General features: G+C 45.7%; 1 protein-coding gene and 1 long non-coding RNA gene across 5 annotated transcripts; both read left to right on the top strand.

Moving 5' to 3' along the window:
* Positions 1-3,721: 3,721 nt before the first annotated feature.
* Positions 3,722-45,664, top strand: LOC133370335 (uncharacterized). Of its 4 annotated transcripts, XR_009759117.1 has the most exons (6): positions 3,722-3,879; positions 6,261-6,550; positions 23,263-23,446; positions 23,746-23,941; positions 39,027-39,072; positions 45,513-45,664. It is a non-coding gene; the product is annotated as an uncharacterized LOC133370335 (long non-coding RNA). The 4 variants fall into 4 exon arrangements; XR_009759118.1 differs by lacking the exon at positions 39,027-39,072; XR_009759116.1 differs by lacking the exon at positions 45,513-45,664 and having other exon boundaries at positions 6,345-6,550; positions 39,027-39,234.
* A 19,838-nt stretch (positions 45,665-65,502) lies between these two features.
* On the top strand, positions 65,503-201,015 carry CADM4 (cell adhesion molecule 4). The gene is made up of 9 exons (XM_061596509.1): positions 65,503-65,714; positions 189,194-189,340; positions 190,086-190,238; positions 192,317-192,451; positions 193,635-193,796; positions 195,761-195,851; positions 198,219-198,391; positions 199,715-199,843; positions 200,893-201,015. Exons 1-9 carry the CDS (start codon positions 65,633-65,635, stop codon positions 201,000-201,002), a joined length of 1,182 nt encoding a protein of 393 aa, XP_061452493.1. The 5' UTR covers positions 65,503-65,632; the 3' UTR covers positions 201,003-201,015.
* The last annotated feature ends 14,594 nt before the right edge of the window (positions 201,016-215,609 follow it).

The following is a 215,609-nucleotide window of genomic DNA, read 5'->3' as shown; positions in this document are numbered from 1 at the left end:
TGAAATGAAGACCCTCCGTGGCGCAGAGTGGTAAGCAGCGGTAACGCAGCCAAAGCTCTGCTCATGGCCGTAGTTAGATTCCAAAGGAAGGAGGAAGTCGAATCTCCAGTAAAAGGGGTTGAGGTCCACTCAGCCTTCCATCCATCTGTGGTCGGTAAAATGAGTAACCGGCATGCTGGGGGGTAAAGAAAGGCCAGGGAAGGAACTGGCAATCCCACCCCTTATATACAGTCTGCCTAGTAAACATCGCAAGACGTCACCCTAAGAGTCGGAAACGACTCGCACTACAAGTGCAGGGACACCTTTACCTTTTTTATCTTGAAACTGCTTTACCAGAAGGGAACAGATTTTGGCCTCTGCTATTAGTCTGGAGACCAAGGGCCACTGGAGTAAAGGAGGCTGACCTCTCCAGATCCACCACTGAGATTATCTCTGGTGGAGGAGGCAGTATGTCTCTGAATACCAGTTCCCAGGAATCGCACCTGGGGAGAGTGCTGTTGTGGTCAGGTCTTGTTTGCAAACTTCCCATAGGCATCTGCGAGGCCACTGAGAACAGGATGGTGGACTAGAGAGGCCTTTGGCCTGATGCAGCCTCCTTATGTTCTTATACTCTTCCTATATTAAGTTTATTGTGGCACAAGCTTTTATGGATTAGAGGCTGCTTCATTGGATGTTACTGGATAACAGAATGGTGTGTGCAGGTACAGAGAAAATACTGTACAGTGTGGGGCTGAAAGGCCATGAAATGCAAGTTCTTAAATATCATGGCCTTTGGTCCAATTGTTGAATTCACACCTTCTATGGTTGTCTATGTTCTGAACCTATACTCTGGACAAGAGGCTACTGTAAGGCCAGAATATGGAGAAACCAAGTGGTTCCCCATCGGAAAGAGTGTGAGAGGTGTATTTTATCACCCTATTTGTTTAATCTGTATGCAGAACATATATGGAAAGTGGGTTTGGACCAAGTTGAAGGAGGTGTGAAAACTGGATGGAGAAATATCAATAAGATATACAGATGATACCATACTACTAGCAGAAACCAGTAATGATTTGAAACGAATCAAAGAGGAAAGCACAAAAGGACTACAGCTGAACGTCAAGACTTAAGTAATGACAAGATTTATGTAACTTCAGAGATGACAATGAGGACACTGGAACTTGTCAAGGATTATCAATACATTGGCACAGTCAGCCAAAATGGAGACAATAGTTAAGAAATTAGAAGGCTAGGACTGAGGAGGGCAGCTATGAGAACTAGAAAAGGTCCTCAAATGCAAAGATGCATCATTGAATACTAAATCATTCAGGATCATTCAGACCATGGTATTCCCAATCTCTAGGTATGGATGTGAAAGTTGGGCAGTGAAAAAAGATAAAAGAAAAATCAACTCATTTGAAATGTGGTGTAGGCACCATTGGTTTCATTACTCCTGGATAAGTATAGAATTTCAGTTTTAATATTTAAGGTGTGTGTGCTTGTTTGTAAGACCAGGTGCTGAGACTGCCAGCTTTCTGTAGTCTTTCCTATGCCTTTTAAAAGCAGCCAGAAATGCAGAAATTAAACAGGTGAATTCTATCCAGTCTCTGCTGGGGGAAAAATCTCCATAGAAGAGCTAGGGGCTTAGGCACGCCTGATCAGCTGCATGGGGTGCTTACCGATTAATATGTGCTTAGAGGTAGTATGAGTGGAATAAGAAAATGGCAGAGTAAGCTACAATTCTACATAAATGCAAATTAAATAATGGATATCTAGGCTGCCTTAACTGCTTCTAGAGTGCAAGAAGCACATGGCTGCTGTTAGATGTTGGAGCCATAGGCCTCCATTCCCACTGGGCTTTTTCTCTTTTTGTACCTAATTCAGTTTGGACCCGATTTCCTCCCCCTCCCCCGTTTCTGAAGTTTTCACGGCTTCCACTACAAAAATGTGGGCGGAATAGCTGATCTGATCCCTTTTGGCAAAAAAGGCGCACTATATCAGGGGACACAATGGCCTGTTCTGCCTGCGGCACCATGCAGCTTTTGCAGTAAAAATGACTTGGACATCCTGTGAGAGGAGGAGGAAGGAATCGAGCTGGGGGTGTTAGAAGGAGTTTGTCATTTGTTGCTGTCAAAGACCGCTAAAGGTAGCTGTCGATCCCTGACGTAAGCTAATGAGTTGAGCTCTTGGGGAGCCAGAGTGTAGGCACCCCCTGGCTTAAAGGCCTCTCTCTTAAAAGCAGATTGGACTCCATGAAAAATTGACTCACCCTGGCCTGGACAAGACTTGCTTGTTAAATGCTGAGCAGGATCTCACTGCAAGCGTGGAGATGTTTGTGCAAGGGGCTGAGCGAAATCGTGTGGAACGGGTTTTTAATATGCTGCAGTCTCTCTCCAGCCGTCTTTTGAGAGCCCCTTCTGGAAATAATTAGAGCTGCTAAGAATTGTTAATTCAATATATGTAACAGCGGGGGCCTGATGGGCCTTCCCCCCAACCTGTCGCTCCTTTGCCACCCATAAAGAGGCATTAAAACGGGGGAGATTTACAGCCTTCAGCGGAGAGGAGCGCTGCAAATTTTTAAATGGCGCCTTCGACAAGCGATGGCATCAAAGTAATGCATTTCTGATAGTGGCGCTGCTCTGGAAGCGGGATTTGAAAGGGACGCAGCAGCTGTTGTTTACAGCTGCTCAGTTTGAGTAGAGGGGGCTGCCGTGGCTGAGATTTATCACTTGGGGAAGCGAAATAGTTTAGAGGGGCCCTCCTGATGCCTTCAGTCAGTCATTTTTGGATGCTTCCTTTTAATAGCTCTGGGATGGGCCCTCGTTTGCCAGAGCAGTGAGCCCTTAGTACCCCCCCTCAATTGAAATCATTATTAAAGCTGGATTGGGGAGGGACGGAGGGAATATATCTTCGTCAACAAGGCAGGGTTATGATTCATTCTAGAGTTAGAGCCAACATCAGCACACGGCCCAGCGTGATTGAGTAAACAACTTGATGATGTTTCCAGCATCATTACAATTTCATTGGGATTAGTTTGGTTTAAATATCAATGTAGTGAGGATGTGGGCACATTTCAAATGACCCGATAATTCATGTGGATGGCACCCATTTGCAATCTGAAGTGTTTCCTGAACTTAGTATTTGCATTTTGAAGACTTGGTGGTTTTGAGGTCCAAAACATCCTAAGATTTGTCTTGGTTGAAATTTGGAATGTTGCTACAGTGGGCCCTCCAGATAGTCTTTTTAGGGCGCATGAGCGATGATTTGCCCTCATTATGCTTTTGGGGCAGTCACATGCAATCCCCCTTTCAATACTGTTTTCACCTGCAAAAAGTTTGGAATGATCGCACTGCTTCATCTCCAGTGAGTGCATATCCCATAACTTACTGTTGAAATCCTGTAACTTTTTATACCACAAATGTGGTTTATTTTGACCTGCTTAGAGGCCCTCCAGACAGCAATAATGTGGTGGCATTGGGGAAGCATCGCAGAACAAACTAAAGCGGGATAAATCCATCATAAATGTGGTATTATTGTCTCAAGAATATGTTGCAGAATGCACCCGCAATAAAACACCAGTCTGGAGCTCCCCTCACGTGGGTGAGCAGGCACATCCTAGTCAACTGAAATACAGCATTAAAATTTGGATATTCCTGACCTCGACAACCCTTTGTTTTTGAATTTGACTTTCAAAGCCAACATTAGCCATTTTTGAATTGAAATATTTTATATTTCAGATGTAGCTGATATTTAAGTAGCATGACACACGAAGAGTTGGCACAAGCTGGAACCTGAAATTGGTACTGGATCTTGGAGGAGATCTGCTCCATGTGCTGGTGTGTGGATTGAAGTTAGCCACGAGGTGGCACTCGAGTGAATGCATTCAGGCTAACTTAACAAGTAAGGAAGATGTTGTCAGAAGGACTTTTCTTTTTTATTTAAGGGCAGTTGATCTAAAGAGGGAAGTCAAACTGAGGGGTGTATAGTACGCTCTGACCAAGCCGAGGAAAGAGTGTCATTCAAGAGCTTGAGGCCAAGCATAGGCAAACAAGCCTCCGGACAGAGCTTGGAAAAGTTACTTTTTTGAACTACAACTCCCATCAGCCCTAGGCAACATGGCCACTGGATTAGGCTGATGGGAGCTGTAGTTCAAAAAAGTAACTTTTCCAAGCTCTGCCTCCGGAGCATAGCTAGAGGCTTGGTTGAGAGAAAAGGTGCAAGGAATGTCATACTTGGAGGCTTTCTGCTTTCGGTCTAAGGTAGCTTTTGCACTCTGAGGCCAAGTGCAAGGAAGAGGACTGTGAAATCTTGACATTGTATGTGCCATTAGGCCTAGTTAAGGCGAAAGGCCTGAGGGACATGAAGGAGTCCAAAGTGGGTGAGAGGGGAAAAAATCTGGGAGGCAAGTTGAACAATAATAATACCTAACACTTTGTGGCAATCCATTTGCGTTGGTCCAAATCTGGACAATGTTTAGAACTGAACTTGGTGTGCGCTCTATATTGCTTGGACCTAGGCCACATTCACACCAAACATTTATTCCACTGTTATTCCCCTTTAAACAGATATGGTTTCCCCCAAAGAATCCTGGGAAGTGTAGTTTGTGAAGGGTATTACAAGGCCTCTATTTCCCTCACAGAGCTACAATTCCTTAAGTGGTTTAACAAACTATACCCCTTCCCTGGGAACCAGCACCCTTCACAAACTACCTTTCCCAGGATTCTTTGGGGAAAGCCATGACTGTTTAAAGTGGAATAATAGTGGAATAAATGTGCAGTGTGAATGCAGCCAAAGTCATTATGAATGGAAATGAACTGCACACATCATGTACAAGTATAGGATTAGCGTGTATGTGTGTAGGTGTCTTCATCACAGCACAAAAATCAGGCTTTTGTGGTCTGGCCCTGGTAGGGTAGCCACCTTTTGAACCAAGCCCCTGGTCATGTGTCTTTAGCAGTGGTTTGATCTGCAGAAATTAACAGGTTATGTTTAACTCCAAATCATTTTTTTTTAAAGTGCCACCTGTTGATTTCTGCAGACCAAGCTTGGATTTGATGTATTTAGAGAAGTTATAGGCTCTTAATTAAAGTCAGAAGAGCAGACCAGGCATGAAGCCGACTGGGTGACCTTGGGCCACCCACTAGCTCTCAGTCTAACCTACCAAGCTCCTTGGAGGAAAAGGGGGGGGCTATAGATATAAAAATAAATAATAGTCTCTTTTAAAAAGTATTTTTCAAGTTCTGCTGTCTCTGGCTGGATGTCAAGGTTGAAACCCTGAATGCAAGTTACCTTAAAGTCATAGAAACCCGGATGAATGTGTGTGTGCGCTTACACACATACACACACACTAGCCTCCCAGATGGTTTCAAGCTAAAATTTTAGACATTCAAAATGTTCTCCCTATGTTTGGTGCTACTCGCATTTTAAAGGCTGAAATGCAGTACATGCTAGGGAACTCTGGCTGGGGATGGGAAGAATCCATTGTTTGCTTTTTTTACACTTTTAAAAGCCTAGACATGTTTTTGAACTCTACTCTCCAAATATATTTCTAATAGACTCTACACTCTTTAAAAAAAAAGCCATATGCAGTGTTGGAACAGATTGGGGTGCATGAACAGTTTATTCTCCTTTAAGAGGAAATCCAGACGGAAAGAAAAAAAATTGTTAGCAGCTGCACATAATTTAAAAAAAAATTGCCTATCATTTATTTTGAGGGCTACAAATGTGTAGTTAAAACATTTTCAACCAGTTGCATTTAGGGAAAGAGTGAAGATGCAAGGCTCAGCACTTACAATGGCCTCTGTCCATTGATTCTAATAAAAATATAGGAAACATAAGAAGAGCCCTGTTGGATCAGACCAAAGGTCTAGCTCGGTGGTTCCCAAATGTTTTTCTGATGGACTGCTTGAAAATTGCTGAGGGACCACTTAATCATTTTAATCATGGTGGACCACTTAATCATTTTTCTGTTGTAGCAATGGAGATGTGCTGTGGTAGATGCTGTATGATTTTTAATTGTATTTTAATTCCTTTTTATTTGTCATATATTGTGTTTTATGGTATTACAATTTGAATTCCATTGAATTCCACATTTTCATTCCTTTTTATTTGTGATATATTTGTTATATATTGTATTTTAGGGTATTACACTTTGAATTCCATAGAATTCAAACTAATACAATCAAATACAATATAAGAATAAAAGAAACAATTGAAACACAATTAAAATCAAAATGAATATATAATACAATGGATGTGTGTCTTCAACCACAAATCCACAGATGCTGCGGACTACCTGAACGAAGCTTGTGGACCATTGTTTGGGAACCCTTGATCTATGTAATCTAGTGTCCTGTTTCCTGCAGTGACCAGACAGAAGCCTCCAGGAAGCCCACAAGCAAGGCTAAGGGAAAGCAAGCATGTTGGACAACTCCATGGAAGTTTGGACTAAAACCCGGAATGGATTTCACTGCCCCACTGGCATGCAGCCACCAGCCACCACTGCTGTCAGGGGGTGCATAAAGGCATTGGGCTGGGTCAAAGTCAAAAACAGGTGCTGCCAAAGCAAAAGGTGAGTGTGGTCACTCCCTTTTCTCTCTTGACCACCTATCTCATTCTCTTTCTGCCTACCCCCTTCCCCTGTTTACTTCCTCCTTGCTGCCTACATAAAATTAGGCCAAGGGCTACAGGTTGCCCACTTTGGCTGTATTAGAGTTCAGTACATATAGCAGAAGAGGGTAGAAATGAATAGTCTGGTAAGACTGGTGGTTGAATGAATAAAGAAACTTAAGAAACGTTATTTATAAATAAAGCCATTCTGAGTACGGGCAAACATGTGGCCTTTATGGAGTCATGAGACTCACACACACTAACTAGAAGAAAGAGGAAGGAAGTAAAGCCTGAGAAAAACAAAGTAGTTACTAAAGAAGGGAAGAATAGGTTGTCTTTCTATCTGTTGCCTCCCCCCCCCCGTTCAGGTTACTTACTACAAGTGTTGGTGCTTTACCCCCAACTTGCTGTTCATGGAGGTTCCATTTAGCTATTGTTAGCCAGTGATTAACCTCTTGTCCTCTATGAATTTGTCTTATCTCTGTTCCTCATAGCATCTTGTAGCAGTAAAACCAGTGGGTAAAAGCCAGAGGCGTATGTTTGCTACTGAATTACTTTTAATGGGATCAGTTAATGTTATAGTTCTGGTTGGTGCATGAAGTGCCATGCTTGAAAATTTGTCAGTTTGAGAGAGCCACATGACCGTTGGATGCCGTTGCTGGCTCCTTGCCCCATGGTGCAGGGTTTACTTCTATCCACACTCTCATGAACTCTCAAAAGGCATTTTGTCAGGGTTGGCAAAAAAGTTTCATCCTGTGCAGAGTGTCAGCTGAATGCAATTGGCTGGCTATGGGCTGGGAGCCAGCATGTGCAAGATTTTCAGTTTGTTCCTTATGATTGTGTGAATTAGTGCTTAAATTACACCGATCCTAGAACATGAAGATGGGGGAGAGAGTAGGCAAGTGAACCTATTTTAATCTGAAATGTTGGGAAGTAGGAGATAGTACAGTAGCAGTTGTTGTTGGAAAGATAGGGAGAAAATGCTATTGAGTGGAAATTGCTATTGAGTTGTTACCACACCTTTGTTGCTTTTCCCCTGTTGAAATTTAGATTGTAATCTTTTTAGAACAGGAGACTGTTTGTGTGTATATGTTACTCTGTAAACTATCATGTGCATTGGAGTTGTTTTATTACTCCTCCTAACAGCAAGCTCAAGTGCCACCTGGATTGTAGCCAAAATGTGCCACTGAGAAACTATGAAGGATCAGCATGCTTGGAACCCCAAGATTTGCAGAAATGCAAACATTTTTTTAATGTACTTTTCATGATTTTGATAAGAACATTTTATAGTTATGGTGACAGAAAAAGATGAACAGATATATAGACTTTTTAAAAGAGGATTATTTTTGGACATGTGAATAAATGAAACAAGCTAACCATCTTCTGTGGCTTGAATACATCCAAGTGAGGGAGTATCGTAGGAAGCTGAGATGGGAAGGATGGATGTTAAGGGATATTAGTGCAAATTGTCAGAGATTTAAAAAGATTTAAGAGGGCCAGAGGGGAAGTACCAGCATGCTTGGGGAATCTCAAGGTTTGCAGAAGTCAATTAAAAAGCCCCTTAAAGAACAGGGATAGGAGAGAAATTCAGTTTGGATTTAAAGGAAAATCTATCAAATTGGCACTTTCCAGAACAACCTGAGAACTGAAACACAACCATCCTTTGAAATTCACACTTATCCAAATGTTGCAGTGCAGTTCTCCAACCAACCAACCTTTACAAAAATGCACATAGTAGTGGAAAGTGTGCGTAAAAAAATGAATGTATTCATGAAAATAACATATAAATATGCACTATATTAGGATAAATTGCTTCTAAAATGTCTGTTAAGTCAAAACTGCATACAAAATGTGTTTAGTAGGTGGAGTTTGCACTAAAATGTTGGTGGATTTTCTTGAGGATTTTTAAAAAGCAAAAATTTGCAAATTGCTCTGGAATTGTGGAGAACTGAATTTAAGAATGAGAAAGTGAGAGAATGGACATTGACAGATCCTTCCATTTGTACTAAGGAGGCAACTCTTTCCAAATAACAGCCCAATGAGGACTGAGCATGCTCATTATCTGAAGACTATATAGAGTGAAACCTGGGGGGGGGATGACGTGCGTGGGGGGGGGAGGAACGGGATGTGGGATGCCCTGCTTTGAGAGAATGTCTGCTTAGAACCCAGAAAAGGAACACTCATTTTAGGAGACAGGATATAGAAATATAAATAATAAGTAGTTGTGTACCAGACCACCTAGAAACTTAATTTTTTTTAAATGAAAGCTGAGAGTCCTGAGATTAAGGTGACTCGCCCAGAGAGGACCCCAAAAATCCAGAGTCCCCAGATGAAAACTGGAGACCTGTCAACCCTATAAGTAATGCCTGTTCTGAGCACGCTGAATCATTGGATGCACTGCTCAATATGTTAGTCAAAGGAGGCAGTTGACAGTATGGAAGATTCTGGAAGATTTGCCATCTGCATCTCCATGTATATGAAACAACAGACTGCATGTTTTTGTCCACTTGTGCTGTGGTTATTACACACCAGTGGACCATCCCCTTAGTATCTGGGTAGGCTTGCTGATGGGGTGCTTGAATTCTCCCTTCTGTTCAGTTTGATTGGCTGTTTTACATCTCCTTTTGTGGCTGGCTGATTGGCTGTTTTTACATTCACCCCCTGTTGTGGGGTCTGATTGGCTGCTATAGCTCCTGCTGTGTGCTGACTGGTGGAGGAGGGAGGCTTATATTTGTGGCAGTGTTTATATATGAGAAAAGATGGCATGTGTTCTTACTATCTCACTACTTAATATTTTCACACTTTGGGCTTACATCAGTTTTTATTTTTTTAAATTATTTTTATTATGTGTTTTTAGTGCTTTTGTTTGCCACCCTGGGCTTCTACTGGGAGAAAGGTGGGATAAAAATCAAATAAATAAATGAATAAAATAATTTTGGTGAGCACATGCTTAAAATTATTTAGTGCAGATTAATTATCCCTTAAAACACACTTAAAATCCTCATTTGTTCTCACAGCTAAGATGGTTAAAGAATGGTAAAATAAATAACTAAGCTCTCCCACACACTTCTTTAATTTTTGTTTATGCATGAATGCTAATCCACATTAATGCTTTTGGACAGTCAAAATTATTTGGAGTCAAGGGGGGTGAGCATATGTAAATGGCTCCTGAACAGTTATATGTTCAGCAGGAGGCTGTGGAAGACAGCATATGCGCCATATGTTGAAAACACAATGTTTCTCCAAAGGAACTGTAGTTTTAAGGTTGCTGAGGATTGTAATTCTTGAGGGGTAAACTCTAGTTCCTGGGATTCTTTGGAGGTAATAATGTGCTTTCAGTGTGCTTTACATGTATGGTGTGCATGCAGCCTTAGAGACAGCCACCTTTTCCTAGAGCAGTAGCTGAAAAGAGCCTGACCTGGTATTAACGATAGCCAGTTGCCCACTGATATTATAACATCTATCGTTGATACGATTACGGAGGCAATGGAAAGGTAGGTATTATGTATTGGCAGCCTTTCAGCATTAGGGTATCTGTACCTTACATGTCAAAAAGGAGTTTTAGTTTACTTCACTGCAGGGAGTTGAAAAGCTGCATCTGCCAAAATGCCCACATGTTCTCAGTTATTAAGATACAGCATCCCTAACGTTGAAAGGTTGACCAGCCTTGCTATGCTGTGATCCCTTTTGTTCTTGGTGGTACCATCCAAGACACAGTGATGAAACAGGGGCTCTAATTTTGTGTCTCTGTGGCAGCTCATCTGTCACTGGGCCTCCAGGAAAACAAAGTGTGACCTCTGCTGTGGCTGCCAATGACAGCCCAAAGAACAGCTGGTGAGGTTGTTTCACATGTGGAAATCCCCCTGGTGACATATCTTAAGTTCCCTTGTCTCTGGACCTTAGCAGCTGAGATCTCACTTTGACCTTGTGCACATCTTGAGTGCAGAGTGTTGCCAGCCCTCTGTGCTGCCCTAGATGAGATTTGAGACTCTCATTCGCAATTATATGCATTTGACATACGCTCAATGCAGGGAACAAACCTCCTTTGCCATTATAATGATTTTTTAAATAGGCTTTCATGTTGAGAAACCGCTGCTTATGCACCAGGAAACGTAGTCCCTGATGTGCTCAGCATACAGCTGTGATGGTTCAGGCAAGAGGCAGGCATCAATACATTTAGGTATCTCGGCCGTTAGTGACTACGCACCTTTTTAAAAAAAATTAAATTTGTACTTTACGAGTTGTATTCAGTGCTACTCAGAGTAGACTCATTAAAGTTAATTGACACGACTAACTTATGTTCCTTAATTTCAGTGGGGCTACTCTGAGTCGGACTTAGTTGAATGTAACCCTATATGGTTATATTTTTAGCCCTAAAAGAAACATCCCTTATCTTTTCCTAGGAACAAAGGTGGCCTGTTAACAACTTTCCTTCCTTGCAAATGAAAGGCAAGGCTAACATATCATTGTACTAATCAGTTTACTTGTCTCATTTTTGCTGAGAGCTTTTTAGTAATAATCTTCATTAATCTAATAGGCCATATATCATCTCGCAGATTCTGGACGTTGTGCTGCCCTAATGGAAAAACCAGGCACTTTCTATAGGTGGCAGGGATTGGGTTAGGTTGGAGCGGGGGCATGTCTCAAAAGCCATAAAATCAAAGTAAGATAAATAAATTGGTGACTGGCTTTCTTCTTGACAACATGGGGTGAGGAGCAGAGGTGAAAGCGCTACCAGGAGCGAGATGAAAATTGAGTTCTGCAAAGATTGAAGGGATGGGGAGAACCCTGGCGGTCTGGCTGCAGCCCTGTCCATTGATATCACAATGCATGGCCAGGCTTTTCAAAAAGAGAGTGGCGCTCCTTGATAACTTTTCACTTAGGAAAATGAATGGAAATGGACTGCCTTCAAGTCAATCCCGACTTATGGCTACCCTATGAATAGGGTTCTGTAGGAACACACTTATAACACTCCTTGTGCCAGGCTTACTGCCCAAAGACTCTCATTATGCACTTTGTCCCTGCTACACATCAAATCTCCAAATTTGTTAATATAAAATGCCATAGATGGGGAGCCTTTTCAGTTGAGGCTCCCCATCTGTAGAATACAGTGAGGTCTGCCTGGCGCCTTCCATGACATCTTTTCAGTGCCAGGTAGTCTTATATTTTCCCCCAGGCATTTGATAGACTAAGATGATGATGTCTGTATTGGTGTGCTTCCAAAGCTTTCTGTTGCTCTATGGGGGTGGTTGTTCTTGTTTTATTGTTTTGTTTTGTGGTATGATATATTTACTTTTGTTTGTAACAGTGTTGTATATCGCTGGGAGACCTTCGACTGATAAATCTAATAAATAATAATAATCATACTGCCATCTTTCTCTTTCACTGCTACCCTCTACCTACCACAAGGAACCTGCGTGTTTGCTTAGGGCTGGAGAGGAGACAGATCTGGGTAACTGCTGGGCTGTATAGTATCAAAAATGGGGAATCTGCCATTGTGTGCTTCCTTCATGATTACTACTACTGCTACTAACAATAAAAATAATAACATTCCACTTTCAACAAGCCTTTTAAGTAGAGACCTTATCCTAGTCTGCTTCTGTGTTGGAATTGCTTTTTAATATATTTTTAAACCTTCTTTTTAAAAATGTTTTTAAAGCTTTTAAAAAAATGTTTTTAAAGATATTTTGTTTTAATATGTTTTTAATGGTTGTGTTTTAATATATTTTGATGTCTGTTTTTATGATGTTTTAAAGTGGTTTTAGTGCTTTTGTTTGCTGCCCTGGGCTGCTACTGGGAGAAAGGGTGGGATATCATCAAATAAATAAATAAATACATTTCAGCTGCAGTATGTGGAACCCATCCTCAGCTAATTTGCTAAGCTTTTTAAAAATCATCAAGAAGCAGCAATATGGTAGTGGTGGGGATACTAGATTGTGAAGATAAAAGGGTGAGGAGGAGAGTTAGTGCTTTTAGGCCTTGGGATGATAATCAGAACAGATAACTTGGTTAGCGTGCACTTGGGGAATGAGGTTGGAGCAGAAGACAGATCACCACACGCATACACACAAGCACACCGCCCTGCCTGCAAGCATCTGTAGTTGTGCATGCATTTGGGCATGTGGGAGGGGGGAAACCCTCAACTGCTGCAAGATCTTGGAGACGGAGCATCTGGTACCCAAGTGCCTCTTAATCTCCCCACTCAACCTGGTCTGAATTTTCTTAAGCCTCTTGTTAGAAAGTCACCTTCAGGAACTAAAGGAAAGAGATGACCGGGTGGAGCAGCTGAGGAAAGGACTGCTCAAAAGGCGAGGAGTGAGAAGGGGGTTAGCATGCCAGCGGGCAGGTGGACAGTCGGAGCTGGCTGGGTCGAGCTGAATAATTCACAGGTGAAGCTAAGAGGTAGCCATCTAGGCCTTTCCAGGATGGAATGCCTGTTTGATGTAAATGCAAGGTTGTTATCCCCAAAGAAGCTGCTGGCAGCCTCTTTTGACACTTGTACTGTCAGTAGTTTCCATGTTCTTACATTTGGGAGCTCATTCTCTCTGTGTTTCCCTCCTCCCTGCCCATAGTAATAAAAGCTTTCAGGCTACCGCGCATAGCTGAAGGAGTGAAAAGAGGGAAGAAAAATTAATATCTGGAACTTCAGCCGAGTGAATCTTATTGAATTCTTGTTACTGGTCTTATTGAAGAGAGTTTGCAGGGTTGACACTGTGGTAATGCGGCAGGCTGGCGGAAGATAGATTTGAGTTTTGCTGAGCCAGTTTGTGGTCCCAGATCTATTGAAAAATAGGAGAGAAAGCAGAGAGCTGTGACCTAAAAATTCCCAGCGGGCTAGATCTTGTTTATCTCTCTAGCACTGTAATATATTTCACAGACGACATTAACAAGATGGTGTAATTCTGATATGTTAACCTGCCTTAATTATCTTTTTGTTCAGGCAGGCTTAGTCTCAGCAGCTTTTCCTGCAATCATTTAATTTATCAGTTGCACATGCCTTTACTCCAAGGAACTCAGATGGGTGCTTAAATTTCAGAACAACCCTGTAAAGTTGATTATGTTGAAGGATAGTGTGATGCACACCACCACCAGTGACTTAGGAGCGTCTCCAGTGCTAAAGCAATATAGAAAACATGGCCAATTTCTGCAGGGTCATGGCTATCACTCTGATTTGCCACTTTATCTGGGCCAGGAGCACCCTTAATCTATTTAAAAATCTGTATGCTGTTAGTGAGGTTGAGGATAAGACATTATGCTGAAGAATAGAAGCAAGGCAATCTCCAATAAAAAGGCATGGCAGGGATTTTACTAAATACCCAACGGGGTTGCTTTATTCATAAGCCAAAGGAACAGGATTAATGGGAGAAAAATAAGTGATGAATATACAGAAGAGATACTCAGACCAGCAGAAACATGCTTAACTACCCTTCTAGCTGCACTATCTCTAAGGTCGTTTAAAGGGCAGGACAGCTATATGAAAGGGAAAGGCTCATAACAAGGCTCATAGCACATGTGTGTGTGTGTGTGCGTATGTGCCCCATCCCCTCCTGGCAGAATCAGCCCAAGACTTGCCGCCTCGCTGAGGTGAATAGTCAAAAGGTGTCCCTCAATGGGCTGCTCCTCCTGGGCCTAGCATGGCTGCCCACTGTTGTGTCTGCCTGCTACTGCCAGTCATTTACACACTCCCTCTACCACCCGATAAGCAGCTTACCCAGTCCTGGCAGTGGCTGAACCAAGGAGCTAAGCTCTTGCTCAGCTCAGGGCCATTGGCAGCAGGTGGATGCCATGTTAAACCGTCCAAAACGTTGTGCCTGATGTAATATTAATGTCACATGGAGCATTATATTTTGGGGGCTTAAAATGGCAGCTTCCTGCTGCCCATAGTACAGAGCAGGGTGGAAGTGGCAGCCGGCCAGAGAGACCAGTGGATGGATGGACTGAACTTAGTGTTCCCCGTGGTAGGTCTGGGCCCACCTCTTGGATTCTCTGAAGGAGGAGTGGGTTTAACCCTGTGTGTCCCAGAGCCAATTCTAATATGCTAATCGCTGACGGTCAGACAGATACGTCAATGTTGAAGCCTAAGTAAAAGGCGAAACTCTGGGCATTTCCCCCAGTTTAATTTTCCTTCTCAAATTTGAAGAAATCAAGTCTCTTGAGATACAGCTTGATAAAAAGAATGTTTATATGGATTTCACCTCAGCTGTGATGCTGGCTAGCTGTTTTATCCCCAGAAGAGACTGAACTAGTTTCTCAAAACAAAACAAAAAATTTTTTCCTAACATTTTTGTTTTATTTTCCTGCCTGTTATCAGAAAGGGCAAAATCATTATCCCCCTGCAGTCAGATGATGGAAGCCTCAGACTGAGGAAGATTTACCTTAGGCTGACAAACTGCCTGCCTTTGGATCATTGTCTGCTCTCTTACTCTGCAGGAGGTGAGCAGTCGAGCAGTGAAGAAAATATTTAAGTGAAGTTTTATGAGGGATTCCCTCCTGCGCATTCACTTAATTTGATATGAAATGGCAGTCTGCAAAGACTCACGTTACCAGTTGGCATCTGCTGTTACATGGCTGGCTGTTCCTCGCTGTGTTGGTTTGCCTGCTTTACAAGCTTTGAGCCGATAAAGAGGGAGATGTGAGTGTCTGTAGGGTTTGGGGTTTTTTTAAAGTTAGCGGTGGAAATTCCTTTTGTTTCGTATTCAAAAGGCAGGTGCTGGGGGAAAAGAAAAACAATTCTCCAATGGCAAGGGGAGCGGGGCATTAGGCAGCGGGGCTCTTAGCCTTAACAAGAGTGGTTAATATACTTCACCATGGCTTACCACACAGGCCAAACGCGAGGGATGTTGGAGAATTCCAACAAAAGTGGAAACATGAGTTGAAATTGACAGTGTTTGGTTATTTGTCCCATGTCTGCAATGGAAATCAATCTAACATATATAACTGATATTTGCTGCTGTTGTCAGTCTGCAAACAATAATTAATGGTGTGATGGCCACCACCCAGCTACCCTGGATCCTTGGCTGCTTGGGGAAGGGAGATCTGGCCACAACTGAGTGCAACCCTCTCTTGCACCCTCCCTCTTCCTGTCTGAGGTACTCACTACCACCAGATAAGGGCTTAAATACTTTTACAAGGTTGCCCCTCTTCAAACAGTCTCCAAATTTCCCTGGGGTCTTTCTGAAGCCTCTTACAGTAGCACAGGTTTTTGACTTCTGGGCATGAGGATGCTTAAAATACGTGGAGACCCAACCAGGGTTAGGAAACAAGTTCTGTTTACTAAAACAAAAGAAAGGTGAGACTAGAGGTGAGAGATGCAGTACAGAAAAAAGTTACACAAAATCAGTATATTCCCCTCTGGAGCAAATTAACAATAAAATGGAACTAAAAAAGCCACTCTGTGTCCCTAGTTTATAACAGTCTCTCTTTCACCAGACTCTCAGGAGTTTCCTACGCTTGGGTAATAGCCCTTTGATTGCCTCTCTCCCAGGCACCTTATTCACTGAGATTCACCTTGATCTAAATACCTTATTATCTCAGGAGTCCCACCTTTACCTGAAAAACTCCAGACAGACCACCTGTAGTTACAGATTCCTCTTGTCAGTCATATATCCCATCCAGTAGGTCACAGGAAGTAATGAATCCCTCAGACTGAGATGTGACTTATCTTGCATACGGAATGGGATGTCTTACCGCCTTGATATCTGAGCCCCAGGATAGGTTATGTGATCAGCCAAACCAAGTCATTTGAGCAGGTTAATCCTATAATCCTTGATAAACAAATAGACCAGTAAAAACATGCATTCCTATATTATACACAGCCAGTATTGTAGTGTAGAAGGTCCGTTTGTGGTAGTCACAGCCACGCCCCCTTCCCTTCTTTTTTTTTTTTTTTGCTGCTGGGTTACGAATGAGATCCTTGTTAATGCCTTTACTCACCACAACAGATGTTCCTAGGAGCCAATGAGCATGAAAGATGAGCGTGTTAGCTACTGAGAAGGGTCTTCTCAATGGCTCACTTACCTCCTTTCACTCTGAATGGCTCCAATCACCAGGAAAGGACAAGGAAGAATGTTAGAAGACCCTTTCATGCTGATTGGCTCCCAGGATGCTGGAGACATAGGGACCTTGCTGGCATCCTGCTCCTAAAAAAGTAAGGGGTCTAAGATCCCCTGAGAGCCTGGATGACTACACCCTGTACACAGCTTTCCCTCAAAAGCATAGTCCATGTTAATAGTCCAGGAGAGTAAACTCCCATTTCTTGACACATGGATTACGGTTCTTCCCCCACTCCCCCAATCTGCATTGCGTTTCCCTTGCATTGAAATGAATGGGGTTGAATAACATAATGACATTGTAATTTACGTAATTAATTATGTAAATTACGTAAGTTAAGTAATTTTGCCAAAGCTGACAGCGAGACGAATAATGGAAATAGTGGTGCATGTGACAAATATAGGAAGGAACAGAAAATGATGCCTCCTTACATCCCTACCAAACCCACACAAGATCATCACATTCTTGTCACGTACATTAACTGATAGAGATTAATAATAACTGTGGCAGAGTTCTATCCCTTCTCCTCAACATCCCTCTCTTTCCGGGGTCCAAGCTGTGTGTGCCATTCCTCGTTTTGCTGTTACTGTGACTGTCAAAAAGCACCACCGGTGAACACGAAGGAGATACTGGCAAGGGGGGAACCCCAAAGTTTGCAGAACCCCAAACCTTTAGGAAACCTCCCCAATGAGGACTGAAAATCCTCAGTGGCCACTGAATGCAGACTGATTGGTGTGTGTGTGTGGTGGGGGGAGACAGAGAAGTGGGGAGAATGGGATGGAGCAACTAGGATCCTGAACAGCAGGATTCCATTTTATTGAAGGTCCCTTTCTCCTTTGGGTTTATAAAATAACACTAGCAAAAGGAAACAGTTTGTTTCCAGGAAGCAAACACTTTGAAATTTGGGGGCAGGGATAACGGAGGGAGTGCATAAAGGCGGAAGTGTAACAAGGGATTCATGTGAGCAAACGCAGTTGCCTATATTTATTTAAAATATTTCTATCCTGCCCTTCTACCCTACAATAGGGCACTCAGGGCAGCTACAATAAAATCGCACGCATATATAATAAAATACACAATAAAAACACAAAACATTACAGTAAATTAAAATGCATAAAATACTATTAAAATACATAAAATGCATTATGCATACACATACAAACATACATACATGTATATATGTGCATACACATATATAAGAAAGTGAGAATAAAACAACTTAAAAGGTAAAAAAAGGTAAAAAACTTAAAACAGTGTCAGGCTGCCGGCCGATTAAAGAAATCCTAGGCTGCAATTCTAAATACATTTGAACATAGGAAGCTGCGTTAGACTGAGCTGGACTGTTGTCCCATGTAGCCCAGTATTGCTACACTGACTGGCAGTGGCTGTCCAAGGTTTCCGATGGGACTTTCCCAGTCATACCTGGAGGTGCAGGGGAATGAACCCGGGACCTTCTTTACGCAAAGTAGATGCTCTACCACTGAGCTGTGACCCTTCCTTGTAGGCAGCACAGCACAGCACAGGTGTTCCCACCATAGGGGACAATGTGGGAGAAGGGGCAGTACCTCTCAAGACTGTCCCCATGCCATCTATCCGCAACCCTGAAAAATGGGAAAGAAAACTGCATTTTGAGTAGGATCCAAGGAACGGCGCAAATAGTTGCGCATACCTAGCTGTCAGGGTTCAGCCCTGCCAAGACCTTGAATCTGGGGGTCCCTTGGAGAAGAAGAGGCAAAAGAAGCTGGGCCCTGCAGCACCACCAGTGACTCTGAGGAATCCGCTGTTCCTGCAGCCTTCTTGGATCCCAGCGCTGTAGTTGCAGGAGCAGAGATCTCCATGCCAGATGCCTGGGCTTCCAGCCAGCTCTTGGAACCCCCACCCCATGTCAACCCCCCTCCGCTCAGGAGCAGAGGAGACAGTGAGCTGGGAAGAAACATCAAGACTGCCAGCGAAGCGTCTGGCTAGCCGCACAAGGTAATACTTCATGTGAGATTAGGAGCTGAATGGAGCCTGCCAGAGTGCCTGCCTGGATCAAGGCCTGGCTGATAGTTGGGAAGGATGGAGCCTCTGTAGGTCCTATCTAACCTCCCTGACTGAGCCTGGCTGTTGATGAAGTAATTGTTGCCTTGCAGCTCTCTGCTAAGCTCCAGGCCAGTGCAAGGCCAGCCAGCTAGCTGTTGGGTTTGTATCTACAAGTCTGTTCAGGACCAGGGAAATGCAGTATGAAGGCAGCTTTTGACTGGTGTTCCTTGAATAGTAGCCCCCTACCTATGCACATGACAAACCCCTTTGAGAAGTTTTTAAAAACTGTTTCAGATAGGGGCGCTTGGTTGGTCTGCTATTATTGAAAAAACTTCCACTGGGTATTCCTCTTTGGGTCCTGGTCCTTGACTGTAAGTATGACCAGTTAACTATTAAGGGGTAAATAAATGATACTAAACGTGTGCCCTAGGAATGCATTCCTGTGAACAAAAGGGAGACAGCAGTAGATGCTCCTATCAGGGTTATTCAAAAGCAGGTGTCTGCTTCTTGATATCGTCAAATAATCAGTGACAGTTCCTTGAAAGTTTGGACTAAAATCCAGGGCAGATTCCACTGACGTGGAGTCACCAGCTGCCACTGTAAATAATACTTCACAGAAGAGCGATCAAATCCACTGAAGGCGTGCAGTAATATTCCTACACTTCTCTTGGCTCTGCCCTCTACAGTGTGGGTGGGGAACCTTACGCCCAAGGGCCAAGTGTGGCCCTCCAGGTCTCTCTGTCTGGCCCTTGGAACTCTCCCCAGGCTACACCTCCCTCTCCCCAAGCCACAGCTCTTACTCATTTTGCACCCCAAATATTTTTGTCTGGCTGGAGCGTGTCCTTGAACACGGACCATGCCTCCTGCTTCCCTGGATAGAGAACAGAGAGGCGGGTGTGAGTGTGTGTGGAAACAAACCCACTGCATAAAGGTAAAATTCACATTAGTTGCTCCACCCCCGTTTGCCTCTGGCCCCGCCCCCCACTTACTCGTGGCCTCTGTGAGGTTGCTTAGAAAGGATTTTGGCCCTCTGGCTGAAAAAGATTCCCCATCCCTGTTCTGCAGCCTGGGTGGGGACCCTTTTTCAGCCCAAGAACCACATTCTGTTTTGGCCAACTGTCCGGGGGCAACATGCAAATGGTGGGCAGGGCACCCCTGAGGCAAAAGTGGATGGAGCTGTGAAGGCAAGGCAAATGTCACCTTTGTACCCTGGGCTGGTTTCTACACACCTCTGTCTATCCTCCATGCAGGGAAGCAAGAGGCATTGTCAGAGCTCAAGGGCACATTCCAGCCAGGCAAAGACACTCCAGGAGGGTATGAAGCAGGGCCAGTGAAGGGTGTGGCCTGGAGAAGGCCCAAGGGCTTGATAGGAAAACTTGGAGGGCCACCTTCGGCCCCTTGAACTGAGCTTTCCCACCCCGTTCTATGGCTAAGGTGAGAAACCTGTGGCCCACAGCATGATTTCATGCATGTAGAGAAGAGGGAGACAATGGGGGCGGAAGGGGACCAGAGAAAAGGATTTTGCAGAAAGAGAGAGAAAAGGGGGTGCCCTCCTCACGTTTGGCTCTGACTCTGCCCATGTTTGACTTGGCCCCCACCCACTGCTTTGGCCCACCCCAAGCCCTACTAGCCCCAACCCTGCTCTGCTGCTGGCATAGGGCTCCTGACAGATTATCGCCAAGGGAATGTGGCCCTGGACTGGGGGGGGGGAGTTTTCCACCCTTGCTGTATGGACATGTCTCACTTCCTGCATGTAAATCTGTGCAGAGTGAAATAAATATAGCTACAGAAACAACTACAAATAGGACATTTCTCAACCAGCAAGGTTTGGACTCTGTAACGTACATAATGTGCTCGTTCTTAAATATATGTATACATTATAATAATGGCTTCTTATTCAGTCTGTAGTCTACGGGTCACCTCTGAGGGGCAGTGTGTTTGTGGGTGTGGGCAGAGGCTAGGTATGGGGTTCCAGAAGGAGTTGACTAACTGCTTTGGCCTAAATGAAGGAGGCCCCATAAGCACTTGGCAAAACGGAAGTGTGATGGCCCCCTGAGTCCAGGGACCCCTGAAATAACTGTGGGGTGAGTGTGTGTGTTTTAATCCTCCTGCCTAGGATGCAAAAGCTCCAGAGATTAGCCCCGAAACAGTCAATGTTCGTGCTGTGCATTTCAAAGTCCCACATTCCACGGCCTTTTGGGAGGCCTGAAACACCTCATTTTGAAAGTCTGGGACTGAGAAGGATGTTGGCAAGAGTTGAACTCTTGCTGGATATTCTTTCATCGCTAAACCAATGTCCTTTCTCTGACCCCGCATTTCAGGCTGTGGAGTTCCTTTCAGCGCCATTGTCTCGGATAATTTCAGCAAAACAGAAATGCCTCGTTAATACTGCCATAATTAAGTGACGCTGCCACTTCCCTGCTTCCTTCTGCTTGCCATCCCCCTTGAGTCTTCCATGCCCTTGCGAGGAAGCCTGAGGATCCTTCAGCTGCATCATTTGACGCCCCCTCTCTCAACAGCTCACTTCTTTTTCCCCTGGATGGATCTCTCTTCGCTGGGTAGCTCTCAGTGCTGTGCTTTTATTAGCAGGAATACTTACCTCTTTTTATAGGGCTTGGAATGCATTAACTGATTGCCTGCTGACATGCCTTTGCAAGGAATCAAGAGGCAACTCCTCTTTTGCGGCCTGGGTTTTGCCCATAGCCCAAGGAATTAGGGTTTTTTCTGTGATGCAGTTTAAGTCAGACAGTGCAACAGCAGCCAGGTTGGAGATCAAGAGACTTTAAAAAAAAAAAAAAATTGATTTCAGAGCTGCAGCTGCTGAAATTCTGACTCTCTGCCGTACGAGAAGGTTATGCCCCTTGGTGGGTGGGAATATGTAAGACTGCATAATATGCATATAATTTTGATGAATGAATGACCTGTTACAAAATGTGGATGTGTTCCACCTGGGGGGTGGGAGGAGAAGGACAGCAGCTCAGTGGCAGAGCACATGCTTTGCATGCAGAAGGTCCCAGGTGCTATAGTTATGTCTCTAGACAGGAAAAGCCACCCTCTGAAACCACGGAGAGCTGCTGCCAGCCAGTGTAGACAATACTGAGCTACGTGAAACAATGATCTGACTGTATATAAGGCAGATTCCTATGTTGCTTAATGAGTCCAGCATCCTGGTCCCCACAGCCATCCACTAGATGTCTCCAGAAAGCCCAATAACAGTGCATGATGGAAACAGCTGCTGTTCCCTAGCAATTGATATTCAGAGGTATAGTGCCTCAGAAGCTGGAGGTTCTATATAGCCGTCAATAGACTTATTCGCTGTTTATCCAATTCTGAGAAATTTAAAATCATAATTAGGGATGTATTTTAGATCATAATAAGGGACAATAATAAGGGGCATATTTTAGATCATAATCCTCGGGAGCATCCCTGGCTTCATAAGGACAATTGGTTAGAGCAGTGATAAGCACTGGTCCATTCCTCTTTTAGCGAAAGGGTTGTAGCTCAATGGCCCAGAAGCACATGATTTAGATGCAGAAGGTCCCAGGTTCAGTCTTTCGTGCCTTCAGGTAGGGCTGGGAAAGGCCCCTCTCAGAAACTCTGGAAAGCCGCTGGCAGTCAGTGTAGATAGTACTGAGCTAGATGATGGACTGATGGTTGGACTCAGAATACAGCAGCTTGCTTGCTTCTTATCTTACAAAATTCTCAGTCAGCGGGGTAGTGGAGCATACAGGAATGGGTTAACTCCTCCTGAAGGCAGAGTCAAACTTCTGGGAAAAAAGTGTTAGACGGTGGCCAGGCGAAAGGGGAGGGAACCACCCTCTAACTGCCAGTTGTAATAAAGCTGACCCCACAAGGCTGGCCAGCGAACTATCATAAAAATTAACTGAACATATGAACCGTGGACAGTAAAAGAACACTGAACAATAGCAGACAGTGCAGGAGGCTGTCATGGGAAGCTCTCCCTACACTATCCGGGTTACTGAGCTAACCCTAACCTTAACCCTATGGATGTCAGAGAGGAGATCCTTCCCGCCCCTTGGCCTAGACACCCCTGCAGGGTGGGACTGTATGCTCCACTCCCCGCTGACCAGAAGGACACTTCACAGTAAGTCCAACTTTCCGTTCTCGGTCAGCGGGGTAGTGGAGCATACAGGAACAGGATGTACCGAAGCAGTGGACCCAACATCCCTTGGGGGGAATGCAGGTCTAGGCCACTACTCTCTGAAGAACCCTCCTGCTGAAAGCGGCACCAGCGGAGGTGAACTTATCCACCTTATAATGCCTGATGAGTGTGGATGTGTCCATGTAGCTGCCTTGCAGATTTCTCCCAGCAGCACCTCCCTGTGGAGCACAGCTGTGGCAGCTGCTCCTCTGACTGAATGAGCAATAATACCCTGTGGTGGGGATCTGGCAGAAGCCTGGTACACGATGGACACACACTCCCTGACCCATCTGCTAATTGTGGATCAGGACACCTTCTGTCCGTGGGCCCCCTTTTTGAATGAAACAAACAGAGACTCCTTTTTATGGAAAGACTCAGTCCTGTGCAGATATATTTTGAGTATGTGCTTGACATCTAACTTGTGCCATTTCTTCTCCTAGGATGAGCAAGGAAATGTCCTGTTCCCTGTGGAAGACCGAATTTACCTTGGGTAGGAAAGCAGGATCTGGCCGGAGTACCACTTTATCAAGGTGGAACATGCAAATCTCCTCTCGGGATGAAAGCGCTCCAATTTCTCCCACCCTCCTTGCCGACATCATTGCCACCAGAAACACCTTCTTAAGGGTGAGTATCTTTACGGAAGATGACCGAGCTGGTTCAAAGGGCAAAGAGCAGAGGGCTCTGAGTACCAACAGTAGATCCCATGAGGGAAATCTGTGCAGAGTGGGAGGAGAGAGGATGGATTCCCCCCTTAGAAAACATTTAACCCTAGGGTGGTTTGCTACAGAGTGGCCTCCCACCGAGGAAAGCACACTACCCAACACAGCTGCTTGTTGCTTTAGTGTGTTGGGGGCCAACCCCTGATCTAGACCATCCTGCAGGAAATCCAAGACAATCCCTACATGACCCTCTGTGTCCGACAGATGTTTACGCCTGCGCCACCAGTTGAAGGCATTCCTCGTGTTCTCATATATTTTCTGTGTGGAGACCCTGCACAAGGCCAATATGGTGATGATAACCCTATCAGAGAGACCTTCTCCTTCTAGTGAGCGCCGTTCAATCTCCACGTGTGAAGCTGTAGCCATTATGGATCTGGGTGGACCAGAAGGACCCTTCATGGTAAGTCCAACTTTCCATTCTCATTCAGAAATTGTTACACTTACGTGTGGAAAAACTGTGTGTGATATTTACTCCCCCTCCCCTTCCGGGGACCCAAGTGACTCTTCTAATCAATGTCCCTCTCTTGGATAATAGCATTCTGAGCCTGGCTCCTCATGAGCTACCAGCCTTGCTTTCTTGGTTTGGTGGGAAGAATGGGTGCTTCAGTCGGCAGGGCAAGACCCTTTGCAAAGGGAGAATAATATATAACAATTAAAACAGCTAGGTTGGTAGGGACTAGAGAGAGGGCATTTTCAGTGGTGGCCCCCACTCTCTGGAACTCCCTCCCATTCGATCTTCGCCATGCCCCTTCCCTGGATATATTTCGCCGGGCATTAAAAACTTGGCTTTTTGGACAGGCCTTCAGGAATTCCGGGGAGGGCTAACTTTTTTGGGATATTTTATTATCTATTGATCACCCTAACTGATTTCATGCTGCTGTGATTAATGATCGTACTGATTTTATTGTATTTTATCTGTATTGTATTGTGATTTACTGAATTTTAGTTTGTACGTCGCCTAGAGTGGCTTCGGCCAGATAGGCGACACAAAAATTAAATTTATTATTATTTATTATATGAGAAAATGACTGCCAGCTTTGGGGATGGGAATTGTAGGGTTGTTATGGGAAATATTTCACTTTATTGTGTGCTGTATGGAACCACCACTTCAATTCTGCTTCCAGCTGAGAGTTGAAAAGCAATGGCAGGCACATTCACACTGTACATTTATTCCAGTATTATTCCACTTTATACAGTCATGGCTTCCCTCAAGGAATCATGGGAAGTGTAGTTTGTGAAGGATGCTGAGAGTTGTGAGGAGACCCCTATTCACAGAGCTACAGTTCCCTCAGTAGTTTAACAATCATTCCCTCTTCCCAGAGAATTCTGGGAATTGTAGGTCTGAGGCACCCAAGATAAACTAGTGTTGAAGGTTGCTGATTCATAGGGTTGCCATAAGTCGTAAGCGATTTGAAAGCACATAACACACACAGAAAGCTACCTTTTCCCATGTTAACTGGCAGCAGCTCTCAAAGTTTCATGAACAAGTCTTTTCCAGTTCCATCCACAGATGTCAGAGATATTTATTTATTTATTGTACAGACTGATAAACTGCTTCACAGTGAGAAGCGATTGAAGTGGTGTAGGCTAAGACAAAATGAGTGCAAATGCAAAAGATACAGACTTTAAAAACAACAAAATGATTTCTACAATTCCACAATTAATATTCTATAAAATGATTAAAATTGAGGTCTTTTTTCATGCAAAACACGTGCTCTGCTGCTGAGCCATGGCCTTTCCCTTTGGTTCATCAGCCCTGAAACCAAGAAAAAGAAATGAGTACAATTTGTGACAAAATAAGCACAAAGATTATTGAAGGGGGTAAGGAGTGAGATAAAAGCAGGAAATTATGCACAATGCTAAGTTTCAGTGCAAGTTGTCATGAAAGTATGCTGAAAATTCTGCATCTTTGAGATCTTTTCGCATGTAATGAAATCTTGCTGAAGGTGCCTCCCCGTCTCCTGCCCCCAACCAAAACGGAGCTAAATTTTCGAGACTGGTTCTTCTAGCCTGCTTAGTCTTTGCATTTAGCTCAACATCCTCAGGCTGTGCCAAAGACTTGCAAACTGAGAGAGACACCATCAGCGGAGAGGAAAAAGTAGGTTGTTGCTATTTGCAATTCACATAGCATGCAAGGGGAGTGATTCATTAATGTACTCACCAAAACTAGTGCAAATGGGCTAGTATCCTGCCTGTGAATTAACTCTTGCCAGTCCTTTAATATAAATATTTATAGGCTTAAAGTGTTGAAAAATATAATCAGTCAGGGCTTCTTTTTTACTTTCTTTCTGGTCTTTGAATTGTTTTTGCCATTGCGTCTTCCAGACAGTGGTAGCCATGAGGGCTAGAAACTTAATTCAAAACACTGTCAATTAAATTTCTGTTGATTCTGATCCCATCTTCCGTACTAAAATGGTTTAGGATAAGTGTGTGCACTACCCACTTCTGATGTGTTAAGCGGCCTCATCTATCAGGAATATATGGCTAAAATGAGTTTGTCTCAATGCAGGGGGCAGGGTGAGGTGATGATTAGGATCCCTTGGCTCCTATGACTCTCTGAAATGAGAAATCAGGAGTAGAACTCTGCTCCTTGCTGTGCAGGGTGATGATTGTTATTGTAATTTCATCAGTGTCTGGATTTTCAAAATTTTCCAGCAACTCTAATCTGTCACTTGACTCTGTCATTATGTAGTTACTACTGCCAAGATCTGATTTTATGTCCAAATGGCTTTGTGGGTTTCAGTTGTGAATACAGATCTTGATATTCATGTCCACTCTTAATAGGCACCTACTAATTTGGGGGGTGGGGTGGGGCAGGGTATTGTATAATACGTATTATTTTGCAGGGATCATGCTTCAGTAGAAGGTTAGAGCTAATGCATGGAAAGATAATCCAGGGAAGAGTATATAAAACTTCTTTAATTGTTAATTACTTTTGCAAGTTTTTATTGTGAGCTTGGCCGCTATTGTGCTCGAAAAGACGTGGGCATGATTTATTTATTTTATTTATTATTTGATTTATATCCTGCCCTTCCTCCCAGCAGGAGCTGGGAAATTTACTTGGAGGCAGTGTGGTATAGTGATTAGAGTGCTGGATTTTTACTGGGGAGAGACAGGTTCAAATCCGTAGTCAGCCCCAAAGCTGACTGAATCAGTTTAGGCCGGTTGTTATCTCTTAGCCAAACAGGCTTGGCCCTACCATTAGACAAAGTGGGGCAACTGCTTCAGGCGGCATATACTGGGGGGCAGAGAGAGCAGCCCCTGGCTGTTCCTCCTAAGCCCCGGTGACCAGGCCAGTCCACTCTGTTTGAGGACAGAGCTATGTATGGTGTGTGAAAGCCCCCATGTGCACTATACATTTAAAGCACTGTTATACCACTTCCCTTAAAAAATCCTGGGAACTGTAGTTCTTTAAGGGTGCTGAGAGATGTTAGGAGATGCCTATTCCCCTCACAGAGCTACAATTCTTAGAATGATTTAACAATCAAACCCGCTTCCCGGGGAAGTTAGTTAATATCACTCCCCTTGAATTGTTAACGTTATTTTATGTATTTTTTATCTGTTTTAATGTTTTATTGTGTTTTATTTACGGTGTGTGATTGTATTGCGAACCGCCCTGAGTGCCCCTTGTGGGATAGAAATATTTTAAATAAATAAAATAAATAACTACTGATGGCTATTATATTTTCAGTGTGAGCTATTGTCATTGTGGGTTTTTTGCTCTCTTTTTTAAATCTTTGGGTTTGTTTGTTTTTTGCTAAATTTGACACTTAAATAAATAACTAAATGATGACTGCAATTTCAAGTGATGACACGTGTGTGTGTGTGTATTGCCAATCATGCACCTGGGACAGAACATTCATATTGCCTCTGGGGCAGTGCTTGTCAACGGAGGCAGCTTACGCATTCAGATATTCTCTAGAAGTACAGCAGACGGATGTGGAAGAGCAGGCTCTACTTTTTCAGACTGAGGGGTAGGTTATATTCTTAAACGTTCTGTTATGTCAAAACAAAACCTTCCTAGCAAATAAATAAAACTGACATAGCAAAAAAGCAAGCTTCAGCAAGAGCAGGGATAGGGACCCTTTTTCTAACCGAGGGCAGCATTCTCTTCTGGGAATCGCATACCAGAGGTGGGCAGGGCAGGGCTAGAGGCAAAACTGGGCAGAGCAACAAATCTAAATTTTACTTTTGAATTGTTGGTTGGGTTCTACACCCCCCCCCCGCAGTCCTCCATCCAAGCAAGCATCCATTCCAGCTAGGCAAAACACTCCAGGAGGGTGTGCAGCAGGGCCCATGAGGGGGATGACCTATGATGGGATTGTAGCTTGAAGACGGTCCCAAGGGCCAGACAGGCTGCATTTGGCCCTCCGGCCTGAGGTTTCCCATCCCTGAGCAAGAATTTTTCTCCCTGTGGTGCAGACTTTCTACTTGCAAGGAGTGTGTGTGTGTATGTTTTAATGTAGGGGGGTATTCAGAAATGTGATGTCCCACCCTCATCCCCTGCCATTAATGTTAAAGTTCATTCTAGCTCCTTGTTCTCCTGCATGTGTAAATCCAGCCATGGCAACTGACAAATAATGTGATGTGTCAAGTGGTGTGAAGTGGTCCTAAGTATAGGACAGCTACGCTTCAGTTTAGGGATAGAAAATCTTTTTTTCACCACCCATCAATCTATCCATCTGGTGTTAACACACGGGGTTTGATAGACTTGTGTATTGTGGACTCTCAGCCACGCTTGTGATCCCTAAAACACACTACCCAACAGGATCTTTAGCTGGAATGAAAACGGAGGGCTGTAATGTGTGTGTATCTGAACCCTCCCAAGCTAGAAAAGGTGTGCCCACATAAACATATAGAAAAAGGAGTTTATTATAAAAAGGCAAACATAAGTTTAACAATAAAGCACATCAGCATACATTTACAGTATTGGGTCACAGAAACCAATATTCTAATAAAACTACACTTCTAAACTTAAAGCGGTAAGAGCTCCTACACTAAAAGGGGGAATAACAGTGGAAAGATAGAGTTAGTTGCAACGTTACCTCTCCTAGCCCTGGCTAAGAGCTCCTGAAGCTGCTTGGGTGGAGGTGATGAAGGCATTGGAGACCCAGGCATTGAGCTCAGAAGTTCTGTCTGCAGTGATTTCAGATCTTTATATGAGGGCAGGATGTCAGACAGAGACCCTTTGCCAAACCTTAGGTCTGAAGTCCAGCTGTGAGTTTAACAATGTTCCTTGAGAGTGATGCAGAGAGGAGGACCCAGAGTGCACACCACAGAGAGAGAAGGAGAGAGAAGGAGAACGTAAGCCTTAAACCTGGTATTAAATAGACCTGGGGGCATCCAAAAGTACATCCAGGGGAATTGAAAAATGACCAATGAGAAGGGGTCAAAATGGGTGAACACAAGGAGATTGGGCAAAACAAGAAATGAAAAGGAATTGGATAAAATCTAGGAAGGTTGAAGATTTACCAGATGATTTATGTGAAAGGTTTACCTGGGGGCATGGTCTTCCTGATTGGATTTGCCTGTCAAGAACAATGACTATGGCTTGAGGTTGTCTGACTCATCCTGTCAGGGTCATTGTTCTACCTCATTCATATTTGCAAATCTGTGGGATTCCCAACTGGTTGAAGGAGCCTGTCTCCAAAGTCTAAAGTTAGAGGCTTTAGGCAGAGTTTATTCTAAGTTTTTTCCCCCTACTGCACAAGCAGCCAGAACACAGACTGCCCCTGAACTAGTCACGTAATTATTTCAATAATATACTATTAATATAAGGTTATGACGATTTTAAAGGAAACAATCTTTATTTTCACTTTCTATTTTTATCTTTTCTCATCTATTTTTTTTAGAAACTATCCAGCTCCATATTAAATCCCTCATGCCCAACTGCACAAAAACTTATTTCACGCGGCACATTTTTTTTTTTTACTCTGCACAAAATGCGTCTAGCTGCACATGAGAATAAACCCTGGCTTTAGGATGTCAAAAGCCCACCTGGTGCCCTTTTGTTTACCAATACATTATTTCATTACCATTATTGCAACTTAGCTTCTTGAAGAGAAGGTCAAACAGCATCTTGATTTCTCCTGACCTCTTCTAGTAAGTAGGTCAGGGGAAGGAAGCCACGCATGAGATTATACATAGAGCCAAAGCAGGGGTAATTTCCTATGGTCATCCACTTTAGACATACTCATTTTTGACCCATATTTGGACACCAAATGGAGGCTAACAGCGAAAGCCATGTAACACCAGTATCACGTCTGAGACCCCTACCAGAGCCATTGTTCTCTGAAACAACCTGCTGCTTGCCTTTTCATTCTCCTAGAAAATCCTGTGTGTCTCATATAAGGCACTCTCCACCCACTTTCTAATTTGGGCTTTGCATTATACTCTGGATTTATTTTTAAAACGTCGGGTTCAAATGTTTCTGTTTTTGCATAGGCCAAAAAAAGCTCTTAATTTTTAAGTACTTCCTCCTTTTAAGGAGGTGAATAATTTTTTTTAAAAAAAAGAGCTTTTAAAAATAGCTCAATTATAAGCCTCTTTGGGTATTCTGCTCCTCCCTGTTTCTTTTTCGGTTGTATTTTTGTGCGTTGCTGTTGAGCAATAATGATTTATTTTCCCTGCTGTGTTTCCTATAGAAATGAGACCTCCTGCCTCATTATCTCTTTATTTGTGTTCCACCATCATTTGTTAAGTCAGCACAGTGGTCAGTGCCTGGGAAGAGGGCGTGTTAGGTAACTCGAGGTTCCTTTGCTGCGCTGGGAACATCCACTTTTGAAGGGTCCACTACACAGCAAGCGGCTCTTTCCTGGAGTAGGGAAGGGTGTTTTTTCCTCTCCACTGCAGGTCTGTGTTGATGTTTTCCCCCCTTTTCTTTTAGACTTCCTCTCTGGCATCAGTAGGACACAGATATTTGGATGGAGATTTAAAGAGACAGGGACATCTCCGAGTTGCTTAGCATCAGCAAGCCTCCTTGTCACTGGCTTATCAAGGCTCAGGGAAGCCTTTTCAGTTGCCAGATTCCAGAAAAAAGGCCTGGCTGGGCTCACATTTCTCCTCTTGCCACTGAGGATGTCTCCAATGATTTATTTCTAAGGGGCCTGCAACTGCAGTGACTAATGTGCTTCGTGTGTCTCTGCTTGAGATCTGCCCAGGGATTTGATTTCAGAGATAACTGGGCCTGACAGCCAAGATAGCACACCGAGTTGGGGGGGGGGGAAGAGGAGGAAGAGAGAGAGACAGGGAAAAGGAATCTCTAAAAAGAAGGAGCCTGCAGATGCCAATCCTCATCTAGCATGTCTAGGATGCACACCTTAACACTGAGAGCAATGCCGTCGAGAGTCTAGACCAAGAGGCTATACTCCTGGCAGGGTAATCCAAGGCAGAATGGTCAAAGCTGAGACACCAGACTAAGATGCATCCAAACTCAGAGGAAGGCAATGGTAAACCACCTCTGAATATCTCTTACTACGAAAACCCTATGAACAGAGTATCCAAAATGCAACACGGGATAGTGCTGGAAGATGAGACCCCCAGGTCAGATGGCACTCACTGAGTTACTGGGGAAGAACAACAGACAAGTACAAGTAGGGCTGTGACTAATGATGCCACTGGGTCAAAGCCAAAAGCAAGCCCAGAGGCTTTTGCGCACAGATGTGAAAGGAGAGTCTAGAGTTGTACGACCTACACAATAGGAACATGGAACGTGAGAAGCGTGAACCAGGGAAAGTTAGAAATTGTCAAGGAAGTAATGGAATGCATCAACATTACAATACTTTGCGTGAGTGAATTAAAATGGACAGGAATGGGACATTTTCAGTCAGGCAACTACAAAATATTTTATGCAGGAAATGAGAAATCAAGGAACGGGGTTGCTTTAATAGTGAGAAGTGATGTAGCAAAAGCAATTAGGAGCTATAATGCAAGGTCTGAGTGAGTGATATCAGTGAGATTAAACGGGAAACCTATTAACATAACCATCATCCAAGTCTTTGCTCCACTGGCAAAAACAGGAGGAATTGGAGAGATTTTACGAGAAGTACAGAAAGAAATTGATCACACACCAAAACAAGATGTTCTGATAAGCATGGGGGATTGGAATGCAAAAGTAGGGAACAGAGAAGAACTAGAAATTGTGGGAAAATGCTGCTTAGGAGATAGAAATGAAGCAAGAGAGAGATTTACTGAATTCTGTGAAGCCAATAATTTATTTCTTGCAAACACAGTTTTTGAGCAACCGAAAAAATGACTGTACATGTGGACATCACCAAATGGTCAATACAGAAATCAAATTGATTATATAATTGGTAGCAGAAGATGGAGAAGTTCCATACTTTCTGCGAAAACAAGACCAGGAGCAGACTGCGATACAGATCATGAACTGGTAATACCGAAAATCAGAGTAAAGCTAAAAAAGAAGAACAAAGCAATCGTAATACCAAAATACAATTTAAATAACATCCCGGAAGAATATCAAATAAGGAACAGATCTGAGGCTTTAAACTTAATTGATAGAGAACCAGAAGAACAATGGATTGAAGTCAGAGATGTTATCAGGGAATAATGCGAAAAGACAATACATCTAGTTAAAAAGAGAGAAATACCTCAATGGATGACTGACAAAACTCTTAAAATGGTTAAAGAAAGAAGGAAAGCAAAAGCAAAAGGAGATAGAAACATGGTCATAACCCTAAATGCAACAATACAGGGACTAGTACGTAGGGACAAAGAGAACTATTACAATAGTTATCGTATAGAAATAGAAGAGGGCAACAAAAAGTCCCTGCCATGAGCCAAGATAGTGGCAGAGACTTCAGCCCCTTAGGGAAACCTCGGCTGCCTTATTGGTTAAGGGCAGTGCTGCCCGCGCAACCGCACAACAGCCGAGAAAGGTAGGTTGAAGAAGCAAGGGAAAGGCGGGGGCTCTGGTGTTTTCGCCATGCGATCTGCGGCAGTGATCTTACTGTGAATTGCGGAAGGGGAACATCGGGACCCCTTGGGCCCCTATAGTCCCAGACCCCCACCTGGCCGTCCTTTGGAGCCAGCCCTGCCTATTCCCCTCACAGACCTGCAATTTTCAGAGTTTCCTGGAAAGAGGGATTGATACTTTAATCACTCTAAGAATTGTAACACTATGAGGACAATAGGGGTCACCCAACAGGTCTCAGTACTCTTCACAAACTATACTTCCCAAGATTCTTTGCAGGAAGCCACAACTATTTAAAGTGGAATAATAATGGAATAAATGTGTGATGTGAATGTGAGAGTTCCTTCTTTGAAACCCACCTAGTCCTGCAAAGCCTTTCTGAAAAATCAATGTTTAAATCAATGTGAAAAATCAATGTGATTACTAGAATCATAGAATTGTAGAGTTGGAAGGGGCCTATAAGACCATCGAGTCCAACCCCCTGCTCAATGCAGGAATCCCAATTAAAAGCATACCAGACAGTTGCCTGTCCAGCTGCCTCTTGAATGCCTCCAGTATTACAGAGTGCCCCACCTCCCTAGGTAATTGGTTCCATTCTTGTAGCGCTCTAACAGTTAGGAAGTTTTTCCTGATGTTCATTTGAAATCTGGCTTCCTGTAACTTGACCCCATTATTCCGTGTCCTGCACTCTGGGATGATCAAGAAGAGATCCTGGCCCTCCTGTGTGTGGCAACCTTTCAAGTACTGGAACAGCGCTATCATATCTCTCCTCAGTCTTCTCTTCTCCAGGCTAAACATGTCCAGTCCTTTCAGTCTCTCTGCATAGGGCTTTGTTTGTAGTCCTCTGATCATCTTCATTGCCCTCCTCTAAACCCGTTCCAGTTCGTCTGCATCCTTTTTAAAGTGTGGTGTCCAGAACTGGACGCTGTACTCAAAATGAGGCCTAACCAGTGCCAAATAGAGGGGAACCAATACTTCACGCGATTTGGAAACTCTACTTCTGTTAATGCAGCCTAAAATAGCACTTGCCTTTTTTGCATCCACATCACACTGTTGGCTCATATTTAGCTTGTGATCAACAACAAGATACAAGACTGCCACTAGGCATGCACTGAATGAGTTCTCTCCCTCCCCTGCCTCCCTGTTGTAGGGGAACCATGGGAGGACTTTTGTACAACAAACTGTTTTTGCAGCTTGTCGCACTGGCAGCAGAATCCATCTAACATTGGACGCCTGAAGTAAGTCAACTTACATGTTGATCCCAAGATGAAGTGACTACAGAAATCAGTGCACAGTGGATGAGGAAAAAGTGACTGCTTGAATCAACCTTAGGAAATTGCCCCTTAATGGATCTCCCACAGCAGAGCTGAGAGTGGCTGTAGACCTTGAAACTACTGCTGTTTGGTTTATTACTAGAAGATGGATGGACCCGTGGTCTGACTTGGCACAAGGCAGGGCCTAATGTCCTGGATGGTCAAATGCTAGCAGTGGTAAGGGAAAAGCAACAGTGGTATTGATCAATGTGTATTTACCACCCCTTTCTCGAAAAACTTTAATAAGAGCCAACTGGATTAAATTGGAAGAATATATTTCCAATTTACTGATTGATCTCTCAGAAGCTCTTGTCATTCTAGCAGGTGATTTTAATGCTAGAACTGGACCGAATGAGGAAACTTGCCCAGAGGAGTAAGAACCTGATCCCCAGGAGGGTTGCTAGTTATGATGATTGTGAGTAGCTGCTGAAGGGTTTCATTATCGGTATGCTCCAGAAGGGAATTAGCAACACTAATGGGATGGTGCTGCCAGTGTAATAACTCCAGTCAAAAATGGCGGTGCATATGAGGCCTAACATGGGCACCGTTCTAATGTCTCAGGCACCCTAAATGCCTAAATCTGGCAATAGCAGCCAGAACCATATCCTCTGAATTTGACTGACTGATTGAGGCAAACAGAGAAAGGTTTTGTCTGTTGTTCTAAAAATGGCAAAAGAGTTTAGTAACATCTTAAAGACTCAAACACATCCATATTTTGTCTTCCTGTGCCACAGTGAAATGGTTGGTCTTCAGGTGCCACATATCCTTTGTAGAATGATGTCTCACTGATTGTTACTCAGTGGATTGTCGTCTTGCACCTTGAGATACTTAAATCATTTGTTTGATTTTCCTTTTTTTCTTTCTGTGCATTTGACTTCCTGTGGCTTCCGCGGCAGCAGGTCCAGAAAACACATATTTGTTTTGTTTTCTAATCTCCCCTTTATGTGTGCTTTGAGGATGGGACTTTAAGCCTGGCTAAGTGCTGTCTTTTAAACACGGGTGAGAGAAACTCAATGGGTGTCCTGGAAACTGTCAGCTTGGTGCCTTTATAACGACATTCCCTTACCTGGTGGCAGGGGAGGCAAAGGGTTTGGGCGGTCAAGTTGATAAAAACCTGGCATATTTGCAGTCTCAAACAAGATAAATGGAGTGAGGCCGATAGCAGCACTGGCGGCGTGAATCCATTACACAGTGAGCGATTGTAGAGATGATCATTAGTGTTTATTATCTGCATGCCTGGATTTTCTGCCTTTGAAACAGTAGTTGGGAGGCATCCACGCTGCTCTCCGTGCACCTGTTACAAACCGGCGGGAGTTCTGCTCCGATGCCACTGGGAGGCAAACAATCCTGGTGGGATGGGAGCAGGAAGAAGCATCTCAGATATCCAGCTTCTGATCTGCCCCAGATGCCTCATTTGCAGAATTAGCTGGTGATCCAGCAGAAGCACAGTGGATTGGGAGTATGTGAGTGACTTTACCTGTGAGGAGCAGACTTTTACTCCACTACAATCACTGAGGCTTTGGACTTTGTGAAATAAGAAAAGTTTGCTTTAGTAAAGGAAATACATAATAGATAGTCAAGGGATTCTAGTTCTAACTAGCTACGCTGGAGATGCAAATACCAGGCATGGTCTTTGACCTCATGCTTCAGGTGGGAGAGACAAAGCAGAGATACCTCCTCTCCCCCAGCGATGGAGGAGAAACAGGAAGGAGGAGTTGGAGGTGTGGTCAGCATCTCTAAGGGTATCAGTTTACAAGAAAGAAGATGAGCAGATGACAGTTACTGCCCAGCAACCTGGAGGTCTCCTCTCTATCTCCCTTTGGTCGTGCAAACCAAGCCAGTCTGAGTTGCCTTCCCACAATTCCAACATGCCTAACTCAAGAGAGGTGAGAAAAACTGACTTTATAAAACAGAGATGGAGAAAAGATGGCCCTCCTTCACACCTGGCAAGTCAGATCTGTTGCTAATTTTACCTTTGTACAGTAGGCTATGTTCTACACTCACATACACCTCTCTATTGTCCATCCAGACACACAAGGGACATTATCAAAGGGCATATTCCAGCCAGGCAAAAACACTTGGGGTCTGAAGCAGTGACAGTGAGGGTTGTAGCTTATAGAGAGAGGGTGTGGCCTGGTGAGAGTTCCATGGGGTAGCTGGAAATGACTGGAGGACCACATCCGGCCTCCAGGTCTAAGATTCCTCACCCTGGGATAAGGACACTGCCTGATGATCCTGAGTTGAAAGCAGAGCCCTGCTGGATCAGATCAAAAGTCCATCTCATTCAGCATTCTGTTCCCACAGTGGCCAACCAGATGCTTCCAGTAGTGTAGTGGCAAATTCAGAAGTGCAGGGTTCTTCCATGAAACGCACAGCCACATCTCTTCCCCCCTTTTTTTTGCTGCGGAGTTGCGGATGAGATCCTTGTTAATGCCTTCCCCCACAACAACAGATGTTCCTAGGAGCCATAAGCATGAAAGAGGAGAGTGTTAGCTACTGAGGAGTGTCTTCTCAGTGCCTGACTCTCCTCCTTTCACTCTGATTGGCTCCTATCAGCAGTAAAGGGCAAGGAAGCAACTTAGAAGATGCTTCTTAGTGGCTAACACACTCCCCTTTCATGCTGATTGGCTCATAGGATGCTAGAGACATAGAGACCCAGCTCCCCAAAGAGTAAGGAGTCTAAGACCCCCTAAGACCCCTGACAACTACATCCCTGAATGCCTCTGAGAAGCCTACAAATTGTTTGGGGCTGTCAAGATAAGCACCATCACCCATGTTTTATTTGTGTGTGTGTTTGCCTTGTGTTGTTCCCCCTTGAGGTCGGTTTGGAAGGGCAGGGAGGCCAACACAATTCCTTTTCTTCTTTCTCTTTCCCTCCCTACCCTTGGGCAGGGCTAGCATTCAATCATTGTCCTCCACTGCTGGGGATATTCCTTAGTAACTAGAGGGAAGTACAGGGTTGTGCCACCACAGCCACAACTGGTTTGGGGAAGGATGTGTCTGGAACATTTCATGGCCTCAGTGTTTTCCTGTAAGGGAAGAGGGTCACTATCATCAGCAGAGACCCTCTCCTACCCTGCCCCCCTCCGTTCCTATTTTGCCTCCCAGCATGTCTGCATCTGTGGAAGGGGGAGCATTTCACCAATATACTGTACATAGATTCTTTCCATTCTCTTTCGTCCATTCATAAAAGACCCCTCTTTGTTTTTGGCCTGCAACTCTAACTCAGCAGTTTCAGTTTAGGTCCTGCTGACTTCCTCAGTCTTACCATATCTGTAGATGGCGATTACCGCTCCAAGGTATCATTCATGTTCACAGTTTAGATGCCTGTGGCTGCAAATCCTGCTGCTGTTGAGGAGACATCTGTTAGCTTTAATTCTACTCAGAACTGTATTACTAGAGTATCCCTTCAGGATATGACATAAGTTTAATGGGCCACAGAGCCAGTACATAAAGGAAGGATGGACAACCTATCCACTCTAAAGCAACGTTGAAGATCCTATTAGAAACCTGAGGACCCCAGTTTTTTTACTTGTTATAGCAGAGAAATGAGGATTCTAGCTCTCATGATTTTAGAAACAGCTTTCAGTTGTGTGGTAGCAAAAAAGTAAAATGGAAGTGAAGAGATCCGGTGTCTTGAGGGTTGGGTTTAGGAGGCCTACATTCAAATCTCTGCTCAGTTATGGACTCACTGAGTGACATTTCATAGCCTACAGTGGCCTGTCTCCACAAGGTTGCTGTGAGGACCATAAAAGTCATAAACTTTGTATCTGTAATAGGCTAACAGAAGTGAGAGAACATCAGAAGGGAGTATGAATTCAAATACAGAAGTGTTTGTGGAAGGCTGCCTTATACCAGGTCAGAATATGTGTCCATCTAGCCTAGTATTGTCTGCTCTGACTGGTAGTGGCTCTCCAGTAGGGATCAGTGAATATATCAATTTGTTTCTCTCATTTTTTTCCAATGTAAAGTTCACTTCTCTACATTTCCACTTCAGTTTGAGATTTTTTCTAAAAAAAGAGTTATCAAAAGAACTCGTCAGCAAATTTATCTAAATATACTGTATGCTATACAGTATGCAAATTCCATACAATATATTGTATGCAATTTTACCTAATATGCACATTTTTGCAAAGCTTTCCCCCCTAATATAATGCCTCTTTGTCAGTTGTTTTCATGAATATATGCACACTTTACCAGAGTATATGCATTTCTGTACAGATTCCTTGGCTGGAGAACATTTGGAGAAGGGCAAGCTTTGAAAGATGACTGTCCTTCAGTTCACGCATTATTTCAGAAAGTGCAGATTAGATAGGTTCGCCTTTAAATGTGAGCTGAATTGAATTCCTCCCCTATCCCTATTCTCCAGGGTCTTTGGCAGAGACTCTTTCCTAGCACCTGCTGTATGAGCCTTTGCGCTGAAGATGCCAGGGATTGATCCCTGGGACCTTCTGCATGCAAAGCATGTGCTCTGCCACTGAGTTATGTTGAGCCTCTACTGGTGATGTGAGTGGATGGAGAAAGAAATCCTTCCTATGTTATAACTTGCAGCACAGGCGTGACATACAGAAGCCTTCCAAAGAAATAAAATTCTAATGAGAATGGGTGATGGGATCCTCTCTGGTTTCCTCTCTTTCTCTTCCCCTCCCCCAAGCAAACACAGATTTGCATCAGCAGAGGGCATAATAAGCTCAGTGTGTGTGTGTGTGTGTGTGCATATGTGTGTGTAAGCCACAGAGGGTTGCAGGCTTCCTAGCATCCTTCAGGAGACACCTGCGAAACGTTTCCCATCACCCAATTTATATATTTACACCCCATTATTGACTGCTTTGGCATGCATTCAGTCACAGGGAAGGAATCAATTGGTTACTGAAAGATCTATGGGGAAAGCAGTTGAAAGAACACACACATAATCAAATCAGGTTCCAAAATAAATTGTCCCCCCTGGAGAAAGATACACTTTCTAAGATCTGTCAGATACTTGGGCGATATTTCCCCTCTGGCTCTCTCTCTCTCTCTCTCTCACTCTCACTCACACACACACACACACACACACACACACACACACACACTCAGAAGTGCAGCGTCCTTTAATAATAGTCACTGCCATGCCCCCTCACAACCATGCCCCCTTCTAAGATTATACAACCTTCTAAGATTATTGAATAATCTGGCCAGTCTTGAATACTGCTTTAGAAAACTCTTCTCAGTGGCTAACACCCTCCCTTTCATGCTCATAGGATGCTGCAGATATATGGACCCTGCTGGGACCTGGCTCCCAAAAAGGTAAGAGGTCTAAGACCACCGGAGACCCTGGATGACTATACCCCTGGCTGCGACAATGGACTGGATGAGAACTAACAAACTGAGACTCAATCCTGACAAGACTGAGATGCTGCTGGTGGATGGTTTCTCTGATCAGATGGTGGATATATACCCTGTCCTGGATGGGGTTACACTTCCCCTAAAGGAACAGGTGCGTAGTCTGGGAGTCATCTTAGACTCTTCCCTCACACTTGAGGCTCATGTAGCCTCGGTGGCCCGGAATGCATTCTACCAACTTCGGTTGGTAGCCCAGCTACGTACCTATCTGAGTAAGGAGGACCTCTCATCAGTGGTACATGCTATGGTAACCTCGCGTCTGGACTACTGCAATGCGCTTTACGTAGGGCTACCTTTGAAGACGATTCGGAAGCTACAGCTAGTGCAAAATGCAGCGGCCAGACTGCTAACAAGAACTAAGCGGTCTGAGCATATAACACCTGTGCTAGCCCGTTTGCACTGGCTTCCAATATGCTTCCGGGCCAGATTCAAAGTGTTGGTACTTACCTATAAAGCCTTATACGGCGCGGGACCACGATATCTGTCGGAACGCCTCTCCCGATATGAACTGGCCCGTACACTACGGTCTACTACAAAGGCCCTCCTCCGGGTTCCGACTCATAGGGAAGCCCGGAGAGTGGTGACAAGATCTAGGGCCTTCTCAGTGGTGGCCCCTGAACTATGGAATGGTGTCCCTGAGGAGGTACGCCTGGCGCCGACACTATCATCTTTTCGGCGCCAGGTTAAAACCTTTATCTTCTCTGAGGCATTTTAATTCCTGTTAATTCTAAATTATTATATTTTGATTTTAGACTGTACAGTTTTGTGTACAGTTTTGTGTTATTTTTATTGTATTTTTAATGTTCACCACCCAGAGAGCTGTTGCTAGTCGGGCGGTATATAAGCTTAATTAAATAAATAAATAAATATATATATGTGTGTTCTCTCTCTCTCTCTCTCTCTCTCTTTGCACTTTGCATGCGAACCCCCCCCCCCACGGGAACTACAGACACACAGAGGGACTCCCAAACAAACACACCCAGGCACTCACAAACTACCACCCCCCTTGCCACACTCTCCATCCCAACCCGCTTGCCTCGGCTGTTGGTTCAGGCTCAGGGAACTAGTGGGAAGGGATTTTCCACGGTGGTCCAGAAGGGCTCTCAGTACATGAATCCGGCAACAAGTTTGTTGTAAGTACTTTGTAGGGAGAAGTCATGCTTTTTATGCAGAAGGTCCCAGTTTCAATCTTTGGTATCTCCACTTAAAACAGGTCTGGGGAACTTGCGTCCCTCCAGATGTTGCTGAACTACAACTCCTATTATCCGTGGCCATTGGCCATACTTGCTGGGGCTGATGGAAGTTGTAGTTCAGCAACATCTGGAGGTGCCAAAGGTTCCCCATACTGACTTAAAAGGATCTAGCAGCAGAACTGGGAAGGAGAGCTTGTGAGCTTGGAGAGCTTTTGCCAGACGGAGGCCCTTGTGGAAGGGCCATAACGTGATGGTAGAGCATGTGTTTTGCATGAACCTGGGACTTTGTGTGCAAAGCTTGCACTCTGCCACTGAGCTGTGCCTTCTTCAAGGGTATCATAGCAGTTAAGAGGTCCTGAGTTCCAATTCCTCCACATCCCTGATGCTTTCTGGGTGACTTTGGGCTGATCCCTCTCTCTAATCTGCCCTGTTATATGCCCAACAGCCTCACAGGGTTGTCGTGAGGATAAAATGGGCTAACCCTTACATATGCTGCCTTAAGCTGCTTGGAGGAAGAACAGGATGCAGAATAACACAATGAATAAAGGGTACCTAAGTAGGCAGCGTATAACGTATGGTTCGTTAAGTGGCCTTTGGGTATTTTTCTTCCTCTACCTTCTTCCATCTATAAAATAGGAATTATTACCTGCTGCTTTGCAGAAGGTGAACAACGTTAGAATTTTAAAGCACTTTGCATTTTCTGAAGTGCTGTATTAATGCTTTAAAATAATGCACATTCTGTTACAGTGTAATGGTATGTAATTAAATGTCATGAAGGTGTTGCAGAATCATGATAGCAATGTTGCTGGGGTCCAGAGTTTGCTCATGTAAATACCCCCCCCCACTGGCTTAGTGGTCTGTTAAAACGAGAGCTGAAGGGCCAGATTGGGACCCCATTCTGTCAGGAACCTTTTCCGAGGTCTAAAGTGTTAATACCAATTGGCTTTTCGGTCTCTGCTTCAGTTTTACCAGCTCATAATTTGACAAATATGGGCCACTCAGAGAGATGCGATTTCCTGTCGCCTGTTCTATCCAGGGGTTACTTCTTGCAGTCACCTCAAGGACAGTGATCCATGTTACATTCCCTACCAGTGTAGCAATTCCCAAACTGTGTGCCAAGGCAGAAGAGAGAACAGCTACTATGCCAGGCGAAATAGATCATTAAAAGCATGAAAGGCTCCCCTGATCCCAAAGTCTCTATTCACAGAGGCTGCCCATTGTTTCTGTATGAGTCACTGTTCTGGTCTTACCTCCCTGCTATTATCTGGGCGGCAGGTAAGTTGTCTTTGCATAAATACCTATTCTCAGAGAAGGTATATTTAGTTGGGTGAGAAGTAAGCTCCTCTGAGAGTAGGTAGGCATTTCTATCCTCCCTTTACTCCATCTAAAAGTAAAGTTTTCTTGTATTAAGAATAAACTGTGCCTGCAGTTTGAATTCGAGGAAAAGGAAGTGTCCCTCAGGCCTCAGAAGTTTGGGAGATACTGGACTTCCGGGAAGGGTGACTTAGCCTGTGCCTGCTTTTGAGACGGGCTCCTGCCTCAAAAGAAGCTTATTCAGATATATCAGTCAGTTTTTTCTTTTTTTTTTGACTGATTAAACTTCTCCCGGGTAGGGAGAAACGAAGAGATTAACCTCAAAGCCTATTTTTGTTGGGACGACCAGATCTCATTAATTTATGGGACGAGGTCCAGCCGACGAAGGTGGGACGGATTTTCAACAGCAAGCTCTATCTGTTAAAGCGAACGTTCATCTTATCTTCTAAGAGAGAACGCACTAACAGGCAAGCACCCTTCTTTCTATATTTTTCTTTTACTTGACTTAAATTGTTGCTGTTTAAAAGAGATTTGCCAGATTGATCAGTTTTTGACATCTCACTGGGGAGCCATAACTTCTCTCTGCTACGCACTAATTAATAGCTTATCTCTGTTTTTGTTGCAAAAAGCTGTCCTGGATTTGCATTCTAAAGATATACACAGAAGAGGGATTTCTATTCCAGATTTTTATTTTGAAAAATATTATACTGTTTTGAGACTACTCTCTTTTTGGTCTATTTTATTTTGACGAATCTGTTTCTTGACGATTGCCATTAATTGTTTCGATCCTGGGAACTGCATTTTGTTTACTTAACTATTGGAGAGATAAGGCTGTCTGCTCTGTTTATACTGTGATGTCACCAAGTTTGGAGTATTAACCCAATTGTTGCTGAAATAAGAAGTGGTTTTCCTATATTTTTCTTTTAAAATGGCAATTAAGAAAGTGGCTGAAAATCTGGAAATAACTATGTTTCAGAAAATAATGGATGAGATTGAGATAACGAAAATTGAATTGAGTAAAATGAAGCAGGAGATTAAAGATATAAGGGTCCCTGTGAGAGAGGTGACCCTGGAAGGGGTCCCTGTGAGAGAGGAGACCCCGGAGATTGGAACAGGGGTCCCTGTGAGAGAGGAGACCCTGGAGACTGGAATAGGGGTCCCTGTGAGAGAGGAGATCCCGGAGATTGGAACCAACGTGGAACAGGAACAAGATTTGGAGTCTATGGACTTTAGAAATAAAATCTATTGTTTGGAACTCAATGTTATCTCTGAAGAAATGAATGAAGATTCTAGAGATAAAGTTATCAATGGCATGGATAATCTTCTGGACTGGAATGATGTGATGGAGCCCAATATAGAGAAAATCTATGGAATTAACTGCAGCCATGTGACAATGGAAAAACTTTTAAGAGATGACCCAGTGTATTTTGAAAAAAAGAACAGAGATATGATTTTACAGCAGTATTTCAGCAACTTATTCAGAATGGATGGCAAGAAAATATTTGGGATAGAGGTAATCCCCATCAGACTCTTACTATATGACTATGGCTTTGACAGCAAGATTATTATGGAATACTGATAATGGAAGATTGGATATTGAAATTACTGGACTTAACAAGACTACTGAAGATGGAAGATGGAAAATGGAACTAATAGAGATAATAGAACAATGGCTACTGAAATTATTGAACCTAACAGATTCTGATGTGATGGATTAATTGAAATGTTTATTTTGACTATGGTTATGACAATAAGATTATCATAATTAGTAATGAGATGGATTAATCGATATGCTTATCTGGAAAAAAAAATTGATAGATATATTTCTTAAAGAATTGAAACCTCTCTTTGACTTTTTGTGGAAAGAATAAAGTAATGTTTATGAGATTTGATGATTAAGTAAGATAACTACTGGAGGAAAGTGATTTTATAATATGACTTAAGAGACAGGATTGTTATATATTATAGACTTATAACTGATTTGATCTTTGACAAATGGGAAGTCAATATTTTACTCTTTATTTTTTATTTTTGTTTTTTTTTTCTTTTTTTCTTTTTGTTTAACTATTTTTGATTTTGTTTTTTGTCTTTGAATGTTTTATGATTTTGTCTTGTATGTTTTATGAAAATCTGAATAAAAATTATTGAAAAAAAAAAAAAAAGAAGTTTGGGAGATACTGATCTGTTGAATGATTCACAATGTGTTTGTGTAGCTGTGGAGCATGAATTTGGCAAGCTTCATGATCAAGTCAAGACTGCCAGGCTTCTTTTATCCCAGTGGTAGGGAATGTGAGGCCCTCGAGATGTCGATGGACTGTAAGTCACATCAACCCAAAGTGCATGGCCAGTGATTCAGGATGTAGGCGTCCAACATTTGCAGGGTCACAGGTTCCCTGCCGCATTTTTATGCCATGACTTGAACAATTCACAAAATTGGAATGAACAAGTGCCATGTATTCATAGACTTGTTATAGTTAATTTTCTTTTCAAAAAAGGCATGGCAGCTCACATTGAAATCGGAGACATAAGTTGTATTCTGAGTCATTGGGGGTTTGTGCCTTTGATAATTTGGCACAGAGATTTTGATCTTTGGTGCAGTATTTCCATCCCTTAGAATCTCTGCTGTCAGATAATGGTTTCTGTTCATTCCTTTCAAAAATATCAAACAGTGGCCTCCTTCCTCTTGTTTTACCTTTCCCCTTTATGCCTTTTTTCCCACCCCCCCTCCAAATTTCCAGATATAAGAGTATGCAGAAGCTGAGATTATTTCAAGAATAAATAATACTGGTATGTATTTAATTGAAGAGGAGATCCACTGTAGCACTGGACTTAAAAGCATGACCTGGGAAGGGCTCTTCCTACCTGGATGTCTGGTTTCAGTACCGCTCAGTTCCTTGGCATTTATGTTATGGGGCCATGCAGTGTTCTGTTTTGTTTCCCATGCTATTTTAAGTGTTCACTTGAAACCTCTGGATGAGATCATTCAGAGGTCTGTAGTGAGGTGTCTGTCACCAGTATGTGGATGGCACCATAGTCTATTTCTCCTTTTCATCACATTAAGACGAATATGTAAGAAGTCCTAAATCAGTGCCTGACTATAGTAATGTACCAGAAAATGCTATTTACCCCATGCTAGTCAAGGCTGCACTCCCTCTGAAGGAACAGGTTCATAGCTTGGGGGCAATGGTGCTCCTTGATCTCTCTTCGTTCAGGCCCAGCTCCAGCAGTGGGCCAGGTAGGGCATTGGCTGAGAGCCCAGGAGCTCAGGGTGGCCCCTCACTGGCCCCAGCGCAGCCCAACTCCGCTGGCTGATCCAGATTATGGCTATTGCTATAATATTAAACATTTTTTTACCAGAGGGACAGGCTTCTATGTGATGGCACCCCAAAAGTGGGACACTCTCCATAGAAAGGCTCCCTGGTGCCTACCTTAGGAGCATAGAAAGCTGCCTTATACTGAATCAGACCATTGGTCCATCTAGCTCAGTATTTTCTACATGGAATGCAGCAGCTCTCTAGGCCCTAGGGTTTCATGCAGGGGTCTCTCTCAACGGTACCAAGATATGCCAGGGATTAAACTCAGGTTCTTCTGCATGCAAAGCAGATTCACTTCCACTGAGCCTTTTGGCAACAGGCCAAGACCTTTTAATTTCCCCACGCTTTTTAAATGCAGTTTTAATCCTGCTGTTTTATGCTGCTTTGATAATTTTGTGGCATTTTGCATACAAACAGACACACACACACATTTTAACTGTTTTATTCTTTTGGGAATATCATTGGAGTGTGGTGGTATAAAAATATTTATAATAAATAAAGAGACACCCATTTTGTTTTACAGGGTGATGTGGTGGTTCTGGAATAAGTGACAATGTTCTTTAAAATGCATCGTAGCCCTCTTGAAAGACACCCCGCCTCCCTAAAAACAGGAGTTGCCTTTGTAATGCCAAGACGTGGGAATCCTCCTTGGTTGCTGAGCCACACAGGTGAATGCGAAAGGTAGGATTCTAACAGGGACACTGGGAGGAGTATGGTTAATTCAGATCCAGCGAAAACAATATGGGAATGAATGGTGGTGCCCTGACCTGGGGAAACAGGTTCTAGTCATGCAGGCTGTACACACAGGGCCCAGGATACCTTCCCTGTTCCTCTGCTGCTTTGCTAACAAGCAGTGACTTGTCTTTTTGTTCAGAGCTCAGAGGTATAAAAGCTACTACAGAAAACTAGGTTTGGGCTCATTTGGAGACCTCTATCGATTGATTTTCATCACCCCACTTCTCCATCTAATACCCCTCTCACCATCATGTTCTCCCCTCCGCTTATTCACAGTGCCTGGTTGTGACATATCTGGGCGAGCGATATGGACCCTGGTGCTTTTCATGAGAGCAAAAAAAGGGCAATATTAGTTGTTGAAAGAAATGCCAAGCTCGAACTCTGGCTCACGTTCTAAAATTAATAAATAAAAGGGGAGGAATGAGTTTGGATGGCAGTTGCGCATAACTTCCTTCTGTAAATAACTGGACATGCCTTTGAGAAACCGCTGGGTCTCATGACCATGTTCCTGGGACTCCCGGGATTTCATGAGGGGAAACTTTTTTTTCTAGCTAACCTGCTAGGCAAGCCTAGGCACCTGCCTAGGATAGCACCTGGCTTAGGAGGCAAAACTCACCACTTCTTAACTCGTATCATTCCTGGCTGTTGCTTCTGCGGTTATTTACAAGCAACTGAGCACAGGAATGAGGGTGGGTTTTTTTTTCCAGTGGCCATCCCCATGCAATTTTGTTTGGGCAGCCTCATCCTCTAGCTGGGGCACAGGGGAACAGCTTCAGCTGTTGGGGTGCAAACAGGTACTTGTGCCTCTGCAGCTAAAAGCACCATTGTAGGCAAGCAGGGTGGAGCTGTGCAGTTCTGTCTCATGAGCAGGGATGGGGGATAAATTCAATTCAGTTTCAATTCATTTAAAGACGAATCAATCAAATTCTCACTTTCCGAAACAATATGAGAACCAAAACACAGTCATCCTTCAAAATGTGTACTTATCCGAATTTTGCAAATGCAGTTTGCCAGTCAAACAATGTTACAAGAATGCATGTATCGGAAATGTGCATGAAAATGAATATACTAGTGAAAATACAAAAAAGCATGATATCAGGATAAATTTCTTGACAAAATGTGTACATTAGTCAAAATTGCTTACAAAAATATGTTTGTTAGGAGAAATTAACATGACAGTGCTAGCTAATGAATTTCCAAGAGGATTTAAAATAATAATTTATTAGTTGCTTGTTACCTAAGGCCTCCAAGCAACGTACAACACTGTTAGAAACAAAAGTAAATATACCATACCATAAAAACAGTGCAGCTATGGAGCCCCAGTGCTGGGGAGCCTGTCTCTAGTGACCTCTTGCATACCGCGTTGTCAGGCAATGGTAACCCTGCCCCAAAGGAGCAGTTCCTAAGGCACAGATAGCTGCAGTGCATTGCACAGAGGCTTGGAAAGAGCAATGGGACCTGATCTACTTTCTGCCCACACATGCTCTTGAATACTATTTTATTTATTTATTTATTGTATTTGTATACCGTCCCATAGCCGAAGCTCTCTGGGCGGTTCACAACAAAAATGGAAATGGACTGCCTTGAAGTCGATTCCGACTTATGGCTACCCTATGAATAGGGTTTTCATGGTAAGCAGTATTCAGAGGGGGTTTACCATTGCCTTCCTCTGAGGCTGAGAGGCAGTGACTGGCCCAAGGTCACCCAGTGAGCTTCATGGCTGTGTGGGGATTCGAACCCTGGTCTCCCAGGTCATAGTCCAACACCTTAACCACTGCACCACACTGGCTCTGATAGAATCCTCTGAAATATTCATAGGTGCCATGGTAGACATGGAGGGGTTACTTGACAGTCAAATTGATACAGGATTTGGATTGGTGTGGAAAGACAAGAAGGAATAAAGATGTTTAGGAAAGATTTCTTTCAAACTCTTTTCCTCTGTCTGGCAGTAGGGTTGTAACTGATGACCCATGAGACTCCTTACTATCCTATTAAGGGACAAATCCATTTGCAACAAATATATGGATTTATATTCGGGTCAAGCACCCTCCCACCCTCCTGTAGGACAGGCTGCAAGATGCCCTTTGTTACTCCAGAGTAGCGCTTCCACTGTCTACATCAGGGGTTCTTGTGGTCCATGATGGGCTTCAGGGGGTCCATGAACTGGGCACAAAAAAACCCACACCAATTTCCAATGCAGTTAAATTGTTTGTTTGTTTGTTTATTGGGGGTCCACAGCTTTCATCAGATTCTCAAAGGGGTATGTGATCCAAAAAGGTTAGGAACCGTTGGTCTACACACTTACTAGTCTGAGACTTTGAACAATTCAGATATATGTCTTACACTTATGGAAGGCAAGCTTTTGTTTTTTCAGGGCTTCCTTTTAAACTCTGCGAAATCTTGTTAGCATGTATTGGGAAAGGGCCACAGCTCAGTGGTAAAGCATCTGTTTCATATGCAGAAGGTCCCAAGTTAGATTCCCAGCATCCCCAGGTAGGGCTGGAAGAGAACCTAGTCTGAAATCCTTGAGACCTGCTGCCAGTCAGTGCAGACACTACTGAGCTAGATGGACCAAGGATGTGGCTGAGTATAAGGCTGCTTCCTATTTTCCTATGCGTGATCAGAGGTGCACAGGTAAGGTCAGTCCAGGCGAGTCAGGAGGCTTAATCATCACCAGAGTCTCGTATCAAAGTTCATTTAAGAAACAAGTCGGGGAAATTCAGAAATGGAAAATTACTTTTAAAAACAAAACGGAATTCGCTAGCTTACCTTTACATCAGATGAAGTGGATGGTAGCCCAGAAAAGCTTATGCCACAATAAATTTGTTAACCATTAAGATGCCACAACTACCCCTCTGGAAACTGTTGTTTTCTGAATCCACACACCTTGTTTTTTTGTCTGTGGCTGCCTTCATTATAAAAGGCAGAGGCTAGACTTGGCAGATGTTGGAGTCTGATGCTGGTATTGCATTCTTGACCCCTTTTCCTTTGCTGCTGAAGTCTGTGGACCAAATACTTCCATCAAGGATCAATCCCAGCATTATCTGGAAATGTTGAACTCAGGAGAACTCCAGCGGTAACTGAGAAGTGAACCGTAGGCATACCTATGAGACCAACTTCAGTCGGATGCTCCTCTGTACCTTTGTGTGTATACAGTGTTTGCATTTTCTGAGATTCACAGCGAGGGCATCTTCTGATCAATCAAGCTAAACCCCTTGTCGGCAGCAGGCCCTGGTGTCACTGCAGATTACACAAGGAAGCTTCAAAGAGCCAGGAGAGAGTTCAGGCAACCCAGTAACAACATTAAAAAAAAAAAAAGTTAACAAAAATCCCCCCAGCATGTCAGATGATTCATTTTCCTCGAATGAAAACTGACTCACATTTCAAAGGAAGAGCTTATGAAAGCTGGCTGCGCTTGAAGGAGAACACAGCAGAATAGACCAATAAACCACTGAGCAAAAGATGATTGAGGAAAAAAGGTGACATTCGTGGGTCCCTGCTGCTTCCCACTCCTTCCTCTGTGCAGTGGAGCAGAGGGAAGCTGTGTTCCTCAAATTTCCGATAGTGGACCCACATAGATATATTTTTTTCAATTAAAGTGGAGACAGATGCCATAGCTCTGAACTTAATATAAGAACATAAGAAGAGCCTGCTGGATCAGGCCAGTGGCCCATCTAGTCCAGCATCCTGCTCTCACAGTGGCCAACCAGATGCCCAGGGGTAGCCTGCAAGCAGGACCTGAGCGCAAGAGCACTCCCCCCTCCTGTGGTTTCCGATGACTGGTTTTCCGAAGCATCCTGCCTGCGACTGGAGGCAAACTATGGCGACATGGCAAGTAGCCATTATCCTTATCCTCTATGCATTTGTCTAATCCTCTTTTAAAGCCACCGCTGCTTCTTGTGGGGGAGCAAATAGTTCAACTATTGAGTTAAGCAGCAGAGCGAGGAGGCCAGGGCCCCCCACTCTGCCCATCTGTTCCCTGACCTCAACTAAACCGCAGTCTCCAACCCATTGACGTAATAAACCTTAAACAAAACTATGCAGGTAAGAAGCCAGCAGGGGTGTGGGGGCTTTCCAGTGTTTTGCACCGCCTGCAGCATGTACGACTATCTGCCTGTTGGACAGAAGTCGTGGGTGTGCTCTCGGTGCAATGAGCTCCTGGCTCTCCGGGAACGACTTCATTTCCTTGAGGCCAAGGTGGCGGACCTGGAAAAGCTGAGAGAGGCAGAGAGGTGTGTGGAGGAGGCCTTCAGGGATGTTATAGCTGTGTCCCACTCCAACGATGATAGCTCTCCTGCTATCATGGACAACGATGGTCTCGGGGAAGGAGAGCATCCAGCTGAGGAAGAGGGAAACGATCCCTTAGAAGGGACCCATTCCTTGGGGGATGAGCAGCTATCCTCTCGTGCCGAGGATATATCTCCAGGGGCTGGAGGGATCCTTGTAGTGGGTGATTCGATCATTAGGAACATAGACAGTGGGGTGTGTGATGGGCGTGTAGACCACAAGTTGTTTTGCCTGCCTGGTGCGAAGGTTGCGGATATCGCCCGTCATTTAGATAGTTTGGTAGACAGTGCTGGGAAGGAGTCAGTGGTCGTGGTGCACGTTGGCACCAACGACATGGGGAAATGCAGCCGTGCAGTCCTGGAAGCAAAATTTAGGTTGCTAGGTAGGATGCTGAAAGCCAGGACCTCCAAGGTGGCTTTCTCTGAAATGCTACCGGTTCCACGTGCAGGACCAGCCAGACAGGCCCAGCTTCGCAGTCTCAATGCGTGGATGAGACGATGGTGTCGGGTGGAAGGGTTTGGATTTGTTAGGCACTGGGGAACATTTTGGGACAAGCCGGGCCTGTACAAAAGGGATGGGCTCCACTTGAACCAGAATGGAACCAGACTGCTGGCACTTAAAATTAAAAAGGTGGCAGAGCAGCTTTTAAACTGACTGAGGGGGGAAACCCGACAGGAGCTGAGAAAGGTCCGGTTCGGAATAAACCTCCCCCCTGGGATAAAAACCAAAGAAATGATGAAATTTTAAAAGGGGTAGGCCTAGAAGTAGGCATTGTGAGAGCAGGGGCACAGGTTATAAATTCAGAAGAGCAAAATTACCACAGGCCTAACCACAAGTGCCAAAGACACTTGAAGAGAGACACTGCTTACAAGTGCCTGTACGCTAATGCTAGGAGCCTGCGAACCAAGATGGGAGAACTGGAGTGCTTGGTCTTAGAGGAGAGCATTGATATAGTGAGCATAACGGAGACCTGGTGGAATGGAGAAAACCAGTGGGATACGGTTATCCCTGGATATAAACTATATCGGAAGGACAGGGAAGGACGTATTGGTGGCGGAGTCGCTCTATACGTGAAAGAAGGCATTGAATCCAGCAAGCTCGAAACCCCAAAAGAGGCAGACTCCTCCACAGAATCGTTGTGGGTGGTGATACCATGCCCCAGGAGGGACTTAATACTGGGAACGATCTATCGTCCCCCTGATCAAAATGCTCAGGGAGACCTTGAGATGAGATATGAAATTGAGGAAGCATCCAAACTAGGAAATGTGGTAGTAATGGGTGACTTCAACTACCCAGACATAGACTGGCTGCATATGTGTTCCAGTCATGACAAAGAAGCAAAGTTTCTAGATATTCTAAATGACTATTCCCTAGACCAGTTGGTCATGGAACCAACCAGAGGGACGGCAACCCTGGACTTAATCCTCAGTGGGGACCGGGACCTGGTGCGAGATGCAAGTGTTGTTGAACCGATTGGGAGCAGTGACCACAGTGCTATTAAATTAAACATACATGTAACTGGCCAATTGCCAAGAAAATCCAACACAGTCACATTTGACTTCAAAAGAGGAAACTTCACAAAAATGAGGGGATTGGTAAAAAGAAAGCTGAAAAACAAAGTCCAGAGGGTTACATCACTCGAAAATGCTTGGAAGTTGTTTAAAAACACTATATTAGAAGCTCAACTGGAGTGCATACCGCAGATCAGAAAAGGTACCGCCAGGGCCAAGAAGATGCCAGCATGGTTAACGAGCAAAGTCAAGGAAGCTCATAGAGGCAAAAAGTCTTCCTTCAAAAAATGGAAGTCTTGTCCGAATGAAGAAAATAAAAAAGAACACAAACTCTGGCAAAAGAAATGCAAGAAGACAATAAGGGATGCTAAAAAAGAATTTGAGGAGCACATTGCTAAGAACATAAAAACCAACAACAAAAAATTCTATAAATACATTCAAAGCAGGAGACCATCTAGGGAGACAATTGGACCCTTGGATGATAAGGGAGTCAAAGGTGTACTAAAGAACGATAAGGAGATTGCAGAGAAGCTAAATGAATTCTTTGCATCTGTCTTCACAGTGGAAGATATAGGGCAGATCCCTGAACCTGAACTAACATTTGCAGGAAGGGATTCTGAGGAACTGAGACAAATAGTGGTAACGAGAGAGGAAGTTCTAAGCTTAATGGACAATATAAAAACTGACAAATCACCGGGCCCAGATGGCATCCACCCGAGAGTTCTCAAAGAACTCAAAGGTGAAATTGCTGATCTGCTAACTAAAATATGTAACTTGTCCCTCAGGTCCTCCTCCGTGCCTGAGGACTGGAAAGTGGCAAATGTAACGCCAATCTTCAAAAAGGGATCCAGAGGGGATCCCGGAAATTACAGGCCAGTTAGCTTAACTTCTGTCCCTGGAAAACTGGTAGAAAGTATTATTAAAGCTAGATTAACTAAGCACATAGAAGAACAAGCCTTGCTGAAGCAGAGCCAGCATGGCTTCTGCAAGGGAAAGTCCTGTCTCAGTAACCTATTAGAATTCTTTGAGAGTGTCAACAAGCATATAGATAGAGGTGATCCAGTGGACATAGTGTACTTAGACTTTCAAAAAGCGTTTGACAAGGTACCTCACCAAAGGCTTCTGAGGAAGCTTAGCAGTCATGGAATAAGAGGAGAGGTCCTCTTGTGGATAAGGAATTGGTTAAGAAGCAGAAAGCAGAGAGTAGGGATAAACGGACAGTTCTCTCAATGGAGGGCTGTAGAAAGTGGAGTCCCTCAAGGATCGGTATTGGGACCTGTACTTTTCAACTTGTTCATTAATGACCTAGAATTAGGAGTGAGCAGTGAAGTGGCCAAGTTTGCTGCTGACACTAAATTGTTCAGGGTTGTTAAAACAAAAAGGGATTGCGAAGAGCTCCAAAAAGACCTCTCCAAACTGAGTGAATGGGCAGAAAAATGGCGAATGCAATTCAGTATAAACAAGTGTAAAATTATGCATATTGGAGCAAAAAATCTTAATTTCACATATACGCTCATGGGGTCTGAACTGGCGGTGACCGACCAGGAGAGAGACCTCGGGGTTGTAGTGGACAGCACGATGAAAATGTCGACCCAGTGTGCGGCAGCTGTGAAAAAGGCAAATTCCATGCTAGCGATAATTAGGAAAGGTATTGAAAATAAAACAGCCGATATCATAATGCCGTTGTATAAATCTATGGTGCGGCCGCATTTGGAATACTGTGTACAGTTCTGGTCGCCTCATCTCAAAAAGGATATTATAGAGTTGGAAAAGGTTCAGAAGAGGGCAACCAGAATGATCAAGGGGATGGAGCGACTCCCTTACGAGGAAAGGTTGCAGCATTTGGGGCTTTTTAGTTTAGAGAAAAGGCGGGTCAGAGGAGACATGATAGAAGTGTATAAAATTATGCATGGCATTGAGAAAGTGGATAGAGAAAAGTTCTTCTCCCTCTCTCATAATACTAGAACTCGTGGACATTCAAAGAAGCTGAATGTTGGAAAATTCAGGACAGACAAAAGGAAGTACTTCTTTACTCAGCGCATAGTTAAACTATGGAATTTGCTCCCACAAGATGCAGTAATGGCCACCAGCTTGGATGGCTTTAAAAGAAGATTAGACAAATTCATGGAGGACAGGGCTATCAATGGCTACTAGCCATGATGGCTGTGCTGTGCCACCCTAGTCAGAGGCAGCATGCTTCTGAAAACCAGTTGCTGGAAGCCTCAGGAGGGGAGAGTGTTCTTGCACTCGGGTCCTGCTTGCGGGCTTCCCCCAGGCACCTGGTTGGCCACTGTGAGAACAGGATGCTGGACTAGATGGGCCACTGGCCTGATCCAGCAGGCTCTTCTTATGTTCTTATGTTCTTATGTTCTTAACTCTGGGCTGTCTGCTGATAGAGCACAAGCTCTGCATTCAGAAGGTGGGGGTGTGGCACGGTGCAGAGAAAGTGAATAGAGAAAAAGTTTTCTCTCATAACACTAGAACTCATGGGTATACAACGAAACGAAATGTTGGAGGATTCAGGACAGACAAGATAAAATAAAGTATAGCTAAACTATGGAATTTGCTCCCACAAGAGGCAGATTTGCTCCTACAAGAAGTGCCCATCATCTGCACTTTCTGGAAACAGTTGAAAACCTTTTTATTCCAACGAGCTTTTCCACCTGGATGAATAGGTCTCTGCCATGTGTGTTTGCTTTGTATCACTTTAAACATTTTCTGCTACTGTTTTCTGAGTTGTTTTTAACTGCTTTAAGCTGTTTTTCTTGTATTTTGTACATTGCCTTGAGTCATGTCTGTATAAGGTGAAATACTACTACTACTACTACTTTAATAATAATAATAATAATAATAATAATAATAATAATAATAAAGTTCTGTCAGATGCAAGTATGAGGAAACCATCTTGTAAAGCTACTAGGGATTTGTTTTATGCAATGCAGGCTGGTCCACTAGGGCAAGTGGGGCCCAGCCCAACGAAGCTCAGCCTGCCCTCAGCCACAGCCCACCTACCTGCCAACTTACAACCAGTCCAGGGGGTGGTGGTCCCTGGCACCTTCCTCCCCCTTAGTCTCAGTTTTGCCCCTGTAGAACTCAGCAAGGAGAAGGAGGGGCACAAAACTAGAATTATTGGGCTATGCCTGTCATTGGTTCTGGCTCTGCCTGTCACTGTTTTTGCCTGTTACTGGCCGTGCCTCCACCTACTGTGGGCCTCTCTGCCTTCTGCCCTACTAGTCCCAATGAGCACTAGCCTCCACTGGTTCTAGGTACATAGAAAGACTTAGGGCCCAGGACCCAGATTTCCATATGCCTATGCAAATTTATGCTGACTTTCAGTAGGAAAAAAACAAGCAGGCTGTTAGAGCTTTGGGGTACCAAGAGGATTTTCTGGGTCTAGTACATTATATTTGGCTTGGACTTTCCAGCCCTAATCTATTTGGTGAGATCTGCTGCTTATGTACATTTTAAAACTAAAACAAGTACGTCTGACAAATTAAGATGACAAGTGGCTGGGTTTTCCCCAGTATTGTGCTTTGTATATATATATTTATTTATCAAAAATTCTATAGTGCTTGCTAGAACAAAAGACCTCTAAGTGGTTCACAAGACAGTCTAAAATATTCATTTAAAATACCAATAAAAAACAAACATTTTAAAAGAGTTACATAAAAAACCCTATTAGGGCTGTATCCAGTAAAGTTCTATTCAGAGTACAGTCATTGAAATTAATAGACTGAAGTTAGTTTCAACCATTAAATTTAATGGGTCTACTTTGAGTAGGACTAGCATTAGATATAACCCTTAAATCATAAAATAAAATCAGTAATTTTAAAACACACCTGCTAAAATCACATGTCTGAGTAGGCTTGCTGGAACAATAACGTTTTTGACAGGTGCTGAAAAGCAGCTGCCTAATATCAATGGGCAGGGAGATCCAAAGTGTGGGTGCTGCCACCCTAAAAGAACAATTTCTTGGACGCACAGAATGAATATTATGTGGCAGTTGTAAGAATGCCATTTCTGGAGATCTAAGCGGTTGAGTGAGCACATATGGGGTGAGATCCTTCATGTAAACTGGTCCCAAGCAGGGGCGTCACTACTGGGGTGCGGGGGGTGCGGATTGCACCCGGGTGACACCATGAGGGGGGTAACACCCAGAGCTGCACCCCCCCGCACTCCCGCTAGTGACGCCGCTGCCTACCCCTTCTGCAGAGCGCAGAGAAGGAGAGGCGGCTCCTCTCCTCACTTGGTGTGCTTCTGCCCTCCCCCTGACTGTCAGCCCGTTGGTCCGTGTCCCTCCCCTCTCCTCACCAACCACTCCACTCCCTTCTCCGCTTTCCACCCACCTCCCCCGGGTGAATTTCAAGGCTCTCCGGCTTATTCTGTTTGTTGGTTGATCCTTCCTTTGGGGAGGGGGCCGAGAGTGGTGGAGCGGTGGGGGGGAGGGAGGGAGAGGGCGGGGACTTGGGGCTTTGGAGATGTCAGCGGCTCCTCTCTTATTGCCACTGAGTTGCGCTCCTCCTCCTCAGGCTGCAGGGCCCCCCGGCACCTGGTCTGGTGCGCGCCGAAAGTAGGCGCCTGCTCTCTGGCAGTAAGAACATAAGAACATAAGAAGAGCCTGCTGGATCAGGCCAGTGGCCCATCTAGTCCAGCATCCTGTTCTCACAGTGGCCTACCAGGTGCCTGGGGGAAGCCCGGCACCCAGGCAGTGAAGCCTGGACGGGCCTTCCACCGTCAGCGTGGAGTGTGGCACGCGCGTGCTCATGTGCGTGGAACCAGCCACCCCTGTCCATGTCCCTGGGAGGGTGTGCGCCAGAGGTCTGCACCCCCCCGCACTCCCGCTAGTGACGCCGCTGGTCCCAAGCTGCTAAGGGCTTTATATACCAATAGTAACACTTTGAATTTTGGCCTGATAACAAAGCACACCTAGACTCCCATAAATAAATAAAAGGGTTTATGAAAGGGGGAAAAGGGCAGGAGATCCCAAAGATCTGGGGTTTCAGCCCCTGGGGTCACCCTTAATAATGGCCCTCGTGTCTTGTATATTTTCAACTCATATCTTCTGGCCAAACTAATTTATAAAGATATGGCATTTCCATTTTTCTGACTGTTTTTCTTCATGTGTTTTCAAAACCTAGACAGGGAGGCCACAACAAAACATCAGAAACAGGGTGGCTGATTTCTTTTTATTTTCAAACGGCGGAGCTCCTGTGCCTTTAACATGCCTGGCAGGCAGGCACAGGGTGGAGGGAAGCAACTCCCTCCAGGCATAGAGATGGGAAAAGCTGAGCCTGTTGAATTTCTTCAGCTGTGAAAGCCACAGGCTGATTGTCAAGGGAAAGAAAAAAAAGGTGACAACTGGTAATGCTATGTAGACATGGCATTAGGTAATGATAGGGAGACCAAGGGGGACACACCAAGGGAGCTTACCAGGGTGGGGGAGTGCAGATCAGGCCTATCAGTAGGTTCAGTGATGTGTGTGTGTGTAAAATCTAACACATCATCTACAAAACTCAGTTTTGTGGGGGGAATCCTGACAAGTGGGCATAGGAAGATTCTCTTCTCATTCGGAGGGAGGTAAAATCTACTTAACTGGAATTTGGCAGCTTTTACCAGTGTTTCTGTTTCTCCTTTGTTTGCTGCTTTTCTGTAAATTACTGTGTCTGGCTTTCAAACGGTGGAGGGTTTAATGTTCTGTTGTTATGAATGCAAGCTGGCTTGAAAGGAGGGGTACAGAATTTAAAATATCTAACAAAAATATACACAGGCAGGTGTTTGTGTTTCTTTCTGAGTGCTACATCCATAGAACCCTGCAAAAGTTCCCCCTGCCACTAGTATAGCTTCAGGCTGGAGCATTTATGCTTTGGGGTGTGCTTGTGATTTCATGCGTGCGTGCATGTGTGTGTGTGTGAGAGAGAGAGAGAGAGGAAAGGGCCCAGAAAAGCAATGGTGACATCCTGATTTCAAATTCTGCTGCCATCATTGTGGAGCGCGTGCATATGAGAAGTCTGAGTGGGCCTATGGTTGCCAACTGACCAGAAAAAAATTGTTCTGCCTACTCCTTTGCCTTCAACAACAGCTTGATCTGCAGAAATTAGCAGGTGAGGCTTTTCAGGACATGGTGATAAAGCATTAGTATTTGGTGATGTCCAAATATCAAGCTGTTGTTAAAGGTGTAGGAGTAAAGAACAGTAATGAAGTTGGCATCCCTGTAATAGGTCCCCTGTTCTTGTCCAGACTTTGTCTGGTGTCACTGTAGCCTTTCCATCTTTCTTAAAAGTGCCAAAGCAAGAGCTCCAGCTTCTCTCCATGCATGATCTTTTGCTTGCTCTGTTGTCTCCTCTATGGACTGTCACATTCCCCTGTCTGGCTGTTTAGCTAGTTTGGACCAGTTTCATCTCTCCTCATAACTCAGACCCTCCAGCCCTTCTGATCTGCGAAGTGCCTCCCGTTCATCTCTGCCTTTCTGCTCCATTGCCCAGTTCAATTTGGCAGCTCCTTGCCCTCCTCATCCTCCTGCTGGTCTCAGCATAAGTGTACACTCTTGTTAACCTTTCTCTTCCGCCCTGCAAGGAAAAGATTGAGCCTGACTTGATGGTGGCCTAGAAGATCTTTGCCTTTTCCTCTATAGGGCTGCAGGTTCAAGGTCTCCTGTCCTGACACACATTTTTCTGCATTTAATTTCTTTCTGACCTCACTGTTTATACACATGCACACGCATGCACGCACACACACGTATACATCCTGGATTTTACTAGGAATGGGGAAGAAATTCAGTTCAGTTCGTATTTAAATGCAAATGTATCTAATTCATATTTTCCAAAGCAATGTGCAAAATGGAACAGACATCTTTCAAAATTTGCGCTTCTTTGAATTTTGCAATGCAGTTCTGTAGCCAAATGTGTACAGAAATGTATATGCTAGGGTAAAGTATGCATGTATTAGTGAAAATAACTTACAAAAATGTATTATATTAGAAGAAATTGCTTTCTAAAAATGTGTATATTAGGCAAGATTGCATACAAAAATGTGTATATTAGGAGAAATTCACTGATGAATTTTCATAAGACCTTTTAAAAAAAACTGAAAATGTAGAGGGTTGAAATTAAGATTGGAAAAATGAGAAAATGAGAGAAACAAAAATTAACAATTTTGCTCATCCCTAATTGTAACTTGGGCTAACACTTCATGCATATGATGAGGTGGACTGCAGTCTTCAAGAAGTTTATTAAGTAATAAATGTGTCAGTCTCTCAACAAGGAGGGGTAGCCATGATGATGAGAGTTGTGGTTCAGTAACATCTGGGGGAACACAGGTTTCCCACACTTGCCCTAAGCAATTTAGATTTCTAGTAGGCAAGCATTAGCCTCTTGAAATGGTCCTGGAGATGAATCGGAAGCCAGTGCAGTTGACATGTAAACTGCTTAGAATACCTGTAAACCATTTAGAAGCCATTTTGGCATGTAAGCAGCATATAAATTAAACAACAATAATCATACTGGAGTAAAAAGTGCATACCAGAAATCTAGCTGCTGCTTCTTGCATCAGTTGCAGTTTCTTGAGTACTTCAGAAGGGCAGCCCCATGTAGAGCGTGTTGAAGTAATCTAGTCAGGAGGTGACCAAATCATGTCATTGTAGCCAGATCTGTCTTTTTGAGGAAGATGCACAGCTGATGCTTAATGCGGTCTTCATTGCTGTGCTATACTCAGGCTGGCTATTGGATAGATTTCTACCCCCACCCCATTGAATGGCTTTGCATACGGCAAAGAAGGGGTCACATTGGTGAAGAGTGAGTATGGATGCAAAGTGCAGTTGGTACATGATGCCTGACATGGAACTTCAGCTCTGTTCTGTAACAGAGGGAAAGAGAGGGGAGATTCATTCTCCTAAATCAGCCTGTGTATAACTACTACCTATGATTCCCACGCCTACTCTTGAAAGATAATATAAAGATCGAGAAGCCATATGGTGAAGAATGGGGCCAGCACAAAATTCCTTTGTGCGTTAAACAGGTGTGAGGAGCTTTTGGCCTTCCAGATGTTCTTGAACTACAACTCCCATCAGCCCCAGCAAACCTGCTGAATGACCAGGGATGATGAGAGTTGTAGTTCCACAACATCTGGAGGGCCAAAAGTTTCACATACCTTACATTAACTATTATGGGGTTTAATTTCAATAAAGATTCTGCCTCAATACAAGCAAAGCAGTAATAAAGAGCAGAGTGTGCCTGAGCATAAACAGAGGGCTTTCTTTTAATACTGAGGTACTACAGCAGACTTTCAGACATCTGGGATTAAGGGGTTCATCTTTCTTTTCAGCCATTAATTCCACAACATCTTTTTATTAACCTTGAACTTTGACCAGTTCATTGCCATGCTGTGAAAAGGTGCGTCTGTATTCATTTCATTTCGTTTTAATTTGTATACCACCTTTCTACATTACTGTACTCAAGGTAGTTTACAACCATAGAAATGACAAAATACATCAAAAAACCCCACTGTCACCCTATAATAATTCAATTAAAAATAAACAATTGACAAAATTCAAGGATCCATTTCACATGTTATCATATTGTCAAAATATCCACAAATGACAACAAAACAAAAATACCTTTATCAATTACAATAAATCATTAAAGGTGCAATCCAACCCCCACCCTTTACACCAGGCTGTAGCATCTCTCCTGTTGCTTCAACCATCTTCCTGATGCCAATAGAGTGACACATCACTGTTGAATTTATTACATCTGTTGAATTTCTGCCTATACTTCAGCTGTTAACGTCTAAAGACCCCTGCCATTAAAAGACACCACTGCCATAGTGACAACAGATCTTACTTGGTAATCCTTATACTTTAAAAAACTATTAGTTATTAGCATTTCAAGAACTTGCTTCAAAACTAAACCTAGACTGCCTTTCATTAGGGATGTTGGTGGATTGTTCAGTTTAATCAATTTGCTGGTGTGCAATTTGTCAGCTAACAAAGCATGCTACAGAACCGGAGTCTTGCTATAGTTCTGGGCGGTTTCTTCTCCCCCAGTTAGGGCTTATTTCTCAGTTGAGTTATAAACTGACTGTTAACCTGTGACTGGAGCTTGTTAGGTATGTCCAGTGCCGCCTTTGTGTCCCTGCTCTAGGCTTGGCCAATCCAGATGCATCATCCTGACTGCCAATTGTGTAGGCAGATGTTGCACATGCTTGTTCCCTTCTTTGCCTTTAGAGGGCTGTGAGGCTCCTCTGACCACACAGATCCCAGCCTCGAGCCGTGGACTGACAGCTGGAATTCCTGACATCTAAGTGTAAACATGTGTTTTGTTTTAAACCATAGCGGTAACATTCTTGTCTGAAGCCTTCCCCCACTCACCTGGCGCAAAGTAAAGTATTTTCCAGACCTTACATCTTTGCTCATAATTGCTTCCTTTCCAAGTTGCAATAACAGTTTAACAACCAAGAGGAAGAGCTTTTACTGCTGGAGCATTAAAAGTTTTTTTTTGCCCAATGATTGAAAATAGTAAAATCCTATCCTTTGATGGTTAAGGCAGAATTATATGGGAATAATAAGTGTTGGCATTTAGACAAGGCCTCTCATCCTGGAGGACAGTGGTAGTGTATTGACTTTTGTACATTCATCCAGGGCCAGCTTTTCCTATGCATAAGATTAAATGTTTGTCCCAAGCGCCAAGCCACTAGGCGGCACAACACAACCATGCAGGGTCACAGGCACAGAAATCATACCTCCCCCCTCCTCCTTAATCCAGAGTAATGCTGTGGCCATCTGCAGAACAGTCCCAATGGTGCAGTTAGGTAGTTGGCTGCCAATTAGCTACCGGGCTACGTTCAAGATGCTGGTTCTGTGTGTAAAGCCCTATATAGCTTGGGACAGCGGTATTTGAAAGATTGTCTCACCCTTACATTCCCAGTTGGTCACTGGGTTTTGTAGGTGAGGGCCTCCAGCAGATACCATCTTATTAGGAGTTTTGTTTCACACAATATAAGAATCAGGCCTTTAGAATTCCCTCCCCTTAAATATTAGATAGGTGCGCTCTCTGTTGTCATTTCAGCACTTACTGAAGTTCTTCCTCTTTCAACAAGCCTTTTAAGTAGAATTCTTTCCAAGCATCTGTGTTGGAATTATCTTTAGATATTTTGATTGTTTTATCGCTTGTGTGTTTGCTGCCTAAGCTACTTTGGGAGGAAGGGCAGACAGAGGAGACTGGTGGTCCCAATGTCAGTAGGGCAGTGAATCTGCTCTGGGTTTTAATCCAAGTTTGGGCTAAAACCCAGAGTGGATTCACTGCCCCACTGATATGAGAGCCACCAGTCTCCACTGACGGTGGGATATAAATTTAATTAATAAATAATAATTATTAATAATAACTTTTAGACTCTGGACTCAGTGGTCTTATAGTGAGCCCCTTTTAAGATGGTACTCTCCATTACTTCAAAATGTGATGAGTCAGCCCTGCTGTGTTTGGGCTGCCTCCTTCTCATTCTGCTGACGGGCCCTGCACGCCTGTCTGAAAGTCTAGCCCCAATGATATCAATGGACAGTCCTCATTCCACCTGCAAATAGTGTACTGAAAGAACCAACAGTTTACTGTTTTAAGTAAGGAAGCATTTTTTAAAATTTCATTTTTACTTTTAATTTGCGTACCATCTTTCTGCATTACTGCCCTCAAGGTAGTTTATAGCCCAAATATCCACCAAAAGCCACACTGCCATCATACAACTATTCAAAGCATAACTAAAACCAAACAGAATTCAAGAAGTCATGAACTCAAGTCAATGTGTGCTTTAATTTGTTTTTTAGCTTACTGTAGTTTTTAACTAATGTTTATTTTATTTTTAATTCCTGTTTTTAATTCTTTTATTAATAATGTTTATGTTTGTTCAGTTTTTTTGTAATCCACTTAGAGGTTCTGTTTACAGTCAAGTGGTATATACATTTTGTTAAATAAATCAATAAAATTAATTATAATCAATTTCACATACAGCACTACAATATCATATCAACAAAATATCAGCAAACACTAAAATTATTGTCTCGCACAGTGGCTCACATCATTAAAAAGAGAGAGAGGCCAAGCCCTGAGGCTAGAAAGACAAGACATAGAAAAGAACTAAGGATGGCTAAAGTGTGTTAACTAATCCATATTGGTTTCACTTTTACAGTGTACACACAAACCTGTTTGCAGTAAAAAAAAATGTTTTTTTAAAATCCAGATTCGTGCTTGTCTTCAACATGCTGCTTTCAATTTAGATTGATTCTAACTCCTGCCATCCACAAGGGTGGGTGTGGTTACTTGATATGTGATTGACACCCCCCCTCCAGCCATCACAATTAGGTCATCTACACCTTTTTCCTGTGCACACCCCAGGTGAATGAACAAGGAAGTGGTGACTGCAATCATGATAGACACCCACCTACAACACAACTGGGCAGATGTGGATGTAACCCCCATTGCTGGGACCACCTGTATTTCTTTTCAAATGGACACAGTGCAGACTCAAACTGCATGCAATGAGCTTTTGTTGTCAGATTGAAACCAGTTTCTCAAGAAGCACTTGTCAGGGGCAAAAAATATGCAGTAAATCTAGACTGTGTGTGGACATTGAAGAAAATACAAGTACTCAGTCTCCATGGATTCTAGAATAAAATGTCGTGTGTTTGCAGCCAAAGGTTGGGATGAGTGAGGAGGAAGGTGGCATGAAGGAAGAATGAGGAATGGGAGGGTAGCCTTTCTACTGATAGCTATGGTGAGACAGCTCACTGTGGCCGATTTTGGAGTACTGTTGTTGTTATGTGCCTTCAAGTCAACTACGACTTATGGCGACCCTATGAATCAGTGCTCTCCAACAGCATCTGTTGTGATACTGTACTCTGTTCATAGGGTTTTCGTGGTGAGAGATATTCAGAGGTCGTTTACCATTGCCCTCCTTTGAGTTTGGATGCATCTTAGTCTGGTATCTCAGCTTTGACCATTCTGCCTTGGGTGCACCTGCTAGGAGTGTAGCCTCTTGGTCTAGACTCCTGATGGCATTGCTCTCAGCTTCTTCAACACTCTCAAACCCCCTCACCACGTTAAGGTGTGCATCCTAGAGGGGGTGGAGTACTGTTAAAGGGCAGCAATTGGCCATCATTAGATTGAATGCTCATGGTCAGGTAAAAAGGAAGCTTTTTTGCAGAGGTCTTCTGGGGAACAGAAGATGACAGCAGAATATCCCTCCCATTTAATGGTTATATATTACATGGTTTAATTGTATGGAGTGTATGCGAGGAACCCACCTTGGGACCGCATGGTAAAAAGATGGGCTATAAATGCCTATAAACGCATACATAATATTTATTTTAGATAATTTATACACCTGTCCACAACAAACACAAAACAAGAACAATATCACTTGAAGCGGCTTGCATCATTTTAAAAATAACATAGCCCCAAAAAAGAGACAACAGTATATCATATCATATATTAATTAATTTATAATTATTATTACATTTAGATTCCACCTTTCCTCCAAAGAGCTCAAGGTGGCATACAAACATGGTTCTCCCAATTTTATCCTCACAACAACCCCGGGAGGTAGCCTAGGCTGAGAAACTGACTGGCTCCAGTTCATCCAGTGAGCTTAATGTCCGAGTGGGGATTTGAACCCTGGGCTCCCAGGTCCCAGTCCGTCATTCTAACCGCTATACCACACTGGGACATTATTAAGGCTTTTATTGTTATTGCCTCTGATATCAAAATATGAGCTGGTGCTGATAAAGAGATCTCTGATATTTTAAAAGGAGAAACAGGAAGACAGGATCCAGAAATCTGACATACCTGCAGAGATGTGGGTTGCATCCACACTACATTTCCTTGCAGGAACTGTAGTTTGTTGCTGGGAATTGTAGTTCTGTGAAGGGTGAACTACAATCCCCAGGATTCTTTGGGGGAAGTCAAGTGCTTTAAACCTATGCTGCTTACACAGACATGGGCTTTCTAGAAACATCGGCTTGTGTGCTTCCTAGAAACATTGGGACGGTCTCTATGGGAGGCAAGATGCTGACCTTGATGAGCCTTTGGCAGAGTTCTTATTACATCCCAATTAAGAGCTACCCGGTGCAGCTTCTTCTACCCAGTTTGAACTATCCTGGATCAAATGGGAGAACTTTTTCTCTTCCCTTTCTCAATTCTAAAATAGAAAGAAGGGTATAACTTTGCTCTCAGGTTTGTCTATAGATTGCTTAATGGAGCTACAGAGTGGTACACCAAAAGTGCCACATATGTGATTAGTAGATCCAGAGCTTCTATGCATTGAAATATAGTATAATACATCCTGAATAGTTGGTACAAAGCAGTGATGTGAATGCATGAGAAAGAGCCATTAGCTTTGCATTTTGGCAGAAAAAATGATTTTCTTTTAAAGATGCCTCACCGAGGATTACACATCCTGCAACAATAAAAAAGCTGTTTGTGTGAGCTGTTCCCTGTGCATAATGCCCATATATATAATACATATGCTTTTCAGTGCATATTTCACACTTTTTAACAGCATTAATGCATGCATATTTAAGGGGGCTCAATTCTTTACAACTCTTATGATTAGTAATAACTTGCGGTAACAACATGATTATTGTAATAATTTTGTTGCTGGCTGTAAGAGGATTACTATTTTAGTGTGACTGAATTCACAGGATGGCATAGAGCAGGCTAATAAGACGATGCCTAAAGAATAATATATATTTTTTAAAAAGGAGAGTTTGCTGCTGTAGACAATTCCAACAGTTGTCACGTTGGGCGCTGATGAACTTGAGAGGACAACAAGGTTTGGGTTTGTCTTTTTCGTTTTGTTTTGTCTGATTGGTTTGCCTTCGCTGAGGCGGGGCAAAGAAGCGAGGCTGCCCTGTCCCTTTAAAGCCCCTCCCTCTCCCCTCCCGCATGGGAGTTGTAAACAGTTGCCTCCCCCTTCCTTTGGCAGGGCCCGCCTCCTCTTGCCGCGGGCCGGCCCCCTCGCATCTCATTAGCATAGATTAACGCTGGGGGAGCTCGAGTGCAGGTGCAGCGCCTGCGAGAGGGAGCAAGAGCGAGAGACCGGCAGAGGGAAAAGCGAGCAAAGCGGCGCGATGCGTTCGGCAGGGAGCGGCGGCAGGCATTCGCCTTTGGTGGCCGCGGCGGGGATTTTGCTGCTCTGCGTTGCCGGCAGAGGTAAGGCGGAGAAGGGGATCCCTCCCCGGCGAGGCTTTTCGCTTTCGACGCCTCCTTCCGCCCCGTGCGCCTCTCTCTCTCTCTCTCTCTCTCTCTCCCCTTCCCGGGTTGCTGCTGTTGGCGTTTCTGATCTGGCATTTACCCGGTTGTCCTCTACGGGTTGGAAGCGCTCCTGCGGCGGGCGGCTGCGCGCAAGAGGACCGGGGAAAACGCGGGGTGGTGGAGGACGCGGGCCGGGTGGGGGGGATCGAAGAGAGGAGCAGAGGGACCCCCGCACGATGGATAAGGGCATTGTCGAGGCAAGAGTCCTCTTTTTTTTTTGCACCATCTCCTCACCCGCTGCCTTTCCCCTTCCCTCCCGCAGCCTTTCCAGGCTGACCCGTGCAGTGACTCTTAGGCTGGCAAAGGCAGGGGATTCGCTGGTGCCGGGGTCGTGGGCAGCTGGACTGAGCCAACCTCCCCTCCCCCCCGTTTGAATAGTGGGGGACGCAGCCCTGGCGAAGGAAGGGCAACCTCTCTCCGCTCTGTAGGGTTTCCGCTCGCCCCCTCCCAACCCCGCATTGTGTGACCCTAATATTCGCAGCGCCTGGCGGCGGCGGCTGCTCTTCTTACAGCAGCAAAGGGGTGTGTGTGTGTTTGTACGGAGAGGGGGAACAATGGCATAGCTGCCATCCCCCCCACCCTGTCTTCTTGCCACTGCAGTGGTGGTGGTTGCTGGGCTTTGTTAGAGGGCGCTTTGTGTGCGCGCGCCCCTAGCCCCCCACTTTATCCGACGACCTGTGGGTAGACTGGGGCACCCCATTTTCTTCTTGTCTTCTCCGTGTCTCCTCCTCTCTCTCTTTCTCCCCACTTCCCCGCCTCGCAGTATCTTTGCTTTTAGCTGGGTGCTGCCTAGGGCAAAGGCAGGGTCCTGGAGGTTGGGCACTGGTGCCCCATCAACTCCTAAATTGGATTGTGGGGTGTAGGTGTGTGTGTGTGTTGAGGATGGTAATCCTGCCTGCACACATCTTTGGGTAGGGGGGCACCTTGCAGTTTCTTGGTCTCTCTCTTCTTCTCCCTTCCATGCAAAAGCTCTCTATTTTCAAGCCCAGTGTCAGGAAAGGTTGAAGTTCCTTATTTGATCATTCTTGTGGCTTTTCTTTTGTGTGTGTGTGTGCATGTGTATTGAAGCGTTTGGTTGATCTAACTTTTTAATCCCCTCCTCATCATAGATCACAGTTCTAAAAAAAGGGTATCCAAACAGCTACATCATCTCTTCTCTCCCTCACCCCCCCTTTCCTCCTTTCTCCCCTCATTCTTTTATCCCAGCTTGTGCCTTGAGTTTGTGGAACAGAATATAAAACGGCCTGGCTGTTTTTCCAGCTGCATCTGAGTGAATCTACATCAATTCCCCTCTTTCCCCCCTCCTCCCTTCTCTGGGGAAAATTAAGATGGGTTGACAGTTGGCCTCGCTGCTATGCAAGTCTTTAAAATTTTGTTTTGATCAACGGGGAAAATGACAGCAACATACACAAGTAAAAATGGCGGTCCCCAATTCCCCCCCCCCCCAATTATTCCTGGGTATCTGTCAGTTCCCATCTGATGCAGCAGGCACTGGATTGGGGTTTGTGGGTGACTTGAAAGAGAAAAAAGCCATGGGAAATAAAACTATTGTTGAGTCCCATTGGTGGTCCAGTTTAGGCTGAAATGAAAGAAGGATTTAAGCAGGTTGATGTTCCATTGACTAAATCTCAGTGGATTCTGGAGTATGTGTGTGCATATATGTGTGTGTGTGTGTGTTGAGGAGGGGATGGGTTTTAATTTCTCTCCCCCCACTTTAAAGTAGACAGAATTCCTTGAGAAAGGTCAACATTCTAAGCAGTTCCTTTCCTCTCTTTCAATTCACTGAGGAGAGAGTCTTGAACTTTACTTGCAAGTGGCTGGCATCTCCATCGATCAGTCTTTCTTTGGAGAGGCCAGGCTTTGCTCAGGCAAAAGTTCCAGCATGGCTGCAAGCCTGCAGGCCTGTCAGGTGTGCATTTCCCTAGTGGTGTTGCATGATCCTTCTGTGCAAGCTGTCCACCTCTCCGTCCTTCACTGCTCAAGGATGCAATTATAAGGCAGGCGAGTGAAGGCTTGGGATGATGAATTCAGCTTAGCATCAGTCGTTTGTTGTGCACATGGGGCCTTGTGCGGGTTGCATGTGTCATTTTCATGCCTTTCTTCCTAGCTTCTATGAAGTGGTCCTCCATGCACTTTTCCTATTGGGAAATATTTTTCCATTCCCCCCACCAAAAAACTCCTGGTATCAAAATTAATTGGTTTATTTCACCACCATGTGAAACCAGGTAGGCAGATGGTATTGAAGGAGAACTTGAGTAAAATGGCCACCTAGGCGCTCTGGCTCAATAGCATCACAAAGTGATGTTTAAAATTTATTTGTTTATTGCATTTATTATCCCACTTCTCCTCTAAGGAGATCAGGGCCATGTGCATACTTTTCCCTGCTTCCATTTTATCCTCACAACAACCCTGTGAAGTGGGTTAGGCTGAGAAATAGTGACTGGCCCAGCATCACCTAGAGAGTTTCAAGGCCAAGTGGAGATTTGAACTTGGGACTGCCTGGTCTAACCGCTACACCACATTGGCTCTCTCCCTTTTTCTTCAACTGACACTGGTTCCTGTGTTGGGCCTAAAGGACTAGGAAATATAAAGATGGCAAAAAGGTCCAACTGTACTTGATCAACTTGACTGTTGTGTGTAAGCTTTTGATTTTCACAGAACTCTTCATCAGTTAGATTTTTCTTAGCAGGGACAAATGTTCTAAGATGAAATGCTTTTCCTTGGAAGTAAAATCCAGGACATGCAGAGAATTTTCTTATTCTCAAAGAATTAAACCTCTGGGACCATTCTTGCATCAATATAGATGTGGACTATCTGGAGGAAGCTCTTCTTCTGAAACCCAGAGTTTGGGGTTGACTTTTAAAAGCTGCGCTTTTTTGTTTTCTTTCTGTTAAATAGCCTGGAACTCTTGTTTTTGCGTCCAGTGGCATGGGGGATTTCCAGTTCAGTCCTAGACTGGTTTTCAGTTTTGGTTTTGTTCCCTTTTTTTTGAGAGAGAGAGAGCTCGGAAGCTTGCTCACTTTGCCAGCTTTTCTAGGCTTTCATTTTGGGTTGAAAAGCAGTAGGAAAGTCTGTGTGCGTGTGTGTGTGCAGCTCAAAATAAAGATGGGGCACTTTCTCTTGCTCTCTCCCTAATGGGATCCAAAAAAAGGAGCGGGGAGGGGACAGGGAAGGGAGCTGTTCTAACAACAGGAGGAAAAAACCCACCACAACCCACAACTTTTGAGGTACAGAAGGACGTTTGAAAGGCAAAAGCTCTGGCTGCTAAATGAAAGGGTTTGCTCAGCTGAGATGTGAGATGCTTTTAGAGTCGGAAGGGAAGGAAGGGAAGGCGCTCGGTGGGGGTGGGGAATGTTCAGCCAGCAGGGGAAGGAATCAAAGAAAGTGATAGGAAGTGGAGAGCAGGAGGGTGAGAATCTGGTCCCCCCCCTCCAGAATGGAAAGGGGATGGAAGCCGGCCTTGATTTTAATTTTTGTGACTTTGCAATGAACTCCCTTCCTTCCCTTATCAGAACCAGCAGGTCCCTGCACTGGGTAATTGCATTCCACTTTAATCAATAGCTGGAGTAAATCTACTTTCTAGGTCAATGGGGGGGTATGTGTGTGTCTCTTCCCTCTTGCCCCCCACCCCATTTCCCTGCTTCTCTCATCATGCAAGCAGTTGTTTTTAGTACAGAGGGGTGTGCATGTGGAAAATAAGGTTGCCAGATGAAAATTTATCCAAAGTGAGTACTTTGCTAAGTAGTGGCTGTATAGAGCTTTCAAGATATAAGATATGAAACGAGATTAATGCAATGCTTTAATTTCTAAAAAAGATGTATTGGATTGCAAGTCTGCTTAGATGTCACACCCTTTGACCTGGATGCCCTTCCCTGTAACACCCATGTGTGAAAGTCTGCTAGTCAGGCAAACTCTTCTTATGCTCAAATGTAGTCTTTTCATTGTAGATGCCAGGGATGGGGTTAAGCCCTGGATTTCCACTCTCTTCTGCAAGGCTGGATTTTTTTTTTCTAGGAAGAAGGGGCAGTCGCTTGAATAAAAGCACTCTGGCAGCCAGGCTTGTCAGATGAAGATTTTTAAAATAAAAGACTCTCTGGAATAATAGAGTTTGAGGTAAAGGATGGCAATTATTTTCTATGAAGCACTGATCTTTTCACGTGGGTGGGGGTGGAACGAAGCAACATCCTATAAATCATATAGGTTTTATGAGGTTCTGGAGTGCTGGACAGTAGCTCAAAAATAACGTCTGCTTAAAATGTTAAAATAGTGAAGTTGTAGGATTTTGAAACAAAGGGCACCCATTCCCGTTCTATGGAGCACTGAGGCTCCAAGAAGAAGAGGAGCCTGTGTTATGCTTTGTATAGGATTGTGCAATGCCAATGAACTAAGGCACACCTCTCAAAATGGGGAGGACACCTGACAGGTCTGTTGGATTTTTAGCTTTTTTGTTCATGGGGTAGGGGGAGTTGTTTCTTTCTCCCCATTCCCGTAATTGGTCACTAATGTGCACATTAAAGCACCCATTCAGTTTCTGAGACACCCCCCCAGTGGGAACACACTCCTAAATTTGCATCCAAAGGGAACTGTGTGTGCGCATGCACACGCCCCCTCCCGCACTCTCAGGCAGTTGGGCCTTTTTATGCAAATGTGCTTACAAAACACTTACTCGGGTTTGATGCCAGAATTAATTGTCAGGAGGAGTTTAAAAAAAATCATTTCTTAATGCATAAAGTAGCTGCGGTGATGGGAATGGGATGTTGGGTAGCTTCTGTTTTCCTGGCGCACTCTTTTCTGGTGTTCCAGATCCTCCTTTTGGCATCCTGCTTGCTCTCCATTGCTCTTTTGGATTTTAGCAAGGGGTTGAATAGTGGGAGAGAAACAGCTCTCAATCTATGCCAGGTTTTGCCATGGCTCAAACCTGGAACTAGTTTTCAGGTACAGGGCTCACTTCTGTTATGCATGAAGTAAAATACAGATGCCTTTGTGCATGCACAGACTGCATTTCCCGTGCTTTGTGTTACGTTTAGTTTGTAGGCTAAAAGTGATGTATTGCTTGTGGTCCACAAGGAGCCCCTGTCTAAACAGTTAAAAAAGGGAACTGAAAGAGGGAGAGGGAACGGTATGGGAATGCGATTGTAATGGGTGTTTGTAGTGCAGCTTGGAGTAGTACCCCAAGTCAGAAGTTGGATCCTGTGAGTTGGTGGTGGGTGCACCCAACTAGCTAGTGGTGGCCATCTTGTGGTTTATCATGGATCTAACTGGTCTTGTGGCTAGGGCAGGGTGAGTTAATGTGCCTTCCTGATGTTTTGGACTCCAACTTGTATCAGCACCACTCAGTGATTGGCAGGGTTGCTAGGAGTTGTAGTCCAATAGCATTTGGAGGTCACCATGTTGGCTACCCCTAGCCTAGACCCAAAGACTACTCGATGGCTTGTGCAAGATTATTCATATCAACATAACATAAGAAGAGCCCTGCTGGATCAGGCCAGTGGCCCATCTAGTCCAGCATCCTGTTCTCACAGTGGCCAGGCAGGTGCTTATAGGAAGCCTGCAAGCAGGACCTGAGTGCAACAGCACTCTCCCCTCTTGTGATTGTCAGCAACTGGCATTCAGAGACATAGTGCCTCCAGCAGTGGTATTCTGGTGCAAAGGGAGCCCAGATTCTGTGCCATCGTAGCAGTTCTAGTTTTGCCCTCAGAAGTAAACGTTGCAGGCCTGCATTCAAATTTAGGCCCCTACCATCCTCCATCTTAGTGACGAAACAGGGGAGAGGGGAGTATGTCTCCTCCATCATTTGTAATGACATGGAATGGCTGGGATGGGGGTCTCGGGAAGAATTCTGTTCTTTGTCTGACGAGGTGCGCCTGGCGCCAACAGTGTTATCTTTTTGGCGCCAGGTCAAGACTTTCCTCTTCTCCCAGGCATTTTAGCATGTGTTTTTAAATCGTTTTTTAAAAAAAGTGTTTTTAAATTTGTATATTTGTTTTTAATGTTTTTAATTGTTGTAAACCGCCCAGAGAGCTTCGGCTATGGGGTGGTATACATATGTAGTAGTAGTAGTAATAATAATAATCATAATTCCCTGGCCGCTCCCTGGCTGCAACTCCCTAAGGTCTGGATCCTTGCACTTTTGAGTTCTCTGAATCAGTAGAGGCAAAACAGTTATCCTGGTTATGGTTGCAAGAGATTCTTGAGGGAGTGAATGGCAAAGAAAGGGGAGGCCCTGAGCCTCCCCTGTAGACAGCTATTTGTATTACTTCCATTGTGAAGCATACAATTAATGTTTCTCTCTCTACCCTCATGCTGTACAACTGCTTCTACATTCCCGATGTGTTAGAGAGAGAGAGAGAGAGAAAACATTTGCCAGCCCTGATTAAAAACAACACCACTCTGAGCATGTGCAGTTTTGCATTTTAAATTCGCTTAAACCGTAACACCGTTATGATGACAGGAAATAAATACATTTTGCTTCTTCTCCCCTGACATTTACTTCAGAATAAAGCACCATGTTGTTGTAGAAAAGGATAACATATATTTCAAGCAAAAATAATTAAGTGAGCATCTGTAGTCGTGTACGTGCCCAGCTGGCGACCCCCTGACTATAAAATGTCTTTAAAAATAAGAAGAAAGGCTGCTGCTGCTGCAAGCAGTATAAGTCCTGGCATGTCATCTTGGCTGAAGTACTGATGCCAGGCTTGTTTGATGTTGCATCCAGCATCTGCTGCTCTGGGTGGTCAATTTGGGGGTCCCCCAGACTGTGGGGTCTTTGAATTTGTCCCTGAGTTCCAGCCCTAGCTGCACCAGTCCTTGGGACATTCACGGTTGGAATCAGTAGCTCTTCCATTTCCCTTCCCTTTATTTCAGGGATGGGGAGCTTTTGGCCCGCCAGATACTGCTGAACTACAACTCCCATCAGCCCCAGCAAGCATGACTAATGACCAAAGAATGGTGGTAGCTGTTGTTTAGCAACATTGGGGAGGCCAAAGGTTCCTCACACCTCCTTTATTTGGAGTAGCCCTTTTTCAGAGCTCGATGCCGCCGCCCTTGGCTTGGCGAAACAGCATGAACAATATGTTAGGCTTAAAAAATCCTAGCCTTGGTTTTTTTGGCACACACTGCTGTTGCTTCCAGAAGTGTGTACCCCGCTGTATAATTTACAAAAGAGATACTGGGGCACAGCTTAGGACCCAGAACCTGCTACTCTGCAAATCTCCCAATACGTGAGAGCTCATGCGAGGGCACCATGTGGGCACTTTGTGGCGCTGCTGTCGAGATTGAAACAAGCACATTGCTCGTTGCAGATGGTCAATTCAAAAGCAAGTTGATTGCTGAGGGATTTGTTCTCATATGGCGGTTTTCTTTATGCATGTGTACTTGTTCTTTCGATTTTGTTTTGGGGCTTGTACTGGTGTACTTGGTTTGTGCTGTTGAAGAATGTTGGCGGAAAATAGCTTGATTGGGCCCTATTGAGTCATAGGGAAAAGAGAAGACTATGTTTGCTTGAGGCAGTTCATTCTGATTTCTGGTAGAGGAAGGGGGTCTTGAACTTTCACTTAAAGGAGAGATAGGCGACTGGAACATAAGAAGAGCCCGCTGGATCAAGACCAATGGCTCCTTTAGTCCAGCATCCTGTTTTCATAGTGGCCAACCAGTTGCTCATTCAAGGAAGGTGCAAAGCTGGATGAGTGAGAGGTGTCCTGCAGAGAGGCAGCATGGTGTGGGGAAAGTTCTGAGGGCCAAATAGAGAGGGGTGGAGGGCCGTATTTGTCCCCTGTGCCTGAAGTTCCCTACCCCTGTAGGAGGCTAAGTAAATGGTCTTCTGTATTTCGGCACATCCCTACAGAACCGAGGGACACCTTAGGGATGCTCCCAGGTTACCTTGTACCTGAACACAAGTTGTCCCTGGGTTCAGCTGCTCCCGAAAAAGAGTTTGCACATGGAGATTTTAAAAATCGCCTTGTGTCACTGTTTCCTGAAGAAAGAGGCCTTTTGCTCATGTGTTGATTGTCCCTGCGTGCAGTCCAGGTGGCTTTGATCGTGAGCAGTTTTCCATTATCTGCAAGGAACCCTTAGGGGGCCTGCGAGAAAGCACACCTTTTCGCCCTAAATCCCTGGGCAGCTTCCTTGATGTGCGCCGGATGAAATGGACTCCAGTCCATGGAAACGTATGCCGTAGTACATTTGAGTAAGTCATTTTCAGGTGCTGCAAGACTCTCTCCATTGTCTTAATTCTTTGGGCGGTTTGCCCGCTCTGCAATTTCTTTGCTTTGTATTACCCACTCTGCTCCCTTCTGAGCCAGGGCCCCACCAATCCCATTTTGTAGGTAGGCAACTGGGGCAGCGAGCAGATTGCGGGAGGCCTATCAGGGTGAATGGTCTAGGGGCACATGGCAGCTGGTGCCCCAGTAGCCTTGTCGAAATGCGACAGGCGCAGACCTCACTTATATCTGGGAGACCAGCAGGAGCCCCCTGTTGGCCACCCTTGAGCTTCCCCAAGAACAGAGAATGTCAGTTGAAAAAGTACAGAATAATTGAATTGCCAAATTAGGATTTGAAATAACGTTCTCCAGCTTTGAGACCCACAAGATTTGTATAGGGCTAGTGAGTCAGAATTTGGACTTGGGCTGGGGAGGTCCATATTCAGATCCCTGCTCAGTCCTGACGCTAAAATCAAATGACTTCATTTAAATATTTATAAGCTGCACTTTCCATAAAAGTACATCAAGGCAGCTTACAACGTGCAAACACACGATAAGACTTTGAACCAGGCACACTCTTTCTTGGATTAGCCTACCTTACAGGGATGTTTTGGGGTGCGGAAAAAACAATTAATACAACTTTGGGCTCCTTGGAGGAAAAATGGGATATAAATGTAAGAAATACAATCCCATTTGCCCACAAATCACATAAGTGTGTGTGTGTGTGTGTGTGTGAGAGAGAGAGAGAGAGAGAGAAAGTCTGGGCATTTTAAAACAGGCTCTGGTGCAGAGCCCCAGCTCCGGCTAAGCCCCTGTACTTCTCCTGCTCATGCCTGAGTTGCATCTCCATTCCGTTCTAGCCATTCTCTGCCTCTTTGCTTCCTTCTCTGGGGCTGGCAAGCACTGGCATCTGCTCTTCTGTCAATCCTGGTGGATCTCTGGGCTCCTTCCAGCAGTTTGCAGTGGCTGGGCAGCAGGACCCAGCTGAAGCGGCGGAGGCGCTACTGGGGCTCTCAGCATGCAGCTCACTCCTCGCCTTCCATTCAGAAAATAATTCCCCCACACCACCCCGGCACAGATTGGAACCACTCGGGGGCGGGAATCGGGCTTTGTGTGCAGGCGTGAGCATAAGGTCACCTGCTTGGGGAAAAGACCTGGAGCTGCCTGATCAGCGCCACTTGGGCAGGTATGAAAGCAGGCAAGCAGTAGCACAGGGTAGATTTTTGTGCTGCCAAAGGCTCGCTTTCTGGAAAAGTGTCCCTTCCCCCCTTTTTGTTAGCAGCCTCGCTTCTTTCATGCTGTGTCCCCTCCTCCTTTGCTTCCCCGAAATCCAGAGTCTGTGTCGAGGATACCCAGTCAGAATTAATTACACAAGTTAATTAAGCTTGTGCACATGTACTTAATTTTTGCATAAATTGTTTTCTTCTTCTGACATTCTGGTTTTTAAAAGTTTTTTTTTTTTTTTGCAGAGGAAGGGGAGGGGGGAATTGGGTAACAAAGCAAGAAAGGAGAGTGAGCTTAGATAGTTAGCAGGAAATCAGGGCACTCATCCGAATTGTAGTTTTCTGGCTACCTGACTATAGAGCAGAAGTAGCTAGCCTGTGGCCCTCCAGACGTTGCTGGACTACAACTCCCATCATCCCTTGACTGTTTCCTGTGCTGGCTGTGGCTGATGGGAGTTGGAATCTAACAACATCTGGAGGGCCACAGGTTTGTCCCTCCCTGCTATAGAGGGTTGTTAACATACCTATCCATCCTCCCTGTTACCTTAATTTCTCTCCCCGTTCCCTGTCTGTTGCTCCAACCAATCACTCCTACCCACTTCCTCTCACTTGATTCAAATGGGTGATGGTGTTATATTAAACTACATGGGAGATGGCAGGATGGCCTATGCACTATAGATGGTGTTCCTTTCCCTTTCCCATTTCTTTGTAGCAGCAGCAGCAATAATAATAATAATAAAAATAATAATAAAAGATTAAGCAGTTAATAGAAAAATGGGCAGCAAGGTAGGGATATTTAGGTAACAGGGCTGGAAGGCTGTAATCCTGGTTTATAATCCCTCATTGTCTGACCGCGCACCTTTTCTACTCTGAACCTTTGTAGGAGTCCATCCACACATTTGCAAGCTTTCCTTTATGATCGTGAAGACTGTAAGCTTGGTATGTGAGCAAGCCTGCCCCTGAGCATGTCTCTGGATTCCAAATTCTGCATAAAGATGGCAGTGGTTGCCTATTTTGACATGATCTTGTACAGAGAGCATAGATACATACAGTCTTGGGCCCCATCCCTACTATGCATTTAAAGCAGTATCATACCATTCTAAACAACCATGGCTTCCCTCAAAGCACCCTGGGAACTGCAGGTTGTTCAGGGGGCTAAGAGGAGATCCTTGTTACCCTCACAGAGCTACAATTTCCAGAGTTCCCTGGGAAGAGAGTTTGATTGTTAAAACACCTCGTGTGAGGATGAAATGGGGAGGGAGAGAATCATGCATGCCAGGTTGAGCTCCTTGGAGAAAAGGTGGGATAGAAATGCAACACTAAAATAAATGAAAAAGAGCATTTTTCAAAAAGAGCTGCCCCCCAGCCTGTTCTGCTTCTGCACTCCTTGGCCATCTTCATGACACTCTTCAGTCTGCTTGCCCATGATCATAAACAATATGTTGTATTTTTCTTAAACACACACTTCTATCTAGTATCCGTAAAACATAAAATCGTTGTGTTGTTGGATTTTAGAAACTCTGAAGCTGCATTGAGGCAGGCAGTTTAAAGTCCTGTTACTTATACTGACTTCCCAGGACAGGGCAAGCTCCATAAAGCCCTTCTAGCTTCATCTTTATGATCCCAGAATGGAAACTGTTGTTGTACCATCTGATGGATGAGGTGTGAATTGCTGAAGATGGAGCCTCTCTCGAGCTGTGTTCACACTTGTTCGTCCTGGATTCTGGCTCCACTCTTCAATTCTTGCTGAACTGTGAACATATTGTAAGACTTGGCAGCTGCAAGGGGACCAGAATAGAATGACTTTTGCTGCTGTCGCCTGGAGCTCGTGGCCTTACCTGAATTGCACTTTGAAACTTATGCGGGAAGGCAAAATCGGACAGTGTGAGATGGAAGCAGGACAGAACGTAGGAACCTGCCCTAGACCAAGGATGGAGCCACACAGACATATATAGCATACATTTAAATCACATGACTTTCCCCAAAGAATCCTGGGTACTGTGGTTGACCCTTCACAAAGCTACACATTCCCAGCACCCTTAACAAACTCCACTTCCCGTGACCCTTTGGGGGAAGTCACATGCTTTAAATATACATTGGATTTGCTTTAAATGTATGGTGCGGATCTGTGAGATCATTGCTGCATATAGCTCAGTATTGTTTACACGGATTGGCAGTGGCTCTGCAGGGTTTCAGACAGAGAATATTCGTAGCCCTACCTGGGGATGCCAGGGATGGAACCTGAGACTTTCTGCATGCAAAGCAGATGCTCTGTACTGAGGTGTCATCCTTCCCTTTTTGGTTTTCAAACGTGTGCCATTGGGAACCTTTTTTATTTCAGTTTGTTGTCCAAGGGAACCCCTGTGTGTGGCAGAGGATTATGGGATGTGTTCTAGGATGCTCTTTCTCTTCACAAAGGGCCTTACCATCATCCCATGCTAAATGAGAGTGTGTCCTAGAATGTATCCAGCACTTTCTTTCTAGGAAGCTTCCACCGTACAACTAACTGGGGAACTTCTGCAAGACAAGGATGGGGAACCTGTGGCCCTTTAGGTATTGCTGGGCTCTGATTCCCATCAGGCCCAGCCAGCAACATCTAGAGGATCACAGGTTTCTCATCTCTGCTCTAACTAGCTTTAGAGCAGCCTTGTTCAACCTTTGGGTTCCCAGATGTTGCTAGACTGCAACTCCCATCAGCCCCAGCCAGCATGGCCAATGGTCAGGAATTATGGGAACTGTAGTCCAGCAACATCTGTGGCCCAAAGGTTGGACAAGGCTGCTTTAGATGGTAAGGAGTTCTCTGCAGAAGCTCTGTCAGCCTGGGAGAAGACCTGCCCTGCCCTTTTTACCCCAGAGTGACTTTGGAAGCCTACACTTGCCTACACCTGTGTTGAAGGGGAGGAGTCCACACCTCTGCTTACAAAGAGTATGCTGCTGCTCAGGCCTTGCCTCAGGTCCCTCCAGGATAAGCCTTCCCTCAGAATAGGGTTGCCAGGTTCAGGGCCTGAGACTGATCCTGTATCTTTAGGAGAAGAGAAAGTCAGCCAAGTGCAGGTGTTCTTGCAACACAGTAATGGGAAAAACCACAAGGTGGAATTCTCCCTTCCCTCTGCACAACTTTTAAAGATACAGAAGACCTTTTGGAGGTGGGGCCTGGCAACCCTTCCTCAGCATAATGAAGTTTGGGGTTTGGGTGTGTGTGTGAATAGTTACTACTTCTTCATTTCTTTTTTAAAGTTTGTTTTATTATTGAAAATCTGTTTTTGCCTGCTGTTATATTTGTTGTTATATTACTGTTTTATTATTTTTTGTTATTAGGAAATTGTTTTTGTAATTGTTTTTGAAATGTATTTCTGTTCACCTTGTAAGCTGACTTGAGCATAATTTTTTGTGGAAACGTGGCATACAAATAAAAGAATGAATGAATGAATGAATGAATGAGAGGGACCCTACGATTTCCCCAGACACAGCTAGCCCAGAGAGCTACTGCTAGTCGGGCGGTATATAAATTTAATAAATAAATAATAATAATAATAATGGGATTGAAAGCCACTATTCTGTTCCTTCCAATATTCGGGGTATGTCCAGGCTTCTCCACATCCCTAGTTTCTAGTGTTTCACAGCCATCAAGCTCTCTTTCCTGGCACAACAGGTAGAATCACAATCCATCCATATATAGGTCTTCTCTGAGATCAAGTTACACAATCCAGGCCACAATAGGTATACCCACAGATCATATAGCACAGATTAGTTATCCATCCATATCATTCTTCCCCAGATTGGTCTTGCTGGCTAGGGTTGATGGAGTTGTAGTCCAACAACATCTGGGGACCGAAGGCTGGGGGAAGGCTGCGTTAAATACTGTTTGTTAGTGGCAAAAGGGTGGCTTATCTTCCACCTTGAACTTTCCACAGAAACATGTGTTCCTCTGGGTATTAAGAACATAAGAAGAGTGTGCTGGATCATGCCAGTGGCCCATCTAGTCCAACATCCTGTTCTCACAGTGGCCAACCAGATGCTCCTGGGAAGCGTGCAAGCAGGACTCAAGTGCAAGGGCACTTTCCTCCTCCTGTGGCTACCTGCAGCTGGTTGTCAGAAGCATGCTGCTTTGCACTTTGATGGCAGAGCACATCCATCATGGCCAGTAGCCATTGATAGCTTTATCCTCCATGAATTTGTCTAATGCTCTTTTAAAGCCATCCCAGTTGGTGGCTGTCACTGCCTCCTGTGGGAGTGAATTCCATAGTTTAACTATGCACTGCATGAAGAAGTAAGAAGACTGGGGGTCAGGTGGGAACCCTGCAGAGCATAGTTGCAGATAATGGCCCAGGGAGGTTGATTATTCCTTGGGAATTAATGCAAAGTCCATGGTTGTGACCTGGTGGGTGCTAGCTGTGTGCTCCGAGATTATATACCCACAAATGCTTCTGATCATCTTCAAGGCAGTCGGGTAAACTTGCTGGAAGAAGAAAGCCTGTGGTGAGAGGGAGGCTTCTTTTGTGATACAAATTGTTAGTAGCCTGCTGTGTTCATTTTTTGCCAGCCTTTCTGGGTCTGCCAAGCCATCATCATCCAGATATTAAAGGACAGCATTTGTGAAGAGATGGGAGCCAAAGAGGCCATCAGCCTTCTGGGACAATACAAATGTGGGGGAGAGAACTCTTATCCGGGCACTGTGCCTTGCTTCCATCTTGGAACTGGAAGGCAAAAATGAGGAGATCTGACCTCCTGTTCTTTTGCTGTGGTCTTTAAGGGCCTCTCCCTCCCAGCATTGAGGTCTCAGATGCTCTGGCTTTTAGCCGGGCTGGTGAACTGGCTGGAATGGTGACTCCGCGTGACCTTGGTTCAACTCCTCGGCTAGCCACAAAGCTCTCTGGGAGGTGTGGGTCTTGTTGCACTCTGCCTCTCTCTGCAATCTTTGCTACACATGATTGTTTGAAGTACGTGTTGAAAACAAGGGCTTTTATAAGCTGAAAAATGCTACCGTTATAGCCCTGTTCAGGTGTTATTCCTGCATCCTGCCCCCAGTCAATAGGAATCTATGCAGGGGCCAATGAACCCATGGATGATGGGGACAGCATGCATGCTTCCTACTCCCATTAACATTCTGTATTCAGGCATAGTGTCTGAATAGAGCTAACAATTACCATCTCCTTCTGTTGGTCTAAATAGTCCTTATTCCTTCAGTTGTAATCTACTCTGATAAAGGCTGGAACTTCTAAATTTGTTCATTTTTTAAATTATTCATGACATTTTTTTAATCTCGCTGTTCCTCTAAGAAGCTCAGGGCAGTGGATATGTGGCAATTTGATTTTTGTTCCTCACAGCAGCCCTGTGAGGTAGGTTAGGTTGAGAAGTGGCCACTGGCCTCAAGGTTCATGCTTCATGGCTTGAACAGGAATTTCAACCTAGACCTTATTGTCAAACTTTTAACCTGCTTGCTTTCTGATTTTACTTCTGAGAGTCAGAAATACGTCTGAACTCTCCCTCCAAGCAGTGGGGGCTATCCTTCAGGGCTATCCTCCCCTGGAGTGCCTTGGCAGGAAGGTGGTATGTAAGTGCAGTGTATAAATGAAATGAAATATATATAACTGCACTATAAATTTATATGGGTATCATGTCAGTTCGGCAGTTGCAGCTTCCCTGAAGAATCCAGGGAGTTATTGTGTAGTAAGTTTACTGGAAGAGATCTTTAGGTCTCTCCACAGAACTATATTTCCAAGGGTTCCCTGGGGAAAGAGAGTGTCTTTAAATTGGTTTAAATCTGGTGGCAGAGATGCACCATTTTTTGTGGCCAAGTTTCATAGACCTGAATTTAATATACCAGAATATTTACAGCTGGTGAAATCTTCCTTTCTGTGCAACTTGGATACGTCCAGGACGCTTTTCTGCTTTATTTTATTTATTGTATTTATTTATTCTTACATTTATGCTTTTCTTACATCATGGAACCTGAGGGGGCATGTATGTTGTTCCCAGGCGGTTTCCCATCCAGGCACAGACTTGACTTAGACCTGCTTAGCTTCAGCAAGGTGTGGACTCATGTGCCTTCAGAACATATCCTAGCACCTGGTATATGAATATCCCATCTGTCCTCACAGAGCCAGCACTACTGTTAGGCAGAGGGAGGCAGCTGCCTCAGGTGACAGTTGCTGGGGGTTGGGTGCTGCTCCTGCCTCTCTGCCCATCCTGTCCTCCTGAGCAGGCAGCCACGATACATCCTTGTTTCTGGCCTGACTTGGCCGTCTGGCTTTCTTGCCTGGTTACCTTCTCTTAACGGAACCCTTCCCAACCTGAAGCCCTCCAGATAATTTTGGACTACAACTCCCATCACCCCTGATCGTTAGCTGTGCTGGCTGGGGCTGATGGGAGTTGTAGTTCAAAACTATTCAGAGGGCACCAGGGATGGAGAAGGCTGTCCTAATGTGCCACAGACAGCACCGTTGGGAGAAGGCAGAGAGGGAGCCGTCCCAGACCAGACACTCCAGCAGCTATCCTATGTACATCTGCGTTGCTGTACTTAGGCAATGCATGCTGCTGCTGCATTACAGCATTAGTTTGAGTGGGCACCTGGCAGAGCAGTGAACGAGCAGTGGTGAGGTGTTGGAGGACAGAGCTGCGTTGTGCATCATAAGCTAGACTGCTGCCCTTGAATGTGGCTGAGGATGCTATCCCATAAGCGGTGTTCAAGAAAGATTCAGTTGCCACACTGGTGGGTGGGTCCATGTGCCATTTTGTCCTTTGCCCCAGGCAGCAAAGTGCCTTGAGCCAGTCCTGTATATATGGGGAGGGGGTATCTCATATTATCCTTCTAGCAGTACTGTGTGGTAAGCTGGTTAGAACGCTGCGAGGTCACCCAGGGAGCTGTATGGCTGAACCGGGAACGGAATCTAGGACCTCATCTGCACTATCCATCTAAAGCAGTATTATACAATTTTAAGCAGCCATGGCTTCTCCCAAAGAAGCCTGGGAAGTGTAGTCTGCTAAGGGTCGTGAGAGTTCTTAGGAGGCCCCTATTCCCCTCACAGTGCCACAATTTCTAGTGTGGCTTAGCAGTTGATCCGTCTTCTCAGGAAACTGAGAATTGTAGCTCTGTGAGAGGAACAGGGCACCCTGAGCACACAACAGTTCCCCAGATTCTTTGGGGGAAGCCATGACTGTTTAAAGTAGAACAGGAGTGTTTTAAGTGCAGATGGGGCCTTGGTCTGCCTGGTTTGAACCCAGCATTCTGTCTGCTATGCCACACTGTCCTAGCTCAGGCTTTTAAAGAGAGATCTTGAGAGTGGAGTTCTTCAGAAGCAGCATTCCCCACCACTCAGTGGTGCAAAACTGGCCCTGTTGAAGGTTGCCCTGCTTGCTGAAGGGACGTTTTATTATTATTAATTAAATTTATATCCTGCCCTTCCTCACAGAAGGAGCCCATGATTGTTCTCAGAGAAGGTCACAGTTTGGCTAACCCTGATGTAAATATTAGAACCCAATAGTCCAGAATCTCTCTCTCCTTGCCTGCCCCTCGCCGTTCCGTGGCCACCCTTCATATTCCCAGTCTCCATTGGCTTTGTAGTCTTTCCCCGCCCCGTTAAGCTTCTCTTGCTCTGCCTAATTGTTCCTCTCTTCCCCATTATGTGGACTAAATATTATCTTCCGTTGCTCAGGGCCTATTCCAGCCTTGGTGCACTCCTTTTGAGATTGTTTTCTCTCCTCTAGGCTACCTGCATGCCAAGATGGAGTGACCTGGGAGTCCACAAGGAGAGCTAATTATTGTATGTTCAGAGGGTGTTTATAGAGCCCATCCCCACAGACTCCTGCTCAGGTTTCTTCCTCCCCGCTTTCTCTCTGTCTCTGTCTCTCTCTCTCTTCCCTGCTTGCACAGAGCATCCTGAGATCTCCAACGCAGATCTGGAGCTGCACTGGGGATTGAGACAGGGCTCTGGCTGGCTTTTAGCACCAGTAATTAACAGCAGCAAACCCCATCCTTCTCAGAGCAGTTTGCCGGCTGTTTATACAAGGATCTCTTGCATCTTTGTTGAGATGCGGCCATTTTGGTCTCTTAGGAGCAACAGCTGGGAATTTTTTAATATATATATTTTTAAATTTTGTATAGGAAAATGCAGCTGCCCCTGGACTTGGCTTAGTACTGGAAAGGAGAGCATTTGCATGTTCAGTTAATGTGAACTGATGACTCCACATAGTCAGCATGTCTTTGCTGTGTGGGGGAAAGAACCATCTTGGAAGAGGCTTTCCATTCTCTGTGAGAGAAGAGGAGGAAAGCCTCTTCTAAAAGGTGTCTAAAGAGATGTCAACCATCTTTTATGGATTTGCAAGTATCTTTAAAAAAAGAAAACTGAGAAGATGTAGAAAAATACAAAAGTCAAAATCAAATTTCACAAAAAATAAAACATACAAAGTGAAGATGCACGTAATCAATCCGCCAAAAGCTGTCAGTTCCAGAACTCTCATGTCTTACATTAAAATTCAGATTATTGTTATTCTGATATACATTGTTCCTGAAAACAAGAAACCAACTAAAAAGTTCCAGTTCCACAAATGTTTTGTTGGTTGTATCCAATGTTAGTCATATATGACTAAGTTAGATCCATTACCCTCTGAGTTGAACTTAGTTAGCTATCGCCCTGTGTTGGGTTAGTTGGATATAACCATGTGTTTATTCAGAGGCATAATATGCTAGGTCTTTTACATCCATTCCACATGTAGGAGCCCAAGGATTTGCAGGTATTAATGTTAAAAATATTTTAACAGTTTTTTAAAATATCTGCTGTTTGATTTGGGCACATCTTTTAAAATCAGATTAATTGATGGACTAAGGCTGCAATCTTAAACACAATTTACTAGGTAGTAAGCCTTGTTGAAGAGGATGAGACTTGCGTCTGAGTAAGCATGCATTGGATTGTGCTGTACAGTGTTCTAGCCTTACTACAGTTTTGTTTTATTTCCATGAATTTCCTAATCTATGCCTGTTTATACATACACAACACTCCTCTGGGAATATATCAGAAGCCTGTTGCCCTTACTCTTTACGGGAGGTTGACACTTGCAGCCAGGAGTGGCTGTTTAGCTATTCCTTCTTGGAAGAAGTATGGGAAAAAGCATTTCGGAGAGGTTATGTTAATCTACATTTAGTGATCTTGAGAACACTCTGGTCTGATTTTAATCTGGAACGAAAGCCATGGATTAAGATAGGATTGTGTGAGAGTGGCAGCTCCATAAACATGCTTTAGAACAGCGGGGAATGGTTGGATATTCCTTACAAGCAGATGCTGGCCTGGGCTAAGTAAGGGGATAGCAAAGCAACACCAGACAGCTGGCCGCATGTTACTCAGGGTGGCACTTGACTGCTGTTGTGTTAATATTTTCTATACTGCTTTTATAAAAACGTCCAAAGCTATGTACACATATTAAAAGTTTTAAAATTCATAAGACCAAATAAAATAAACAAACCCATCAATGCAGCAAACAACAGCAGCAAAATTAATTGGTAAGCCCAAAAGCTCCTTGGAAAATAATTATAAGAGAATCTGCTGTCTAGGAGTGTGCTGCTGTCTTGCAAGGGGGGGAGTGCATGTGTGTTCCATCCAGAGCTGAGCGACCACCAGCCTCACCTCTCTTGAGGCTGAAACTTTTAAGAGAAGCTATTGCTTGAAATTGTGTTGCTGTTTACAAGGGAGTGTGCCATGCAGGATTGAGACCAACCATATCTTACTTGTGGCTGAAGCGAATGACCTTGTTTGCATATAACGCTAAACCATGGTTTGTGTGGCCTAACTATTGTTTGTTTGAATGTGTGAACTCAACCCAACAGAGTAATCATGGCTTCTTTTCTGCCAACACACCATGATGTGAAGCTATGGTTTGTTGTTGATTTGTAAGCCATGGTTGTTTTCTCTATGGTGTTGATCTTTGAACCTTGCCTAACTGTGATTTGTTTGGGCACTCCACCCCAAATCAAGGGAAACAGACCAAGTTTTGGAAAAATAAGCTGTGTCTTGGTTACTCATCTGTGAGATGGCTGCTGGTCAGCACCCATTTCTGATAATTTATTTTTTAAAATATTATGTGTTGGTATTCAACTACATGTACTGTTTATTGCATTGTTTTGCTTTTTGCTTTATTGATAATGCTGTGGTGCCTTTGATATAATTATATCAATAGAAATGTTATTTTTCATGCTGTGTTGTTTTTGTGAGCCACTTTAAGCTCAATTTGGTTTGTTGGAAAAGTGGAATACAAAGGAAGGAAGGAAGGAAATGTACTGCCTTCAAGTTGATTCTGACTTATGGCGACCATATGGATAGGGTTTTCATGAGGCTGAGAGGCAGTGACTGGCCCAAGGTCACCCAGTGAGTTTCATGGCTGTGTGGGGATTTGAACCCTGGTCTCCCAGGTCGTAGTCCAACACCTTAACCACTACGCCACACTGGCTCTCACGTGGAATACAAATGTTGCGTCAAATACAAAGCCAAGTCTTACTGAACTGCCTTGGGAAAGATAGCAGAGAAGCACCATGCAAAACTCCTAGTGGAAGGCATTCCAAAGCATTGGGGCTATAATGAAAAGGCCCTGCTTCTTGTGGAGGATACTCTAACCTCCATGTGTGATGGAATCTGAAGTAGGGCCTCACTTGCAGTCTTTACTGCTGAGGGGGAGGGGGAACATTGATGGGACGGTATGTTTCCTGAGCTGAACTAGGACCCAGCCTGTTCAATATGACTTTTTTTTTGCTTCTCCTGATTTATTTATTTATTGGCTTTATATCCCTGCCCATGAATAAATATTTCTGGGGCAGTTTTCAAACAAAGCAATATTAAAAATACATAATAATTAAAATCCACACAATAAGCAATAAAAGACAGCAAAACAGAATTAAAAAACAAACACACACATGTCCGTTCTTTGTAATAGATGGCATAAAGCATTTTGCAGTCTGGATTTAAAGCACAAGTTAAAAGCCCGAGTGATTTTTTTTTTTAAGTTCTTCACCTGGTGCCCAAAAGTCCATAGAGAAAGTGCCAGGTGTGCTTCTTTCGGGAGGCTGTTCCAAAAGGCCTCCTTGTTGGTTGTCATTGGCTTCACTTCTCCCTGGGCAGGGCCTCCAAAGAGGATCTCAAGGTTTAGGGTAGGCATGTGCAGGAGGAAATGATCTTTCAAGTCACCTAGTCCCAAGCCATTTAGGACTTATAGGGTAAAACCAGCACTTTAAATTGGGCTGGCACTTTGGATTTGAAGTTTCTTCCCTATTGTGATTCCTTTCACACCTGTGCCCCTTCTTGGTTGGACATACGTCTGGCTCAGCCATGTAGGGAGATTAGGGAGTGCCCATCATAGAACAAATGAGGCTCTTGTTATATCAGGTCAGACTATGTCCCCATCTACACTGTACAGAAGCAGTATCATACCACTTTCAACACTTGTGGCTTTTCCCAAAGAATCCTAGGAACTGTAGTTTGTGAAGGGTGCTGAGGGTTGTTAGGCGACCCCTATTCCCCTTGCTGAGCTATAAGGGAACTCTGGAAATTGTAGCTCTGTGAGAGGAATCGGGGTTGCCTAACAACTCTCAGCGCTCTTAACACACTACAGATCCCAGAATTCTTTGGGGGAAGCCGTGACTGTGTGAAGTGGTATGATACTGCTTTAAATGAACAGTGCAGATGGGGCCTATTTCTAACTTAGTATTGTTTACTCTGATTGGCAGTAGCTCCCTGAGGTCTTCACCCAAGTTCTTTGTCCTCACCCTTCAACCTGATCCTTTTAACTGCAGATGCTGGGGATAGAACCCTGAACTTTCTGTATGTAAATTGTGTGCTTTTCTACTGAGCCATAGCCCCTTCCCTGAAGCAGTACACAGGCCTTCTGCTGCTTCTGGTACAGCTTGTAAGAAATTGTTCTTTCAGTGTGGCAGCACAGTCACTTTGGAACTCCCTGCCTATTGACATCAGGCAGGCGCCTTCAGTGTATTATTTTCGGCACCCACTTACAGCATTTCTATTTAGGCAGACCTCTCCAGGCATGTCCATGTTAATGTGTTTTCATCTCTTTTTAGTTTACGGCTGATTTTAAGTGGTTTTCTAAAGGTTTTTAACTTTCTCTTGATAGCTTTAATATTTCTAGTAAATGGCTTAGAGGTTTCCTTACAATCGAGCGGTGTGTAAATTTTGTTGAATGAATAAATATATAAAGAGCTGGCTTCACGTACAAACTGAAACTGTGCCCCCAGAATCCTCTGTGACACAGCAGGGGGTTCTTGACCACTGGGCCAGCTCAAGGACTGTTCCCCGCGGCCTTACCTGATGGAATTGTGTTGTAACATGAGCGAGTTTACCTGAAAGGCCTTCTGGTACGTAAACCTCTTACTTGCCTGGCTCTGTGTTTTCAATGGGGTTGTATATGGAGATCTCTGCGTCCTTAAGAGGTTGTGGGCAGGTTGCATCAGGGGGTCCTGTGGTGGTGGTGGTGTCAGTAACATGCAATGTCAGACACAGGTTGTCTTAATCCGTGGCTCATCCCAGGTTAAAATCATCCCAGAGTGTTCTCAGGATCCGCATCCCCTCTCCAAAAGTACTTTCTCCCGCCTTTCCTCTGTAAACAAATGGAAATGTGTGGCTGTGTGAGCATCCGCTCTTCTTTCCCTCAAAGGATAAGGTGAGTCAGAGTCAGACCTACTTTGCAAGAGATTGTTTCACCCCAGTGTGTTTGTGTGAAACAGCCCTACAGCTTGAATCTGAGCTGTGATCACTGTGATGCATTTGGCCTTTTTTTTTTTTCCAAGGAGGAAAAAATTATCTAGCCTGGGCTCTTTAAACAGGTTGGAGGTCTCTTCTGGCTCTCATCAGCCCTCTTTCTTTTCCATGTCATCTGACTGGTGTCAAATTGCCTTCTCTCTGGTGCTGGCCTCTTTGTGTGAACAGTAGGCTCCAAATCCCTCAGCTGTCTGGTAGAGGTGTTGCCCTTCTGGTTGAGCAGCTCCCGGCTGTGTGCTGTGTGGCCCATCTCGGGTGTGGGCAGTGCTCTCCTTAGCTGATGCCCTTCATGCTCTGGCTTATTGCAGAGGGCCCCTGGGGTCTAACAGGTCATGGTGTTATTTTTGAGCTGCTTTGGTTTGGATGCCAGAAGGAGTTAGACTTATTATTCAAAAACTGGGATGGTTTCCTGCATGTCAGAATATTTGGGAGTTATCCTAAAACGGGCACGGGATTTAAATGATTTAGAGCAAGGGCTGCTGGGATTGTGAAGCCTGGGTGTGAATGCTAAACATCACTTAATATGATTAGTAACTCATTAATATTCTTTAACTACTCAGTAGTATTTCTAACCTGAGTAGTTAGACAGTAGAGTTTTTTGTTTTGTTTTTTAAAATACCTTTTAAAGACATGTTTATAGGTGATGGGAAGACCTAAATCATGTAAGTGAATACTGATTCAAAAGGCACTTTGTTATTTTGGATTAATTAATCTGGAGTTTAAGGTAGGGCTGTATGTAAGTCATGGATCTATGGGAACACAGGGAAAAATCACTATGTGGTATTTGGCTGCAGAATCCAGCTCTCTAATAACCCCATCTTTCATCAAACAAATAGACATTGTACTTATTATAGACATTTGTGCATTAAAATGTCTGGGTAAAAGCTGGGTGAAAAGTTGATCACTAAGATAACCAGAGGTTGGTGGAGGTGGGGGAGGTCTGAACTCCACTCTCTTTCCTTGACTAGCAGAAGCAGATTGCATTATGTAGGTGGGTTTTTTTTAAAGGTTGAATATCTTCTGTAGAATGGGAGAGATTATGAAAATATGTATAATGGTATGTTTATACAGGTCTCAGATCTCTGTTTTTCTTGTTGTAGAATGTGTGTTTCCTCCATACAGAGCATACACAACTTTGGGTTTAAGGATGCAATCTCAAGGTAAAAGGTGGAATTTGAGGCTTCTGATCAATCCACTGTTCTCTCCTTACACAATTTTTTTTCTTCCCAAACCCAGTTCTTTCACAAGGCTGTTGATGGGCCATAGTCTCCCACCTTTTGGCAATGGTTCACTTCTCTGATCCTCAGTTCTGTTTTTTGAGCCCTGCCTCCTCCCTTTGCCTTTGTTTTGCCTGAGATTCTGGATTCTCCAGGCAGGAAGCAATGTCACATCCTGCTTTTGATTAGCACCTAGCAGGCATTGGTCTAATTCAGCCATGGTGCCTGTGTATGTACTTGTTGGATTAGACACAACTGAGCTTAGATGGTCAAAGCTTACTTTATGCATCATATGGCATGTGGGGCTCTTCTTCTCAAGCTCGGCACTTAATCCCAGGTCAAGGTAGACGAGTTGTGGCTCAGCGGTGAAGCAACTGCTTTGCATGCAGGAGGTCCCATGTTCAGTGCTCTCCTGAGCTCCTACTGGGAGAAAGGGCAGGATATAAATCAAATAAATAAATAATCACTGGCATTGGCAGGTAGGACTGGGAAAGGACTCAAATCCTGGACCGCTGCTGCCAGTTAGTGTAGACCAGAAGTCGGGAACCATAGGCCAGTTGTTGTTGAACTGCAACTCCCATCAGCCTTAACAGGCAAGGCTAATGGCCAGGGATGATGAGAATTGTAGTCCAGCAATGTCTAGAGGCCAAAGGTACTCTGCACATAGGGTAGACAGTACAGAATTAGGTGGGCCAGTGGTCTGAATCAGTATAAGGTAGCTCCCTGTGTTACTGAGGAAAAGGTGGACTGGATGGCTGAGAAATGCAACCCACTGTATACAGAAGCACATATATATTTGTCTCCTCTGGGAGAGATGCCTACCCTACTGTTGAAGGGTCAGCAGGGCTGGTGCCGGAGGGTGGCCAGGTTGGGTCCTAGCTGAGGGCCTCTGCAGCCTAGAGGGGCCCCTAAAGGGTCCTTCCTTAGGGTGGGAGGGTGGCACTCCCGTTCTGTGATCTGTGGCAGTGTTGGGTCTGGCAATCTGATGCTGCTGCGGATCATGGAGAAGGAGCTCCCAGGCACACCCCAATACAGACAGTGTGGGCTTAAATAAGTCCATCTGCATGCCCCACCCACCTCTCCCATCAGTGTAAATGCCATGCGTGCCGTGTGTGCATGCCTGCCATCACTCAAGATGTAGGCGGGGGCTTCCCTAAGGGGCTGATGGCCCACAACCATCTTTGTTCATGGAGGCATGCGTGCTGCACACCCACATCATTCACATGGCACAAGAGGTAGGTGGACACATGGGCAGGCTTATTAGCCCTGTGTTGCCTGTATCAAGGGATGTTGGGCTACAGCGCTGCGGGCCCGAGACAGGCTGGTGCCCAAGAGCCAGTTGTGCCTGGCGCCGGCTCTGAGGGTCAGGGGCTCAGCAGGAATGCTCAAGAGGGAATGAGCCACTCTGAGTCCTCACCCCTTACGTTGGGGGTGTCTGTGGAAAATTTCATTTGGACACCATTCCTTTTATCTCACACTTAAGGTAAATTGTCCTGAGTTGGATAGTTACAGGAAGTTCAAGTTACAGGAATCCAGGAACATCAGGGAAAACTTCCTAACTGTTAGAGTGGTATGACAATGGAACAAATTACCTAGGGAGGTGGTGGGCTCTCCAGCACTGGAGGCCTTCAAGAGGCAGCTGGACAGCCACCTGTCAGGTATGCTTTAAGTTGAATTCCTGCATTGAGTAGGGGGTTGGACTCGATAGCCTTAAGCCCCTTCCAACTCTACAATTCGATGTGCCATTAGTCTGGCTGCATTCAGGGCAATGCCTACATATTTTCTCCACCTGGAGCTGGGAAAGTATGGGCGGATTGTCATGTGAAAGCAGTGACAACAAGGGCCCCCACCTTCCCGCAGGGGTGCTCTCTCTGGTGCGCACTTGCTTCTTTCTGTTCCTTTCAAACCCACAGAAGCCTAATTGAGCCTGCCGCAGAAGCCTTTGCCTACACAGCTTGCCTTTTCCCCTCCTCCTCCTCCTCAACTTCCCCACCTCCCATCCCTGAACATTTCTTGTTCCTAAAGCCCCTTAGTCCTCTGCAGTTCTATTAGGGCACTGCACTGTGAAAAAACAAAGGCTTTTCCAGGAAGAGAGGAGATAGTTCTGGTGGTTGTAGAAAACCAGGGATTAGAGCCACTTAGCTTCCTAGGAAGCTGCCTTATACTGAGTCAGACCATTAGTCCATCAAGCTCAGTATCATCTACAGTACTGACTGGCAGCAGCTCTCCAGGATTTCAGGTAGGGGTCTTTCCCAGCCCTACCTGGAGATGCCGGGGGTTGTTCCTGGGACCTTCTGCATGCAGAGTGGGTGCTCTGCTACCGAATTCGGTTTCCATCTTGTGGGGGAGGGACGTGGGGTCCGGTGGTTGGAAAGGCAAAGCCAGGATGTGGTTTGCCCTGTTCTGTTCTTGGGTTTTGAAAGAGAAGTGATGGGGAAGAAACTGGGAGTCAGGAGGACTTTTGATTCTATTTCTGCTTCTTGAGTGGGAAGCATGTCAATTGACTTGAGCTTTTAATGAAGTGTTTGGCAAACTGGTGGGTGAGGAGGAGCAATGACTGCACGTTTGGGAGTGGCAGGTGGTGGTGGGGAGGACAAGGGGGAGGAAAGGGTTTTGTCTGCTTTATTGGGTAATAAGGCTCTATAAAAAGGCTCAGGGTTTTCCCCACTGAATGTTGTGGCCTCATTTAGGATTGTGTTTGATTGATTGATTGATTGAATAAATTAAAATATGTTTATGCCACCTTTAAATAAAACTACCTTCTGAAGATAGTTTTGCAGAGTAAAACCACACAACGGCAAGATATTTATGAAATGCACTTAACTAGAACAAACAGCGTTAAAATAGCATTCAAAATCAAAACCACAATATCAGATTTAAAAGCATGCATGTAGGATATTAAAACCAGCATCAATCAAAAGCACAAACATCCTGGCAAGGCTCATTTAAAAGTAGTCAGGGATCGACAGTCTGGGAGCGTGAGAGGGGAGTGGAGGGTCTCCTGTTGTTGCACCCCTTGCCATCTTATGCCAAAAGAGGTGTGTGTCTCTTGGGAGGTGGTGGCCTGTATAAGAAACGATTACAGAGATTATTAAAAGGGGATTAGAAAACTTTGTGGAGGAGGATAGTGTGAATACAGAGATTGGCTGGAGAATAAAATGCCTGGTTCTTTAAAAATACTGGTGTATCTGGCCAAATGGCCTAGCTTTCCCATTTCAAAGCAACCTGCCTGTTACATTTCAAGCATCCTCCGTTCGCACAGCCTGGAATTCTCCCCTGATAGTTCTGTATACCAGAAGCAGATTGGGAACCTCTCTCTCTCTCCAAGTTCTCACGTTTGACTTCACATTTGACTTCCAGCCCTTCTTGGATTGGTGAAAGGTGCCCATGGCCCTCTGTGTACCTGCTGGGCATGCCGCATCCCAAGGGCAAAACTCTGCTGTTGGGTGGGCCCAAGCCCACGTGGCCATACCTAATTGGAGGATCCCCCTCTCACATCAACCCCCCCCCGATTCGACAGGGTTAAAAATGTGCACTGTTCCATATGAACGTTTATTACCTGCTAAGGCCCATCTGCACTGTATATTTAAAGTAGTATCATACCACTTTAAACACTCACAGCTTTCCCCAAAGAATCCTGGGAGGTATAGTTTGTTAAAGGAGAGTTATTAGGAGACCCCTATTCCCCTCACAGAGCTACAATTTCAAGAGTGGCTTAACAGAGAACTCAGGAAATTGTAGCTCTGTGAGGGGAACAGGGGCCTCCTAATAATTCTCAGCATCCCTAACAAACTACAGTTCCCAGGAGAGAAGCCACAACTGTTTAAAGTGGTATGAAACCACTTTAAATGTATAGTGCAGATGGGGCCTCACGGGCAATCCATGCTTCTCTCAAGGAAGCTTTGAGGTTCCTCTCTAAGCTTCTCTAATGTACCTAATTGAGGGAGTAAACCATTTTGATCCCTTTAATGCTGTCTGCCTGTTTCTACCGCTTCCATCTCTAATCTTAATACAGCTCCTTAATTTGGTTGGACTATAGGAGTTTTTGACAGCCGGAGGATCTTTCCATGCCTGTCAGACTACACTTTCATGCTGCATCCTTTGGCCGAGGTAAAGGGAAGGCAGGCTGAACTTGCTCAGTGGTTACTGGGTAACGTAGCTGATAGTTGCCTTCCACCCTCCCAGGTGGAAAATTAACCAGCAGTATGGCTCTGAATACTGGGCTTGGGCAAGCTGTTGATGGATGTCACTTGGTAGTGCCAGTCTTGGCCAAACTAGATGTGATTGAGGCAGCCGTGTGCGTGCTGCTTTGACTAATGGGGAAGGGCCGTAGCTCAGTGGTAGAGCATGTGCTTTGCGTGCAGAAGATCCCTGTTTCAATCCCTGGCATCTGCAGTTAGGGCTGCCTGAAAAACTGTAATGGTGCTGCAAGTCAGTGTAGACAATACTGAGCTAGATGGACCAGTGATATGACTGGGAATTTATATATTTTATTTATTACATTTTTATCCTACCTTCAGGGAGCTCAAGGTAGTGTCCACAGTTCTTCTCCCCATTTTATCCTCATAACAACCCTGTGAGGTAGGTTAGGCTAGGAGCCTATGACTGGCCCAGTGAGCTTTATGACTGAGTGGGGATTTAAACCCTGGTCAACCTGGTCCTAGTCCAGCACTCTAACCGCACCAGCTCTCAGTGTAAGGTGGCTTCATATGTTGGTTTATCTGCCTGCCTTACAGTGGTGAGTGGTGGCCCCAGTGTCAGTAAGGCAGTGAATACGCTCTGGGTTTTAGTCTCAACATTCAAAGAGCTGTCCAAGGTGCTGTCCTTGGAAGTTTGGACTAAAACCCAGAGCGGATTCACTGCCCTACGGACATCAGAGCCACCAGTCTCCCCTGCTTATAGAGCAGGGGTTGCGTTGGGGGTCTGATTTTTGCAGCATACAGAAATGTGCACATGGGTGCGGGGAGCTGAACCTCTTCCCCTCCCACCACTTATCCATCCCTGCAGGCACATTTCCTACACTTCATTTGTGAACTGGGCAGACGCGTATAAACAAACGGGTTGCTCAATCATATAAGACCGAGGTACTACTTGTGGGAGACAAGGGAGGGTTGGGAGATGTTGACCTGGTGTTTGGCGGGGTGAGGTTGCCCCTACAGGACCAGGTCCGCAGCCTCGGGGTCATTCTTGATTCCAAGCTGTCCATGGAGGCTCAGATTTCGGCCGTGAGCCGGGCAGCTTGGTATCAATTACACCTTATACATAGGCTGCAACCCTACCTCCCTGTTCAACAGCTCCCACTCGTAGTACATGCCCTGGTCACCTCTCGATTGGACTACTGTAATGCGCTCTACGTGGGGTTACCCTTGAAAACGACCTGGAAATTGCAACTTATACAGAATGCAGCGGCGTGCTTACTTGCCAACAGCCACCGCCGTGATCACATTATGCCGGTGTTATTTGATCTACACTGGCTGCCGGTTGTTTTCCGGGCCCGATTCAAGGTGTTGGTATTAGCCTTTAAAACCCTGTACGGTTTCGGCCCAGTTTACCTGAAAGAGCACCTCCACCGCCACCAATTATGCCGCCCGACCAGATCAGCCACGCAAGGCCTTCTCTCAATCCCACCAACCAAAACAGCTAGGTTGGTGGGTACTAGGGAGAGGGCTTTCTCTGTGGTGGCCCCCACTCTCTGGAACTCCCTCCCGTTTGATCTTCGACATGCCCCTTCCCTGGATGTATTCCGCAAGGCCCTGAAGACATGGTTATTTCAACAGGCCTTTGAGATCCTTGGGATGGGTTAATCTCCATGATTTGTCATCTATTATATGCTGTAAATGTAAATGTTTTATAAATGTATTGATGACTGTCCAGTATTTTATTTATTGAGACTAATGTGACTGCATTTGATACTATTGTATTTTATCCCATTTTAATGTACGTTGCCTAGAGTGGCTATCTGCCAGATAGGCGACACACAAATTAAATATTATTATTATTTATTATTATCTAGTTTGGCTTCCAGGTGGTCAGCAGCACAGTGCAGGATACAGCAGGTCTTTGTAGACCCCCTCCCTCGCCTCCCTCCCCGATAATCAAAGAGGTCCTGGGGCACTGTGCACTCCTCCGAGTGCCTGTGTACAGACTCGAGCCAGCCAGATAACAGCTAGCTTCCGAGTGCCCAGTTGGCTTTTTGTAACCATCAATCTTTAATGATCCTTAATCCAGCTGGGTTTCTCCTGGGAAGAATCAGGGAATGTCCCAGCCGTGATCACAGAGAGAGAGAGAGAAGGATCTTCTTTCTTTGCTCAGTGAACTGGGGAGAGGAATGATAGCAGCAAATGGAGTATTTCTGGGCCTCTTTTTAGGCGTTTGTCCCATGGTTTCCTTGCAGCCTCTTCTCTCCTGTCAAGGCTGTCTTTCCTTACACTTCCAGCCCATTGATTTCCCCTTAAATTATTCACTGGCGTTACATAGCAGAGGAGGGATTCCTGTCCTTCTATGCCAACCAGGTGGAATCTCCCTTCTGGGAAAGGAGAGCACAAAGTGGAACTATTTGGGAGGAAGGAAAAAGCAGGAGAAAGATGCAGATTTTCATCCTGTAGTTTTTTTTAAAAAATTCTTCACAGTACTCCTAAAGTTGACATACTATGCTGGTTTTTTCTTAAGTGTTGAACAACAGGGAGCTTGTGAGTGGATTAAGGAGACCCTGGATTCGTGGAATTTATTCAGAGGCTTAATTTTGAGGCAGAATTCATGCCAAGGCTAAGCACCATGGCCTCAGTGCTGGGATTGATGAGTTAATTACAAAAACAAGAGTATTCTCGGAGCTTGTGAAGAGTGCCTTGTTTGTTGTTGTATTAGTATTCTTCTACCCCTTTAGAAAAGTTAGTGCATCTTAGGGTGCGTATAGACATAGATCACTTGAGTGGTGACCCAATGTGGCTCTACGCTCTCCCCCTTTATTTTTTGGCCAGTAATATAACCTTCCTTAGATAATTCTGTTTTGGGGAAGGAGCTCTTTCTGCTTACAGCAGAAGCCAGCTGTGCTGATTGGCTGGCTGCTTTGTGACAATCAGAAAACCACTCCCCTTCTTCCGCCTCACCAGAGGAGAGTTTCAAGTTTTGGGGGAAATGAATTGGCTAAAAGAGAAAAAGAGGGTGGCACAGCATAAATATTTAGCTGGAGAGACATGCCAGGCATTTGACGATAAAGCTAAGCATTGGTGGAAGGGCAAAAATCAGCTCTCTATTCAGAGCCAGGTACATCTGTCAATGGATGAATTGTTGTCGTTGTAGTATCACCTTCCACATATGTGTCTCAAGACGATATACAAAAATATAATAAAAACAGCCAAAGAGCAGTTAAAAACAGCCCCAAAATATAAGTAAGATGATGAATTTAAAACCAATACAAAGTAGACACCCATGGTGGAGACCTGTTCATCTTGCTGGGAAAGCTTGTTGGAACAAAAACATCTTCAGTTGTTTCCAGAAAGTGCAGATAGTGGGCCCCTGTTGTATCTCGACAGCAATGCTGGTCCACAGAACAGGGGCAGTCACAGTGAAAGCCCTGCTCCGTGGAGTGGGCTTCTGCTACCTTTGGAACTTTCAGGAGAAGCTCTCCTGCAGACCACAGTGACCTCCTGGATATATAAGGGATACGGCAGTCTCTCAGGTAACCTGGAATGAAGACACGGGAAGTGGAGCTTGTCAAACAGCAGGCGAAACCCACATCTATCAGCTCCTGTAGGAAGCTATGTCTGTACATCTACTATGCACCTTTCCACATGGCTACCTGTGGTCTCTTGATCAGATGCTGATTAGGAGCCTGTGTAATTAGCTTCACCACAAGTGATCCTGGACCATTCAGCGGGCCTTTCTGTTGCCACTGAGGAGCCATGGCTTGTCCTTGTGCATCTGAGATTAGGGGAAAGGTCAAAGGATGTGGCCACCCAATAGATCTCAGCCCTGGCATTTCTTTTTGTGGGTTACAAAGAAAAAGAGTTGGAATGAGTGCATGTGGCAGACATAATGGACAGACATTAGAATGTTGATTCAATAGTCTGTCTTGTACCCGTGCTGCCCATGTTTCAGGCAGTCTGGCTGCTTTCTTTTTTTAAATCTCTTTTTTCTCTGTGTGTATGTGTGTGTATATTCTCTGGGGAGGTAGGAAACGGGGATTGTGATGATACAGATTCTAGACAATCAGTGCTGGGCACAGCCAGCTTCTAAGGCAAATGTACTGGCTTTCCCTGGACTCGATTCTACAAACTAGAAACAGGATGTTAGACAGCATGGAGTTGTCAGTGAAATATTTGGTTTGAGATTAATCGGTGGACTGGTTTTTGCTCATGCTTGGAAGATGATTGGTGACCATACCGGGATCAGTAAGGAAACTTTTTCTCTTGGTCAGATTAGTAGAGAGCGACCCTGAGGATTTTCTTGCCCCCTCTTGTCATTTTGCAGTTTGGTTTGTCTTGTCTTGTCTGTCTTGCTTTGCTGAATAGAGCAGGCTGTTGTGCTGACTGCAGTTCTAAGATGCACCCGACTCTGCTTGATGTGTGCTGTGGTTTGGATTGAGGCAGATGATCAAGGAAGGGCTGAGCTGAATGATCTGTCCTGCTCACATTATTCCACAGAGTAGGTGCCCTGCCAGAAGGCATCTGCAGTGGTGTTAGCAGCTGCACTTTGCCATTGTTCTTGTCTAGGGGAACAGTTTTGCTCTCCTCCCCAGTACACAAATGCCACTCTCCAATATAGAATCATTTTTGGGGTGGTGGTAGAGTGTATTTAAGGAGCTCAAGGTCGTCTATCCATTGCAGAGCTCTCCTGAGACAGCAGAGCAGGTGTGGGGAACCTTTGGCCCTCCAGATGATTGCTGGTCTAAAACTCCTGTCGTTCCTGGCCATTGACCATGCTTGCTAGGGCTGATGGGAGCTGTAGTTCAACAACTTCTGGAGGGCTTGCAAGCTTCAAGAGGGATATATTTGCACTTTGGATTTAACTGGCCTAATTGTCCTCCCCTTTTCCCAGGGAATGCTGGAAATTGTAATTATATGAAGCGGTTAGGAAAGAAAGTTAGGGATTGCTGAGAGAGCCCCTCAGCAAACTATAATTCCCAGGGTTCTTTGGAAGAAGCCATGAACAGTTTAAAGTGATTAACTCCCCCCCCCAGCCTGACATTTCCATGTGTCCAGTTGTAGCTGCATGCACAGAATTGTGCATATCTTTCTGTCCACACCCAAACCGTTGCTCCTCCAGTTGCTCTCTGATGTTGACAGGTTTGCCCTCCCTATTACCTGTGGTGCACAGTCTTCCTTTCTCTCAAGCAAAAACAAGTTTGAAACAAAACAAAAGTAGCGTGCTGATTTCGGTAACATTTAAAAATACACATACAAACACACATACACAGACTGTCAGGATCAAGGATGTGTGAGGGTGGTCTGAGCCAAACGGTGAAAGCCTTTGCATAGTGTTACGGCCAGTGGTGCCTGCCGGCTCCATGTCAGTGAGGCAGTGGAATGTGCTCTGGGTTTCAGTCTGAACTTTCAAGGAACTGAAGCACCTTGGACAGCTGCTTGGAAGTTCGGACTAAAACCCAGAGCGGATTCCACTGCTCCACTGACATGGAGCTGCCAGCTGCCGCTGGTTGTGGCTATTATGGCTTTCTGGAAAATCTCACACAAAGCTGTAAGCCTGTGTTCCAGATGTATCCTTTTCACTGTAATTGTTTGCACAATGTAAAAACAAAAAGGGAAAAGGTTCTGGATAGTTCCTACCAAAAATGTGAAATTTTATGCATTGGGCTTATTTTACATTCCACACAGATATGGGTAGAGGTTTTTGGTTTTAGAGTTTTTTTGGCTTCTGTCTTTTAATTCCTGTCAGAATGCAGAGTTAAATTTTACATGACTTTCTCTGTAGTCATGAGGACTAGGAGAACTTTGTGCATTAACTGCGTGTCAGAGCTAGGCCTTGTACCTCCCATGCTTTAACCCTCACATTTAAATATGAGCAACAGCTTGAGTGACAAAAGCCTTAGTCTCACTCTGCCAAGCCTTAGCCCTGTTTGTGTGTGTTTCAGCCCAAATTCTGCGGATTTGTATTGAAGATTGAATTGTTCTAGGTAATCGATACCCCTTCCAGCTGGAATCCTATTCCCATTTACCTAGAAATAAGTACTACTGAACTCAACAGGGCTTACTTCTGAGTAGAAAAGCATAGGACTGCGCTATTAAGTAGGGATGGAAAGATCTGCCATTTTCAGTTCTCTCCGTTCCTCATTTTTCTAGTCTTAAATTCAGTTCTCCCCATTTCTGCAGCAATTCATGTTTTTTTTTAAAAAAAAACTCATGAAAATTCTCCAGCATATTGGTGGAAAGTTTTCCTAATAAACACATTTTTGTAGGCAGTTTTGACTAATGTACATGTTTGCAGGCCATTTCTCATCATATAAAGCATTTTTGTGTTGTTTTCACTTTCATATTCATTATTTATGTTCACTTTCCCTAACATGCATTTTTGTAAACATTGGTTGGTTGGTGAACTGCATTGCAAAATTCAGATAAGTGTGAAGGACATGAAAGTTTGAAGGACAGACATGTTTCGGTTCTCACATTGATTCAGAAAGTGCAAATTTGATAAAATTACAATTTATGGCGACCCTGTGAATCAGTGACCTCCAACAGCATCTGTCGTGAACCACCCTGTTCAGATCTTGTAAGTTCAGGTCTGTGGCTTCCTTTATGGAATCAATCCATCTCTTGTTTGGCCTTCCTCTTTTTCTACTCTCTTCTGTTTTTCTCACCATTATTGTCTTTTCTAGTGACTCATCTCATTATGTGTCCAAAGTATGATAATCTCAGTTTCATCATTTTAGCTTCTAGTGATAGTTCTGGTTTAATTTGTTCTAACATGCAATTATTTGTGTTTTTTGCAGTCCAGATAGAGCGGCCTGGAGAGCCACATCCCCCCCCCCCCGGCTTAGATGTAGGCAGTCCAAGTTCAACTCTCTTCTTGGCTGAGCAGTCTTGGCCCAATCTCTCTCTCTCTGTCTCTCTCTCTCTCTCTCTCTCTCTCTCCAGCTTATTTCTCAGGGTTGTCTCAAAGATAAAGTAAGGCCACGAACACTGCTTTGAGCTTCTTGGAGGAAGAATGGGTTATAATTTATTACTTATTTGAAGCATTTTTACTCCACTGTTGAGTGGGAAAAGGCTCCCAGGGCGGCTTATCAAGATCAATGATAAGACAGTCCATGCCCTCGGGCTTCCAGTTTTAAAAGGCAGGACACAAAAGGAAAAAGGATTGGGAGGCAGGGAATAAAATTAAATTATTTGGATGCTTTTAGAGGTTAGTCTGTCAGCTGGGGGATAGGAACAGGGGTCCAGGAAGGAAGGGGGAGGAGAGGGAGAAATCTTGGTTTGTCCATGGGTGTGCATTCCTTGACGTTTGTGGCCTGCCCTCAATTTACTGTTTCAGAACTGCACTTTTCTCCCTTTTGGGGACCCAAAGCAGAGGTGACGTGACATAGCTGTGATTAGATGTCCTGACATTTTTGCTTTTAAGAAGCAGCAAAGGGCTCTAGTTTTGACTGGAACAGTGGGACTGGGGGAGGGAATATTAACTCCTTCCCTCTACAACTGTTCTAAATCTTCCCACACCAGCTATTTTTCCTGTGGCACTTGAATTCTTTTCTTGCTAATAACAGCTCCAAGGTGGGTGGATTTTTCAGTGGGGAAGCAGCATGGGACGTCCAGTTACGGATCTGCCGAGTGGTTTCTGTCCTAACACTTTGGGGTTTTGCAAATGGAAGGTCTTTTGGGTAATTGGAGATCTGCCAATAGGATTGCCACATTTCCCTGCAGAAATTCTGTGTCTTAAAGCAGCTATATGGCAGGCAGAAGTTCAACTGGTTAAGCTTCCCCAGCATACCGATGACTGCTTTGAATCTAGCCATGGTGTGCTTGTTGTGTTGTGCTGTCGTTTTTAGTTTTGTAGCTGTTTTAACTATTGTGTGGAAAGAATAGTATTTTTATTACACTGTGCAGCATGCCCTGAGCTCCTTTGTGAGGAAGGGCAGCATCAAAGCACAACAGCAACATCATCTACTACAACAACAGTAATAATATCACCTGCCAGTCAGCAGTCACATCCGCAACCTCACCATCCATGTGAAGCACATTCCAAGCACATGACTTCCCACAAAGAATCCTGGGAATTGTAGTTTACCCCTCAAGGAGCTACCATTTCCAGCACCCTTAGCAAACAGTTTCCAGAAGTCTTTTTTGGGGGGCGGGTAGGGGGGAAGCCATGTGTTTTAAATGCGCATCAGATGTATGGTGTGGATATGACCAGCTTTTGAAAGCACAGAGTTTCTGTCAGGGAGAAAAAAGTCAGCGCAGGGTCAGACAGGAGATGGAGAGTCCAGTCCTTCAACATCCTGGCTGCATTTTCCTTTTCTCTCACTTTCTACTCTGCCTGTGAGCAGACTGTTCTTCTGAGCAGCAGCAGGTGAGAGAGCTGGAAAGAGGAGAGCGATTGCTGGCCTCCTGGGGTGAGCAAGCTTAGCAGGGAGAAATCCTGGTTGGTCCCAGGCCCTGCCTCTGTTGGCCTGTGGATCTGATCTGGCAAGACCGTGAGGAATTGGGATCCCATGAGGAATTGGGATCCCAGCGGGCAACCTGATGAGAAGGAAGGCCGGACTGCTGCCAGAGGCAAGTGAGCGTAATTCATTCCTGTTTGTCAGGATTTAATGAAACTCTTTCTCTCCCCGGAGATGTGGGCGTGCTGAGAAGCTGGGATTAGCTCTGCTGTCGGCCAGCAGGAGGGGAAAAGAGAGGGGAAAGCCCTTAGCCAGGCTTCACCTATACCTCCCTAGCGAGGAGAGGTGTGTGTGTCCTCCTGCATAGGGCAGAATCGCTACTGCTTTGTGACTATCATGTGCGAGGAATCCCTTTGCTAGTTTCATCCAGTCTGGAAGGGAACAACAGGGGCAGGTCTAGTTAGAAAAACGGTTGGTCCTCATTCTGTCGGAAGTGGAAATGGGAGCAGAAATTGCCACAATTCACATGTGCATCCGAGGTCAGAAACAGAAATCATGCAAGCGTCCATCAATAAATAATTGCCTTCTTTTTCAATGTTTTTGACATTACCCCTCCATTGAAATAGAATCGTCAGTCAGTCAGCCAGCACCATCCAATTGATGTATACAATCCAGTCACAAAAACAGGTGGGCTGCAGAAAGGTGGCAGATTAAATAGCTCCAGACATGTTACTAGAGAAGGGAATGCATGTGGACGCGCACGGACACAAACACACAGATTGTTTCCTGGAGTTCCTACTCAGTTTGTCCTGGTGTAAAAATTCACAGGAACCTAGGAAGCTGCCTTATTTATTATTATTTATTAGATTCATATCCCGCCCTTCCTCCGAGTAGGAGCCCAGGGCGGCCAAGTCAGATTATTGATCCATCTAGTTCAGTATTGTTGGACTACAGCTCCCATCATCCCTGACCATTGGGCATGCAGGTTGGTGCTGATGGGAGTCCATCAACGTATGGAGGGCTGCAGATGATCGATCCCTGATCTACATAAGCTGGCAATGGCTGTCCGGGGTTCCAGGTTGGACTCTTTCCCAACAATACCTGAAGATGCCTGAGACTGAATCTGCCACTTCTTTCATGTAAAGTGTGAACTGCCACTGAACGACTGCTCTTTCCCTTCCTGGTCCCTGTCACGGTGATTAATCCATGCCGTGTGCAACCAGAATGTAGTGAACAGTTATCGATGTGTATCTCTGCTTGGGAGCCTTCAACTTCTGCGAGGGGCTGACAGTGTGTGAGCGGGTCCGAAGTGAATTGATCCCCAACTACCCATGAGTGGGCCCTGGATTAAAAATGGGCATTGCAAAAGGGGGTTGCAATTGCAAGGCTGGATCATGAACTGTGGCTGGACTCTTTGCCAGCCAGCCAGCGTGCTGCAGGCTTCCCCGGACACATGGAAACCACTTGCTGGCTTCCTCGAGAGGTCTCAATTGCATGTTTTAATGAAATAATCCTTGGGCTGATGCCCAGCTGGTTGTGTATGCCACCCCTTCCACCTGTGCACTTCCTCACTTTGTGATGAGGCTGTTCCTTCCCTTCCCATGTCTCATCATTCCTCCCCCTTCCCCCTGTCCCCCACATTGATTGGCAGGAAGCCCCGAGGCTTGCTCCTCACATCCCTTGGCTCCCTCTCCCCTTTGCACTCAGAAATGAATTAAACCCTTGGAAGGAGGCCTTAATAGATCTCTGCTATTGGTACCAGCTGCCAGGGAGAAGATCGGCCCAGAGTCCAGACGCATGACAGGACAACGGCTGTCTTATCTCCCAGCAGGCGGAGCAAGCGGGCAACTCTCGCAGACCCTTTTCTCAGTTGGCACCAAGACGTGGCTTGGTTGTGGAGTGGGGTATTGGGGTATCCCGCTGCCCACTTTAGAGCTGAGGTGCTGCTACCTCTGGGGATAGCCCCACTGTTTCTGTAGCAAGGGGGAGGGAGCCTAAGGCCGCTCCAGCTGGGGTTTGACCCCAGGTCCTGTTGTTCCTGTCCACTGGCCATGCTGGTTAGGACTGATGGGGGTTGGAGTCAGCAACATCTGCAGGGGCCACAGGTTCCCTATCCCTGGTTCTGTGCTGCGTTCCGTTACCCCAAGTGGGCACCCTCTCTGAGTTGATGCTTATAGGGTAAAGGGAAGAGGTGCTAGTAATTCCACATAGATCCATAATGAAAAGGGTAAGATCTTGCACATGGGGCAGGTCGTTGCTCCATCCAGGGTCGCCAGCTTTTTCATGTCAAGAAGCTTTGTGCCTTCCAAACAGTTGTGTTGATGTTCTGGGATCTCCTAGATGCAGCTTTCCTCTGCGTAGGGAAAGCTTTACATGTTGAATTTCAGCCTGTCACGAACCTGTTAAAGAAAGATAGCCTTCCTGACTACTGTGCATTGGGGGGGTGGGCAGGAGGAGCAGAGGGATGGCATTTTTGTAACTGTTCCCAGAGGCAGCAGGCAAACCCTTTTAGAAATAGGAAACACAGTGCGTGGGGAGGGTTTGGACAGAGGGCCTGCCAAGCACACCCCACGGGGAGCTGCCCTCCCCTCACAGCCTTTGAAGTGACCATTAGCAAAGGTGGGAGAAGGGGCTGCAGAGTGCCGAGAGTGAGGGGGCTCTGGCTGGTGCGAGGGGTGCTGGGTTTGTGGGTGCGCACAATGGCTCATTCTCCACTCCCTGGCTGGGATAAGGGGGCCCCTGTGCAGCGACTGTGCAGGCACACAGAGCCGCCTCTCAGCCTTTTGTTCCCAGCCTGGAGGCCTGTTTGTTTTCCCTTTCTCCCTCCACCAAGACCGGCTGCCTCTTTGCAGCCAGATGAGCCAGGAGCTGTCATCTCCTCCTGGCACCGGATGAATGGGGAGGGGCTCACGAAACAGCCCAGCAGGGCTAGCAGGGAAGGGTTGCCTTCAAGAGTATTAGTATTAGTGTTGTTGTTGTTATTATTATTTGCATCAAGGAAGGGGGGCTTTTGTAAATGGTTAGGTGCTGTGGCAGTTCAAAAATGAACTTCAGAGGCGGTGTATGTGAGTACTGGTGATTTGGGGAGGGGGACAACACTTGCAGAACTGGAGGGAGGGCTGCTGCTTGTAGGCTTTCACGAGGCATATGCCTGGCCGCTCTTTGGAGCAGGATCCTGGAATAGATGGATTCTTGATCCGATTCAGCACGCCTGCTCTTGTGAGGCACAGAGAGGCTGGGAGAGAGAACAGTGTTATACAACAGCACAGTGTTATACAAATCTGTGGTGCGGCCATTGGCCACATTTGGAATACTGTGTACAATTCTGGTTTATTTATTTATTTATTTTTATTTATTTGTTTATTGAAAAAGTTTATATCCTGCTTCAGTTCCAAGGAATTCTAAGCGGCAAACAATAGCATAATAAAACAACATAGTACAGTATAACATACCAAACAAGTTATAAAACATTATAAGAAATATACAGTATATCACACATTACAATTCAAAAGCTAACCGAAATAAAAAGGTCTTAACATGGCGACGGAAGCTAAACAGAGAAGGGGAAGAACGAATTTCCTGCGGAAGAGCATTCCAAAGAGTTGGTGCCCCCACTGAGAGCAATTTATTCCTAATGCCCGTCTGGTGAATTTGGGAAAAGGAGGGAATATTAAGACCAGTGTCTAAAGAAGATCTTAAAGGACGGGCCGGTTCATAAAATGACAAACGATTTGATAGATAACTAGGACCTGAGCCCGATAGAGCTTTAAACGTTAAAACCAGGATTTTAAACTGAACTCGATAGGAGATTGGAAGCCAGTGTAGTTGTTTTAAAAGCGGAGTAGTGTGAGCTCGGACGTCCGCCCCAGTTAGCATCCTAACAGCTGCTCTCTGAACCAATTTCAATTGGCGGAGTATTCTAAGGGGAAGGCCTAAATAAAGTGAGTTACAATAATCTAGTTTAGACGTGACCAAGGCATGGGTAACCATGGTCAAGTCAGAAAACTCCAAAAAAGGACGCAATTGGCGAACTAGCTTCAGGCGGGCGAAAGCGCTTCTAGAGATTGCAAGAACATGAGCCTCTAGAGTCAAGGCCGAGTCTAGGAGAACACCGAGACTACGGACTTGAGTCTTTAAAGGGAGTACAACTCCGTCTAATATCGGAACATTCCCTGTTTCCAACTCAGTTTGATGTCCAACCATGGTTGCCTCACCTCAAAAAGGATTTTGTAGGGCTGGAAAAGGTTCAGAAAGGGACAACCAGCACGATCAGGAGGATGGAACAACTCCCCTTTGAGGAAAGGCTGGAGCATTTTAGGTTTTTTAATTAAGAGAAAAGGCAAGTAAGAGGTGACATGATAGAAGTGTAAAGAATTATGCATGGTATGGAGGAAGTGCATAGAGAAAAGTTTTTCTCCCTCTCATAAGACTAGAAGTGATGGACGTCCTACGAAGCTGAATGCTGCAAGATTTGGGACAGGCAAAAGGAAGTCCTTCTTCACGCAGTGCCTAGTTAAGCTATGGAATTCACTCCCACAAGAGGCAGTGATGGCCACCAACCTGAATGGCTTTAAAAGACTTACACAGATTCATGGAGGATTAGGCTATCAGTGGCTACTAGCCATGAAGGCTCTGCTCTGCTTCTATAGTCAGAGGAGATACACTTCCAAATACCAGTGGCTGGAAACTTCAGGAATGGGGAGTGCTCAGGCCCTGCTTGTGGGCTTTCCGTGGGCATCTGGCTGGTCACTATGAGCATAGGATGCTGGACTAGAGAGGCCACTGGTGTGATCTAGAGCAGGCTCTTTTTATGTTCTCAATGGAAATCCCTGTTCCAGGGGCCCTGAATATAGGAGGCTTCCTGAGTTGGGGACAGTTCTTCAGAGAAGGTGATGCTCCCTCTTGGCTAGGGTCTTCTTCAGATCTCGCAGCTGGATGTTGGGGTGTGGTGAGAGGTCCAGAAATGGCAGTGCAGGGACATTTATTGGAAGGATGTAGGAGGGGGAAGGTAGGACCTTCTCTCCAGGGTTCTTCTCTTGGACACTGGAAACCCAATCTGGCCTTGCTTAGCCATCTCTGTGTATTATGTGCATACATGAGGTCCAGTTAGATGCTTACTGCAACAGGATTCATGGCAAGATGGTTAACTGTTTGCCACACATCCAGAATTGCTGTTCAGTGCCCAGTAAATCCTAACCCTCCCCAGACAGTGTGCTGAGTGGTAAATCTGCATGAATAGTGAAGCAATCCAACAACTGTTTCACCTCCAAATCATGCTTGCAAGGTCCTCCCAACCTTCATGTTGGCATCATTTGCAGTGTTTTTTTTTCCTGTGGCTCATCAGCACCAAGCTCTTGGCAGAAAATGCCCAAGCTATCATGCCCTGGGTTACCATATGACCACGAGGGCTAGGAACCTGGTTGTTGCTTTAAAGCGGAGCATCGGCATTCTGAAGGAAGCCAGCATGTTCTGTGTCAGTTTGTTGCAGCATATTGCTGCAACAGACTAACATGGCTGCCTGTCTGGAAGCATATTCTGTGTTAGACAGCATATCCTGTCATTATAATATCTGTGAAGATGCACAGAATCTGTGCCAGCACTGGGGGAAGATTACTGATGCCATGATGCACGTGCTTGGCAGCAGTACTGGCTCATTCCAAGTGCCCCAGCTTGGCCTTGATAAGAAGCATCTTCGCTAGGCCTTTTTTAATTCCATCCCCATCCTTCTTCAGACCAACCGCATCTTCCTTTCCCCTGCCAGAATCGGGAGAAGAAGAAAAGAAGCCCAGTGGCTTATTCATCAATTCCCTATGTTTACCTGAAGTTCCAACAATAAAGAACCTCTTTTTAGCCTAGGAGGCTGTAAAATGCTGATATCTCCAGATGGAGCGAGTGACATTGTTAAAATATAGGAGGCACTTAAATTTCACAGAGGGGAAAATTAAAAAAAAAGTCTCCTTTTTCCCCATTATGGAATTGCAGAGAGTGGAAGAGATGCTAGCTTCCTGTAGGAGCCTCGGCTCCTCTGCCAACCGCTGGGGGCCAGGCTCTTGAGGGGAGGGAGCCACTCTGGCTTGAGGTGGGGGTGAAGAATTCAACCTCAGCCTTGCAGGTTAGTGCAGTGGGGAGGGGGGAAGGCAGCAAGAGTCCTAGATCTTGCTAAAGGATCACTTTTTCAGATGTGCCTTTCCTGATCCGTCCTTGGAGATGGAGTCAGGTGGTGGGGTTGGGGTGCCACTGAGGGTGGCCAAAAAGGCGCGTCTGACCCATGGAGCACAATCGACCTGGAAGCTACCTGAGGAAAGTCCCATTGACATGAGCAGGAGCTGAGCCACTTTTGTAGGGCTTGTGTAAGAAGACTGGTTGGTGGTCCTCTGTTTAGCGAGGTGGGGTGCTGTGCCAGAGGTCCTGGTGGCAGAGTGGTCTGGTGCTTCTGGCATCAAACTAAATGTGGATATTTTGAATGGTGATGTTTTCCCAGGCCTAAAGGGCTTGTGCCATAGGGATGAGTGGTTTTGTCATCTGTGTCACCCCAGTATGTATGTGGGCCAGCTCTACTGTTAGGTAGAGTAAGGCAGCCATCCCATGCTGCAGATGCCATTCCTTCTGAGCCCCCCTCCTGGCATTTTCCCTCAGTTGCAGGACAGAGCTGTGTCGTGTCATGGGGCCTGCGGTGTGCTCCCTAAGCTAGCTTGCTGCCCTCGGGCATGGTGGAACATGTCTCCTAAGATTCAACAGCCAGTCTGAATCGCTTCAGTGCATGGAATGAGGGTGCCATTTTGTCCTTTGCATCTGGCTGCAAAATGTCTTGGGCCAGCCTTGTATGCATGCCACACATTTTCCTACACTGGAGGGAGGGGGATACTGTTGGGAGTTAAGCACCAATGCTTGCAACGAGTAGCCCAAACGGGGAGGGGGAGATAGACAGAAAGGCAATCTCTTAATTCCTTACTGATTCCTCTTTCAAAAGTAACCACTTTTTTTGTTTATTTTTCTCAGGCTTTACTTCCTCCTTTTTCTAGTCAGTCAGAGATAGTGCCTTTGAGTGCAAGCCTCATGGCCTTACAGTGACCACATGTATGCCTGTAGTCAGAATGACTTTTTCCCCAGTAGTAATAAATGTTTAGATTCTTTATTCTTTAAACCACCAGTCTTACCAGATTATACATTTCTGTACTCCTCTGCAATAGATAATAAACTCCACTAGATCCTAGGATGACTTTCCCCTCCCACTTACTCCCCTGTGCAATGGGCACTGAGTGTTAGAGCTAGCATGGGGCAGTGGTTAGAAAGTGCAGACTAAAACCTGGAGCAGATTCCATGGACCCACTGACATGGAGCCTCCAACCGCCACTGCACGTGGGCTGGAGAAAATGGTTTAGAGCAGCGTTACCCAACCTTTTTCGACCCAACGCCCCTTTGCAAAATCTTTTTGTGCCCAACGCCCCCCCCTCAGATTAAGTATATGCCAATGCAGATATAGGAGTTGTTTCTTATTCACAAATCCTAAAAACATAAGCAAAAACTAATTAAGTCCACACAGTATGAACCAATAGAATACACTGTGTTACTTAACAACAAACTCATTCAGTTTACCGGCATTGTTTCGTTAAACAAGTTCATTTAAACATCACAGAAACAACAGGTAGCGAGTGTGTCCCATTCCTGAAGAAAACCAGCGAATAACTGACTGTCTGCATCACCCGTTTGCACACGGCACTCATCCGTTGGAAGAATGCGCCCTCCACCAATACACCCAGCTTATCAAACACTCTCTCGTGATTGGTTCCAACATCCCTCAAGACAGCATCGGAACATTACCTAGTGCGGGGGCATGGCTAATATCCCCATTCCTCGATATGACACTGGCCGCTATTCAGAATTTCTTTACTAAAGAGCACACACTATTTATAGTGTTACTTCCATGAATTCAGACTATTAAATACATTCTAACTGGGGACAAAACAGTTTAAAAATTAATGATTTGTGTATTAAATAAAATTAAACTTAAATACTTCAACTGCCGCATCAGACCGCCAAATGTCAACACCCCCCTAATGAACCCAAACTCCCCCCTAAAGTTTGTAGTCACACCAACGCCCCCCTGAGAGGCTGTAATGCCCCCTAGGGGGGCGCTACTGCCCACGGGAATCGCTGGTTTAGAGGCTTGATCTATCAGAATACTGGGAGCTAGCATTCCTGGTTTATTCTTATGCAGCGGAAGCAGTGAGCTCTCTGGAGCAAAGCAGCCACTCAGCCTATCCTTGCCTCTCTCTGCCTAGGACTCCTCCCCGTGGCCAATTTATTTCCATATTTGTGTGTGTGTGAAATAACATAAGGTTTGGAGGGCTCAGGTCACTTAAAGTTTGATGGGCACAGTTGTTGTGTGCATTTTTTTTCTTCCAAAAAACAAAATACCATTCTTCATCCAAGCAAACCCAACTGGTGTGTGCCAAGAACCTTTTGCATGGTTTTTGACTAGTCAGGGGAAGGAGCCAGGAGGTGTGCAGGGCACCCAAGTCCAGCTTTTGGGAATTGTACACAGCCACCCCTCCACCCCCCCCCCCAGCACCTGAGATTTCATCAGGCCGTTGCCTGCCCTGCTTTCAAGCATGTCTTCTCAGGGAAGTTGCTTTTGCTTTGAAAATGACTAACTGTGATTCCCAGCAAGCGGAATTATGCCACCGAGAGTACGTTCTGTACTTTTTCTTCCTTGGAATTCTGCAGAATCGCAGCATAGAAGCCGCCCTGTTTGTAGGTCAAAACCGGCATAAGCAGGGAGCTTCCAATGATAGTTGTTAGAGACTTAGAGGGCCAGATCCAGGATATAGGGGATGATAAGGGGTGGAACTTGAGGTGTGTAAGAGAGATGGAGAGAACCAGCCTTCTAGATGGTGAGGAAAGGAGAAGGTTAGGCCCATGATGGAACTGAGTGCAGAGTTCCATAATTGGAGTGAGCCTGCCCTGGGGATGGGGTGGGGGTGAGCCCTCAGAGAAATGGGTTTTTCAGGTGAATCATGTCTCCATCCTGGGCATATATTTTTTCTCTCCCTCCCCCTCCTCCAGTGCTGCACCAGCAAAACTCCTCAGCTCTTCTCCCTGCAAAGCAATGCCCATCTCAGCTGCAGCCAGAGATAAGGTGGGGGGAATTAATCCAAGCTGTGTGAGAGGATGCAGCACTGTGATCGAGTAACTGCTTCCCTCGGGATACTCCAGCAGGTTAATCCCTTATCGCAGCCTCTGCAGGTTGGATCTTCCCACTGGCTGCTAATGATACCTGGGGGCGGGCTCTCTTTGGTGTTTAAAGTCTTTCTGAAAATGTCTTGGAAGAGGCGCTTGGGCCATCCCTGTTCACCCCAAGGATGAAGAGAGCAGGGGCTGGTTGCGGAAGCCCCGAAGGGCTAGTTTTGCTAGAGGCGTGCGGGTTGAGGTTGAGAGAAGGATGCCTGTGTTATGTTTAACAAACGCCAACCCTGCATACAACTGGAGGTAGAAGAGATCAACTTGGATTGAGGAATTTTATTCAGCAGGGTTGTGTCAAGTTTCTGTCCCTAAAGTCCTTCTCCTTGGAGGGAAAAGGACCAAAGGAGTTGTAGAAGGATGTTAGAGAGTAACATAAAAGGTTAATATGTATATATTATTAATAATAAATAAATTAGGAACCTAAAGGAAGGGGATGAGAGAAGAAAACCATAATGGGGGGGAAAAGTGACCAGGGAGGATGGATGAAAGAAACTGGCAGATTGTCGGTGTGCATGTGTGTGTGGGGGGGGAGGTACACGTTAAGTGTGAAAAGGAAATGGGAGAAGAAATTCCAGGAGATGGGTAAAAACACTTCTGAAAGGTATGTGGGGATGGGAAGGGACAAATACAAAATGTCTTTTCCACAAAGCTTCTGGATAAGCCCAAAATGTGGAGGCTGAGTCACAATACCTCCAGAGCAAATAGATGCCTGCACTTCGCATGGGGAAAGCTGAGCTCTGAAACTCTTTACACAAGGAAAATGCTGGGGCAGAGAATTTAGCAATTCCTAAAGGTTGGTGGATTAGATGGCGGTAGAAAATGATGTCAGTAATTGGCAGCTGATTATGCCAAACTCCATTGCCCACCATTTTGTGACTGGTGGGTCTCAACAGTTTCAGTTGTCTCAAGTGGGACCTAGGAGTAGAAAGTCCAAGCACCCCTTTCTTAGGGTATGTCTGCCTTCCTCAGCCACATATTTTGCATTTGGTTCTGGTTGGCGGTTCTAGTAAGTAAGAAAGCAAATTAATTCCTGAAACCTTAAGTCTTCTCACCCTACTGTAGAGAGCCGTCATCTTGCCACAAAGACGTTCCTAGGGCAGAGCTTGTGATGAAGTCTAAATATCTCATGTTGATTTTTTTTCTTCACAAAACACATAGGCCCAATCTATGCTTTCTAGTTACAGCAGTCATCATGCCACTTTAAATCGTCATGGCTTCCCCAAAAGAATTCTGGGAGCTGTAGTTTGTTAAAGATGCTGAGAGTTGTTAGGAGACTCCTAATCACCTCACAGAACTACAATTCCCAGAGTGGGTTAATAATAATAATAATAAAAATAAAATTTTGTTAGTCGCCTGTCTGGCCGAATTAACGGCCACTCTAGGCGATGTACATTTCCAATAAAATACAATATAAAACCACTAAAAACATACTCAACCATTAAAAACACCACTCTTTCAAGTGGTCAGCAACATAAAAAACCTAACCCTCCCCAGAAGTGCCATAGGCCTGTCTGAACAGCCAGGTTTTTAAGGCTTGGTGAAAGCCTATCAAGGAGGGGGCATGGCAGCAATCGAAAGGAAGGGAGTTCCAGAGGGTGGGAGCCACAATTGAAAATGCCCTCTCTCTGGTTCGCACCAGCCTAGCTTTTTCAGCTGGGGGAATCGAGAGAAGGTCTTGTGTGGCTGATCTAGTTAGGCGGCCTAATTGGTGATGCTAGAGGCGCTCCTTAATATAAACTGGGCTGAAACCATATAGGGCTTTAAAGGTCAGTACCAGCACCTTGAATTGGGCCCGGTAAACAACTGGTAACCAGTGTAGATCTATTAACACTAGTGTGATGTGATCACGGCGACGACAGTTCCCAATTAAACGAGCCGCCGCATTCTGTATCAGCTGTAATTTCCGGATCGTCTTCAAGGGCAGCCCCACATAGAGCGCATTACAGTAGTCTAAGCGAGAGGAGACCAGGGCATGTACCACTCGTGGGAGCAGGTGGACAGGAAGGTAGGGCCGCAGCTTCCGTATCGGATGAAGTTGATACCAAGCTGCCTGGCTCACTGCCAAAACCTGGGCCTCCATGGACAGTTGGGAGTCGAGAATGACCCCGAGGCTGCGGACCTGGTCTTTCAGGGGTAATTTTACTCCATTAAGTACCAGGTCTATATCTCCCAACTTATTCTTACCTCCGACGAGCAATACCTCGGTCTTATCAGGGTTTAGTTTCAGCCTATTCCTTCCCATCCATTCACTAACGGATTCCAGGCACTTGGACATGGTATCTACAGCCAACCTTGGTGAGGACTTAAAACGAGAGATAGAGCTGAGTGTCATCCGCATATTGGTGAGACTGCAGCCCAAATCTCCTGATGATGGCCCCCTGCGGTTTTACATAGATGTTGAATAGCATGGGGGAGAGGATAGAACCCTGTGGCACTCCACAATTGAGAGGCCAAGGGTCTGAAACCTCATCCCCCAAAGCCACCCGTTGGTGCCTGTCAGAAAGATAGGAACGAAGCCACCGTAAAACGGTGCCCCCTATTCCTAATCCTTCCAGGCGATCTAAAAGGATACTGTGGTCAACAGTATCGAAAGCCACTGAGAGGTCCAGGAGGACGAGGAGGGTATGTTCTCCCCTATCCAACCTCCTCCTCATATCATCCACCAGGGCGACCAAGGCTGTTTCAGTTCCAATCCATTCCTCTCCCCAGGGAATTCTGGAAATTGTTGCTCTGTGAAGGAAATAAGGGTCTCTCTCCGCACTCTTTATACGAATATATAAAGTGGAATAGAACTGATTTAAATAAATAAACCAAGAGCTGCCACCAACCCTGCTTTGCTTGTGAACCTCTCAGCGGCATCTGGCTATTCACTGCTGGAAACAGAATGCTAGGCTAGGGAGACCATGGTCTGATGCAGCAAAGCAGTTCTTGCATTTAGCATTGTGTATTTCTTGCCTTGTAACAGATGGCCACATAGCATGCTGCCAAATCTGCCTTTTTCACTTTCTTGACATCAGGCATTTCCATCCTTTTCCATGGTAGAAGGACCCATGTAGTGGCTAGGACTTGTTTTCCAAACAGAGAAGTGCCAGGCTGTCACAGCCCCTGGGCTGGGCTGGAGTCTAGTCTACTGCTATCTGCATAGCGGCCAAGGAGGGGCAGGGAAAGGTGGGTGTGTACTCTGCATTTGCTCTAACAATGTGCACGCATAAAAGTCCAGCATGCGGAACAGGTTTTCTTCCTGTTGCTGGATAGGAAGTTTTGGGGCATGTGCAGAACATAACCAACCCTTCAATCGGGCTGCAGAGGAGATGGAATGAAGTAAAGCAGGCCTGTTTTTTCACCTTTGCTAGCCTGTGGGTCTCCCCACTTGTCACCCAGCAGCACCCTTTCTGTTAGGCTTCCAGAAGTGTTTTCATCCCAGCTGGCCGTTATAAGAACTGCAGCTTTAAGAACTGGTCTCTGAGCTTTCTTTCCCTCTTCCCTCCCCACCCCTTTTTTCCTATTGTGTCATAAGTTTTACATTGCAAGCCTGAGGACAGGGGTCTTTTTACTATTGATTTTTGTAAGCTCCTCTAGGAGCCTTTCCCCGCCCCCCTGAAAGGAGTGGGTAAAAATGATTTATTTCAAACCACTCATGCAAAGGAGTCAGAGTTTGCAAGAGCCGCCACTCAACTGAGCCTTTGCCCATCCAGTTTGATTTCAAACTATGTGGGCAAAGGAAAGCACTTCACTTGACATCATGGTGTTGTAATTGCCCAGGATCAACCATCTGTCAAAAGGTTGTGTATGGGGGTTGGGATGGCCAGGATCTGGCCCACAGGCCTGATCTAGTTCTCTACCCTGGATTTAAATTATGTGCCTTCAAGTCGATTACGACTTAGGGAGATCCTATGAATCAGCGACCTACAATGACATCTGTTATAAACCACCCTGTTCAGATCTTGTAAGTTCAGGTCTGTGGCTTCCTTTATGGAATCAATCCATCTCTTGTTTGGCCTTCCTCTTTTTCTACTCCCTTCTGTTTTCCCCAGCATTATTGTCTTTTCTAGTGAATCATGTCTTCTCATGATGTGTCCAAAGTATGATAAGCTCAGTTTCATCATTTTAGCTTCTAGTGATAGTTCTGGTTTAATTTGTTCTAACACCCAATTATTTGTCTTTTTCATGGTCCATGGTATGCACAAAGCTCTCCTCCTCCTCCACATTTCAAATGAGTTGTTTTTTCTCTTATCCGCTTTTTTTACTTTTTTCACTTTATTTAAATATATAAGCCAAAAACCTTTACTCATATGCAGCTTGGCAGATGCACAAGGAGTCTCCCTGTTCCTGCTGACTCAGATTTAAGCCCCCTTGGAAGGCACATAACAGCAGCAACAAACTGTACACCTCTGGGAACACAGAGCAGCTATTTCTGCAGGGATTCACGGACTGAAGGAGGAACACAGGAAGCTGTATTACACCAAGTCAGACCATTGGTCCATCTAGTTCAGTATTGCCTGCACTGACTGGTGGCCGCTGTCTGAGATTTCAGGCAGAATTCTCTCTCAGCACTATATGGTGATGCTGTGGATTGAACCTGGGACCTTCTGCATGCAAAGCAGATGCTCTACCACTGAGCCACGGCCCTGTCCCAAGGTTTGTGGAATGTAGGGAAAGGAGAACAGGGGGAGCGTGGATTGCCAGGTGCAAGAGAGAAGAAGCAAAGGCTTGGATGACCATGTGGCAGCCAGTGAAGACAACCAGAGCCTCTAGTGCAGGAACTGGGAACCTGTGGCCCTCCAAAAATCGCTGCACTCCAACTCCCATCAGCATCCCACCCAGCATGGCCAATGACCAGGGATGGTGGGAGTTGTAGTCCATCCTTCCCCTGATATCTTGGATTCACCAAGCCAGAAAGACAAACTCCTGCGCATGCCCTTCTGCGATGATAGCTGGGATCCTCATTCTGTTGGGAAGAGCAGCCCAGCCTGATTAAGAAGAGTGAGTCAGCAGCCGAACAAAGAGCCCCTTATCTGTGCCCGTGGGCAGCTTTGACGCTTCTTGGCTCCGGGCTCCCTGCTTGTGGCCTGCGAAGAATGCCAGGTCACGCTCTCCTTCCTGGAGGGCGCCAGTGAGTCACTGGCATCCACGGCCCACTGTCCTTCAAAAGTTCCATTCTTCACCTCTCTGCTCAAGAATCTGACCTGTAGTAATTCCAGCACTGTGACCTCCTCTCTGCCATGCCAAACTGGAATGTCCCCAGTACAGTAACTTCCTCCATTCTCGCCCTTTGCCCAGCAGGGTGTGAATGCACACCCGTCCACCGAGCTCCACCATGCCCTTCCAGTAAAACCTCTGTAAAAAGTCGGGGAGGGGGACAAAGAGGGAAAGGATTTGACCCGTGCATGGTATAGCAGAGCCTGAACTACTTTTACTTTGGTTTCCTCTTTATTTTTCCTTTTTTTAAAGGATGGTGTCACAAGGGGAAAGGAGGAAGGGGGGTGTTTGATAAGTTATGGCAGCTGTCATTCTGCCAGGCACCGGTTGATGATTGGCTGGGATCCGGGAACTGCTACATTACAGGGTAGATGGAAATGTTTAACAACATGTAAATGACATTGTCACCTTATTAATGTAATACTTACAGGGACTGGCAGGCGGGCTTGGCTGGGATCAGAGCAGAGACAGATGGGGAGTGATTGAAGCCTGTCGAAACCGGCCAGCACAGCAATACATTCTTCTACCCAGCCTGCAGTGCCTGGTGGTTCTACTCTGGGGCTCTTTCCTATATATAGCAGTGTCTGCCCTGGAACTCTCCACCACTGCACTCTGGCTTCACAACGTGCTGCCTGATGGGACATGTGAACATAGGAAGTTGCCTTCTTCTGAGTTGGACTATTGCTCCATTTAGCTCATTATTGTCTGCACTGACTGGCAGGGGCTCTCCAGGGATTTAGGTCTATCTGGAGAATGCTGAGCAATGAAACCTGGGACCTTCTGCATGCAAAGTAGATACTCTGCCACTGAGCCACAGCCCTTCCTCAAGGGCTTCTGCTCACCAGGTGCAGAAAACAGGAAGAGACTGCTGATGTCAGAACAGAATAGGGGCGTGGCACATCAAAATCTAATTGGCTGGCATCTCTTTGCATCAAAGCAGACAGTCCACCTTGTTATTGAAAGATAGGTCTATCAATGAATATTGGCCATGACAAGCCATATGTTGCTTCCAAGTTTAGAAGCAGTGCCTCTCTGGCCTATGGAGGCAAATGGGGTGTGGCTGCCACAATCTGGAATGTCTGAGGCTTGCCGCTGGCGGTTGGTGGGAACAAAGTGTCGGCCTAGATGGACTCTTGGGGTACTTTCAGATAGGGATTTAATTTGCAAATGGATTGTTGAGACACTGCAAGTGGATCATTGGCAACACGTTTCTTTTCTTTTAGATTTCTCCTGGAAAGGGCAAATCTGGATTAAATGTTTGTGTTTGGGCGAATGTGGGCTGGCTTTTTGATACCAATGGTGTATAGATGCTGCCTGAATAAGGAGCGCCAGTTTTGCAGTAAGCATCTGTCTGAAAGTGCCGTTGATCTGATCCAGGAAGGAGGTTTTTTATGTTGCAAGACAGTTGCTATACATTGACTGCAGACCAAGATATAAGTGGCATGCTCTAAATTAACATTTGGGATGGATGGTGCTGAGGGCGAGCGGTTCAATATTTATTTATCATTCACTATATTTCTAATGTGTTGTTACTTTTGTAGCCAAAACGGCACCACCTTCACACAAGATGGAATTATCAACAGGCTTGGGGGAAGATCGTAGAAGTACAACTGTTTTCAGAAAAAAAGCCACAAGTGGGGAAACAACCACCCAACCACTCAATTAATGTACTTAGGGGTCACTGAATGGTGACTGAATGTTGGCGGGGGGGAATGGAAAACTGGTAGGAAGGGGAATAGAATGGTGTATCCCAGAAGAGGGTACCAGCTTGAACAGTGGACAGAAGAACTCTACACTGCAATATTTTGTTGCAGTTCTAACCTATACATTTTTGGAAAGTTGTTTGTCATCGCTATGCATTTGTACACCTCTTAAGATATTGTAACCAAATTTTGCATGGTGGTTCCTGAGATCAAGGAGCAAGTTTTCATCTATGTTTAGATACAATTGGATGCCATTTTGAATCAAGATGGCAGAGTGGACCTTTTTTGAACTGCACTGATTTTAACCACTGATTTCAAAATGGCACTGATTTTTCTGGTTTTTAGAATTACTAAGCAATGCCAGATACAAGACTGCTAGTATATAACATATACGAGAGACAGATATTTAATACGTCACTCTTCAAAAGTTCATGGAGCAGTTTCCAGTTAAAATAAATGTAAAGCCGTAGGCTGATTTTAACCACGATTCTAGAAAAGCAACAGCAACATGGCCAGAAAGGAAAAAAATAATCCCAAGATAAAAATGGAGGTCCAAATGGTATGGAAAGATGTTTCACATTCTCTCTCTCTCTCTTTCTCTCCCTCCCCCTGCCCATGTCCCATGCAGTGGGACTTGAAAAAGGACCTCCAAGGTTGATTTCAATGCACAGGCAGGTTCATGTGAGAGGAGGCAGCCTTTGATGTACCCAGGTCCTAAGTAATTCAGTGCAATCAGAGATTTGGTTAGACCTGAGGGGGGAAAACCTTTGGGCCTCCAAATGCTGCTGGACTCCAATTCACATCATCCCCGATCGTTGCCTGTTCTAAGTGCGCCTAATAGGAGTTGGAAGTCTAATACCATCTGGAGGGCCACAGGCTTCCCATCCTTGGGCTAGATGTTCTTTCGGTGCTTTCAGCCGCCTGTCATTCAAGGGATTCAGTGTGACACTCTTGTTTAATAGTGAATCCCGGATAACTTCCATCCCACTGGCTCCATACTCACAACTAGTATAACTGTTTAGATAGATTCTTCACTTCGACCATCTGTGTGCATTGAAAGCCATGTGGGGAGAATGTCACTCGATTTTGCCCCTCGAACTGTACTGGACATGACAGGGTGACTAAAAAGCATTAAGTGAGCAAGCAATCCACATTAAGTGATCTTGGGCGGCCACGGCTATGATTGGAATGTCGCAGCGTCCTGAGCTTCTGTACAACAAACACCCTGTCAAACATCTGGACTAGTAGCAAGGATGTCAGCTGCAGATTGCCCTTGTTCCCTTCTCCATACCTATACATACACCCCCTACCTTTCTGGAATCTATACTCATTTTGCCTTGCATGCAGGTGCGTACAGACACACACACACGAGAGAGAGAGAGAGCTCCCCCCCCCAAAAAAAGCTGTTACCTTGACAGCTGAGCCGACACAAAGCCAGCACTTGGCTGCCTTCAATAATCTGCCCTATTATCTCGGCAGGGCCCTCTGCTCTCTGCACCAGACATGGAGTAGCCTGGAGGGAGATGTGCACATACTAGGCAGCCAGCAGACACTGCCTGCCCAGAAGGAATGCCTTTTTTTCTCTCCTGATACTCCCTCCCTGTTGTTCATCTCTTTCTTCCCCCCTCCCAATTCCTCATAACCATTACTTTGATAACAGCTAGAGTCATTTACTTTTTAATTAAGACAGGAGACGCTGAAAGCGGGATTCCTCTTTCCATTTCTGGGAAATGGGAAGTGGGTAGAAAGGTAAGATTTTAGCAGTTTCAGGGACTTGTAGAGGTGAAGGTATTCAGAAAGGTCATCTAGTCCACCCTTCTATTTTTGTTTTTTTTGCAAGGCAAGACCCCAGCCTCTCAAAGATCAGCCCACACAATCTAGACCAGGGGCAAGTAGATGCATGATTTCTAGGATCCACTTTTTTTTTTACTAGACCCACTGCATGGACAGGACAGTTTAGGACTCTACTCATCTCCTCCTGTGAGAGAAATGGCAAAGTGGCTGGGCACTAGGCATATGTAAGGCACATGTGAGGCTGCTGGGTGTCAGCTGCGAAGGAATGGCTGGGAGGGCAACCTGCTCCTTAGAATTAAGGGTGTCTCTGAGAGCCATTGCAGTGTAGTGGTTAGAATGTTGGATCAGGACTTGGAAGACCAGGGTTCAAATCCCCACTCGGCCATGAAGCTCACTGGGTGACCTTGGGCCAGTCACTGCCTCTCAGGCTAACCTACCTCACAGGGTTGTAAGAAAAATGGAGGGGAGGGGGAGAGAACCATGTGCACCACCTTGAACTCCTTGGAGGAAAGATAGGATATAAATGTTGTTAATTATTATTTAGAAGGGGAAAGCATCACCTTTTGTTATTGCTTTTAATAAACAGTTGTGAGTCAGAATCCTTGCTGGTCTACTGCAGATCTCTCCAGATACCTATTAGTAGGTCCCAGTCTTTCTGCCCACCTCTGACCTAGATCATGGTATGGCACAACAAGGAGTAAGCAGGTGCACTAGTGTCTAGAGCTAAGGGTAGTATATGCTGTCATTCCTCCCCCACTCCTGCAATTGTGGATTATTGGCCAGTCTGACTTGGGTGGGGGGGTCCTTTCTGATTTTCCGAACACATTGGTGAGCCAGAGTCTGCTTGTGAACAAACACATACGTGGCATCATTCTAGGAGGGTTCCCCATAACTCCCAAGGAGGTCAGGGTGTGGGGCTATGTTGGGAGGATTTTCAAGGGCCTGTCGGGCCACACAACTGATAATGGAAAAGGGCTGAGTCAATCATAGCACAGTCTGATGGACCTTCGCTTGGAAGTAAGCACTAGTGAGTTCATTGGGACTTTACTCTCAAGTCGGGAAAATAACATACAAAAATGCATTAGGAGAAATTATTTGCAAAAATATATCCATTAGTGAAAACTGCATACAAAAATTGTTTTAGTAAAAATACGCACTAAAACACTGATGAATTTTGATGAGGATTTCATTTTTTCTAAAATCGCAGTTTGCTGCAGAAATGTGGAGAACTGAAATGGACAGATCCTTCCATCCCTCCCTCAAGCAAGGCTGCGTAGGCCTTGGTCTATAATAACTCAGTTGAAGTCCCTCTCTATCCCTCATCTTTCTAGAGACATAAAGAGAGGATTTCTCATTTCATCTCCCCTCTTCTCTTTCTCTGTCTCTCTGCTCCCCTCCATCATTATAAGATGGCTTCGGCTGGTGTTAATCATCTGCGGTCTTCGTGGCTTTTTTTTTTTTTGAACTTTTAAAAATTTTTTGATCTTTCTTTTTATCTTGCTTTAATCTGCTATCCTTTTGTGTGTGCACGACTGTGAAAGATTTATGGTATTTTTATTATGTATATGCATTCGGGAGGCCTTTGGGCTGTTGTTGTGTGCGTTTTTAGAAAGCTAAATAATGATGATCTCATTATCAAATTGGGCCAGGCTTGTCTGACATGAAATTCTTGCAGAAGTGCAGGAAGCCTCAAATGGTACCCATTGTTCCTGTTTGGGGTTTTTTTTGAGGGGAAGAAGATGGAAAGTATGAGCTATAGATAAGAACACTCTTTTTTAAAAAAAGCGTTTCTTTCCATGTAAGAGCCTTTCAAAAGGTGAAATACCGATAGATGGGCATGGCCCCTTCCGTTTTCTTTTCACTGGCATCTGTAGCTTTCTAATTACGGTGGCCAGACGTGGCGCGGTGATAAATTTTGAGGTGTAGGAGCCTGTCTTGGCATAGCCACATCCCCATGGAGAATCCAAGGCCACATCCAAGCTATATATTTGAAGCAATATGATATCACTTTGAACAGTCATGGCTTCCCTGTAGAATCCTGGGAACTGTTCTGATAGGGGTGTTGAGAGTTGTGAGGAGATCCTGGTACTATGCACAGAGTTACAATTTCTAGAGTTCCCTGGCCTGGGAAGAGGGATTGACTCTTTAATCACTCTGGGAATTGTAGTTCTCTGAGGGGAATAGGGGTCTCCTAACAACTGTCAGCACCCTCACAAACTAACGTTCACAGGATTTTTTTTTCCGGGGGGGGGGGAGCCATGACTGTTTGAAATGGAATACTGCTTTAAATGTGTAGTGCAGATGGGGCCTGACATCTGAGTAAACACACCTAGGATTGGACTCTGTGAAACCAAATCCAGGGACAAAGATGGCTAAAGATTCAGGAGCCCTTTCATCCCAAAGACTTTTTTTTGCCTCCCCTGTCTCCAGCTTGTTTCTATGGAAGGGATGTTGCCTCAGGCCCCCTTCAACACCCCCCCACCCCTACCCCATGTTCTTCTTCACAGAGAAAGATGGAGCAGGAGGAACTTTGATTTGTCTTCTCCCATGATGCCTCTTGGAGGATGCTTAGGGAACCCGAGTGATGCTAAGAGTTTAGTCTCTTAACACATCACTTCTGAATGCTGTTAATGCAATACAGAGCAGAGTAGGACAATTTTGTAAATTGAATGTGCATTCTAATCAATGTGGCTCATTCACTTTGTAGGCATGAGAAATACAAATGCGATTCTTAGCGTCGTTTGTGAAAACGCTGTTGATACAGAACACATATCAGCAGGAGGACAATAGTAGCTTTCTTTTTTTTCCCCCCAGAGAGTTGAAGGAGGTTTGGAAAAAGGGATCCACTGCTTGCACCATGTGCACTTCGATCCCAATTTCACCACTGGTAAACAGGTTGAAAATAGGAAGCTGCCTGATAACAGGTCAGACCATTGGCCCACGTAACTCAATATTGTCTGCACTGGCTGGCAGTGTCCCTTCAGGGTTTTAGATTGGAGTCTCTTCCAGCCCTACCTGGAGATGCCAGGGATTAAACCTGGGACCTTCAGCATGCAAAGTAGATGCTCTACCACTGAGGTATGGTCTTCCCCTTGGTTGGGCACATCTTGGCATCATTTCCAAAACCTGTCAAATGTGTTTTACTGGAGAAGAGTGTGGGCACTTCAAGACAGTTGCTATTTTCGGGTGGGATTCAATCACATACCAGCAAACTCAGTTTGTGCAATTTTAACTTGATTTGGGGCTCTTGCACAACAAACCCGCTTCCCCCCAAAAGATTGGATTGTTTTGTGTTAAGGAAAGTAACTGCATAATTCAGTGAACAGTGTGGGATAACACTTGCTTTTACACAACATCTTACTTCCCCACAAACGAGTCCGAATAAATCCTCATTCAATAACCATTGTCATCTAATGAATGGGAAGTGAGACCTCTCTCAAACCACTTTTAGCTGTCTTAAAAATGACTTCTTCCTCCAGCTGAAAATGTCAAAGTCCCTTGCGAGCCCATTTATTAGTATCCCCATTGTACAGATGGGGAACTGAGGCTGAAAGATGAGGACTAGTTTACACAGTGGTTCTATGGCAGAGGAGGGCCTTGAAGACAAAAACTAGTGCACACCTCTCCCAAGATATGCCTTATTCTTATGTCTAGAGTGGCAGTCAGGCTGAATAATGGGTTCCTTTGTGGGCACTGCAAATGCAGAGAATTGAGCAGGCTCTGTGAAATGCCAGGAATCCTGACCTTTGCCCCTTCAGTGCCTGCAAAGAATTCTTAGATAGGGGTTTCCCAGAGTAGGAGTCCAGCTTTGCCTTGGGGACTGTGGACAGATGCCAAGGGCATGTTTCTTCCTGAGACACCCCACCTCCAAATAATGTGTGCTGTGATCAGGGCTGTGGAGTCGGTATGTCAAACCTTCGACTCTGACTCCAACTCCTCTATTTTTCTACTGTCCGACTCCTTCATAAATGGCAAATGTATATTAATTTTTCTACTGTCTGACTCCGACTCTGACTCCTTCATAAATGGCAAATGTATATTAATGTATCAATATTAATAAATTAATATTAAAATATTAATTTTATTTTGAAGTCGGAGTCAGTACGTTTCTACCGACTCCGACTCCACCCAAAATTGTTTCCGACTCCGACTCCACTCAAAATTGCTTCCAACTCCACGACTCCGACTCCACAGCCCTGGCTGTGATTGGCCAGAGTACCAACTCACCCACACAATTTCCAGAGTTGAGACTGCATGCACACCACATATTCAAAGCACATTGCAAGACCGGAGAATCCCGGGAACTGTAGTTTACCTGTCATAGAGCTACAGTTCTCAGCACTCCTAACAAAGTACAGTTCCCAGGATTCCTTGGGGGTGGATGAGCTTTAAATGTGTACACAGGGTCCACCATTCCTTGGGTTAGTTTTGGAGAGCAGGGATGGGAGGGTGTGTGCCAAATTCATCAACCTCTCTCTCCCTCCCCCCTTTCTCTCCACTTTCACACCGGACATTTATTCCACTGTTGTTCCACTTTCAACAATCATGGCTTCCGTCCAAGAATCCTGGGAAGAGCAGTTTCTGAAGGGTGCTGAGGGTGGTTAGGAGATTCCTATTCCCCTCACAGCTACATTTCCCATAGAGTGGTTTAACAGTGAGTCCCTCTTCCCAGAGAACTCTGAGAATTGTAGCTCTTGGGGGGGGGATAGGGGTCTCCTAACAACTCTCACAACCTTCACAAACTACACTTCCCAGGATTCTTTGGGTGAAGCCATGACTGTTTATAGTGTGGTATTACAGTGGAATAAATGTATGGTGTGAATGTGATTTCTCTCCCTCTCTGTCTCTCCCTTTGCAATTTTTTTGTCTGTTCAGGAAGCTCTCTTGGAGACCTTAAAGTATCTGTCTTTCTGTTGATGATGATGATAAGAATTGCCATGTGGAGTCAAGTCCCTCTAGCCCACTACTCTGTCTCCAGTGCTGGGCAGCCGAATATCCCCTATAGAAACTCATGAGCAAGGCAGCTTCCCTGTTGCTTTTCCTGAGCACCTGATTTATGGAGGCCAATGCCTATCACCCAGGAATTTATCTCCTCATTTTTTAAAATGCTGCTTATGAGACGGACCATCGCAACACCCTTTAGCGACGAATTCCACAGATTAATTGTGCATTGGGTGAAGAAATAACTTTGCCTTATCCATCTTAAGCCTACGTCAGTCAGATTTGCTGGATGAGCATGAATTCTAGTATTTGGGGAGAGAATGAATAATTGCTCTGTTCACTGTTCTCGCTTTTCAGGCCAAACCCCTCATATTGGACTAATTGTGGAAGATGGGCAAGTGGGTTGGCACTCCGCCTTCTGGCTTGAATGAGACTTCCACTGGGAAGGGCCTGGGAGGTGCTCACTCGCTCTCTCTGGCAACCGTCCATGTCTTCTCCTGGGGAGGTTCATTTTCACCCCCCCCCTTTTTTTTGAAAAATAGTGTACAAAGTTAATTAGCTGTGTTTTCTCTCTCTCCCCCCCCAAGGATTCAAGGGCTATTGCAAAGTGTGGGTTGTTGCATGCAGAAGTCGACTGGTAGATCTGGGACACAAGCGAGCAAACTTGTAGATGGGCTAGCAAGAGAGGCTGCAGGTTGGGACTGATGTTGGTGCATCTGCAAGTATGTTTTTTGTTTGTTTGTCTGTGTATGTGTGTGTGTGTGTGTGTGAGAGAGAGAGAGAGAGAGAGACAGAGAGAGATGAGCTGTTGACCTTGACGAGGGGGAGTCTGACCTTGGCAGTTACAGCTGGCTGCACAGTTGCACAGTAGGCACCATGGAGACCCTTGAGCAGAGGAAAGGGGGTGGGATAAGAGGGAACAGGCTGACACAGCATTAAACTGCAACTCCCACCAGCACCACATGCCACTGGAGTTATGGCACCTAGCAACAGCCAGTGGGGGTGTTGCTAAGGCAACCAGGTCAGAGATGGTGACGCGACAGCTGCTTGTGACATTAGCCGGGACGAAGGCCGCTGGGTAACCTTGGGGTCGGGTCCCAGCCAGACCCCTTTGCTTCTTTAGCTCGGCTGTTGATATTTGGGGAGTGGAGAGAAAGCAGAGGTCAGTGTCTTCACAGCTGCAGCGTGGAGAGGCCAGGAATGGTCTGTGCTGCTCGGAACTGTGTCTGCACCCAGTTACATTTCTAGACAGGGCCAGCTGTTACACTGCAAGGGTATGTACACGTGCAGGTGGGCGGATGGAGGGCAGACACTGGATATTTTCCTAACAACCTGCAGGCTTGTAGCCCCGTCTTGTGCATGTTTACTCAGAAGGAAGTCCTGCAACGTTCTGTGGGGCTTTCTTTCCTTTGCCAGAGTGGTCCCATACCTCAAGCCTGCTGAGATCCTCTGCTGTCTAGCTTGGATGCCCTTTTTCCAAATACGCAAAGTGTAGGCTGTGGTTATTCAGTGAGAAGCGTTAGAGGCTCTCTTTGCATGCCCTTATCTTTTCATAACTAACTAGCTAAAGGTCTGCCAGCTTTAATAGGTGAGAGAGTTCGCTAACCCTACTCTTCCTCTCCCCCCCATCTAGGACCATTATCATGAGTGGGGCAAGGTTTGCATTTCCTACCCTAGCGCAGTCCCCATCCTGCCAATCTGACCGGGCCCTCTGGGATCTGAGGAGGAATCTTCCATATCCCTCATCAGACCACTGGCCCATTTTACCCAACGTTGTCTACTCTGACTGGCAGTGGCTGTCCAGGGCCTAAGGCCCTGGTAAATGGAAATGTTGATCCCGACTTATGACAACCCCATGAATAGGGTTTTCATGGTAAGTGGTATTCAGAGGTGGTTTTACCATTGCCTTTCTCTGAGGCTGAGAGGCAGTGACTGGCCCGAGGTCACTCAATGAGCTTTGTGGCTATGTGGGGATTCAAACCCTGGTCTCCCAGGTCGTAGTCCAACACTAACCACTACACCACACTGGCTCTCACTATGCCTCACTGGCTCTCAAGGCCCTGGTACCTGATCCTTTTAACTCGGAGATGGGGGAACCTGAGGCCTGGGGGTTGAATGTGACCCTCCCAAGGCCACACCCCCTCTCCCAAGGCCACACCCCCTCTCCCAAGGCCACACCCCCTCACCATTCTGTTCTGCACCCTTCTTGATTGCTTTTGGCTGACTGGCATGTGTTCTCACACTGTGATAATGCCTCTTGATTTCCTGGATGGAGAGAGGGGTGTGTGTTTGTATGTGCAGAAACCACTGAGTTCCATGTGGCCAGAACGTAGCCTGCTCCCATGGAGAGGTAAGAATCGCCTCCCTTGCGCCAATCACTTTTTCTGTTCTTGTCCCACCACCAATGACGATGTGCCCCCAGGAGTTCCTTGGGCTGAAAAAGATTCCAAACCTGAAAAAGGCTTTTAACTGTAGAGGTCCCGGACTCGTTTGGGATGTTCTCCATGCTAAGCAAGTGCTTCTCCACTGAGCTTCCCCAAAGGTGTTCCGCCTTATCTCCTCCTTCCTCCAACTCCTGTGTTTTGGTTCGTGGAAACATATTGCTCCTTCCCCGTGACCTCATGAGCTACCTCAAGAAGAGGGGAGGGCTGAAGGAACTCTGTGTCCCTTGCCGCGGAGTCCTTGTCAGGAAGGGCTGGGCTACCCAAGGCTGGGAAACAGTGACTGGCCTAATTTACCTCGCAAGGTTCTTGGGAGGATAAAATCAGGAGGGGGAGAACCATGCTTGTACGCCACCTTGAGCTCTTCGGAGGAACAGTGGGATATAAATAAATAAATCACTTTGATTTAAATAAAGGGGGTGCGTTTAGGGTCACCTTTAAGGTGCAGGCTAGACCTGCTGGGTGATCCAAGCCGGCTTCTATCTATGTAGCCCCGTTCCATAGGGCTGGCGTCAAGGGTCGACATGGTTGGGCATTTGCCGACAGCCCACACACCAGCAGGGGGCCCATTGGCAAGAGACTCTTAGACCTGCTCCTCCTTGTCATCATTGGAACCTGCTTGTTCACCTTCCTCTCACTCTGGGCCAGACAATGGGGGGGGCAAGCAGTAGCTGCCACTGCCCAGCTTGCTCATTGGCTGGCTGCCTTGCAGGCAAGCAAGTGGTAACCATGAGAAGGAAGAGGAGGAGGAGCAGAAGCAGTTGGTGATAACGGGGTGAGGAGCAAGACTAATTGTGTCGGCGGGAGCACAAAGGGTGTCTTGTCCAAGGGCCCTCCAAAACCTGGAGCTGGTGCTGATTGGCAGTGACTTCAAGCCCTGTTTGAATAGACTTGGATCTTCCTTGCAGTATGAATTGAACTCAGCCGATGCTACAAAGGAAAAATGGGCCACCTGATTGACCGCCACCACGAGCCTGTCAAAGTGGCCTTCCAGAATCTGGTCCACTGGCTGGAAAAGGCTCCCCGCCCCTGTGAAGCTTAGTCACACTAGACTGGAACCTAGTTCAGAGAGGGGCAGGGAGAGAGAGATTTATGTACTATAAGTCTGCTACTAAGTGGTTAAGCATTCAAAAGAGGTTCTAAGCTTGAGCTCTGGCAAGTCCTTGCTTAATCTAAAGCAAAAAGAGCTCTGTTTTTCTCTTTCCTCTCCCCCGCCTACCCCCCAAATACTCACGTAGCTCCATTCCCACCAGGACACCAGCCCAAAAGTTATAGCTGAGCCCAATTATACTCCTATAGTCAAAAAATTCAAATTCTGCACCAAGGGAAGCCAATGCTGCACATGGAAAGACTGTACAAGAATTTATACAGGTCAGTTAAAAAAAATATATGCAAAGTTTGTTGCTTGCATAAACATGCTTTGTTTGCATGCTGTGCATCTGAGCCTGTCATCTCTGTGTGTTTCTCTGAATCTACAGAGTTGGGGCTGTATTTTTCTTGGGGTGGGGGGAGAGCGTGGCAGGAATGAAGAGGAGGAAAGCATGGGCAGGTGGCAAAAGGGGAGCATGAGGGAGATGGTTGGGAAGGACTGCCCGCCTCTCCCTCCCAACACAGCACCTTCTATAGAGGGACTTCTGTGCAGTCCTGTTCATGCAATCTGCTTTAGTGTGCCAAGATTTCTGGGTTAGGGGCACTCATTGGCTCATCTAATGGAACTGATCAGCAGTGTTTTTAGGACAGACCAACCAATGTACTTTCTTCAAACGGCACATTGTGGAGTCCACTGCCACAAGACGTGGTGATGGCCACTGGCTTTAGGTGACTTTAGAAGGGGATTAGGCCAATTCTTGGAAGAGGAATACCCATTGCAACAAGAGGCACGGTGGAGACACTGTGGAAGGAGCTGCAAAGGATCTTGGTCTTGGAGCTGCTCTGTATTGACCCCACATCACAAAAAAGGGTGTATTGCTTAAGGCAGGCACTGTCCTTCAGAGAGGTGCCAGCTGAGATGCCTGTTTAATTAAGAGGTGAATGACATTTTTGTGTGCATGCTTTAGGGACGGAAAGATCTGTCAATTTCGGTTCACAGTTTCCCATTTTTCCAATCTTAAATCCATATTTCTGCAGCAATTTGAGATTTTTTTAAAATCCTGATTAAAATTCTCTAGTATTGTAGTGTGAATTTCTCCTAATAAGCACATTTTGTAAGCAGTTTTGACTAATGCTCACATTTTTGCAAGCAATTTCTAATCCTATAATGCATTTTTGTGTGTTTTCACTAGTACATTATTGCACAGTTCCCCCTAAAATATGCAATTTTGTAAACAAAATTGGAGAACTACATTGCAAAATTCAAATAGCTATCCTTTGAAATTTGCACCTATGTTTAAATTTGCATATTCATTTTGAAAACACAAATTTGATAGATTCAGTGTGAAAATCAAAATTTTCACCCATCCTTAATGCACTTAAATGGAAGCTTGGCTAATGAAGACCAGGTGTCTTCTAATCAGGTTAAAATCATGGAGCTAGTCCTGCTTTTCAAGGAAGAGGAATAAACTGCATGTGAGAGAAATGCTCCATTCGTCGCCAAGAGGAGAGCCCCGGTACCTCTCAATGTGTTCTCTGGCCACGGCAAAGGGAGATGCTTGGCAGCCTTTCTGAGGGCTATGACTCAGGTTTCAGGTTTGGGCACTGGTCTGTTGCTTAGAGGATTATGAGTGGAAGAGTTGAGACTGCCTCTCCCAACAACTCCAACCATACAAATCTATGGTTCGGCCTCATTTAGAGTACTGTGTACAGTTCTGGTTGCCTCATTTCAACAAGGATATTCTACAGTTGGAAAAGGTTCAGAAAAGGGCAACCAAAATGATGAAGGGGATGGAGCAACTCCCCCATGAGGAAGGTTTGCAGCTTTTGAGGCTTTTTAGTTTAGAGAAAAGGTGAGTCAGAGGCGGCATGATAGTTTTGTTGTTGTTTTGTGCCTCCAAGTCGACTACGACTTATGGCGACCCTATGAATCAGTGATCTCCAAAAGCATCTGTTACAAACCACCCTGTTCAGATCTTGTAAGTTCAGGTCTGTGGCTTCCTTTATGGAATCAATCCATCTGTTGTTTGGCCTTCCTCTTTTTCTACTCCCTTCTGTTTTTGGAGAGAGTGGATAGAAAGTAGCATTTCACCTTCTCTCATAACTCTAGAACTCGTGGACATCAAATGAAGCGGAATGTTAAAAGATTCAAGACAGATAAAAGAAAGTACTTCTTCACACAACGTATAGTTAAGCTATGGAATTCACTCTGAGAAGAGGCAGTGATGGACATCAGCTTGGATGGCTTTAAATGAGGATTAGACAGATTGATGGAGGATAAGAGTATCAAAGGCTACTAGCAACAATGGCTATGCTCTGCCTCCACAGCCAGAGGCAGTATGCTTCTGATTTCCAGTTCCTGGAAACTGCAGGAGCAGAGAGTGTTCTTGCACTCAGGGCCTTCTTGTGGGTTTCTCACAAGCATCTGGTTGGCCGCTGTGAGAACAGGTTGCTGGACTAGATGGGCCATTGGCCTGATCCAGCAGGCTCTTCTTATGTACTTGGTGTTTGTCTCAGCTCTGGTCTGCTTTCCACTATCGAATAACCCCTTGGCCTCTTGAGTAACTGTATTCCCCCTTGTGGTGATGCCCACAATCTATCTGCACTGAAATCTCCTGTTTTTTCACTTTGCTGTTTTTTTTAAAGAACAAATCTCTCTGCCCATTGCACTCCCAGACTGATCCAGGCTAAAGATTATGGTGCTACCTTTCCCTTAGTGCAGGGATGATGCTGATGGCCCTCCAGATGTTGCTTGCTGACAGGTCCCCTCACCCCTGATCATTGGCCATGCTGGCTGGACCTGTTGGGAGTTGCAGAGTCCAGCAACACCTGGAAGGCTGCAGGTTTCCCATCTCTGCCATAGGGCATTCTGGCAGCTTGTGGGTTCAGTCTAGCAGCCAGTCTTGTTGAGCCCCCCAAAGTTCTGTTGTACACTGACGCAGCCGTGCAACCTGGTGAATACCTCTGCATGGGGGTGGGATAGCATACTTCCGGGCAGTTGTGAAAATTGCCCCTTCTCTGTTGTGTGTGCCTGGGCTAATGTTGGAGAGAAAATTCAGAAGAAATGCTAGGCTAGAATACAAAAGCCTTTCTTAGGCGGATTAACGGTCTTGGGGTTTGGGGGGGTCTCTTTAAACTGTAATGTGTATTATTTTGCTTCAAAACTATAAGCGAAACACAGCTCTGCTGTGTTTGGATGCCATTCTGCTCTTTCAGCTGAATGGAATCATGGAGTTCTGTCCCAGAGTCCTGTCCTCACCCCTTATATCCCCAGTCAGTCATTGTGCTCTGCAGGCGAGGGCCTCCTGCAGACATCATCTTACTGGGATATGCATTCCACACAATATAGAAATCAGAACTTTAGTGTCATGGCACCTACCCTTTGGAATTCAATCCCATTAAATAATAGTCTGTGTTGTATTTTGGTGCCCACTGAAGATCCTCCTCTTCCAACAAACCTGTTTAGTAGTGGTCTTTCCCAGTCTGCATCTGTACTGGAATTGTTTTAAAGATGTTTTTACATTTGTAATTGTTTTATCGTTTGTGTATTTGCCCCCCCTGGGCTCCTTTGGGAGGAAGGGTGAGATATAAATTTAAAGAATAATAAGAATGATAAGAATTTATTGATGTGATTTAACCTTACTTACTTTTTTTTTTAGTTTTATTGTTTATTTTCAAATAATACAGAAAAGGAACTATAACATATTTCCCCTCCCCCCTCCCTGACGACCCTGTTTTGTTCTATGAGAGAGCTATTACAGTGTTTACATAAGAGTTCATGACTTTTTAAAAATTTATAGTCATTATTGTCCTGACATTTTTTGCCCCTGCTGACATTTTGAACTTAACTGTACCCAGAAGGCTCTTATTTATAAACAGACATGGTGATAGCATGCACAGCCCTATATGTGCAGCCAGAGGGGATAGGTTGGAGATCTGCACATCTTAACTTTTGCCTTGCAAACAGGCTTGGTCTGAAGTGTGATTTGGACTTTTCCTGTTGATGCCAGGAGCTCAGGCAGAAGGGATGCCAGTGGAAAGAAATGAGGGATGGCCCATTTCCAGATATTTAGATCACAAAGGGAGCCATTTTCTTGGGTCACAAAAAGAAGAAAACTCTCCTGGGAACAGAAAACTCCTGAGTCTTCAAGCCTTCAGCCAGTTCCCGGAATCTCAGGTTGACTTCTGGGCAGAGACAGATTGAAGGAAACTTGAGAGAAGTCACAGCGGTAATGAATGTGCCATTCCAAGGCAGTTTGGGAGAGATTTACAGTGCTGTGGGATGTGCTGGCACTATGGTGTGGTGTGTGTGTGCTCCCTTTCAAGTTGCAGGCACATCTTGCCTTCATGTTGGTGTGTAGCCCCAGGATTTATAGATCTGTGCTGGTATTACACGTGGGGATCTATAAAGACTTGTCCAGATAGTCCTAAGTTTGGTGACTGGGAGCATTGTTTGTCTGAGTACTTTCAATCTCTGCAGCCAGTGCTTATCTTGGCCAGTCTTTGAAGTTGAGTGGGACCTGCACAGGTTCTACAGGGCCCAATTAATGTAGTGACGGGTAATGGGAGGTATGGTGTTGTGAGAAGAACATGCCAGGTAAGGGGAACTCGTCCCAGACAAGTTGTGTCTGTACCTTGTTCCGGTCCTTCTCACACCCGCAGGACTGTTGGTTGTCCTATCAGCCAGCTCTCGGATCTCCAAGTGCTGCTTCTAAATGCCAGGTCGGTACATAATAAGATCTCCCTCATCCACGACTTAATTGTTGATGAGAGGGCCGACGTGGCATGCATAACCGAGACCTGGGTGGGTGATCAGGGAGGAGTTACTCTTTCCCAGCTCTGCCCACCTGGGTATACGGTTCAGCACTGTGGTAGATCCGAGGGTCGGGGAGGTGGGGTGGCTGTGGCCTATAGGAGTTCTTTCTCGCTCATCAAGCACCCTGTCCAGGTGACGACTGGCTTGGAATGCCTCCACCTTGTGCTGGGTCAAAGAGACAGACTGGGAATTTTGTTGGTGTACCGTCCACCCTGCTGCCCAACAGCTTCCCTAACTGAGCTGTCAGAGGTAGTCTCGGAGGTACTGTTGAAGTCCCCCAGTCTATTAGTACTGGGAGACTTCAACATCCATGCCGAGGCTGCTTTATCTGGGGCGGCTCAGGACTTCATGGCCTCCATGGCAACCATGAGGCTGTCTCAATTTGCCACTGGCCCAACGCATGTGTCGGGGCACACTCTTGATTTGATCTTTGCCACTGGACATGGAGATGGTGATCTGGAGGTGGGGAGTTTTTTATCGACCCCATTGTCATGGACAGATCACCGCTTGCTGAAGTTTAGGCTTACAGCCACCCTTTCCCTCCGCAAGGGTGGAGGACCTATTAAGCTGGTCCGACCTCGGAGACTAATGGATCCTTTGGGTTTCCAAAGGGCTCGGGGGGATTTTCCGGCTGATAAGACAGGCGCTCCTGTCGAAGCCCTGGTCGAACTGTGGAATACGGAAATGACCCGGGCCGTGGACACGATCGCTCCTGTGCGCCCTATCCCATGCAGAGCTCATGCAGCCCTGTGGTATACCCCAGAGCTGAGAGCGATGAAGCAACAGAGGAGAAGGCTTGAGTGCAGATGGAGGCGTACTCCTGACGGATGCAACTATGCGTTGGTAAGTCCCTCCACTAAGTTGTATACAGAAGCGGTGAAGGCAGCGAAAAAGCGATACTTCGCTGCCACTATTAAATCATCTCTCAACCGCCCAGCGGAGCTCTTTAAAATTGTCCGAGGGCTTTTACATTCTAGCCCGCAGGATATTATAGAACCTTCAGAATCCCGCTGTAACGAGCTCGCTGGGCACTTCCAAGATAAAATCTCTTGCATCCGCCGGAACTTAGACTCCAGTATTATGGCAGTTGAACCTAATGAGGTGTCCGGAGCACGGTCTTGTCCTCATTTATTGGATGAGTTTCAGTTGGTACAGCTTGAGGACGTTGACAAGGTGCTTGGACTGGTGCGTGCAACCACCTCTGTACTGGATCCTTGCCCCTCTTGGCTAGTGAAAGCTGGCAGGGTTGGAACAGCCGGCTGGGCTAGGGAAGTGATAAATGCCTCCTTGAGAGATGGAGTGGTCCTTAGTTGCTTAAAAGAGGCAGTAGTGAGACCACTCCTGAAGAAACCTTCCCTGGACCCAGATAATTTGAACAACTATAGACAGGTAGCGAATGTTCCATTCCTGGGCAAGGTCTTAGAACGGGTGGTTGCCAGCCAGCTCCAGGTGCTCTTGGATGAAACCGATTATCTAGATCCGTTTCAATCCAGTTTTAGGCCCGGTTTTGGCATTGAAACAGCCTTGGTCGCCCTGTATGATGACCTATGTCGGAAGAGGGACAGAGGGAGTGTTACTCTGTTGATTCTCCTTGATCTCTCAGCTGCTTTTGAAAGCATCGACCATGGTATCCTTCTGGAGAGACTCACGGAGCTGGGAGTTGGAGGTACTGCTTGGCAGTGGCTCCGCTCCTACTTGGTGGATCGCCTCCAGAGGGTAGGGCTTGGGGAGTATGGATTGATACCCTGGACTCTCCATTGTGGAGTCCCACAGGGATCGGTCTTGTCCCCTATGCTTTTTAACATCTACATGAAGCCGCTGGGTGCGGTCATCAGGAGTTTTGGAGTGCGTTGTCACCAGTATGCTGATGACATGCAACTCTATTTCTCCTTTACATCTTCTTCAGGTGAGGCTGTTAATGTGCTGAACCGCTGCCTGGCCGCGATAATGGACTGGATGAGAGCTAATAAACTGAGGCTCAATCCTGACAAGACTGAGACACTTGGTGAGTGCCTTCTCTGCTCAGATGGTGGATGTTCAACCTGTTCTAGATGGGGTTACACTCCCCCTGAAGGAACAGGTTTGTAGCTTGGGGGTTCTTTTCGATCCATTCCTGTCTCTCGAGGCGCAGGTGGCCTCGGTGGCACGGAATGCGTTCTACCACCTTCGGTTGGTAGCCCAGCTACGTCCCTATCTGGAAAGCGACGACCTCGCCTCAGTTGTGCATGCTCTGGTAACCTCTAGATTGGATTACTGCAATGCGCTCTATGAAGACAGTTCGGAAACTACAGCTAGTGCAAAACTCAGCTGCTAGACTGCTGACGAGGACTAGGCGGTCCGCACATATAATACCTGCTCTGGCTCGTTTGCACTGGCTACCTCTCCGTTTCCGGGCTAAATTCAAAGTGCTAGTTTTGACTTATAAAGCCTTACATGGCGCGGGACCACAATACCTAGTGGAACGCCTCTCCCGATATGAACCTACCCGTTCACTACGTTCAACATCTAAGGCCCTCCTCCGAGTTCCGACTCACAGAGAAGCTCGGAGGGTCGTAACAAGATCTAGGGCCTTTTCAGTGGCTGCCCCCGAATTATGGAACAGTCTCCCCGATGAGGTCCGCCTGGCGCCTACACTTTTATCTTTTCGGCGCCAGGTGAAAACCTTTTTATTCTCCCAGGCATTTTAATCTATCTTTTAAGCTTTTAACGTATATTAGGTTGTTTATTGTTTAATATTTGTGCTCTACTGTTTTTGTGATTTTATTGTATTTTATCCTATGTTGTGCACCGTCCTGAGAGCCTTCGGGCTGTGGGCGGTATATAAATCGAATAAAATAAATAAAATCAATAATAATAATACAGTCAGTACAGTTGGCTTTCTGGGCTGAATGCAGTGGTGTTTTTTTAATTGAGAGAGGGGAGACCTGGGGCATCTGTCTACATGGAAGTCATAGCTTCTAACTGGGAAGTTTGTTGTCCTAATCCTGATAGCGTGTTGGGTATTTATACTTATTCGCTGGCAAAAGGCATTCTGCACAGAAGGACAGAACTGACTTGATGGATCACACTAAAAGTCAGTTTAGCTCAACAGTAGGGTTGGGGGAGAAATGTGATTAAGCTCACTTTTAAAGGCAAACCTACCAAATTTGCACTTTTCAAAACAATATTGAACCGAAGTACAGTCAGCTTTGGAAATTTGCACTTCTCTGAATTTTGCAGTGTAGTTTAAAAAACTGCATGTATTAAAAAATTACCAGTTGCTGCAAAAATGTGGAGACCGAATTTAAGACTGGAAAATGAGAGACTGAGAAAACCAAACTTGACAGATCCATCCATCCCTGCTCAGCACTGTATACTGACAACAGCCAGGCACTTGCCCTTGAGAAATCTGCAAACAAAGCATTATGGAGGTCAGGGCCGGTGCCAGGCATGCCGGGACCCTTGGGCATCAGCTTGTCCTGGGCCCTGGTGCATGCACGCACCCACCCCACCTTCCTGTCTTTTGCGGCTGTGTGTGCTGGGCTGCCATTAACCACGATGGCAGCCGAGGTTTCCCTAAGGAGCTGAAGCCTCCACCGCCATCTTGGTTGATGGCACACATGCATGCTACACATGTGCATCCCTGCCATCAACCAAGATGGCAGCAGGGGCATCAGCACCTTAGGGAAACCTCAGCCGCCATCTTGGTTAATGGCAGCTCTGCCCACGCAGCCACAAAAGACAGGAGAGACAGGTAGGTGGAGCCAGTGAACGGGCAGGCGGCTGGGAAGCTCTCTGCCGTGGATTGCAGAAGGGGAGCGCTACTCCTCCCCACCCTATTGAGGGGACCCAGGGGCCCTTGGCCAGGGCCCGACCTGGCCACCCTTTAGCGCTGGCCCTGATGGAGGTAGGCGTCTCTAGCATCTGTCTCTCAGAGGTATCCTGTCCTTGAATATGGAAGTTCTGTTTTGCAATCATGAGTCATCATGACTTACAGAATATCCTTTGTGCTCCCTCTGGTCTTATCCTTTTCTCTCTACTTTTAAAAAAAAGTTGTCTAAGCAAATACTCATTGCCACAACATGTGGTGATACATTTTTGCAAGTTTGTAAAGAATTTTGTCGGTCCCCAAAATTACCGCTAATGGAGTTCAGCTGGTAACTCTGAGTAATGCACACAAGAGGAGATCGAAACATCTGCTTCCTTGTTTGTTTCTTTATTTATCTTTTGAATTTATATCCCACCCTTCCTCCCGAAGGGACCCAGGCTGGCAAACATAAACAAAACCATTTAATAACAACAACAACAAACACTAATTTAAACCCTTTGTGGTTTGTCATTATGTCTGAACTGGACCAAACTGTAGTTAGCTTTAAACTATGTTGTATTGAAACCAAGGTAGGATAGGGTTTAGGCTGCAATCCAATATATACTTACCTAGAAGCGAGTCCCATTGAACCCAATGGAGCTTACTTCTGAGTAGACCTTTATGGGATTGCAGCTTTAGATGCTATCTTGTCTCCACTGTTCCTGCTTCTGAACCAAACTACGGCTGCATACCCATCATACATTTAAAGCACATTTCCCTCCCCGCCACCCGAGAATCCTGGGAACTGTAGTTTAAGGGTGCTGGGAATTGAAGCTCTGTGAGGGGTAAACTACAGCTCCCAGGATTCTTTGGGGAGGGTGCTTTAAATGTGTGCTGTGTAGGCAGCCAGAGAATGCAGAAGTTTGTGCCTGCTTCATTAAACTCAAAGTCTGGCTAAACTACATCATGCATGCTATTGGGATGGTGGTGGTGGATGGGGGCAGAGTGTTCCTCCAGTGAGGGCTTTATGTGACAAAGATAATCAAGTCTCTAGACAGTGACTGTACTAGGCTGTTAGACTGTGTTTGTCTTAGTGCTGGGATCCCCAACATGGTGCCCATGGCACTGTGGCACCTTACACACAGCCCTTGGCACCTGCCCATCTCAAATTTTTATACCTTTTTAATTGATTTTTATTGGCTGTTTGGTTGGGGGGGCTGTTTTTTGGGGGAGGTAGCCTAACTTTTTTTATTTGTGTTTTATTTGTTTTGGAGTGGGTATAGTTGGTTTGCCTGGTAGTGAATTTTTGGAGCATCACAAGTTTTTCTTCTCTGAAATGGGTATTTTGTGGTACCCTCAGTTTTCTTTGATTTCCAAATGTGTCACCTGAACCCCAAAAGATTGGGGACTCCTGGCTTGGTGGATCACAGTTATACAGGCCTGTTCCAGTTGGTACCTTTTGCGCCTTTCTCTGTATCTGGAAACCTTGAGCAGACGTGGGCTCAGTCCCCATTTCACACTAAATCTTGGCTTAGCACTACATGATAAGCTGGAATGAGCGTCAGCAAAGCCTCGGGCTCCCAGGTTTCCCTCTCCTCCTGCCATGCAGCTGAGAGAAGGACTTTGCCAGCATTTTGTTCCAGTTTTATAGAATCTTGGCTCATTGTGTTGTATGAGATTGTCATTTAAAGTACACGCTGGTTAGTTAAACAAGCCAGCTTCATAACCCAGGGTTTGAAGGTGGTTTGTTATAAAGCATGATATCTGGTTAGTATGACACAACAAGCCAAGATTCTGTGAAGCTGAAACTAAGTGCTGGCAACAAGGAAGAAGAGGGGAGGGGGCAGTGTGTGTGCTCAAGGCTTTGCTCAGGCTCATTTTCGATCATCCATGCAGTGCTCAACAGAGGTGGGCAACCTTTTAAGGGTCAAAGACAAAACTCTCAGGGTCAGGTGGTTGGGACCACATACTGGTATCAACAGCAGGCCAAAGCAAAAGAAAAAGTGATTGGGGTATTTTTTCTGTCTCTTTCCTCCTCTCTTCCTTTTGTGCATCCATTCAGCATCCATTTGTGTTCTCTCTCTCTCTCTCTCTCTCTCTCTCTCTCTCTCTCTCTCTCTCTCTCTCTCTCTCTCTCTCTCTCACTCACTCACTCACTCACTCACTCACTCACTCACTCACTCATTCATTTATATTATCTTTTCAGGCTCAGGAAGCCTCTAAACTATGGTTTAGAATTATGTCAAATGTGGCTCCTTTCACACGTAGTTCTCATGGGAATGCTAAACCTGAATCTGGGCCGTATCATTTCAGACTGCAGGTTGGGCTCACATGATGGAATGTTCCCATATGTATCCCTCCACAAACATGTCACTGCAGAAGGATAGGTTAAGCACTGCTGTCCCTGACAATGCTTGTTTTCTATGTGCGGAAATGTTTTTTTGTTACCTTTTTTCCCATGGAGGAATATTCTCTCATGTCAGCCTCCACCTGTAGTCTAAAATGGTGCAGCCCGAGCACTGGTTTATCACCTCAGTGGGACCTAGGCCTCACCCTCAACATCCCCTCCATCACTCTGTCCATATCTGTGTTCCACTTTGCATTTGGAGGCTATGTATTTAATATGTTTACTAGTGGCTGCACCCCTGCTTGGTTTGCTAACCAACCCCACTTATCCCCATCCCCTTGCCTTAGATCTCGCCAACACCCTGTTCCTCCCAACCCGTTATACCTTCCCCTTTCCACCACATACTACTGCTGCCAAACAGGTGAAGAGTTGGACTGACAAGAGTAGCAGTGCGGGAAGGAGGCCAGAAGCAGCAGCCAGCCAGCCTGGGGATCATCTTCTGCTGCTGCCTCCACCACCACTTTATCCAGGCTGACTCTTCATCTTAATTGGAGGCAGCAGATTACCAGGCTGGCTGGCCGGCCTCCGCTTCTGACCATCTACCTCCTTCCTGCACTGCTCCTTTTGCCAGGCTGACTCTTCATCCTAATTGGCAGCTGCAGAAGTGCTGGATCCCCATGCTGGCCAGAGAGAAGGAAGGTGGCTAATAGTAGGGTTGGCCAGCCCAGGGCTCTGGATCCCAGGGACAGAGGCCCCAGATTTTTGGCTATTTCTCTGGCTTGCCTGGACCATCCATCCACTGCCTCTTACCATTCTTTCTTTGCCACCCTGGGCTCTTTCTGGGAGGAAGGGTGGAATGGAAGTTTAATAATAATAATAATAATAGTAATAATAGTAATAATAGTAATAATAATAATAATAATAAATAGCTGTAGTTCACGGTGCCACCTTCTGTGGGCAAGCAAGCTGCAGTGTGATGACATGTAGTGCAAATATATATTCGGGATATATACAGTCTTTTCAAAGTAGCACATACTTGGTTCTCCTCACCCACTCTGCATTTTATCCTGACAACAACCCAGTGAAGTAGATTAGACGGAAAGAGAGTGACTGGCCCAAGATCACCCAGTGACCTTCATGGCTGAGTAGGGATCTGAACCTGGGTCTCCCCAAAGATTTAAAGTGCATCCCCCCCCGAATCCTGGAAACTGTAGTTTACCTCTCACAGAGCTACAATTCCCAGCACCCTCAACAACCTACAGTTCCCAGGACTCTGTGGAGGGAATGTACTTTAAATGTATGGTGTGTATGCAGCCACTGTCCAGCACTCTAACCACTATACAATATTGGATTTTAGATTTGCTGCACTTTGCAGCTTTTGACTCAGTATGATGAGAATTTGCTGCAGTTTTCCACATCTTACTGTTGACTAGCCCTACTGATGATTTAAACTTGTTCTGTGCAGGGATCTGCAACAGCCCAGCAGGCTGACAACGTGGTCCTCATCTTCTCAGTGAGTTGTGTCCTCTTGTGTTAGCTCTTGATCCAGGCACTTGCACATTTACACATGATTGTTATTTTCTTGCTTCATCGGCCATGGGGTATTTAACCTCCATAATGATAATACATTCATGGATTGTGTCAACACTTGAATTAAACCTTTGGTTCTCTAGTGCTTCCACATGAAGGGATCACGGGCTGCTTTGATTGAGGTGGCACTAGAAACTGCAGCTTCTAGTGCATGTTAACTAACAAAGGCTTTTCAAGTGCTCAGTTCCATTCAACATCCATTGTTCTCAATGGCCTCTAGATTGGGAAGATGCTCTTGCAAGCCTGCAGGTGTGTAGGGTGATATTGTGCTGAAAACGGTAAAATGAAAATAGAAAATCCCTATATCTGTTGCAACCATTCTGCCATCTAAATCCGTGCATTGATAACTTCATGACCTGATTTATTGCAATGTGCTCCATATGGGGCTACCTTTGGGAACTGGTCTGGAAGCTCCAGCAAAATGCTGTAGCTAGACTGTTGGTGAGAACAGACTACTGCCAACACATAACACTGTTGCTTTAAAACATGCTTTCTGCCCATATGTTACTGGGCCAAGTTCAAGATTCGTGAATGAATTTACAAGGCCCTCAACAATTTGTGTCCAGGATACCTTAAGGATTGGCTTATCCCTTATGTCCCTGGCCAGTCACTGAGATCTTTGGGTGTTAGGGATCCCCCATGGCTCAGATGCACAGCTCATGCCCACCAGAAACTGTGCATTCAGTGTTGTTGGCCTGATTCTGTGGAACTCCCTCAAAGCTGAGATTAGACCAGCCCTCTCTCTGTTGAATTTCAGGCGCCAAATAGAGATACTTCTTTTTCAGGCATTTTAAGGCAGTTTTCTGTTTTTATGATAGATTTTCATTTATTGATTTTATCCATTGTATGCTTTTTATATTGTTTATGTACACCGCTAGGGAACTTTGGGAACTAAGCGGCATATAAATTCCTTAAATAAATACATTATGTGAATAAAGCAAATGTTCACGTATTTGCTTACTTTGCATAAGTTACGTTGCTTCTGTTGGGCTGGGCTGGGGTAACAGGAGCTATGCAAGGAACTCTGGGGAAGGGCTGTAGCTCAGTGGCAGAGCAATCTGCCTTGCATGCAGAAGGTCCCAGATTTAGTTCCCGGCATCTCCAGGTAGGACTGGGAGGCACTGCTGCCTGAAACCCTGGAGAGCCTCTGCCAGTCAGCGTAGACACTACTGAGCTAGATGGACGAGTGGGAAATGTGGTTTAAGTGTGCTTTAAATGTAAGGTGCGTGTATGCAGCCTTACAAAAAATGCACGTTCAGGTAACAGCATGGGGGTAGTCATCCAGAGTCCTGGGTGTGTGTGTCTTAGAGCCCTTACTTTTTTGGGAGCCAGGTCCCAGGAGAGTCCCTGTTTCCAGTGTCCTATGAGCCAATCAACATGAAAGGGGAGTGTGTTAGCCACTGAGAAGAGTCCCAATGAGTGTCGATTGCAAGCAGGCCTTTATTTGTTCCTGCTTCAAAAAGCCGAGACAAGTTGTGGAGAATGAGAATTCTGTAATTTCAGAAGAAGAGATGGTGCATCCTGATGACACAATCCCGTTTACATCATCAAGCAGTTGGGTAGCAGCAGGAGATAAACGAGTAGACACTGAATTCAGTAATTCAGGCTATATTTCTGATAGAGAGAAAGAAAAGTCAAATTATGACATTGACGGAGAAGTAGAAAGCAGATTATTCTATAATCTTAGAAGGCTGTACAGTCTTAGAAGGGGTGCGGCTATGGCGATCATGAAGGGATCGGGAGCATAGCGTATTTCAGAGATTATGCTGAATACACTTTAGGGGAGCAGATGAGCACGCATGAATCCCCCCCCATCATCATCACCATCATGTACTTTCTGAGTAATCTCTGAAAGTCCTTAAAGCTCTGTTTGGGGGTAGAATTGAGAACTCCTGGCCTAAAGCAATAAACATAGTTGTGGAAAAAGAAGGAATTTGGGCAATTTGACAGCTACAGCTTGTTGTGTCATAGTCCTATTGCTTCAGGCAATTCCCCCCTCCCTCCCACCCCATAATGCCATTGATTGGCTATTGATTAGCAGTAGTTTCAGGGACAGACAAAAGAAACGACTTCTTCATGTGACTGCAGAATCAATGCCCAGAACTTGCTGCCACTGATGTGCCACCACGCTGTCACGTGCTTTGATGGCTTTAAAAACTATTCACCATGATATTTAAGTAGAGCTTCCCAGCCCGGAGTTGCTCTGCCTTTGAAGACCAGTTGCTGGGAGGGGCAAAGAGGAGAGGCTTAACCACCTTCACCTGCCCTGCCTCTGGGCTTCGACAAATGTCTAGTATGCCTGCCAAAATGGGAAGGTAGTAGCTCAGTAGTACAGCATCTGCTTTGCATCCAGAAGGTCCCAGGTTCAATTCCCGGCATCTCCAGCTAGGGCAGCGAGAGACCCCTGCCTGAAACCCTGGAGAGCTGCTGCCAGTCAGTGTGGACTCTCCTGAGCTAGATGGACCAATGGCCTGACTCAGTAAAAGGCAGCTTCCTATGTTCCCTCTTGGGCCCAACTCTCAGAAGGTAACAAGAGTGTCCCCCACCCGCACCCTCCCAGTCCTCTTTGGCATTTGCTTGCCCTGCCCAACACGTGCTCGCTTGCAGCAGCCTCCACTCCCTGGCCTCAAGGTGCGGGTTCCCCCTGATGCCTCTCTCCTGAGGCCTGGCTGGCATAGGCAGAGAAAGGCGCGTGGAATATCAATCAGGGCCCAGCGCAGAGGTCAGAGCGGTGGGGTGGGGGAAGGGGGGTTCGCTTCAAGGCCGAGCCGTGTGGCTGGCGTTTCATGCTCCCTGCCTCCCTTTTGTCGAATCTCAGCAGCTCTCGTGAGCTGCATCCTTGATGCACCGACTGCCTCACGCCAGAATCTTATTGCAGCAGGCACAAGGATGAGGCTGGAGGGGAGCGGAGTGGGGTGAGATGTCAGGGGGAGGTAGTACCTAATTTTGGAAGCCAGGCTGTTATAGAAAGAAAGAAAGAACCCTGTTAGGTACACTTTGAATTACGGCAGGAGAGCACGGGGCAATGGCAGCTTGCCAGATTCAATACACAGCGGGGCTCCTTCTGCTTTTTGACGGCCCCAGAAAGGAGAGAGTTGGGCAGGTGCGGCAGTGATGGTGAGAGAAGCTGCTTCTGCCACAATTCTTTCCTCTTTCTCTGCAGCTGTTCGTTGTGTAGGAATGGGAAGCTCTGTCCCTTATTGATCTGGCAACCAGATCTCCCTTTGAGGTTTGCCATCCCTTCCCCCTTTTCCGCTACAGCCTCTGCTGTGATGCTGGGGATGGAAAGATCTGTCACTTTCAGTTCTCACCGTTTCTCATTTTTTCTAGTCTTAAACTCAATTCTCTGCATTTCTGCAGCAAGTTGCATTTTTTTAAAATCCTCATGAAAATTCTTCAGCATTTTAGTGCAAATTTCCCCTAATAAAAGCATTTTTGTGTGTAGTTTTGATGAATGTACATGTTTTTTGCAAGCAATGTCTCCTGATACAATGCATTTGTGTATGTTATTTTTAGTAATATATTAATTTTTGTGCATTTTTGTAAACATAGTTTGGTTGGACAACTGCAGAGCAAAATTCGGATAAGTGCAAATGTCAAAGGATGGCTGTGTTTTGGTTCTCACAATGTTTTGGAAAGTGCAAATTTGATAGATTCGGCTTTAAATGTGAACTGAATCGAATTTCTCCCCTATCCCCATCTGGTGCCTTTTAGTAAGCCTGATTGCAAGTCTTTTCCTGGCACGGTGATGGAAGTAGTAGGAAAATCTTCATTTGCCCCTAGGTGTGTCAGTCTTAGTCAATTAATCAAATGACTTTTGATTGATTTAAATGAATGTGAATTTCCATACAGCTAAATGATTCATTAGAAAAGATAATAATGCTGGGAAAAACAGAAGGGAGTAGAAAAAGAGGAAGGCCAAACAAGAGATGGATTGATTCCATAAAGGAAGCCACAGACCTGAACTTACAAGATCTGAACAGGGTGGTTAATAACAGATGCTACTGGAGGTCGCTGATTCATAGGGTCGCCACAAGTTGTCATTGACTTGAAGGCACATAACAAAATGGGGGGGGGGAACGACTTCATATTTTTGCTTGATTTTAGTTAGTGCATGGGGCTGGAGCTCAGTGGTTAGAACATTTGCTTTACATGCAGAAGGTCCCAAGTTCAGTCCCCGGCATCTCCAGGTAGAGCTGGGACAGAGAACCTTGCCTGAAATCCTACAGAGCTGCTGCCAGTCAGTGTAGACAGTACTGAGCTAGGTGGACCCGACGGTTTGCCTCAGTATGAAGCAGCTTTCTACATTCCTGTTATCGTAGGGGAAGCATTTCCCCCTTTGTGAGACTGATGAAGGTAGAATGTTTCTAAGATGGTACCTGTCATCTGCAGATTTTATAAGCGCTTCTGTTGAACACAGTTAACATTTAATGATTAATTGTGGATACCCTTTTAAGTGTTTTTGATTGATTCATCTATCTGATCAATTGATTGAAGGGTACAGCGCAACACCTTGCCCCTTTTCTGTGTTTCAGGTGCTGTGAAAGGCACAGGAGCAGGGCCATTTAAAAGAAGGTGGCAATCCCATCGGCTTTCTCATTTACTGAGTCTCAGTTCATTTCTGATTTGTTCTTTCTTCATCCCTTTTCTTGCTCACTTTCAAGATTTTGTTTAACTTTCTTTGACCCGGTTTCTCCTCTTGTGATCTCATTGCCCTGTTTCTTCTCTCCCAAATTTGCTATTTTTCGTTCGCTTTGCTTACTGATTCACTCCCTTGTTTGGAAGATCGCCACTACACCCTCCCTCCACCAAAAAAAATCTGATTTCATGTGTATTTGTGTGTGTGTGTGTGTGCTTGCTTTTTCTTTCTTTCTGTGGGGTGTCGGAAACTGGCTCATCATGTGGGGCAGACTCCTGGAAGGCAGTGAAACCCTTGGGGAGGCTTGGCAGATGAGCTTGGCTTCCTGCTCAGGATCTTGAGGTCTATTCATAAAACTATTTTGACGTGTGAATGGTAAGTTGACAGGGTGTTTTTGTGTGTGAGTATTTGCACTCCGGTTGAGATGACACTGCATCTCCCCATATCCTGGCTCAAGTTCACATTGAGCTGATGAGCTGCGATCGCAACATGTCAGCCTCCAGTTGGCACATTCACAAAACTAGTGGCTATGCCAAAAATGGTAACTCACCGAGGCTTTGCCAGACGAGATGGATCGTCTAATTGGCCCAGAGTGATCTCCATATGTGGCATTTCTAAACAATTATCCTCCAGCTAAGATTGTCAAGCCACCAGTCTGGTTGAGGGTCTTGCCCTCCCCGTCCACCGCTAGGGATGGGTTAGAATTTCAATACAGTTCGCATTTTAAGCGGAATGTATCAAATTCACACTTTCCGAATCAATATTAGAACCGAAGCACAGCCATCCTTAGAAATTCATATTTATTAGGATTTTGTGATGCAGTTCGCCAACTCAACAATATTTACAAAAATGCATATATGAGGGGAAAGTGTGCATAAAAATGAATATATGAATGAAAGCATGCTAAAATGCATGAGATGGCAAGAAGTGGCTTGCAAAAATGTACTTTTGTTAAAACTGCTTATAAAAATGTGTTAGGAGAAATTTGAACTAAAACGGTGGAGAATTTTCATGAGGATTTTTTTTTAAAAAAATGCAAATTGCTGCAGAAATGAGGAGAACTGAATTTAAGATTGGAAAAATGAGAAATGGTGAGAACTGAAATGGACAGATTTTTCCATCCCTATCCACCGCTGTACTCCTTGTTCCAGCCCAGAGATTTACTTTCTTTTCTTTAAATGGTGTTTCCCTCCAAATGTCTGAAGGAGGCGCACATTATTTTTGGTATTAAAATTAGTCACATGCTTCACCTTCACTTCTCAAGGCTTAATTTTAGTGTAAGAAAGAGTATGAATTGCTGTAGGATCATATAGCTCAGGGGTAAGGCACATACCTTGCATGTAGAAGGCACAGGTTCAATCCCCAGCATCTCCAGATAGGGCTGGAAATGTCCACTGCAGTGGTGGCTGGTGGCGCCATGTCAGTGGGGCAGTGGAATCCGTTCTGGGTTTTAGCCCAAACTTTCAAGGAACTGTCCAAGGTGCTGAAACGGCCTTGTGCCTAAAAAACTGGAGCGCTGCTGTCAATGTGGACAATACTGAGCTAGATGGATTCCTATGTTCCCTTCTGCTGTGTTTCTTCATGAGTCAGTGTTCTCAGTATGTCTTCTGACTTGGATGCAGAGGCAAAATGGACAGCTCTTCTGAATGCAGATAAATCTACCGCATCAGAAGAAGTGATCTGGATGTTCCGGTCACACCTGATGGAGAGGCGTGGTAGAATTAAGAGTTACTCCCCTCCAAGGTGGCATAGATTAGGGAAAATAGCATAGAAAAATGCATTGCTTCCAAAAATGTGTATATTGCCAGAAGGTGCATATGAAAATTTGTTTGTTAGGAGAATTCATATTTATTAGGATTTTGTGATGCAGTTCGCCAACTCAACAATATTTACAAAAATGCATATATGAGGGGAAAGTGTGCATAAAAATGAATATATGAATGAAAGCATGCTAAAATGCATGAGATGGCAAGAAGTGGCTTGCAAAAATGTACTTTTGTTAAAACTGCTTATAAAAATGTGTTAGGAGAAATTTGAACTAAAACGGTGGAGAATTTTCATGAGGATTTTTTTTTAAAAAAATGCAAATTGCTGCAGAAATGAGGAGAACTGAATTTAAGATTGGAAAAATGAGAAATGGTGAGAACTGAAATGGACAGATTTTTCCATCCCTATCCACCGCTGTACTCCTTGTTCCAGCCCAGAGATTTACTTTCTTTTCTTTAAATGGTGTTTCCCTCCAAATGTCTGAAGGAGGCGCACATTATTTTTGGTATTAAAATTAGTCACATGCTTCACCTTCACTTCTCAAGGCTTAATTTTAGTGTAAGAAAGAGTATGAATTGCTGTAGGATCATATAGCTCAGGGGTAAGGCACATACCTTGCATGTAGAAGGCACAGGTTCAATCCCCAGCATCTCCAGATAGGGCTGGAAATGTCCACTGCAGTGGTGGCTGGTGGCGCCATGTCAGTGGGGCAGTGGAATCCGTTCTGGGTTTTAGCCCAAACTTTCAAGGAACTGTCCAAGGTGCTGAAACGGCCTTGTGCCTAAAAAACTGGAGCGCTGCTGTCAATGTGGACAATACTGAGCTAGATGGATTCCTATGTTCCCTTCTGCTGTGTTTCTTCATGAGTCAGTGTTCTCAGTATGTCTTCTGACTTGGATGCAGAGGCAAAATGGACAGCTCTTCTGAATGCAGATAAATCTACCGCATCAGAAGAAGTGATCTGGATGTTCCGGTCACACCTGATGGAGAGGCGTGGTAGAATTAAGAGTTACTCCCCTCCAAGGTGGCATAGATTAGGGAAAATAGCATAGAAAAATGCATTGCTTCCAAAAATGTGTATATTGCCAGAAGGTGCATATGAAAATTTGTTTGTTAGGAGAAATTGGCACTAAAATGCTGATGAATTTTTGTGAGGCCTTTTTTTTTTAATGCAAATTGTTTTGGAAATGTGGGGAACTGAATTTAAGATCGGAAAACTGAGTAACCTGGAGAGCTGAAACGGACAGATTTGTCCATCCTTTGCTGTGGGCATCACCTTCTGTGCTTTGTACCCTCAGAACCCTTTTAGATTGTGTTGGTTTTGGTGCACAAGCAGTTCTCTCACACCTAGACTAGCAATGGGGTTCCCTGCCTAGTTCTGATCTGCTTGTATTCGGATAGTCCATAATTCCATCTCGATCTGCCCTTTTTTTTATTCCCACTTGCTTTGGTGCTTGCCAATTTGATCTGCTGTTGTTCTCTTGGTTGCAAAAAAAATTGCTTAGTTTTTAATGTAAATGCCTATGTAAATGATCATGGTGTTCCACGTGGTTTATTTTTTCCTACTTATCACACCTACACACGGTTATGAATGCAACGACTTAGATGAAATTACGAAGATAATTACGTAAAATTTGGGTGGGTGAGGAATTCGTGCCGATTACAGCTGCGGCCCGCCACAAGAAATCAATGCCGGTTGGAAAAGATAGTGGACTGTCGAATTCAATCAGAATCAGTACTAAGTCCGATTTAGTATGGAGTTCCACAGGGGTCAGTACTATCCCCATGCTTTTTAACATCTATATGAAGCCACTGGGTGCCGTCATCAGGAGTTTTGGAGTGCGTTGCCACCAGTATGCTGATGACACGCAGCTCTACTTCTCCTGCTCATCTTTTTCAGGTGAGGCCGTCAAGGTGCTGAACCGATGCCTGGCTGCGATAATGGACTGGATGAGAGTGAACAAATTGAAGCTCAATCCAGACAAGACTGAGATGCTGTTAGTAGGTGGTTCTCCTGACCTGATGGTGGATGTTCAACCTGTTCTGGGTGGGGTTGCACTTCCTCTGAAGGAGCAGGTCCGTAGTTTGGGAGTTCTTTTAGAACCATCCTTGTCATTAGAGGCACAGGTAGCCTCGGTGGCACGGAGTGCTTTCTATCAACTTCGGTTGGTGGCCCAACTACACCCCTATCTGGACAGGGCCAACCTTGCTTCAGTTGTCCATGCACTGGTAACCTCTAGATTAGACTACTGCAATGCACTCTACGTGGGGCTGCCTTTGAAGACGGTTCGGAAGCTGCAGCTCGTGCAAAATGCAGCAGCCAGAATGTTGACAGGGACTTGGAGGTCCGATCATATAACACTGATTCTGGCCCGCTTGCACTGGCTGCCTATATGCTTCCAGGCTTGATTCAAGGTGCTGGTTTTAACCTATAAAGCCTTACACGGCCTGGGACCACAATATCTGGTGGAACGCATCTCCTGATACAAACCTACCCGTACACTGCGATCAACATCTAAGGCCCTCCTCCGGGTGCTGACTCAGAGAGAAGCCCGGAAGGTAACAACGAGAAAAAGGGCCTTCTCAGTGGTGGCCCCCAAACTATGGAATTCGCTCCTTGAAGAGGTACGCCTGACGCCAACGTTACTATCCTTTCGGCGTCAGGTAAAACCCTTCCTCTTCTCCCAGGCATTTTAACATTTTAATTTTAACATTTTAACATCTTAACATTTTAACAGTTTAATATTTTAATATTTAATATACAACATTTTAACATCTTAATATATTAACCAGTTTAATACTTTTTTAACAGTTTATATTTTAGTACGAAGTTTTGTATTTGTTGATGTGTTTAATTATGTTTTGGTTTTTTGGTATTTCATTTCATTTTTAGTTGTTTAATAATGTTTTAAATTGTATTGGATGTTTATATGTTGTGAACCGCCCAGAGAGCTTCGGCTATGGGGTGGTATAAAAATCTAATTAATAATAATAATAATTAGCGGATATTCTCCCCCATCCCTATCCCAGACACACCCTTTGGGAATGATGGCTTCAAAACTACTGTTAAGTGAGAGACGCTGCAATTGTGGCTTCCTCCACCCATTCCTTCCCCCGTCTTTTTGTCCGCCTGCCTGCCTACCTCCACCCCCTGCTCTGTGTGACATACCCTTGAGTCCTGCATGCTAATTGCGTGGGGGAAGGAAGGAAAGGGATGGATCAGAGAGAAGCTACAAGGCTGCTGCCTCCTCCCCGTTAGCTTTTGAAAGGGTCAGAGCAGGTTGCAATGTGGCAATTAGAACTGCATTGTTTGACAAAGCTAGTGTTTTATTTAAGTAGGGGGGCAGCTTAATCACATTTTGATGCCTCTCAGAGGCCAACATCTACCTGCCTGGGTTGGTTTCTGGGGCTCCAACCCTGGGAAGGTTGAGGCATCTATGACAAGGGGGATGGAGAGGGGGAAGTGGGGTCTCAGCAGGTCGACTAAAGAGGATCAGGCCACCACCCATTCAGAAATGGAAATGTCAGCCGCTCTGTGCGTTGTGCAGGCACTTCTAGTGGAGGAGAGACTCCTTGTGGGGCACGGTGATGTGGATTGTCCTGCAGAGTGGTTGTCACTTCTTTTAACTTGCCCTCCTCCTGTATCTTCTAACAGCAGCCCAGTTGATATTTAGCAGGGAAGCTTTTTCTTGGTGGGAATGAGGGCAGTTTTCACCAGACCCCGCGTCATGCACTTGGAATATGGCTATGTGCACACCATACTGTTAAAGTACCCCCCCCCAAGAATCCTGGGAACTATAGGGTTAAACTAAACTATCCCTCACAGAGCTCCAATTCCCAGCACCCTTAGTTCCCAGGATTCTTTTTTTTTGGGGGGGGGAGTCCTTTAAATGTAGGGAGTGTACACAGCCCAGTTCTCGAAAGGTCCTGTTTTAAGGCCTTCTAAAAAAATATTGCTCCCCTCTAGAATTCCTACTTTGCTTATCCTTCCCACCTTTGTTTCCTCATTACTTGCATTTCTGTGTTAGCTTATGCTGGTTTCTGCAGCTTCTTTCCTTAATTACCTTTGTGTGTGCAGTGGCGCACATGTGTGGTGGTGGGGAGAAGAGGCTGTAGTGTTACATAATGAGGAGCTGCTCCCCCTACGGGCTTCCAGAAGTAGTTAAGAGCCAATGGGGTGTTGGCCTTTGATCTGGAATCAACACCCGTGTTGCTGTACCATCAACATCCCACATACCCAAGGTCACATCACTCTGCTCTGCAGTAATTCGTTCAGAAGACCAGCTGCCTCCTGTTTCTGTATTTACCTAAAGTTGCTTTGGATCCTGCCTCGCTCAAGCAAGGGATGGCAAGGTCTGTCAATTTCGGTTCTTGCAGTTGCTCATTTTTCTAGTCTTCTCCGCGTTTCTGGAGCAATTTGTGGTGTTTTTTTTGTTAATTCTCTTGAAAATTCTTAAACATTGTAGTGCAAATTTGCCCCAACATACACTTTTTTTGTATGCAAAAGTGCACAGTTTTGCAAGCAATTTCTCCTAATAGAATGCATTTGTGTATGTTATTTTTAGTAATACAGACATTTTTATGCATGCTTTGTCCAAATATATGCATTTTTGTAAATAATGGTTGGTTTAAGAACTGCATTGTAAAATTCAGATAAGTGTGAATTTTAAAGGATGGCTGTGTTTCAGTTCTCGTATTGTTTCGGAAAGTGCGAATTTGATCTCGCTTTAAATGCAAACTGAATCAAATCCCTCCCCCATCCCTAGCTCACACATAGTTTATTTATTTATTTACTGTATTTATACCCTGCACTCCCAGAGGCTCCAAGGGAGCAAATATCAAAATGTTAAAATGATACAATTTAAAATAAAATAAAACATACTTAAAACAAACCATCTCAAACATTTAAAAAATTAAGAACCATCGAAAAACATTTTAAACAGTCGTATGCTCTCACTAATTTCAAGGCTGCCATGGCCAGTATGTGCGTTGAAAGAGTGTGGAAGTCATACTCTGTTACCAGCCTGATGGGCAAGAGTATTTGGGTGTGTGTGTGTGAATGAAAGTGTACCGAGGAGGGTGACTAATCCATGTTCAGGGTTGCTATCATTCTATCTTTTTTTTTCACAGCAAAGTTCCTTTGCCTTTAACAGCTGCGCAACAGACAGATGCTCAACAGGAGAAGCCTCCCACCTTGGCTGCCTGGATGATGGCATTGAATTTCTGCAGTGCAGCTGTTTGAAGGCCAAGGGTGCCTGGCAGAAGGGGTGCGTGGAAAAACATAGCTACCTTGCTCACCCATGCTTGAAAAGCCACCCTTCTCGAGACTATTAAAATCCCCAAAGGGCGATATAAATTATGGTAAGGGGACAGATGGCACGTTCCCGAGCTGAGGCATTGTGCCACTTGCTCTTTGTGGCAAGGGGGAGGCAGCCCTTCTCTGGGCCTCCCTCTCTCTTTCTTTCCCCCTTCCTTGCTGGTCCCCCCTTCCTCCTCCTCATTTCTCTCTTTCTCCATCTTCACAGGCCCCATTGGAAGTCAAACACCGCATGGCATGGTGCCAGGGCTATGCAAATGGTGGTGGCTGGTCGCCATGGCAACGTGTGATTAGCCGCAGATGAATAGAGCGGGGAGGGTGGCAAGGGCCATGCGGGGGCTGGGAGACCGGTGCTCCCCCCCAAAAAGAAATCAGGACCTGCAACTTAAGACTTTCCCCCTCCTCCCCCCCATTCCCTCTCAGCAGGGAGATTTTTTGTGGGTGGGGAGTGACAGTCTCAGGACTAGGTGGGGGGCTCATTGGTTGCCATTTTGAAGCATCGTTATGCGTTGGCTTTTGCTCTGCCGGCCTCACACCAGGCCCGTAGCATGTGAACACTTTGTTTTGGCCTCATCTCTTTCTATGGAATCTCTAACAGACGGTCGTGAAACTACAGTTCCCACGATTCTTTGCATGGGAGGGACCCTGTCAACAAAAGCTGCTTTAAAGCTAATGTACATTCTGAGCTAGATGGACAACGGACTGACTCTGTATAAGGCAGCGTCTTAAGTTCCTATGCCTTGTTTTTTAAGTTGGTAAAAACATGCCCACCCAGTAATATTGTCTGTGATCAGGGATGCCAACTTGGCAACCTCTGACCTCTGGCAGCAGCCAGAGAGGAAGAAGACCCAAGGGAGCATGGCGCCTCCTTCAGTCTCCTTGCAAGAACTTCACGGCAAATGTATGAATAGCAGAGCCCCATCTAGAAGGAGCAGCTGCAGGGGACTTGCTCCCTCCCCCCTTCCAGAAAGAACACTCTAGCAGAGCCCTAGCAGCCCGTTGCCCTTGGACTGCAGAAGTGGAAAATACACTTTCTGGCCTCTGGTCACCAGCTGCCTGGAACAAGGACTGCTGAGGGTCAGCTGCACCAGCTAGGAGGAAGATCAAGCTGGCCCCTGCTGTAGATATAAATGCTTGTTTAAAACTCATCATGTTGTTAGGAAGATTTTAAGAGCTGTTCTGGATCAGGCCACCGTCCTGTTCTCACAGTGGTCAAACCAGATCCTTAATGGGAAGCCTGAAAGATCTCAGCGCAGCAGCGCTGTTCCCCTCTTGTGATTTCCAGCAACGAGTTCTGGCATCAGCAGGTTCATTTCCTTCCTCTGTCTTCCCCTCCCCTCCCCTTGTGTGTCTTGGGTAGGGCCACAGCTCAGTGGTGGAACATCTGCTTTGCATGCAGAAGGTCCCAGGTTCACCCCCCCCCAGCCTCTCCAGGTAGGGCTGGGAGAGACCCCTGTCTGAAATCCTGGAGAGCTGCTACCAGTCAGTGTCAACCATACTGAGCTGGATGGACCAATGGTCTGACTCAGTTTGAGGCAGCTTCCTATGTTCTTATGCCTTGCTTTTTAAGTTGGTAAGCTGAAGGGCAGGACCCCCTCTCCTCTTCCCGCCCCCCATTGATGATGATGATGACAATAAACCTGCCACTATAGCTGTGACTTTGTAGCAGTTTTTAACAAAGAGAAAAATCAACTCAATTGAAATGTGGTGCTGGAGGAGAGCTTTGCACATACCATGGATTGTAAAAAAGACGAATAATTGGTTGTGTGAACAAATTAAACCAGAGCTATCACTAGAAGCTAAAATGATGAAACTGAGGTTATCATACTTTGGGCACATAATGAGAAGACATGATTCACTAGAAAAGACAATCATGCTGGGAAAATCAAGGGAGTAGGAAAAAGGAAGGCCAAACAAGAGATGGATTGATTCCATCAAGGAAGCCACAGACCTGAACTTACAAGATCTGAACAGGGTGGTTCATGACAGATGCTGTTGGAGGTAACTGATTCATAGGGTTTGCCATAAGTCAAAATCGACTTGAAGGCACATATCAACAACAACATTGTTCTGTGATAAGCTTCACCGAAGGATTTCTGCACATCAAGTGTCTGCTAAAGCTACCAAAGCAGATCAGCCCATTTAAATATATATTTTTACTGGTCAGTTGGCAACCTTAACCATGGCAGCATTGTCTGATAATCTGAAAGTTGTGAAGCAAAGGAGAAGGGCAATCAGACTTGAAGCCCAGAATGTGTTTACTCCCCAGAAAAGGTTGCCACCTTTTTCTCCTATTACAAATTCTGTGTCTTCAACAGTGGCAGGACAGAAATCTAGTAGGCCAACCTTTCCCTATCACTGCATCTCTGCACCGAGAAAAGTTTTGGTTGCAAAACACATTTTTGAAAAAGATTCCTTGTATTTCCTGCATTGACTTGTTGATAAAGGTACAAGAGCAGAGCAGACTGTGCTTTTGGGTCAGTTGGCATCCCCAACTGTGATGCTGCCCTGTCACAGCACTTGAGGGGAAATGGCAAAAGGTGGCAATCCGTTTAGAGAATGTGGTTTGGAGACTGTTCTTAGCAATGGAGGAAACAGAGCTGAGATAACACAAGAGATGCCACCTCTGGCAAACACTGCCTATTTTTGGGTGGTACTTGCTGATTCATTCTAAATGTGTGCAGAGGTAAAATAGCTTATTGCCTGGCACTGAAACTAAAGTGTTTTTTTTTTTTTTTAAAGGCTTATTTGAGGGCGAAAAGCAAAATCAGAAAAACACAGTTCAGAATTGCAAAGGTGGAAAGCATAGATAGCAGATCTGAGATGAAGCAAGGGTATGTTGCAAGGAACCCACAGTTTAATTAGGAGGTTTTGCCAGTCGCAAACCAAGTGATGCAGGCCAAGCCAAGAAAGAGAGTTGGTTTCCAGTGATGTGAAAGGTAGAGAGATAGCAAGAGGAGAAAAAGTCTGGCTTAGGAAGTGTTTTCAACCTGGCCTGGTTCAGTAGTGGTGTGCTAGGTTCCCCAGCCCCCAACTTTTGTTGCAGGGTGGCCATGTGCCCTACTTTTCAAAGGACTGTCATTTGAAGGGGTATCTGGTCCTTCTCTGGTTTAGATGTAAAGAACCATAAGCAGGGACCTTGAAGTTGCCCACCTACCCTTACCACCTGGACAGCCAACTGAGCAGGCACACAGGTCACCCGCTCACAGTCTTCCCCACTACGGTGAGATATATTGTGGTTCTGTTTTTACATTTTAGTAATTATTTCTAAATTTGTATATCTCCATTTAAATTCACATATGCAGCTTTTATGAGTCTGTGCATCGTCTTTTGTCTTCATTTTTGACAATGCCTATTTGATTGCCTAGCTAGTGAAATAACATGGAACTAACGCTTTGGAATTCACTGCCTCAAAATTGGCTGATGGCCCCTTGCTTAGATGTGGTTTTATTATTATTATTATTATTATTATTATTATTATTACACTTGTATACCGCCCCATAGCCGAAGCTCTCTGGGCGGTTTACAACATAAAAATCAATATACATTCACATTTGGTACAATTGCTAGTAAAAAAGCAAAACAATAATTCACATAACTATAAACAAACATAACTGAACAATGAATCTCTAAATGATATACATAACATGAAAACAAAGTAAATCAAACACAAAACAAAACAAAAAAGAATGTAACAATTATAAAATATATCTAAACATGTTCTCTAATTTCCCATATGTTAATGTTTTAAAGAAGGATAAGACAAATTCATCGAGTGTAGCTCTAACAGCAGCCCAGGAAGCTCAATGGAACCTCCATATTCACAAGCTGTCTATCTCTAAAGTACCAGATGCTGAGTGAAGAGAAGCAGGATGGCACGCCCTGCAGTGCATGTCAGCTTCTGGAATCATCTGGGTCACTGTGAGAACCAGAATGCTAGACTAGGTGGACCTTGATCTGATCCAGCAAGGGATGTTATAACACACAGCTCTATTTCTCCATAACATCTGAGTCAGGAGAAGCTGTGAACGCTCTGGATTGGTGTCTGAATGCTCTAGTGGACTAGATGTAGGCCAGTAAACTGTGTTTGAATCCTGGGGAGACACAGGCTCTTTGGGTAGGTGGTCCCACGTCCAGAAGATAGTCAAGTTACTTGTTCTTGATGGGGTCATGTGCCCTCTGAAGGACCAGGTCTGTAGCCTAGGGGTACTCCTGGATTCATCTTTGTCAGTAAAGGCCCAAGTATCCTCTGTGGCTAGGAGTGCCTTTCACCAGCTTTGGCTGGTTCATCAGCTACAGCCGTTCCTGGACCATCATCTAGAAGGCACCAACTCCCGTGAGCCCCAGTCATCAATGGTCAGGGGCTAGTTCTGAGATGTGCTTTGTGTTGGGCTGCCCTTGGCCCTGGTTCAGAAGCTCCAGCTGGTGCAAAATGCAGCGGCCAGATTACTGATGGAAGCACCTGGCCGACAACATATGACACCACTTTTAAAACATCTGCACTGGCTGCCCATCCGCTACCAAGCCAGGTTCAAGGTCTTTGATTTAATTTTCAAAGCCCTGAACAACTTAGGTCCAGGGTATGTTAGGGACCACCTGAACCCTTATATCCCAGCTTGATCACTGAGATCATCTACAGGAGTGGCTTTGGTCATCCCCCGAGTTGACGAGGCTCATTTAACATCGACAAGAAGTCAAGCTTTCAGTGTCATTGGCCCAGTTCTCTGGAATGCTCTGCCAACAGAGACTGCGTAGGTGCCTTCCTTTTTAACTTTTAAGTGCCTGCTGAAAACTTTTCTGTTCTGCCAGGCTTATGCAGGCAATTAAGAAGATGCTTTTTTCGCAACAGTTGACCTCTGTTTTTATTTTATTTTAATTTTTTTTTATTCTGTGGTGGTTGTTTTTAATGTGTTGTAAACTGCTTTGATGTTTTTAACGAAATAGCAGTGTACAAATATTTCTATAAACAAATAAATATCTTATGTTCTCAGTAACTCTGGATTGGATCCAGACTAGGTTAGTTGAACTTAAGTCCCACTGAAATCAGTGGGACAAGTTAGACATGACTTAAACCTCATTGGGTTGTCTGGACCTAAGTCAAGGACAAGGAACCTGTGGCCCTCCAGCTATTCTTGGACTACAACTCAGATCATCCATGGCCATTGACTATGTTTTCCATCCTTGGCTCTGGGTTACAATCAAGGAAGTTTGTTCCTAAGACGTTTTACTTGTACACATATTCTGGTAACATATACACAAGACTAGGCCTTTGTCTTCCATGTTAATTTGGAGGTGGGTGAGTGTGAACACCTTTTAGTTCTGCTCTTGGGATAATTAACATTGAGTATGAATGTGTTCGTCTCTGCACATTGTGTTTTCTTGTGATCAAGGACCTCCCAGAAACAGTCTGCACCACACAGTTGCATTGTTTGGACATCACTTTCAACCATAGTTAAGCCAGCTTAATTATGGTTTAAAGGTAAACATGCATCGTACTGTATATGGGGCTAAAACTGTGGTTGCTTTGCTCCTCTTCTGCCACGCTGCTGAGAGCAATGCCATAGCGTGGGTGAGCATTACATCCAAACCCAAGCTTGGATATGTTTTCCCCAAACAAACCAAGCTAAGGACAAACCTTAGTTACAGCTCGTGGGGTTTTTTTTGGAGACAGACAAACCATGAGCCTGGGTTTGGATGTAGTGCTAAGCCAGACCATGACTTAACTCCTGCCAATTCGAAGGAGTGAAGCACCCACCATTTGAGCCCCCCCCCCCCCGGTGGCACCAGCACATTGCGCACTCATCTTTTAAACAATAGTTAAGTTTCACTATGGTTTAAAGTGACTTGCAAGCCAGGTCTTTTTGCATGGAAAGCAGTTCTCGAAAGAGATGCTAATTTTACCACCACGTCTAGACAGATGACAAATCTGCAATGGAGGCTGGTGCCCATTGGGACTGGCAGGGTGGAAGGCAGGGGTCGTAGAACAGTAAAGTTGGAAGGAGCCTAATAGGCCATCAAGTCCAACCCCATGCTCAATACATTAATCCAGCTTACAGCATACCCAACAGACGGCTGTCCAGCTGCCTCTTGAAGGCATCCAGTGTTGCAGAGCCCGCTACCTCCCTAGGTAATTGGTTCCATTGTCATACCACTCTAACAGTTTGGAAGTTTTTCCTGATGTTCAGTCAAAATCTGGCTTCCTGTAACTTGAAGGGAGGCCAATAGTAGGTGGAGCCAGAGCCAATGATAGGCAGAGCCGAAGCCAATGACAGATGACGCCAGCTAATTCTGATTTTGTCCCCATCCTCCTCCCACTTGAATTCTACAAAGTTACCACTAAGAAGGAGGGAGCTGGCACCCAGAGCTTCCCCCCAGACTGGTTGTAAAGAGGCAGGCAGGTGGGAGTTGGTTGAGGGCACACTGCACTAATGAATCAGCCTCCACTGCACAGCTGAGTAGCGTGAGGCACCCAAAACACAGGGAAAGTGAATCAGTTGGGATTGCTGGCCTCTTTGTGAGCTTTATGGCTGTTCAGGGATTTGAACCCAGGGCTCTCACATTGGATCAAAACACTCTGCCTAGTGGACTGCACCGGGAGCCTGACAAAAAAAAAGGGGGGAGATCATGTGAAGTGCTCAAACCAAGGGAAGATTTGGGGTGGGGAGGCCTTGGTATCCCTTAGCATAAGAGATTGGCATCGTGGGAGCTGCAGGTGGGAAAGAGGACTGAGGAGAAACTTGCTAGACATAGGTGAAGAGTTGTGGGGGGGAACCAAGCTGAGGTGGGCTGTTGGAGAGAGTTTCTTTGGTCAGGAATGTAATAGCCAGGAGGTGACGGAAGCAGGCTGTTCTCCCTCTCTGTCGCCCACACTTCCCATCCCTACGGAGGAAGCAGCCGCAGCCGCTGCTGCCGCTTTCTGCCACCTCAGCAGATCCTGTACTGGCTGCAGAGATGGAAGGAAAGCGTCGCACAATTCTTTGTACTGCCTGCGCTTGAGGGAAGCGGGACAGCACCTGCAGTGAGGCTGGGTTTGTTGGTTTTTTAAAGACTCCAGCAGTTGTGTGGGCCAGATAAGGCTTTGACTGTGCAAAGGGAGAGGTCTGAAGTGTGTCGCATTTTCTTAGAACCCCAGAGGGTGCTTCTCTGTCCCTCTGAGATTCTGCTTATGCTGTCTTTGAGTTTCTGTTGATGCCATTTTGCTCCCATTTTGCACATCCTGCGGTGTCAGTGTCCTGGGGGACTCCTTGCTTTGCAGAAAGCTCAGCTGGATCCTTTCCGACTTCAGTATCTCCCTGTTCCAAACCGCTGGCTTGTCTTTATATTAGAAAAATGGGAGATTAATTTTAGGGGGTGTGTAAGGCAAAGAGTCAATACATGCCAAACTGGATAGTACACGCTCTCATTGGGTACAGCCCAGTTTGGCTTCTATTGACTGTTTAATGCAACACCTAAAATTAATCTTCAGCTTTGCCTACATAAGGACTCTTTGTGTTTCTTTTTTTCTTCTGCTCTGGACTCACAAGGAATCTGTGTGCTCCACTTAGTGCTGTAATGGCTAGCTTTCTTTGTTTTTAAAACAACAGGGGGAAAGCCGTTATTGTGTCTGCTTTTTGTCCCATTAGCCTGGAGGCTGCAATCCTTTGCACACTTGCTTGGGAATAAACTCCACTGAACAAGGTGGGACTTAGGCCCCATCTGCACTTCAAACAGTCATGCTTTCCCCCAAATTATCTTAGGAACTGTTCAGGGTGCTGAGAGTTGTTAGGAGACTCCTATTCCTTTCACAGAACTACAATTCCCAGAGTGGTTTAACAGTCAATCCCTCTTCACAGCTAACTGTAGCTCTGTGAGGAGAATAGGGGTCTCCTAACACTCTTAGCACCCTTAACAAACTATAGTTCCCAGGATTCTTTGGGGGAAGCCATGACTGTTTAAAGCAATATGATCCTGCTTTACATGTATGGTGAAGATGGAGCCCTCCTTCCAACTAGGGATATAAGAAGAATCTATTTTAATTCTGACTTGTGTTTGTTATATACATTGCTGTTTCTGTTCCACTGTAGTTTGGCTTCTGGCAAAAACTACATTATTTGTCTCTCTGTCCACCGTGGTGGAATTTTTCAAAATCAATTATGATATTATTATGCTACTCCACACAATTCATTTCAGTGCAAAGGAAATGCAATGTGGGGGGGGGAGTAATCCATTACATATCATTTGCAGACTGAAGACGACACCAACAACCACAAATACTGATCATATTCGCTGGATTGAGTTCCGTCTATCAGAATTATGTGGCATCTGTACTTCCAAATAAAGGTGCATAGGATTGCAATGAAAAACTTTTTTTTTTGCACCAAGCTAGCAGACATTAATGTAATGACAACAGAAGATTTATGTAACTTTAAAGTTGACAATGAGGACATTGAACTTGTCAAGGATTATCAATATGTCGGCACAGTCATTAACCAAAATGGAGACAATAGTCAAGAAATCAGAAGAAGGCTAGGACTGGGGAGGGCAGCTATGAGAGAACTAGAAAAGGTCCTCAAATGCAAATATGTATCAATGAACACTAAAGTCAGGATTATTCAGACCATGGTATTCCCGATCTCTGTGAATGTGAAAGTTGGACAGTGAAAAAAGCGGATAAGAGAAAAATCAACACATTTGAAATGTGGTGCTGGAGGAGAGCTTTGCACATACCATGGACTGCAAAAAAGACAAATAATTGGGTGTTAGAACAAATTGAACCAGAACTACCACTAGAAGCTAAAATGATGAAACTGAGCTTATCATACTTTGGACACATCATGAGAAGACATGATTCACTAGAAAAGGCAATCATGCTGGAGAAAACAAAAGGGAGTCAAAAAAGAGGAAGGCCAAAGAGGAGTCGAAAAAGAGGAAGGGGCAAAGCAGTTATTTGTTACATTTATATCCCACTTTTCTTCCAAGGAGCTCAAGGTGGCATACAAATATGATTCTCCTCCTTCCCGATTGTACCCTCACAACAACCCTGTGAGGTAGGCTAAGCTAAGAGACTGTGACTGGCCTAAGGTCACCCAGTCAGCTTCATGGCAGAGTGAGGATTTGAACCTGGGTCTCCCGGTCCGACACTCTACACCACACTGGCTCTCAGTTAGTTACAGAGTTCTTGTAACAAGAAGCTGGAATGGGAAGATTTCAAGGAGAGGAGGAATCAAGAAGTGCTGGTGTTTCAACAGAGCTGGTGGAGAGGCCCTGCAGTCCCATCTCTCTCCCTCTCCTTTGGCCCACCCAATCATGGTCGTGACTGGAGTGGGCTTTCCCTTCCTCTTGGTGATTTGTTTCTCCAGGAGACTGGCGATTCCAATCCACATATGTGGCTGTGATGAATTACTTTAGCCTGAACTAATTCATCACAGCCACATATGTGCAAATATTGTGAAAGCAATATCCACAGACTTGAATTGAAGGCCACTTCACGCATTGTGTGTGTGTTGAAAGGAGTAAACGTCACATTCTTTAAAGTGTACACTGCAAAATGCAATGTGCAAATGAGACAGACCTTCCGACCAGCATATATGCAGTGGCAAACACAGGTCTGCTGCCGCCCCATAATGTGTGGAAAGGAATGGAGGGAGACTCAGATTGGACCCTGGTTGAGAGGGTCAGCGGAGCAGGTGCAAGACATTTCCTCTCTTCAGCCAGCAGATCCAAATGCCCTCTCCTGAAAAATATTATAAGCCAGGAGTGGGGAACCCTTTTCAGCTCATGGCTTGATTTCCTGCTGGGCAACCTTCTAAGGGCCACATGTTGGTGGGCAGGGCCGGGGCAAAAGTGGGGGGGGGGCGGACTAACAGTTATTCTACCTTTGTATAGCAGGCTACTTTCTGCACAAACAAACCTCTGTATCCTCCGTCCAAGCAAGCAAAATATCGTGTCAGAGATCAAGGACACAGTCCGGCCAGGCAAAAACACTTGGAGTGTGAAGCAGGGTCAGTGAGGGGTGTGGCCTGCAGAGATGGGGTGTGGCTTGGGGAGAGTTCTAAGGGCCAGACAGAGAGGCCTGGAGGGACACAGGCTCCCCACCCCTGTTGTAAACAATTGGCTGCCCCGTGGCAGTTATCAAAATCTGCCCCTGGAGACAGCTGCCTCACTCTGCCTAATGGCCCAGCTTCTTCTGCTGAAATTTTGAAATGGGGTCAGAGGGCAGTGAATCATGGAAACAAAGACAGGACATCTACCACTAGGGTGATGGAGAAGTAGGCTTTGAAAACACTGCGGCCAGTATACGAGATTTTGAAAAGGGAACATGGGAAGCTGCCTTACGCCATGTCAGACCATTGGTCCATCTAGCTCAGACTGGCAGCAGCACTCCAGGGTTTAAGGCAGGGGGCTTTCTCAGCCCGACCTAGAGACACCAGGGATTGAACCTGGGACCTTCTGCATGCAAGGCAGATGCTCTGCCACTGAGCTACAGCCCTTCCCCAGTGCGTTCTTGGCATTCATGGCATTTGGGAGGTGCTCACAGAGAGAGTTCACTTGCCTGTGTAGCAGAGGTTTTTAGGATAGCAAAAGCCTCGGTGATGTGCTGGGGATTAAAGTGAGAATTGGAAATGTGTGTAGTGCAACCCGCTCCCCTCCTCCTTCACCTCCACTTCTCAATTCCTGGTGCTGATTTTTGCTACCTGATCCTGCTGGTGTTAAATCCATCCCACCCGCCGCATCCTAGGACCAAATGCACCCCGGACCCCTCCCCCTCACTCACACTTTCCAGCTACAAAATGCATCAAGCTCATCAGTGCCATTCCCATGGCAACCCATTATGATGTCAAAGGAGGAGGGACAAATTATCAAGGGATTTTAAAGGGACAAAATGTTCCACCGACAGCAGTCCCTCACATCTCCCCTTCCTTGTTCTAGCCACAGGCTCCCACCCCTCCCTCCCCCACCGCTGCCTTCATCACCCTCACTGTTTCACTCAAGAGTGTGCTGGCGTCCTCATCCTTCCTTCCCTTCTTTAATTCTAGATCAATTACTCCATGCCTCCCTTCTCCCAATGAGGAACACAGATTAGAGTTGCCCCTCTCTGTTGGAAGCAAGTGCTAGATTAGGGGGGCATGGTGGTGGGGAAGGACCCACCCTTTAAACCCTTGCCTAACCCCCCGAATCGTATGGCTCTAACAGCAGCTTTGCATGAAAGGATAGCTAAACTGGTTTAAGTGATCTTCAGTATGTACCTGCCCACTAAGGTCTTTCCTTTAATTTTTTTCTGGTAGCCGAAAAGAAGAAGAAAAGCCACGTTTTAAAACTGTGCACTTTTGGGGGGCATTTTTGGGGGTGCTGTCCCTTCTTTGTTCTGCTTGCTTATTCTCCTTTTTGTTACTGGCCCTAATCCTGTGGCTTTAAAGGCAGGCTTGGCTTGCAGAAAATGAAGCAGGCATTGCTTTCCCTCATCTCTTAGCTCCATGCCAGGAAGAACATAATCTACTTAGGGTTTGGGGTTTTTTTCCCCTTCACATACCAGACTACTGTTTAAAAGTTGCCAGAGCAGGGGGCCTCAAAACTGGTGGCTATGTTAACCTCTCAGTTGCAAGCCTGGATTCAAGATGTAGAACTTTGCTTTCCTAAGCCTTCCTTCCCCTCCTTCACCGGGCAGCCATGAAGTCTTGTTTTCAATTCCAACCCCCAAGGACTTGCCGCCAAATTGGAACAGAGTTGCCAGGAAAAAAGAACAGCCTGGCCTCCTCCTGGGCTTTGGACAGAGGTTAGATGGGCAGAAAGAGGTTAGATGTGCAGAAGCTGCCGCTAAAGGGACAGTGCTAAGGGCCAGGTACAAAAGTTGGTGGAGGTGGGTTGCTCACTTTTCACCCAGCAAAGCTCCTGTGCCTCTAAGATTGCATCTAGACTGTCGGTATTTTGCAGGAGGGATTCAAGTGTATACTGGAAATTTTGGTATGTGCAATTAGAGTGAATTCAAGCATTCTGGGGGCTTCAATCACATATGGGCAAATTCAGGTTGCAGTTATAGTTGACTGGGGGGTCTTGCACAACAAACCTGCTTCCCCAATTTGCAATAAGGGAAATAATGGGTAAATGCACCGGAAAGTTTGGGATAATACTTGCCTTGACGCAGTGTCATCTAACCTCCCTGAAAACAAATCAGACTGAATGTGCAATAAACAACTGGCAGCATCTAGTCTCCCTGAAAAAAGAAAAGCAAAATCAGGATGAATGCTCAGTGAATAGGTTCCCTGGAAGTGGCTTTTGTCGTCTTGGTGCAAATCCACTTTTTTTAAAAAAAAAAAATTGACTTTTTGTGGGTAGGAAAGTAACAGGAAAATAATGAGTGAATGATTAAAAGGATGGCGTATAAACATAGCAGAGACAAATCAGAATGACTGTTCAATAAAATCTGGATATAATCTAATCTCTGTGTAAGCTTGTGCAAACAAATCAGAATGAGTGCTCAATTAACAGGTCACCTAGAGTAGCCTTAATACAACCTTGTAAATAAGTAAAAAAAGTAATCTGCAAGCCTGCTAGGGCATGGCAGAAGAGGGTAGAGCTACCCCATCCCTTCCGGCCAGAGCCCCCTGCATTTCTGTGCTGGGCACGTGACCCTGACTGCTGCCCACCAAAGGGCAATTGTAACAGAGCATTTTAGGGAAGCATTTCTTTCCTTTCTCTTGTGCTGGGTTGCAAGCTGAATGAGTCGACTTCCATCCAAATCTTCTACCCTCTTGTCGTTGCCATTTGTTTCATTAGGTGATTTTTAAATGACTCTTGTAATTGTTGGTGAACTTTGATGCTTTATTGCTCTCTCTCTTGTTGTGGAATCACTTTAAACAGTAGGAGAAGATAGCTAAAGGAGCACAAAAGAACATAAAATTTGCTAAAAAGAAGCCGCTGCCCATTGTTACAAGAAAAGGCCATTTTTAGTTTAGATTTTTTTTAAAGAAATCTGTTACACTAGAAACAAGCTTTACAAGGGCCAAACCAAACACATCAACAGTCTCTCAGTGGGTAACGTGTGTGTAATGCAGGGATGAGGGTCATGTGGCCCTCCAGATATTGCTGGACTCCAACTCTCATCATCCTCAGCCAGCCTGGCCAGTGGTCAGGGTGAATGCGAACAGTCCTCCAACAACATCTAGAGGGCCACAGTCTGTAGTTGAATGGCAAACAATTGCTGGGGGCTAACCAGTTTGAGCTGAGAAGTAGCAGGCCGGGTTTTTTTTTACCAGTTTTCTTCATGCAGTTTGTCTGCTAAAAGTCTCCCCCCTCCAGTTACCACCAACGGCTTTCCCACCCGTTGGGGAAGAGATACAGGGAACCCTGTGTCTTGTTCCTGGAGGGAAGGAAAGTCAACTAGGGTCAACCTTTGGTGTACAAACAGCAGGACGGGAAAGGGTAGAGCTACTTCACCCTCCCCCCACCAAAAGAAATTCCTCAGTTCAAAGTAATTATCATCTGTGGCTGCTTTCCATGTTTTAAGAAAGTGTGCCCTTAACTGATGAGGGAGAAATTTGATTCAGTTTGCATTTAAAGGCAAATCTATCACATTTGTGCTTTCCAAAGCAAGAGAATTGAAACACAGCCATTCTTATCAGAATTTTTCAATGCGGTTCTCCAATCAAACAATGCTTATGAAAATGCATATATTGGCTAAAAGGGTGCACAACAACGAATGTATTCGTGAGAATAACATACAAATATGCATTTTATTATGAGATACTGCTTACAACAGTGTGTATATTAGTCATAACTGCATACAAGAATGTGTTTCTTAGGAGGAATTAGCACTAAAATGCTGAAGAGGTTTCATGAGGATTTTTTAAAACTGCAAATTGCTGCAGAAATGTGGAGAACTGAATTTCAGATTGGAAAAATGAGAAACTGAAATTGACAGACCCTTCCATCCCTACCTGCAGCCATGTCGGTTGCAATCCCTTTCTTATTTGATTAATCGTCTAATATTTTAGTTGATTAATTGAACAATTATTACCAATTGAAGCTGGTAGCCTCCATTGTTACAACTCACCTGTTGAATAACCCCCCCAAATCCAAGCTCTAGCAATCATGTATGCTGTTTTCCTGCAACCCAAGAACCCATCATTTAGCAGTCACTGAGATCCTCTGTGCTTGGCCTCCTAAAAGTAGCCTGACCAGATGCAAGAGTGATGTTCTTCTTGCTCCTGGAAAAAGTCTCCTGGGCAGCATATTCTTCTCTGCCTGCCCCCCCTGTGTGTCTGTGTCTTGCTTCTGTGCTTCGAAGGCTGCATCTGGGTAACGAGCCAGCAGATGGAGGCTCCTTTTAAGCAGTTTGGTGCATCTAGGAGTTTTTCTGCTGTTTCAAATCCCAAGCATAGATCTGTGGGCAGGTGAGGGCAGGAACAGTCGGAATGAATGTGCTTACCTGCTCCTCTGCTGACCCAGGTCACAGTAGATGAACCTCCATCTAGCCACATTATTTCCCTTGACCCTCTCTGCCCACAAAGGCTTTGTTTGTATTGGCTTGGTGTATCAAGGCCACCCAGGGACACGTGTAGCCTCCGCTGGAGAGCAAGTTTTGATGCATGAGGGCCCGTGGCAGGCACGCCATACAACAGCTGACCAAAAAAGGGAGCAAACAGCAGCAAAGGCCAAAATGAGAGGGTGTTATTACCGCACAATTTTGTGCGTGGGAGAAAAGGGTTGAAAGCAAAGGGCAGGGACATGCGAAGTAGTGGTCAGGAAGACTGCATCAACAGATTTCTGTGTGGATGCGGGGGTCACCAAGAGGAGGGAAGAGGTAACATGTCAGACTGATTTAATCCAGCACCTACATGGTGTCCTATTGCCAGTACCTACATTTCTCACTGCTGGCACACAGATGCCTAATAATGCAACCACCCTAATTCCCAGTTGAAGTGCAGTGCCACCCCAGGGCAGTGGAGGCCAGGAGAGACTGAATGCATTCATCCTAAGCATGCACAGTTGACTCCAGAGTCTGAAGATGTGCAGAAAATAAGTCTGGGATCTAAGTCTAGAGGCTTCACATGTCCCAACCAGTCGTATGTTACAGAGGCTTCGGCTACTTTCCGGAACTGGGTACAGTGTGTCCCCAAGGGAGCCAGCTGGCCTCCAGGCCCAATTCAATCTGTAGGTTATCACCATTCATCTGTAGCCCAGACTCAACAAACGTAAAACACCTCACACCCCCCATGTGAACTTTCCTGCTCTCTGAACTGCTAGAGGAAAGTAGAGCCTTTTTGGAAGTAGCATCAATTCTCTAAATTGGTCTTCCCAGGGAAGCCAAACAATCCCCGCTCCTTTTTAGTGTGCATTCATGATGATTTGTGCTGTTGATGCTATCGAGGCAGATCCCACTTTCAATACTGTTTGCACCTGCAGATGTAGTTTTGGGACATACTGCTTTGTTTCAAATCGGGTATGTCCTGCAGCTTTCTGCTAAAATCCTGTAATATTTTTTATACTATAATGTTCCAGGGTGTTGTTTTTTGTCCTGCTTTTGTTGCTCTCTAGTGCAAGAGAAATAATGCGGTAACGTTGGGGAAACATCATAGGACAATTACTAAAGTAGAATGATGTGTGGATGGTCCAGTATAAATCCACCACTGTTGTTGTTGTTGTTATGTGCCTTCAAGTCAATTACGACTTATGGTGACCCTATGAATCAGCGACCTCCAAGAGCATCTGTCATGAACCACCCTACTCAGATCTTGTAAGTTCAGGTCTGTGGCTTCCTTGATGGAATCAATCCATCTGTTGTTTGGCCTTCCTCTTTTTCTACTCCCTTCTGTTTTCCCCAGCATGATTGTCTTTTCTAGTGAATCATGTCTTCTCATGATGTGTCCAAAGTATGATAACCTCAGTTTCATCATTTTAGCTTCTAGTGATAGTTCTGGTTTAATTTGTTCTAACACCCAATTATTTGTCTTTTTCGCAGTCCATGGTATGCGCAAAGCTCTCCTCCAGCACCACATTTCAAATGAGTTGATTTTTCTCTTATCCACCTTTTTCACTGTCCAACTTTCACATCCATACATAGAGATCGGGAATACCATGGTCTGAATGATCCTGACTTTAGTGTTCAGTGATACATCTTTGCATTTGAGGACCTTTTCTAGTTCTCTCACAGCTGCCCTACCCAGTCCTAGCCTTCTTCTGATTTCTTGACTATTGTCTCCATTTTGGTTAATGACTGTGCCGAGGTATTGATAATGCTTGACAAGTTCAATGTCCTCATTGTCAACTTTAAAGTTACATAAATCTTCTGTTGTCATTACTTTAGTCTTCTTGACGTTCAGCTGTAGTCCTGCTTTTGTGCTTTCCTCTTTAACTTTCATCAGCATTCGTTGCAAATCATTACTGGTTTCTGCTAAGAGTACGGTATCGTCTGCATATCTTAAATTATTGATGTTTCTCCCTCCAGTTTTCACACCTCCTTCATCTTGGTCCAATCCCGTTCAGTATGATATGTTCTGCGTACAGATTAAACAAATAGGGTGATAAAATACAACTCTGTCTTACACCCTTTCCGATGGGGAACCAATCAGTTTCTCCATATTCTGTCCTGACAGTAGCCTCTTGTCGAGAGTATAGGTTGCGCATCAGGACAATCAGATGCTGTGGCACCCCCATTTCTTTTAAAGCATTCCATAGTTTTTCATGATCTACGCAGTCAAAGGCTTTGCTGTAGTGTATAAAGCACAGGGTGATTTTCTTCTGAAATTCTTTGCTCCGTTCCATTATCCAATGTATGTTTGCGATATGATCTCTGGTGCCTTTTCCCTTTCTAAATCCACCACTAAAGCAGTATTATTACATCAATAATATGTTGCAGAATACACCCACCACCACCAATGTGAAGGACCAAGCCAGGCCACCTCAATCATTGCCCTATTGTTTAGCAAGGCCATTTTGAAAATGACCGCTTGATATGTAATTATTTAATGCTGCTGTGTTGATTGTTTCAGATTGCTTGTTATTACTCTGGCTTTTAGGTCTTCCATTGTATGGTTGTAAAATTTTGGTACACTGCTTTGGGCAATGATGTTCCAATAGAGGCCTATAATAGATGCGTGTGAGTGAGTGAGTGAATGAATGAATGAATGAATGAATGCATTCATCTTCAGTTTTGGGATGGAAGGTAACCCACATCTTTCCCATAGCATGCAAATCCTCTTGGCAGTCCTCCCAAGGCTGTTGTCCAGGGTTCACTTTAAGTATATCTAGCAGGGCCATCACTGGGGATAGCAACAAGGGGGAGCAAGCACCCTCCCAAACAACGAGCTTGTCCCCTCACGTGGGACACAGCTTTCCGCCCTAGAAATATAGTTTGCCCCTTCTGTGCTGCCCCCCCTTTTTTTCCTGGTGCTGCCACTGGCTATTGTGTAAGATAATAACATAAAAAGAAGTCATTTGGTCTGCTCCCTGCTGGATTAGACCAAAGGCCCATCTAGTCCAGCATCCTGTTCTCACAGTGGCCAGCCAGTTGCCCATGGGAAGCCCACAAGCAGGACCTGAGTGCAATGAGCACTCTCCGCTCCCACATTTTCCAGCAAACGGTATTTAGAAGCATATTGCTTCTGACTATGGAGGCAGAGCATAGCCATCATGGCTAGTAGCCACTGATCGCTTTATCCTCCATGAACATGTCTAATCCTCTTTTAAAGCCATCCAAGCTGGTAGCCATCACTGCCTCCTGTGGTACCCAGTTCCAAGTTTAACTATGCGCTGCGTGAGCAAGCACTTCCTTTTGCCTGTCCTGAATCTCCCAGCTTTCAGCTCCATTGGATGATTCCACTGGATTCTAGTAATATGAGAAGGCAAGAAAAACTTTTCCCTATCCACTTACGTTATTGACAGGGATGGGAAACCTGATCCCTTCCAGATGTTGCTGGACTACAACTCCCATAATCCCTGACCATTGGCCATGCTGGCTGTGGCTGATGGAAGCTGGAGCCCAATGAGGACCATAAATTCCTCACCCCTGCCTTATTGAGCTCCTATTGTAAGCATACAAAAACCTGTTCCAGCAGGACCACTGCAAGGTTCATCTAGTCCAGCATTCTTGTTTCCAGTGGTAGCCAGCTCTATGGCTCAAGCAGAGCATGATGTTGATGGCCTTTCCTGTTGTTTGTCCAGCTTTGTCTTTAATAGCTTGCTTGGTAGCCATAGGCAACTTGGAACTCCGTGCAGGCAAGTGAGCGTGCTGGTTAAAGAGGGATGAAATGCTGGTTTCCATACTAGATACATCCCAGGCTGCTTCTGTGTTGGAATTGCTTTTTAATATGCTTTTAAACCTTTTTTTAAAAACAATGTTTTTTAACCTTTTTTTAAAAAGTCTTCAAAGCTTTTTAAAAAATGTTTTTAAAGTTGTTTTGTGGTATTTTAATGTCTGTTTTTTATGATGTTTTAAAGTGTTTTTAGTGCTTTTGTTTGCCGCCCTGGGCTCCTGCTGGGAGGAAGGGCAGGAAAGAAATCAAATAATAATAAAGAAAGAAAGAGGAAAATACTTTCCCTCCACAATTAGCATGGAAATGCAACAAGTTGGTAGAAAGGGGATCCTCCATCAATACACTTAAAAACAAGCAAACTAGCCCAGTAGCCTCTGTTCCCATGGATGGCATGGACACAGACAGGATACTTGCTTCTTGGCAGGCTAGTAGCATTTCTTGCAGAGGAGTGACTTTTGCAGGCTTATTTACAAGGCTGTGTTTGTCCCTTGCACCTGGCACTCTGAGGTAGCCCATCTCTGTACACAGACATTCTGCTTAGGTGTCATGGTTGGCAAGCAGCTATTAACTGATCTCCAGGAATTGGTCGAATCCTTCTTTAAAGCGATCTAACTTTAGTAGTGGGTCATCCTCACATCTTGCAGTTGTGAATTCTAGACGTTTATCAGACTGGATTGCATTGCAGCCTCCTCTTCTAATAGAGGGTATGCAAAGCCTCTTTCGCTGGGGTCCCCCTTGGCATGTGGAGTTGTGGGGGACAAATGGATGCTTGGCATCCAGGCACCCATAGCCAGGGATGGGCAAATATACCAACTCCGGTTTCTCTCCATTTGTCATTTTTTCAACCTTCAGTTCTCTACATTTCCACATCACTTTGCAAAAACCATATTTAAATCCTCATAAAAATTTGTCAGCATTTTGGTGCGACTTTCTCCTAATATACACTTTTTTGTAGGCAGTTTTGCTTCATATAGAGAGCTTTTTGCAAGGCAATTTCCCCTGATGAAATGCATTTTCTATGTTTTCACGCCCTAGTGTCTGCATTTTTGTACACATTCCTTGGCTGGAGAACTGCACTGCAAAATTCAGAGAAGTGCAAATTTTGAAGGATGGCTGTGTTTTTGTTTGCCTGTTGTTTCAGAAAAGGCGAATTAGGTAAATTTGCCTTAAAATGTGAACTAAATTGAATTCCTCCCCCATCTCCATAGCTTAGGGATGTCAACTTTTGAGCCAGCCAGCCACCATATTTGTCCCTATAACAGTAGTTTGATTGACAACAATTACTGGGTGATTGTTTTGCTTTCAATCCCATGGGGTTGGGATGAGGGGAAGCTTTGCCTGCTGATTTCTGCATCTCAGCCATCAAAGGGAAGGGATAAGAAATCAAATAAATCGAATCAAATAAGAACAGGCCAGGCTGGTTTTCCCCCTCCTTTTCTCTCTGGCTAGTTCACAACCCCCTTGGTCCTGAAGCTTGCAGATCCCTGTGTGAGATTGGGTTCCTCTGACAGTGTCCCAAGCTGAGGTTGCCTAAACTAACGGCCCCCTTTCTTTGCTGAAAACACCTGTGACTTGGTATAGGCATGTACTTAAAATAGCATCAGTCTGAAGGGGGGGAGATCTCTCTGCTTCAGTTTATGCTAGGAAAACAATAGGTGTGCATGGGGGGGGAGACCAATTCAGAGTAACGGAAATGTTGACCTTTGCCTGTGTGCTTGTGCCTTGCTTGTGTTCATTGTGGATCATCTTGTGACCCATCAAGTGAAAGAGAGGCTGCCAGCCATTTGGTACAGCCTTCTTGGTGTTTTGTTTCACCTGCCCCTCATTTTGCAGTTTGCAACAGATGGCAAAACCAAGAAGTTTACCTGAATGGTTGAAGTCATACGTTACTGACGGCCTTTTATCCATGGCTATCCTTTCTTCTTGCTTGCTTTTTAAAATTCATTCATTCATTTATTACATTTAGGTCTTACCTTTCCTCCACTGAGCTCCAAACAGCAGACATGGATCTCTCCCTTCCACTTTATCTTCACAACAACCCTGTGAAGCAGGTTAGGCTGAGAGACAGGAACTGGCCAAAGATCATCCAGCAAGCTTTGTGGCTGAGTGGAGATTTGAACTTGGGTCTCCTCTAACCACTGGCACCCGGGCTCTTGTGTATTAGTTATGTTATGTGTAATGCTGGTCATTGACGGAATAAACTACTTATTATTATTTATGTTATGTGTGTTCATGTATTTATGTGTGGGTGTATGTGCTCCCACACAGATGCGCTAATGTTGTGCAAAATTTAATGAGCCCATGCAAGAGAGTGTTAAATTAGCAAACCCAGCCCATACAGCCCAAGGTATGGCACATGAAATCAAGGCTTGTTTTGAGCCTCAAACCGTGCTGTCAAATGCTAGAATTCATTCCTAAAAGCGATAATAAAGGCAAAAAAATTCTGAGCATGGGCAGAGTTCTTTTTTCTCCCTGCTTTGTAACCACAGCCATGGATTGTGCACCAACATTTCTCTTTCCTTTAACTGTCCAGTGCACACAGTTGAACACATCACAGTGAAACAAAAATCCATGTTATGGAGAAGCAGCAGTTGGTGCAAGGCAAACAGCCCATTTGTAAGCACTGTGAGCTGAAAGCTTAAAACGATAGCCAGGAATGGATTCTCTGTAGAGCAGATATGGCTTTAGGGTGGAGATCTGTGTAGACCCTCCCTAGCAAAAGTGAATCAGAAATGGAGAGCAGCACTAGCCTCGCTCACCTGAACTGGGCCCCGACACCTCTGCTTTTGCCAGACGTGCCCCCTGGATAACGGCAGCTTCCATCTGATGCCTGTTGAAGGCCAGCCGGGGTGTCCAAAGGCTGCAGATGGTCTTCATCCTGGGAAGGTTCCAAGGCCCATTAAGGGCAAAGCGGGCCTGCCAGTGCTTGATGGGCATGGCTCAGCTCACTGCACAGTATGGCTCAGGCACAGTTGTGAAGGCCTGCTAACCAGGGATGGCACCCGGCTTTTCAGTGCCTTGGACAAAACATTGTAAAAACTGCGTCTTGGGCCTTGTCCCTCATCCTCCTCAACTGGATCGTGAAGCTCTCAGCGCTGGTCAGCAATCCCTCTGGCTTCTCTGCCTCTTCCATGCTTTTTCAGCTGTATGATGGAGTGAACAGAGCAATGGGCCAGGACTGGAGAGGCCTAGAATCCAGTCCCCAGTCAGCTTTGAAGCTCACTGGGTGACCTTGAACCAGTCGGCCATCTCTCAGCCAATGGAGACTGGTCGCTCCGATGTCAGTGGGGCATTGAATCCACGCCAGGTTTTAGTCCAAACTCTCAAGGAGCTGCCCAAAGTGCCTGCCCTGTCCAAGGTGCCCATGAATCCAGAGCAGATTCACTACCCTGCTGACATCAGAGCCAGCAGCCTCCACTGCTCCAGCCCAACCTGCCTCACAGAGTTGCTGCAAAGCCAGGGAGGTGGAGGGGGGTACATACAAGCCATAGGCAGGCATTTCTCTTTTATTTTCTGAGAACTTTGACCTCTGACCCTGCTTCTCCCATCGCCAGCTTCCCTCGCTTGGTGCACAGCCCTTTCTCCTTCAGGGAGCCGCAAGATCTGGATAGGAGGGATAGATGGAACAATGAGCTCCCCTCTGGTCTGCTGTTATATTGCAGGTGTATTCTGCAACATGGCCTTGATACAATAAATGTGCTTTATGTCAGAAGTGTTGGGGTGCAACTCAGTTTGCACTGAAGGCTGGTGTGTCTGCACGGGAGTGAGTAGACAGAGAGAGGAACCTCCATGCTTCCTAGACTGTCCTCCCCCTTCTAGCTTGTGCTGATCTTTATTTATTTTTTTTATTATTTATTTTATTACATTTTTAGACCGCCCTATAGCAATAAGCTCCCAGGGCGGTGTACAGCATAATAAAACAGGTTAAAATACAAAAACGCAATAAAACATAATTAAAAATTTTCAATTTTAAATTCAAATTTTAAAATTTTTAAAATTTTTAAAATGCCTGGGCGAAGAGGTAGGTTTTTACCTGGCGCCGAAAAGATAGCAAAGAAGGCGCCAGGCGTATCTCATCAGGGAGGGCGTTCCATAGTTCGGGGGCCACCACTGAGAAGGCCCTAGCTCTAGTTATCGTTCTCCGTGCCTCCCTATGCGTTGGGACACGGAGAAGGGCCTTCGATGTCGAGCGCAGCGACCGGGTAGGTACATCTTCCTTCTAGTGCTAGATTGATAGTCTTAGATTTGCCAGCCTCCCTGATATTCTTAGGGTTGCTGACTTCTTTCTCTCTTTACCACTCCTCCCTTGAAGAGGAGACCTTTTGGATCCCTCTTCTCTTGAGAGCCCGCCTTGTTGCATCTCCACCTTAGTTAGCCAGAACTAGGGCTCTTTCCTGTCAAATGTGTATTTCCTTCAATAAATGCCAGCTCATTGTTTTATTAAAAGCCAGAATCTCAGTGTGATTGTATCCAGGGTAAAGTGTGCTCTTTCAACAGGGATTTTGTTACAGTTCAGCTTCTGCCAGCATTCAGCTCCATTGCTGACACTTTAAATGTATGATGCGGATGTGATCACAAGAACAGCACATCAGTGGTGGGTTTATTCTGCTTTATAAGTTTTGCAATGCTTCCCCAGTGCTATCACTCTGTTGCTGTCCGGAGGGGCTATATCGCAACAAAAGTGGGACAAAAAATAAACCACAGCATTTGTGATATAAAATATGATGGGGATTTCAGCAGGAAGTGACGGGATGTACACTGATTGGAAAAGAAGCAGTGTGACTGACCCAAAACTTTTTCAGGCGTTCATAGTATTGAAATTGGGATCGCCTGTGGCTGCCCCAATAGCATCAGGAGCACAAATCATTGTGAAGGCGCAATATCAAGGACATTTGGTGGGACCCTCAGTTGTTGTTTCCTGGTTCCAGAGGGACAGAAAGAGAAGTGCTGAGAGATGTCCCGTCCAGATGCTCCTGCTGCTGCAGCACAAGAGCTGTCCATGCAAAACGGCTGCCCTAGGCAGTCGCCTGTCAGGACGCTCTAGTCTTAAATCTGGCCCTTTTGCTCATTACCTGGTATGGAAAGAGTGGGGCGTGAGGGAAGGGCCATCAAAGAAGGCACGGCTGGGAAGGGTCACCGTAGGCCAAACGGAGAGATGTTTCTGATCTCCTTTGCTTCTTTGGCTAGTGTCTGGGGCTCTAAATGCATCTGCAAGTTCAGGGGCTGGTGGGGGGTCAGGATGCAGTGCCAGGATGTGCCCCAGCAGCAAGGGCGATGCCAGCTGCCCGACAAAATACTCCCAGTGGTGGATGGAGCCAAGGCCAGGACAGAACAGGACCCATTGTTCCCTCTTGGAGCCAGAGGAGGAGGGATGGCTGCAAATGCCCTGGTTCTCCCCTCCCCCCAAACAAATACCCTTAATGTGTTTGTCCAAGTTGTTTTGATGTATGGCCAGTCCTGTCCTGGGGGCTTCAGAGCAGGATCGTAGAATCGCAGAGGGCAGGGAGAGGGGCTTGAAGATCTGATTGTCCAAACTCCTGCCCAGAGCTTTCTGCACTAACCCGCCTGAACCCCACATACCAAGCCGGCAGTTGTAAACAGAGGAGAGAAGCCTCTGTCCCCAGAAGGCTCGCAGTTGAAGGGCACAGATGACTTTCTGCCTGTCTGCATGCTGCAGATGGGAGACGGTGTGTGTGGTTGAGTCTGGGTGAGGAGATCCAGGGAGGCAAAGGAGCATTGTGGGGCTAGAGTGGGGTGGATTCTAACTCTTATCTCCCCTTTTCTATTTAACACAAAACCTCTGAAGAGGGGGCGTGGTATGTGCCAGATATGCTACATGAGGTAGGGAATACAAATGGCATCTCTACCCCACCCCCACCCGGTGAGGGCCCTTCCAGACATTCATCCTGATATGAATACTCACCGTCTTTCTTCTCTTTTCAGTGCCTGCTGAAGGCCTTCCTCTTTCAACAAGCCTTTTAAGTAGAGACCTTTATCCCAGTCTGCATCTGTTTTGGAATTGTTTTGTAGATACTTTAATTATTTTATCGCTTGTGTGTTGTTTGCCTTGGGCTTCTTTGGGAGTAAGGGCAGGATATACATTTTTACATCATCATCTGTTTGCAGGGAGGTGAAATAGCTTTGACTATTTTGTGAGCATTCATCCTGATTGGTTAGCGGGGCAGTTAGACAACATCATGCCAAGCAAAAGTTATCCTGCTCTTTCCAGTGCATTTTCCCATTACTTACAACAAAAAGCCCAATATTTTGGAGAAGGGGTTATTTGTGTGAGACCACCCAATCAACTCTAATTGCACAACTTGAATTTGCCGGTATGTGATTGAATCTCACTCAAAATAGCAACAGTCTGGAAGTGCCCTGAATCCCTTATATAGCTCTGTCCATTTCAGTGAGGCTTGTGCAGGAGAACTTCCTGGGTGAGCATTCACTTACAGGTCAGATGATCCATCGGCCTCTCCCTCTGCTGCCTTTGATGGCACCCCAAAAATCTGTCACTGAAGGCTGTTGGCCCACCTTGCTTCATGGTGGAGTTTTTTTGGTTTTCCAAAATTAAGTGCAGCAGGAGAACAAAGGACAGAATTTGAAACATAAACTTTTAAGGAAGGGCCATGGCTCAGTGTAGAGCATCTGCTTTGCATGCAGAAGGTCCCAGGTTCAATTCCCAGCTTTTCCAGGCAAGGCTGGGAATGACTCCTGCCTGAAACCGTGGAGAGCCTCTGCCAATCAACACAGATGAAACTGAGTTAGATGGACCAATGGTCAGTCTCAGTATAAGGCAACTTCACATGTTTATTACTATTACTATTAGAGAAAATCCCTATCTCCTCAGCGGCTGTTCAAAGTCAAACAAGTTCCATGTAGATTGCTAATTTATTTATTATCCTGTTTTTGTATCTTGCCCTTCTTCCATGAAAGGAACTGAATTTATGGAGTTGTCACGATAAATAAAATGAAGCAACAGGCAAGATCACTCTTAGCTTTTCTGTCACTTCTGTCCCCAGCCTGGTTAGCCTCTCTCTCCCCTCCATGTTATCAGCTTCCTCCTCCAGCAGATGCGACTCCAAGATGGTGCTGACTTGCATCCATTGCACACGGGCTTCACAGAGTGGACAACTCTGTGCCACCCAATCAGCTACAGGATTGGGGGTGGGATTTGAACCTCAGTTTCCAAGTCCTTTAGCCAGTAGAGACATGGGTATATTAAGGCTGATGGTCTACCCAAGCCTTCCCTGTCCTGGTGTCCTCCAGATGTTTTGGACTACAACTCTCATCAGCCCCATCCAACATGACCGTTTGTCAGGTGTGATGGGAGTTGTAGTCCAAAATATCTAGAGGGCACCAGGTTGAGGAAGGTTGGTCTAGAGGTAAGTAGGGATCATAGTTCAAGAGTAGTTGAGACCAGGTGTGCTTCCAAACATGGACAATTTTGCAGCACCCAATCATTACAGTTCTGCTGCGAATGGAATAGCAACTCTTCTTCCAGACTTCTTGAATCCAAATGACATTCTGTAGCCAAGTGGGCATTTCTCCTTTCCCCGTCTACATATTTGTGTGTGAATTGTTTTTTTAATTGGAACAATGGTGTCTCTCTCTGTTTGTATAGGGTTAAATTTTCTCTTCCCTCTTGTATTTTCTATCATGATTACTCCTCCCTGCTGCAGGGGGTGCAGAAGGAGATGGATATAAAGGCAATGCTATTTAAAAAGGGAAGGTTAAAATTATAGAGATGATTCCTAGAGAGGGGAGATGGTCCACAGAGAAGGAAATGTTCAGAGTCATCTATACAAGCCACAGCTGCCCCCTAAAAACTACAGAAAAGCTATGCAGTGGGTCATCTACACCTGACAAAATTGCACAGCTACACTGTGGTGCTGTTGTTTTTAAGTTGGATTTTCTGAGCTCTGGAAGGGTGAAAAAGCAGAAATTGAACAGGGATAACATGGGAAGAGGATGTTTGGCTTAGGAGGTCATGCAGATGCCCCATAAAAAGTGAGTGAACAAAGCACAGCTATTCCATGCTAAATGTCCTGCATGGAAGCAGCCAAAGAAGCCAGGTCACAGTCAGCCGTTTTTATAGGATTAGGTAGAATCCTATTGGCCCCTTGTGTCACCTGACTCTGAACCAGTAGCTGCAGTACCACCTTTTCCCCACCCATTAGTGGTGGTGCTGAAGCATAACCAAGAATAAAGTGCCTGGGTCTTGTTGCCAAATGTCCTCTGGCACAACTCCGCTTGTTTTAGAGAGAAAAAACTTTAGAGAACATTCTTAGTTCCTGGATGTCACCAGAAGGGATTTGAAGCTACACAAAGGCAGACGGAATCTGAGAATCCAAGACCTTCTGGGGCTGCAGAACAGCACTGAGGAGTCCCAGCTGAACCTTTTCTCCCTCTGCTATGTTAAGAGCTTGACCCCTTTCCACTCTGGGAAAAAGGAATGCATTCTGCCTGCCCCCGAGGGGCCATGGTGAATGCAATAAATGCCAGAGAGAGGAGGTGGGGGAGACATTTTCCAAGCAAAGCTCCTTCCCATTGGCTGGCATTGAACTCTGGCTGCCTGCCAGGGACTTCATTCTGCCCCCCATCCATTTTGGCACACAGTCTCTGTGGCAGCCTCCTTCCCATCAATCAGCTGCAGTTATTGTCACAGAGCATGCGTGGAGGGTTTTTTTTGGGGGGGGGGGAGATGCAGGTAGAAGGAGCAGCAATATTTCATGCTGGTTCCTCAGATGGAACATGTGGAGCATATGCATAGAGGCAAGAGCCCTCCCCCTTTCCTTTTTTTGCTCAGGTTGTCAAACGGCAGCCATTTATGTTGTTCAGAGCGGACTGTCAAAGGGTAGCCTTTATTTTCTTATGGTTGGTTTGCTTTGGCGCTAAACCGTATGGGCTACCTTTCCACAATGTGGTACAGTTGTATATTGCAGAGGACTTACCATCTTTGGTAACATTTGGAGTGGCTGCCATTTTGATTTTCACTGTTGAAAGGGCCACAGTTCCTTCTACTGTGACTCACAGCATCAGTGTGGGTGCCTTTCTTGTGGAGACGGAGAAAACGAGACAGTGGCTGTTGCTTTTCTTCTGTCTCTCTTCAAAAGATCAAAAGAGCCATTTTTCCTATGGAGGAGGAGGAGGGAATTGTCAGAACTGCCAGACTGCAGATGGTGCGTTGGCCATTTATTTTTGAAGAACAGGCATACCAGTTAAGTTGTTACCTGGCCTGATTCACAGACACGCACATACAGCCCATTCAGTATCGCTGCTCATAACGTGAAAATGTATGTTCAAGAAATTAGCAGATTCATATTTGTCTGGTTTTTGTTTTGTTTTTAACTTTAGTCCAATGAAAGACCAGGGGCTATTTTACTTTTTCCAGAGAGAAAGGCTGTTTCCCATCCACAGATGTTGTTATTTATTATTTATTATTCCATTTATATCCCTCCCTTCCTCCAAAAAGTAGCCCAGGGTAGAGGTTGCCCATCTACGGACATGGGCAAAAAAGAAAGTAACAAAATAGTCTCCTTGTGGTGTCTGAAATACAAAGGGTGTGGCATTGGTCGGCCTTTTTCGCCCCCTTGATTTAAAAAAAAAAAGACCTTCACACAGGCTTGTTCTTGTGTACTCCACAGCTGAAAAATCTAGACTCTATTGCAACCATTCTGAGAATTTCTGGTTGTTGTTTTTTAAGCAAGTTTGTAGTCCCAATGAGGAAAAGCTTCCGTAGATTAAGACAGTGTTTGCTATAGAGTTTGCTTCTGAGACTGTAGAGGGGATGAAATTCTACATTATGCAGACTACTGCCTACCAGTATTAGTTTTTTTCTGCCATGGTGGGATTAAGTAGCTAAATGTAACAAACCCACAATGTTTTTCCCAACCATACCTCTGCTTAGTTTTGGGGGCCTGAATATTTGGGGCTTGATATTCAGGGTGGGGCAAAGAATGACCCCTCTTTGACATTACAAGAGCTTCTCTGCCTTGTCACTTGGAAAGGATTCTTCCTTATCTCAAGTGACTAGGCAAGTGCCTGTGTACAGACCACAATTCCATTAGTGTGCTTAGCTTGCATAGCCTGGTTGGAACTAGGGGATGGATAGATCCCTTTGTTTCTAGTCCATACCAGTTTTACACGAATTGATTCTGTTCTGTCCCATGTCTGCATAAAACTGATCTTAAAACAAAAATCCACATACATATTTGTATTTTTATCTATTTATTTTCTCACAATATATTCTAAATGTGTTTTATGCATTTCTAGATGTATTTTATCTTAAAATAAACATTTTTATATGCATTTTGATACATGTTTTGATCTGAGAACTGCATTGCAAAATTCAGTGCAACATAGGAAGGATAATTGTATTCTGATCTGCACATTAGGCTGGGAGGTGCAGATCAGGCTGGTTCACTCCGAAATGCAGATCAGACTCAATCCGTGAGCATCCCTAGGCAGAACTGCCTTGAGTGAATTGTGGCTCGTGCAGTGCTGGCGCTGAATGGCATGCATGTGACCACAATCACTTAAAATCAGTCCAAGAAACTTGATAGATTTATTAGTTCAGGTAATAGAGCCACATTTGCCTGATGTATTCCCCTTGCAGTGAGCTTCATGAAATGAGCTTTGCTGCTCATAGACATTTTTGTTTTTCAGCTTGCAGCAAAACGGTTTCTCCACCCTCCCAGGTGTTTTGGCTTATTAAGAAAGCAGGGATAATTCAGGCACATCATTTCCATGTAGCCTGTACTTGTGCCCTGACAACCGCCTTCTCTTCCATCAGACTACATCCTCTCTTTGCTTACGCAACAAATCATCTCCCCAAAGGCACAATCTACCGGAAGTTCTCTTCTGCAAGCCCCGCTGAAATGGATTTGCATGACCTGTTGTTAGCGAGCCTGGGCTCCTGGGACAGAGACTCAGGATAGAAGTGTAAATAAATGGAGATTAAACTGTCCCCAGTCACTTTAGTGCAGAGCCTGAAGTGCAGGCGAAGTCGCTTGAAGGAGGAGGGAGTGGTGCAGTGCAGGGGACCAGGGGCTGATATGGTGACACCTTGGGCTGCGAGGGTGGCAGGTCGTGCAACTACCTCTGGTTTAGGAATGGAAAGATCTGTCCATTTCAATTCTCTCCATTTCTCATTTTTCTAATCTTAGATTTTGTTCTACACATTTCTGCAGCAATTTGCAATTTGTTTTTTTTTTTTTTAAATCCTCATGAAAATTCCCCAGCATTTTAGCGCACATTTCTCCTAATAATAATATAAATGTACTGCCTTCAAGTCAATTCTGACTTATGGCGACCCTATGAATAGGGTTTTCATGAGGCTGAGAGGCAGTGACTGGCCCAAGGTCACCCAGTGAGCTACGTGGCTGTGTGGGGATTTGAACCCTGGTCTCCCAGGTCGTAGTCCAACACCTTAACCACTACGCCACACTGGCTCTCATACATTACTCCTAATAAACACATTTTTGTAGGCAGTTTTTGTCATGAAAACCTGCATTCAAGATAGTTGTGTAGCAGGGAATTGTGGGATCTTCACAAGTTAACATTTGGTTGTTGCAATGAGGCCATGAAGTGGCAGCTGTCTGCCCAGCTTCAGGGAGGATGTGTAATCAGAGGCCCAACCTAACACCTTCTTATCAGCAGAGGCCTGGCTCCAACAAGATCTAAAGTCTGGGAAACTTTATTTATTTATTATATTTCTATACCGCCCAATAGCCGTAGCTCTCTGGGCGGTGCACAACATAAAAACATCCAATATACAAGTAAAAACATATTAACAACAACTTAAAAACAATATACCAAAAGTAGTAGAACATAATTAAACATATAAACAACTACAACACAAGCCTAAAAATATTAAAACGTATTGTTTAGGGAAGATGTGTAATCAGAGGCCTGACTTAACACCTTGTCAGCAGAGAACTGGCTCCATGGATGTCTGGCAGGCTGCAAGGAGGATGTAAGAGTTGGCCCCTGATTGGTTAATTGTCTCTGGCCTGTGGCTGGAGGATTCTTCCATAAGTATGGGCAGTAAACTCTAATGTTTGTTCCTTTCCTGGGTTCCATCATGCCTACGTGATGTTGCCCAGTGAGGATCCATTTTTGCCATCTACTATCCTGACTGAGGAGGGGTGGCTATGCAGTTGAAAGCCTTTATGTAAGTACCAGACTAGACTATTTAGCTTCCTTGTTTTCTGTATTGTGATTGAATTCTCTTATGTTTTACCTTGCCCTCTTGGGTGTGTATATTAGGAAACCATTTTGCTACTGTAACTGCACCTTTCTTTTTTATTCTTTAATAAATTTACTTCTGTTTACCAGTGTGTGTTCATTTCAGGAGAGGGTTGGTTCTAACCCAGTACCTTGACCTTTGACCATGACTACTGTGTATATTGGGGTGTTTGTTTAGGGACCCAGAGCATGGAGTGTCTGCTTGTCTCTTGGGATCTCAGGCAAGTTACGGGGCTCTGAGCTTCCCCTTGGCTTAGGGTGCTTAACCAGATAAGGGGTGGTGGCAGCTATCTACCCTGCAGGGCTGTTGTGAGCATGCACAGCCTTGGCAGAGAAGGATATCTTGCCAGGATCAATTGCCCTGGGTAGGGAATTGGCTCCTGGGATGGGGAAGGGTGTCCAGAGGTACTGGTGCCCCTTCTTCACAGTTTTTGCAAGCTATTTCCCATCATGTAATGCATTTTTACATGTTGTTTTCACTCATATGGTCATTTTTATGCACACGTTCCCCTTTATGTATATATATTTGTAAACATCATTGGTTGGAGAACTACATTGCAAAACTGGGATAAGTGCGAATGTCAAAGGATGGCTGTGCTTGGTTCTCATATTCTTTTGTCAAGTGAGAATTTGATAGATTCGGCTTGAAATGTGAACAGAATCTAATTTCTCCCCCGTCCATACTGTGGCCTCACTTTTGTTCCTGCCTACTATGAAGATGGCCAAGCCCAGGCTCGTCTCATAGAATGCGCAACTGTCCCAGAAGAGATGGGCTCATACCAGTGCCCTCTATTGCGGAGTGGAAACGGAAGTGGGGAAAGGGCTGGATCTTAGAAGTGTTTGCCTTTTGGTGTATATTTGTTGCAGGGCTTCGAGTGCCTGAGGGACCCTCTGCAGCAGTGGGGTTAATTCCTCCACCCCACTGACATAGCACCCTGATAGATGGGCCGGCATTTTCAAGTTGTGACCTTTAGTGAGAGGCATATGGTCGGAGTGTGTCCCCAGGAATGTCAAGCAGGCTGGGGCTACGTGTGTGCTGAAAGCGAGAGCTCATGATGCCAACAGGCGGGAGAGGGCAAATGGGGGATGGGGAGGAGAGGGATGTATACAGAAGCAGAATCTCACTACTGTCCATTCACATAAAAATTCCACCCACCTGTTGCTGGCTCTTCCAGCTCGCCAGCCTCTGTGTTTTTATTTTATTTATCATTTCCATCCCACCTTTCTGGCTTGTTAAATATTCAAGACAGCTAGCAACTTTTGTAATAAATCAACCCTAAAAAGAAAATAACAGAATGCAAATTCCACCCACCCTTTTGTTTGCACACTCTTCATTCAGCCCCCTTCCCATGCCTGCAAAATCCTGGTATTCATAGACAAGCACAGAGCAACAGTGCACATAGTGAGAAGAATCGCATGATCAAGCTTCTCTAGGCATGGACCACTTGAGGTTGGAGGTGGCATTGGGGAGCTGCATATTTGAGTAATCCGCCGGTCGCCAAAACCGTAAAGCACGTAGAAAACTAGCAGGTCAAATACGAGGAGTTCAGTCTTTCCTTCTCTTTGACTGAGCAAAGGATCTGAATAAGCATACTTGGGTCTGAGACCTGGGGGAGCTTTTTGGTCTGATGGATGCCTCGGATTCACATCTGTCAGTTTGCGGCTTGTAAAGACATGGGGCTCGCTTCCCTGTGTGTGTGGAATGCGAGCTGGTAAAAGCAAATGTCAAAAGTGGACTTGAATTTATGGATCAGAGCATAGGGCATGTGCTTGTGAATTAATTCCTTTTGGGGTATGTGGATCCTTTGGCTTCTGCAGGAGGCTGTAGGTATAGATGTGCCAGCACATGTCCACACAGGAGCTTCTGCTGCTCCCTCTTGGCAGATGTTAGCATCCCTTTGGAAATGTAGGAAGCTGTACTTGGTGGGAATGAGGAAGGACAGAATGCGGTGTGAGCAGTGCTCCTGTTCGGCATGAATAACACTGTGCTTGCATAGTCTGTCTGCTGTGGGGGATCAGCGTGGGTGGCTATATAGGTGCCATGTGGCTTTCAGAAGTCGCAGGAGACCAGGGCAAAAATCCCATGTGGCCATATTTGAAGAGAGAGGGAGAGAGACAGCTTTTGTGCGTTTTATAACTGTTCATCTTCTGTAGGCGTTTTCTGTGTGTCTCAGTGTATGCCACTGTGATCTTTTGTCTCTGCACCTGTGGGATTTTTTTGCTGTGCATTTGTTCACGTCCCTGCTCATCCCTCCACCACTTCGAGAATGCTCTAAATAACAACAACAACAACACACGCACGCGCGCGCACACACAGAGCATTACTGGTCCAGAGCGTGTATTCTCCTGTGCATCCAGACAGTGATGCGTACAGGGAAAAGCATTATATCACCATGATTCTGTAATGGGTTTGAATAGCAGAAGGTGGGCGGGGGGGAACCTATGGGTTGTATTCAACTAACACCTACTCAGAGGAGACACATTGAAATGAATTAAGTTAGTCATGTGTGTTAACTTCAGTGGGTCTACCCTGAATAAGACTGGCATTGGATACTATTCTATGTAAAACAATTTTGAAGCAGAAATTTCACAGATTAGTTTTAATATGCGTAGTTTATTCCACTTGTAGAACTCAACTCTCCTTAATGCAGTTTTTTTTAGGGCGTTTTCAAGAGCTGAGAAAACTCTTTCAATGAATATACCTGTTGATACAGTTACAGTCAGGAGTAGCTGAGGTGGAAAACCACACACCACCCTTACCACAAGGTGCACATGCATTTGTGCAGCTTCCATGCATTGTGCAGAAGAATTTCCCAGTGGGTTGTACCCCATGGTCAGACCTGTCCATCTCCTACTCTGCTGCCATTTCTTGGCACCCGAGATCATGTTACTTGAGATGGCCACCTGTAGCAGTGATGACATTCAGGAGTCTTCCTTTCCTGCAAGACACGTTGGCGGTCACGGATTGCAACAAATAGCATGGAGGATGCTGTGATAAGGACACAGAACCTGAACTTCTGTTAGACAAGGGGTGGGAAACCTCAGGCACAGGGGCCAAATGAGGCCCTCCAAGACCTCTCTGCCTGGCCCTCGGCTCTCTCCCCAGGGCCACACCTCCTCTTCCCAGACCACACCCTTACTGATCTTGCTTTATGCCCTCTGTGAGTGTTTTTGCCTGGCTGTAGTGTGTCCTTGAACTCTGATAATGCCCCTTTCTCATCTAGATGGAGGTTAGACAGTGACGCTTGAGTCTGTGTAGAAACTAACCTACTGGAAAAACGTAACTTTCACGTGGGCTGCTTTGTCCGCTTTTGTCTCTGGCCATGTGGTCCTCTGGAAGGTTGTCCAGAGGGAATGAGGTCATTGGGCTGTTCCCCACCCCTGTGTTAGAGAGCTGAGCACCCTGACAAGCAAGACAGGGAATGCACTTTGCCAGTGCCATAGTGAATGGACTTCACATCAGGAGGACACTGGTGGGCTGAGCTGCTAGGCCAGAGTGATCAAAGGGGTCATCTCCCGTACACCAGACAGGCCCAACTCAGTTGGAATATCTTCCATCGCCACATTTTATTACCCCCATGTTTCAGAAAGGGGGAAGAACACATTTAGTTAACGCACTGGATCAGCTTTGAATGTAAAGCTTACTTTATGCAAAGCTTGCATTGTGCAGGGTTGTACACGATGGCATCGGGTGTAGCTCTTGGAGTTTTCGTAGCACGGATAACACATATAAATCCCTGAATCTTACTACATCTATTAGCATTTGACTCTTCCTGTTTAGCATTCATTTAACACAGTGTTTGAGACTCTGCAGGGAAGATGTGATACCAACCCTGACCCTGAGGCACTTGGATTTCATACCTGTCTATAAAAACCCTATGTTTTCCTTCTTTTGTGTGTTGCCTTGAGCACCTTTGGGCTGGAAAGGTGACTTATAAGAACTATGCATAACTAAATGAAATCAGCAGGCAGTGCTGCATTCAGTGAGGCTCCGGATCTCTCGGGGAGGATGCAGTCACTTGCAGAAAATTCATACATGATGTGTGCATTGTATTTTTCTGCTTCATACACCCTGAACACCAATGTTTCTAAAAGGTTTTTACCCTCCCATATTAGCCCTTCGCTGTTCACATTTTGTTTTATTACCTTTTCCATCACTGCAGTATCCTGTGGTTTATGGCTCTGTGGAATAATGGGAGAGGTGTCATGTTTTTGCTTCTCATGATACAAAGCCCTGTTGGTTTAGAATCAAAAGAGCTGGAGCTGGTGACCAAAAAGGCGTTCACTTGAGCCTCTGCTGCTTGGCTCGTGTGGATGCACACACACACGGGATGGGATCCGTTGTCTGGCACCAGTTCAAAAGCATTCCATCAACCCAGCAGGCTGGTATTGATTCGAGGTCATTCTTTGTCCACTAGTCGCTGCTTTTTGCCAATCCATTTTTTTCCCTTGCAAAAAATATTGATATTCATGTTGACATTTTGAAAGGAAATATCGATATCTTGAAAGGAAATATCGATAAATGAAGAGAAGTACTGATAAAATTATTGTTCCTAATATCAATATTTTAGAGGCGGATTTTTTTAAAAATCCGTTTTCAAAAATAGCTGTGGAAAACCACAGGCATACCCCACTTAACGTCGCTTCACTTAACATTGCCTCGCTATAACGTACATGCTCCGTATGCCTGTATTTCTCCAGAAACGCAGCTAGCAAACCACTTACAGGGTTAGGGTTAGGGAGAGGTGCGGCAGTGTAGCAGCAGAGGCTTAAGCATGTGGGGGTGGAAATAGACGCGATCGCGCCACCCCAGATCAGCTGGGAGGTGCGATTGCGATCAGCTGGGAGGCGTGGCAGCGCAGCAGCAAAGGCTTTAGCACGGGGCTTTGAGGCTCCACATGGAGGAGAGGTAAAAAAAGTTTTAAGAGGTAGTGCTTCACTTTAAGGACATTTTCGGTTTACGTACTCGCTCTGGTCCCATTGAGTATGTTAATGCGAGGTGTTACTGTACATAAAAATCCAGTCCGCAACAATAGAGAAAAAGCAAATTAATGGAATATTTGGTACCAAATCTAAATTGTGTGGAATTCTAGTACATCCCTAACACACAAACACTGACCATTGACCCAGGGCATCCAGGCCTCAGTTTAGATCAGGGATGGGGAGACTTTTGCAATCCAAGGGCCGCATTCCTTTCTGGCCAACCTTCTGAGGGCCACATGCCATTGGTGGGCAGAGTCCCAAATGCCAATCTTACCATTGCACAGTTTGGCTAGTTTCTACACACACACACTCACTCCCCCCTCTATTCTCTATCCAGGCAAGCAAGAGGCATCATCAGAGTTCAAGGACACCTTGCAACTAGGAAAAAAACACCTGGGATGAGCAGCAGGACCAGAGAGTGGTGAGGCCCAGGGAAAATCCCAAGGGCCAGACAGAGAAGCCTGGAGGGCCACATTCAGTCCCTGGGCCTGAGGTTCCCTAGATAAACCAGTTAACCAGAAGAAGTACTTACAGAGCAGTAGCTCCAGATAACTCAAGTGTGCAAGCCAAGCAGCACACGCAGCTGCAAAAAGTAGCCGTTTCTTCAAGACAGTGTCCCCTCCCATACATACACATGCTAGATTACGTGCACTTGCGTTAATTGCAAAACAGTCCAATGATACAACAGTGGTTGAGGGCCGGGCCAGGGGAGATGGAACACATTTTAATCCACTGACTCGAGAGTTTTATAGTGTCGCACCAAAGCCTCAGAGAGTGGTTGAAATGCTGTGATGTCACAGAGGGGTTGGACAGGTAGGAGGAGGGCTTCTGGCTGCCCTTGACTGAGTTGCTTTTGTTCTAGAGAGGGATAGATTTTTCTTAAAAAAAAAAAAACCAAGAAGGGGGGGCAAGGCTATGATTGGAAGAGGGAGTAGTGCAGGGAAAAGTGGGGGAATTCCCTGAGAAGAGGGATTGATTGTGGTGAAACCACTCCAGGAATTGTAGCTCTGCGAGGGTGATACGGGCCTCCTAACAACTCTCAGCACCCTTCGCAAACTACATTTCCCAGGATTCTTTGGAGGAAGCCATGACTGTTTCAAGTGGAATAAGAATGCTTGAATTGTATAGTGCAGATGGGGCCAGTGTTCAGAGGACCCCATTATTTTTTCTCATTTATATTTTATGCCTTATTTTATGACTTTGCCCATTGACAAGCGGGACCCATTTGTTGGCACTGCTCAGCCCCTGCTCACCTCCATTGAAAGTAATGGCAACCCATTCTTTCCTCTTCCCTCTCTGCACTAGCCAGAGCTCAGGAGGTCCAAGCTGAGAATGTGACGGTGGCGGAAGGTGGCCAGGCCGAGATCAACTGCAAATTGCACCAGTACGACGGCTCCATAGTGGTGATCCAGAACCCATCCCGCCAGACGCTCTTCTTCAACGGCACACGGGGTAACTGGGCTCCGGGAAGGGTGGGTTGTGATGGTAGGCTGGAAGTGGGAGTATTGCTTGAGGTAGAGAACCATAGAGATGGGACTGGACAAAAAGAAAGCCGTCCACCCAACAGCCTGCCCACCCTCTGGACCGTCCACTCACCAGCACCCCCTACAGGTCCATTCACTAGGCTGTCAGCAACACAGCATGCCTTAAGAAGAGAAGAGGTGCTCATAGAGCTCATGGCCCCAGCTAATTCAGGCAAGTGAACTAAGCAATATGTCTCATGGAAAACAAGCAAACACACACAGACACATTGAGCCTCTGCTGAGTCACTAGCCAGTCTGACCTGGGCGGTCGGAAATGTATCAGTTACACCCTGAACATGATTAGAACAACACATTCAGTCTCCAGGGCTGACCCAAGATATTTTGGTAACTCAAGTGGAAAATCCTAGTGGTACCCTGTCTATGCTAAGTGTATCCTACTACTAGACACAACACCCTTCAGTATCTGCCTGCCTGAGGCAGCTGCCTAATTTGCCTAATGGTGGGCCAACCATTGATGATTGAGTCCTCATCACTAAGAAAAGTCACTGGATACACCTCCATGCCACCTGGCATGCTGTTTCAAATTGTGACAGACCCTCATAGCCAAGAGAAATTGCCCCGCCCCCCCAGTATCTCATGCTGGGAGGGTGATGACTCCTTTTTCATTTCACTGGCCCACAACTTGAGGCATCTTTTCTTCACTCTCCTTACAGCCCTGAAGGACGAGCGGTTCCAGCTGGTGGAGTTCACCCAGAAGCAAGTCCGTATCGTGCTCTCCAACGCCCGTCTGGAAGATGAGGGTGGCTACTTCTGCCAGCTCTATACAGAAGACACGCACCACCAGATCGCCATCCTTACTGTGCTGGGTATGTACCACCTTCCCACTGCTGCCACCTCTACCTTCTCTACACCACCATCACCACCCTACGTTGGGATTCTGAAAGAAACTGAAAAGTAGGAATTACAGTACCATTTCCAGGAATCCTTTTCATCATCATCTTTCTAAAATACCTTAAACCTGTAGGATCCCCGGAGCTTTATGCACCAATCAAATAAAACACATTACAAATACATTAAAACAAGACAACAACAATAATATATTAATGATATAGTTTACAGAGAATTGTAGGACTGGAATGAAATTGTGTCGTCATCTAGTCTAACCTTCTGCTGGACTCTTTGCCAGAAATATTGACGGGGATGCCAAGGACTGATGGGGCCATTATAAGTCTATGCAAAGTGGCAAAAGCCTCAAAAAGAATTGATGATTTTTGTATTCAAGTTATTATTATTATTTGTTTAATTCAGCTAAAATGTTAGTGAAATCAAAAGATGTGGCAAGTGTCCAAATATTTGTCATTCAGCCTGGTACGTATGTGACCATTGGTCAGGAGGCTGAGTACACACCATACATTTAAAGAACATATTTTTCAAAGAATTCTGGGAACTGTAGTTTGTTGAGGGTACTGGGAATTGTAGCTCTGTGAGGGATAAGTTACAGTTCTCAGGACTCTTGGGGCAGGGGGAAGAAAACATGTGCTTTAAATGTGTGGTGTACGCAGCCCTGGAAGGTGGGAGCAGACCTTCCATATGCAAAGCACATGCCCTGCCAAAGAGCTACTGCCCTTCCCAAAGCTGTACTTTCAAATATCTCCCTAAACAGTTGCTCAATAGCTCGACATTCGTATGCATCATTCAAGGCCGAGCATTGTCAACCTACATGATCATGCTCCAGATCAGTATACTGTATAATCTACCAAAAGAAGAAAAAAACAACCTCCACATTCTGCATTAACAGAAGCCAAATTAGGTATTCTTTGAAAATTATGCAAATTCAGCAAATGTGTGCTAATTTTCTATAATTCTGCTTTTGCAAGCTGGGGTTGGGGAAGGAGGGAGTGACGACAAAAAGCTATGCAGAGCAATGAAACACCATGTTTTGACAACTTGATATTCTGTAGAGCCATACCGCTGTTTTCTGAGATGTTATTTTTTCAGCCTCACTTGAGACCTAGAAGCTTTTTTTTGTTTTTTAAAAAGTTAAAGGGGAAATTCTCAGGTTCCATTTGTACTGGTGATCTTGTGGCGTCATGGAAGAAACACAGAGGCTTGCCGGAAAGCTCTGCCTAACATAAGAACATAAGAAGAGCCTACTGGATCAGGCCAGTGGCCCATCTAGTCCAGCATCCTGTTCTCACAGTGGCCAGCCAGATGCCCATGGGTAGCCTGCAAGCAGGACCTGAGCGCAAGAGTATTCTCCCCTTCTGTGGCTTCCAGTAGCTGGTTTTCAGAAGCATCCTGCCTCCGACTGTGGGAGCCGAGCCGAGCCATCATGGCTAGTAGCCACTGATAGCCTTATCCTCCATGAATCTGTCTAGTCCTCTTTTGAAGCCATGCAAGCTGATGGCCATCACTGCCTCTTGTGGGAGTGAATTCCGTAGTTTTACTATGCACTGCTTGGAGAAGTACTTTATTTGATCTGTCGTGAATCTTCCAACATTCAGCTTCATTGGATGTCCACACTTTCTAGTCTTATGAGAGAGGAAGAAAAACTTTTCTCTATCCACTTCTCTGTGCCATGCATAATTCTATACACTTCTATCATGTTACCTCTTACTTGCCTTTTCTCTAAACTAAAAGCCCCAAATGCAGCCACATCATAGATTTGCATAACGGCATTATGGTATCTGCCATTTCACTACCTAGTTCTGTGGTAGGGAGCCGGTGGCTCTCCAGATGATGTCCCATCATCCCCGACCACTGGCCATCCTGTTTGGGGCTAGAGTTGTAGTTGGAAGAGCCACTGGTTCCTCACCTCTGCTTAGAGAGTTAACAAATTTGAGGCTGATTTGGGTATATGCATGGGTGAAGCCTTGGTGGGCTGTGGTGCGTATTGGAGACAGCCCCATTGCCTGCTCCATAACCCGACTGCTGTTCCTTACAGTGCCCCCTGACAACCCCTTGGTGGAGGTGAAAGAACAGGCGGTGGAAGGAGGAGAAGTTGAACTCACCTGCAGCATCCCCAGGTCACGCCCTGCTGCCACCCTGCGCTGGTACCGGGATCGAAGAGAACTAAGAGGTGCATCTTCTGGGAGGGCGAAACCAAAGAGGCTTCTTTCACTATAGAAGTTTGGTTTGCGGGGGTTGGAGTGATTAAGGCACTTGATTTCCATGAATTCCCATGTGAAAACTGATCTAATCCACACCTTCTGGAGTACTGTGTGGAACAGAACAACATTTTCCTTCAGATTAAGTATATGATACCAAAAAACCCAAAACAATCCAGCAAAATGCATTAAACGTTCCTAGAAAAACCCACGTATTTTGAACATGCATATTTTAGATGAAATAAATGTAGAAATGCATGCAGTGTGATAAAAAGCATATTTAAATGGTTTTGGTTCATTAAAAGCACAGATGAATACAGAAATGGGATGACAAGTGAACATCTGTGAAACTGGCATAGACCGGAAATAGGCTGATCTGTCCATCCCCAATTACGGACATTAGTTAGCTCAGTAGCCAAGGACCCAGGAGTTAATTGCAGTGGCAGCTGGTGGCTCCATGTCGGTGGGGCAGTGGAATCCGCTCAAGGTTTTAGTCCAAACTTTAAAGAATGTCCACAGTGCTGAGCACCTTGGACAGCTCCCTGAAAGTTCAGATTGAAACTCAGAGCTGATTCCACTGCCCCACTGACATGGAGCCACCAGCCACCACTTCTTAATTCACCTGTGGAAGGTGTTGACTTTGTTTCATCTTTGGATAGGTTTGGGGGAACGTCTCCCCAGTAAGGGTTGCCATCTCCAAATGTCTGGGATTGCTGAGGCCGCATCTGTTTGTCTCTTTAAGTGCAGCATATCCGCGGACTGAATTATTAGCTGCTACTCCTACTCTTCCCCCTGCCTGCCCAGAAAATATTTAAAATACAAGGTTCTTTTAGCAATTCATGTTAAAGCAGATGTTCCTTTTGGGGCTCCTTTGAGACTTCGAAGCAGGATGCTTCTGGGCTTCCCCCAGTTCTTTTTGGCTGTAAGTAACAGGTTCTTAAGCCCGCGTTGGAGGCATGTTATGTATTATTACCCTTTCAGAGCACGGCAGTTGCATTATAATTATATATAATTTGGGAATTAAAAAAGAAAAAAAGAGCTTGACAGTGAGGCGTGTCGCTTTAACTCAGCTTTAAAGGGACCTTTGCAAGCTCTCAGTAGGGTTGACCAGCAGGGCTGGTGTGTCTGGTTTTTTTGTGTCCCTCCCCCCTCCAGGAATAAGCAGCAAACAAGAGAATGGGAAAGTGTTCAGCATTACCAATGTGGTGCGCTTCCGAGTAGAGCGCAAGGACCATAGCAGCATCGTGACATGCGAGGCCACCCACCCTGCACTGCGTGGGCAGCGGAAGCAGACGCAGTACGTGCTAGATGTACAGTGTAAGTGACTGCCACAGGGGCCTCAGTGGAGGGATTTGGCAGAGGGAGGGTTGGAATCAAGGAGTAGTGTTCTGTTGCATGATGCCCTTGGTGATGGTGGTGCTGTCCCACCTTCTCCTTTGCATGAGGTGGCTGTGGGCCCCTGGGTCAAATAATGCTTCTGGAGGAATGGATCCACAGATGCCAAGACCAGAGCCAGCGCCGGAGGGCAGCCAGGTTGGGTCCTGGCCAAGGGCCCCTGTAGGGCCTCTCCTTACGGTGGGAAGGTGCCGCTCTGTGGCAGCATTGGATCCTGCAACCCGACCCTGCTGTGAATCACAGAGAGGAAGCTCCCAGGCACCCCCCCAATACAGTTAGTGCGGGCTTCAATAAGCCAGCACACATGCCCCACCTACCTGTCCTGCCAGTGTGAATGTCATGTGCGCTGTGTCCGCATGCCTGCCATCACCCTAGATGGTGACGGGGGCTTCCCTAAGGGTTAGTCCTCTCCTCCCAATACATCTTGGTTGATGCAGGCATGTACGCTATGCGTGCACGTCATTCACACAACACAAGAGGTAAGTAGGGCGCACAGGCGGGCTTATTAGCCCCACACTGCCTATATTGGCAGGGTTGGGCTACAGTGCCACGGACCCAGGGCAGGCTGGTTCCCAAGGGCCCAGTCATGCCTGCTACCGGCCCTGGCCAAGACAAGAGGCTTTTGAAAGAGATTGGGTGTTCTCGGTGGGAACTAATTGTGAAATCAGTGCTGCTCATGACCCCAAAGTTTTTTTGCAGCATCCTTACGACGTCAGTGTCCTCAAAATGCCAGCCTATACTTTTTTTTTTAACATTTAAACCAGATTTCCCCTTACCGTGGAAATTCCAGTAAGTGGAAATAACCTGTTATACATCTGCAGTCACTGCTAGTGAATGTGCGAGTGCGCAGGCTATAAGAGACTAGATCTGTTTTGTTCCTCTCTGGCTGTTCTGCTCCTGCGCAGTGCTGAGCTAAGCTATGGTTTGGTGTAGGGTGTCATTTGAACATGGGTTTATAGTTTAGCTGTCTCCAGACTAACCATGAGCTGTAACCAAGGTTTGTCCTTCTGGAGAGCTAAACTATGAGTCCAGGTTGGGATTACACAGTAAGTCAAACCAGGGCCTTAGCTCAGCGTAGGAGCAGAACTAGCAGGGAGCAGCAAAGTGGCTGCAATCTCCTCTCCAGGAGCCTGCACACTCACATGTTCATGCTAGAGACCATGGTTTGGCTTAGTGTGATGTGTTGAACCAGGCCTCGTGTGTAATGTGGCCCTAACGCTTAAACTGGGTGTATTTAAAAAGTGGCCCAGTTAAACCATGGCCCAGTGACCCCATCCAGTAGGGTAGTGGGCCCATCGAGTTTTCTTCCGAAATGCTCCAGTTTACGGAATATTGGAAGGACAAGCCACCCAATTTCTTCAGTGGGCTCTCAAGAATGTTCAGTGTACTTACAGTGTAATGTAGTTTTGTAGCACCTGTTGGGTTTTTTAAAAGCCCTTAATTTTCATCATTCATACTGTCTTGAGTCATTCATTTTCATAGATGATACAAAAGGTCCAGGGAAACCATCCCAGTTTTCCTTTCCAATCCCATGTCCTTTTTCTAATGAGCTGGCCCTTGAGAAGGAAAAGCCAGGGAGGCAAAATACATATGTCCACATTGGTTGCTACTAGTTGTAGCCAGTTCTGCTCGGAGCAGACCCATTAAAATGAAGGGACCAAAGTAAGACATGCCTATTAATTTCAACGGGCCTTCTGTGAGTAGGATTAGCATCGGCTACAACTCTTTATTTCAAGATTATCCTCCCTCATGCACCTGAAGGAACTGTTCTTTTTTTTTTTCATAGTTAGACTTGCAAATTGTCCACCTTTGTTTGAGAAGTTGTAGCTGTTTTGTACACAGGCTGCGTCATGACCTTCTGTTTATTCTCTCTGTTTCCACACCAGACTCACCCACAGCAAGGATCCATCCGCCTCAGGGGGTGATGCGGGAAGGAGACACTTTAGTTCTGACTTGTGCCGTCAATGGCAACCCACTGTGAGTATTTCCACAGGATGGGGAAAGCCATCATTAGGAGAGTGGACAGTGGCGGGAGCAGGAAAAAGTCTGCACAGACATCCAGGCAGGCTCTGAGACAAGGCAGGAAAACAGGAAGCTGCTGTCGGTCCAGCTCACTCAGCATTGTCTAGGCTAGCCTTTCCCAACCAGTGTGCCTCCAGATGTTGTTGGACTACAACTCCCATCTTCCTGACCACTGGCAATGCTAGCTGAGGCTGATGGGAGTGGTGGTCCAACAACATCTGGAGGCACACTGGTTGGGAAAGGCTGGTCTAGGCCAAGGAGCAGCGGCTCTCCAGGGCTTCAGCCAGGGTCCCTTTCAGTGTCCTACCTGGAGATGCCGTGGATTGAATGTGGGAGCTTCTGAGTGCCAAGCAGATGCCCTGCCACTGAGCTATGGCCCATCCCCGTTTAGCTTTCTCCTTGTGCTGTGACGATGTAGCACGGCCTTTGCCAACCTGACACCTTACGGATGCTTTGGACTACAATACCCGTCAGCCCCAGCCGGCATAGTTGTAGGCCAAAACATCCAGAGGGCACCAGGTTGGCAAAGGCTGATGCAGCATATAGTAACAGCTGTGTATATCCTGCCCTTTTAACAATTAGAAGTCCAAATTCAGTGCCAAGAAAAGCTGGGATTTTGTGACTCAAACAGGCGCAGAAAACCAAGCATTATATTGGCATACTTTGTATGGTTGTCACCCGATGGGGGGGGCAAAAACAACTTAGTGATTATTTGAATGAATCTGGATATAAATAAAAATGATTGTGCACAAACCCACCCATCACGGAGGACACTTGTGACCCAAGAGTCCCCTGAGGGTGAATGGTATATTTGCCTTCCCGCAGCAGTTGTGCAGCCCTTCAAATCAACCCCTGTACGAACCAAAGGAGCCAGGGTCTCCATTGGGTTGCATATGGGGCCTCTGGGCCCTTCTAGTCTTTGCTGGAGCCCTCGTACTACCCTGTCCTCGTTCCCCAAGTTGAGGAGTGTGTGTGTATGTGTGTGTAAGAGAGCGAGAGCATGTGAGTGCGTGTGTATTTGAGAAAGTGTGTGTGTGTGTGTGTGTGTGTGTGTGTGTGTGAGAGAGAGAGAGAGAGAGAGAGAGAGAGAGAGAGAAGAGTCTCGGGAGAGGGTGAAAGGGTAGCAACTGGACGTGGGCCAGGAGTATCAGCAAAATTCAGGTGGGAGGTCTGCTTCTCTTGGGTGGGGCCTGCCTTGATTCTGCTTGTGCAGGGGTGCATAGTCATATGGATGTGTGTCTTAGAGCAGTGCATCTTTCGGAGGCTGCATGGTTTTTGTGTGTGTAAGAGTGAGTGAGTGAGTGAGTGTAATGAGATATGTCAACTGGGCTGGGCTGGGCTGAAATAGCCTCCTTGGCAAAATGGGGAGGCCTCACGAAGTTCCCCATCCCCGAGATAGACGTTTTCTTAAAGAACAATAGTTAAGAAGAGGGATTGCTGCTTGAGGTACGTACACATGTACTGATGCCACTTTTCCCCATGATAATTGAGTTTTGCATGTGTGTTTTAAAAATCATTTCCAAGGATGCTCAAAACCTGCTTGCCCACTGATGGTGGTCTGGCAAGAGAAGTGTGGGCGGAGGTTTCTCTCAAACTTCTTTCGTTCTCTTCTTTAACACTCTTGCCTGTCTCCTTCAGGGATGGGGGACTTGCTGTGGCTCTGCAGGTGATGTCAGACTGCCCTCAGCCGCAGCCCACCTGGCCAATGGCCGGGGATCAAGGGGGTTGTAGTCCAGCAAGATCTGGAGGGCATCAGGCTAGCCTCCCTGCCCCCCCCTCCCACCCACCCCCTCCCAGTCTGCAGTCCCTGCCTCTGTGTCAGTAGCATGGCCGGAAGCGAAGGAGGTGAGGACTCCTGGCCTCTGAACAATCCGTCCTCGTCAAGGGCATTTGGGCAGCTTCGCCTTTTCATTTGCCGCTGTGACATGACAAAAGCAGGGCCTGCTGAATTCCCCACACCTACCCAACTTCTCAAGAACCCATGGCCCCATCCTCAACTCGTTGCATCTCTTTGCCATACAAGCTGGGCAAATTGTCCTTGTCTCTCCGTAGCTCTCTCCCTGACCAGCCTGACGGATGGATACAATTCCCGAGCGGAGTTATTACTTGAGCGCCCCTTGATCCAACCGCTCGGCTATGTATCCCATCCATCACTGGGTCTGGCAGCGCTTGCTGCAAATAACCTTCAAGGGAAGGAAGTTGCAGGGGAGGGCGGGGGAGAGGAAGGGGGGGAGGACATGGTGCATGTGACCCACAGGGGGCACAGGAGGTGGGCGTTGGGAGGAGAAGATTAACCCTGGCTCTCCTGACTTCTGTTTTTAGCCCCACGGATATCAAATGGAGCCGAGCAAATGACTCCTTGCCTGAACGGGCCCTGATAGAGGGCGAGGTGCTGACCATCCCCAGCCTCAGCATGCTGGATAACGGTACCTACTTGTGCCAGGTGGCCAACAAGCATGGGCGCTCATCGGACCAATATGTGCTGGTGGTTTACGGTACGCAACATTGCCCCGTGTGCCCTCCACCGTTCACAAGTTCCCCTTCATTTCTGCCAGTATTCCTCCTCCCATCCTGGCCACCTGTCTTTACTTTGGCCTTCGACATCTGAGATGTTTTATATTTTTAGGACCCACCCATTTTTCTGTGATGTTGTTTGGGCTGTTTTTAACTGTTTTTAATTATATGTTCTTAAATTAGTGTAACCTGCCCTGGGACCTTTAATAACAACAACAATAATAATAATCTCAGCCTTCAGACTTTCTGATGGCACTCCTTTCAAGGCCCGATCCTCACAAACAGCAAGCGAGGAATTAAAATCTGTTTCTGGACTTCACTGCTTTAGACTGCAGGTCAGGGGGAGTGGGAGGGGGTCACATGATGGAATGGTCCCCTGTACTCCCCTGCCAAATGAGAATGAAACTCCCTGCACACAGAAAAATAGCATGTCAGGGGAAAGTTGGGTTAGAACCTTTCTGCTCGACAAATAGTTTTCTGTGTTCAGGTGATGATTCAGTCATGTAGATTCTAATTATAGTTTGTTGTTTATTATGACTGCATTTTTTATTATTAAATTTATATCCTGTCTTTCCATGCTCTTCCTTCTAGGTCCTGTTTAAGGATTTTATGCTGACCCCTAATATCAGGGATAGGAAGCCTGTGGTCCTCCAGATGCTGCTGGACTACAACTCCCATCATCCCTGACCATTGGCCATGCTGGCTGGAGCTGATGGGAGGTGAAGTCCGGCAACATCTGAAGAGCCACTGGTTCACTACTCTTGCCTCACATCACGGTGCCTGTTAACTGAAGCACTGGATTTCCCCCTGCCAAGAGGGCAGTCAGAAATAGGATAGGGTACACCCACAAACACAATACCAAGGAGTGAAGCTCATGGAGGGCATTCTCTCCCCTACCCTACCCACTAGGGATGGGGATCTGTTGGCTGGTGCCGGTTTTAAAACATTCCATCGACCTAACAGGCCAGGATCAATTTGAGTTTGTTCTTTGTCCGCTGGCTACTGCTTTTACCAATCTGTTTTCTCTCCCTCACAAAAAATATTGACATTTAATATCGATATTATGAAAGGAAATACCAATAAATGAAAGGAAATATTGATAAAATTACCGTTCTTGGAGGCAGATTTTTTCTTTTAAAAGTTCCATTTCCGAAAATGCCTGCAGAAAATCTCTACGTAAAAGTCTGATCCACAATGCCAAAGAGTAAGCAAATTAATGTAAATTCGGTACCAAATCCACATTGGGTGGAATTCTAGCACATCCATGCTCCCCCCACACCTTTGTCTTTCCCTGTCTTCTGCAGACCCCGGGGCTATCGTGGAGGCCCAGACTTCAGTGCCCTATGCCATTGTTGGGGGCATCCTGGCTCTCCTTGTCTTCCTCGTCATCTGCGTGCTTATAGTCATGGTGTGGTGCTCCATCCGGCAGAAGGGTCAGTGCCAGAACCCCGGAGCTGGTGGGAAGTAGGGAAGGAAGCAGTGGTGACTGGTGGCTCCGTGTCAGTGGGGCAGTGGAATCTGCTCTGGGTTTTATAAAGTCCAAACCCACTGACATGGAGCCACCAGCTGCCACTGGAATTAACTGTATATCCCAAGCCCCACGATTCTTTGGGGGACCCTTGTGCTTTAAATGGGCAGTCAAATGTGCTTTAAACATATGTCTCCTAAAACCAACCTCTCCCACCATCTTCCCCAAGCCTCTTCTTGGAACGTGGGAGGGGACACACCACATCTCTCTGCTAACCAATCACTGATAGCTGCAGAGTTCAGGGGCAGGGTGTGTGGGAGGAGGAGTTCTTGGGCAAGATGCTAAGTGAGCCCCCATCTTCCTTGTTGCTGCCAGCTGCTTGCCCTCTCCTTCTGACCCCAGTCTGCACCTCTGCCCCCAAAGGAAGAGGGAGAATAAGGAATCAGCTCCTTCGATTCACTCCTGCAGCTGGCTGGAGAGGAGAAGCTAGTGGGCAGTGACAGCAGGGAGGAGGAGCGATAGCAGGGTTTGGGGTTCAGCAGGTCTGCGATTCTACCAAGCCCTGATGTAACCCCCAGGCCAGCAGTGTGTGTGCTGGGGCGGGCAAATGTCCTGTTCACCTATCATGTGGGCTTGCCACAGCGTGCCAACTCCCCTGGGTGGTGGGTGCAGGCCAGGTATTTCCTGCCTGCCGGAATGTGTCTCACTTGACTGTAGCTATGACTGTTGGCATAGTGGTGGTAGTTAAGTCCAGCAGGGATGTGTTTGTGACTGGATGCTGGTGAGGTCCCACTGCACTTGCACATGCTAGTCAAGTGCATTTGAAGCCATTGCACATGAAGTGTGACAGCATGTTGGGGGTTGTGGTGGCTTCTGTATGAGCAAATATAAGACCAAAGCGAGGATCCATCTCCAGGTGTGTGATCAGAACAAAGGAGTGGGTGGTTCGTGTCTTCCAGCGCTCTGCACACCCCATGATCACTTGTGCCCTCTTCCCCCACCCTCTTTTCACAGGCTCCTACCTGACGCACGAAGCAAGCGGCCTGGACGAGCATGGAGAAGCCCGCGAGGCCTTCCTCAATGGTGGCGATGGCCATAAACGCAAGGAGGAATTCTTCATCTAAGCCGCAGAGAGGGAAGGGAAGGGAGGGGAGGGGAAGGGGGTGCTGTGGGCGGAGTGTTGGGCAAAGCGGCTGAGGAGGGGGGACGCTGAATGGGGAGAGAGGTTTATAGAAAAGCTGCCGCTCTTGCAGGGGAGGGTGGGGGGAAGGGTTGGGTTAAAAAAAAAAAGAAACAAAAAATGCTAAAAAAAATCCATTGTGTAAAGAGAACACGTGGCCACCACTTTTTCGGTTTTATTTTTGAAACCGATGACTTTAGCCCTACCCCCAGCCATGAAGCTCCACCTCCTGCCATTGGCTGCCCCACCTCCGTGCCCTCTGCACCAGAGCCGTGCCCTGTTTCTTCTGGGGAGGGTGTATGTGTGTGTGCACGTGTGCATAGCTCTGCTTCCATAAAACAGAGCACCGGGGATAGCTACACCCCTTTTCTTTTTGGGGAGAGGCAGAGCTATGTGGGAGGGCTGTGTGTCTTTGTAAATAGCTCAGAAGTGGCCCTGTGGGGGAAGCAGAGGACACTTGGGGATCCAGGGCTGCTGAGATTACGAGGGGATGGTAAGGGGGGGATATTGTGAAAAGGGGGCCAGCCCCTTGGAGGGGCTATGGCTTGTTAACTCTGGGTTGTTGGGTCCCCCCCCCCCAGATATTAGCACTGAGTTTCAAAATAATCTGGGGAGGGGAGATGGGGCTAACATATTTTGCTCTGGGCCACCTAGACCTTCCCAGCAGTCCTGGAGGAATAGGGAAATTCTCTTCTCTGATTTCTGGGAAGATGTCTGTGGGGGGAGCCGTTCTGTGGGTTAGGACCCTTCAGGGTTTTTTCCCCAGCCACTAAGGAGGTGAGCAGCCGAGTCTGAGTGTTTGGAGGGCCTGCGTGACAGGAGCGTAAGGCCAAGAGTCTCCGGGGCGTCTTGAGTTGTCTTCAGGGTGCCCGGTGTCACATCCCTCTTGGCCACACACTTTCCCCCTAAAAGGCTGGGCCATTCAAGCTGTGTTGGGCCTTAAGCAGCAGGTTGGACTCTTTTTTTTTTCCTTCAAAGCCATGATAGTTTGGGAAGGGAGAGGGAGGGGGGAAAAGGAAAGGGGATGTCTGTGTCTGTCTCTGTCGTCCTTGTTATGTGACGTGCTTGGCCGGGGGCAGGGGATGGGACTGCAGAGGCCATCGGTGCATTGTTGAAACCCCATCCCACGCTTGCTTGCCAATTCGCCTGTCCTTCACAGCCAAGCATTGCCACCTGGCTCAAAGCCCGCCTTTGCAGAGGGTGGAGGTTGCTTCCCCCCCCAAAAAAAGAAGAATTTGCATCCATTTAAATCTGTTGGCATGTGCAGATTGACTGTGGCCAGTTTCAACCCCTCCTCCTCGCCTTTTGTGCCGGTGGCCATATTACACCACCCCATCCCCACAGTCCCTTAGAGAGGAACTGCTGTGCAGCTCACGACACCCCCGGCCCTCCTCCCTCTCCGCTCAGTCTCCCTCAGGAGCAGCTGGGGCTGACGGTCCCTCAGAGAGCAGCAGGAGAGGCTCAGCAATAGGCATCCCTCACTCAGCACCTGTTTGGAGCCCGTTTGGATGGTTTTAACCTCCCCCAAATACAGCTATGTTAAAGGGTCGATAAAAGGAACCACTGTTACAAATGGCTGCCGTTCCGCCCCAGAGGTGGTTGCAGTGCACTGCTGGGGGATGGAATGCCTGCGGACAGCTTTAGTTGGGAGGAATCCCTGTGGAAACCGCTTCCCCACTAGTGCTCCAGAGGCAGCTGCTGCCCAACCCGAAATTCCCAGTCCCGTTATAGTGCATTTGCCACACAAGGGGGTTGTTGAAACCTGTCTCTTCCCCACTACTCCCCTGCCCCGACTTCTGGCATTCCTGGTTCCTTCCATCCTTGCCGACGACATTCCTCATTTTGTGCCGGTAGATGTTTACTCCTCACTTTCCCTTGAATTCTCCCACCCCTTTCCCTCTGTCTTCTGTCTGGGGAACAAAACAAAAGAAGAAACTGACGTGTGATTCTGTGTCCGTCTCTGGCTCGCGGTTTTTATTTTATATTGTTTGTGTCTTGGAAGGGGAGATTAAAATAAAAAGAATGGAAAATATAATAATTAATATATAACTGGGGGTCGGGAGTGTGCAGGGGGCTTGTTCCTCTGTAGCCCAAGACTGTTTCCCCCGTGCCCGAAAGTTAATATATATGTAAATATCTATGTCTGCCTTTTAACCACCTTTGATACTTCAATAAATCCCCCTGATTAATTCTTTTAACACCAGTGGTTGTGCGTTCCTTGTCCATGAGCGTGTGCCAGGCCATGGGAGCAGTGTCCGCTCCAGGATGGTGCGAAGGGCAGGAGATCTCTCTTGGCCCTCACCCCAAGCACCAATCCTTCAAGAGATAAAGCATACAAAGTGGGAATTCTCTGCTGCACCCAGCCATAGCAGGTGCCCAGTGCAGACTGTCCTGCTTGTCTCCTGCCTGGCTGGAGCAGTTGATCATGTGCCAGTCTTGGATCCTCAGCAATTGCCCAGCCTCGATGCCCTCTGGAGTGAGCCCTGTGCAGAAGAGGGGGGCACCTGGCTGGTTTTCTCATCTGGGAGAGTAGATGATATTGATGGAACTCACAGTACTTCAAAGTAGCAGCAAGCAAATTCAGTGCTTTTGCCTTCATGATCGCCCTGTTGAGTAGGAAGTGGCAGAAGGGCGGTGGTGGTGGGAAGAACAGACGTAGAGGGCCATCGCTCAGTGGTAGAGCATCTGCTTTGCATGCAGAAGGGCCCAGGTTCAATCCCTGGCATCTCCAGGAAGGGCTGGGGAAGGCCCCTGCCTGAAACCCTGGAGAGCTTACTTGCCAGTCAGGGTAGATAGTACTGAGCTAGATGGAGTGATGGTCTGACTCAGTGTAAGGCACTTCCTGTGTTCCTGCGATGTGCAAAGGAGACGGGGACAGATTGCTGGCAAAGCCTTCATCACTCAGGTCCACACTAATGTTATGGGAGTTCCATCAAAACACCAAATCCGCTGTCATCTATGGAGGTATGTCCCTGTTGTTTCACATTTTCACATACAGGAAATTGAGCTTGAGAGATTGAGACTTGCTCAAGGCTCCACAATAGAGGTGGTATTTGAACCCATGTTTCCTAAATCCCATTCTGTCTTCTTGGCCGATCTCCTTTGTTCCTCGCGTTTCCTCCAAGAACTTTGGGGAAGAGTGTTTTTTCTCCTCACCTATTTAATTTCCACAGTAACCCTGCAAAGCATATTAGGGCTGAGAAATAAGGGAAGGGCTGTAGGACAATGAGCTTTGCTATTGAGCTGGTCCCCCCATCCCAAACCATCATGCACACCTAGTTCTTTCTGCAACCCCTGAAGCTCCTTTGCCTCCATGCCCCATTATTGTTCTAGGCCCAGATCTCTACCCGCAACTCCTGCACCCAATTCTTGTTTAACACTCTTCCCATACCCACTGCTCTCCATCTTCATCCACACACACCACAGCTCCACCCTGGTCTTCTGCGGTGCCTGTTTTCAGTTGGAGTCCCTTAACAAATGCACTAAGCCCCCATTTTGGCTGAGGACAGAGCCAGTACCCACCTTCTGTACATTAGTTCCTTCCCTTCCATTTATTTCATTCACTCTCATTTTTATTACTCCGTTGGGTCCCTCTACGCGTCCCCCATCTGTCATTCTGTACAAAACTCTCTTCTTGTGGAAAACATTTCAACAGGGAGCCACCGGAAAAAATATTTTAAAAACAATCGCAGGAGGTGGGGGGAATTTAATGTTCAACAAAATGGCATAAATTCTGGGTTTGCAGCTCTTTTTACTAACACTATCCAAGTAGCTGGAGCAATGATCTAGGTAAAAGCAACAGAGCAACATCTCCAGTCCTTGCCTCATACTCCGTTATTTCTGAAACACAGATTTGGTTTCCTAAGACAGTCCAAGAAGCCCATCTACTGGATGAGCTTGGATCATGCCCACATCCTTACCAATACAGCAGAAGCTCATTATAATGCATCTCGCTGTACCACGGATTCAGATATACCGTGGGTATGATGATGTCCCCCAAATAAAATACTGTATACAGTACAGGATTTTCATTATAATGCAGAATCTCTATAAAGTGGGTGTATCCTTTGTCCCGCATCCCCCATGTTATAACAAGTGTTCACTGCATTTGTGGTCTCCATTCTAGACATCTGTGCCTAGCTGATATTTTCCAACTTGTATGTCGCCTATTATTTTCAGTGAAAGCAGACATGGTGTTGAAAATCATTTCGAAGGACCCAGACCGCATTCCAAGGCATTTGTTTTAAGAACAAATAATGTATGTCTCTCCAGCTTGGAGAGAGCCCTTGGAAAGGTTCCTGCTAACAGGTCCTCTCTAACCTCCATGGGCAGACTTCTCTAGCAGCAGCACTCTGGTGGAGCCACCATTTTAATTCCCCGCAGTGACTTGATGTAGCATCACTCTGCAGAAGAGTAGCCAACATGATGTCCTCCAGGTATTTCTGGACTAAAACTCCCACCATTCTTGACCATGTTAGCTGGGGCTGATTAGAGCTGGGGTTATCTGGAGGGTACCATGTTGCCTATCCCTGCTGTGGGGCATTGTAGGAAATTAAAATGGCAGCATTCCATTGAAGGGGGGCATTTTAATGCACTGGAGTGACTCTATGTCTGCAGCATTGTGAGAAATTTAAACGGTGGCACTCAGCAGCCCAGTGCTCACTGGGATATTGGGGCAAAAATTGATTTAAAAGGGTCCCAGGATAGGTATCCAGGGCTGTGTCCCCTGCCGGGCACTGAAACCCCAGTAGCTGCTTGAGTATGTTCCATGCTGACAACAGGCCTACAGCTCACTTTCACCACACATACGCTAAGGATGACAACAGGTGGAGTAGTTTGAAATTGACCATGGCTTCTCTGCCCAGGAAAGAGACACTTCAGAATGCAGCAAGAGTGTGTTCAAAACTCTTTCATCACACTTAAGAGTTTCTGTTTGCCTGCCTCCGTTTGCCCTTTACCCTGCCTTTCTCCGTTCTGGGTCAAGTCAGTGAACTCTTTAAGTTAAAGGCAGCAAACCTGTCTGGGAATCAAATTGTTCCTAATGAGTCTCACTGTGCTCATTAACTGGCGAGTGTCTTCCCAGCATTACAGTCATGAGCTTCATTGGGCAGCTAATATGGTCAGCAACCTCCTCCTGCTCCCGCCCAGCCACCCCCGCTATCAAGGCGGTAACACAATAGTGAGTTTAAATGCTCAGTGGCCCTAAAGTGAGGGATCTTTAAGAAGTGGGGGAGAGGGAGGAAAAAAAAAAAAAGCAAGCAAAGTCCCCCTCATTTTAGTCCCCAGCCCTGTCTGGGATTGCAATGTCTCTTTTCCTGACTGGAATCATAGCCATATTTCCATTGAACCTAACCCTGCTCCACCCCACATCACAATTATGTGTATTATCAGGCCCTGCAGCAGTGGGTGGCCTAGTTGGGCCCTGGCTAGATCTAGATCACACACCTAAGAAACATAAGAAGAGTCTCGCTGCTGGATCAGGCCAAAAGCCCATTATACTCCAGCATCCTGTCCTCACAGTGGCCAACCAGATGCCTATGGGAAGCCTGCAAGCAGGACCTGAGCACAGCAGGACTGTCCCCACCTTTGATTCCCAGCAACTGGTCTTCAGAGGCGCACTGCCTTCAACAGTAAAGATCGAACACAGCCATCATCCCATTTTGGTACAGTGGTTTTCCGTAGTCCCTACTTCACAGTTTTGATAAAAACTGCACATCCCCCGCTGCTACTCCAGTGCTGGAGAGCCCATTCCCCCCTGTGGCCTTTTTATTAGTCTTCTGTCCCCAATTGTTTATCAGGCCCCCCCAGGCCCGTGTCACTCTCCTGCTGTCTCTTCTGAATCAGGCCAGTGGGCCCATCTGTCCCCGAGTCCTAGACGTCATGGCAACTGGCTAAACAAAGATGGATGGGGCCTGCTCACTGGGGCAGGGAACTCATCTAGGAATCAAATTGTTCCTAATGAGCCTCATTCTGCTCATTAGCAAGGTGAGCGTCTTCCTGGCCTCCTGGTCCAGGGTTTCCATTGGGCGCCTAATCCAATCAGCCTCCCCAACCGCTGGCAGGGCATTAACAAAATGGCACATTAGAACAGTGAGCAGATATGAAAGGAGGGCTCCTAAAAGGGTGTGCATCGCTGCCCCGGGCAAGGTATTTTGCTGCCTAAGGAAAAGAACAAGATTGCTTCCCTCTGCCCCCCCCATGCCATGTAGAGAACCTGACTGGACTTGTAGTTGAATCTTACTTCAACATACTGGCAACGAGAAAGTGTGCCACACCACACCTGAGGGCAGCAAGCAAGCTTTGGGTGGGCAAGGTAAGCTGCCTGGCTCACACAGTTCCGTTCCCCAACAGAGAGGAATGGCTGGGGCGGTGGGTAGGTTAGCTTTTTAAAAAGAAAGTTGTCTTCACGCTTGTTAAGAAGCGAAGACCTGTAGGTCAGGGATCAAGCATCTGCTTTCCATGCAGACTGTCCTAGGTTCAATCCCAGGCTGGGAGAGGTCCCTGTCTGAAGTCCTGGGGAGCCACTGTCAGGCTGTGTGCACAAAGTAGGTTACAGGAGATAATTAAAACAATAAGCATCAACAAAATTTCTACAGTAAAGACAAGAGGGGAAGGGATGTCATTTTTGAAAAACCGGGATCTGGATAGTGGCAGCTTACCAAGCCGCCTTTTGCCTCTTCCCTCTCAGAGCAAGATGGTTCCCAGAAGCAGCAGCAATTAGGGGAGGGAGAGGCCACCTCACATGAGAAATGAATGGTGGCAGCTTACCGCTGACCATTGAAGGATGCAACGTGTGCTTTGGTGGATGAATAGTGAGGTATGTGCTCCTTTTTCATGTTGGGTCAAGGTCTGAAGCCCCCCCCCCCAGGAAGTGCGGAATCAGGAGGGCAGAATGTGATGGGATACTCTATGGGAGAACACAGGGCTCTCCCCTCTTCCTATTAGGGTAGATGTACCAAGAGGCCATAGGTATGGACCCAGCCTACGGCAGGGGAGGAGATTCGTGGGAAAGCACAAATGAGCAAACCGGGTGAATGGGACCTTTCCGCTTGTCCTCCTTCAAAAATTTGTCTCTTGAGCAATCCTGGAATTAGAATGGTAATTGGCTTTTGGTGTTTTCATTGATTTATGTGTAGAGCACCGCCAGCGCTGGGCCACTTGGCATAGCAACACAGACAAAAGGCAGGTCCCTGCCCCGAGGAATTAGCAGGTCTAAATTTAGACAGCAGGGCAGCAGAGGCAAGGATAAAAAGAGTGCAAAAGCAGTTCACAGCATTTCCACTTTGTACCAATTGGCAGAGAGGACTGAAGCTTCGCTGAAAAGGTAGGGTTTGAGCTGACTTTAAAGGGAGAGCAACAGGGATTAGAGGGTGGCACAGGGGGCCAAAGCCCCACATCTTTTGGGCCAGGCCCCAGATCTGCCCCCTTCCTCCTTAAGAAACAAACAAACCCTGCTTATAGCAGGGGTGGGGAACCTCCAGCTGTCTGTCAAGCCATTTGGCCTGCAAGGCTGTTTTTGCCAGACCATGCCCATCTGCCCCACAGCTGATATCATATTCAATATCAGGTGTGGGGGCAGGTGGACACATGGCTGGATCCTGTGGCTGAAAGAAATGAACACCCTGTGTTTCAGCTGATGGGCAGGGAGTTCAGTCCTGCTTGTTTCAGGTGCACAAGTTAGTTCCTTGTACAGAACTTGCTGGTACATCTGAACCTGCAGAAAGCTGGATTGAACTCCCCACACCAGCTGCTGCACAGGAAGTTCAATCCTACTTGGTTGCTATTTCCCCCACCCCCAGAGGACCACCCACTTGTCAATTACCTAACATCATTGTAACATCAGCTGATTGACAGGCAGGTGATCCCATCAGCCTGTCAAAGTTGATGCAGGGAGATAAAGATCTGTCCAGCTGGGCCAAAAGCTGGTTTACAGAATGGCTGGGTACACTGCCAGTGAAATTGCCCACCCACCACCTTAATTAGGCCAGAGACGCATGCAATAGCTGAACAAGCTGGAGAAGAAGACATGTACGTACGTGTGTGTGTGTGCACATGCAAAAACGAAATAAATTGTATTAGATGTTGGACAAGATGTACATAAACAGCAGTTTTTATGGACAGATTGCAGGTGCAGTGGAGGCCCCAATCCCCACACAGTGTAGTAGGGCTAGAAAATCATGTTGGCATCCTATAGCGCAGAGTAAGCACAGACAGCAAGAGCCAGTTTGTTTCTCCCCTCTGAAAATTCTCCTAAATATGTGAGCACATACATATTCGCATATGCACATTTGTTCCATGGGCCTGTGCCCTAAGTCTTAAGTACCCAGTGATGCCCCTGAAGAGTAGGAAGGGGTGTTCCATAGGTGCTTTGTGAGGCCAGTACAAGCACAGGAGATAAGGGAGAAAGGGTGGCATCATTTGAGAGAGTGCAACACAGTCCAGGTGGTAAGAGTTGAAGGAACAAACGTCACAGACAAGGTGACCATTATGACTAAGGAACCTTTAGTGCCAGCTTCAGGTTTTGCACGTCCCTTGCACAAGATGCTCTCAGTGGCCCCCCTTCCCTGAATGGTCCCCCTCCTCTACACTGATAACACCCTTTCCCTTTATTTATTGTCTCCCTCTGGCCCCAATCAACACTATCAGCCCAAGAGACTCTGCATGTGAAGAATGCTACTTTCTCTTCTCACTCACGTCAATTCTTGCAGGTGAACTAGTAGTCAGCCAGGGGGCTCTGGGGCTTAACAGTATGTCCCCTGCCCCCCCCTTGCAGCATGTGTGTGAGGCTCAGCAACACTCTGGTGATATCTACCTCCAACACCTCATCTGGGCAACCATCTATTTTTCCATGGCAAAGGGGCTTTTTTGGGGGGTAGGTCTCTCTGATATATTAAAACATGGCACAAATCTGCTCATTTTTTCATTTAAATCTGCTTCCTCAGAACTAAATATAGGAGTAACTATTTCAAGCAGAGCCCTCTCTTGGTCTGCTTGCCTTACATTCCAAGTGGCTTGGAGAGTTCTGTTTCCCATACAGCGAGGGTCCACTGAAAGGCTGCGAGAGTCCTGGAGGGATCAGTTCCAGCCAGAGGAAGGAGTTTGGGTTTCTGGTTCATTAGGCAAAGTGCTAAGAATCTCAAAGACAGGACAAAAGAGATATAGAAAAGAGGAGGACTGCCTGCTCTCTTAGGCCTGAACCTTACCCTTCAGTGTTCTTCAGCCTTGAGTCCCTAGAGATGCTGTTGGGCTACAACTCCTATCAACCCCAGCCAGCTTAGCCAATGGCCAAGGATGATGGGTGTTGTAGTCCAACAACATCTGGGGACCTGAGGCTGAAGAACAGCGCCTAATATCCTTACTTCACTCTTTGTTGTCCCTTAGCAAAGTGAACCAGATCACACTTTAAAAAACATACCTATTTTTCCAAGTGAAGGGAGAAGAGATACAGAAGAATGATTGAAGGTTATGCCACCTTGAGTAGGGTATGGTGTACCCCTCAAAAACAGGACACAGTATCTGAGCCCAGCATAAGGGAAAGAGTTGAAGATCCCCCTGTATGCTTTCATCTGTAGGTGGGGCATGAAGCCTGGCAGAGAAGTCAGCTGTGGCTTAGGCAGCATTGCAGCCATAATTTGCAATCTGCCCTGTTAGCAATCTCCACTTTCTACCAGCTACTCTTTGGTTTTGGTATTTGGGGAGGGGTCGAGGGAAGGGGTCTTCCTGTGTGTTTCCAGCCACATGCAATTATTCTTTCTGGGCATGATGATGAGGTAACTACTTCCTCTTAAAATGCATTGCAGTTTTGCAATCTAATCTTGAATACTTCCAAGAGAAAATTGAGCCTTGCTGTCAATCTCCCCTTTCCCCCTTGCTGAAATCTATGCCGCCCCCTCCTTTCCTGAAAGATGAAATGGTGTCCTTTGGTGGAGAGGGAGAAGGGAGGAAACTGGGCTGTGCAGAATTTAAAAATAAGAAAAACATGCAGATGCAGCAAAAAGAAAAGCTTCACCCGTTGGATGACAGCTTGTCATACAGCTGTCAAAAGCGCTGGAGGCAGAGGACATCTAGCAATGCTAGCTGTGGAGAACAGCTCTCTCCCCTACTTGCCTCTGCAACAAAAGTGATCTTTCTTTCCCTTTGCAACCACTTGCAGTGCCAACTCTGCCCTGTAACAGAAATTCTGTTTTCCTTTTGCAGTCATGGATACCAAGTTTCATGGCAGACATCAAACTGCAACAGCTCATAAGCCTGAACTGCGTATGTTGCACCTCGCATTAACTTTTACAGCTGTCTCCGCAAACAGTTCCCCATCGGGCATGGGGGGGTGAGGAAGGAGGGTACCCACTGTGCCACCCACCCCGGTTAAATCAATTCATCATTTCTAGAATGGGACTTGGGAAGATTAAGGGTACAATCTTAACAGTGTCTTCTCAGAAGTAAATGTTGGGCAGGTGACCAGTAGGCATTACTGTCTCTAGTAGTTTTCCATGAAGCCTGCAAGTGTGAAGACGTAACTGTGGTTAAGGGGGAGTTATGTCTATGCCCTGTCTGGGAACGGACGGCCAGGGCCGTTGCTATGGTAGCCATCTGATAGCGACTGGGAAAGTTCTAACAGAGTCTATGTGTTGTTCTCTTCTGAATTATGCCTCTGAGCTGAGAGGCTGTGTTTTGTGTTTATCTATGGAGAGAGATGTACCAGAAGGGGGGTGACTGAAGAATCTCTACATGTATTTACTCTTAAGCCTCTGGCCTTAATGTCTTTCAATAAAGACTCTTAACATGCTCTGAAGAAGTCTTCTTGCTCAACTTAACTCCAACGTAATGTATGCTGTTTCACACAACAACGCACACATGCCAACAGTGGTAGCAGAGGATGGTTACGCTCCACAGCGCATTACACCGGACTAAGTTGCTGGTCTGAACGGCAGACGGAGTTCCAGAGAAGGCAGCTTGATTGATTGAACCAGACGGAGGTGAGCAACATGGCTGTAAACCTGTCTGGGGGAGGCTTGCCGATGGAACGACTTAATGAAAAGAATTTTGGCAGCTGGAAGCCGAGGATGAGGGCTTTGCTGATAACAGAGGATTTATGGGACGTGATTGAGAAAAAAAACCCGGCGGTACCGACCACGGCCTGGAAGCGTCGAGACCAGAGGGCGCAGGCGTTTATAATCTTGGCTCTATCGGATTCTCAACTAATGTGTGTGAGAGATGAGCCATCGGCTAAACAGATCTGGGACGCGTTGCAGGATTTGTCCCAGGAATGGCAGCGGAGGCAGGAGGCGCAGAGAGCCCAGCCGGTGGAGGCTGTCAGAAGCAAGGAGGAGAAATGTGCCGAAACGGAGCAGGCTGCCGAAAGCAGACAGGAAAACAAGCGGGAGCAGCAGCAGCTGAAGTCTTGTTTTGCCAGTGGGGCTCGTGGGCATCTCCGTAAAGATTGTGCAATCAAGCAAAACTCCAGGGACGGAGGCTTGAAGCAGGGAAGTGTGAACTTTGTTTGTAAACAGAAGTCTAAAGACTTGGAACAAATTAACTTTATTCTTGACAGCGGAGCAAGCCATATATTAATCAAAGACAGGAGTCTGTTTTACACGTCTACAGATGAGCAGGACTTTGTTTTACTTGCTGATGGATCACGGAAATCCGTAAAAGCTAAAGGTCTGGTTAAGTTTGACAAGCTTGGCATAATGTCAGACTGTTTGTTTGTTCCGGAATTGGCTCATAATATTTTATCAGTTAGAAAACTGGTGAGTTGTAATTATTCAATTTTGTTCCACAAAGACCAATGTTTTATAATGAGGGGAGATGAAGTGTGCATGCAGGGAAGCCTTAATGATTCACAGTTTGTAATAAAGAGCAGTCAAGCAGGGTGTGCTGTGTTAAACGCTGAGGCACAGGTACATCAGGGCTGCGTCCATGAATGGCATCAAAGGCTGGGGCATGCAGACCTTGACACGATAAGGAAAACCCCTTTGCACAGTGAAGACATGCGTTTAAAAGATTGTGGACAGTTAATGGATTGTGATTCTTGTAATCAAGCTAAAATGACTATTGCACCAATAAACCGGGAGGCTGAGAGAACCACAACAGCTCCCTACCAGCTAGTACATGTTGATTTAGCAGGGCCAATAAATGCTTCACGAGGAGGTGCGAAATTCTTCATGGTACTGGTAGATGATTTTTCAAGATTTTGTCATGTTTTTCTGTTAAAGCATAAAAGTGAAGCTGAGCAGAAGCTGAAACTGTTCATTAAGAGAATCGAAACTCAACACTTGGTCACGGTAGGGGCTATACGCTCGGACCAAGGTGGGGAATTTACGAGTAAAGCATTGAGTGACTTTCTGGAGAGTAAGGGAATAAACCAGAATTTCACTGCTCCACACAGCCCGTTTTCCAATGGAACTGCTGAGAGAAAAAATAGGGTGCTTGGGGAAGCAATGAGAGCCATGTTGCTGGATTGCAGTTTAGGGAATTCTTTCTGGGCAGAAGCAATTCTTTATGCGAATTACATTCACAACAGGGTGTTACACAGTGCTATTGGAATGTCTCCTTATGAGAAACTTACTGGCAGAAAGCCTAGAATACAACACATTCAAAAATTCGGGGCAAGGTGCTGGATCCACATTCCACAGGGAAAAAGGAGGGGCAAGCTTGCGCCCAGAGCACAGCAAGGTTTTGTTTTGGGATTTCAGAATGCATATTACAGAGTTTGGTGTCCAGAAACACAGCAGTTAATTCTGAGTAGAAGCATTAAAGTCTCAGAAAAGCCTTGGGATCAAAGGGAGACAGTCCTTCTTACAGGAACAAATGAAACACAAACACGAACACAATCACAGAAATTTCAGCCAGATGTTAACGTTAAAGTGGAAGGTACACAAATACCTCTCAGAGATGCTTTGAATGAGCTCATTTCTGGAAAACGCAGATCAAAGAAACGAAAAGCTGAGGAAATGGAAGCTCCTGTGCAGGTTGTGCCAAGCACAAGCAGAAATGGGGGGGCAGAGAGAGCCGAGGCTCTAGTTCCTTTAAGACGCTCCACGAGAGCGAATTTAGGCAAACCATCTGACAGATTTACTGTGGGATTAATAACAAGTCCTGGAATGAATAAAGTTGTAGACATGGATCCTGAGACACTTTATTTGACATGTGTTGAACCAAAGTTTGAGTGAATAAGGTTTTGAACTTTACTGAGATGTAAGTTTGAACTGTACTGAACTGAAAATGCAATGTACTGAAATGTATGACTGTATGACTATGTATTATGGAGATGTATTTCATGTGTATTTTGCAGTCTTAATGGAAAAAGGGAGGCTGTTGGGCTGGTGACCAGTAGGCATTACTGTCTCTAGTAGTTTTCCATGAAGCCTGCAAGTGTGAAGACGTAACTGTGGTTAAGGGGGAGTTATGTCTATGCCCTGTCTGGGAACAGACGGCCAGGGCCATTGCTATGGTAGCCATCTGATAGCGACTGGGAAAGTTCTAACAGAGTCTATGTGTTGTTCTCTTCTGAATTATGCCTCTGAGCTGAGAGGCTGTGTTTTGTGTTTATCTATGGAGAGAGATGTACCAGAAGGGGGGTGACTGAAGAATCTCTACATGTATTTACTCTTAAGCCTCTGGCCTTAATGTCTTTCAATAAAGACTCTTAACATGCTCTGAAGAAGTCTTCTTGCTCAACTTAACTCCAACGTAATGTATGCTGTTTCACACAACAACGCACACATGCCAACAGTAAATCCCACTGAATTTAATGGGGCTTAGTCCCAGGTAAGTGGAGTTAGGATTGCAGCCTCTGGTACAAACTCTCTTATATATTCTCAAGGCATGAAACATAAGTTGGGGTGGGAAACCTTTGCCCCCCCAGATGTTGCTGAACTACAATTACCATCAGCCCCAGCATTCATGGAGGGCCAAAGGTTCCCACACTCCTGATACAAGTGATTCTGGGAGGGATTAGAGCATAGCAAGAGATCCCTGGGCAGAGAGACATGACAAGTGCAGAGATATCATTTAGGTTACTCTGGGATTGTTGACAAACTTTATGGTAAATATTTGTACTTAAGAGCAAAGCAGGATCAGCTTAAGGACTACAGAATAATGTTTCTATCTTTTTTTCTGGCACAGCGCACAGAGCTGTGCAACAGGCAGGAACTCAACAGGCAAATCTTCATTCTTGCACCTTAATGTTGAAGGTTGCGCCTGTTGAGTTTCTCCCCATCAAGCTAAAAGGTATATGAGCCGTGCCAGCGTTAAATGCTATCCCTGCAAATCTTCTGAGGCAGAAAGGAGAGTCAAGCATTTTATAAAGCTGGCAACTCTGCTTCAAAGCCCTATGCTGAACTGCACTCTGTGGGAAGAGATGCTGCCTATATCTGGAAGAAATGCCAAACCTCTCCGTTCTTCAATACAGATTAGCAAAGTAATCGTGCTCTTCCCTTGCACCGGAGACTACCCACTGGTCTGTTGGAGCTCTAAACCCAAGAGGAAAGTGAGAAGGAAAACTAGTTACTCTAGGCTTCCACAGCAGTTCTCACTGGCTTCTACCCAGCCT

This window comes from Rhineura floridana, chromosome 15 (assembly GCF_030035675.1).
Source record: "Rhineura floridana isolate rRhiFlo1 chromosome 15, rRhiFlo1.hap2, whole genome shotgun sequence".
Taxonomy (NCBI): Eukaryota; Metazoa; Chordata; class Lepidosauria; order Squamata; family Rhineuridae; genus Rhineura; species Rhineura floridana.
This window is presented reverse-complemented; position numbering and strand designations above follow the sequence as displayed.

Coding starts and splice junctions, on each gene's coding strand:
- CADM4 (XM_061596509.1), top strand. CDS start 65,633: ATGCGTTCGGCAGGGAGCGGCGGCAGGCATTCGCCTTTGGTGGCCGCG. Junction 65,715..189,193: donor GCTCTGCGTTGCCGGCAGAG/GTAAGGCGGAGA, acceptor TCTCTGCACTAG/CCAGAGCTCAGGAGGTCCAA. Junction 192,452..193,634: donor GGATCGAAGAGAACTAAGAG/GTGCATCTTCTG, acceptor TCCCCCCTCCAG/GAATAAGCAGCAAACAAGAG.